We start from the raw sequence: 206,673 nt of genomic DNA on the forward strand, positions 1-206,673 counted from the left end.
GGCAAGTGCAAAATAGAAAAGTGTCACCACTATTTCATGACATTTTACAACTTTGCCTCCCAGCAAATAGAATATCAGTGAACAGCTCACATCAACAGTTTTTGAAGGCTTTTTTCCCAGGTCATTAATTGTCGCTAGCAGAAACATGCATCACTCCTATGCTTTTCTCTATTAGAAGCATTACTGACAGAATCCTTGAGTGAAACGTATGAAAGCTACTATTCATTTTCTTGTCCCCAGTATTGCTATGGAGGTGTGGAGACGTGGAAAGAAACAGGGCATTGCCGGCAAGGGAGGATAGTTTTTAAAAAATGGGATATCAGAGGGTGTTTTATCAACTAATGAGTTCGAAAAGGACTCGCCGTTCACTGCTAATGACAATGAATTCAGACCAGCAGCTTCTGTATGCTATGCTCCCATGGGCGGGAGAGGGGTGTGTGTGTGGGGGTGGGATCTGTGCCTTTAGATGTCTATGTTCATGGAAGGTTAAGGTAGGAGGTTGTGGACCCTTGATGAATCGATGCATATGGACAGAACTATTATCAAAAACCAGCACGTAAACCAATCAGACTGAAAGGGAGTGGGAGCTCCTCTCTCTACTTGGGGGATAGTTGCATACGATCTCCATACAATCCGATTTTGAAGGGGCTATTTTTCCCATCTGATGGAGCTTGTCATTATGGTTCTGAAATTACGTGTACAGTCGTGGTCAAAAGTTTTGAGAATGACACATACTAATTTCACAATGTCTGCTGCCTCAGTTTTGATGATGGCAATTTGCATATACTCCAGAATGTCATGAAGAGTGATCAGATGAATTGCAATGAATTGCAAAGTCCCTCTTTGCCATGAAAATGAACTTAATCCCAAAAAAACATTTCCACTGCATTTCAGCCCTGCCACAAAAGGACCAGCTGACATCATGTCAGTGATTCTCTCGTTAACACAGGTGAGAGTGTTGACGAGGACAATGCTGGAGATCTCTCTGTCATGCTGATTGGGTTAGAATAACAGACTGGAAGCTTTAAAAGGAGGGTGGTGCTAGAAATCATTGTTCTTCCTCTGTTAACCATGGTTACCTGCAAGGAAACATGTGCCGTCATCATTGCTTTGCACAAAAAGGGCTTCACAGGCAAGGATATTGCTGCTAGTAAGATTGCACCTAAATCAACCATTTATTGGATCATCAAGAACTTCAAGGAGAGAGGTTCAATTGTTGTGAAGAAGGCGTCAGGGTGCCCAAGAAAGTCCAGCAAGCGCCAGGACCGTCTCCTAAAGTTGATTCAGCTGCGGGATCGGGGCACCACCAGTGCAGAGCTTGCTCAGGAATGGCAGCAGGCAGGTGTGAGTGCATTTGCACGCACAGTGAGGCGAAGACTTATGGTGGATGGCCTGGTGTCAAGAAGGGCAGCAAAGAAGCCACTTCTCTCCAGGAAAAACATCAGGGACAGACTGATATTCTGCAAAAGGTACAGGGATTGGACTGCTGAGGACTGGGCTAAAGTCATTTTCTCTGATGAATCCCCTTTCCGATTGTTTGGGGCATCCGGAAAACACCTTTTCCGGAGAAGACAAGGTGAGCGCTACCATCAGTCCTGTGTCATTTTAACAGTAAAGCATCCTCAGACCATTCATGTGTGGGGTTGCTTCTCAGCCAAGGGAGTGGGCTCACTCACAATTTTGCCTAAGAACACAGCCATGAATAAAGAATGGTACCAACACATCCTCCGAGAACTTCTCCCAACCATCCAAGAACCGTTTGGTGACGACCAATGCCTTTTCCAGCATGATGGAGCACCTGGCCATAAGGCAAAAGTGATCACTAAGTGGCTCTGGGAACAAAACATCGACATTTTGGGTCCATGGCCAGGAAACTCCCCAGAACTTAATCCCATTGAGAACTTGTGGTCGATCCTCAAGAGGCGGGTGGACAAACAAAACCCCACAAATTCTGACAAACTCCAAGCATTGATTATGCAAGAATGGGCTGCCATCAGTCAGGATGTGGCCCAGAAGTTAATTGACAGCATGCCAGGGCGGATTGCAGAGGTCTTGAAAAAGAAGGGTCAACACTGCAAATATTGACTCTTTGCATAAACTTAATGTCATTGTCAATAAAAGCCTTTGACACTTATGGAATGCTTGTAATTATACTTCAGTATACCATAGTAACATCTGACAAAAATATCTCATAACACTGAAACAGCGAACTTTGTGAAGACCAATACTTGTGTCATTCTCAAAACTTTTGACCACGACTGTATACCCTTCCACATGCCCACTGCAGAGTTAATCCAAGGTGGTCTAGAAGGCCCATCATAAAACACTGTCCTCACTATGACAAGTTAGTAACTTTGATGATGACCCCATTTTCCAGACACAAATACATGAAAAGAAACATCGGAAACGGGGTAAGGCGAGGCATATCGCCTCGGAGAGTTGAAGGGTTTCTGGACATGAGAACGAATATAGTGGGATGACACATTCGCTTAAGCCCTGCATACTCGCCTCTGACTGCTTAAGTAGATTTTTCAAAAGGAATCTGAGGGCAATAGGCAAATGTCAAAAAGATTGGCTATTGTAGTTGACAGTGAGGGTCTGTCTGTCTCTCGGTTTCCTCACAGCAATCACAACGCAAGGGGGAGAGACTGCAACAGGAAACGTTCCAGGTCCAAAATGGAGACTTTACTTTAACAACCCTTACAGCAATAATGTATCCATTTATTTGAATTATGGCTCTGTATAACATGAGAAGATATTGTCTCATTTTGTGGAGAGAAACAATGCTTTTGTGTCAGTTTAAGAGGCTTTTCTAAATCTGCAATCCATGACTGACACGCAAAATAAGCCCTGTGTTTTCTGGCGCATCACTCCCACTACGCTCCATCCTGCTCCCACCTGCTTCATCCCCACCTCCTGAAGGGAACAGTTATCCTCATGGTCTCTTTACGCAGGGAAATGGGGGAAGATTGAGGGGTGGGGGGGCTCTAATGGTTTCCAATAAAGTGGAATCTCATGGATGCCCCTGTAAGACAGCTCCGCGGACCTTCCTCTTGACAAGCGACCGGGATTCATAAGCTAACTGTCATTACGCACTTAATCCCCGGGAACGTGAGGACTTTTACAAACACCGCTCTCGCTCTCTTGCACACTCTGTGAGAGTAGCATGATTGATCTTGGTGAGGTGGCCCCCAGATTTTCTCCTGATGGGCATCATAGGTAAAGGCGGAACCACAGAGCCCTCTAACGGTCTAATCAATAACCTAATGTTCCATTGGAACGATGGCTTCAAATGAGAATATTAAATATTTATTCACTCGCCCGACCTTAAAAGCCGCTTAACAATGCCACGTCATTCCCAACAGGTGACATCAGTCGACTTCGATGACTTCTGTAGCGAATTTGGCCCAACCAGGCACTTGAGAAAAGGATATGGTCTGTGTGTTGTTCCATTTCTTCTATTTCGTCATGGCAGGCTTTATCATTTGTTGGTTGTCCATGAGCATTCAACAGCACAGGTAAACAGGACAGACCTGTTGGTTTGATGGATGCGTTGGTCCGCTGTGTCATGGGCATGTCCTTGCCTCCCCCATGGGGATAATCAACATGCTTTCGCCACTTCCTCTGAGTAGAATGTCAATGGGAGCCACAGGTAAAGACTGATGTGTGCGCCACCATGGAGCATCCTGGGACTGTTGTAATCAATACTGTTGTCCTTTTGAATTAAAGCCTTTTCCGTCTTTCAGTACTATTTCTCACACACAAGCACAGAAACACATGAATATAATCATAATTTATTACATTTGTAGTCCTCTGTAGCTCAGTTGGTAGAGCAAGGCGCTTGCAGCGCCAGGGTTGTGGGTTCGTTTCCCACGGGGGGCCAGTATGAAAATGTATGCACTCACTAACTGTAAGTCGCTCTGGATAAGAGCATCTGCTAAATGACTAAAATGTAAATTTGTAAAGCACTTTTCTCAAAGTGAATAAAATAACAAATAAAAAGAACTAGAATGGTTGTTGACACAACTAGACAGGGGAACTGACACAAGGAACCCAGCTGACACTACAAGGGACAAGGACACCAAGGAACCCAGCTGACACTACAAGGGACAAGGACACCAAGGAACCCAGCTGACACTACAAGGGACAAGGACACCAAGGAACCCAGCTGACACTACAAGGGACAAGGACACCAAGGAACCCAGCTGACACTACAAGGGACAAGGACACCAAGGAACCCAGCTGACACTACAAGGGACAAGGACACCAAGGAACACAGCTGACACTACAAGGGACAAGGACACCAAGGAACACAGCTATCAACAGCAAATATGCACTTATCGAACCACTACCTTCCTCGGACTCACACACTATAAAATATGATAGAAGAGTGTTTGTACCGAGATAATTGCTCCAAGCAGGGTTTTTGAAAATGTCACCAGGCACCTCAAATATAGATATCCGTGCATGGTGAATATACCTTTCATATGTGGTCACTTCAATAGCTCCATTTACATAGGGGCCAGGAGAGAGGAGTGATCCTATTTAGCTGTTCCTCTTCCTTTAGAATTCCCCTGACAACCTTAAAAAGGCTCATGACAAGGTCTGTCTCCTCCACAACATCACATCTACATTAAACAGAATACACGGGACTCTCCTGCAGGAAAACCACAGAAAATTCTGTGCAGAGAAACAAGGCGCAAACTCACAACCCTCTGCACACCAACACAACTAAAAAAGCACCATCAATACTACTGACCCAGAAAAGCCAAGGTGCACCACAACTAACCAGCTAGCGATTCTACATCAGCTGTAATCACATAAAAGGAGACACGTCCATACAAACACGGTTAATTTTTTATTTTCTAATTACTGCTGTCTGAGGTGCCAGTAAGTCTGTTAAGTCCACTGGGAGCAACAGCAGAGATACCACAACACACAACCATTACAGAGTTAGAAACTCAATTTCGAGACTGTATACTGCAGGTTTCCTCCAGATTTTCAGTAAACAGAGGGAAACATTTCCCCGGTATCCTGCAGTTCATCTGTCAATCTCAACCCCAAGGTTAGCGGCTTAAAAGCCCACATAATTGATGGTGCCTTGAGGTCACAGAAATACAATATTTGTAACCTGATTTCTAAAACTCAGCGGAGCCTGTAGAGAAGAAGGGGGGGGGGGGGCTAGCATTGAGACAATGGTGAAGAATGGAGGGGAGACAGCCTTCAGCAATCACTTCAGCCGTCCGGCTCCCTGTCCCTGTGGCAGAGGTTTCAATCATTCCGCTAGATTTACGGCTGAAGCCCTTCTGAACACCCCCCTCCCCCAGTCCTCAGAGTGAGAGACAAGGATACAGTCCAGTATGTGATCAGTCCTCCGAGTGGGAAGACAAGGATACAGTCCAGTGTGTGATCAGTCCTCCGAGTGGGAAGACAAGGATAAAGTCCATTGTGGGTTCAGTCCTCCGAGTGAGAAGACAAGGATACAGTCAAGAGTGTGATCAGTCCTCCGAGTGAGAAGAAAATCCATTTAAAAAAGCATTTAAGTGCTCACTGTTCTGCACACTTAGCTATAGTAGCCTACATAGAAAATCCATACGGTTTCCTTTTCACTAATCCCCCTCACTGCTTCTGCATTTCTTTAATTCAGTAATCTGAGAGAAATTCATTTTCAGCCTAAATGCTTCACGGTTTATATGGGATGATTAAGGGCATGTTTTCCCACTACCCTTCTCCTTTTTGTGTAAGAACATGACAAAGGGATTTAGCACTTTGGCAAATCCTTAAATGTCGTGGAAAATAATCACCGAAATGACTGCCAAGCCTGCTACCCAAATCTCTTCACTTGCATGATGAAAGTCAGGGAGAGCAGCCTGGTCTCATAGACTAGATGTAACATAGTAAATGTAAATCCGTGAACCTCAAATTAGTATGATATGTTACATTTATTATGGTTACATAAGACAGATGGTTACTTAAGACAAATACAAAAGTAGAGTGGTTGGTCGGTCGGCATGGATGAGTGGGCGTATAATGAGAACGTCTATCAACCCAAAGGTTGCGAGTTTGAATCTCATCACAGACAACTTTAGCATTTTTGCCAATTAACAACTTTTCAACTACTTACTACTTTTTAGCTACTTTGCAACTACTTAGCAGGTTAGCTAACCTTTCCCCTAACCATAACTTTAACCCTAGTCATTTAGCAGATGCTCTTATCCAGAGCAACTTACAGTAGTGAGTCCATACATTATTCATACTTAACCCTAACCTTAGCCCTAACCCCTAACCTAGCTAACGTTAGCCATCCAGCCACCTAGCTAGAATTCGTAACATATCATGCGTTTTGTAAATTCGTGACATATAGTATGTTTTGGAAATTCGTAACATATTGTACGTTTTGCAAATTCGTAACATATAATACGAATTGTAATTTGTAACATATCATACGAAATGGATGATTGACATCCACAAATTAATACATACTACATGAAACGTAACATACGATACTAAATGGAGTGTCTCGGATTTACGTACAGAATTAAACTGTTTTCGGTTGGAAAACAGTTTAATTTTCGGTTGGAGAGTATGTGTAGTTGTACCTCATGGTATGGACAACAAGACCCACATAATGTAAAAACTCTTAACACAACAAAGCATAAACTGTGATTCTATGTAGGAAACACATATAGCATGTTGCGTAAATTCACAATATTATCAAGAACTAAACTAAACCATTCTAAACAAATCCTTTAAAAAACACCTGAATGACCAGCTATGGCCAATTTATTTCACAGGTGGGCGATTACATGCCAGCATAGGCGAGAAATATTGTTGGCATCTTGAATTGTTCTGGCAGTTCTCACATAGAAACGTAATTGGGAGGAAGGATGTTTGGCATGCTTTTTACATTTGTATCACAAACTGTTTTTGAGAAGATCATGATGAAAGTGACCATTTGAGGTCCTTTTTAGACCTATACATGCCTGCTGTAAGACCTTAGGATCCATGATAATCCGTGAACAATCTGAGATACCAAAAATATTTTACGCCTACGCTGGTGTGGAATTGCCCAGGTCACAAAGTACAAGGGCAATATCAGGACTTTAATTTCTTCATCTCACCTCAAACTCAATTAGATTCACAGCAGATCTCCCCTCTCTCCAAACTTCCCTCCCATGGTTCTGAAAAGAGCTGAAGTGGAACAAACTGATACAATATTAAAAGAGAGAGAGAGAGAGAGAACCTCTCTTTTGTAATAACAGATCTCTGGGGGTCTGTCCACACTGACCCGTGCAGACACGGAACGGACCATCACCCCGGAATCCCTCCCTCCTCTCCTCCTTCCCAACCTCCTCTCCTGTTGGTTAATACCCTTTCTCCTCTCAGTCTCTCCATCTGTCCAGGCACTATATTATTAACTGAGCTGATTTAAGCAGCCTGCAGGTAGGAGGCTAGACCTGGGGACTTTGACAGCTTTGAAAGGAGGGGAAGAGATAGGCAGGTACGGTGCATATGCTGCTGCCTCTGCCTGACTGTCTCTCTACAGTGTGTCCAACTCAGCTCTCATCCACCTCCACTCTTAGGTCCTCTACCCCGATCTCCAAGAGGATTTATTCTCCTCCCCCCTTTTTTTCTGCCCATCAGACATCGCTCACACTGGTGTAAATGCCCAGGAGAACGGGACAGCCCCACAACGGTTTCCACCGCGCTCTGACACTGATTCAGTGCTGTAGGTTTGGGCCGAGAGAGATGCGAGCGAACGGGGGGAAATAATGATTTCCCTCCCTGGGAGAGATGTGTGTGTGTTTGTGTGTGGCTCACTGTTCCTGAAGCGCAGGGTTAAGGTAACACAGCTAAACGCCTCCTTGCCTCCCCGCAGAGAAAATATGGACGAAAGCCACCCACCCCCCTTCCTCTTGCTCCCCTGTCAATACCACACCACTGAGTGATGACAATTACAGTGTGTCTGTCTGTCTGTCTGTCTGTCTCACCATTCCAAATGTCTGTCACTCTGAAGGGTGGTTACATGTCTGTGCTTTGATTCCAATTGACTACCCTTCTCTGTGATTCCCTTTATTGGTGGGGGGGGGGGAATATATGAGACATACCCATCAGAGTTTGTCAGACTTGACAGGGAAATTGGCAATCCTTTTATACTTTGGCAGTTGGGCTCTCTTAAAATGTCATACAGTGCGTGCCTTGTAACTTTACAAGACACTGTCTTAAGAAATACTGTATAAAAGCCATAGAGTAGACAGATAGTGGAATGACAACAGTCTTCAAACCCCTAATTCATCAAGCCAAGGACAGTATCTTCAATCTCTTATCAGTGAAAGGTATGACTTTCAAGGAATTACTGTACACTTGGAAAATAAAAGGGCACTCTTCACTCTAAACCACCCAGCCAGCCTTCTTGTGTTTATATACCCACTGTACACCTCCCACTCAGTGAATGAGGCCCGTCACATGTTCTCCTTGAATAAAAGAGCTTGGCCTCCCACTATGCTGAGTTGGTAGCCAGGAGACGTTTCTGTGGGAACAGGGATGTATTCAATAGGGCACGCATCAGAAAACATTCTAAAACTTTTTGTAAGTCCAGGTAAGTCCCTGGCTGTTTCAGTCAGTTTTCTTCCATTTGGTGCATAATGAACACAGCCCAGGTGTCATCCCTGTGACCTGGACCTCTACCAAGGCGACGACGGCAGAGGCCTGTAATGAATCAAAAGGTAACTTCCTCCATGCTAATTAGCGAGGGGGTGGGGTGGGGAGGGAAAAGTCCCTCCGCTAAATATCATGTGAATCCCTGTGAATGCCACACTGCATTATAATGAGCGTCTTAAGGTTAGCCTGTCCGTTCTCGTCATCCTCATGCTTGTTTCCAAGGTGACAGGCGAGGCAATAGGGAGGAGGATCCTCTCACACTGGGTTTAGTCTCAGGGTATTTCTTTACTCTTTGCCGCATTTAATCAATACAATTAACAAATGTCAATTTACAAATGTCACCCAAACACAGTGGAAACTACTTTGTAACACCGTTTTATTTGTTTTGGATAGGATTCTGAATAAGTTTACCTGGGAAGGCGACAAACTCATGGAATTAATCTAAGTAAGATACAGTCAAATTAGTGTAACCTCACCCAAATACTGGATCTAGAGAGTTTATCTTAAATTGTGCCTTAGACTAACTTTGGGTGATTCTGGGTTATTTTAGGTAAAAGAGTCAAACTTAGAGGGTTATTTGTCTTATCACTTTGTCCTGGAATTAGAAGACTACCTTCTGTCTGGGCGAGCCAAAACCATTTCTCACTTTCTACCCTGTCTGCTCTTCTCAGCAACGAACTATAATAATACCGCTGCAAGGACAAGGTGTTGGAGAGGAACAAAACTCCTGGACTCCTTTTGGAGTTAATGGTTTGTTTTGATTCATTTTTCTATTTTTTTTTTCATTTGAACTGCTGCTTTATTTGTCTGTTAAAGGAAGTTTGGAGAAGTTCCCTGCCAACTACGAGTTGGTGGTTTTCTTTTTGAGTGTCAAACTAATTGGCAAAGAGCATTGATAAGAACCTCTTTCCTTCATATACACTGCAGCTATATATACAATACATGACCAAAAGTATGTGGACACCTGCTCGGCGAACATCTCATGGGCATTAATATGGAGTTGGTCCCCCCTTTGCTGCTATAACAGCCTCCACTCTTCTGGGAAGGCTTTCCACAAGATGTTGGAACATTGCTGCAGGGACTTGCTTCCATTCAGCCCCAAGAGCATTAATGAGGTCGGGCACTGATGTTGGGCGATTAGGCCCGCAATCGGCGTTCCAATTAATCTCAAAGGTGTTCGATGGGGTTGAGGTCAGGGCTCTGTGCAGGCCAGTCAAGTTCTTCCACACCGATCTCGATAAACCATTTCTGTATGGACCTCGCTTTGTGCACAGGGGCATTGTCATGCTGAAACAGGAAAGGGCCTTCCTCAAACTGTTACCACAAAGTTGGAAGCACAGAATTGTCTAGAATGTCATTGTTTGCTGTAGAGTTAAGATTTCCCTTCACTGGAACTAAGGGGCCAGGCCCGAACCATGAAAAACAGCCCCAGACCATTATTCCTCCTCCACCAAACTTTACAGTTGGCACCATGCATTGGGACAGGTAGCGTTCTCCTGGCATCCGCCAAACCCAGATTTGTCCGTCGGACTACCAGATGCATTTCCACTGCTCCAGAGTCCAATGGCGGCCAGCTTTACACTACTCCAGCCGATGCTTGGCATTGCGCATGGTAATTTTAGGCTTATGTGCGGCTGCTCAGCCATGGAAACCCATTTCATGAAGCTCCCGACGAACAGTTCTGACGTTGCTTCAAGAGGCAGTTTGGAACTCGGTAGCTAGTGCTGCAACCAAGGACAGCCGATTTTTACGCGCTACGCACTTCAGCTCTCGGCGGTCCTGTTCTGTGAGCTGATCGGCGCAGCTCTAGCAGGGCAGAAATTTGACGAACTGACTTGTTGTAAAGATGGCATCCTATGACGGTGCCACGTTGAAAGTCACTGAGCTTTTCAGTAAGGCCATTCTACTGCCAATGTTTGTCTATGAAGATTGCATGGCGGTGTGCTTGATTTTATACACCTGTCAGCAACGGGTGTGGCTGAAATAGAGGAATCCACTCATTTGAAGAGGTGTCCACATACTTTTGTATATATAGTAAATGTCTACCGAAAATACTGTAGATTTGAGTCATTAGAGCGGACGCAAGAGCTGGAAATGTAAGATGTCTTCTTATTGTTTAACATTATGGGGAAATGTGCTCAAAAATTAATTATGACGATTATTATTATTACAATTTTAACTTTAATTTTCTCTATCAAGCCTTTGCTTCTCTTATCTGTGGTTACCAAAATAATGATGATTGTCTAGACCAGAACAACTTCCCAGATACACAGCAACATCTTGTTGCCTTGGAAACAAGGGCCTGCTGAGAAGCTGGGCGCTAGTAATTCTGTGGGAGGAGGAGGGCAACCTAACCCATAAGGGCTGTGGGGTGAGGAGTGGGGAGGAGAAGATGCGACTCTGGAACCATGCTGAATTGAGCTCATGGACCATTTCTTCACCACCCCCCCCATCTCCTCCCCACACGCACACACCCCTAGATGACCCCAACTCCCGACATCATCATCACCATTTGTCTCCGCTGGGGCCTCCATCCTAAAAATCACCATCTCTCTTTATTAACTCTGCGTTGAAGGAGAGAAGCCTTGCTTCACCGCTCCTGGTGTGTGGAGTGTTTGGGTGGAGGTGAAGGAGTGTTGTAGGGGTGGACTGGCCCACCAATCGGTGGAGCGAGAGGCCCAGGAGGGCAAGGCTCTAGAGGTGCTCCTACGCTCCATTATTTACTGTCTGCCCTCTGCGTTGAGCACTGAATGCTGCTGGTTGCCTATCCAGTCCAGTCATCCCCCGCTACACACCACTGCAATGTGTCAACTTAACTACTGGGCATAAAAAGTGATGTACAAACTCAAATTTGTCTGGGGCCTTGCCATTGCTCATAATGTAAATAAATAAACGTGTTGCAGATACAGAAAATGGGTCCATGAATGCCATTTGTCAAGCACTCAACCCTGCTCCTGAGTTGGAAAAGTTATCACTTTTTCCCTGCATCACCTATATTTTCATTTTGGATGAGCATGGGCTACAAAATGCAGTGTGACTGAGTTCCACACATAAAACCATTATCTACATTAAAGGATGTATTCTAGTACTTGAACTTAAAGTAATTTAATTATTTATGAATATGTTTTTATATTTGTATTCATAGACAACAATAACAAGAGGTACCTGAGAGCATTGTTTGATTGAATCAATCGTTGATAGGGCTTGAAGCGGCAGCCTTTGAATTATCCTTAATGAAAAACGTGGAGAAAATAGATTATCTGCTTTAGCTACCAGGCTCATTGGTGGAGCATAAACCTGTGGGCTAAATATTGTCTGTTTTCCTGTTAGTTTTCTTTCAGGGAAAGAGTTACTTGGGGTTGCAAATATGAAACTGGTATTGTTTTTGTTTTTTTAAGAGGTTTCTTACTGCTGAAAATCCCCTGAGCATGTTTGACGCTTTACACAAAACTCATAAAAGATGAAGCAGTTAGCAGTTTATTTTATTTTCCCCTCTAAGGACAGATAATAAACAGTGTATTACAACATCAGATCTTGTTCTGTTTTCGGAAAAAGATTTCATACTGTACAAAACCCTTGGGAAATCATATTTTACCACTCAAAGACAAGGTGTTGTAATATGGATTATGGAGGCAGTGTTCAACATCATACAGTAGCCCCATTTTGCTGACAGTAACTGACTGAACTGGCGATTGGAGGTATTTAACGAAAGGCAAGAGGGAGTAGTAGGGACTAGGCACAGCTTGGATCAGTTTCTCTAATAACAATTTCCAAAAACATAGAGCATTCCTATTATAACACCTTCATGCTCATGAGAAATATATTATTTTTGACTGGGTTGAAACTAATTTTAATAACATCTTGCCTTTGCCACATGATTCCCACGTCGCAATGCTTGCCAGTCAATTGCAACAAGAGGTAATTATGGGTTGAACCTTCCCGTTTTAGCATGATGGAAATTTCAGACCAGACAATGTCTGGATGCCACAATCATTAAAATCTAAGTTGTATTCCCCTGCTCAGACGTTGCATGCATCAACCAATGGTTGCGTGCCACGTCATCGACTGTGACATCGGGCACTAGATTGCTATAACATATGATGTGGTTAGCTGATACGTAAAATAACTATCCAGGCGTTGTAGGATCTGGAATGCATCAGCGACGCCTGGGCAGAGGAACCCGCCCATTGCTTCCATGGGATCCTCTGAACATAGATTCAAGGATATTACCTCGTGTGGTTTCCATAAATCCCTATTTTATATGGATATACCCAGTGCCATTTAGCTAAGCCTGTAGACATACACTGTATATGGCTGTGGATATATTTGTTGATAATAATGTATTGTGTTCTATAGTAAATAATGCTATGGTAAAAAGAAAACAATTGATGCACTCTCTCCTTCTCCACTAGCTTATCACGTTTACAACCAGTGTGTTGTTTTACAAAGGCTATTGCAACAGACAATGCCCAATTAAAAAGGTATTTTTAACCAAACTGATAGGATTGAGATCCCATGTGTTCTCTTCCAAAACCCCTTGCCTTTGGCTCATTTTGCCTTCCTAAGTGACCAGATGAAATAATTTGATTTGATAACCCGATCGTCTTATCAGATTTGTTTTCTCACCAAATAGAGCCATATTGCACATTGTGTTTAGTTTGATGACAAAGGAAGTAGATAAGATATAGAAGAACCGTGTTCATGAATCATGACATATTTTCTATCTCAGAGCAAGGAGAATAAGAAATGCTGCACAATTCTAGGAAATCTATTTGCTGGTTATAGTTAGTGAAAGAGTGCAGTCATAATGCCAGAATAATCTCAGCGCATTCTACAGCAGCAATGGCTCAATGCAAAACAGAACTAATTAATTTATATTATTTGTGGACTTCTTTTAAACCACAAACAAATGTGGTAAACAAAATCCCAAATCAAATCCAATACTGTATCGTTGGAACAAACCTGGCAACACAGAGCCAATAAAATCACTTTCCTTTATGATTCTTATATAAATCAGGGAATCTAAAGCTTCGTTTTTTCCTCGGGAGTTACAGGTGCCTTGGAGCTTGGTGTGTAAACTAGGCTTGATGTCTCATCCAGCCTTTGGGGGCCACCATTGTTTTTACCTCAGAATGAAAAGGTAATTCCTGTACTCTCTCACACTGATGCAGCAACCCGTGCTGTGAACCAAAAAAAAAAGGCATCTCATCCAAGTAAAAATATCTTGCTTTGTGCCATATGGCAAGGTTAGGTGATAGAGAGGCAGAGCCTTCTACAGCGTGACCGCCGTCTCCTCTCTGTCCTGCAACACAATAATAATTATCTAATCAAAAATCACCTGAGGATATTATTCACCTCATCAGCGAGCACAAAGGTCCTGCTGAAGCAGCTTACTCAGTGTGAAGGACCAGTGGTGTAAAGTAGCGTGGCATTAGCTGGATGACACAGAGGACCCATCAAAGCCTCCTGGAGGAAATCAACTTTCACATTCTTCTTTCTATGAAAAGAGTAAGAAATATGCTATCTTTCAAGGTGAAGGACGGTTTATTTATTATGTGTGTACCACTGTTTACATGTTTTTTTTTTACAAAGGAATAATCTGATAAAATGTTATATTTACTGCCAAGTAATTCATTTTGCTTCATTTGTGAAACATTAAAACAAGCGCCACAGAGTATAAGTTGGTATCGGGTAGTTGCTAATCGTGTTGAATTATTTGAAGTGAATCCCCTCTGTGCCATACCAGGTACAAATACCACCTCCCTGAAATAGCCTAGGTCTTCGACCATAAAATCCAGTGTTACCGGTACCCATGACTCTACCTGTCTATTCAAGTCCTACACGGACAGACGGATGATTTGTGACTGTGATGGAGAAAAAATGCGCTCAGACAAACACCAGGAAGACTGTCTGCAGAGATCCTTGAGCTGCTCTCTCCACCAGCCTGCCTGCAGCCTGTTTCTGTGGAAAACATACTGCCGCTACTCTTTGCTTGGCATTTTGCCATGGCGCTTCGTTTACCAGCTCCTACTCCAGCAATAAAGCAACAATATGCAGGTCTATCTAATTATTACAGGGGGCATGAGATCCATCAAGGCTCCTCAAAGTCGAGATTAGTCATGGCAACCCTGCAGTACAGTGCTGCGAACGGTAATCATAGTCAGAGCGAAGGTCAGGCTTTGTGTACTCTCAGACTCTTTAAAGGACTACAAGCTGAATCGTATCGATTACCCTATTAAAATTGATTTTTCTTTTTCAAATATACTGAAAGGCCCTTCACCAATGCCTTGTAAGTCGTCGTTGAGGTATAGTAGCTCTGCTAGATCATTATTAATAATATTTTAGATTTTAATCACGAGGAAGCCATTATTGAAAACCATTTTCATAACAGCAACCAATGTCAAATTATAATTAGGCGCATCCATTTCGTGGCATTACTCTTTTCACTGTTTGATTCAAACAGTCTGGGCTTGGGCTTGAGTTCTCTGGAGCAGGGGAGAGTTCTCTGGAACAGGAGGGAAGAGTTCACTGGAGCAGCAGATAGTTCTCTGGAGCAGGGGAGAGTTCTCTGGAGCAGGGGAGAGTTCTCTGGAACAGGAGGAGAGAGTTCTCTGGAGCAGGGGAGAGTTCTCTGGAGCAGGGGAGAGTTCTCTTGAGCAGGGGAGAGTTATCTGGAGCAGGAGAGAGTTATCTGGAGCAGGGGATATTTTTCTGGAGCAGAGGAGAGTTCTCTGGAGCAGGAGAGAGTTCTCTGGAGCAGGGGGGAGTTCTCTGGAGCAGGAGAGAGTTCTCTGGAGCAGGGGAGAGCTCCCTGGAGCAGGGGAGAGTTGGGAACGCAGGCCTTCTCTGTTAGATGGATGATATAGGTGGCCACTATTGACTATTGAGGTTCACCCTTGGTTGAAAAGTGTGTGTGTGTGTGTGTGTGTGTGTGTGTGTGTGTGTGTGTGTCTGTGTGTGTGTGTGTGTGTGTGTGTGTGTGTGTGTGTGTGTGTGTGTGTGTGTGTGTGTGTGTGTGTGTGTGTGTGTGTGTGTGTGTGTGTGTGTGTGTGTGTGTGTGTGTGTGTGTGTGTGTTCCCACCTACAAGGACCAGAGAGTGTCTGGCCCTAGAAAGTGTCCATCAATTCATCATACTGGGTATCATTCATCAAGTGGGACTGATAACAATCTGCTCTCTCCAGAAATGTGAAAGTAAATAAGAGTGAATAAATACTAAGTATTTTGGTGGCTGTTTACCAATATACCGATATATGTAAAAGGGATGAATGGTATACTACAATTTTTAAAACATGAACTAAATTGACACACTGAAGCCATTAAAGTGCTTATGAAGATGCAATCTGTCTACACTTTGCCATACTTCCTGAGGTAAAAGGTCGATAGGTCATTGATATACATTACATGACCAAAAGTATGTGGACAACTGCTCGCCGAACATCTAATTCCAAAATCATGGGCATTAATATGGAGTTGGTCCTCCATTTGCTGCTATAACAGCCTCCACTCTTCTGGGAAGGCTGTCCACTATATGTTGGAACATTGCTGCGGGGACTTGCTTCCATTCAGCCACAAGAGCATTAGTGAGGTCGAGCACTGATGTTGGGCGATTAGGCCCGCAGTCGGCGTTCCAATTCATCCCAAAGGTGTTCGAATGGGTTGAGGTCAGGGCTCTGTGCGGCCAGTCAAGTTCTTCCACATCGATCTCGACAAACCATTTCTGTATAGACCTCGCTTTTGCACGGGGGCATTGTCATGCTGAAACAGGAAAGGGCCTTCCCCAAACTGTTGCCACAAAGTTGGAAGCACTGAATTGTCTAGAATGTCATTGTATGCTTCAGCGTTAAAGATTTCCCTTCACTGGAACTAAGGGGGCTAGCCCGAACCATGAAAAATAGCCCCAGGCCATTATTCCTCCTCCACCAAACTTTACAGTTGGCACTATGCATTCAGGCAGGTAGCGTTCTCCTGGCATCCGCCAAACCCAGATTTGTCCGTCAGACTGCCAGATGGTGAAGCGTGATTCATGGTGCTCTTAGCCTTGTGTGCGGCTGCTCGGCCATGGAAACGAGACCGCCTATAGGGAGGAGGTGAGGGCTCTGGGAGTGTGGTGCCAGGAAAATAACCTCTCACTCAACAGCAAACAAAACAAAGGAGATGATCGTGGAATTCAGGAAACAGCAGAGGGTGCACCCCCCTATCCACATCGACGGGACCGCAGTGGAAAAGGTGGAAAGCTTCAAGTTCCTCGGTGTACACATCACTGACAAACTGAAATGGTCCACCCACGCAGACAGTGTGGTGAAGAAGGTGCAACAGAGCCTCTTCAACATAAGGAGGCTGAAGAAATTTGGCTTGGCACCTAAAACCCTCACAAACTTTTACAGATGTACAATTGAGAGCATCCTGTCGGGCTGTATTACCGCCTGGTATGGCAACTGCACCGCCCGCAACCGCAGGGCTCTCCAGCGGGTGGTGCGGTCTGCCGAACGCATTACCGGTGGCAAACTACCCACCCTCCAGGACACCTACAGCACCCGATGTCACAGGAAGGCCAAAAAGATCATCAAGGACATCAACCACCCGAGCCACTGCCTGTTCACCCCGCTATCATCCAGAAGGCGAAGTCAGTACAGGTGTATCAAAGCTGGGACCGAGAGAATGAAAAACAGCTTCTAACTCAAGGCCATCAGACTGTTAAATAGCCATCACTAGCACATTAGAGGCTGCTGCTGCCTATTGAAATCCCTGGCCACTTTAAGAAATGGAACACTAGTCACTTTAATCATGTTTACATATCTTGCACTACTCATCTCATATGTATGTACTGTATTCTATAATATTCTACTGTATCTTAGGCCATGCCGCTCTGTCATTGCTTGTCCATAGAATATGTATATTCTTCTATTCCAATGTTTGTCTATGGAGATTGCATGGCTGTGTGCTCGATTTTATACACCTGTCAGCAACGGGTGTGGCTGAAATAGCGGAATCCACTAATTTGAAGGGGTGTTCACATACTTTTGTATATACAGTGTATGTTTAGTCTTGGAGGTTGGGGGGGCTTATCAGGTGGGTAGAATACACTCACCGGACAGTTTATTTGATACACCCCGTTCACGAAAATGGTTAGCTCCTACAGACAGTCAGTCACGTGGCCGTGGCTTGCTATATAAAGCAGGCAGACAGGCATCGAGGCATTCAGTTACTGTTCGATTGAACATTAGAATGTGCAAAACGAGTGACCTAAGCGACTTTAAGCGTGTTATGTTCGTCGGTGCCAGGCGCTGGGTGGTGTATCCAGTATCTCAGAAACGGTTGCCCTCCTGGGCTTTTCACGCACAATTGTGTCTAGGGTTTACAGAGAATGTTGTGACAAACAAAAAACATCCAGTCAGTGACAGTCCTGTGGGCAAACATAGCTTGTTGATCAGAGAGGTCAAAGGAGAATGGCAAGAATCATGCAAGCTAACAGGCAGGCCACAAACAGACAAATAACAGCGCAGTACAACAGTGGTGTGCAGAACGGCATCTCGGAATGCACAACTCGTCGATCCTTGTTACGGATGGGATATTGCAGCAGACGACCACATCGGGTTCCCCTCCTATCAGCTAAAAACAAGAACAAGCAGCTCCAGTGGGCGCGCGATCACCAACGCTGGACAATTGAGGAGTGGAAACACATCGCCTTGAACATGACCGTGAATTCAGTTTACTTGAGTGGCCTGCGCAGTCCCCAGACCTTAACCCAATAGAGCATCTTTGGAATGAGATGGAACGGGCTGTTCGCAGCATAAATGTACCACCGTCCAATCTGCAGTAACTGCGTGATGCCATCGCGTCAGCATGGACCAACATCCCTGTGGAACATTTCCGAAATCTTGTAGAATGCCCCGAAGATTTCAGGTTGTTCAGGAGGCAAAGGGGGGTCCGACCCAGTACTAGATGTGTGTACCTAATAAACTGTCCGGTGAGTGTATTAGCTACAGCTTTCTTTCTCATTTGGCTTCATATAACAACGATAGGTACATAAGTCAGCAGTGACAATATCTTCAATTATGTGGCACGGCTGGAGAATGGCATGTGATGGATTGACCAAACTGCTCTGGGGAGGACAGAGGAGGGCAGACAACAACCTGCGCTCCCCATCTGTCACCAATCACAAGCCCAGTCGGGATAGGGCACCCACCCTCACTTTCAAGTAATCCTAAAAAAACAAAGAAATTGAGAATCTATCACTGCTGTGGCTGCGAGCGAGATCATTTTTATAGTGAGGAAACCAAGTAAGTTTGTAACCAAGTAAGTCGACTGGTCCATCCATCAGGTGGGCCGAGTCAAATTGAAATCTGACATTTAGAGCCTCAACATCTTTGCCCAGGCTCTCTGAAATTAAATACAGTGAGTGACAAATTGTTTGTATCAGGCCTGTCCCTCTCGGTGAGGCCTCTGATGATGTTTAGGGCTGAAATACACACCCTTGACATTTGCACAAAGGTCGGGTTTTGTGTTCCTTTTATGACGCTTGCTTTCTAGACCCATGGCAGCACAGCGACAGGGATTATTATGATAATCTGGGGTTATGCATTCTCATTAATTCTACCCTGTTTGTTTACAGTCTAGGCTGGGTGTTCACTAGCCCAATAATGGACTAAAGGAGCCTAACGTCACTCCTTATAGTCCAAGGACCTTACATGTTCTGTTTAAAGGCAAATTACACAGTTGCAGCAGACAGTATTTTCAAGTGACAACACGTTTGTGGCATCCGTCTTCCATTTACACACAGGTGTTGGAAGATGCAGATAGCTAATTAGCACAGGTAGTCCACTCTGTCTTCCGTCTGTTTTCAGTAAACAAGCGCTGTAACATCGAAATATGGCCATGTGGGAACACTAACCCTATAAACGTGTATCAATTTAACCTTTTGCTTTTTGAAAATGATTTCTCGCTGATATGAAAGATAAGGTCCTTATACTTCCAAAACCGTACTGCAAGAGATGCGTGTTAATGTTCAGACCGAGCGTCAGGGCTCTTAACAAAACTCCACCATACAGAAGACGCCTTTGTCCAATGACTCTTAAATGTAATGTAATGGAACTGAGAGTCATGATCAAGGGCTAGGTGTTCACCAGTACAGAAGTTGTCTATTTGGTGTGGCCTTGTCCTGGTCAAACAAATTATAGTAAAATGTTTAATTGGTGCATGTGTCTGTGCATGTGGTTGTGATAATGTTTTATGTGGACCTCAATTAGGCCAACACAGGGAAAGCCTCCATTTCAGATTTGGAGAGCCTTGAAATATAGGTCAAATAACTATTTTTGCCACCTATTTCATACCTGATACACTTGCTTTTTCTGTTGATTCCAATGCTGCTGAATAGTCAGGTCATTGACAACGCATGGGCACGCATGGCTGCTTCTCTGACGCTGCCAACAGTGTGTGAACATGTATAATCTCGTTACAATGCGCATGAGAGGTGGGTAAAACATTGGCCGTGTTGGAGACGGTTCGAGAGGATTAAAACCACAATGTATCATGGGTAAATTGTGACTGACTGACTGATCTACAAATAATAATGAGTAGTTATTTATGATGCAAGGTTCTTTGTAGCTCAGTCAGTCAGCAATCGCCTGCACTGTCGGCTGCAATGTCGAACAAGCCCATCAGGGCCGGCTACAGGCCCTGATGTTGTGCATCAACAATTCTTCTCTTGTTACGTCAGTTACTGACAGTCACTCAATTAGCCATGTCAGCTAACAATTTTCAGATTGGTAAATTAGTCTAGCCAACTATCTAAACTTGTAGTAATCATGGCAGAATACCTACCGGGCACGCAGGGCATTTGTAGAATTGCAGGAAATTAGCTGTAAAACGGCAATAACAACTGAAAATATCTGCCCCATGACAATTGACAAAATGAGTAGAATTGCATGAAATGTGTTATAAAACTGCAACATTTTCTCTTCAACCCATGGCAAAATGTGTAGAATTGTAGGAAATTAATTGCAGGAAAATTGACCTCTGTTCTCTAGGCCCTCCCACCACTACGGGAGGGCAGCTCCCGCTCAGCCCGGTCCAAGCTCTTCTCTGTCCTGGCACCCCAATGGTGGAACCAGCTTCCCCCTGAAGCTAGGACAGTAGAGTCCAGGCCCATCTTCCGAAAACATCTGAAACCTTACCTCTTCAAAGAGTATTTTAAATAATCCCACAGCAGCCCCACCGCTCGCACCCCCTCCTCACCCCTTGCACCCCTCAATAATAAAATAAATAAATATCGCACTTGACATTTTTCCCCCTTACTAGCTCTGACTTTGCTGATAGCTACTTAATTGAGTAAAAATGTACTTACTATTACTGTGTTATGTGGTTGTCTCACCTAGCTATCTTAAAATGAATGCACTAACTGTAAATTGCTCTGGATAAGAGCTTCTGCTAAATTACTAAGATGTAAATGTAAATGTGAAACATAAATGTTTCTCTTGCCATCAAGAGGGGGGCCACTAAAATGTGTTGCCTGCTTAGGGCCCCAAAAAAGCTAGAGCCAGCCCTGTAGCCCATGCTTTTTCAAACCTGTTAAACAAGAACAAATCACAATTTACAGGCAAACATTTGGAATTACAATCCATGTCATCAAGCAAACACATGACACAAGTGCGCTTCCTTGTATATATATCCAACCACGGGTGCAACGTGATTGGCTAGTTTCCAGCACATCATGATATTAGTGGTCCATGTTGCAGTCAATCTTCCGCGAGGGCGGACCCAGTTTGTATAACTATCAGGAAATAGACGCGCATTCAATTCACATATTGTTGATGAAGATTACTCGTTGATCAAATGAAACTAGTAACTAGAATGGGTGCTGTAGTTCTGGTGCTATTTACAATCGGTGCTTTTATCAGTCCAGTTCGATCTCTGGATAATGGTCTCGCGCTCAAGCCTACAATGGGTTGGCTGCATTGGGAGAGATTCATGTGCAATGTCGACTGTGACACGGACCCCAATAATTGCATCAGGTATGATATCTAGCTTCACCCTCAACTCTACACGTAAATTAAAAAAACTCAAAACGTAAATTAAAATGTTCCAGACTCAATCAAACATTGAAGGCAAAGGAAATAAAATGGACAACTCTAAACTAGCTTAGACCATTTTGATTTCAGCTCAATTCAAACTCATAGCAGGAAATAGAGTAACTGTAGGCAGTAATGTGAGTGGGGTGATTCTACATTCATCAGGTATAAATGGCCTCTCATGTTCACTATTACTTCATTGGCACATTGAAGCATAGTTAATATGACAATATGAACTGGCTAATAGTTTCCTCTGTCTGTCCCTGACCTCTGTGCTGCTAGTGAGAATCTCTACATGCAGATGGCAGATGTGATGGTGACTGAAGGCTGGAAGGAGGCTGGCTACGAGTATGTCTGCATCGACGACTGTTGGCCCAGCCACCAACGTGACGCCAAGGGACGCCTTCAGGCAGACCCGAAGCGGTTCCCCAGAGGCATCAAGAAACTGGCCGACTATGTGAGTGTATAGCCTACAGCGAGGACGTGCTCATTAGGGCACACATGTAGAAAAACGTTTTGCAATGGAAAACTAAAACAATAACTTCTTATTGGGCCATTTTCTTTGGTTTCATGTCTGAAGATGAACCAGTTGTTGAGGGACAACTTATATTATCCACATACAGTTGGTGATGCACTGCTTATGTCAGATCTAACTCCAATGTAGCCAAGTTCCCAGTGCTTTTCTATCACACACTCTGTGTCACTTTAACACAACAAACAGAAACATGTCCTTCCTCCAGTGATAACCTACCCAATGAGACTGTAAGGTTATGTGGTTTACTAATTAGATCATCCACCTTGCTAAGAGTGCCACATAACTATGGGCAAACAGAAAGGGAATATTGCTGTTACCATGGTGCTAAACTACCAAAGGTTTCAAAACCCTCTGATGAAGCTCCATGAAAATGTTTTTTTGGTAAAACAACACCACCATCTACTGGTTTCAACTGTATGGGTCCACTTTGTTCAGGGATGTTGGCCTACATGACAAACCTGTTCTAAAAGCCTATATATTATAAGATTGTTATTTGTTATTGTTTATACAGGTCCATTCCAAGGGTCTCAAGTTGGGGATTTATGCTGATTTGGGAACCTTAACATGTGGAGGCTTTCCAGGGAGCCTGGGATACTACGACATCGACGCTCAGACCTTTGCTGATTGGGGTGTGGATCTGCTCAAATTTGATGGGTGCTACATGAAGTGGACTTTACTGGGAGAAGGTGATTTACATATTAATTGTCTTGCTACAAAACTACTAATTCAACAGCTCATAAAATTATTTCAGATTAAATTACGTGTAATTAATTAAATTAGAATGATTAATTGGTAACACCTGAAACCCTATAATTACTGTTGTGTGTGATGTTTTTCCCAGGTTACACAAACATGTCAATAGCACTGAACCAAACTGGGAGAAGTATCCTGTACTCCTGTGAGTGGCCACTGTATGAGTGGTCGTACCATCAGGTAAGAAAGAGCGAGGTGGTAAATGCCTTTATTCATAGCATTCCTTCATTTTGTTAGCTAATGAAATTGCTAAATATACCAGACGCTGAATTGATTTCATATTAGTCAGGAGGACCCATTCATTATTCATTTTACATTGATTAATGTGTCCCACCATGTCAATTATGTACTCACAGCCAGACTATGCTGCCATAAGGAAGGCCTGTAACCACTGGCGCAACTTTGCAGATGTGTATGACTCCTGGGACAGTGTGAAGACCATCTTGGACTGGACTGCCGACCATCAGGACGTCATTGTCCCAGCGGCTGGGCCTGGGGGCTGGAATGACCCTGACATGGTACTGTGGCTATTCCACTTTTCACTATGGGCTATGGATAAAGGGTTGGGGTCAATTCATTCCATTGTTTTCTATGGGGAATGTTCAAGTGAACTTCCTGAGTTGACCAATCCAATCCTGCTGCTCAGTTGATGGCATTCAGAGAAACTGTAAAACTCCTCATCTTACTCACACCAGCTGTTCCTGCCATAACCCATGTACTTTGTCTGAATAGTATCTCTGACTGACATTGACGGTGTTCCTTCCTCAGCTGGTGATTGGAAACTTTGGCCTGAGTCACGCCCAACAGGAGTCTCAGATGGCATTGTGGGCCATCATGGCCGCCCCCCTGCTGATGTCCAACGACCTGAGGGACATCTGCCCCCGGTCCAAGCAGCTGCTGCAGAACACAAGGATCATCGCCATCAGTCAGGACCCACTGGGCAGGCAGGGCTATCGCACCGCCAAGGTATTACACCTCTGTTCTGTCACTCACTGGGGATATTTAATGGTAATGCACAATGGAGAATAGTAAAACCGCAACACATAAAACAAAATATTAAATAAAATAAATATGCCATTTAGCAGACGCTTTTATCCAAAGCGACTTACAGTCATGCGTGCATACATTTTTGTGTATGGGTGGTCCCGGGGATCGAAGCCACTACCTTGGCGTTACAAGCGCCGTGCTCTACCAGCTGAGCTTATAAATGTGACTACTCGGTGCTAATGCAGTTCAATACAACTACACTGAACAAAAATATAAACGCAACATGTATAGTGTTGGTTTCATGAGCTGAAATAAAAGATCCCAGAAATTGTCCATATGCACAAAAAGCAAATTTCTCTAAAATGTTGTGCACAAATATGTTTATATCCCTGTTAGTGAGCATTTCTCCTTTGCCAATATCATCCATCCACCTGAAAGGTGTGGCATATCAATAAGCTGATTAAACAGCATGATCATTACACAGGTGCACCTTGTGCAGGGGACAATAAAAGACCACTCTAAAATGTTTTGTCACACAACACAATGCCATAGATGTCTCAAGTTTTGAGGGAGCGTGCAATTGGCATGCTGACTGCAGGAATGTCCCCCAGAGCTGTTGCCAGAGAATTTTATATTCATTTCTCTACCATAAGCTGCCTCCAACGTCGTTTTAGAGAATTTGGCAGTAAATCCAACCGGCCTCACAACTGCAGATCAAATCAAATCGAATGTTATTTGCCACATGCGCCGAATACAACAAGTGTAGACATTACAGTGAAATGCTTACTTACAAGCCCTTAACCAACAATGCAGTTTAAGAAAAAAATAAAAATTGCAAATAATTAAAGAGCAGCAGTAAAGTAAAATAACAGTAGGGAGGCTATATACAGGGGGTATCGGTACAGAGTCAATGTGCGGGGGCACCGGTTAGTCGAGGTAATTGAGGTAATATGTACATGTGGGTAGAGTTAAAGTGACTATGCATAGATAATAATCAGAGTAGCAGCAGCGTAAAAGAGGGGGAGGGGGAATGCAAATATTCCGGGGAGCCATGATTAGCTGTTCAGGAATATTATGGCTTGGGGGTAGAAGCTGTTAAGAAGCCTTGGCGCTCCGGTACGCTTTCCGTGCAGTAGCAGGGAGAACAGTCTATGACTAGGGTGGCTGGAGTCTTTGATAATTTTTAGGGCCTTCCTCTGACACCGCCTGGTACAGAGGTCCTGGATGGCAGGAAGCTTGGCCCCAGTGATATACTGGGCTGTACGCACTACCCTCTGTAGTGCCTTGCGGTCGGAGGCCGAGCAGTTGCCATACCAGGTGGTGATGCAACCAGTCAGGATGCTCTCGATGGTGCAGCTGTAGACCTTTTTGAGGATCTGAGGACCCATGCCAAATCTTTTCAGTCTCCTGAGGGGGAATAGGCTTTGTCGTACCCTCTTCACAACTGTCTTGGTGTGTTTGGACCATGATCGTTTGTTGGTTATGTGGACACCAAGGAACTTGAAGCTCTCAACCTGTTCCACTACAGCCCCGTCGATGAGAATGGGGGTGTGCTCAGTCCTCTTTTTTTCCCTGTAGTCCACAATCATCTCTTTTGTCTTGATCACGTTGAGGGAGAGGTTGTGGTTGACCATGTGTAACCACGCCAGCCCAGGACCTCCACATCTGGCTTCTTCGCCTGCGGGATCGTCTGAGACCAGCCACTCGGACAGCTGATGAAACTGGGTTTTCACAACCGAAGAATTTCTGCACAAACTGTCAGAAACAGTCTCAGGGAAGCTCATCTGCGTGCTTGTTTTCTTCACCAGGGTCTTGACCTGACTGCAGTTCGGCATCGTAACCGACTTCAGTGGGCAAATGCTCACCTTCGATGGCCACTGGCACGCTGGAGAAGTGTGCTCTTCACGGTTTCAACTGTACCGGGCAGATGGCAGACCGCGTGTATGGCGTTTGCTGATGTCAACGTTGTGAACAGAGTGCCCCATGGTGGCGGTGGGGTTATGGTATGGGCAGGCATAAGCTACCGACAACGAACACAATTGCATTTTATCGATTGCAATTTAAATGCACAGAGATACCGTGACGAGATCCTGAGACCCATTGTCGTGCCATTCATCCGCCGCCATCACCTCATGTTTCAGCATGATAATGTACAGCCCCATGTCGCAAGGACCTGTACATAATTCCTAGAAGCTGAAAATGTCCCAGATCTTCCATGGCCTGCATACTCACCAGACATCTCACCCATTGAGCATGTTTGGGATGCTCTGGATTGACGTGTACGACAGCGTGTTCCAGTTCCCGTCAACTCTATTTGAAGGAGATGTGTCGAGCTGCATGAGGCAAATGGTAGTCACACCAGATACTGACTGGTTTTCTGATCCACGCCCCTACATTTATTTAAAGGTATCTGTGACCAACAGATGCATATCTGTATTCCCAGTCATGTGAAATCCATAATTTAGGGCCTAATGTATTTATTTCAATTGACTGATTTCTTTTATATGAACTGTAACACAGTAAAATCTGTGAAATTGTTGCTTTTTATATTTTTGTTCAGTGTAATAATGGTCAAATACCCATATGCAGCTACACTATATCACAGGGCCTAATCAAACTCAGAAAGCATGAAACTCCCAAGAAGCATGAAACTCCCAAGAAATTACATCAAACATCATGCATTCACTAAAGTGCCAACTCCAAAACCACATGGGATTCATCTGTAGCCACATAAAATATGTACTTTTCCCCCTCAATGATCAACACCACCGATGCTGCCAAAAGCTAAACACCTATAGACGAGTTGGTTGTTTAACAACACAACCGTCGCGTGCGCAACTATGGGGCAATACAGACGGGGTTGGCTTCGACTGTTGACATAAACTATATTTAGTCTGTGTTCATTGAAAACATAAATACATCTGTACAATTAGCACTTGGCTCTCAAATACATCGTTAGTTGTTTAGCTAACTAGCGAGTTTTTGCCATATTAGCATAGACATGACATCGATTCGCAAAGTGGCCAGCCAACCCGTCTTGAGACCATTCTGAGTTATCTCTTTGTATATACCCCCACCTACTGGCCATATGCAAGACTTATCATTTGTAAGCAGGTTGTAAAGTAAAATGTACAAATGCAAGTTTGCAATGTCGTGGCTCTGTAGCTTATGTTGTGGTAGTGTGTACGCTAGACAGTTCACCCTATTATATAATCTGAAATCAGTCTGTGGAAACTAACCTGACTGTTGATTGACAGGTGGACAGTTTCGAGGTGTGGGAGAGACCCCTGTCTGGTGGCCGGTTGGCTCTAGCGGTGATGAACAAGCAGGAGATCGGCGGTCCCCGAGGCTTCCCCCTCACACTGGCCACGCTGCCGAGCTGGAAGATCTGCCACCCCCAGTGTAATGTCACCCAGGTCCTGCCCAGCTACAATGAGCTGGGGGTCCAGACCCTCCTCAGTAAACTGGTGGTGGTGGTCAACCCTTCTGGCACAGCACTTCTGACTGTCACTCCCATTTAAGGGTGACTTCAAGACCCAATGGCAAATATGGAAGGACATACCCAACGTGAACACACAAACAGTTATTTAGTATGGTATAGCTAGCAGACAAGGATATGGGCCCTGGCCCTCGCCCAGCACTGATTTGAAATGCACAGGATGTATGAGCACTTTAAATTCACAACAAGTTACATTGCTTATTGTGATTATTCTAGATGGTGATTATTCTAGATAGTGTGCTTATTTGCCAAAGCGCCATGTACATGCTCACCCTTTGAATAGGTTATTTAGTTGGTGTGCTGCCCTTGAATGATTTAAACAGAGGGTTTCTTCATCTTTATTTTAAGTATGGAATGTGTTAGTAATTGTCCATGTTTTGTATGCCAATTGTTCTGGTCACAAAAATATTTGCTGGATGGCAGACACCTGAATGTTCAGATATCAAATATATCAGCAGTACTGTAACAATTTTTCCTGATTGAAAGAAAAATGGTACTTTGGTACAATCATGTCTTCATATGTTAACATTAATTAAAGGGGCAATCTGGATTTCAAACAAAACCAAAGGATACCCTGCCACTTTTTTGGTAAACTTAGGGATGGGCCTGGAGAAACATTACCACTCAAATTTACGGTAACACTTTACTTGACACCAAGCGTCAACACATTATGACATGGACATAACTGTGTAATAATGTCATAACAGCTGACATAACTTGTTATAATATAGTCAACACTCATGACCCATGTATTTACACCTGTTGTGACATATATTGCGTTATTTTATGGCTGGTTATGACACCTACACATTTATTCAAATGTTTTTTCCCTGCCAAGAACTTTCCTTTAGTTTGAAAGTGTGTTTTCGTAAGTCCTTTGTCGTTGTAATGAATTCTTTAGTAATGGTTTTTTTCTTCAAATTTTAAATAACTTGTAGAAAATAAATGTTATGACACTGTCAAGAAGCATTATGACCATCATACATGCCCTTATGTCAGTCATCAGTCAAAAAGAGGGTGTCGTGCCCTGCTCCTGCATTCATTCCAGTCATCAGAAACTGAGCATTGGGGTAGATGCATGTCTGACATCAACGAGTGCGCAATTACAATGATAATTCAATACGGTCTATTTCAGAAAATGTTACATAACAAACGTACTGTTAACAAGTAGGCTATGGTGTAATGGAATGTTTTGTGTTAGGTTTTGTGTTTTTTGACACTTCTGTAGGTGTCATAACCAGCCATAAAATAACTTCCGTGGTAGGTTTTGACACCTATGTAGGCGTCATAACAGCCATAAAAGAATGCAATATGTCACAACAGGTCTAAATATGTGTCATGACAAGTTGTCAGCTGTTACGACCGTGTCATAAACGTATGACTATGGGTGTCAATTGTTATCAAATTTACACAGGCTATGGAGGCAAGGACTGACCATATCGAAATGATTGTTTTAAAGCGATACAATGCTACCTAGACTATCTTTGCGCTACCCTCATTAGCATTGGCTGGCAAAACTACTGCCAACTTCCTTCATACTACACAGGCAGAAATTGTATCTGTGAGTTCATCTGACTCTGGGTAAGTAGAACAAGGTATTTAATGCCAGAATCTCGCAGTATCCCTTTAACAACCTTATATTGTGGGTTTTAATCAAAAAAAAAATATATATATATATATATATACACACACACACACACTAGATGACCGGGGGCGCTGTGTTGATTCAGGCATGGTTATTCGCCAGTGTGTTTATACTGTGATGTACTGCAACATGCTTTAACCACTCTTGGAAAGGTTATTAAGTTGTAAATTCTGGAATGGCCAATTACATCTTCATATCCACCAACTTTAATTGCCATCACTCTTGTAATTACCACCATTAAACCGCTAAGCTACAGTTAAGGAGAGATGAGACATCGGGTACAATTTCAATACATTTATTGGGGGAAAATGACAAGTCCATCCAATAGATCGACCCACAGCCTAGAACTGGATGACCTGGCCCTGAAAGGAAAAAAAACAAGGTTACAAGGCAGCTCAGATATTCAAACAGCACATTGAAACCATTCACCTTTCCACAATGAAAAATACAAACACCACTTCTGAATCCAATCACATCTTTCAATTTGACAACTTAATTAATACAACTTGTTTACATTCATTAGAGCATATCTAAAATCCAAACAGTTCAAGAGCAGCATACGTTCGGCCAGTGAGGGCCTTCAGACTGCTATTGTCAATTCCTCTCCAGGTAGTCTAATAACCGAGTTCCGAGGAAGCATGCATTTTTGGAATTGACTAAATGTTCTATTGAGCAACGATCTAAAGTGGAAGAGCTCCGAGGTGTATCAAGGATAGTTGAACATTGTCAAATGTCACCAACGATAACACTAAACGTAATTTAGACATCCAGAAACCATACACCCATCAAATGCAACTCTGGACCTCAAAGCCAGTTCCACTGCTTATTTTACATTGTTCCCCTCTAACCAAGACTGGATTTAGACCTGGGACACCGGGTGGGTGCGTTTAATGATCAGGCAGAACAGAAAAAACAGCAGGCTCCGGACCTCGTAGGGTAAGAGTTGAATACCCCTGGTACAGTGCATTCGGAAAGTATTCAGACCCCTTGACTTTTCCCACAGCCCCCCATCAATCTACACACAATACCCCATAACGACAAAGCAAAAACAGGTTTTTAGAAAAACTTTCACATTTCATAAAAAAAATTAACTGAAATATGACATTCACATAAGTATTCAGACCCTTTACTTTCCGAATGCACCGTCTATACACATTGCTTTTCATGGCTGTGGAACAAATACACAGCCCTTTCCACATGCAGAATAAACATGGGCCAGGAACATCTGTGTTGCACTACTTGGCTGGAGTTTAAGCTTACCTTTCTCTTCTTGTCACCTCCCAGCTCAAAGTGTTTGCATCTCTTGATGGGCACCATTCTCTTGGCCCTGCAGTTGGGCTCCACACACTCCAGCCTCAACACGATCTTCTTTGTGGTCTTGGCCTGAGGAGAGAATCCATGTTACCACAGTCCAGGATCCATGCACACATGACAAGGCAGCGGCATTCTATTTTTAACTTAACACTAATTTTTCTTAAAACTGCATTGTTGGTTAAGGGCTTGTAAGTAAGCATTTCCCTGTACGGTCTACACCTGTTGTATTCGGCGCATGTGACAAGTAAAATTTTATTTGATTCTGATGATCTACCCTTCTCCTGAAGTGCGTTCTCGTTCACTCCCCATCATGCATTAACCATTGGATTGGTGCAAACACGGCTAGAATAAGTTTCCATGCATTTCTTTCAAATCCATGAGGGGGCGTGTTCAAGTGCTCAATTTGGGAGAAGGGTGGATAATCAGAGCGTTGCCTTGCATATCTCAACTTCAGAGCTCAAAGTGGTACCCTCAACACCTTTTCATTTTCTGGAGTGTAAAAACATTGTCAATACTGTATTATATGTAGGTGCAGAAGTAAACGGGAAATAAAGTGTTCATTAAATCAAGTTGTCTGAGGTTTACCTATAACCTTGCCATGGAGGAGACACAGCAGGGCCTCAAACCATCTCAGTTCTCTCTAGCAGACACCTTAGGAAAGGACAAAGCCACTACAGGCCAAGCCTCGCTGACAACGGCCTGCACCAACAGTACACATTTGTAAGATATTTCAGTGGTTCAACTCCTTTCCTTGAGTAACCAACAGTACAGGTACAGTGGCTTGCGAAAGTATTCACCCCCCTTGGCATTCTTCCTATATTTGTTGCCTTACAACCTGGAACTAAAATGGATTTTGGGGGGGTTTGTATCATTTAATTGACACAACATGCCTACCACTTTGAAGACGTAAAATATATTTTTTTGTGAAACAAACAAGACATAAGACAAAAAAAAACTGAACCCCCCCCAAAAAAAAGTCAATACTTTGTAGAGCCACCTTTTGCAGCAATTACAGCTGCAAGTCTCTTGGGGTATGTCTCTATAAGCTTGGAACATCTAGCCACTGGGATTTCTGCCCATTCTTCAAGGCAAAACTGCCCCAGCTCCTTCAAGTTGGATGGGTTCCCCTGGTGTACAGCAATCTTTAAGTCATACCACAGATTCTCAATTGGATTGAGGTCTGGGCTTTGACTAGGCCATTCCAAGACATTTAAATGTATCCCCTTAAACCACTCAAGTGTTGCTTTAGCAGTACGCTTAGGGTCATTGTTCTGCTGGAAGGTGAACCTCTGTCCCAGTCTCAAATCTCTGGAAGACAAACAGGTTTCCCTTAAGAATTTCCCTGTATTTAGCAACATCCATCATTCCTTCAATTCTGACCAGTTTCCCAGTCCCTGCCGATTAAAAATATCCCCACAGTATGATGCTGCCATGGTGTTCTCGGGGTGATGAGAGGTGTTGGGTTTGCGCCAGACATTGCGTTTTCCTTGATGGCCATAAAGCTAGATTTTTGTCTCATCTGACCAGAGTACCTTCTTCCATATGTTTGGGGAGTCTCCCACATGCCTTTTGGCGAACACCAAACGTGTTTGCTTATTTTTTTCTTTAAGCAATGGCTTTTTTCTGCCCACCTTTCTATAAAGCCCAGCTCTGTGGAGTGTACGGCTTAAAGTGGTCCTGTGGACATATACTCCAATCTCCGCTGTGGAGCTTTGCAGCTCCTTCAGGGATATCTTTTGTCTCTTTGTTGCCGCTCTGATTAATGCCCTCCTTGCCTGGTCCATGAGTTTTGGTGGGGGGCGGCCCTCTCTTGGCAGGTTTGTTGTGGTGCCATATTCTTTCCATTTTTTTTAAATAATAGATTTAAATGGTGCTCCTTGGGATGTTCAAAGTTTCTGATAAAAAATGTTAACCCAACCCTGATCTGTACTTCTTCACAACTTTGTCCCTGACCTGTTTGGAGAGCTCCAAACTACATATACACGCACCACTTTTCCGTTATTTACTTTTTAGAATTTTTGAAACAAGTTATTTTTTTCATTTCACTTCACCAATTTGGACTATTTTGTGTATGTCCATTAAATGAAATCCAAATAAAAATCTATTTAAATTACAGCTTATAATGCAACAAAATAGGAAAAAATGTCAAGGGGGATGAATACTTTTGCAAGGCACTGTATGTTGCCCCAGACCCACAGGACAACATAACTGTACTGTTGGGGTTCTTCAAGGTTAGGAAAGTTGAACCACTGATATAAGGTACCTTTAGGTAACGTACCCAGTCCACACAAAGCTTTGCAAGCTTACCTTTTTGCGGAAAATAGGCTTGGTCTGTCCACCGTAACCGGACTGCTTTCTGTCATATCTCCTCTTACCTAAAACACAGATCGTACATCAATTATTTATCTTGAAACACCTGGCAGTCTATACTACATCATATGGTCATCACATCTGCCAATGCTCATTTTGAGACTGAAACTCACCCTGTGCGTAGAGGGAATCCTTTCCCTTCTTGTACTGGGTAACTTTGTGAAGCTGGTGCCTCTTGCACTTCTTGCAGTAGGTCCTGCGTGTCTTCGGCACGTTCACCTGAATCACACAGATTTATAATGTATACTGACAAAGTGCTGCAGTATGGTACATTTCAAGTACCTCTTCATTCAAATTGTGTCACTCAATGAGGCACTGGGCTTCACAGCAAATATCCAGCATGGGGGTCAGGTCACTACCATTCAACCTAGGGGGCTACTAGCCGAGGAACGCTCAACTCCGTTCTCATATCAAGGCAGAGTGGAGTTTGGATAACTGGTTGTGAGATTTTCTATCAACAACATTGAGTCACCAGCAGTCCGTACATGTAAAAATGTCACAAATTCTGAAAACAATTACCAGTAGCTATGTTTATACTATACAACTGCGATCGTTCCGTGGGGTGCAGAAATCTCAAATACAAGCAACTTTTTCCTCAATTATTTTACATTATTATTGTTGGACTTAAAACGCTAAACACACCAGCAAATCTGCTCCAAGTGATTTTAATTTTGGAAACCTCTTCAAAAGTATTCAGGTAGGTGGCTAACTTACCGGCCGGCCAAGAGCCTTTTCACCATCTATGTAGCATTTTTGTTCCAACGACTACATGTACACACGTTTAGTGTTGTTGACTCAAAAAGTTGTATAATCAACTCTACCAACAATCCCTTTGGTGTGAGCAGCTAGCTCTATTGTTACACAACAGGATCGCCTTGATAGCACGCATCATAGGTCAGCACTACTTGGTAGCCAGCTTATAATACATTTACTATGTTACAATTTTGAAAGGTATTTGGCAATGATGCATTTATAAAATGTGAACACCAACTTTATTATATTGCCAAGAACACAGTAAAACGGGCAATTTCAATACGAGACTGTCACTGCCGTCATTAACTACCTAGGTAGTTAGCGATACAATCCCCGAAGCGTAGCCATTCGCTCGAGTTTTGTATATAGGCAACTTTTGGGGGAGATATACAGATAAAATCACTAATAATGGGCTATACATGTCCCTAACCATTGCATTCACACATTGGGTACTTTCAAATGTAACAATTGAATGTATAGTTTGAAGATTACAGTTGATCTTTTTTAAAAGTATATTGGTGGTGGAGTTCCATACCATGGTGACGGCCCGATCCAGACGAAAAGAGGAAGAGTGACGCCGGAAGCACTTTTTCATTAAGAACATTGGCGGATGCAGAAGTATGGGTCCTAATTTTGAACACTGCCACCTTGTGTTTATGTGTAGAATAGAACCAAGTAGACTACAGCAGTAGTAGTAGTAGTCCTTCAGTACAAAGCAAAAAACAATATCGATATATTGGTAAAATGACAAGGCTACTGGTGTGTATGCTTAATCATATGAGGATCCATGAAGCCATCACATTTTTCAGAATTATAAATTATTACCCGATAAATTATAATTTATTAATCATCATTTAGATCAGCTTCCTTTGGGTACCATGTAGGTGATGTGATAAATGAGGGCTAAACATATATTTCATTGCAGATAACCACCATAAATACACTATTTTGTCCTATCTATTTATATCACACACAGACCTTGCTGACAAAATTGTAACAATAATGTATATACATACAGTGAGGGAAAAAAGTATTTGATCCCCTGCTGATTTTGTACGTTTGCCCACTGACAAAGAAATTATCAGTCTATAATTTTAATGGTAGGTTTATTTGAACAGTGAGAGACAGAATAACAACAAAAAAATCCAGAAAAACGCATGTCAAAAATGTTAGAAATTTGATTTGCATTTTAATGAGGGAAATAAGTATTTGACCCCCTCTCAATTAGAAAGATTTCTGGCTCCCAGGTGTCTTTTATACAGGTAACGAGCTGAGATTAGGAGCACACTCTTAAAGGGAGTGCTCCTAATCTCAGCTTGTTACCTGTATAAAAGACACCTGTCCACAGAAGCAATCAATCAATCAGATTCCAAACTCTCCATCATGGCCAAGACCAAAGAGCTCTCCAAGGATGTCAGGAACAAGATTGTAGACCTACACAAGGCTGGAATGGGCTACAAGACCATCGCCAAGCAGCTTGGTGAGAAGGTGACAACAGTTGGTGCGATTATTGGCAAATGGAAGAAACACAAAATAACTGTAAATCTCCCTCGGCCTGGGGCTCCAAGCAAGATCTCACCTCGTGGAGTTGCAATGATCATGAGAACGGTGAGGAATCAGCCCAGAACTACACGGGAGGATCTTGTCAATGATCTCAAGGCAGCTGGGACCATAGTCACCAAGAAAACAATTGGTAACACACTACGCCGTGAAGGACTGAAATCCTGCAGCACCCGCAAGGTCCCCCTGCTCAAGAAAGCACATATACAGGGCCGTCTGAAGTTTGCCAATGAACATCTGAATGATTCAGAGGAGAACTGAGTGAAAGTGTTGTGGTCAGATGAGACCAAAATCGAGCTCTTTGGCATCAACTCAACTCGCCGTGTTTGGAGGAGGAGGAATGCTGCCTATGACCCCAAGAACACCATCCCCACCGTCAAACATGGAGGTGGAAACATTATGCTTTGGGGGTGTTTTTTTGCTAAGTGGACAGGACAACTTCACCGCATCAAAGGGACAATGGACGGGGCCATGTACCATCAAATCTTGGGTGAGAACCTCCTTCCCTCAGCCAGGGCATTGAAAATGGGTTGTGGATGGGTATTCCAGCATGACAATGACCCAAAACACACGGCCAAGGCAACAAAGGAGTGGCTCAAGAAGAAACACATTAAGGTCCTGGAATGGCCTAGCCAGTCTCCAGACCTTAATCCCATAGAAAATCTGTGGAGGGAGCTGGGTTCGAGTTGCCAAACGTCAGCCTCGAAACCTTAATGACTTGGAGAAGATCTGCAAAGAGGAGTGGAACAAAATCCCTCCTGAGATGTGTGCAAACCTGGTGGCCAACTACAAGAAACGACTGACCTCTGTGATTGCCAACCAGGGTTTTGCCACCAAGTACTAAGTCATGTTTTGCAGAGGGGTCAAATACTTATTTCCCTCATTAAAATGCAAATCAATTTATAACATTTTTGGGCAAACAGTAGTGGGCAAACATACAAAATCAGCAGGGGATCAAATACTTTTTTGCAGAGGGGTCAAATACTTATTTCCCTCACTGTACATTCCATATTCGTCACTAGGCCTATACTCAAGCTGTTTTCCTTCTAATCATTGGTCCATAAAGGCCTCAAGGTAGTCAAGTTTGAACACAGACTAATGCTACTGTATATAACTAATTCCTTAGCCTACGTTATGGATACTGGCGTGTTAATGGTTAGTTGGCCCTCTCTGACCTCACACACTCTGCTCCAGAGAGCTAGTATAAAAATGAGCAGGAAGCAAAAGGGGAACTGTGTGAAGTCAATTCCTCTGAAAGGGTGGTGTGCAGTCGCCTGCTGCTACACACTGGCAGTACATGGAATAAGAGCAGCCATAGCAGAGGTCTTTGTCCATGTCAATCCTCCACATCACAGTCTGCAGACAGTGGTCCGTCTATAGGCCTTGCTGAGTGTCAGAGTCAAGGTAAGTGCTGATGTATTTGCTAGCTAAATGGTAGAGATCCATCTATTGAGGAAAGACGAAAGCTCTATAGGTTACATGCAGGCTATGTATTACTGTATGCATTATATTGAAAAATAGGCTTCTATTGAGTATGCAGGTCCTCATTCCCTGAGAGAGAACCAGGTGATCAATGTAGAAGAGAGTTTGCTCTGAAAGACTTACCTGGGTAAATAAAGGTTTAAATAGATATATTAAAAGGATAGTCAGAAGGTTGACATTATCACTACATGATATCTAGGAATGCATTAGGAGTAATCAATTTGGTCTGTTTCTGTGAGGTTTCAACCAGATAGGGGACTATGTAAAGCATGAATGACAGTAAGCTCCACTACATTGGGAGGACATTGGGAGCTCCAACATTGAAACAAGCTTGACGTTTCTGGACTTTCGCTATAACATCCAAAGCAGCAACACTGTTAAATCAAATTGCTTGTTCATAAAAAATGTTCTCTTACTGATGGAAAATGTCAAAACAGACTACAGCCTATCATTCATGTATCATTCCTAAGCATCTCTAGTTAGATGTTCATTCATTGTCCAGGCTTATCTTGGACGTATTGTATGTTGAAGGGTGGAAGATGCCCACATGCATATCACAAAATATGTCTTCTTTACGATTGTTTTATTATTTTTTTACAGACATTGCCCCCAATGCAATATGTACAATACAGTGGCTTGCGAAAGTTTTCACCCCCCCTTGGCATTTTTCCTATTTTGTTGCCTTACAACCTGGAATTAAAATTCATTTTTGGGGGGTTTGTATCATTTGATTTACACAACATGCCTACCACTTTGAAGATGCAAAATATTTGTTATTGTGAAACAAACAAGAAATAAGACAAAAAAACAGAACTTGAGCGTGCCTAACTATTCACCCCCCCAAAGTCAATACTTTGTAGAGCCACCTTTTGAAGCAATTACAGCTGCAAGTCTCTTGGGGTATGTCTCTACAAACTTGGCACATCTAGCCACTGGGATTTTTGCCCATTCTTCAAGGCAAAACTGCTCCAGCTCCTTCAATGGGTTCCGCTGGTGTACAGCAATCTTTAAGTCATACCACATATTCTCTATTGGATTGAGGTCTGGGCTTTGACTAGGCCATTCCAATACATTTAAATGTTTCCCCTTAAACCACTCAAGTGATGCTTTAGCAGTATGCTTAGGGTCATTGTCCTGCTGGAAGGTGAACCTCCGTCCCAGTCTCAAATCTCTGGAAGTCTGAAACAGGTTTCCCTCATGAATTTCCCTGTATTTAGCACCATCCATCATTCCTTCAATTCTGACCAGTTTCCCAGTCCCTGCCGATTAAAAACATCCCCACAGCATGAAGCTGCCACCACCATGCTTCACTGTGGGGATGGCATTCTCGTTGTGATGAGAATTTGTAAGTTGCTCTGGATAAGAGCGTCTGCTAAATGACGTAAATGTAAATTTGCTGGGTTTGCGCCAGACATAGCGTTTTCCTTGATGGCCAAAAAGCTAAATTTTAGTCTCATCTGACCAGAGTATCTTCTTCCATATGTTTGGGGAGTCTCCCACGCTTTTCAGCTCCTTCAGGGTTATCTTTGGTCTCTTTGTTGCCTCTCTGATTAATGCCCTCATTGCCTGGGCCATGAGTTTTGGTGGGCGGCCCTCTCTTGGCAGGTTTGTTGTGGTGCCATATTCTTTCCATTTTTTTATAATGTATTTAATGGTGCTCCGTGGGATGTTCAAAGTTTCTGATATCTTTTTATAACCCAACCCTGATCTGTACTTCTCCACAACTTTGTCCCTGACCTGTTTGGAGAGTTCCTTGGTCTTCATGGTGCCGCCTGCTTGTTGGTGCCCCTTGCTTAGTGGTGTTGCAGACTCTGGGGCCTTTCAGAACAGGTGTATATATACTGAGATCATGTGACACTTAGATTGCACACAGGTGGACTTTATTTAACTAATTATGTGACTTCTGAAGGTAATTGGTTGCACCAGATCTTATTTAGGGGCTTCATAGCAAAGGGGCTGAATACATATGCACGCACCCCTTTTCCGTTATTTATTTTCTAGAATTTTTTGAAAGAAGTTATTTTAAAAATTTCACTTCACCAATTTGGACTTTTTGTGTATGTCCATTACATGAAATCCAAATAAAAATCAATTGAAATTACAGGTTGTAATGCAACAAAATAGGAAAAATGCCAAGGGGGATGAATACTTTTGTAAGGCACTGTATTTAGCCAATTAATTAGTTGCAATGCACATTGGATCGCAGTGGAATGATTGGAAATAGAAAACAAACACTATCATGTTCATCCTTAAACTTCATTGTTACTTGTCCACTGTCCATGCTCTTGCGTCCATTTGACTATTACATTTCACAGTGGAGAGTTTTGCAGCTGGATATTAAACATTAATTACTTAATATTAATTTGATAACATACACAGTGTATAAAACATTAGGAACACCTGATCTTTCCATGACATAGACTGACCAGGTGAATCCAGGTGAACGCTATGATCCCTTATTGATGTCACTTGTTAAATCCACTTCAAATCAGTGCAGATGAAGGGGAGGAGACAGGTTAAAGAAGGATTTTTAAGCCTTAAGACAATTGAGACATGGATTGTGTATGTGTGCCATTCAGAGGGTGAATGGGCAAGACAAAATATTTAAGTGCCTTTGAACTTGAAATGGTAGTAGGTGCCAGGTGCACCAGTTTGTGTGTGTCGAGAACTGCAACGTTGCTGGGTTTTTTACACTGAACAGTTTCCTGTGTGTGTCAAGAATAGTCCACCACGCAAAGAACATCCAGCCAACTTGACACAACTGTGGGAAGCATTGGAGTCCACATGGGTCAGCATCCCTGTGGAACGCTTTTGACACCTTGTAGAGTCCATGCCCCAACGAATTGAGGCTCAATATTAGGAAGGTGTTCTTAATGTTATGTACACTTAGTGTATGTTGGTGTGTGCAACTTCAGCAATATCCCTGAAACATTGATACAAAGAAATTGCAAGCCGAAAGCTCCCTTTGCTTCTACAAAGTCCAGACACCCCGCTATGCAGTACCTCTTCTTGACCCATTTCCTTTAGTAGCAGAAAGCTTTCTAGTATGTGACATTAAGGGAGAAAGTAGGGTTTGTAAAGCCAAGATCTGTTTGTGTGTTTTGACCTGCTTGTATTATTTGAGGAAGCCTTCTGCCTAAACATCTTCACATGGAGAGTTTCCTTTTGTGGTCAGACATACTCTGAGTGTGTGTGTGTGTGGGGGGGGGGTGTCACCACAAAAGTAACCTCTCCATATAAAGACACACACACACTTATCAGACAGGAAATGTTCAGAGAGCATTTGTTGCAAGGTTCCTGTTATCAACAAACCAACAATTTCATTGGAAGAGAGTGTGTCATTGATAAGAAGACTAAGTACTTCATAAAATGATAGTGAACCCATGTATGTTATTGTGCACAAAGTCTGTATTCCTCCTCCCCATTGGTTGGTAGATTTTAAGAGACACATCCGCAGTGTCATTGATTGGATGCTGTGTCCCTGGCATTTTGTTTATCCCACATTGATGGCCAGAATTGGCACAAGGCTTGTATCAAACAAATAAATACTTTGATGGTATGTTTAAATTTTTACATTTTAGACATTTAGCAGACGCTCTTATCCAGAGCGACTTACAGTTAGTGAGTGCATACATTTTCATACTGGTCCCCCGTGGGAAACGAACCCACAACCCTGGCGTTGCAAGTGCCACGCTCTACCAACTGAGCTACAGGGGACACCTATAGGGCAGGAACAGACTATGTGTTAGTAGTATTATGACAGGGTCAAGAGAGGAAGAGGGGATGTAACAGTAACTAGTTGAACCACTGTGGCGCCACTGATCCTTTCCAACATAGTCTATTTTCTTTAGCATTGTAATGCAATACTGTTGCAACTTCCCTATAAATTCTACTGTGTCAGCCCAAGTGACTCAAGCCCTTTAGAAAACACTAGCACTTGTGTGGCTGACAGGCTAAACACGACTGTTGTGATACAAGATTGTGTGATTGATAGGACAGCTACAGCCACTAAAGAGACAAATTGCTACTTGCTCTATCTAGCAGCTTTAGGTCAGTGTTTTACCCATGCTTATATCTGCATGTAAACAACCTACATTTGAAATATTGTGTGGACTGTACAGTATAAGAGCTTGCAGCAGAGATAAGGGGTTTGATTATGTGTGTCAAAGAGGATAATTTGTAACATTACACAGAATGATAATACTGTTGTTGACATACTGCACAGTATCAAAATCAGCTAGCTAGAGTGAAAACAAGATGCCACTCATGGCTAGTCGTGTATGTCTACTATCTAGAGCTGTGAAAAGAGAGGGTGTATCAGCAGCAGATGCAACCAGGAAGTGAGAAGGAGGGTGTTTAAAATAGTCTGAGCTGAGTTAACTTGTATCATGGAGACAGCAGGCAGAGGGAACATAACGATTCAGCTCCTTTGAATATATCTATGGTACGAGGGGCCCTAAGGAACATGGGTGAGTTGGAGTTGATGAGAAAACGCTCTGTCATTACATGTCTGTGACATTGAAGTATTCCTTTTTTGAGTGCTGTGTTCATTTTAGGACACTGCCTATGTTAGAAGAGAACTAGAAGGTTGTATTGATGATGCAGGCAGGGAACTATATATGCTTGCTTGGACTTTGAAATAATTCCTCATTGGGGTTAAGTCATTTGGGGTTAAGTCAGTTATTTGAAAGAAAAAAAATGATGTTGTTGATTCTGTGGCCTGTATGAAAGGGAAGGTCAAATAGATATCAAATACTATTGAATACTTAAGGTATGCTTGATTTAGTTTGCCAACGTTTGCAGTGTATCCAATGGAATAGTCCCGAAAGTGCAAACCCAAGATACCAGTAAATCTAGAGTACCTCAAATACAAAGTATTTGACATATGTATGAATCACCACACCAGTGTCCATAGTGGAGCCACTATACTGATCCCTAGATAATTAACAAATGTCTGTCTCTCTCTATTTGTCAAACTTTCTCACCTTCCATCTGATGCTGGAATGAATCAATAGAGGCCTTGTTTTGTGTGGAAGGTTCACAGCTACAATGGTGTGGTTGGCCAACCCAGCAAGGTGCAATGAGCCTGTCTTTTGGTAGATACAAAGAAGAGCATCGGATTCTTTTTTGTCTCTGTGTCTTATGTTTTCTACAATAGGGACCTATTTCTCCCCATATTTCATGAGTTCAACAAAGTATTGTCATTTCAATAGAACTACATTACCAAAAATAGAGTTTGTGGACATTTATCAAATTAAAGGGATAGTGTATGCCAGCATGCCAACAGAAATCCACATTATTTTGCACTAAGAAATATTAACGCTAAACTGTAAGTCAATGAACCCAAGTCCTTAGTGAACTTTCCCTTTAACAATATCAGAGATGAGAGCATAAGCATTGGCAACGATTGTAGGTGGGGAAAGGTTGCCTTCATGTCATGCCTTCATCGTATGGGGGAAAGAGAAGGTCAATGTGTTATGGAACATACAGATGTAGGATCTTAATTTGATCATACTGTTGCAGGATAACTTTCCTGCAATGCAGGACATTTAAAACTTGTAGTGTATTTGAGGTTTAAAAGTCTTCTGAAGTTTGTAATTTCCCCTTTGAAATTTCAGACTTGATTTTCCCTTATGAAAAATATATCAACTCCAACAAAAAATTCCATTAATTATAATCCACATAATAATTCACATTTCCTGTTGCTGCAGTATTATTTTCCTGCTGTAGCAAACTGGATCAAATTAAGATCCTACATCTGTAGAGAAGCAGGAAGATGTGGGTAAAGGAAACAGTGGCAGGAGCGCTCATGCAAACCAGGGGTTAATATATATATACACTGATATCTGCTCCGGATCGCATCTGTTACTATCTGTTTCTATCTGCTTTCAGATCTATGCTGTAGATCTATGCTGTAGTGACACAGCGCAGAGTTCATGAAGAGTGGGTAAGTAGTTAGTAGTATAAGGACCGGTGGGAAGTTGGTCTTATAGGCACCTTATAGTTTTACCTTCCCAAAATCCTAACCTTAACCATGAGGGATGGCAATGTAAAACTGACCTTAGGGCAGTGTCTAGATGGCAACGTTACCCTACTCTGTTAAGCACTGTGGAAATTGGTGATAAACTGAGTTTCAGTAAAATACCTGTACAGTACACCATTAATGAAATGATCTTGTTCATGATTTTTCCAATGGAGAACAGTCAACTACACGTTTCCTCCAGTAGCTACGGTCACTAGCAAGGTTTGCTACAGCACTTGATGTGGTTGAAGCCACTGGTCTCTTTATCCCCCATCAGGCCTTGAATGCATGGGATCAAAATATGACCAAAAAATTAATACATTATTCCATCTCTGACTGTAACTGTTTTGTTGATTTGCCTTTTCTAAAGGTAGGGAGATAACATCAGATCAGACCATGTCAGACAATCTCCTGGAAGAGATCTTTATAAAACGCTCCCAGCAAAAGAAGAAGACCTCCCCTTTAAACTTCAAAGAGAGGTTGTTCATCCTCACACTGGACAAGATTGCCTACTACGACTATGATCTGGACAAAGGGGTATGTACTCTTAGCCTGGATCTGTTTGTGCTGTTGCTGACAATGACCATAGGAGTTGTCATAGGACAATGACCACAGCACAAACAGATCTGGGACCACGTTAATGTACTGTACGTTTTCATTATATACAATGACCATGACCAAACGGTAACTTTAAGATCAGCAGTTTAATACTATAGCAATACTATCAAACTACGCTATGCTCCCACAAATATACTGCAGTACCTGTATTGTTGGTCATCTAAATAGGTCTGGGTCTATTAGTCCTGCTGCTACCCCCACTCACTGTAATCCCTGTCCTCTGTGCAGAAAAAGAAGGGGTTGAAAGGCACCGTGGGCATCGATAAGATCAAGTGTGTGGGGACAGTACAGCCGGAGCCCTGTGCCCCCGCGGAGCGCCTGTACCCGTTCCAGGTGAGCAACTGCTGTCCTAGATCAGTTAACATACTGTAGCTCGGTGTCTCTTACCAATGAGATTAACACAACCACAGATCTCAGACCAGTGGATGTTTTAGTTCACTCTCTCTTCTTCTCGTGTCCTGTTATAATAATTATGTGTGGCAGTAAAAAGAGAATGCACTCCAGTAGAGTGACATCAGATCACCTATAGATACTGTAGGATGTTTAATGAAGCATATGTGGTATGCTCTCTGACACTATTCTCCAGGTATTTACTTTGCTCAGTCTTAGTTGAGGTTCCAGTTATCCCTGGGCTAAAAGCATGCAGGGTGAAAAGCCCATAGAGACTATTCAGGTAGCTTTGATGTGAAAGGGGATATACTGCATCTACCTAAGAGAAACTAATTTACCCAGCAGTGCAGAAATAGTTAAAATGCTGAAAGTCAATCTACCTCAAGAGAGAAAGTCCTTTACCCAGTAGTGCAGAAATGGTTAACATGCTGAAAGTCAATAAGAGGTGAAACAGACTCTCTTGACAGTGGAGACCGAGATGAACTGAGGGTTTCAACAACAGCGCAGGTGTCACCACAGTAGACATGGTGACTAAGCAGCATCTATAAAGACACAGGAAATACCCAATATATTTGCATAACCCTAAATGAGGAGTTTGTGGGATGGGTGGCAGCAAGGTTCAGAAGCACAATAAATAAATGCCTGATACATTAGGTTAGCTCATCTCCAAAGCAGTAACCTGGTCCTAGATGTGTTTGTGCTGTATAATTCCTGTGGTCATTGCTTGCTATATAGCACAAACAGATCTGAGAGCAGATTCAGGAAATAGTATTTTCGTGTTAAAATAGATACTTCTACACTATTGTATTGCTTTCATGTGTACGGCCTGACCATGTACTACCCTTCACCAACTGAAGAAACAGCTGTTTCCCTCTCTCCCCTAATTTACCACAGATTATCTACGATGAGGGCCCACTCTACATATTCGCCAAGAGCGACGAGGTCCGAAAGCAGTGGCTCCACAAGCTGAGGCATGGTCAGTATGCAGCATCATCATACACCTAACACTAAAGTGCCCGACAAAGAATAGACAAAGGGAGCCATGTGAGATACCATAAACATTTCCTTACGGCCCATAATCTACCAGCCCCATTGTTTAGTCAGATCTAGGTGTCTATGCAAATTGCCAGTGTTGATCCAATGTAAATGTCGTCCCACATTCTGTGCCGCCATGTTAAGTGGTGCGCTTCAACAAGGACTTGATACAGAAGTACCACCCGTGCTTCTGGATGGACGGCATGTGGCAGTGCTGCCAGCAGGAAGTAAAACAAGCCATGGGCTGCAGGATGCTGGAGAACAAGAATGGAGGTCAGTAATGTGGTGGGAAAGACGCCCATAAAACTGGCAGTAAAAATAGTATGTTCTCTACCAGCTTATGTAATTAGGAAGTAAATGGGAACATTTTACTGAAAGCTTGCAGGTATAATGCACTATGATGCCGTTATAATGCATCGCAGAACCATATGTTCAGATACATCTCAATATATGGCTCGGATGCATTGTAAGATGTATGATGATGATGTCTTATAATGCATGTATGATGTCTTACAATCATCTCATAATGACCAAGACTAATACCAGCCATTTTGAATCAGTATAAATGTTGATACATATAGAGACATGCTTTTATAACAATTGAAGTGATAACAAGTAACTGAGGAAATTCGTACTATAGGTAACTGCAGAGAAGCATAAACTGTAGTCACAGAGAACAAAACATGAAGCATTCCCTTTCCCTTATAGGGGTTTCAAAGGGGTCTCGGAGGCAATCCAGAAAACCACTTCCACCTACGCCAGAAGAGGTCTGTCTTACATGTTCTCCCCACTCTTACGTTCAGTTACAGTATCTCTACTTCTGATTGATACAGGAAGGATATACAGTATCACCCATCTTCATCAATGTTGTCTCCCATCCCATTTTTCAGGAGAAACCTTTGAGGCCTTTACCTCCGCAGCCTCCCGAGCAGCCTGCGCTCTCCGCAGGCATGACGGTGGTCGCTGAGTACGAGTACACGCCCTCCACGCCCCAGGATCTGGAGCTGAGGAAGGATGAGGAGTACATCATTCTGGAGATGTCTGACTCCAACTGGTGGAGGGCCAGGGACAAATACGGGTGAGAGAGGTAGAGAGGAAATCGAAAAGAAACAGATGGAGGAAGGGTTGTTTAAGAAAGTTGAAGCTCATTTACTGCATTTCTATACAATTTATGCTAATTTTAAAATGCTATTTGGGGAACAGCAAAAATAAGCAAAAATGACCCCAGACATTATCACCTTGGTTGCTGTAGCTTCATTCACCTCAGTCCATCTACAAACACATAGCCACTACACAATAACTCACATGAACTCAGCACCAGGATTAAAAACTATCATTTAATATACGTACAGAGGGATTTGTTATCAGAAAAGGTATTGTATTAATAGTTTTGCTTTACAGAACAATGTTTTTTGCAGTTTTACAGTAAATTCCCTGCAATTCTACAAATTTTTCCTTGACTTATGCCATGTTAATATGATATCTGAGTGAGAGTGACTAACAAAATCAATGGGGGCCCCCTAGAGGTCAGGGTCCCTGGGCACATGCCCGGTGGATAATTCGGCCATGATTACCTCAAGTTTGAATAGCTGGCTAGACTAATTTACCAATATATATTTTTTTAGCTGACATGGGCTAATTGAGTGACTGCTAGTGAGTGACATACACTGAGTATACCAAACATTAGGAAAAACCTTCCTAATATTGAGTTGCACCCCCCTTTTGCCCTCAGAACAGCCTCAATTGGTCGGGGCATGGACTCTACAAGGTGTCGAAAGCGTTCCACAGGGATGCTGGCCCATGTTGACTCCAATGCTTCCCACAGTTGTGTCAAGTTGGCTGGATATCCTTTGGGTGATGGATCATTCTTGACACACACGGGAAACTGTTGAGTGTGAAAAACTCAGCAACGTTGCAGTTCTTGACACAAATCGGTATGCCTGGTACCTACAACCATACCCCGTTCAAAGGCACTTACATATTTTGTCTTGCCCATTCACCCTCTGAATGGCACACATACAGTGCCTTGCAAAAGTATTCATCCCCCTTGGTGTTTTTCCTATTTTGTTGCATTACAACAGGGGTGTCAAACGGAAACGGGTTTAATCTGGCCCGCGAGATTATTTAAAAAACAACAAAAAAAAAACAATTGTAAAGTATAAAAATGCGCTGCAATTTTTCTATTAAATTAACTGCTGTTCCAATTGCGTCCACTGGATGGCGCAATAGCAATTGTGTTAAGCAAGCAAACTGTTTATACCGGGGCAGAGCAAGTAGGTCAAGCACGTGCAGCCAATGAGCTACTTTGTTTTGCCCGCGATATTTATTACGGCTTCTACTTTTAACATTATGTGCTTTGGCACCCTCATTGCCCCAATATGTCTCTGTCAAAAAAGAGAAAAGTGGACGCAGAGTGTTCCAAGAAAAATGGTCATCCTATTTATTCACGGAATTGAATGGGAAAGCTGTATGTTTGGTGTGTTCAGAGCATGTTGCAGTGCTGAAAGAATATAACCTTCGTCGCCACAATGTGAGTCTTCATGCCGACAAATATGACAACTTTCAAGGACAGCGGAGATGAGAGAAGGTGAATGAACTGTTGGCGGGTCTGAAGAAACAGCAGTCTGTGTTTACTCACAGCCGAGACATCAGTGACGCTGCAGTGAAAGCTAGCTACCTCATTGCTAATGAAATCGCAGTGGCTTCAAATCATTTAGTGAGGGTGAATTTGTAAAAACATGCATGATGAAGGCAGCGGAGATTGTGTGCCCTGAAAAGCGGCAGGCTTTTGCAAATATCAGCCTGACAAGAAACACAGTTGCAGACAGGATTTCCGATCTTTCAGTGGATTTGGACAGCCAGTTGAAGCAAAAGTAAAGTCATTTATTGCGTTTTCGGTTGCAATTGATGAAAGCACGGACATTACAGATGTTGCACAACTGGCCATTTTCATCCGCGGAGTTGATGACACATTGACCGTCACCGAGGAGTTCGTGGAGTTGGTGCCGATGACAGATACAACGACAGCAGCTGATATTTTTACCGCACTCGTCGGGCGCGCTGGACAGGGTCGGAGTGGACTGGTCCCGCGCTGTCAGCCTGGCTACAGATGGTGCGCCCTCAATGATCGGGAAAAAAGCAGGCGTTGTGACAAAGTTCAGAGAGAAAGTGCAATCTGCAAATGGAGGATGTGATTTTTTGACTTTTCACTGTATTTTGCACCAGGAGGCTTTGTGTTGCAAGTCATTAAAGATGGATAACGTCATGAAGGTGGTCATCCAAACTGTTAATTTCATCCGATCCAGAAGCCTGAATCACCGTCAGTTTGACAGCCTTCTCAGAGAGAAAGACCACATCTATGGCCTGCCATACCACACTGAGGTAAGATGGTTAAGCCGAGGTGCTGTGCTGAGGCGTTTCTTTGATTTACGAGAAGAAATTGAACAGTTCATGGAAGAAAAGGGCAAACCAGTGTTAGAATTTCATTCCGCAGAATGGATGCAGGACCTTGCATTTATGGTGGATGTTACAGAGCACCTGAATAACTTGAACAAACAGCTGCAAGGGCGCAACAAAGTTGTCACACAGTATTATGACAGCATACGTTCTTTCAAGTTGAAGCTGTCATTGTGGGAGACGCAACTTGCCGGTGGTGATGCAGCTCACTTCCCCTGTCTGAAAAATGTGTGCGCGACCCAACATGTGGCAGACATGAAGCGGTTCAAAGATAAAATAACGGGACTGTTACGGGAGTTTGAGCAACGCTTTCAGATTTATGTTTATATGTTTTTATGTTGATGTGCTATTGTTTTTAATTGATTTTATTTTATTTGTATATTTAACCTATTCTTGACTCTGTGGTTCTTGCACTTGTTTGGGGAACAGGATTTCATTATTTTTATCTACATTTCTGCCTGAGAAATGACACCCTGATATAGTTCTGTGATCTGTGATATACTTCTGTGAATCACTGAGGCATTGTGTGTTTGTGTGTTCTTTGTCCTCAGAACTTTCAAATAACTTGAGGTGTTTTATGATTAATAGTGATGTTGTGCTTTTGGACACTGTCCTCAGGCTCCAGCTTTATGTTTATATGTTTTTATGTTGATGTGCTATTGTTTTTAATTGTTTTTATTTTATTTGTATATTTAACCTATTCTTGACTCTGTGGTTCTTGCACTTGTTTGGGGAACAGGATTTCATTATTTTTATCTACATTTCTGCCTGAGAAATGACACCCTGATATTGTTCTGTGATCTGTGAAACAGTTCTGTTAATCACTGAGGCATTGTGTTTGTGTGTTCTTTTTCTTTAGAATTTTCAAATAAACTTGACGTGTTTTATGATTAGTAGTGATGTTGTGCTTGTACTATTTTGGACACACTGTCCTCAGGCTCCAGCTTTATGTTGTATGTTGATCGTATTAAAACAAAGAAAACAATCTGAAGTTGTTGTTTTTAAGTTATATAGACCATGATTTTTCCGGTCCGGCCCACTTGGGAATAGATTTTCCTCCATGTGGCCCCTGAGCTAAAATGAGTTTGACACCCCTGCATTACAACCTGTAATTTAAATTGATTTTTATTTGGATTTCATGTAATGGACATACACAAAATAGTCAAAATTGGTGAAGTGAAATGAAAAAAATGTGTTGTTTCAAAAAATCAAAAAAATAAATAACGGAAAAGTGATGAGTGCATATGTCAGATTGCGACGTGAATGCGGTAGGCGAAGTCAAACGCAGGACACCGAGCTACTGGAAACAATACTTTACTAACAAAGTAACCAGAATACAAAACAACCTCCAAACAGGGAGGGGAATACCCGCACACTAGCAACTGCCGAAAATGACGAGAACAATCACACACAATGAACGACAGAGGGTTAAATAGGGAATACAATACAACATAATAGGAAACAGGTGTACACAATCAAGACAAAACAAGTCAAACACAGAAACATAGATCGGTGGCAGCTAGTACTCCGGGGACGGCGAACGCCGAAGCCTGCCCGAGCAAGGAGGAGGAGCAGCCTCGGCTGATTCTGTGACAGTGCCCCCCCCACTTGACGCGCGGCTCCAGCCGTGTGCCGACCCCGGCCTCGGGGACGGCCAGGAGGACGCGGAGCAGGGCGAGTCGGATGACTCCGGTGGAAGTCCCTCAACATGGAGGGATCTAGGATGTCCCTCCTGGGGACCCAGCACCGTTCCTTCGGACCGTACCCCTTCCACTCCACGAGATACTGCAGGCCCCCCGTCCGACGCCTCGAATCCAAGATGGAACGGACTGAGTACGCCGGAGCCCCCTCGATGTCCAACGGGGGCGGAGGAGCCTCTCGTACCTCACTCTCCTGGAGTGGACCAGCCACCACCGGCCTGAGGAGAGACACATGGAACGAGGGGTTAATGTGGTAATTAATGGGCAGTTGTAACCTATAGCATACCTCGTTCAATCTCCTCAGGACTTTAAATGGCCCCACAAACCGCCGACCCAGCTTCCGGCAGGGCAGGCGAAGGGGCAGGTTTCGGGTCGAGAGCCAGACCCAATCTCCCGGTGCATACACCGGAGCCTCACTGTGGTGGCGATCGGCGCTCGCCTTTTCCCGCCTGATAGCCCGCTGCAGATGGACATGCGCAGCGTTCCAAGTTTCTTCCGAGCGCCGAAACCACTCGTTCACCGCAGGGGCTTCGGTCTGGCTCTGATGCCAAGGTGCCAGAACCGGCTGATAACCTAGCACACACTGGAAAGGCGTAAGGTTAGTGGACGAATGGCGGAGTGAGTTTTGGGCTATCTCTGCCCAGGGAATATATCCCGACCACTCCTCTTGCCGGTCCTGGCAATACGACCTCAGAAACCTACCCACATCCTGGTTCACTCTCTCCACCTGCCCATTACTCTCGGGGTGAAAACATGAGGTAAGGCTAATCGAGACCCCCAGACGTTCCATAAACGCCCTCCAGACTCTAGAGGTGAACTGGGGACCCCGATCAGACACTATATCCTCAGGCACCCCATAGTGCCGGAAAACGTGTGTAAAAACAGGGCCTCAGCAGTTTGTAGGGCAGTAGGGAGACCTGGCAGGGGAATGAGACGGCAGGCTTTAGAAAACCGATCCACAACGACCAAGATCGTAGTGTTCCCCTGGGAGGGGGGAAGGTCCGTGACAAAATCCACCGATAGGTGAGACCACGGCCGTTGTGGAACGGGTAGGGGTTGTAATTTCCCTCTGGGCAGGTGTCTAGGTGCCTTACACTGGGCGCACACCGAGCAGGAGGAAACATAAACCCTCACGTCCTTCGCTAAAGTTGGCCACCAGTACTTCCCACTAAGGCAGTGCACTGTCCGACCAATACCCGGATGACCAGAGGAGGGTGACGTGTGAGCCCATTATATCAAACGATCGCGAACCTCGAGCGGCACGTACCTCCGACCCTCTGGACACTGTGGAGGAGTAGGATCGGAACGTAATGCCCGCTCGATTTCCGCATCAACCTCCCGCACCACCGGTGCCACCAGACAAGACTCCGGGAGTATGGGAGTGGGCTCAATGGACCTCTCCTCTGTGTCATATAGTCGGGACAGGGCGTCTGCCTTAGCGTTTTGGGACCCTGGTCTATAGGTGAGCTTAAATACAAAGCGGGAGAGATCTCCACACCTTAAGGGGTTGAACCACAGCTAGCAGCTCCCTGTCCCCCACGTCATAATTGCGCTCCGCCGGACTGAGCTTCTTAGAATAGAAAGCACAGGGGCGGAGTTTAGGTGGCGTACCCGAGCGCTGAGACAGCACAGCGCCGATCCCAGTCTCGGAAGCGTCCACCTCCACCTGGAATGCCAAAGAGGGATCCGGATGCGCCAGCACCGGAGCCGAGGTAAACAGGTCCTTCAGACGTTTAAACGCCCTGTCCGCCTCAGCTGACCACTGCAGGCGCACCGGACCCCCCTTTAGCAGAGAGGTAATGGGAGCTGCTACCTGTCCAAAGCCCCGGATAAACCTCCGGTAGTAATTGGCAAAACCCAAGAAGCGCTGCACCTCCTTTACCGTGGTAGGAGTCTGCCAATTACACACGGCAGAAACGCGGTCAATCTCCATCTCTACCCCTGACGCGGACAACCGATGTCCCAGAAAGGAGAAGAACTCCTGGAAGAACAGACATTTCTCCGCCTTCGCATACAGGTCATGCTCCAACAGTCTACCAAGCACTCGACGCACCAGGGACACATGCTCGGCTCGTGTAGCGGAGTATATTAGAATGTCATCAATATACACCACAACACCCTGTCCATGCAAAGTCCCGGATAATCTCGTCCACAAATGATTGGAAGACTGAAGGAGCATTCATTAAACCGTATGGCATGACGAGGTACTCATAGTGACCTGAGGTGGTACTGAATGCTGTCTTCCACTCATCTCCCTCCTTAATGCGCACCAGGTTGTACGCACTCCTGAGATCCAATTTTGTGAAGAATCGCGCCCCGTGTAATGACTCCGTCATACTAGCAATCAGAGGGAGAGGATAGCTGTATTTGATTGTGATCTGATTTAGACCACGGTAATCAATACACGGGCGTAAACCCCCCCATCCTTCTTCTTCACAAAAAATTTACTTGAGGACGCAGGGGAAGTGGACGGCCGTATGTAACCCTGTCTCAGAGATTCGGTGACGTAGGTCTCCATAGCGGCCGTCTCCTCCTGAGACAGAGGATACACGTGACTACGTGGAAGCGCAGCGCCTACTTGGAGGTCTATCGCACAATCCCCCTGTCGATGAGGTGTAATTGAGTCGCCTTCTTCTTACTGAAGGCGAGTGCCAAATCGGCATACTCAGGTGGAATGTGCAAGGTGGGAACTTGGTTCGGGCTTTCCACACCGCCCAGTACACTGATCAGACCATCCCTTGAGAGCTCTCTGCTGCCATGAAATGTTGGGGTCATGAGATGTTAACCAGGGAAGCCCCAACACCATGGGAAACGCAGGAGAGTCAATCAAATACAAACGTAATATCTCCTCATGACCCTCCTGCGTTTTCATCCGGAGAGGCGCCGTGACCTCCCCAATCAATCCTGACCCCAAAGGGCGGCTATCTAGGGCATGAATAGGGAAGGGCACATCAACAGGTACGATAGGAATCCCTAACTTATAGGTGAACTGGCGATCGATAAAATTCCCAGCTGCGCCTGAATCTACTAGCGCCTTATGCTGGGAGTGAAGAGAAACCTCGGGAAACACCACTTTAATACACATATGATCAACAGAGAGCTCTGGGTGAGTTGGGTGCCTACTCACCTGGAATGACTCATCAGTGCGTCGCCCACTGCCTCGATTCCTAGGAGACCCTCCCCAGCACCGACCAGCTGTGTGTCCTCTGCGGCCACAGTTGGTGCAGGGGACGGCCTCCCTCCTGGTCTCCCTCCTGGTCTCCCTAGGACCAGCACCCCCGAGCTCCATAGGGGTCGGCTTGGAAGTGCTGGGGGATGGAATGGACGGCCCCGAATCCGGACATCCGCGGGTAGCCAACAGGGTATCCAGGTGAATCGACATGTCCACCAGTTGATCAAAGCTGAGGTTGGTGTCCCTGCAGGCCAATTCCCGACGCACGTCCTCCCTCAGGCTACATCTATAGTGATCGATGAGGGCCCTCTCATTCCATCCCGTGTTGGCAGCCAGCGTCCGGAAGTCCAGCGCGAACTCCTGCGCGCTCCTCCTCCCCTGTCTAAGGTGGAATAGACGCTCACCCGCCGCTTTACCCTCTGGTGGATGATCGAATACTGCCCGGAAGCGGCGGGTGAACTCCGCATAGCTGACCGTAGCGGCGTCTATCCCACCCCACTCGGCGTTGGCCCACTCCAGCGCCTTGCCGGACAGACAGGAGATGAGGGCGGACACGCTCTCGTATCCCGAGGGCGCCGGGTGAATGGTTACTAGGTAGAGTTCAACCTGGAGTAGGAAACACTGGCACCCGGCCGCTGTGCCATCATAAGCCCTCGGGAGCGAGAGCCGAATCCCACTGGACACCGGAGGTGAAACGATGGGCATCGCCAATGGTGGTGGTATCGTTGGAGGGGGTATAGGTAGACCCCCTCTTTCCCATCACTCAATGGTGTTCACCACCCATTCCATGGCGGTGCCGAGAGCCTGGATCATGGCCGCTTGGTGTTCAACGCGTGCCTCCATAGATCCAGCTGGCACCGCCTCTCCTGCTGACTCCCTGAGAGTGGTGTGTGATTCTGTCAGATTGCGACGTGAATGCGGTAGGCGAAGTCAAACGCAGGACACCGAGCTACTGGAAACAATACTTTACTAACAAAGTAACCAGAATACAAAACAACCTCCAAACAGGGAGGGGAATACCCGCACACTAGCAACTGCCGAAAATGACGAGAACAATCACACACAACACACAATGAACGACAGAGGGTTAAATAGGGAATACAATACAACATAATAGGAAACAGGTGTATACAATCAAGACAAAACAAGTCAAACACAGAAACATAGATCGGTGGCAGCTAGTACTCAGGGGACGACGAACGCCGAAGCCTGCCCGAGCAAGGAGGAGGAGCAGCCTCGGCTGATTCTGTGACAGCATATTTATTCAACCCCTTTGCTATGAAGCCCCTAAATAAGATCTGGTGCAACCAATTACCTTCAGAAGTCACATAATTAGTTAAATAAAGTCCACCTGTGTGCAATCTAAGTGTCACATGATCTGGCACATGATCTCAGTATATATACACCTGTTCTGAAAGGCCCCAGAGTCTGCAACACCAGTAAGCAAGGGGCACCACCAAGCAAGCGGCACCATGAAGACCAAGGAGCTCTCCAAACAGGGACAAAGTTGTGGAGAAGTACAGATCAGGGTTGGGTTATAAAAAAAGATCAGAAACTTTGAACATCCCACGGAGCACCATTAAATCCATAATTTAAAAATGGAAAGAATATGGCACCACAACAAACCTGCCAAGAGAGGGCCGCCCACCAAAACTCACGGACCAGGCAAGGAGGGCATTAATCAGAGAGGCAACAAAGAGACCAAAGATAACCCTGAAGCGGAGCGGAGATTGGAGTATCTGTCCACTTTAAGCCGTACACTCTACAGAGCTGGGCTTTATGGAAGAGTGTTCAGAAAAAAGCCATTGCTTAAAGAAAAAAATAAGCAAACACGTTGTTCGCCAAAACGCATGTGGGAGACTCCCCAAACATATGGAAGAAGGTACTCTGGTCAGATGAGACTAAAATTTAGCTTTATGACCATCAAGGAAAACGCTATGTCTGGCGCAAACCCAACACCTCTCATCACCCCGAGAACACCATCCCCACAGTGAAGCATGGTGGTGGCAGCATCATACTGTGGGGATGTTTTTAATCAGCAGGGACTGGGAAACTGGTCAGAATTGAAGGAATGATGGATGGTGGTAAATACAGGGAAATTCATGAGGGAAACCTGTTTCATACTTTCAGAGATTTCAGACTGGGATGGAGGTTCACCTTCCAGCAGGACAATGACCCTAAGCATACTGCTAAAGCAACACTTGAGTGGTTTAAGGGGAAACATTTAAATGTCTTGGAATGGCCTAGTCAAAGCCCAGACCTCAATCCAATAGAGAATCTGTGGTATGACTTAAAGATTGCTGTACACCAGCGGAACCCATCCAACTTGAAGGAGCTGGAGCAGTTTTGCCTTGAAGAATGGGCAAAAATCCCAGTGGCTAGATGTGCCAAAAAGGTGGCTCTACAAAGTATTGACTTGGGGGGGTGAATAGTTAGGCACGCTCAAGTTCTGTTTTTTTTGGTCTTATTTCTTGTTTGTTTCACAATAACAAATATTTTGCATCTTCAAAGTGATAGGCATGTTGTGTAAATCAAATGATACGGCAGGTAGCTTAGTGGTTAAGAGTGTTGTGCCAGTAACCGAAAGGTCGCAGGTTCTAATCCCCGAGCCGACTAGGTGAAAAATCTGTCTGTGCCCTTGAGCAAGGCACTTAACCCTAATTGCTCCTGTAAGTCGCTCTGGATAAGAGCGTCTGCTAAATGACTAACATGTAATACAAACCCCCCAAAAATCAATTTTAATTCCAAAATAGGAAAAATGCCAAGGGGGGTGAATACTTTCGCAAGCCACTGTACACAATCCATTGTCTCAAGGCTTAAAATTCCTTCTTTAACCTGTCTCCTCCCTTCATCTACACCAGGGTTCTTCAATTCCGGTCCTGGAGGGCCGAAACACCTCTGTTTTTCATCCTCTCCTTCTAATCAGGGGCTAATTCAGACCTGGGACACCAGGTGAGTGCAATTAACTACCAGGTAGAAATAAAAAAAACAGAAGTGTTTCGGCCCTCCAGGACCGGAATTGAAGAACCCTGATCTACACTGATTGAAGTGGATTTAACAAGTGACATCAATAAGGGATCATAGCTTTCACCTAGAAAGAGCAGATGTTCTTAATGTTTTGTACACTCGCCTCCCAGTGGGCAAAAGTTGGTTGCAATCATTATGACAATATTATGTGAAGTTGTTCAGGTTGTACACTGTTTGTAAAGGAACAAGTCTTTTAGCAACCAGTAAAATGTATTTTACATGGTTGTTATCTGGTGATACTGTAGGACATCTCAGCCAGAAAACCAGTTTACAACCAGAATATGATACCATTATGATGTTGAATGCTACCTGCTGGGCTGTGTGTTTGCTGGAAGAACACTTCTAAAACATAACACCATATAGCCCTATCAACAAGAAAGCACAAGAAAAACACGTCAAAAAAGATGACCGACCCTTGGCCCTGTAACAAAACAATGACACGCTTCCAAGAATAGAGATGAGGACTGGTGATATGATCAGTAGATCAAGGTTAAGGTACATTGGTAGCTTAAAGTCACTGGTGCATTCAAACTGTTTGATTGATCTGTGTGTTGTTTTAACAAACAGTAAGAATAACAATCCTATCCCTTTCATACATTACGAGCAACATTTTCATGATGCAAAATAGTGATGATGCGAAACACAGTAAAACTAATTTTAATCTGGCAGTGTGATTTCATTTGATACCTTTCTTCAGAAATGTGATTTTATGCATTGCTGAGATTACTAAACTCAGTTAAATAATCATATTTGTATCATGCATATTGTTGAGGAAATGTGTTAAATTGAATCACACAGCTAGATTATTATTTTGAGTTTTAAGGTATGTTTTGCACAGATGTGAACTGTTTTGCAGCATGAAAACGTCACCCTGTGTCTTTAACATACTAAATGTACATTGACTTATCAGGAGATTGTGTGTGGCCTTCCTTTGCAGCAAGGAGGGATACATTCCCAGTAATTACGTTGTGGAGGCTGGAAATGAACTGGAAAAGTTTGAGTGAGTATGGAATTCTCTTGCTACAAAACATTGACTATTAAACATTGCATTACAATGATAGGATTGCATCTCAAACCCTACACCTCTCCAATCCTGTGGGAACCAAAAATAATGAGGTACCAAGTCACCACACCTTCCGAACACATTAAATCCCTGCAGGGCCGTGTTCAGTGGGGCACGCAACAGAAAACGCTTCAAAACATTTTGCAACTGAATGCGAAAATGTGCATTTCTTATTGGATGAATCAAGGTAGTCCCTTACTGTTTCAATCTGTTTTCTTCCTTTTAGTGCCTAATTAACACAACTCAGCAGAATACTGCCTCATGCTTTAATACTCATTTGCTATGAGGTCATGTCAACCATAGTGGTTTATAACATGCACATTTCACCTTCTCTTTTTCCCAGCTGGTACCGCAAGAGCATGAACCGCAGCCAGGCAGAGAATCTGTTGAAGACAGAGGTAATCTCAATGGGAAAAAAACCATCTGTAACATACAGTATTAGTTGACATACTACTGTTCCTCTCCTTTGCTTACACCAGCAACACAAGTGGATGCACTGCATTTAAAATAATTGAGAATAACACAAAAGTTATTTATATTGTGGTCCTCTGATCTGTGGTCCTTATACTATAGCTATGGGCACCAATTTTCCTTGTGGCATCATCTGTCAAATAGCTTACAATGACAGAATGTTGCTATGGGATACTCACAAAGCAATACAAAGCAATGCTGCCTCTGCGTTGTATGTACCTTTGCTATTGAGGTTATTGTTTTTTCTTTTCCCAGAACAAAGATGGTGGTTTCTTAGTACGAGACTCAAGCAAAGTTGGGAAGTACACAGTTTCTGTGTTCACCAAGGGCGGGTGAGTTCATTGAGGGCAGACAAATGGGGCATGGCTAACTGTGTCTGCATCGCAAATGGCACCCTATTCCCTTTATAGTGCACTACTTTTGACTAGAGCCCAGGGGGTGCCATTTAGGACACATCCTGTGTGTAGGCCTATACACTAGCCAAAACTGTGAATGTGTCCGAAATGGTACACTATTCTCTATGTATTGACTATTTTTGACCATAGGGCTCTGGTCTAAAGTAGTGCACTACATAGGAATTGGATGCATTGTCAAACGCAGACCATAAATGGACAGTCAAAAGAAGAACTGCTCAGCAGTAGATAATGAAAGCGAAAACAGCCGCCTGCAGAGGAAGAGAGATGTAAATGTCTCCATGCAAAACCATGATTATTCTTTCTGCACTACTTTTCAAAGGGCTTGGGCTTCGTCCCAAATGGCAAATGGGCTCTGGTCAAAAGTACCACACTATATATGGCAGGGGTATTCAAATCTTACCGTGCGAGGTCCGGAGTACTGCTGGTTTTCTGTTCTACCTTAAACTGCTGGTGTCCCAGGCAATGTTCCCTCAAAAAATTTTGGCACTGAGCAAATTTCAGGTCTGCTGAGCGCAAACTTGAACGTTGTGAAAATTCTGTGCAACTACCGGCGCGCATTTACTGTGAACACTGAGGCTGTACCCGCTTTAAGTTACAGTTTTAACAGTGGCCAAGTAGACTATTGTGGCTATTTGATCATAATGTAGGCCTATCAGAGTGGCCTACCATCAAAAACCATGGAGAAAAAGGCATCCCTTAACATTTGAACAGGAAATAGCTGTTCTATCATTCAGCCTACAGTAGCAGCAAATGTGTGGTGTTCAATGTAGGTCTACATTCCATGAGACTTTTGAAAAAAACATGCAGGGCTTGACATTAACCTGTTTATCCACTTGTCCTTCAGACAAGGTGATGGAAAATGTTGTGTTGTTTGATGCAAGAAACCACTTTATAAAATAAAATGTATTATTATTCCCATACTATCATTACAGAGAATCAGAACATTATGCTACCCTCTGCCTATTGGCTACATATCTTATTCAAGCCTGTCTCAAAATACTACACTGCCCCTTTAAAGAAAAACACTTTACCTGACTGGCTTTTCAAAGATGGCTAGAAATGCACACATGTTGTGCTCTTGTAGGAAGCAACCACTCCCCCATTGTTGACTAGAAATTAGCTATTACTGGGCTAATAACTCACTAACTAGCAAATAATATGAACAAACGTGCAGCTCTCGCTTTGATCTCAAAACAAGCACATCTACTCTCGATCGCTCACACTGTAAACACAGTCCAGTTCAAAGTGAATGGCACAGATCCATATATGGCAATGGCTATTTGCATATAGGCCTACTGCAGCGCTGATTGGTCATGGCGCACTGGTCTGTGTAGAGTACAGGACTGAGTCGTGCCTGTCAATGCAATAGAATCCTACTCCAATGCACTCTGCCTACAAGAACATCTTATAAACAGTTAGTTTAGCATACGAAGTCTTGCATAGTTCGTTTTGTTTGGGTATGTTACATTGAAAGTGGCTAATATTGCGTTGATTCGATCACAATTCCCACAGTAGAGCGAAACGTTGATAGTGTTAACTAACTGTTAAAACTCTAGAAAGTTGAGTGAAGTTCAATCTTGTGCTTCTCTGTGCGGGTTGATATTTCTTCTGCGTGGCAGTCCGAGGGGAGCTGCGTGCCTGCACGCAGCTTAGAGGGAACATTGGTCCCAGGTCTAAATCAATCCCTGATTTAGAGGGGAATCATTTTTAAAAACCAGTGTAACTGGCTTTGAGGTCCAGATTAGAATTTACAGTTTATAGGGAATAGGGTGCCATATTTGATGCAACCAATGTGTCAGCGAATGGAGCACCTTGTTGTTACTTTCAGATTCACAGCCCATGAAAAGAAACACATCTATTAAAGGGACATTACACTCCAATATCAAAGATCCGGCTATACACCACAATAGAAAAATGAACAAAAGAGATAAGAACTATGTAATTTCTAGATTTGCAGTGCTTATCTTTTACATTCATTTGGGGATGAGGCATATAACTAGATCTACACAACCAAGGGTGTGGGATGTGGATTCATATTGGCATTAGGCCCTTTTGAGGTCTAAAAACATCTGACAAACTTCAATTTTGGAGTGTTGTGTCCCTTTAAATTCCTATCCCTTTAACACAACCCTCACACCAAACATAACTATCCTCCCTCACACCAAACCTAACACTCCTCACTGTTCCCATTAGGGAGACTGCGGGTAACTGCAGACACTACAACATCTGCACCACCCAACAAGGCCAGTTCTACTTGGCAGAGAAGCACAATTTCAGCAGCATCCCAGACCTCATTAATTACCACCAGCACAATGCAGCAGGTACAGATAACCCCAACTAAGGTTGCAAAATTCCAGTAACTTTACTAAAATTCCCAGGTTTTCCAGAAATCCTGGTTGGAGGGTTACAGATTTCCTTCTTATTCCCTCCTGATTCCGGGAATCTTCCAACCGAGATTTCTAGAAAACCAGGACATTTTGGGAAACTAACCGGAAATGTGCAACCCTACCCCAACACACCACTTCATATGCATCTGTGTAACAGTACAGGTTCATCATTATGAAATACAGCACTTAAGATATATTGTCCATCATGTCCCATTCCAGGTATGGTCAGCAGGCTGAAATACATTGTGTCAAGTCATGCAAAAAATGCCCCTTCCACAGCAGGGCTTGGGTATGGTGAGTGTGTTCTTTGAATACATTTCTATTGAGAGAGTATTATGTATATACTGTAGCCTGGTGGTCCGGTCTGTTTGTGTTCTGGCCAACTCCTCTCTGTCTGTGTTGTCAGGCTGAAGATATGTAGCTGTACCACTTGACAACAATTGATTAGTTGGCTGTGGCACATACAAAAGGGACCAGACTAGTGCAGTAACAGAAACCCTTATGGCTGACTTTGAGAAACGTTATCTGTAGCTTGATTGCTAACATGAGTAAACGTTGTGTTCCTTCAATTTGTTGTTTTGTCCTCCAGGGGTATGGGAGATTGACCCACGCCACCTCACCTTCATCAAGGAGCTGGGCAATGGGCAGTTTGGAGTGGTGAAGTACGGGAAGTGGCAGGGCCAGCATGACGTGGCCATCAAGATGATCAAGGAGGGCTCCATGTCTGAAGACGACTTCATAGAGGAGGCCAAAGTCATGATGTAAGCACAGCTCTCTCTATCTCGCAGGGGTGCAGTCAGTGGACTATGGGGTCAATTTTAACCCACATAGGCCTACAACACATGCTTAATCTCGTCTCTTTTCGCTTGAACCAGGAAGCTCCGCCACGAGAACTTGGTTCAGCTGTACGGCGTATGCACCAAACAAAGGCCCATCTACATTGTCACAGAGTTCCTCTCCAACGGCTGCCTACTCAGCTATCTGCGGGAAGGCCTGAAGCAGCACCCATCCCCCATCCAGCTCCTGGAGATGTGTAAGGACGTCACAGAGGGCATGGCCTACCTGGAGGCTAACCAGTACATCCACAGAGACCTGGTAAGATGTTATACTTATAAGTCAAATAGCTTGGGTTTTGCAGTTTGCACTTTTGGGACTATTCCACCGATTGTTCAAACTAAATCAAGCGCAGCTCACGTATTTGAAAGACACAGCAGGTCTGATCCTGATATGGTACTACTACTATCCTACACTAAACAATACTGGGCCCAAATAACAAATACTCTGTTCTGTTTCTCAGGCTGCAAGAAACTGCTTGGTAGATACCAATGGGACCATTAAAGTCACTGACTTTGGACTGTCTAGGTAAACGACTGTGAATGTTGTGCTTGATTCTGGCAGCTTTTACAAAAAAGTACACACTGCAGAAATACCTGACAAATAAATCCAATCTACAGTTGATTCTTACAGCAATATTATGTAATTCAAGCTACTTCCATTATAAGTTGACAACTGTCCCTGTCATTTCAGGTATGTCCTGGATGATGAGTACACCAGCTCTGCAGGCTCCAAGTTCCCCGTGCGCTGGTCTCCTCCTGAGGTCCTGCTCTACTGTAAATTCAGCAGCAAGTCAGACATCTGGGCTTATGGTTCGTAAAGGCCTCCTATCTTAGCCCAGATCCAGGTCCCAGATCTGTTTGAGCTGTCTTGTCAACTCAGTATGGTTGTTGTCACGCCAATGACCATATGAGTTGGCGAGAGCGAACAGATCTGGGAACAGGCCACAGCTATTTAGCCTTTATTCACTCACTATTTATTCCTCTGCTGATCATTTAATACATATTGACAAGGTTACCTTGCTCTCCATAGGGGTCTTAATGTGGGAGATCTACACCTTAGGAAAGCTGCCCTACGAACGGTTAAACAACAATGAGATAGTGGACCAGGTGTCCCGAGGCCATCGCCTCTATCGCCCCCAGTTGGCCAACGACAGAGTCTACACCATCATGACCAGCTGTTGGCTGGATGTACGTACAGTATAAAGTAGCCAGAATAATGCCTGGTCACAGATCTGTATATTCTGTATGCCAAATGTTATGGTCATTGTCAAACCATGTTTGCAAAACAGCACAGTTCAGAGATCAGGCTAGATAAGTGGGGGTCAAAGATAAATGTCAGCAAAATGGACGTCAGCTTGACACCTTCTAATCTAAAACAGTTTTTTGCCTCACCCTCATGTCTTGTCTCTCCTCTTGCGTTGACTGGCAGAAGGCGGACGAGAGACCCACCTTTCAGGAGCTGTCGGTGACTGTTCAGGACTTGCTCCAGTAGATCCAACCACCACATTCTGAGATTGAAACACAGTTCGCAGATTCATCCCTCTGGCAGATACACTTCCTCATGCAGAGCAGACTCGAGGCTTCATTCCCACAGGGCCTCATCCATTCTGTGCATCAGCCATTGAGGAACCTGCTTTAGGAGACGTAGATAAAACTGTTAAAGAAGGTTCAGCCATCCAATGGGAAAGCTGAGAGATGCTTTATGGTTGAACATGGGACTCCCATGACGAACTCCAGTAGTGAAATAAAATATAATTTGACGAACGTATCTGTTGGTTATTGAGAACATGAAAAGAATATGAAAAGTTTTTCCTTATTTATTTCGTATGTTTTCCTTTAATACTATCATTGGTGAACTGCATTCAATAATATATATATATATAGGCCTATCTGTTTCTGTAAGATTTCATATTTATTTTCTATGTCTAGCCACTGAAATGCATAGTAAAAAGAAATACCCTTTATCAACTGAAAATGTAGATGTTCCTTCATGAAATTATTGAGAAAGAAAAGTAGCCAACCTTGCAGCGTCTGAGCCTCAGTATCTCAGAGAAACATATTTGCACATAATGACAACATGGATAACGTTGATAAAGCTAAATAACAACAATTTTGGGTGACTTCATTTATGTAGCATGTCCCCATATCCAATGGAATTTACTGTTCTTAGCGGCGCACTTTCTGATTGGTCCAGCACTCTTCCGTTTCCTGTGATGCGCCTAGCCTATTCACACACGTGAAGGTCAGGAACTGTAGTCAATTGTTTACAATTATCTAATAATTGTACATTTCTCTCTAATTTATAAGCGATTTGTGCATGAACATGGAAAACCAAGGAGCAACAGCAGACCCTCAGCTTCAGCAATTCATCGAAATCGAGTCCCAAAAACAAAGGTTTCAGCAGTTAGTCCATCAGATGACTGAAGTGTGTTGGGTAAGAAACGCTTCTGCAATGACAACTAGCTAGCTACTTGAACATCTGGCGATCAAGTGAATGAATGCATAAAAATTGACACAGTTAGCCAATGATACAATGGGCATGTAGACTTAATTATTGTACTAGCTAGATTGTTTAGTAGCTAAAGTTAGCTAGCTGGTAATGCCAGTTGTTTTGTGGCCCAGCGTAGGTGGCTAAGTGCAAACGTTTGCTGCATTTAGCTCGCTAGCTACTGTAACTACGCTCCTGTATTAATCTCCTACATAATCAACCACCTGTAGGGTACTCGCCTAAAATAGTGTTTAATGTGAACAAATTACTCATGCACGATGCAATGTCCTCCACGCCATGCAATGACATGTGATCCAGCCAATGATCGAGCACCTGTCTGCTCTGGTTCCTTACAGGAGAAATGCATGGATAAACCTGGGCCCAAGCTGGACTCCCGGACAGAGATCTGCTTTGTGAACTGTGTAGAGCGTTTCATTGACACGAGCCAATTCATCCTGAACAGACTCGAACAAACACAGAGGAGTAAGGGCTCCTTCTCAGAATCCATGTCTGAATAGTCTAGCAACAACCTCCACTGGATAGACTGACAAGAGAAGACACTGAACAGCCAATCAAGATGTTTTACAGCAATGACAGCTTTCTATATGGTGCAATGAGAACACTGTCCAATAACCAGGGTGGGGAAGAAACAAGTCGTTTTGATAAGTGCCTCGGTTTTGCACCTTGTATCATGTCACATAGCCAAGTCTTGGCCAATTTCTCTCACCTAGTGGGACACGAGATTAAGTGCAGTAATGTCAATTCTGGTTGGTCGCTAGCTAATGTCTTCATATTGATGTTTCTTAAACTGTGTAGTAAATTGAATTAGAGCCTGTTGCATGTCAATCATAACAAACTGAGATGGGAGATCTTCATTAGTATGCTTTAATAACAATCTTACCCAGCTGTTGAGGTTGTGTCCTGGGGCAGAGGAAAAGGGCCTAAAATCTGGGACATTCAATTTGCCACCGCCTCGGAAAGCCACTGGAACTCACTGCATTGAGTAACAAGTCAGAGTACGAACAATGTCTTGTTGGGAAAAGGGCACGATCTATGGCTGAAATAAGTGTTCAATTGTATATATGCAATAAACAAATGTTATATTGCCTGCTTTGTCATCATTGGGCTTTAGAATAGTGTGGTCCCAAGTATTAGGGTCTTGCTGCATAGAAGGTAATTGTTTATTCACATACTAAAAGAATAAGCAGTATGTTATAAATCAATGATTAAGAAACACTAAGTTAGTTTGGCACATGCAGTAGTAGGAATGCATTTCAAAAGGGGCTATGTCAAGGAAAGTGCCTCAGTTAATACTGATGATATTCATAAACATGATCAATGAAAAATACAATTGAGGTATTACATTACAGTAACTTGTCACTCAGATTGTTCAACATTCACAATCAGTAACTTTGAAAGATGATTGAACCCAAGTACACAAAAGGTAAAAGCTGCAGTGCCTTGACTCGCAATAGATTTTCTGGCATTTTAATGCAAATGAACACATAGAAATAAGACAAATAGGCCTATCAATAAGTTACAGTTCAGACAGTGAAAAACAGAAGGGACTAGTCGCTTCATATCAAAACTTGACCTTAAAACTAAAATCAGTACATTCAATTTCATCACACTGTCCATGATTAGATATTTTAAGTGTGTACGTACACCAGTTTTTTTTATACAGTAGAAACCATTCAGAGAAAGGGGAAACCTGTAGGACTAATACTTTCAACCAGTTGAATGGTTTAGGTGTACCATGAGTAAAACCATGTTGGACTTCGCTAATCGCTAGACACAATGTACATCTGTTGGTATAGAAATGCAGTGTGCTCACTGGATTGCAGTGCATGACAGTTAAAGGCAAGCTGTCCTTCCAGTGGTTATTGCATTGTAAGAATCTCCAACTCAATACATATTTAGTAAACATATTTTCCACTCGTCTACGCAGGTGTGTAAATATCAAATAAACAGAGAAATGTAAAACTTGGCAATGGGATATTGAAATCTAAACATTTGGCCTTTGTGCTAAGTAGGGTTTGAATTGATCCCAAGTGCTAAGTGGTGACAAAGCTATTGTTCCTCCTCATTGAGCCCTCCGGCGAGTAGCTTCCCTTTGAGCTCCCCTCTCTGGCCAGCTTCGCCTCCCCTGGCCCCTCCGCCTGGCTCTCCTGGCTGGGCAGGGCCACGTAGGGCTGCTGGCCCCAGAGGGACCCCTGAGGCCCCTTCCTCAGGTACAGTGGCAGCGAGTCCCAGCTGAATGTAAGATCTTTAAACGCATGGAGGAGGAAGATACCCAGGATGATTGTGAGGAACCCACTGACGGTCCCCACAACTCCGTCCGTGCTCATGCTCAGCCACTCCTTGAAGAGGATGGCCGAACACGCCATTACGGAGGTGGTGAAGAACACGTAATAGATGGGCGTGACGATGGACGTGTTGAAAATGTCCAAGGCTTTATTGAGATAGCTGATCTGGATGCTGACGCAGATCACCAGGCAGATGAGTAGACACCAGAACAGGGGTTCCTTTAGGACGGCGGTGCCGGCGAACAGCTCCTTGATGCCGATGCCCAGGCCCTTGACGCAGGACACCGACAGGGAGCCAATCACGGAGCAGATCAGGATGTAAACCAGCACGTTCTTCTGGCCATAGCGCGGGGCGACCAGGAAGATGAGGATCAGGCTGCTCGCCACAACAGACACGGCGAACGCGATGAATCCTGGGAGAGATCACAGTTGGAACGTTTGAATCAGTACATTCTGAGAGCATGACGCAATAGTTGAGAGTCTTGCATTTTTACGTATTAACAAGCCAATTATTTTTTGGATCAGTGGCTCTGAACAGCAGCTGAGGGATTCAGCATAGGTCAGTATGTGAGACATTGGTATGATTGTAGTAATATGTTTCTCAAATTCTAATCTTAGTTTATAGCATGCTGGTCAAAAAACATCAGTGCATACAAGGGGATTGGCCTAAAGAAGGCACTGCATATATTTTTTAACCTTAAATCACATAATGAGTACTTATTTGGGATGCAAGATGATATTATAGAAAAGTGTTTGTGTATATGTGGACCCATGATGTCAGTTACAGTACCTGGGTCTTGGAGCTTCTCAGCCATGGCAGTAAGGGAGGCAACCTCCTCCTCCTGAGGGGCGTGGATGACCATGACAGTGGAACCCAGGATGCACAGCAAGCAGCCCATCTTCCCGTGAACATTCAACCGCTCATTCAGGAAGTATGAGGACAGCACAGCACTGCAGGAAGCAGGCAAAATAAGTTGATCTAGTCAAAATGAACAGATTTGTTGTAGTAGCGGTCTTCATTTTAATGTCATTACATTGTTAGAAGGCATGCAATAAGACTGACTGACTTTAGGCCCAAATATGTGTTAGGAAAACATCCTAGAACTAGCTCTTTGCAAATGGATTATTACATTTTGAAACAGAATGTCACCTCACCCCTATCTTAACAGTTCATGAGATGAGGAACTCCGTACCTATCAAAGCACAAGCCGAAGTTCAGTAATCAGACATTTACCTCACAAGAACGCTCATTGCTCCCAGTGGTGTCACCAATGTGGCAGGGGCAAAAGCGTAAGCGGCAAAGTTAGCTGCTTCCCCAGCTCCCACTGAAACACAGAAACCAGCATTAGTATGCAACAATGACATGGGACTATGCACATGATACTGTAAATGTAGGGGGAGGCGAGTTTTCATTACTATTCTCTCATTCAACCTACATGTGCAAATGTGATCTGAGGAATGTGTACTTCAAAAGATTTCCATAGGACAGTGTGGGTCGTTGCATCATCACAAAAGACTACCAGCAAAAATACCAAACCCACAACAGCCTCCTCCCTTTCTCTTTGAAAACAAAGACCACATTGTTAAACAGAGAAAGGTCAATGAGGACTGTTACTACAGGGTTTACCCTACTGTACCATATGCTAAAGTTCAGTAAGGGCAAATTGTTATTTTAATATAAAGAACAATTGTGATCAGGTGACAACAGATTTGTCTACACTTACTTGCTATGAGTCCTGCCCACCACAGCCATTCTTTGAGGTAAGCATATCCCCCCTGACCTAATAAATACAATGTATGATCATACAGATAGGGCATACTATACTAACAATACAAAAAAGTGATTATTAAAGTTTTATTCAGTAAGCATACTTTCAACGGCCCAACGTAGCTAAAGTTAAGATGTAGTTATGTATGGTGATGGTAATACCTGCTCGCATAAACCCCTTACTGGCCAATCGCAAAAGACCTTTCTTCTTCAGGATGAAGCTTCCTCCAATGAAGATGCTCGAGCTCATGGCAAGAGAGAGGCCAATGTAGAAGTCGGTGCGGTTTGGTCCGATATCCATCTGAAAATCACCACCAGATTTTTGGACTAGTAATAATAATAAAAGAGTGGCAGATTTTGAAAGGTTCTGGATGGCGGTTCTCTAACCATGTCTACTACTGTTAATGTCTATTAACCTAAACACTTAACTAACCCTAAAGACAAACCATGTATTCGTTGTTTGCCGACGACAACAGTGGTAGGCCTGATCACCGACAATGAGACAGCCTATAGGGAGGTCAGAGACCTGGCCGTGTGGTGCCAGGATAACAACCTCTCCCTCAACGTGATCAAGACACAGGAGATGATTGTGGACTACAGGAAAAAGAAGAGGACCGAGCACGCCCCCATTCTCATCGACGGGGCTGTAGTGGAGCAGGTTGAGAGCGTCAAGTTCCATGGTGTCCACGTCACCAACAAACTATCATGGTCCAAACACACCAAGACAGTCGTGAAGAGGGCACGACAAAGCCTATTCCCACTCAGGAGACTGAAAAGATTTGGTATGGGTCCTCAGATCCTCAAAAAGTTCTACAGCTGCACCATCGAGAGCATCCTGACTGGTTGCATCACCACCTGGTATGGCAACTGCTCGGCCTCCGACCGCAAGGCACTACAGAGGGTAGTGCGTACGGCCTAGTACATCACTGGGGCCAAGCTTCCTGCCATCCAGGACCACTACACCAGGCGGTGTCAGAGGAAGGCCCTAAAAATTGTCAAAGACTCCAGCCACCCTAGTCATAGACTGTTCTCTCTGCTACCGCACGGCAAACGGTACCGGAGCGCCAAGTGTAGGTCCAAAAGGCTTCTTAACAGGTAGCTTAGTGGGTAAGAGCGTTGTGCCAGTAACCGAAAGGTCGCTGGTTCTAATCCCCGAGCCGACTAGGTGAAAAATCTGTCTATGGTCCCTTAAGCAAGGCACTTAACCCTAATTGCTCCTGTAAGTCGCTCTGGATAAGAGCGTCTGCTAAATGACTAAAATGTAAATGTATAAGACTCCTGAACAGCTAATTAAATGGCTACCCGGACTATTTGCATTGTTTCCACCCCCTCCTTTATGCTGCTGCTACTCTGTTTATTATCTATGCCAGGGGTGTCAAACTCATTTTAGGTCAGGGGCCACATGGAGGAAAATCTATTCCCAAGTGGGCCGGACCGGAAAAATCATGGTATATATAACTTAAAAACAACAACTTCAGATTGTTTTCTTTGTTTTAATACGATCAACATACAACATAAAGCTGGAGCCTGAGGACAGTGTGTCCAAAATAGTACAAGCACAACATCACTATTAATCATAAAACACCTCAAGTTATTTGAAAGTTCTGAGGACAAAGAACACACAAACACACAATGCCTCAGTGATTCACAGAAGTATATCACAGAACTATATCAGGGTGTCATTTCTCAGGCAAAAAATGTAGATAAAAATAATGAAATCCTGTTCCCCAAACAAGTGCAAGAACCACAAAGTCAAGAATAGATTAAATATACAAATAAAATCAATTAAAAACAATAGCACATCAACATAAAAACATATAAACATAAATCTGAAAGCGTTGCTCAAACTCCCGTAACAGTCCCGTTATTTTATCTTTGAACCGCTTCATGTCTGCCACATGTTGGGTCGCGCACACATTTTTCAGACAGGGGAAGTGAGCTGCATCACCACCGGCAAGTTGCGTCTCCCACAATGACAGCTTCAACTTGAAAGAACGTATGCTGTCATAATACTGCGTGACAACTTTGTTGCGCCCTTGCAGCTGTTTGTTCAAGTTATTCAGGTGCTCTGTAACATCCACCATAAATGCAAGGTCCTGCATCCATTCTGCGGAATGAAATTCTAACACTGGTTTGCCCTTTTCTTCCATGAACTGTTCAATTTCTTCTCGTAAATCAAAGAAACGCCTCAGCACAGCACCTCGGTTTAACCATCTTACCTCAGTGTGGTATGGCAGGCCATAGATGTGGTCTCTCTCTCTGAGAAGGCTGTCAAACTGACGGTGATTCAGGCTTCTGGATCGGATGAAATTAACAGTTTGGATGACCACCTTCATGACGTTATCCATCTTTAATGACTTGCAACACAAAGCCTCCTGGAGCAAAATACAGTGAAAAGTCAAAAAATCACATCCTCCATTTGCAGATTGCACTTTCTCTCTGAACTTTGTCACAATGCCTGCTTTTTTCCCGATCATTGAGGGCGCACCATCTGTAGCCAGGCTGACAGCGCGGGACCAGTCCACTCCGACCCTGTCCAGCGCGCCGACGAGTGCGGTAAAAATATCAGCTGCTGTCGTTGTATCTGTCATCGGCACCAACTCCACGAACTCCTCGGTGACGGTCAATGTGTCATCAACTCCAGCGGATGAAAATGGCCAGTTGTGCAACATCTGTAATGTCCGTGCTTTCATCAATTGCAACCGAAAACGCAATAAATGACTTTACTTTTTGCTTCAACTGGCTGTCCAAATCCACTGAAAGATCGGAAATCCTGTCTGCAACTGTGTTTCTTGTCAGGCTGATATTTGCAAAAGCCTGCCGCTTTTCAGGGCACACAATCTCCGCTGCCTTCATCATGCATGTATTTACAAATTCACCCTCACTAAATGGTTTTGAAGCCACTGCGATTTCATTAGCAATGAGGTAGCTAGCTTTCACTGCAGCGTCACTGATGTCTCGGCTGTGAGTAAACACAGACTGCTGTTTCTTCAGACCCGCCAACAGTTCATTCACCTTCTCTCATCTCCGCTGTCCTTGAAAGTTGTCATATTTGTCGGCATGAAGACTCACATAGTGGCGACGAAGGTTATATTCTTTCAGCACTGCAACATGCTCTGAACACACCAAACATACAGCTTTCCCATTCAATTCCGTGAATAAATAGGATGACCATTTTTCTTGGAACACTGCACTCTGCGTCCACTTTTCTCTTTTTTGACAGAGACATATTGGGGCAATGAGGGTGCCAAAGCACATAATGTTAAAAAGTAGAAGCCGTAATAAATATCGCGGGCAAAACAAAGTAGCTCATTGGCTGCACGTGCTTGACCTACTTGCTCTGCCCCGGTATAAACAGTTTGCTTGCTTAACACAATTGCTATTGCGCCATCCAGTGGACGCAATTGGAACAGCAGTTTATTTTATAGAAAAATTGCAGCGCATTTTTATACTTTACAAAATTATTATTATTATTATTTTTTCTTTCAAAATCATCTCGCGGGCCGGATTAAACCCGTTTGCGGGCCTGATCCGGCCCGCACGTTTGACACCCCTGATCTATGCATAGTCACTTTACCTCTACCTACATGTACATATTACCTCAATTACCTCGACTAACCAGTGCCCCCGCACATTGACTCTGTGCCGGTACCCCCTGTATATAGCCTCACTACTGTTATTTTACTGCTGCTCTTTAATTACTTGTTATTTTTTAATTATCAATTTTTTTACTTAACACTTATTTTTCTTAAAACTGCATTTTTGGTTAAGGGCTTGTAAGTAAGCATTTCACTGTAAGGTCTACACCGGTTGTATTCGGCGCATGTGACAAATACAATTTGATTTGTTCAATGCAGCAGCCCTGACACTAGGGTTTGCAAGACATGTGAGGAATGGGGCTGGAGAAATGCAACCATTCTCAAATTTGTAGATGCAGCTATGGATGCTGACAGTCCATTTGATCAACATAGGCATATTTAGAAGCTATACAGTGTTTGGGTTTGTAAACAAAAACGTAACTTTGTACTAATAATGTCTGAAGTTAAACAACCTTGAGTTATGATGATAAACAGTAATATGCTCATGAGGATCTATAAGTTATTAAAGAAGCAATGCCTATGGAGATTGATTGAAGTTCCAGTAAGTAATCACCACTTAGCTTTTACAGTTCAATTCGGGGTGTTGACTTCAGCCTTAATCTTTGTTTCAGCTGCTAGTCTTATTTTTGCCAGCTAGCTAGCTAACTTTTTAATCACGTGACGATGTCTACTAACGTTACACATTTGATAAGATTGATGCGGTGAGATAGCATTGGCAGACATATCTCCTGCCTAAATGATCTGAATAACGTAATTGTTTTAGCTGTAATTACTCATTATGAACGGAGGTCATAAGATGTAGCTGGTAGTAATAACTTGACAGGCAAAGCACAGTAACGGGGCCATTAGCCTAGCTAGCCAGCTACCTAACGTTAGCCAGCTAACTTTTGAAGTAAGCAAGCCAGCAGGAGAGAAAAGTTTCTACAACACAGAATTATATAACTGACTTGCCATTCTATTTTCTTGTTTGCACACAACATTCACGTGAACACAAAACGCTAATGTAGCACACATCCTAAAACGTACTTTTGAGCTCACCTTTGCTTTCAACCCATCCAATCTGAAGAGAAGCAGCTGACTGCTGGAGTCCGCCCAGAATAGATACTTCCTCGTGCAGTGTCAGTGAGCGTGTCAAATATAATTATATAGCTATATTTTTTTCATACAATATCTGGCCAACGTTAACGAACTCGCCACAATAATTTTTCATTTACATCAACTGACTTTATAAAAACGCAAATTAACAAGCAAATGGGAGTTTATGTGGGAAATATCAGCGACAGAAATGTCCGAGTCCTACCCCATTTGAAGTTCACATTTAAAATGGTTAAAGTAAGGGTAACATCGTTTCCCAAACTCGGTCCTCAGGACCCCAAGAGGTACACATTTTGGTTTTTGCCCTAATAATACACAGCTGATTCAAATGATCAAAGCTTGATGATTAGTTCATTATTTTAATCAGCTGTGTTGCGCTAGGGCAAAAAACAAAATGTGCACCGAGTTTGGGAAACCCTTGGTTAGGAAGGGTTAAGGTTAGGGCAAATATTGTTTATAACTAACCCAAGATAGACTACAGCCTGTCGTTTCCAATGGGAGCAAATTAATCATAGTGGGCAGAACAAGCAAGGAGGTGGGCAGAGCCAAGCACGAGCATTTGCGCGTTCTAGTATGTATTTGCATATTTCCGTCAGGGAATGTGAAGTGCGCGTCTGCAATAACTCAATTCTCCCTTGCACTCCTTCTAAACAACGCAATTTTTGGAAACTTTGGCAAAGGGTCAAGTCTACAAAACTTAGTCCACTTTTTTCGTAACATATTCTAGTTTTGGAAACAGAAAACTGTATTGAGATCAAATGTTTCATCGATGAGAAAATTATTTACATTTTAGTCATTTAGCAGACGTTCTTATCCAGAGCGACTTACAGTTAGTGAGTGCATACATTATTTTTTTCATACTGGCCCCGTGGGAATCGAACCCACAACCCTGGCGTTGCAAACGCCATGCTCTACCAACTGAGCTACATCCCTGGGCCCAGAAAATTATCAGAATGTCGGCCAAAATCCATCTCGCTCCATCTTCACCCACTGCCGGCCACTGGGCTTCCTCTCATCACCATATTTGGTAGTGCGTGGAAACGCCAAGGCTTCACATTAACACATCTGTGGTTAGGGTTTCGTCCGAAGAATCCCGAATAGCACTCGTTTTGGGTGGAGATTTCTCTTACCAATGGAATGGTTAAAAATGAGCTAACCCGGGGCACCGGGCCATGCAAAACGAATTCGCCCAATGTCACGTGTGTCTTCTCCTGCTGATCGGATTGGTTGCTCCCTGTAGAAAGGGGCGGTGTAATGATTTAGTTGAGCACTGTGATTGGATTAATTCGAAATTACGTTGAAGCAACCGGAAGAAGACCTAACCTTGACAGGGAAACATACGTGCATTTCTTGAAGATCTATAAAGTGGAGTCCTCTACGGAATTATATTTTAAAAACAAAGAATTACCAGGATTACTCAAAATACTAAAATAACTTATTGACATATTTCTGGTGTCGTTACTTTTCTCTACGACTCATGGGCTTTTAGAAATGAACGACACAGGGTGAGGATATCACTGTTTGCCATTTACTATGGACCACAATATCACTGCGGAGTTGGTAACGTTAGTCATATGATCCTTCATAACCTCATAGTTATGTCACTCATAACCTCACAGTCATAGTTTGTGGACAGTGTCAACATTTGCCTGTTGTCCCATGATGAAGACGTACCTCTCCATAATCAGAAACTGTAAGGTTGCACAGAGATGGTCATTCAGCCATGCTACAAGATGTGCACTTTCTCCATCACCATCATTCTCCTCAAAATGGAATTGCAAAATGCTCATGGTGAGACGCATGGGCACGGATATCCCCACGGAAGATCGGACCTATTACATCACCACCCCTATCTTCTATGTGAATGCTGCCCCTCATATTGGACACCTGTACTCGGCTGTTACAGCTGACTACCTGCACAGATACAAGCTTCTACAGGGGTTCAACTCCAGGTTTGCCACAGGTGAGTGAAAAACACATGAGAATCAATGTGGATTGATTGACATTGTGATAATATTGTAGTTACCCTAGTTTATAAGCCATTTATGACCTCCCCCATGTGAAATATTCCTATTGAAGCAGTGGACTTCCTGACGGGCCGACCGCAGGTGGTGAGGGTAGGCAACAGCACCTCCGCCACAATGATCCTCAACACGGCGGCCCGCCAGGTGCTTAGCCACCTCCTGTACTCCCTGTTTATCCATGACTGCTACACACGACTCCAACTCAATCATAAAGTTTACTGACGACACGACAGTGGTAGGCCTGATTACCAACAACAACGAGACCGCCTACAGGGAGAAGGTGAGGGCCCTGGCGGAGTGGTGCCAGGAAAATAACCTCTTCCTCAACGTAAAAACAACAACAAAGGAGCTGATCGTGGACTTCTTGAGACAAAGGAGGGAGTACGCCCCCATCCACATCGACGGGGCCGCAGTGGAGAGGGTCAAAAGCTTTAGGTTTCTTGGCGTGCACATCACTTAAGACCTGAAATGTTCCCAACACCGAAACCGTGGTGAAGGCGCAACAGCGCCTCAACCTCAGGTGGCTGAAGAAATTCAACATGGCCCCTAAGACCCTCATGAATTACTACAGATGCACCATTGAGCGCATTCTGTTGGGCTGCATCACCGCCTGGTACGGCAACCGCAACGCCCTCAACCGCAGGGCTCTCCAGAGGGTGGTGTGGTCAGCCCAACGCATCTCCGGGGGCACACTGCCTGCCCTCCAGGACATTTACAGCACTCGGTGTCAACGGAAGGCCAAGAAGATCATCAAGGACCTCAGCCACCGAGCCACGGCCTGTTCACCCCGCTACCATCTAGAAGGCGGAGACAGTACAGGTGCATCAAAGCCGGGACCAAAAGACTGAAAAACAGTTTCTATCTCCAGATCTCTATCAGACAGTTGAACAGCCATCATGCCATCTCCTGTAGAAGGAGACAAAGATAGACTCACTCACACAAAACACACAAACAAGCTCACACACACACACACCTTTATACTGTATATATACATACACACACAGACTCCTGTACTCACATATACACTCACACACACGCATATGCCCATACTCAGAAACCCATGCACATTGGTGGTGTGCGGGTCAGCTGTTTGTTCACCCGCACCAGCCCGCAATTGCTAACAACCCATCCACAACCGCCGACTATATGTGATAAAGTGAAAATCTGAGGCCCGTACCCGACCCTAACCGTGTAGGCTATAGTCAGAGACGACAGAAAGATTTTTTGACAGGGGGTGCAGGATGTTTTTGTTTAGATCATTTAGATACGTTTCTGCTCATAATTTCATTTTTTTTGGTAGGCTATTTGTTAGTCATCTTGTCTATAATTAGATACATGGAATTCTGTTCGGTCATGTTGCCCTCATGGACCTCGCTAATATTTTCTAATTTAAAAAAATTATATCTACAGTTGAAGTCGGAAGTTTACATACACTTAGGTTGGCGTCATTAAAACTCGTTTTTCAACCACTCCGAAACATTAGCAAACTATAGTTTTGGCAAGTCGGTTAGGACAGATACTTTGTGCATGACACAAGTAATTTTTCCAACAATTGTTTACAGACAGATTATTTCACTTATAATTCACTGTATCACAATTCCAGTGGGTCAGAAGTTTACATACACTAAGTTGACTGTGCCTTTAAACAGCTTGGAAAATTCCTGAAAATGATGTCATGGCTTTAGAAGCTTCTGATAGGCTAATTGACATCATTTGAGTCAATTGGAGGTGTACCTGTGGATGTATTTCAAGGCCTACCTTCAAACTTTTTGGAGAAATGTCCTCTGGTCTGATGAAACAAAAATAGAACTGTTTGGCCTAATGACCATTGTTATGTTTGGAGGAAAAAGCGGGGTCTTGCAAGCAGAAGAACACCATCCCAACCGTGAAGCACGGGGGTGGCAGCATCATGCTGTGGGGGTGCTTTGCTGCAGGAGGGACTGGTGCACTTCACAAAATAGATGGCATCATGAGGAAGGAAAATGATGTGGATATATTGAAGCAACATCTCAAGACATCAGTCAGGAAGTTAAAGCATGGTCGCAAATGGGTCTTCCAAATGGACAATGACCCCAAGCATACTTCCAAAGTTGTGGCAAAATGGCTTAAGGACAACAAAGTCAAGGTATAGGCGTGGCCATCACAAAGCCCTGACCTCAATCCTATAGAACATTTGTGGGCAGAACTGAAAAAGTGTGTGCGAGCAAGGAGGCCTACAAACCTGACTCAGCTACACCAGCTCTGTCAGGAGGAATGGGCCAAAATTCATCCAACTTATTGTGGGAAGCTTGTGGAAGGCTACCCAAAACATTTGACCCAAGTTAAACAAATGTAAAGGCAATGCTACCAAATACTAATTGAGTGTATGTGAACTTCTGACCCACTGGGAATGTGATGAAAGAAATAAAAGCTGAAATAAATAATTCTCTCTACTATTATTCTGAGTGTCTCCTGAGTGGCGCAGTGGTCTAAGGCGCCGCATCGCAGTGCTAACTGTGCCACTAGAGATCCTGGTTCGAATCCAGGCTCTGTCGCAGCCGGCCGCGACCGGGAGACTCATGGGCGGCGCACAATTGGCCCAGCGTCGTCCAGGGTAGGGGAGGGAATGGCCGGCAGGGATGTAGCTCAGTTGATAGAGCATGGCGTTTGCAACGCCAGGGTTGTGGGTTCGATTCCCACGGGGGGCCAGTATAAAAACAATATATATATATATGTATTCACTAACTGTAAGTCGCTCTGGATAAGAGCGTCTGCTAAATGACTAAAATGTAAATGTAAATTCTGACATTTCACATTCTTAAAATAAAGTGGTGATCCTAACTGACCTAAGACAGGGAATCTTTACTAGGATTAAATGTCAGGAATTGTGAAAAACTGAGTTTAAATGTATTTGGCTAAGGTGTATGTAAACTGCTGACTTCAACTGTATGTATCTCTATATATACTGGTTGCTAAAATCCTACATTATTAGCTCAATTTCAGTTTATGTGAGAAAACAAGCACTTAATAGTGTAGGGAATCATTGTACCATCTTAATCGCTGTGAAATATTATTTCAATAACAAAAAATATAGTTTTTACAGCTGTTTGAAGCAGGTGGACCGAAACCAACTTTAGTTTTGGTCCACCAGCTTCAAACAGCTGTAAAAATGATATTTTTCAGCGATTTTGAGCGAACAGTGTAGAATTTTAGCAACCAGGAAATGACAAAGCGACACAGAACAGATTTCCCAGTTTGACAACAGATGCCGCTCCTAAGGGAGAAATCATAACACTGGCGGGAGTACTGTGAAAAATTGTGAAACACTATCATTCCACTATTAGCGGCAGATATATTATAGACATTTTCAGAAATTACAATGCAAAAATTCAAAACAAAAATTCTGTGTAGCACTTTTAATATAGAATCGTATGTAGTATTCTAATTCATGTGAATGTGATAATACGATAATCTGTGTACTCCATTGATGTCTGTTTGTGCGGCGCTTGATTAGTAATGCCTAGGAATACAAACTCTATGTAATTTGAGTGTTTAATTGAGTACCACAGTATGTCATATTACCCATAAAACCTAGCGGTCAAACAGGCAAATGGTTCCAATTGTTATTCCAACATTAATTTTTCCCATAGGGGATTTTAGAAACACTTAAAATAAGGGTTGTGTTTCGTGTAGGCATACCCTGGCGAAACGTTTTGATAACAATGTAAATCTCTCTCGGACAAGGTGACTTTTAGCAATATATTTGATTTCCAGGTGTTTGATGCCATTCCATTTGCTCCGTTCCGGCCATTATTATGAGCCGTCCTCCCCTCAGAAACCTCCACTGGTATTATGTCACCTCCACTGTGGGCTCTATAGTCACATGTACAGGGTTGCAGGTGTGTTTGCAGGGTACAGTGAAAATCTTAGGCTCCGAGCAGGACTAAGTGAAATATAATAATAAATGCTAATAAATAAAAAATACAATAGAAATAGCACTATATACATCATAACTGTAGCAGTGATGAATAAATACATGTCCATTGGGGTGGAGGCAGAGTAAAGACTGTTGAGTAATGACAACAGTAGGAGCAGCATGACCATTGAGGGGGTGTATGGACCAAGTTAAATAAAAACATTAAAATGATGATCAAAAAAATGCTATAATATGTGAATGTCCCTAATGGAATGTCCCTAGGGGGAGCAGCAGGTAAGGTAAGAAAATAGATCTATGTAAAGAGATGATTTTATGCAATTCATCATTACAACTGACTGAACAGTCGCTGATGCTCCGTGTCAGCGTGAATCATTTCTCATATTTCCCTCCTTTCAGGGGTATAACATTACAATTGTATAGCTAATAGGCTGTGTGTTTGTAGATGGACTGAGGTTAATTAAGCTACAGCAGCAAAGGTGATAATGGCTGGGGTCATTTCTGCTTATTTTTGCTGTTTTTGAAAATTACGACCTCACGAAAACTCAAACCCTAATACGGCCCTGGTTGCCCTAGAAGACTGAATAAACTCTTGCTCACCAGAATAATGTCATAAATAATAGAATGAATGCTCCAATCTAGTTGACATCAGTAACGTTTTCTGTCATCTCTGTTCTAAGACGTTTAGGTACCGTGGAGAAAATGCAATAACTCTACAAGAAAACTTGAGGATTTTCTGTGCAAAATTTCCAAATGACATCAGTTTGACCGGTTGTAAGGAAATAGAAAGCTGTGAAAACGACCCACCATGTTTATGATAAGATTTCAGTTCGGCTTGGATGCATATTTTATGTGGTTGAAATACTATCAGCTTTTATGATGCTGATAAAGATGGCACCTCTACAGACGGTCCCTAACTGTGCATTCTCTCAAAATGCTGAAATAAATTATATTTTTCCTCTCCTGTTCCCCAGTTAAAATATACCTTTGCTGTATTATTTTTACAGCAAGAAATGTTTAATTCTGCAGGAGTTAATATTAAGACTATGAGAGAGGTTATAGACCTAGTCAGGTCAGTGTCCAGATTTCAGTTTCCATTTAACCCATCTGAACAGTAGGCTACAGTTCCCTTGAATTGCCATAGCCTATTTGAAGTCCCCGTCTTGTGACTGTCAAATGTGTATGTATAGCGCCTCATAATAACATAGGCACTGCTTTCATCCTTTTCTGGCCCTCCGTTCTCTTTATTGTCAACTCTCCATTTTGCAGCTTTTCTCTTATTGAATAAAACTCAGACATTATCCTTTTTGAGTCAGTGGATCAAGGTTGACTTTTCTGCCCGTTCCCAAAAAGCTTTTGGTGATTGGCATGTAAGCTATTTGCCGTGCATAAAGTTAGCATTTTGGACACCAAAAGTACAGTGCATTCGGAAAGTATTCAGACCCCTTGACTTTTTCACATTTTGTTACGTTACAGCCTTATTCTAAAAATGATTAAATAAAAATGTTTCCTCATCAATCTACAAACAATACCCCATAATGACAAAGCGAAAAGAGGTTCTTAGACATTTTTGCAAATGCATTACGAATAGAAAAAATACCTTATTTACATAAGTATTCAGACCCTTTGCTATGAGACTCGAAATTGAGCTCAGGTGCATCCTGTTTCCATTGATCATCCTTGATGTTTCTACTACTTGATTGGAGTCCACCTGCGGTAAATTCAAATGATTGGGCATGATTTGGAAAGGCACACACCTGTCTATATAAGGTCCCACAGTTGACAGTGCATGTCAGAGCAAAAACCAAGCCATGAGGTCGAAGGAATTGTCCGTAGAGCTCTGAGATAGGATTGTGTCGAGGCACAGATCTGGGGAAGGGTACCAAAACATGTCTGCAGCATTGAAGAGCCCCAAGAACACAGTGGCCTCCATCATTCTTAAATGGAAGAAGTTTGGAATCGCCAAGACTTTTCCTAGAGCTGGCAGCCTGGCCAAGCTGCGCAATCGGGGGAGAAGGGCCTTGGTCAGGGAGGTGACCAAGAACCCGATGGTCACTCTGACAGAGCTCCAGAGTTCCTCTGTGGAGATGGGAGAACCTTCTAGAAGGACAACTATCTCTGCAGCACTCCACCAATCAGGCCTTTATGGTAGAGTGGCCAGACGGAAGCCAATCTTCAGTAAAAGGCACATGACAGCCCGCTTGGAGTTTGCCAAAAGGCACCTAAAGGACTCTCAGACCATGAGAAACAAGATTCTCTGGTCTGATGAAACCAAGATTGAACTCTTTGGCCTGAATGCCAAGCGTCACATCTGGAGGAAACCTGGCACCATCCCTACGGTCAAGCATGGTGGTGGCAGCGTCATGCTGTGGGGATGTTTTTCAGCAGCAGGGACTGGGAGACTAGTCAGGATCAAAGGAAAGATGAACGGAGCAAAGTACAGCGAGATCCTTGATGAAAACCTGCTCCAGAGCGCTCAGAACCTCAGACTGGGCCGAAGGTTCACCTTCCAACAGGCCAACGACCCTAAGCACACAGCCAAGACAACGCAGGAGTGGCTTCGGGACAAGTCTCTGAATATCCTTGAGTGGCCCAGCCGGAGCCCGGACTTGAACCCGATCGAACATCTCTGGAGAGACCTGAAAATAGCTGTGCAACGACGCTCCCCATCCAACCTGACAGAGCTTGAGAGGATCTGCAGAGAAGAATGGGAGAAACTCCCCAAATACAGGTGTGCTAAGCTTGTAAGGTCATACCCAAGAAGACTCGAGGCTGTAATCGCTGCCAAAGGTGCTTCAACAAAGTACTAAGTAAATGTAATATTTATGTTTTTTTATTTTTAAAACATTTGCAAAAAATTCTAAAAACCAGTTTTTGCTTTGTCATTATGGGGTATTGTGTGTAGATTGATAATATTTAAAACAAAATTAATCCATTTTAGAATAAGGCTGTAACGTAACAAAATGTGGAAAAAAAGTCAAGGGGTCTGAATACTTTCCGACGGCACTGTACATTATTTTCCAATGGAACGCTGCGTTTGCCTTGGTGCGCGTTCTCTGTGGTGTATACGTTGGATTTACCGAGCGTATGCGTTAGACGGCATGACAGAAATGGTAGCAGAAGGTTGTTATTCTTCACATAGCTCATTCTAATATCTCTACTACTGTACATTTAGTTACTGTTTATTTATACACTGGATTCTCGACATAGCTCCCTGTAATATTTACTGCTGTACATATCATTTTACATTTACATCATTTAGCAGACGCTCTTATCCAGAACGACTTACAAATTGGTGCATTCAACTTAGGATAGCCAGTGGGACAACCACTTTTTTTTTTATTGTGGGGGGGTAGAAGGATTACTTTATACTATTCCAGGTATTCCTTAAAGAGGTAGGGTTTCAAGTGTCTCCGGAAGGTGGTCAGTGACTCCGCTGTCCTGGTGTCGTGGGGGAGCTTGTTCCACCATTGGGGTGCCAGAGCAGCAAATAGCTTTGACTGGGCTGAGCGGGAACTGTGCTTCCGTAGAGGTAGGGGAGCTAGCAGGCCAGAGGTGGATGAACGCAGTGCCCTCGTTTGGGTGTAGGGTCTGATCAGAGCCTGAAGGTAAGGTGCCGCTGTTCCCCTCACAGCTCCGTAGGCAAGCACCATGGTCTTGTAGTAGATTCGAGCCTCAACTGGAAGCCAGTGGAGTGTGCAGAGGAGCTGGGTGACATGAGAGAACTTGGGAAGGTCGAACACCAGACGGGCTGCAGCGTTCTGGATAAGTTGTAGGGGTTTAATGGCACAGGCAGGGAGCCCAGCCAACAGCGAGCTGTAGTAATCCAGACGGGAGATGACAAGTGCCTGGATTAGGACCTGTGCCGCTTTCTGTGTAAGGTAGGGTCGTACTCTGCGAATGTTGTAGAGCATGAACCTGCAGGATCAGGTCACCGCTTTGATGTTAGCGGAGAACGACAGGGTGTTGTCCAGCGTCACGCCAAGGTTCTTTGCACTCTGGGAGGAGGACACAATGGAGTTGTCAACCGTGATGGCGAGATCATGGAGCGGGCAGTCCTTCCCCGGGAGGAAGAGCAGCTCCGTCTTGCCGAGATTCAGCTTGAGGTGGTGATCCGACATCCACACTGATATGTCTGCCAGACATGCAGAGATGCGATTCGCCACCTGGTTATCAGAAGGGGGAAAGGAGAAAATTAATTGTGTGTCGTCTGCGTAGCAATGATAGGAGAGACCATGTGAGGATATGACAGAGCCAAGTGACTTGGTGTATAGAGAAAATAAGAGAGGGCCTAGAACTGAGCCCTGGGGGACACCAGTGGTGAGAGCACGTGGTGCGGAGACAGATTCTCGCCACGCCACCTGGTAGGAGCGACCTGTCAGGTAGGACGCAATCCAAGAGTGAGCAGCGCCGGAGATGCCCAACTCGGAGAGGGTGGAGAGGAGGATCTGATGGTTCACAGTATCAAAGGCAGCGGATAGGTCTAGAAGGATAAGAGCAGAGGAGAGAGAGTTAGCTTTAGCAGTGCGGAGAGCCTCCGTGACACAGAGAAGAGCAGTCTCAGTTGAATGACCAGTCTTGAAACCTGACTGGTTTGGATCAAGAAGGTCATTCTGAGAGAGATAGCAGGAGAGTTGGCTAGAGACGGCACGCTCAAGAGTTTTGGAGAGAAAAGAAAGAAGGGATACTGGTCTGTAGTTGTTGACATCGGAGGGATCGAGTGTAGGTTTTTGAGGAGGGGGTGCAACTCTCGCTCTCTTGAAGACGGAAGGGACATGGCCAGCGGTCAAGGATGAGTTGATGAGCGAGGTGAGGTAAGGGAGAAGGTCTCCGGAAATGGTCTGGAGAAGAGAGGAGGGGATAGGGTCAAGCGGGCAGGTTGTTGGGCGGCCGGCCGTCACAAGTCGCAAGATTTCATCTGGAGAGAGAGGGGAGAAAGAAGTCAATCTTGTTGGTGTATATTTGCATAGATTGCATTTGGATTGCTGATACAATGTTAGTTGGGTTGTTAACTGGATTCATTCTGACATTCGTGATTTCTTGTTTCTAGTTTTTTATTATTATTTGTGTACTTGTTTGACATTTTGCACCACTGTTAAGAGCTAGTAACACAAGCATTTCGCTGCACCCGCTATAACATCTGCTAAACTGTGATTTGATTTACCTTAGGGCCAGGTGACCCGAGTACGAGACTCACCCCCTCCATTCACAATATCTTTATTTTTATTTTTTATATCTAAATAACATCTTTGCATTTCAGGTACAGATGAGCACGGCCTCAAAATCCAACAGGCTGCTGATGCTGCCGGACAGGATCCTCTAAGTTTCTGCACTAAAGTATCTGAGGGATTCAAACACCTCTTCGAGAGCTTTCACATCTCATACACAGACTACATTCGTACCACTGAGGAGAGACACCGCTGTGCAGTGGAGCACTTCTGGACCGTGCTTCAGAGTAAAGGCTTCATCTATAAGGGGAGTTATGAAGGCTGGTACTCCACGCAAGACGAGAGCTTCCTCACGCCATCACAGGTGGGCGATGCCAAGGATTCATCAGGGAAGGAGATCAAGATCTCTCTGGAGAGCGGCCACAAGGTAGGCTGAAGGATGACTTTTAACAGTTGCTAGCATCATAACAAGGTTTACTACTACATCTCATCATTGATTCATGTCATTTTCCCATACTGAATGTTGTTCCTTGGTGTGGCCATGTAGCCTAACGCTTCTCTTTCTGGCATAAGAAATGTAATAACTATTAGGATGGTGAGTTAAAATGTAGAAGGTGTATCTGTGCTCAAAAGGTGATGTTTCTGAAGTAACACCTACACAAAATCTGAAAGAGAACAGAAATAAATTATATCCATCCGTCATGTATCAGATAAATTCAGGTCCAGTCACTCAAGTAGGTTTTAATTATTTAAAAAAACTTTATTTACTACTCTAGTGCTCTTTATACATAGTTTTTCTCATAAAATATAATCTGGTTTGTCTTTTGCAGGTGGAGTGGATGAAGGAGGAGAACTACATGTTCCGTCTGTCTGAGTTCCGGTCCCGGCTGCAGGAGTGGCTGGAGGGGAACCCCAGAGCGGTGCAGCCAGAACGGTTCCACCACGCCGTTCTCCAGTGGCTCCAGGAGGACCTCCCAGACCTCTCCGTCTCCCGCCAGAGAAGCCGCCTCCAGTGGGGCATTCCGGTTCCCGGTGACCTCGACCAGACAATCTACGTGTGGTTAGACGCCCTGGTCAACTACCTCACAGTGGCCGGTTACCCGGACACACACTCTCAATGGTGGAGTGCTGCCCATCATGTCGTGGGAAAGGACATTCTGAAATTCCACGCCATCTATTGGCCGGCATTCCTACTGGCTGCTGACTTGCCCCTCCCACAGACCATACATGTGCACTCTCATTGGACAGTGGGGGGGAAGAAAATGTCTAAAAGCTTGGGGAATGTGGTGGACCCGCTGGAGAGGTCTCAAAGGTTCACCACAGACGGTATGAGATACTTCCTCCTGCGCCAGGGGGTCCCAGACACAGACTGTAACTATGACGATGATAAAGTGGTCAAACTGCTCAATGCTGAGCTGACAGACTCGCTGGGTGGCCTTATTAACCGCTGCACTGCCCCCTCTCTCAACCCAGCTCAGGTCTACCCCCACTTCTGCACTGACTCCTTCCCCAGTCAACGGACCAAAGCACATGAGGGGAGGGCTGTGGATGAAGATTATCACATGCTGGACGCTGTACATGCACTACCAGCCGTGGTGGAGCAGCACTACGAGAGTGTGCACGTGTACAAAGCTCTGGAGGCCATTAACGGGTGTGTGAGGCAGACCAACGGCTTTGTCCAGCGGCACACGCCATGGAAGTTGGACAGGGGGGATGGGAGAGACCAACTGTGGCTGGACACCATCCTCCACGTGTCCCTAGAGTGTCTGAGGATGTATGGGACACTCCTCCAGCCCATAGTGCCAGAGATAGCAGACAAACTTCTGTCCAGGCTGGGGGTGAAGCCAGAGGAGAGGAGCTGGGCTGCTCTGGACTTCCTGGTTAAATATCAGGGAAAGGACTGCCCCTTTGAGGGCAGAGCACTGGGTCCTGACACTGGAGTCCTGTTTAATCGTCTGGAGAGGCCAAATGCAGAGAAGGGAAAGCCCAAGAAAGCTAAGAAAGCCACTAAAGTGAAATCGTAAACATGGAAATTCAATTTTTTTGTCTGTCCATGTAAAATTAGTTGAAATAAATGAGAGATTGAATATGTCACTAGTGTAATGCATTATTTTTCCTGCCTGTTTGAGCTTTCCTGACTGCTGCTTATGTTTACAATTGATCATTATTATATTCAATAGTGTTAATAATTTTTTTGGTTGTTGAGAGAAATGAAATTGTTCTACCTAAAACCACCAATTAACACAAGGTGGTAGGTGTAGTCATGGAAATAGACTAGGTCTACATGACAACACTGTTCAATAAGCCTTTTCATTTGAAGTAGTTTTATCAAGTCAAGTTTGTAGGTACAGAACTAACACTACTTTAAGAACTAAAAAGTACAAATAGGAAGTGTTCCATATGATTATTTTCTCTCCCACCTCCCATATAAAGACCATACAAGTTCAGTACAGTATTTCCTCTAACACGTTTCCTTTCACTGTTCTCTCCTCTATAGAATGACTATCAGCTGAGGTTAAAGTTCAATCTGAGTGACAGGAGAGAGAACCAATGGGCCAGAGTTTTCACCACCATCATAATAACCTGGGTAGAGAAATGGATAGAGTTTCTCAGTGAAGCTGCAGCCAGAAGAAGAGAAGATATGAGATCTGGCCTCCACATCATAGAAGGAGACCTGTCTCTCCTCATAATCCACAAACACCCCAACCTTCTGGGGCTTCTCTTTTAGGGAGAGGGGCTAGTACAGGCCTGACACTCATTCCAGTTCATCAGTCCCACAGTCTAGTATACATTCTCAGGGCACAGTGCTATCCTCATTTTCCTATTGATGGACTCTCTGGCTACTCCTAAATACCACCTACTCTTCCCCTCCCCCACCAGTACCTCATAGTAGAATCTCCCTGAGGAAAAGCCCTCCTTTCCCAGGACACAATGATTGGTATAAAACCTCTCTGGGTTGTTAGGGAGTTTATGTCTTGTCTCTAAAGACCTCACTTGTTTCCTGTCCTCAGACAGAATGAGATGTGGATGTGCTGTATCAGGGTCCAGAGTCACAGCCACAGCATACTGCTGCATCCTCTTCAGCTTAATGTCAGGAAAACTCTCCATCTCTTTATTGAATTTCTCCTCAAGTTCAGAAAATGCTCTCCTTGCCATCTCCTCCAGCTGAGACAAAGCTCTCCTCAGGTTCCACTCAAACAGTTCCCTGTGAACACTGATCTCAGACCAGTCCTTGATGAGTGTCAGAGGGCACAGGGATGAGGAGCTCTGAAGGAGGTGGAGGTGGTCCTCACTATGTGAGAGCTGCTCCAGCTCAGTGCGTCTCCCCTGTAGCACAGTGATTTCCTGCTCCAGCTCTTTAATGAGCCCTCCAGCCTGCCTCTCTGCTGCTTTCTGCTTCTCCTCAATCACCTCAATGTAGTCAGCCTGGCTTCTCTCAATGAAGTGTCCCAGAGCAGTGAAGACCTGCACACTGTCTGATATCTCTCTCTCTGAGTCTCTCTGGCTGAGCTCTACTGAGTGTTTGATATCTTGAACCTTCTGCAGTCGCTCCTGGATCATCGCTGCACTTGTGCCTCTGTCTTCCCCAGCTGAGCCTTCCTCTCTCCAAACTCTTCCTCTAGAGGGACGGTGTGGTGAGTTTTAACTGACACATGCCTGGTCAGTCCTACAGAAGAGCTCCAGTAGTCTGTTGTGCTTCTTCCAGGGTCTCCACAGGGTCGATCAGTTTGTGTCTCTTCAAGGCTGGGGCTATCTGATGCGGCTGCAAGTGAGTCTCACAGAAAGAAGTCAGACAGTCCAGACAGGACTTCAGGGCTTTGAGATTCGCCCCAGTGCAGACATCACAGAACACTTCTCCAGGCACAGTAGGGTGATGGTCTGAACCACTAATAGCTTTCACCTAAACTGACTTCCTGAACTTAACAGCCATCTCAGAAGTGAAAGTATTGACTAACAGATCTGGTCTACTAGAAAACGTTTTCTTACATACTGGACACTGGCACAGATCAGTAGTATTCCAGTATCTGCTGATACAGGCCTTGCAGAAGTTGTGTCCACATAGAAGAGAGACAGGCTCAGTGAACACATCCAGGCAGATAGAACACATGAACTGCTCTTCAGACAGGACAGTGTTGCAGGTAGCCATATCTAAAGAGACAAAGGTGGAATTATGAAACGATAAAGCTTTTCCTGATTCAGTTGACTCATATTGTTTGAGACTCAACATTTTGAATAAACAGATTGTTTTAGAGAAGTGTCATGCTGTGTTTTTACATCATTATAACTATCAATCTTGATATAAAGTTGTACTATTTCCTTCTAGTTTGCATTTCGGCCTTTAACGTAAAGCAGAATAGTTTTCCATAGGCTCACTATAGATAGATAGATAGATAGAGACAACAGGAAAACGTCTAATCATGGTTAGGCTAGGCTATGGGTTGTAAACTGTCCTTTCACACCTCTGGCCCTAGCCAAACCGATTGGTTGCTAAGGTCATGGTTGCCAGGGGCCTTATCACACCTTTGGGTCAGCCAATTACAGGCAGTGATCTTGAGTCCCAGATTCCCAATTCCTGCCTCCCCCTCTGTCTCCTTCAAGCAGTCACAGAGCAGCAAGCTCATCTCTGTCCTGCACATTAAACATCTGGACTCACATCTCTGGACATGTGTGACGGTGTGCATGTCCAAAATGAATATGTAACATGTATATAATTATTCCTTGTTGTTCTTTATAGTTTTTACTATTGCATTCTGCCTCTGTGTATATCATTGTTGTAATATGCGCAGGTGGCATAGCCATCTATACAGTCTTTTATTACCTTTATGCTATGGTATGTATAGTGTATTCATTCCCCCCGTTTTCTGTCCATTACAGAACCACTACCATTCCACTACCTTTTCATTCATGTGTGTGTCAATAAAGTATCCTAGTGTGTAACTCTGAGGTTGCCTTATTCCCCTCTTAGCGGTGGAGGTGCTAGCGGGTCAGATCAGCCCAAACGGAGTCGCACTCTTTCATGGTCCTTCGAGACAGATTTGTGACTTCCCTAGCACCACTATGGCAGCTTCTTGGGAACACACAGGGTACTTGACATACAGCCAGTCTGCAATCTACGGGAGGGATCGGTGGACCCATTACAAAATATATTTTAAACTTCAGTCATTTAGAGCTCTTATCCAGAGCGACTTACAGGAGCAATTATGGTTAAGTGCCTTGCTCAAGGGCACATCAACATATTTTTTACCTAGTCAGCTCGGGGATTCGAACCAGCAACCTTTTGGTTACTGGCCCAATGCTCTTAACCGCTAGGCTACCTGCCGCCCTGGCCCCCTCCTCGGCCCCAGCAACATTGCTGAGCGCATTTGGTGGAGGGACTGAGCATGGACGTACCGCCTCTGCCACTTGGCTAGGGAAGTCTGCACCTACAGAAGTGCCAGCCCACCTTGGTCCTGCAGCATCGCCAGCAGGGGACGTCAGATATATCGCCTACCATCACCCTGTCTCCTCCCCATTGCCACGTGGTGAACTGCAACAAGCGGACATGTGGAAGCAGGAGTGCAAGATGATGTTCATGTCATTCCTACAGTAGCGCTATCCTGGCTGTTACACCTGGCTTCCTAGTGCCTAGTGTCGGTGGCAGCCCGCAGGGAGGTTCTGCCGCCTCCCAGACTCTATATAACAGAGCAGGGATCTCTTCCGCCACACCCAGCACCACAGATCCTGCCGTTTTACTGCCTGCCTGTGGCCCAGCGACCGCCAGGATGACAGACAGTCCGGTCGCCTTCTGAGCCGGCCCAGCGATCTCCGGGACTAGAACCATTCCGGTCGCCACCAGTGCTCGAGCCAGCACTTCAGCTGACAACGGAGACAGCACCACAGCTGGTGCCTCAGTCAGTACCCCCGCCTAGCACAGGGCCGTAGGCCCCTTTACTAGGCCAGTAGCAGCCAGAACACCTGCTGACCCAGTGCTATCTATCCCGCAGACGCCTGCCTGCTACTAACCCTGATGAACTGTCCTGCCCTGGTTTCGTCTGGGGTCCCAGCTGCAGCCCCCAGTCCACGACTCACACCATGTCCTGAGGGCCCATCCTCTCCTGACCAAGCTACCACCCTGGGTCCCAGTGTGGAAGTCTGTGAAACCCCTGTCCAACCAGCACCGCCCGACCCAGCACCAGTCTTGTCCTGCGGCCGCTGGACTCCTCGGACCTACCACCACTGATTCCTGGCCCGGCCTTAACCCACCGGGGTCTGCTCCAGACCCTCCTCTGGTTCCTGCAATGGGGGGGACAGCCCGCTTCGGTTGGGGAACCACCGCCGCCGAGACTGTTCTCCTCTGCTGGGGCACAGCCCGCCTCTTTGGGGGAACCACCACCGCACCTGCTCTTCTCTGCTGGGGAAAGGCCCACAAGCGGTGTGAACGGGCCCTTAACACTCCTCCACCCCCTCTCTTCGGAGGGCAACATTATTGCTCTTTATTTGATCAAGGCCAGGGTTCAATCACAGGTATGTTGTCGCAGTCGACAAGCGCACCTGCCTTTAAAATTCGCCTTTTAAAGGCATTTTCCCTGATGTTCGCGGAGATCGCATTCACACTAATTGCTGCAGATGTCGGCACAAGTGTAAAATACCTTTAAAAGTCAAGTGCAGTGCGCTTGTTGAAAATATATATTTGATGGAATCCTGGCCCAAGTTACAATAAAGTTTAAAATAGATATTTGATGGAATCCTAGCCCAAGTTACAATAGAGTTTAAAATAGATATTTGATGGAATCCTAGCCCAAGTTACAATAGAGTTTAAAATATATATTTGATGGAATCCTGGCCCAAGTTACAATAGAGTTTCAATTATTATTACTTATGTATTGTTTTGTATCATCATACTTCATCATATATGATTTACGTATGTAATCACCCTACATACGAAATGGTTATACTTACATATTGCTGTCCTTTTCACCAATATCCACATTCAATGCATCCTTCTTTTCACCCAGTTTGCTGTAATAGACTCTCATGATGTCATGGGGCTTTTCCCAGCTCTTGTGGAATCCACAACAGATCTGTAAAACTTCATAGACATGGTAGAGGCAACATCAAACTCATACTCACTTGCCCTCATCACCGCTGGTAGTGAAAATCACAAGCTCAGACCTTCCAATGGTGTGGTAACCATAAACTCCAAGACAGTGAGTGGACTGCGTAACCCTGGGAGGGGCCCTTACCAGGTACTGACAGCCGGGCCAGCTGAGCCTGGGACTCACGTAGGGCAGGGACGTCGCTCCCTGAAGTAGTTTGTTCGTAATACTCACAAACTACCCGCTACCAAAAGAAAAAGCAACAAAGAGAGCCTTAGCATCAATGGTTTACATGCAAATTATATTAATAATAACAATAAAAACCCACAACCAATAGTAGTAATGGTTTGTCTTGTTATTACTGTGCATAACATATTATCATCTAACAGTTAACACTTTTGGGGGGATTGAAACAGGCCTTCTTACACTATCCCCTCTGTTCGGGAGAGTTTGTCCCCAGGCTTCACTATACCAAGTCTCTCACGTGGGCACACCTCTCCAATGGCCAAGATGGAAACGTCAATTATTTAAATTCTTATAATTAAAGGTTTCTTAAACAAGAGCTGCGCCTGTTTTTGGCCCATGTAAATCCTATTCACAAAATAAAGGTGCACAACTGAGTTTACCCCTCCATGGGTACATCACTGGTCATGACGTTTCAGTTTCCACCGTCTCTGGTAAATAGGGTAGCCTATGCCCAGTAAAAGGCTCTGCATGGTCAATCTGTTGTCTGCATTGGCCGTGCAGCATTTATGGTAATATGGATTCTGCAGAAATCAGTGCATTCAAACTTCTTGCGTTTCGCCGAGCAGCGCAGTTGTGAAGGAAGTGAGTTTATCAATGCGGCGCTATACAGAGCCCTCCGCATTGTTGCAAAATTTGAGGCACACAGCGATGCGGTATAGCTAAATTTGCGTCACACCATCCATACTGCGCCTCCGACCACACTTTCGGATCAAGCATAAACTGGCTCTTAGAAAGTGTGCGTCCAAAATTGAACATTTGAACAGAGCCCATATGCCATGGTCAAAAGTACTGCACCATTATATAGGGCATCATTTGAGACGCAGCAATAGTCATTAGCTTACCTTTTTGGTTAGCACAAGTAACCCCGAGCAAAGTCTTGTATTTCGTGCTGCTCACAATTGTTTTTGCTCTGTCCAATGAAAGCATCATGCGTCAGTGTGGTCATAAAGATGTTGAGGCTGGGGCGTGGTTTTGGATCAAAAGTATTTTCAGAAGCTCGCATGAAGAAAAAAAAGACTAACCTCGATATTTTTTTATTACTGGACTGACGGGTTTTAGCGACATTTCTAACAGGGTTCCCATTTCTAAAATATACCATGACTTTCCATATACCTTACTGAATTTACATGACAATGGACAAAAGCTCACTGGGCAATGCAATGTGGAAAAATAACAGAATACATTTTTCTGATCATTTCATTTCCAAGTAGTGATCAATATGTAAAATTCCCTGACTATCCCTCTGCAATGCACATCATAAAATTCCATGACTTTCCAGAAAATCACGGACCTGTGCGAACCCTGATTACACAAAAAATGATAACAAAAGTAACTACAATCAATAAGTGGATAATAATGATGACTCATAGTATTTCAATATCATTAATAATATCCTGATTATTCACAACCTGATTAGTAAAATGCTGTGTCAGGATGAAAAGAATGCACCAAACACAAGTACAAGACATAAAAACTGACATGATATTTAATGAGAAATACACTAAACTGAAATTGTACAAATTGAAAAAAAATGTTTTTTTGCATTATTCTTATAATTTCTTGTACTTCTTTTTTACATAGACTCTTCCATTCCATTATTCTCCATGATCATTATATTTCACAGCACAATCCCTCCTCGGATGTTCAGAAATTACATGACTGAAGTTGAGATGGTTTTCGAATGGCATGTTGGGCCTCTGGTTGAGTTGAGGGTTCCTCTGTCTGGTCGTCCTTCTTGGCCAATAGCAGCCTTTCCCTCCTAAGAGCCTACGCCTCTAAATCAGGGGCCTGCAGGGCATTGGACACATCTATCTGCCAATCTACGGGCTGGCTGGGGACACGCCCACACACAGGGTCTCCCTATCCTTCCACACACACTAATATACAACAAGCACTATCAGTAATATGAGTTGGTGTTCTGTCCGGGTTGTGTATCTGGGGAAAATAAAATAATACACTTGTTATCAACACACCCAAAATGACTGGAAATTGTCAAAATAAAATGTCACATTTTGACTACAAAGCACAATATGCAACATATGATCGTCATATAGAACTGTTTACAATATCAGCTGTTTAATTAGGGCACCCAACAAAAAAAACATTTTAAAAGTAAAGAAACCAAAAATGTTTATTTCTTATTGGACAAATCCAGGTAGTACCTCCGTTTGACTGTTTCTTGTTTGGTGCCTAATGAACGTGACCCTGGGGTTAGTACAAGGCTATAACAGATCTCACTAAAGTACACTGACATGAGTGTCTTCCTTACTTGAGAGTTGTTGTTGGAGCTGCCTGACCAGTGCTGCAGTCTGCTGCTGCTGTTGAGTCTGCTGCATCTGAGTCTGCTGCATCCCCTGTCGTGGGAACTGACACACACACACACAGACATTTCGGTGTTTGAATGTACAGACAGACTATAACTTCACATCATACCTAATTTGAGAGGAATTAACTAATACAAATACGGGTGACCATGACTTGGGACTCATTGTCCCTTTTCAGTAGCACACATTTAGAAAAAAGATGACAGAGGCAAGAGGTCAGAGATTAGAGATTTAGAATCTGAAAATGGAACCAATGTTTGAGCCAATGTTTGAGACAGTTGACAAGATTGTCCGTAAAAAAAACACAATATTTCAGCCTTTGTGTATGCAACTCTTCCCAAAAAGAGTTGACTTGAGTTTAACTTTTGATGGTCAAAAACTGGCAATTTATACGATACAAATTCCTATTAATGCGTTTCTGTCTGGCTAAGTCCTCAGTCTTGTACTAGTGAATTTCTGATATCAGTACTCTGCGAGATGGCCCCAACTGACAATAAGGCAGGAGTTCCCTCTCGCCATCTTTAATATGTTAGTTTCCTGCTAATTACTTATACCCATATTATCCTTATCGATATAGGAATAACATCTCTTTTCGATATATCGTGCCGACCCAAACCTCTATCCAATAACATGTCTGGTGCCAACCTAGAGGGGCATAGTTCACTAGCCATGCCTTGACTAAACCAGGCTGGACATAAGCAGTGTGCGCTAACCTTAAACTGAACCATCTACACTGAAAAGATAAAGTAGCAAAAAACTATTCAGGTCAGCGTGATAGTTGGAAATAGATCTAGGCATGGTAGGGTTTGATTTTGGACTTGTGGGGTGTTCCAGAAAGCAGAGCCCTATACTACATACATGGTTTGAGGAGTTAGCGAGGTAACTTTGGACAACTGAGTTCGGGATAACCGGTACCCTGAAAGTGGTTCACCTTTTATCCAAGTTCCCTTTATCTAATATTAGGTTTTGGTTGAAGATCTGATAACATTCAGTATCAACAATATGCAAAAATAGAGAAAATCAGAAAGGGGGCAAATACTTTTTCATGGCACTGTATATGTATGTAAACTCAGCAAAAAAAGAAACGTCCCTTTTTCAGAACCCTGTCTTTCAAAGATAATTTGTAAAAATCCAAATAACTTCACAGATCTTCATTGTAAAGGGTTTAAACACTGTTTCCCATGCTTGTTCAATGAACCATAAACAATTAATGAACATGCACCTGTGGAACGGTCGTTAATACACTAACAGCTTACAGACAGTAGGCAATTAAGGTCACAGTTATGAAAACTTAGGACACTAAAGAGGCCTTTCTACTGACTCTGAAAAACACCAAAAGAAAGATGCCCAGGGTCCCTGCGTGAACGTGCCTTAGGCATGCTGCAAGGAGGCATGAGGACTGCAGATGTGGCCAGTGCAATAAATTGCAATGTCCATACTGTGAGACGCCTAAGACAGCGCTACAGGGAGACAGGACGGACAGCGGATCATCCTCGCAGTGGCAGACCACGTGTAACTACACCTGCACAGGATCGGTACATCCGAACATCACACCTGCGGGACAGGTACAGGATGGCAACAACTGCCCGAGTTACACCAGGAACGCACAATCCCTCCATCAGTGCTCAAACTGTCCGCAATAGGCTGAGAGAGGCTGGACTGAGGGCTTGTAGGCCTGTTGTAAGGCAGGTCCACACCAGACATCACCGTCGCCTATGGGCACAAACCCACCGTCGCTGGACCAGATAGGACTGGCAAAAAGTGCTCTTCACTGACGAGTCGCGGTTTTGTCTCACCAGGGGTGATGGTCGGATTCGTGTTTATCGTCGAAGGAATGAGCGTTACACCGAGGCCTGTACTCTGGAGCGGGATCGATTTGGAGGTGGAGGGTCCGTCATGGTCTGGGGCGGTGTGTCACAGCATCATCGGATTGAGCATGTTGTCATTGCAGGCAATCTCAACGCTGTGCGTTAAAGGGAAGACATCCTCCTCCCTCATGTGGTACCCTTCCTGCAGGCTCATCCTGACATCACCCTCCAGCCTGACAATGCCACCAGCCATACTGCTTGTTCTGTGCGTGATTTCCTGCAAGACTGGAATGTCAGTGTTCTGCCATGGCCAGCGAAGAGCCCGGATCTCAATCCCATTGAGCACGTCTGGGACCTGTTGGATCGGAGGGTGAGGGCTAGGGCCTTTCCCCCCAGAAATGTCAGGGAACTTGCAGGTGCCTTGATGGAAGAGTGGGGTAACATCTCACAGCAAGAACTGGCAAATCTGGTGCAGTCCATGAGGAGGAGATGCACTGCAGTACTTAATGCAGCTGGTGGCCACACCAGATACTGACTGTTACTTTTGATTTTGACCCCCCCTTTGTTCAGGGACACATTATTAATTTACATTACATTACATTTATGTTAGTCACATGTCTGTGGAACTTGTTCAGTTTATGTCTCAGTTGTTGAAACTTGTTATGTTCATACAAATATTTACACGTTAAGTTTGCTGAAAATAAACGCAGTTGACAGTGAGAGGACGTTTCTTTTTTTGCTGAGTTTATATATATATATACACACACTTTATTTTTTATATATAATTTTCTGGTTCATTTTGAAAGCTAAACTTGAATACGCGTTGTTGGTTGTCAAGTCAATTATACCATGCTAATTTCAAGACGAATTTCAAAATGAATAAGTTAATTGAGAATATTTAGGACAGTTAGCTGGCTAACTTGATCCGTCTTTTTGGAACCACCCCCGCGTAATTTGACTGCATCACCCTCTAAGTGGGACGTACCATGGGTTGCTGCGGGGGCAGGGGCTGCATGCCCAGGTTCTGAGCCTGGGTACCGGGGGGCTGGGCCGATGCTACCTGCTGCTGTTGTTGTTGCTGCTGCTGTTGAACTTGTTGGGGTTGAACCTGTTGCTGCTGCTGTTGTTGCTGTTGTTGAACCTGTTGTTGTTGTTGAACCTGTTGTTGTTGTTGAACCTGTTGTTGTTGTTGAACCTGTTGTTGTTGTTGTTGTTGTTGTTGTTGTTGAACCTGTTGTTGTTGTTGTTGTTGAACCTGTTGTTGTTGTTGTTGTTGAACCTGTTGTTGTTGTTGTTGAACCTGTTGTTGAGCCTGCTGCTGAGCCTATAGGGGCCAGGGACAAACACAGGAACAGTGCAGGGTTAGACCATAGTACAACTATATAGGAATTCCTACACTGACTATGATGCAGCGGTGGGCTAACGACGGCCCATGGGATGTTATTAGGGTTGATTATTTTGGGTTACAAAAAACACTCCAGGCCTCTCTTGAACGTCTAAAACTAGATAGAAAGTATGTAGAAATTTGACCTATATTCTTTCAAATAACTGCCCTTTTTCCGGCCCGCAAATAGACTGACGAACAAATCGGTCCCCCAAAAAATCTGTGCGGCCCTCAGTTGAATTTCGAAATCCCCATGTGGCCCTTGAGTCAAAAAAGTTTGCCCACCCCTGTCAGAGCATCAGGTAGAGCATTGAATGAATGTTTAAGTGATTATGTAGATATATAGCACATTGAGCGCCAATTGCAGTACATGTGTAGTTACAATAGTATTGATCCACTGTTCAATGTTGGTCTGTAGTGTTAGAGATTGTTAGTAGACATAGCATACTCTGAGTGCCTGCTGTCTGAGGTACTGCTGTTGCTGCTGCTGGGCCTGCTGCTGCTGCTGCTCGGCCAGCATCTGGTTTGGTCTCATTCCCGGGTGAACCACCTGTCCCCCCATGTGGCTCAGGGCATGCATGACGGGAGCCGGTTGGATGGACTGGTGGGGAAACCTGGAGATGGTGGAAGAGACACAGATTCAGGGGACCGGTTCTTCATCAATGTTTCACAAATACACCACTATGTCTAGAATAAGGTCACTGTTGTCCAATAGTGCTACAGCATGAAACAAAGACTGTGACTGCACTGTCCAATGTTCCCATCCACCACATTAAAGTAAATGAAGAGTGCAGTTTATAGGTGGGACTGACTTAACGCTGTATCCAGATACTAGGCAGTGATGCTAAATGTGACATTTTAAAGGCCTTGATATCTGCAAGAAAAAGGAGTGAAAAAAGGAACTCCATGAACACAATATGAGCTAAAAGTAGCCGAAATATCCTTAATAAATGGACAGTAGACCACCCTGTGCTATTGGAGTGTATTGTCCACAACACCACCCCTCTTCAACTCTTCCCTCCTGCCCACCTCGGTGTGTTCTGCATGGTGTGTGAGTAGCCCGGTGCCTGCTGGTGAACGTAGCCGCTGGGCCTCTGCCCCATCTGCCTCAGAGAGTCCACCACGGCCGGGTTGGCCCCTGGGTGGCTGGCCTGGAAGCCCTGGTTCCCGTACGACGGAGGGACTATACCACCCGCCTGGGAGGGGTGCGGCTGCATCCCCATGTGGGAGCCGTACGTGGTATAGCCCTGGGAAATGTTCTGCACACGGAGAGAGAGAAACCAGAATGTTCATGAAAATAGGACAAATATGCAGGGAGAAAATGGGTGGAATAGTGATGATCAGGAATAGAGAACACTAGTTTACGCATGGGGTCAATTTCAGAGGTGGAGGAAATAGAAAGATAAGAAAACAGGTTCTATGGATTCATCTGGAAAGAAATCACATGAAATGTTGGTGAAAGTGTCTCATCTGAAAGACTTGCCTGAGTTGGCTGCATGGAGCCGTATTGTTGGTTAGGCGTTATCTGCCTTATCGGTTGTCCCATCATACTCTGATTCTGAAAATGACAAGAGACAACAGTCATCCTCCAACGTTCTCAAAAAGCGATGTGCTGCTTTCTACACCTGAAGGTCTCATTTTTTTTCTCCACAGGGAGTGAATTCCAAATCAAACCTATAAACATGTCCTGCGTACAGTGAAAGCCAGGTTCAAGGTCCTATTCTGTGAGCACGTTAATAACACCCTCCAGACACACTGGTAGGTCCAGTCCAGAATAACCTCTGTACTCACTACTGTCCCATTCCAGTGGAGTCTAGTTCCTGCAGACTCACCAGTCTGACCTGTAGCTGCTGGCGCAGGATCTGACCCTGCGGTATGTTGGGTTGGGGCTTGTAGCCCATCGGGTACTGCTTGTCCATACCCATCATGCCTGGCATGCCACCCTGCATGCCGGGCATCATGCCTGGGTAGTTGGGCCGCGTGGGCATCATCTTGCCCATCTGAGGGTTCCGGGCCGGTCGGTACGGGGTGTCCAAACCAGGGCCTCCTGAAGGGTAAAAAGATTAGCATTAAAGTCAAAATTCCAAATAGCTTCAACACAGTCCTGGGGGAACTACGGGGTGTCAGGGTTTTGCTCCACCCCTGCATTAAAATCTAGTGCTGGGCTGGAACAAAACACTTCACATTCAAACAGTCATGAGAGGAATACAGGTTCCGGTGTGTTTTTTCTTGATAGTAATGTAAAAACGAACTAGTAATAACTACAACAGGGACTGTTTTCATCAGTATCAGAGTACGAGTGCTGACCTAGGATCAGGTACCCCCTGCTGTCCATGTAATCTTATTCATTATAATCTATAAGGCAAAACTGATCCTAGATCAGAACCCTGGTCTTAGACAACGATAATGTTGGCACTGACCTGGAGGCAGAGGCTGGTTCTGGGCATACATGCCCATGATGGGCTGCTGGTTGTAGCCTATCCTGCTGTAGGGGTGAGTCTGCTGGCCCATGAGGTCTGGGGGCATACCTGTCCCATACGGCACTCCAACCTGGGTACGGGTCACATAGTCCTGGAGAGAGAAGACATGCATCTTCTATGAGACATGCTACTTGTATAGAATGCTAATATGTGCAACAACAATATCATCCAGCTTTTGGACCCTTAGAACAAGGCCTTCAAATCCCTCGTCAAGATGCCACTCATGAGTGCTCAGTGATAAGAGTCCTTAAAGCTATGAGTAACTTTATATTTCTACGATAACTAATCCAGAAAGACCTATCGCCTAGATCTGAAAGGTCCAGACACGTATAAGCAATATGGTTGTAACTCCATCTTGCCTTCTGATAGGCTAGGTGGAATACCTTCGACACCGTGAACCATCAGATCCTCCTCTCCACCCTCTCAGGGCTGGGCGTCTCAGGCTCTGCACTCCTGGACTGCATTCTACCTGGCAGGCCGCTCCTACCAGGTGACGTGGAGAAGCTCTGTGTCTGCACCACAAACTCTCACTACTGGTGTCCTCCGGGGCTCGGTTCTAGGCCCGCTCCTCTTCCATCTATACACCAAGTCACTCGGTTCCATCATATCCTCACATGGTCTCTCCTATCATTGCTATGCGGATGACACACCACTACTTTCCTCTTTCCCCCCTTCTGACACCCAGGTGGCGACACGCAACTCTGGGTGCCTGGCAGATATCTCAGCTTGGATGTCGGCCCACCCCTCAAGGTTAACCTTGAGAAGACGGAGCTGCTCTTCCTCCCGAGGAAGGCCTGCCCGCTCCAAGACCTCTCCATCACGGTTGATAACTCCACAGTGTCCCAAAGAGCAAAGAAACTTGGCATGACAACGATCTTCTGATATACCTGACTAATATTAAACTCAAAGCCCCCCTTACTGTTAAAACTATTTCCAGAATACTCTAAAACTCAGGATATAACATTTACATGAAAAAAAACTTAATCGCAATAGGAAAAATAAAAATAATAACTCATGATCTAAAGAAATCCTTTAAGTGGACCACAAAAATATGAAATACTTAGGATGCTTAATAAATGACTAACAATAAATATGAAGATAACATTATCCCATTACTCAACATGAAAGCAGATAATTAAATGGAACAATCTTCCCATAAATCTTACAGGTAGAATAAACCTCTTTAGAATGGCTCCCAAAGTTTTTCTATTTATTTTTGGTAATACCAATTACCCCACCGAAGACACTTTAAAAAAGTATACTCGGCCATAAGAGACTTTATATGGGCAAATAAAACTCAGAATAAATAGGTACGTTTTACATATCCCCAAGTCTGAGGGTGGTTTTAACCTTCCAGACTTGGAATTTTATCAACTCGCCACCCAAGGCTTTTATTTGCGTCATATTGTTAAATGCACTAAAGAGGAACAATGGGTACATATTGAAGATGCGCATGCTCAACCCCAGAATCATTTCACGTGTCTGTTTTCAAAGGATAAAGCTAAGACAATTATCAACATACAGTGGGGGAAAAAAGTATTTAGTCAGCCACCAATTGTGCAAGTTCTCCCACTTAAAAAGATGCGAGAGGCCTGTAATTTTCATCATAGGTACACGTCAACTATGACAGACAAAATGAGAAAAAAAATCCAGAAAATCACATTGTAGGATTTTTAATGAATTTATTTGCAAATTATGGTGGAAAATAAGTATTTGGTCAATAACAAAAGTTTCTCAATACTTTGTTATATACCCTTTGTTGGCAATGACACAGGTCAAACGTTTTCTGTAAGTCTTCACAAGGTTTTCACACACTGTTGCTGGTATTTTGGCCCATTCCTCCATGCAGATCTCCTCTAGAGCAGTGATGTTTTGGGGCTGTCGCTGGGCAACACAGACTTTCAACTCCCTCCAAAGATTTTCTATGGGGTTGAGATCTGGAGACTGGCTAGGCCACTCCAGGACCTTGAAATGCTTCTTACGAAGCCACTACTCCGTTGCCCGGGCGGTGTGTTTGGGATCATTGTCATGCTGAAAGACCCAGCCACGTTTCATCTTCAATGCCCTTGCTGATGGAAGGAGGTTTTCACTCAAAATCTCACGATACATGGCCCCATTCATTCTTTCCTTTACACAGATCAGTCGTCCTGGTCCCTTTGTTTTAAGATGGTCATTCCATTGATCATATAGCTATTTGATTTTGAATTTTAGGACCCCTTTAGGGTCAATCATAAGGAAAATGTTTTTGAAGTGTCTGTCCTATGTCTATATCTAGGAGATATAAGAAAGATCAGCATTTTTTTATTTATTTTTTGGACACATATTTAACCCCTTACTTTTGTTTGCACAAAACTATCTCCATATGTCCATTGGTTTGTATGGGTTACCTTCAGACGAGTCCCGTGACACTGGTGGGGGTCGTAGAGCAAAACGGAGAACACCATCGTGAGAGTTTCCCCATAACAGTTTGCAGGCCAAACCGTTTGGACGCTACAGACGTTTTCATGAGAAGACCGATTTTTGGGATGTCTCACGGTCTGACAAACACCGCTGTAGCTCGGCCACCTCCCACCGCAGATGCAGAAGGCTGACATAGGCGAATGAGGTGGATTGAGATGCAACCCAGGAAAAAAACTGATATCTCTAGCTTAAATTGACTGATTTTTATTTTTTGATTGTGTTACTTAGATTGACGCACAGGTGCATCAATAGATTTGAGGTTTAATTCAAATGTACCCTTAATCCAGTATAAACTAAATGTACAGAATTGATTATACAAAATTCACAAATTCTACAGCACAGCAGAGTCATGACTTAATTGTAAAACGAACAGTTACTCAATGATTCATGCCTTCTGGGAGTGCTATAAAGTCCAAAAGTTATGGGCGGAGGTAGAAAGTTGGCTGTCAGAAGTTTTACAATATAAGTTTAATTTCAATCTGTCTATCTGCATATTTCAAGACATGACATGAGGGTGCGGTGAGATACCCAATGGGTTGGACCGTACTTTTCTCATCAATGATTTTGAAAACAACTTCAGCTTAAAACAGTGGATGAATCAAATGCATTATTATCTAAATATTTAAAACATTTGGGCTAGAGAGACAAACAAAATAGTACAATTTGAAACCATATGGCATAAAATACAGTATTGCAAGCACTGGAGATATCCAAAGGATGAGGAAGGAGGGAAAATATTATTGTGAGACGGCAGGATGGGTGTGGATACAGTGGGAACATGTGGGTCTGAGCTAGTGTGATGTCATTAATGTTTGTGGAAATGAATGTACGTAAAACGTTAAATCGTCTTTTGTCTTTATAATGAAAACAAATGGCACTCTTGCTGGTGCCATCAAACCCCTGCAACTTATCCAGAAACGCTGCAACCCGCCTGGTTTTCATTCTTCCCAAGTTCTCCCATGACACCCCACTCCTCCGGACACTCCACTGGCTTCCGTTCTAAGTTCGCACCCACTACAAGACCATGGTACTTGCCTACAGAGCAGCAAGAGGAACTGCCCCTCCCTACCTTCAGGCTATGCTCAAACCCTACACCTCAACCCGAGCCCTCCGTTCTGACACCTCGAGTCTCTAGGCCCTCCCACCCCAGATTAATCACACTTCACCATCTGGCAGTCCGACAGACTAATCTGGGTTTGGGGGATGCCAGGAGAACGCTACCTGCCCCAATGCATAGTGCCAAATGTAAAGTTTGGTGGAGGAGGAATAATGGTCTGGGGCTGTTTTTCATGGTTCGGGCTAGGCCCCTTGGTTCCAGTGAAGGGAAATCTTAACGCTACAGCATACAATGACATTCTAGACGATTCTGTACTTCCAACTTTGTGGCAACAGTTTGGGGAAGGCATGACAATGCCCCCGTGCACAAAGCAAGATCCATACAGAAATGGTTTGTCGAGATCGATGTGGAAGAACTTGAGTGGCCTGCACAGAGCCCTGACTTCAACCCCATCGAACACCTTTGGGATTGAATTAGCCAGGCCTAATCGCCCAACATCAGTGCCCGACCTCACTAACGGTCTTGTGGCTGAATGGAAGCAAGTCCCCGCAGCAATGTCCTAACATCTAGTGGAAAGCCTTCCCAGAAGAGTGGAGGCTGTTATAGCAGCAAAGGGGGGGACCAAATCCATATTAATGCCCATGATTCTGGAATGAGATGTTCGACAAGCAGGTGTCGACGAGCAGGCCATGTAGTGTATCTTAAGATGAATGCACTAAGTAAGTCGCTCTGGATAAGAGCATCTGCTAAATGACTAAAATGTCAATTTTGGCCATATTCTTTATACCTATCCAATTATTTCCGGTCTACACAAATGCCTAGGGTATAGGGCCTAGCTAGTAGTTGTTCCTGGACAGGACCTGTCCCAGTGTCTCACTAACCTCAGTCTTGTTGGTGGACGGTGCCTTCTTCTTCTTGGTCTTCTTCTTGGTCGAGTCGGACGACACTGCAGGGACGCTCTTCTCCGGCTTCACCGGCTCCGCCATCTTCTTCTCGGGTTCTTGGGGAACAGGCGTGGGCGGCTCCTCGTCCTCAGGGGGCAGGGGGAGGGGCTCCAGGTAGTAGCTGCGTGGCTTGGGCTTCAGGTGGGTGTGGTAGAGGAGGAAGCGCTGCTGCTCCTCGAACTTGGTGACCTTACGGTCCACGCGCACCGTCCCGAACCAGCCCCAGGAGAGAGGGGCCGAGTGCTTGAGGCCCTCGAACACGTCCCACGGAGAGATCTTCTGCTTGGTCGACACTTGGAGGCCCTGATGGTAAAGAGGAAAGATGGTTTTACATCTCTATAAATCACAATTATTGGTGTTGCCACAAATATCTCCTGACAACTACAATGTCTAGATGCAGGAGTATTAAGCAGACGTGAGTTCAAATACTATTTGTTTTCAGAAACTTTGAGCATTTGAAGGGGCCTGGAGTGCATCTAGACAGAGTGTATGGTTTACAGTTTTGGGACTATTCCATTAGTTCCATTTCACCAGGCAATCTCAACCAAGTATTTGAACTAAAACCCAGGTCTGCTATTTAGAGAAGTTACTGAAGACATTCCTAGAGAACAGCTGAGAGACAAGAGTTTATGAAGAACAGTGTGGGACAAAAGGTTAATCTCAATATTGGTGACAGAGAAACAGTAATAAAGGCAACAATTGAGTTGACAATGTCTTCCAAGGGTCAGAGCTCATAGTACTGTACCTCCTTCTCAAACCCAGCGATCTTGTTGCCCTTGGTGTCAATAAGCGAGCCCTGTGGTTCACATGTGATGACATCACGGGTCTGCTTGGGCAGAGGGAGCAGCTGCCGCACCTTCTCCAGACTCTCCGACTGCCGGTCACCCAGCTCTTTCTGCAAATACACACCACAACATTTGAGTTATTGATACCTTTGAGCAGAGAACGAGCCAAACACCTTGAAATAAAGATTTTTTAAAAGTATTTCATTGAGATGCTTCCTAGTATTTGTTTGACAGTAGTTTGACTCAACTGAATTCTAGAAGAGTGGGGACCTCTTGTAGTGAGCATATAGCATAACACCCTTCCATTGACTTCAATAGATAAAATACAATACTGGAAAACTCTGCTACATAGGACATACAGTTGAAGTCGGAAGTTTACATACACTTAGGTTGGAGTCATTAAAACTCGTTTTTCAACCACTCCATAAATTTTTGTTAACAAACTATAGTTTTGGCATGTCGGTTAGGACATCTACTTTGTGCATGACACAAGTAATTTTTCCAACAATTGTTAACAGACAGATTATTTTACTTAGAATTCACTGTATCACAATTCCAGTGGGTCAGAAGTTTAAATACACTAAGTTGACTGTGTCTTTAAACAGCTTGGAAAGTTCCAGACAATGATGTCATGGCTTTAGAAGCTTCTGATAGGCTAACTGACATAATTTTAGTCAATTGGAGGTGTACCTGTGGATGTATTTCAAGGCCTACCTTCAAACTCAGTGCCTCTTTGCTTGACATCATGGGAAAATCTAAAGAAATCAGCCAAGACCTCAGAAAGAAAATTGTAGACCTCCACAAGTCTGGTTCATCCTTGGGAGCAATTTCCAAACGCCTGAAGGTACCACGTTCATCTGTACAAACAATAGTACGCAAGTATAAACACCATTGGACCACGCAGCCGTCATACCGCTCAGGAAGGAGACGCGTTCTGTCTCCTAGAGATTAACGTACTTTGGTACGAAAAGTGCAAATCAATCCCAGAACAGCAGCAAAGGACCTTGTGAAGATGCTGGAGGAAACAGGTACAAAAGTATCAATATCCAGAGTAAAACGAGTCCTATATCGACATAACCTGAAAGGCCGCTCAGCAAGGAAGAAGCCACTGCTCCAAAACCGCCATAAAAAAGCCAGACTACGGTTTGCAACTGCACATGGGGACAAAGATCGTACTTTTTGGAGAAATGTCCTCTGGTCTGATGAAACAAGAATAGAACTGTTTGGCCATAATGACCATCGTTATGTTTGGAGGAAAAAGGGGCAGCTTGCAAGCCGAAGAACACCATCCCAACCGTGAAGCACGGGGGTGGCAGCATCATGCTGTGGGGGTGCTTTGCTGCAGGAGGGACTGGTGCACTTCACAAAATAGATGGCATCATGAGGAAGGAAAATTGTGGATATATTGAAGCAACATCTCAAGGCATCAGTCAGGAAGTTAAAGCTTGGTCGCAACTGGGTCTTCCAAATGGACAATGACCCCAAGCATACTTCCAAAGATGTGGCAAAATGGTTTAAGGACAACAAAGTCAAGGTATTGGGGTGGCCATCACAAAGCCCTGACCTCAATCCTATAGAAAATGTGTGGGCAGAACTGAAAAAGCATGTGCGAGCAAGGAGGCCTACAAACCTGATTCAGTTACACCAGCTCTGTCAGGAGGAATGGGCCAAACCCAACTTATTGTGAGAAGCTTGTGGAAGGCTACCCGAAACGTTTGACCCAAGTTAAACAATTTAAAGGCAATGCTACCAAATACTAATTGAGTGCATGTAAACTTCTGACCCACTGGGAATGTGATGAAAGAAATAAAAGCTGAAATAAATAATTCTCTCTACTATTATTCTGACATTTCACATTCTTAAAATAAAAGTGGTGATCCTAACTGACCTAAGACAGGGAATTTTTACTAGGATTAAATGTCAGGGATTGTGAAAACTGAGTTTAAAAAGTATTTGGCTAAGGTGTTTGTAAACTTCCGACTTCAACTGTACATTATTATGTATTCAACATGACCAAAAGTATGTGGACACCTGCTCGTCGAGCATCTAATTCCAAAATCATGGGCATTAATATGGAGTTGGTCCCTCCTTTGCTGCTATAACAGCCTCCACTCTTCTGGGAAGGCTTTCCACTAGATGTTGGAACATTGCTGCAGGGACTTGCTTCCATTCAGCCACAAGAGCGTTAGTGAGGTCGGGCACTGATGTTGGGCGATTAGGCCTGGCTCGCAGTCGGCCTTCCAATTCATCCCAAAGGTGTTTGATGGGGTTGAGGTCAGGGCTCTGTGCAGGCCAGTCAAGTTCTTCCACACCGATCTCGACAAAACATTTCTGTATGGACCTCGCTTCGTGCATGAGGGCATTGTCATGCAGAAACAGGAACGGGCCTTCCCCAAACTGTTGCAACAAACTTGGAAGCACAGAATCATCTAGAATGTCATTGTATGCTGTCGCGTGACAATTTCCTTCACCGGACCTAAGGGGCCTAGCCCAAACCATGAAAAACAGCCCCAGACCATTATTCCTCCTCCACCAAACTTTACAGTTGGCACTATGCATTCAGGCAGGTAGCGTTCACCTGGCATCCACCAAACCTAGATTCATCTGTCAGACTGCCAGATGGTGAAGCGTGATACATCACTCCAGAGAATGCGTTTCCACAGCTCCAGAGTCCAATGGCGGCGAGCTTTACACCACTCCTGCCGATTCTTGGCATTGTGCATGGTGATCTTAGGCTTGTGTGCGGCTGCTCGGCAATGGAAACCCATTTCATGAAGCTCCTGACGAACAGTTCTTGTGCTGACGTTGCTTCCAGAGGCAGCTTGGAACTCGGTAGTGAGTGTTGCAACCGAGGACAAACAATCTTTACGCGCTTCAGCACTTGGCGGTCCTGTTCTGTGAGCTTGTGTGGTCTACCACTTTGCGGTTGAGACGTTGTTGCTTCTAGACGTTTCCACCTCACAATAACAGCACTTACAGTTGACCGGGTCAGCTCTAGCAGGGCAGAAATTTGACGAACTGACTTGTCGGAAAGGTGGCATCCTATGACGGTGCCACGTTGAAAGTCACTGAGCTCTTCAGTAAGGCCATTCTACTGCCAATTTTTGTCTATGGAGATTGCATGGCGGTGTGCTCGATTGCATGGCTGTGTGCATGATTTTATACACCTGTCAGCAACACATACTTTTGTATATATAGTGTACATCCAGTGTGATGTGTGTGATCTTACCCGGAGCTTCTTGACCAGGTTCATGTAAGCCCTCTTGTTCTCCTCCATGCTGCCCTGAGAGATGCTGGACATGTCAGCAGCCAGCGTGCCATTAATCAGCACACTCAGCATGTCCAGTACCGTGGTGAAGAGCTCACTGAGGGAGAAAGAGGGGGAGCAAGAGAGAGAGAAGGAGAGTGAGGGGGAGAGAGAGTGAGGGGGAGAGTGTGGGGGAGGGGGAGAGAGCAAGAGAGAGGGAGAGAGGGAGAGAGCGAGCGAGAGGGAGAGAAGGAGGGAGGGGAGAGAGAGGGGAGAGAAGGAGAGTGAGAGAGAGTGGGGGAGAGAGCAAGAGCGTGGGGGGAAGGAGAGAGCAAGAGTGTGGGGGAAGGAGAGAGCGAGAGTGTGGGGGGAAGGAGAGAGCGAGAGTGTGGGGGAAGGAGAGAGCGAGAGTGTGGGGGAGAGAGCGAGAGAGTGGGGGAGAGAGCGAGAGAGTGGGGGAGAGAGCGAGAGGGAGGGAGGGAGAGAGCGAGAGAGAGGAAGGGAGAGCGCGAGAGAGAGGAAGGGAGAGAGCGAGTGAGGGGGAGAGCGAGAGAGGGGGAGAGCGAGAGGGAGGGAGAGAGCGAGAGAGAGGGAGGGGGAGAGCGAGAGAGAGCAGAGAGAGAGAGAGCGAGAGAGGGAGAGCGAGAGAGTGGGGGAGGGAGAGAGAGAGAGAGGGAGAGAGAGAGAGAGAGAGAGAGAGAGAGAGAGAGAGAGAGAGAGAGAGAGAGAGAGAGAGAGGGGGGAGAGAGAGAGAGAGGGAGGGAGAGAGGGAGGGAGAGGGAGGGAGAGAGCGAGAGAGGGAGGGAGAGAGCGAGAGAGAGGGAGGGAGAGAACGAGAGAGTGGGAGGAGAGAGGAGCGAGCGGGAGGGGGAGGGAGAGAGAGAGCGAGCGAGCGGGAGGGGGGAGGGAGAGAGAGAGCGAGCGAGCGGGAGGGAGGAGGAGAGAGAGAGAGCGGCGGCGAGAGAGAGAGAGAGCGGCGGGGGGGAGGGAGAGAGAGAGCGAGCGAGCGGGAGGGGGAGGTAGAGAGAGAGCGAGCGAGCGGGAGGGGGAGGGAGAGAGAGAGAGTGAGCGGCGAGGGGGAGGGAGAGAGCGAGCGAGCGAGCGGGAGGGGGGAGGGAGAGAGCGATCGAGCGGGAGGGGGGAGAGCGATCGAGCGGGGGAGGGAGAGAGCGATCGAGCGGGAGGGGGAGGGAGAGAGCGATCGAGCGGGAGGGAGAGAGCGATCGAGCGGGAGGGAGAGAGCGATCGAGCGGGAGGGGGGAGGGAGAGAGCGGGAGGGGGAGGGAGAGAGTGAGCGGGAGGGAGGGAGAAAGTAGAGAAATTACACAGTGATGCTTTACATGGTGACATTACAATCTTAACAACAAATAAAGACATGAAGTTTAAAATGTGTGAGCAGTTGTGTTGTGACTTACTTGTTGGACTGCATGTCCACCGTACCGCTGCTGATGATGTCGAGGAGTAGCACAGCCCACTCGGTGGTCTGCTGTGTGCTGCGTTGTACCGTGTCAAACATCCCACCCACCTGGAGAGCAAAGATAACACATCCAATTTCTTCTTAGTATGCATTTCAGAAATGTTACTGAAAACTCATTTAAACTGTGAGAGTTTAAAAAATCATAATAATTTGACCTCTATATCTCTTTGTACTTTGAATGGATAAAACAGCAGTGTTCTGTAGCAGTAAGTAACTGGGTTTCATTTGTTTCCTGGGTACTTTCCAATCCTTTTTAGTGAATCATTTCTGTCCCCTTAGATTCTATCTGGCCCTATCTGATACTGAGACAATTGACCATGTTGGTGGTGACGAAGAGCCCTCACCAGATTGAGCCGCAGCTTCAGCGCCTCGTGCATCATCTGCTTGGCCTTGCAGTCGTCCTGGTACTGGTCCTCCCGCCAGTTCGTTACAATCTGGAAGATGGAAACGCAGCCAATAGCAGCAGTCAGCATGAGTTGGCACATTCAGCCAACAGTGAGCACACTGAGGGGGGAATCCTAACTTGAGATGAACACACTTGGATTTCTGTGTAAATCATACATTGATGTCAATGGAACCTTCAGTTATGCACACAGATCTCAAGTTGGGATTTGGGCCTAATAGAAGTGATGTGGGAGAAGATGGGGGAGTTGTCTGAAGACTCAAACTGAATTCTTCCGCTGCTCTGTTAGCTACATACTTCAGTCAGACTGACATAATATAATAATATAATATGCCATTTAGCAGACGCTTTTATCCAAAGCGACTTACAGTCATGCGTGCATACATTTTTGTGTATGGGTGGTCCCGGGGATCGAACCCACTACCTTGGCGTTACAAGCGCCGTGCTCTACCAGCTGAGCTACAGAGGACCACAGCTACAGAGGACATCGTTGAAGTCGTTTGTGGTGACGTCAAAATGAGGGGTGTTGAACAAAACAAAGTAATCAGCGATTGGATTATCTCTAACCAATCAGAGTATCAAAGCCAATTACGAATGTTCAAAACATAGCTTTAACCATGTGTGTTCTGGTTCTGGCCCAACCCATCAGTTTCTGGGACCAATCAGAAAAGTTAGAATGTGTTTGCGTTCTATAAATAGTCAGGGAGGTAACTCAGATCCAGACTCACTGCGGAGAAAAAACTAACTTCCGTGGGCCTGGCGTAGCATTTGGCAGAGCAAGGAGTTTGGGTAGCCAGGAAAATGGGGGAGAGGCTGTGTTGGGTCTTACCTGCTGCACCTGGCTGTAGAGGGAGGTAAGGAGACCCTCTCTCTGTTCATCCTGGCCTTTTAGACAGGTCAGCACCAGAGACAAGAAGGGCTGCTGGCTCAGCAGAGACATGCTGGAAACAGACAAAAGTGTAGGGGCAATACATCCACCATCAATTTGGGAATATCGAAGCCGGGGCCAAAATCGTATCATAATTGGGGACTCCTGCATCCAATTAGTTTTTAGTATCTAAAGCAGATTGTTACGCTTTCTGGATGAGAGTATAACCATGTTGATAAAATGAGCATTATCTACATGACCCAAAATACTACCTCATAAAGCCCCTGGTTTTGACACCAACTAAAACAAGCTGTTCTGACAGACTGAGCCAGTCCTGTGTGTTTACTACTCATAACATCTGTCAAGACCATTCAAAAAAAGGGGTTCCTCAGGGGTGAGTTGTCTGACCTTTTCTGTTTCTGCCGGTCCCTCTCCTTGCGTGAGGAGGACCCCAGATGCTGGCCCTTCTCTAGCTCCTCCCCTGCCGCCTTCAGGACGTGGCCCTGGACCGAGGTGGGCAGCTTGGCTATCAGTGGCGCCACCAGCCACACACCAGACCGCTCAGACGAACTGGGGGTGGAACACAAACAAAAATAATGAGATGTTACACTGAGGTTAGATTTCACCAACAATGAGAAAGCATGTTTGATGATCCTTTAGCTCAGGGGTAGGCAAATAGATTCAGCCACGGGACAATTTTTTTCATCAGTGGATGGTCGGGTGGCCAGAACATAATTATAATAATTTGTACACTGCAAATTGACCACAACAAATTTTTAGCTGAATTCCTGGTGATTTTAATAATTTTTTAAAACCTAAAAACAAAAATCCATATTTTTTTTATAAATACACAGTGTACAAAACATTAGGAACACTGCTCTTTCCATGACAGACTGACCAGGTGAAAGCTATGATCCCTTATTGATGTCAGTTGTTCAGTCCACTTCAATCAGTGTAGATTGAGACACGGATTGTGTATGTGTGCCATTCAAAGGGTGAATGGGCAAGACAAAATATTTAAGTGCCTTTGAACAGGGTATGGTAGCAGGTGCCAGGCGCACCGGTTTGATTGTTTTTACTAAAAACTTTAGGGGGCCAAAAAAGTATCACTCGCAGGCCGGTTTTGGCCCGCGGACTACCTGTTGCCGACCCCCGTTTTAGATGATTCAAATGGTTTCACCAAAAGAGAATGTGAAAACAATGGATATTTTCTGGTTGAAATTTGTCAATTGGTAGTGCACCTATGATACATGCTTGTTTCAATGTATCTCACAGAAAATGTATAATCAAATAAGATTGCAAATAACCATTTTACCATTTGATTTCTCAGTGAACTCAATATTCCTACATATTTTTTACGGTGTGGCTGCAGATCCGACTTTTCTGGAGCCCTCTTCCTGGCAGCTAAAGGTCCAGAAGCTTCTGCGCATGGGCGGGATTCTCTACTTTACGAGAAACCTGCACATGCGCAGGCTACTCTGGCGAATGGTGCTTGTTTAATAAAGTGAAATCAATGTCTGCAAGATCAAATAATTATAGTATTCTACATAACAGAACAGAATATAATAACATAGTATAGTATAACGTTACTGAAAGACAAAAAACACCACCTCATTTCTTAGGAGATTTTCGGATGATTGCGCAAATTATGGTCGCATTTTTCTGTAATGTGACGAAAACGCAAAAGCGGACACCACTAGGCAAATATGTGCTTTGATTGAAACTAAACACTTGTTTGGTAACACCATGCTCTAAAATTCACTCACTGTACCTAATAAAAAAAAACACAATATGCTACTTTGAAACAACACTGTATAACTCAAGATCTAAAAGCATATCCCCATGAAACTGATTGAGATCAAATGGTTGGTATGCAGCTGCTGCATGGACGTTTCACCGGTAAAACTCGAATTATCATTCACAATTGACAGTGAGAAATTTGACCACAGAAATGTGTGCGTAAAGTAGAGGTAAAGAAACCCTTGCGCAGACCGTGATTCAGATCTTCCGCTCTGGTGAAAAGGGATCCAGGGGGGCGGGACGGGGGAGGTTACCTACAGATCTGCAGCCTCTGCCTATTTGTAAATAGGCGGGAGAATTTAGAAAGGTCACACACACACACCTCAACACTGGTTTCTTGCCAGGGTTGTTGCTGTTGGAGGCAGAACCTCCGGCGCTGGCTGACCCGTTCCCTGAGAGGTTGGTGGAGTTCATCTCCGCTGACTTCTGGAACACCTCGATAGTGGCCTTGGCGATGTTCTCCAATAAGGAGTACAGCTCCTGCAGGGAGACACAAGGAATACGAGTCCATCCACTTACACTCAATCACAGGGAATTTATCCCCGAACAAGATGGCTGCACATTCTACAGTTATGAAGGGTTATGACATAATCCACTTTAATATTCTCTCTCTACGTACTTCATTGAATCAGATGCACATTTGAACTTTACAGATGGATTGCATTCTAAATCAATATTCTATTGAGAAAAAAACAAAATAATACTTAATTGTGCCTAGATAGCAGTGTTGTCAGTGTTTTGAGGGCCTTACAGGCCACTGGAGTCTGGTTACTTACGTTGTTTGTACTCTGCTTGATCATAAGCTGCAGCTCCAAGGATGACTGTCTCATGGTCCACTGATCCATGTTCTAGAGGCATGGGACATAACTTTTAGACATTTATATACCACAACAATCCCCAAGCAGTTAAATAGTCAGAGAGAGACCATTAGCTCCACTCTCCCTGTAGCGCTGCTTTAGTCAGCAGATGGCAGTAAAGCCGTTCACAAAACTCAGAACACTCATGTACCCTAATGTGGTCTGCTGAGCTAAGGCAGGGGTTCAGAGACAGTTCACCCACTGATTCATTCTAGCACCCACAACCCCCCATTTCTAATGGATGTGCCGTGTGCGTCTTTCTACTGTGCTCTCAGCCATCCCCAACGATCATGTAGGGCTGACACTGATTCACTTACAACTTGCCTTGATGGCTTCAAAAAACCATTTCAAAGCAATTTCCAGAAAAAGCATTTAGGTCATACATCTGCTGCCCTTGATGGAAAAGTGAAAAGTCTACTCTGCCCATGAGAAGTGCTGTCTGTTGCCAGGGCAACATTCAGCGCAGATAGAAACGTAATGAATAGGGCTGACGTGATTCCTTATTCTACATTACAGAAAGGCATTTTTGTTCTACATAATATGTTTTTATCTGAATGTTCCACAACGTTGTGCCCTACTGAACGCAGCCCTGTGGTCAGTGCTGGGGGCTTCTGTGGCCTGACCTGGAGGATGTGTTTGATGCGCTGCCTCTGGGGGTTGTCCCCCTCCTCACTGTCCAGCTGGCGGTGGGGGTAGCAGATGAGCTGCAGCAACCGCTGGGCCTGGATGTTGACTAGCACCGGGTCTTGCAGGGCACTGCTGTCCTCCGACAGGGACTTGAGACAGCGCTCACCCACCCACTCCTGATGGAGGAGGATAACAGGAGAGAGGGAGAGACGGGTGAATAGAGAGAGAGAGAGATCACCAAGGGTTATATACACTGAACAGGGTTTAGGTTAATTCAGTTTTCAATTCAGTTTTCAATGCAGAAAGAGAATCGAAATTAAAATCAGAATTAGAAAATTCCTTATTGTATCCTATGAAGATTGTTTTTAATTCACTACTTGAATTTAAAACTTTTCTGAATTGACAGTTTGACAATTGACAATTTTCCACTGTACACAATCTGTTAACGACAGCTAGGCACACTCTCCTTTTATTTATGGTAAGAGCAAATTCAGATTTACAATGACTAGCACCTGTTGACATTCGGCAACTACCATTAAATAATGTGCTTCTCTGTGGAAAACACAAGTAGCGGTCAGGACACAAGTTTGTAATTGTTGGTGTTGTAATTGCTGGTGATGTAATTGCTGGTGATGTAGGGGAAAAGAGTGAACCAAGGGGTGGGGGTCAACCTTGCCTCTCATGAGAGCACCAGGGACCAGTTTTCAAACGTTATCTATCTGGATTTAGCCTATCGGATAAGATTAAATCCATAGAAGTAGAATGAATAGAACGGGAGTCCCCATTCAAGTAAATTATTAATCTGTTATATTAATTAAATTTCTATGTATTTAACCCTAGGTTTAAGTCATAAGAGCACTATGCCACTGAAGACTGATTCACTCCTAGTCCTAACTGAGCTTTAAGTGCATTGCCATTACCAGAGATGGGGTCAAATCCATTTCAATTCAGAAAGTGAACAGAAATTGCAGTTGCTTTTCAATTAGAAAAATTTGAATTTCAGTTTACTTCCTGGATTGACTGAAATGAAACAAATGAAATGGACTCCACACCTGGACATTACTGCATTAGGAAATATGTAGCTTCTGGTGGGTGAGGGAAACGGATGGGAGAAAAAGAAGTTCCAAAAATGTGACCCTGGTGTGAACGATAACCCTCTTTCTCATGTTCTCACCTGTTGGCAGATGCTCTTCAGCACATACTTGGCGTACACATCCAGGCTGGCTGTTTCGATGGAGACGGTGCGGCCGCCCGACTTCTTGGAACCCATGTCGTCGTCGGCGATGTCGTCGAGGCTGGCGGGGTGAGAGAATCCCGATCCCTTCAGTTCTGCATCGCCTGGAGGGAGATGGAGATAAAATGTTACAAAATGGATAACTTAAGGGTTTCTGTGGTCTTACTGGTGACCAGTTGTAATAGATAGACGCATTTAATAACTATAATTACATCAATCTAATCACATTAAATTGTAAAAGTGGACTTATATGCAACTTTAAGGACAAAATAATAGCATAATACTGAAAGTAGTACCCAGCATAAAGACGGCCTTTAGGACAGCAAAGACAGCTCCGACCACTATGCTGTTCTGTGAGGCAGCCAGAAGGTGGCGATCACATGACGACCGAATGCCAACAGAAGATTTATCTGCAAAATATAAAATCGTATCTTTAGAATAATCATTAAGTCAAAGCATTTATTTATTAATCGCATTAATGAATTCACATTTTATCCGATGTGGGTTCAAACATGGGGGGGGGGCTTGCTATGTATGTACCTGACTTGGCTCCATCCTGGGGGCAGGGGTTGCGCTGGGGGGTCTTGAAGAGGTGCAGCAGGATCCTGCAGGTCAGACGGGCTCCGGGCTCAGAGTCCTGCTCACTGCAGGCTGGGAGGAGAGACACACAGAGAGAGACGTAGAGAGGTAGGTTAGAGGGGCACTCACACACATTCAACCTCAACCCTGAATCTGAAGGGGATTACAGCTGCTTTAGCTAAGTCACATTTTTCAAATTTAAACTAAAATCTAATACATAATGAACGGCCAGTATGACAAAAAAATTGTAGACTTTACACTAACTGCCTTGAGCTTCAAGTTGTCATGATGACATGGCAAATGAATAAAACAGCAAACTACAGAGAACAGAAGCGCTTGAAGAAATTGGAATGTGTCCTAAATTGACTTTCAAGGAGTACCAAATACTAAGTGCCATTTTCAGAGCCGGGCTGCGAAGGAGTGTAGGCAAACAAGAATTTGACACATAGCTGAACTGCTGGCTGAGAAAGAGGAGAAGGGGAGGGGGGTCTGGCAGCACACGTGGTACCTAACATCCACAGGGGACTTAGAAAACAGGCTGAATAGGGCCTTGTCCTTGAGCGAGGGGCAGCCTTGACTGGCCATAGCGCGCATGCGAGCGCACACACACAGCAGAGGGGGATCAAACACACTGTGGCGTTTACCTCCCTCTCAGACAGACAGAAGTAAGTAATGCATTATGGGGCAGGGAGTTCCTTCAGAACTTGGAGAAGCAGGCAGGCACGGCAGGCCTCGGTGTACCGTTCACTAATTTCTAACAGGACCTGTTGGCTGGGTAGCTAGGCTGCATTAAATATAGATCCTGTGGAGAGACTGGGACCTGAGAATCTGTGAGTTAAAGTCTGGGTGGTGTTCATTAGGGTATGCGATGGAAAACGTTTTCCAATAAAAAGTGAAAATATAAGTTTCTTATTGGACAAGTCCAGGTAGTCCCTCCATGTTTCAGTTCGTTTTTCTTCCGTTTGGTACCTAATGAACAGGACCCTGGTTATGGGTCTGGGGCTGAGAGAGGAGCTCTTACCAGCGTTGAGGAGGGAGGGGATGGCTACGCAGCGGACCAGGTCCTCCAGGAGAAGACACTGGCGGGCGATGAGGATGGCTACGAAGGTGGCCAGGGAGTCATGGAAGGAGAGATCGCTGACCTGAGACAGGAGAGAGAAGAGAATAGAGAGATGTTCAAATTTGATGTGAGCTGCTAATTATTTAATGCGTAGTGGTGTAGAGAGAAAGACATGCTGGAATGTAACTGTCAGTGTTCCCCTCTAGCCCGTGCCTCTCAGAGCCTGAGTGAGCAATGCATTTTCACTGGTGTAGAGAGAAAGATGCGCAAGGCTATTGCAAGGTGTGTGTGTGTGTGTGTGTGTGTGTATGTGTGTGTGTGCCGCACATGTGAACACACTCACGTCCACGTTGCACAGGAGGTCGTTGAAGCCACAGTTGCCGTTGTTGGAGGAGCAGCAGAGGGCTTTGAGGACGCCCAGCCACTCAGCACTCAGAGAGCGACAGTAGGCAGTCAGCTCCGCACATAGGATCCCAATGTCATTCACTCTGCAGGGATACACACACAGAGATGGGTATTAAACGCGTAAAACACCTTACTACAGAATTCATGTAAGACACGTATACCTGGTGAGTTGACAGTTACTAAGTCAAGAATCCTGTACTGTTTCAATGCATCTGGATGTATCAACAATCAATTATTGATAACGGTTTTATAGAAAAACAGTGCTTGCCTCTCGGGGTCCCGGTGGTCCACGCACACGTCCATGAGCACGTTGCAGACGAAGCTGTAGCGGTTGGCGGGGCTGTCGTTGAGGATCTTACCCACCATGCTGTGGTTGAAGTTGTGGGCCGACGGGTTGGCGATGGCCTCCATCATGAACACGGGGTCCCACAGCATGTTGGAGTCAGACGGGTCAATGTTACAGTAGATGGAGTTCTTCACCTTGGAGCAGAACTCACTGGACAAGAGGGGGAGAGAAAGGATACCGATTGGTTCTCCAATCATTATATGGCTACCATGGGGGGACAAATATTTTTGTTTCAACACAATATTAGCATTTAAAACACCTTCGCCCCCTAAAAATTATCAGAATAAAATAAAACTGCATCGAACAGTTGGTGGTCCATGTTGATGTTTTACCTGAAGATCTCGCCAAACTTGCTCTTGAGGTGACAGCAGGAAGTATAGAGGTCGTACAGGTAGGCCAGGATGCAGCGCTCCGCTGAGGAGCAGTCGGCTGGGTTCACCCCTGACTTCACCACGATGCGCAATCTGGTCAATGAATAGTATTAAAACACGTTAATGCAAAACAACAAAGAACAGAAAGCTTTCTGTACTAAATTAGTTATAGAAGACAGGCTGAATTGAGTGCAGGATACAAGGGTACCAATGGAATAGTCCCAAAAGTGTTCTGTAAAAAAGCAGAGGCAGGTTTATTGGCAGTGAATAGCTTAGGTACCTTACTGTTTCTGCATCCAATAACGCTATGTTATTGAATGGCGCCCCCAGGCTATTGATGTGAATGGCTAAGGCTTGGATAACATTATCACCCAGGCTATAGAGGTGCATGGTTAAGGGCGCGGCCAAACGGGCCCGTAGTTTTGATCCATATCCGTGATTTCCAATGCTTTCTCAATGGGAGTCACACGTTGTCGGTCAATGGACAAAAAGTTCAGATGAGTTGAACTTTTGACAGGCCAACGGATACATTAGCCAATTAGAAAAAGAGGAGCACGCACAGACCAAAATGAATCCGTTCTTATTTGGTGTCCGTTCTCCACGGGTCAGTCTGGCCAAAGCCTAAGGGTTAAGCTTGTAAGACTTACCCGTCAAAGACCTGCGCCGTCTGCTCGGGGTTAAGGATGAGGCAGGAGTGGTACCTCCTCAGCACGGCCACGATGCACAGACACAGACCTGTGGTGTAGCTGCCCACCAGGCTGGACGACTTCAGCAGCAGCTCTGCCTCCACCAGGCTCAGCTCGTTCAGCAGCTAGATACACACACAGGGAAGAGAGAGAAGGTTAGTTATAGAACGATTATTCATACAAATGATACTAAAGCATCAAGGGGAGAACAGCATAAACAACCACTAACAGAAACTGGTGAGAGAGAAACAGACTCAGGCATCAAGTACACATTAAAGGAAATATGACTGTAACTATGAGAAGTGGAATTAAATGCTGTGATTAAATGCCTTGACATTAGAGATAAAGCTGTACCTGAATGGCAAAGTCGATGAGGCCACTAATGTTGAGGGAGTACTCCATGAGGTCAAAGATGAACTGGATGTGCTGGACCAGGGGCAGGTGATAGGACATCCCTAAGGCAAAGCTGGTGATCTGTTCCAGAACATTCCTGGACACCTAGTCAGAAAGAACGGCAACAGGGTTATTACCTCTAGACAATAGTGATGTGCAGTTCGCTAACAACTCGTTCTTTTGGAATGACTCTTTTTACTGAGTGACTCATTCATTTGACCTGCAGCAGGATTAACACATGCTCCTCCGGCTCAGGGGCTCCAGAGACGTGTTCCGGCCACCAACTGTCGGTCATATGCGCCCAGGACAATAGCTCATGAGCATAGAGAAGAAAAATATATGTTTAGAAAGTAGCGGTGCATGGGTAAAATCACTGGGGAAGCCCCCCCCAAAAGAAGAGCCATATTACAACCAGTGTTGTGATAATTGCGTTGTTTGTTCTATAAATCCTGTAAACTCACATGCCTTGCGACTGTGATATATAGGCCTAAAGGCCAAGACAATAAGAAGACACAGTGGCAGAATAAATTCAACCACACCTTTGTTTTATCACAACACCTGTTAGCAACCTATGTTCAGTGAAGTCCACAAAGCATATTGCATGTACAGTAACATGACCTACAGCATGGTCAAGCAAGTTAATGTTTCCGACATTTTCGGACCACCAAACAACTATTGATTTAGAACCACAGAAAGTTACCGCAAGTCGCAAAGAAAACAGGAGCTGCCTCCACTATTCCAGCACCATTTCAACATCATCAAATCTGTTTAGTCTAATACAGTGACAACTAAAAGATACCAAAAACAATTTAGTCCAATCAATGTAAGCTAAATATAATGTGGCCACCGGAGGACAACACAACGAGATGCAACAATTCAAGTTTTTCTGTCAATGACGTATGCTCTCAATTGGATATGATAGGAGTGATGCCAAAATCCAAGCTGGCTTCCCCTTGACAGTTTTTTTTGGTGTGCCAGGACCATTCACAGTTGAGCTCGCTCAGTTTAGCGCAACACTGATTGGCTAATTTTGTATACTTTTTTTGTCAAGGGAGACCAGATGCTCACTGGCTTCCCTTGCCTTCAATGCTACGGGCGGTAACAATGTCATACTCGTTTGGACCAGACCGCATCAGATACATGGCCTACACGTAGAGAGACAGAGTGGCGCTGTTTCACTCGCTCGGATGCTTTCTCCTGTGAGATACATTCAGCCTCTTGCAAATTGAAGGAAAATTATGAAACACAGAGAGAAAAAAATTGGGGAAGCCTGGCTGCCCTTGGCACCCATGAATAAATGTAAATACAGGCCACTGTTTAGAACTGATAATTGATCGCATGACTACGAATAATTGATTATTGAATGAATGTTATGATGGACACAGCTTTGAAGAACCAAAACATACACAGCCTCTGCTCAACAAATTCAAACGCGAGAACAAATCGTTTGGGGGGCTGCAGTTCGCAAACGACTGTGCTTATTACCTAGCCTGGCTACCCAGACTCCTTGCTCTGGTCAAACGCTACGCCACGCATATTAGTTTCTTCTCCGCAATGGGAAGTATGTACAATATGTAGTGAACAACAGAGCAACGGAATAATTGAACGTGAGTGGTCAGGCTACTTATTACCCTGAAAGCTGTCAATGCATTCCGCCAAGAGTCGTTCACAATCTAGTCTGGTTGCGGCCACAACAAGTCCTCGTTTCAAATGTATCAAGAAATAATCGTATTTGTATGCCTAGCAATCAACAAATATACATAGTTTAAAGCACAAGTCTCAGCCACAAAATGACAGCTCCAATAAGCCCCCTACAGTGAACAACATGCTCGTAGAATCATGACAAGGGTGGGAAATTTACTTTTTGGTCCACCAGCCACTGTTGCAGGTAGATTTAAAAAATCTACCAGCCACTCAGATTTTTTACGAGCCCAAATATTTTTTATCTACATAATTATACAAATAAAACAGATTAGCATGCTTTCTAATGTTTCAAAAACAAGAAATGTATTACTAGTAAGTAGCAATGGGGTATATTGCTTAATTTCAATTCATTTTTGTGACCTGCGTCTTTTAACCAATGTATGTTAAAATAAATAATTTAGATACAATAATAAAAACAGATACAGTTTTACAACTGAACATCAAGAATTAACAAAGTGCTTACCCTGCCACAAACAAACTGAGTGATACAGCTTATTTATTATTATAGTTCAGGGCTCTACGCTGACATTAATTATAAGGATGATACATAATGTGCTCCTAAGTAGAAATGTAGAAGCAAACAAATAAATGAAATCACATTTTATTTGTCACATGCGCCAAATACAAACAGGTGTCGACCTTACAGTGAAATGCTTACTTACAAGCCCTTAACCAACAATGCAGTTCAAGAAATAGAGTTAAGAAAATATTTACTAAATAACTAAAGTAAAAAATAAAGTAAAAAATAAAATAAAAAATAACAATAACGAGGCTATATATACAGGAGATACCGGTACCCAGTCAATGTGCGGGGGTACAGGTTAGTCGAGGTAAATTTGTACATGTAGGTAAAATAAATAAATAAATAAATAAATATATATATATATATATATATATATATATATATATATATATATATATATATATATATATATATATATATATATACACTGCTCAAAAAAATTAAGGGAACACTAAAATAACACATCCTAGATCTGAATGAATGAAATAATCTTATTAAATACTTTTTTCTTTACATAGTTGAATGTGCTGACAACAAAATCACACAAAAATTATCAATGGAAATCAAATTTATCAACCCACGGAGGTCTGGATTTGGAGTCACCCTCAAAATTAAAGTGGAAAACCACACTACAGGCTGATCCAACTTTGATGTAATGTCCTTAAAACAAGTCAAAATGAGGCTCAGTAGTGTGTGTGGCCTCCACGTGCCTGTATGACCTCCCTACAACGCCTGGGCATGCTCCTGATGAGGTGGCGGATGGTCTCCTGAGGGATCTCCTCCCAGACCTGGACTAAAGCATCCGCCAACTCCTGGACAGTCTGTGGTGCAACGTGGCGTTGGTGGATGGAGCGAGACATGATGTCCCAGATGTGCTCAATTGGATTCAGGTCTGGGAACGGGCGGGCCAGTCCATAGCATCAATGCCTTCCTCTTGCAGGAACTGCTGACACACTCCAGCCACATGAGGTCTAGCATTGTCTTGCATTAGGAGGAACCCAGGGCCAACCGCACCAGCATATGGTCTCAAGGGGTCTGAGGATCTCATCTCGGTACCTAATGGCAGTCGGGCTACCTCTGGCGAGCACATGGAGGGCTGTGCGGCCCCCCAAAGAAATGCCACCCCACACCATGACTGACCCACCGCCAAACCGGTCATGCTGGAGGATGTTGCAGGCAGCAGAACGTTCTCCACGGCGTCTCCAGACTCTGTCACGTCTGTCACATGTGCTCAGTGTGAACCTGTTTTCATCTGTGAAGAGCACAGGGCACCAGTGGCGAATTTGCCAATCTTGGTGTTCTCTGGCAAATGCCAAACGTCCTGCACGGTGTTGGGCTGTAAGCTCAACTCCCACCTGTGGACGTCGGGCCCTCATACCACCCTCATGGAGTCTATTTCTGACCGTTTGAGCAGACACATGCACATTTGTGGCCTGCTGGAGGTCATTTTGCAGGGCTCTGGCAGTGCTCCTCCTGCTCCTCCTTGCACAAAGGCGGAGGTAGTGGTCCTGCTGCTGGGTTGTTGCCCTCCTACGGCCTCCTCCACGTCTCCTGATGTACCGGCCTGTCTCCTGGTAGCGCCTCCATGCTCTGGACACTACGCTGACAGACACAGCAAACCTTCTTGCCACAGCTCGCATTGATGTGCCATCCTGGATGAGCTGCACTACCTGAGCCACTTGTGTGGGTTGTAGACTCCGTCTCATGCTACCACTAGAGTGAAAGCACCGCCAGCATTCAAAAGTGACCAAAACATCAGCCAGGAAGCATAGGAACTGAGAAGTGGTCTGTGGTCACCACCTGCAGAACCAATCCTTTATTGGGGGTATCTTGCTAATTGCCTATAATTTCCACCTGTTGTCTATTCCATTTGCACAACAGCATGTGACATTTATTATCAATCAGTGTTGCTTCCTAAGTGGACAGTTTGATTTCACAGAAGTGTGATTGACTTGGAGTTACATTGTGTTGTTTAAGTGTTCCCTTAATTTTTTTGAGTAGTATGTATATATATATATATATATATATATATATATAAAACACACACACACACACACACACTCTAGGAGAACAATGACTAAAAGTTCATGAATAAAGGTTTTTGGCAGTGATCCATGCTCAATCAAGCACAATCACCCGCCAACGTGGCTGGTAAAATATAAATTCTTACCCGCCAATGACAAAATCGACCCGCATTTGGCGTGTGTTAATTTCCAACCCTGATCATGACTCTTTCGAGTTTTCAGTTCCATTGTTCGCGGTAGGGGGTCCTGTGAGCTTCGCATTACTTACTCAAATTAACAAAATTAGTCAAAAGATTGGTTCTTTTGACTGAACGAGTCGAAAAGATCTGTCAGTAAAAATAGCCAAACTTCCCATCACTAATACAGAGGCCTACTGTAAAAACATAACTGAATATCCATAACATTGTACACTAGTATTGAAATAAAAGTAATTGAAAATATAAGTTTACCGTTAAAGACATTGTTTTATGAGAATCATTTAACTGTACATACCTTGGAAGCATGGTGGATATATCATAAGTATCGATTTTTACTGAATAACTTGAGAGGATACCATTAGCAAGTTTTGAAGCACACTTAAAACGATGACTGGACTGCTATGAGGGGGTGGGGGGGGGGGCTGGGTCTCACCTGAGAGGTGACCTGGTGCTGGTCAAAATGGGAGAGGTGCTGGAATTTGGAGAAGATGTCCTCTGCTGTGGGGAAGGCCTCCGGCTTAGACCTCTTCCTCTTCTGTCCCTCTCCTCCTGAGAGAGAAGAGACAAAGAAAGTCCACTATTACACTGAACAAAAATGTAAAACGCAACATGTCAAGTGTTTCATGAGCTTTTTTGTGTGCACAAATTTGTTTACATCCCTGTTAGTGAGCATTTCTCCTTTGTGCTGGGGATAATAAAAGGCCACTAAAATGTGCATTTTTGTCACACAACACAATGCCACAGACTTCAAGTTGAGGGAGCATGCAATTGGCATGCTGACTGCAGGAATGTCCACCAGAGCTGTTGCCAGAGAACTGAATGTTCATTTCTCTACCATAAGCCGCCTCCAACGTTATTTTAGAGAATTTTAGAGTACATCCAACAGACCTCACGACCGCAGACCACGTGTATGGCGTCATGTAGGCGAGCGGTTTGCTGATGTCAACGTTGTGAACAGAGCGCCCCATGGTGGCAATGGAGTTATGGTATGGGCAGGCATAAGCCAAGGATAACGAACACAATTGAATTTGATAAATAGCAATTTGAATACACAAAAATACAGTGACGAGATCCTGAGGCTTATTGTGAGGTCCCATTTTTTTAAAGGTATCTGTGACCCACATATGCATATCTCAAGCTCTGTCAGGTTGGATGGGGAGTATCGCCACACAGCTATTTTCAGGTCTATCCAGAGATGTTCGATCGGGTTCAAGTCCGGGCTCCGGCTGGGCCACTCAAGGACATTCAGAGACTTGTCCCGAAGCCACTCCTGCGTTGTCTTGGCTGTGTGCTAAGGGTCATTGTCTTGTTGGAAGGTGAACCTTCACCCAGTCTGAGGTCCTGAGCAGGTTTTCATCAAAGATCTCTCTGTACTTTGCTCCATTCATCTTCCCCTCGATCCTGACTAGTCTCCTAGTCCCTGCCACTGAAAAACATCCCCACAGCATGATGCTGCCACCAGCATTCTTCACTGTAGGGATGGTGCCAGGTTTCCTCCAGAAGTGACGCTTGGCATTCAGGCTAAAGAGTTCAATCTTGGTTTCATCAGACCAGAGAATCTTGTTTCTCATGGTCTGAGAGTCTTTAGGTGCCTTTTGGCAAACTCCAAGCGGGCTGTCATGTGCCTTTTACTGAGGAGTGGCTTCCGTCTGGCCACTCTACCATAAAGGCCTGATTGGTGGAGTGCTGCAGAGATGGTTGTTCTTCTGGAAGGTTCTCCCATCTCCACAGAGGAACTCTTGAGCTCTGTCAGAGTGACCATCGGGTTCTTGGTCATCTCCCTGACCAAGGCCCTTCTCCCCCGATTGCGCAGTTTGGCTAGGCGGCCAGCTCTAGAAAGAGTCTTGGCGGTTCCAAACTTCTTCCATTTAAGAATGATGAAGGCCACTGTGTTCTTGGGGACCATTAATGCTGGGGTACCCTTCCCCAGATCTGTGCCTCACAATCCTGTCTTGGAACCCCAAGGACAATTCCTTCGACCTCATGGCTAGGTTTTTGCTCTGACATGCACTGTCAACTGTGGGACCTTACATAGACAGGTGTGAGCCTTTCCAAATCATGTTCAATCAATTGAATTTACCACAGGTGGACTCCAATCAAGTTGTAGAAACATCAAGGATGATCAACAGAAACAGGATGCACTTGAGCTCAATTTGAATCTCATAGCAAAGGGTCTGAATACTACAGGTCAAAAGTGGTGCCCTGTATATAGGGACTAGGGTGCCATTTCGGGAGTAAGCATTATAATCACATTCTCAAGGCCCTTCACTTTCGAAGTTCACATTATAATGACAGCGCTGAAATAGCTTAAAATATCAAAAGGAAAAGACAAGGTTATGCAAAGCACAAGGGAAACGGGCTTGTAACAAGAAGGCCATCCGCTCAACTCCTAAGCAGGAATATGGCTGAAGATAAATGACATAAGAAAAAAGCACTTTAGCCTGCATAATTATAACTTTTCAAATCACCCTTGTTAACGTCACGTGGCAGCAAATCACAGCTATTAGCATAGAAATTGGACAGGAAGGAAATTAATATTGAATATAGGATGCTAGCCCTGGAGTCAATAGTCAAAAAGTCAAAATCCTGTGTTCTATAATGAAGAACAGAGGGGAAAGAGTGTTGGAGAAAAGATATGAAGGTTTCTGAGGACAGTTTTCAACTTGGGAAACGTTGAGGGGATCAGATAGGGGCAGATGTAACAGCAGACTGTCTCTCTCAAATGGTACCCTATTCCCTACATAGTGCACTACTTTAAGTACCGGACTATATAGGGTGTAGGGTGCCATTTGTGACACAGAAAACAGGCACATCATCCATCAAAAACAATGTTAACAAAATAACGTCTCACCGCAATCTGCTCAAACATTATCTGTGATGTGATAAATAAATAAAAATAAATAATAAATAATTGGTCATTTAGCAGACGCTCTTATCCAGAGCGACTTACAGGAGCAATTAGGGTTAAGTGCCTTGCTCAAGGGCACATTGACAGATTTTTCACCTAGTGGGCTCGGGGATTAGAACCAGCGACCTTTCGGTTACTGGCACAACGCTCTTACCCACTAAGCTACCTGCCTCCTGATAGACGGGACACATCTGCTGAGAGTTGTGGGAATATACAACCTTGCTCAATAAATCTACGGTTGACATCACGACTTGCACTCAAATTCATGTCAAAGTCTCGAGTTCCCAGTCTTTCTTATCTCTCTACGAGAAAAATTGTAAAAGCAACGGCAGATAAAAACACAAACAGGCCATATTGCTCCAGGGAAAACAGAAGGCCCATAGATAAGGTCATTAAAAACCAGTGTCAAATAAGAAATGGAAGCAGTACTATTCTTACCTGTCTCTGCTGTGCTTTTGCGGTTGAGCACCTTCAAGATGTCTTTCGTGATTTTCTTGATGGCGTGCCTCGCTTCATCTCGCTGCTTGCCCACGCCGTAGAGCACCACCAGGCGCTGGTTGCACTCATGACTGGCACTCTCCTCCTGGGGACGACGACAACGTTAGTTAATGCATGCACTGTGTATTATGTAGTGGCATTTCACATAGCCTGAGATCTGAAGACTTATGTTGGCACTTATAGCTAATGCCTAGGCTTTAGTTTAGAGGGCTAACTGTGTCAAGGAGTGAGTCAATTTGTGCATAGGCTATGTAGTGGAGGTTGGGTACAAAGCAACGCCAGAAACCTGAAAACGTGTGTTAGCTCCCAGAGTTAATGCAAGTAAAGGCTTTAGCTTGAAGGGCTAACATGGCCTTGAGTTAGACCAACAACATGTGCCAATGTAGCAGAGGTAGTTCATTAAGCTTTGCTGGGGTGAAACTATAAAGCTCCCAGAGCCTGGACTTCTCCTCAGAGGGCTATCATGGTCTACATTTGCACTGATGACCCAGTTTGAATTCCATGTGTGTGTTAGAGCTGAGCTAGCCAAAGCCTCTCTCAGGGCTGCTTACCTGGGGGATGGGGAAGTGGGTAGCGTATTGGATGTGGCGGGGCTGCTCGTACACCAATGGGAAGACAGGATCCAGGGCCTTGTCTTTGCAGGCGCCCTTCCCTTCCTGTTCCGGGGCAGGCTTCTCGGGGGAGGGGCTGCCCTTCGACTCACAGTGCATTGGGGGAGAAAACATCTACAAAACAAGAGACAGCATGGAAAGGTTATCCAGAGGTCAATGGGACAGTCCGATGGAGCACAGGTATGAATACTATATAAACTCAGCAAAAAAAGATACGTCCCTTTTTCAGAACCCTGTCTTTCAAAGATCATTAGTAAAAATCCAAATAACTTCACAGATCTTCATTGTAAAGGGTTTAAACACTGTTTCCCATGCTTGTTCAATGAACCATAAACAATTACTCATGTTCAATTAACCATAAACAATTAATGAACATGCACCTGTGGAACGGTCGTTAAGACACTAACAGCTTACAGACGGTAGGCAATTAAGGTCACAGTTATGAAAACTTAGGACACTAAAGAGGCCTTTCTACTGACTCTGAAAAACACCAAAAGAAAGATGCCCAGGGTCCCTGCGTGAACGTGCCTTAGGCATGCTGCAAGGAGGCATGAGGACTGCAGATGTGGCCAGTGCAATAAATTGCAATGTCCATACTGTGAGACGCCTAAGACAGCGCTACAGGGAGACAGGACGGACAGCGGATCATCCTCGCAGTGGCAGACCACGTGTAACTACACCTGCACAGGATTGGTACATCCGAACATCACAGGTACAGGATGGCAACAACAACTGCCCGAGTTACACCAGGAACGCACAATCCATCCATCAGTCCTCCCGAGTGGCGCAGTGGTCTAAGGCACTGCATCGCAGTGCTAGCTGTGCCACTAGAGATCCTGGTTCGAATCCAGGCTCTGTCGTAGCCGGCCGTGACTGGGAGACCCATGGGGCGGCGCACAATTGGCCCAGCGTCGTCCAGGGTAGGGGAGGGAATGGCCGGCAGGGATGTAGCTCAGTTGGTAGAGCATGGCGTTTGCAACGCCAGGGTTGTGGGTTCGATTCCCACGGGGGGCCAGTATGAAAAAAATTAAAATAATGTATGCACTCACTAACTGTAAGTCGCTCTGGATAAGAGCGTATGCTAAATGACTAAAAATGTAAATGCTCAGACTGTCCGCAATAGGCTGAGAGAGGCTGGACTGAGGGATTGTAGGCCTGTTGTAAGGCAGGTCCTCACCACAACCGGCAACAACGTCGCCTATGGGCACAAACCCACCGTCGCTGGACCAGACAGGACTGGCAAAAAGTGCTCTTCAATGACGAGTCACGGTTTTGTCTCACCAGGGGTGATGGTCGGATTCGTGTTTATCGCCGAAGGAATGAGCGTTACACCGAGGCCTGTACTCTGGAGCGGGATCGAGGTGGAGGGTCCGTCATGGTCTGGGGCGGTGTGTCACAGCATCATCGGATTGAGCATGTTGTCATTGCAGGCAATCTCAACGCTGTGCGTTAAAGGGAAGACATCCTCCTCCCTCATGTGGTACCCTTCCTGCAGGCTCATCCTGACATGACCCTCCAGCCTGACAATGCCACCAGCCATACTGCTCGTTGGGTGCGTGATTTCCTGCAAGACAGGAATGACATTGTTCTGCCATGGCCAGCGAAGAGCCCAGATCTCAATCCCATTGAGCACGTCTGGGACCTGTTGGATCGGAGGGTGAGGGCTAGGGCCATTCCCCCAGAAATGTCTAGGAACTTGCAGGTGCCTTGATGGAAGAGTGGGGTAACATCTCACAGCAAGAACTGGCAAATCTGGTGCAGTCCCTGAGGAGGAGATGCACTGCAGTACTTAATGCAGCTGGTGGCCACACCAGATACTGACTTACTTTTGATTTTGCCCCCCCTTTGTTCAGGGACACATTATTCAATTTCTGTTAGTCACATGTCTATGGAACCTGTTCAGTTTATGTCTCAGTTGCTGAATCTTATGTTCATACAAATATTTACACATGTTAAGCTTGCTGAAAATAAACGCAGTTGACAGTGAGAGGACGTTTCTTTTTTTTGCTGAGTTTAGTTGTGCCAGGGAGAATATTCACTTGTACACACTAGCTGCCCATTTCTACTGGTATGATCCAAGACATGATGCATATACACTTACCTCATCGAAATTAGCGCTCGAGTTGTGATCGATCTCCATTGACTCGGAGAGACCAGTGTCCTGTATAAAGAAAAGAAAATACATGTTTCAGTCCCAAATCAATTCAAAAGCAGTGAGTAACTACCGATGATTCATCATGCACACTAAAAACAGCTGCCAACACATATCATGCCTCGTTCTTGACGCTGCTGCCTGCCTCCTGCTCCTTGCGCTCCGATTCGTCCAAAGGCTCATCACTAGGGGAACGGGGGCGGGGCAGGTGGGAGTCAGAGGCCAGGTCACCGCGGGAGATGAGCGTGCACATGTAGATGTTGTGAGAGAAGACATCGTGTCGGATGAGCTCGCAGAAAAGCAGCACCAGGTTAGAGAACTCCACACGCTCGCTCTCGTTGCCCGCCTCCGCTGAGAAGGAGGGACAGAAGGGGATAGTTTGTCACTATACACTCCAGCATTAGCAGCAGTAAGAGACCGTTCCTAACCTTTATAATATAATATGAAATTTAGCAGACACGTTTATCCAAACCGACTAACAGTAGTGCACGCATACATTATCGTATTGGGTGGCCAAAGCGGGAATCGAACGCATCATCCTGACATTGCAAGCGCCATGCTCTGATAACTGAGCCACACATGACCCTGTGTGCCATTCTAACCCAACACTAATGTTGCAAAATTTGGTTAACTTTCAAAAAACTCCCGGTGGAGAATTCCTGGATTTTCTGCTTATTCTATCCAGGGTCCAAGAATCTTCCAACATGGATTTCTAGAAAACCAATACCCTTTTGCGACTACGGTGCCGACCTGAACCATACTGTGCTGTTGTGGATGTTTTTTTTCCACCATTGTCCTTTTCAGCACTATGGTGGATGTGTAACAAGGCCCGCGCAGTACAGCACGGCTCAAGTCCCAAACACATAGCAGTGCATAACAACTCAACCGCTTGGCAGACTAAATCCAAAAGAGCGCTGGAATCAGGAGCAATACCAAGAGATGCAGAGAGCCTAGCTAGCTCATAAATGGCACCCAATATTCCCTATATAGTGCACAACTTTTGACCAGGACCCATAGAGCTGTGGTCAAGTGCCCTATTGGCCCTGGTCAAAAGTAGCGCATTATATAAGGTGTTAATTGTGTGGATACTCCTCTAAGAAAACCAATGGTCCAAACCTCATGTCGCAATCATAATCCGTTCAAAAGTTATTTGAGTTTTTACCCTTGTAAAATGGCCAGAATTAGGGTGACAAAATCAAATGGAGGCAAGAGAAAATAAAGTGGTCATAAATCAGGAAAACAACATTGCGTCAACTGGGCTGGATGCTGTGGAAGGATCGAGGCTAACTAACAGGCTTACTGTGGAACTCATCTTTCTTCTCCCATCCGGAGGACATAAAACAATATAGAGGAATTATATAGAGGAATTTCATATTCTAGTATACGCTTTTCATATGAATGACTTCAAAGATTTCTCTGAAAAACATTTGCGTAATGTCAACGGAGCACTGAGCGTACCGCTTGCTTTTTTATTTTCAAAGCCTTTTACATTCAATTCAGTTTGTGTCATGTTAATTAGGCTTTTTGCGACTGGCGGAAACAACTTTGCAGACAAACACCACAACATGTAAAATCCTCAAAAGTCGCTGCGAGAAAGCGCACCGCTCTGTCAATAGAGCTCACTGCTTATTTTCAGATGTATTAGGTTACGAAATCTGGGCAGAGTGGGTGGACACTTTACAGTATAGGGAATAGGGTGTGATTTGGGACATAGCCGCAGACAACCCAAATAAGGGAATATAATTGACTAGTAGTGAAGTGAAGGGTAGACTCACTGAGCATGGGGGCCTGGGTGTCCAGGAACTGTAGGAGCACATCCTGAAACACAGGCAGGGTGGCCGCCGAGAGAGAGCCCGATGACACCGATCCTTTCTCATCCACCACCTCCGACTCGCCGCACCTCTGAACACAGACAATCACATGCATAGCCTGAGAACCACTGCCATTGAGCAAATATACCTTACACCTGTGATAAGAATGGTATAACATTTGAGCAATCGTTTCTTCGGTTTTACATCTACTGTATACACAAGTTTGCCGGGAATAGAATTTAATTAAATGGATTGAGACAGCATTGCAAACAACAATAGCCTTGAGGAAATACAAAAACCTATACCTCACATCTTCTAAAATAGTTTAGAATCTTGTTATTAAAGGCTGTGGCCATCTTCATCCTTTATTTACACAGGTGAAATCTCGAGATTAAAATCTCTTTTGCAAGAGAGACCTGTTTTCATGAGGCAAGAAGTATCGTTGAGAATACTCGGGAACAGCCGTGGCCGAGTGACTCAAGGCCATGTGTCACTGTGGGGCAGTCACGGTGCTGTAGTCATGATGCGGAAATGTGTATGTGCAAGTGTGCAGCCCTCCCTCTCACCTCGGCTTCGATCTCCGCCTGTCTCTTCTCCAGCAGCTTGGCCACCACCATGGCTCTGTGGCGGCCAGACCTCTTGCAGCACACCGCCCACTCACACAGCAGGGTCACCACGGCGTCATCATCAGGGGACATCTACACAGAGAGAAACATGTCAGGGAGAAGACCATACAGCACGGAAGCCTGTGTCTGGGGCCATCTATGTAGTGTTTCTAGAAGAATACAATAGAATAGAATACAGTTAATTGTCTCCAGAAGAAGAAATTATATGTGTTCTACTCTAATGATTAGGGCCAGATGGTGTTAGTTGGCCTCTTGCTCACACTTGACATTTTGCCTTTTCATCTGTGATTGAAAACCATTAAAAAGGTCCAATGCAGCCATTTTTATCACAATATCAAATCATTTCTGGGTAACAATTAAGTACCTTACTGTGATTGTTTCAAATTTAAATGGTCAAAAAGAAACAAAAATAACTTCATAGCAATGGGACATTTCTCAAACACAAATTTCGCTAGACTGTCTGGGAGCGGTCTGAGTGGGGAGGGGAAAACTGAAAATTAGCTGTTACTGACAGAGGTTTGGAACTTTTTTTCTTATTGGTCTATTAACTAAATGTGATGTCACCATGAGTGGCCAAAACTCCATCCCACCACAACAGGCTGACATTTCAGGCAGTCTTTTCAAACAGCTCTTACACTAAAAGGGTATTATCATAATTTTCACAGAATTATTCCAACCTCAATGTGGATGGATATATACAGTGCCTTCGGAAAGTATTCAGACCCCATGACTTTTTCCACAGCCTTATTCTAAAATTGATTAAATTGTTTTTGATCGGGTTCAAGTCCGGGCTCTGGCTGGGCCACTCAAGGACATTTAGAGACTTGTCCCGAAGCCGTTGTCTTGGCTGTGTGCTTAGGGTCGTTATCCTGATGGAAGGTGAACCTTCGCCCCAGTCTGAGGTCCTGAGCGCTCTGGAGCAGGTTTTCATCAAGGATCTCTCTGTACTTTGCTCTGTTCATCTTTGCCTCGATCCTGACTAGTCTCCCAGTCCCTGCCGCTGAAAAACATCCCCACAGCATGATGCTGCCACCACCATGCTTCACTGTAGAGATGGTGCCAGGTTTCCTCCAGACGTGACGCTAGGCATTCAGGCCAAATAGATTAATATTGGTTTCATTAGACCAGAGAATCTTGTTTCTCATGATCTGAGAGTCCTTTAGGTGCCTTTTGGCAAACTCCAAGCGGGCTGTCATGTGCCTTTTACTGAGGAGTGGCTTCCGTCTGGCCACTCTACCATAAAGGCCTGATTGGTGGAGTGCTGCAGAGATGGTTGTCCTTCTGGAAGGTTCTCCCATCTTCACAGAGGAACTGTGGAGCGCTGTCAGAGTGACCATCGGGTTCTTGGTCACCTCCCTGACCAAGGCCCTCCTCCCCCGATTGCTCAGTTTGGCCGGGCGGCTAGTTCTAGGAAGTCTTGGTGGTTCCAAACTTCTTCCATTTGGACTCCAATCAAGTTGTAGAAACAACAACAAAGGATGATCGATGGAAACAGGATGCAACTGAGCTGAATTTCAAGTCTCATAGCAAAGGGTCTGAATACTTACATAATTAAAGGTATTTATGTTTGTTTTGTTTTGTTTGTCGTTATGGGGTATTGTATGTAGATTGATGAGGGGAAAAAATTATTTAATCAATTTTAGAATAAGGCTGTAACGTAACAAAATGTGGAAAAAGTCAAGGGGTCTGAATACTTTCCGAATGCACTGTATATAAAAACACGGGGGGAAAAAACACACACATTTTTAACTGCACTGGGCCTTTAAAGTCTTCAGACTTTACATATGCAAAAGTTGTCATGTAAGAGAAAACATCTTTACCTCGTGGCCGTCTTTGCTCTGGCCCGAACCGAAGATGCGGTTGTAAAGGGAATCCAGGGAGTTGCTGAAGTCTGACTTCTCAAAGCTGTGGTTGTCTAGAACCTCCAGGGTGTGTAGGACCCTTCCAATGGTGAAGCCTGGCGAAAACAAGTAAATCAAAGTAATACACAAAATGTACCTAATTTCCTTTTTCCTTATACACCTAGGGCCGGTTTCCAGGACAAAGATTAAGCCTAGTGCTGGACTATAAAACATGCTCAGTGGAGAATCTCTGTCGAAATAGATCATTGGTCCAGGACTAGTCTTACTCTTTGTCTGGGAAACCGGCCCATAGAGTCATTGTCTGGATGCAATGTTATGTCATTTTATAGGTGTCTATGATCTAATCATGAAGGAGCAGTTTCCTTACCAGCAGTTGTCTCCTGACATTTATCAAAGGACCAGCGGAACTCCACAGCCTGCCCTCTGTCCTTGACCTGCTCCTCTATTTCTCTGACCTTTGCACGGACCTGAGGGAAAAGCACAGATAAGACTGAGATAAGCAGACGGGACGACTGAGAAGACAAAGTCAATAGCCATGCATTGATGTCAACCTCTCAGCGTGTGGAGGGCATTCAATCAACCAACTGACAAATGCATTAGTCGTAATCCAAACCCCAAATGCATTAGTTGTAATCCAAACCCCAAATGCATTAGTCGTAATCCAAACCACAAATGCATTAGTCGTAATCCAAACCACAAATGCATTAGTCATAATTCAAACACTAAACAATATAAACTCAATGCCAAAGGTACAGTGGCATGGAATATCTCCCTAGGTGGGAAGAAACCTTGACAGGAACCAGACTCTGGGCCTTACCTGCTGTGTAAAGGTGCTGTTGCCCCCTGGCATGGGCAGGTTGGAGGGGGAGATGGGCAGTAGGTCCAGCGGGGAACCCGTCTTGTTACGGCTGTCTGTCAGAGAGTAGTGCCACACCAGGGCACTGGGACAGCACAGCACGATACTCTGACAAAACCAAGACCAGGAGAAGAAGAATTTAGGGATGCGATTGACAATATTGGAAATCAGGAAAAATGAAGTCTACAATAGATTTTTAAATCAGGAACAATACCAACACTGATGATGTAACCAGAGCTAGTTTACCAACATAGCCATGTACTTACTATACTAGCCTCATGGCTTAACAGTAATATTAATAGTAGTGTAATAGTACTTACTATACTAGCCTCATGGCTTAACAGTAATATTAATAGTAGTGTAATAGTACTTACTATACTAGCCTCATGGCTTAACAGTAATATTAATAGTAGTGTAATAGTACTTACTATACTAGCCTTATGGCTTAACAGTAATATTAATAGTAGTGTAATAGTACTTACTATACTAGCCTTATGGCTTAACAGTAATATTAATAGTAGTGTAATAGTACTTACTATACTAGCCTCATGGCTTAACAGTAATATTAATAGTAGTGTAATAGTACTTACTATACTAGCCTCATGGCATAACAGTAATATTAATAGTAGTGTAATAGTACTTACTATACTAGCCTTATGGCTTAACAGTAATATTAATAGTAGTGTAATAGTACTTACTATACTAGCCTCATGGCTTAACAGTAATATTAATAGTAGTGTAATAGTACTTACTATACTAGCCTCATGGCTTAACAGTAATATTAATAGTAGTGTAATAGTACTTACTATACTAGCCTTATGGCTTAACAGTAATATTAATAGTAGTGTAATAGTACTTACTATACTAGCCTTATGGCTTAACAGTAATATTAATAGTAGTGTAATAGTACTTACTATACTAGCCTCATGGCTTAACAGTAATATTAATAGTAGTGTAATAGTACTTACTATACTAGCCTCATGGCATAACAGTAATATTAATAGTAGTGTAATAGTACTTACTATACTAGCCTTATGGCTTAACAGTAATATTAATAGTAGTGTAATAGTACTTACTATACTAGCCTCATGGCTTAACAGTAATATTAATAGTAGTGTAATAGTACTTACTATACTAGCCTCATGGCTTAACAGTAATATTAATAGTAGTGTAATAGTACTTACTATACTAGCCTTATGGCTTAACAGTAATATTAATAGTAGTGTAATAGTACTTACTATACTAGCCTTATGGCTTAACAGTAATATTAATAGTAGTGTAATAGTACTTACTATACTAGCCTTATGGCTTAACAGTAATATTAATAGTAGTGTAATAGTACTTACTATACTAGCCTTATGGCTTAACAGTAATATTAATAGTAGTGTAATAGTACTTACTATACTAGCCTCATGGCATAACAGTAATATTAATAGTAGTGTAATAGTACTTACTATACTAGCCTTATGGCTTAACAGTAATATTAATAGTAGTGTAATAGTACTTACTATACTAGCCTCATGGCTTAACAGTAATATTAATAGTAGTGTAATAGTACTTACTATACTAGCCTCATGGCTTAACAGTAATATTAATAGTAGTGTAATAGTACTTACTATACTAGCCTCATGGCATAACAGTAATATTAATAGTAGTGTAATAGTACTTACTATACTAGCCTCATGGCTTAACAGTAATATTAATAGTAGTGTAATAGTACTTACTATACTAGCCTTATGGCTTAACAGTAATATTAATAGTAGTGTAATAGTACTTACTATACTAGCCTCATGGCTTAACAGTAATATTAATAGTAGTGTAATAGTACTTACTATACTAGCCTCATGGCATAACAGTAATATTAATAGTAGTGTAATAGTACTTACTATACTAGCCTCATGGCATAACAGTAATATTAATAGTAGTGTAATAGTACTTACTATACTAGCCTCATGGCATAACAGTAATATTAATAGTAGTGTAAAAGTACTGCAGTAGCAGTATTAGACAATCTATTCAGTTCAGTGGAAAGGCTATTCAGTGTGTGTGTGTGTACCTGTAGCATGCAGCTGAGCCCAAACACCAAGGGCCTGTGTTGAGGGCAGATGTAGAAGTCTGTGAAGGGGGTCTGGGGTTGGTTGCCCCCCGTGGGCTGGGAGGTGGGTGTGGGGGGCAGGGCATTCCCCGGCTGCGCCAGGATGCTGTGGGCCGGGTGCCCCCCGGCACCAGGTCCCAGGCTCCCGTCGCTTAGCAGTAGGTTGAGGCGTCGCGTGCAGAAGTAGGCCAGTCTCCTGGACAGGTAGGCCGACTGCACAAACTCCCCTGAGTACTGATGGAGGGGACACGACTCACAATGTCAGTTCAAACTCTTCAGAGCTGACATGTGATCACAGCAATGGAATACAGGGAAAAACAGAGGAGAGGGTAGCTAGGTCAGCCTCAATGACGTACAGTTGGGGGTATTCAAAAGTTAACATTTACTGCAGCTCAGGTAAAAACATTTGCTTTGAAGTGGATTAAACGGCACCTCCAAGGGCATATGTCAGAAATGTTTTTTGTTAGATAGGTTATTGTTAGATGATTGCTACTGAACTTGGTGCTTGCCACCACCCTGCGAGAGTTTTTCACATTAACAATGTACCATTGCTGCACCAAAGGTAATTTGAAAAAGTAGTTTTTAATGTCCCCAACTGTATAATTAGAGGATGTCAGAAAACCTGGACTTTTCCTGATTCATGAAGATAAACTACATCTCTGTCTCCTCAAGTTACTTCTTCCACATGAAATATGTGGTTTGCTACTGGAAGGAGAATGAAATCCATCACTGCATTAGGAGAAAGATAGCCTAGCGGTTAGAGCATTGGGCCAGTAACTGAAATGTTGCTAGTTCGCATCCCAGAGCTGACAAGGTGAAAGGTATGCCGATGTGCCCTTGAACAAGGTACCTAATCCTAATTGCTCCAGGGTCGCCATTGATAATGGCAGACCATGGCTGTAACCCCACTCTCCGAGGGTCTCAGGGAGAGTGGGATATGCAAAAAAACACATTTCCAATTCACACAAGCATATTAATACACACTTGTACATGTGTGAAATAGGACAATTTTAAGCACCCACCAAATGATTATTAAGATGATGGGTGCTAAAGGGATGGTATATAGGCATTACCTGTAGCAGGAGGGGCAGCAGCAGCTTCAGAAGCTCATCCTCTCCAGGTCGGACTTTCTCGAAGCATTCCAACACCCACGTCAGGAACTCGTGTCTGTCTAGCATGCCATCCTGGACACAAGCAAACAACCGTTTGTTATTGCTTGTTCTTCTACAGCATGAAGTATTTAGGGTAAGTTAAAGTGATGCTTCAGAACTTTGTATAATTTCAGCCAGTCGTTTTTAAAGTGGTGATCACGAGCCAAAACGGGTCCCCGTTTTTTGTGAAGGACGGCGCCGAGGAAAATGGCAGCCGTTTTACAGCCCTCTAACCAAATTGTACAATTATGTGTGTTTTTTCGCGTTATTTGTAATTTATTCTGTACATAATGTTTCTGCCACCGTAGCTTCTGGATATCAGGACAGCGATTACTCACCTCGTATTGGACTAAGATTTTTTCTTCAATGAGTCGGTTGCGAAGGATATCCTACAGACACCCGACAAGGCCCAAATCCCCGTCATTCACATGAGAAAGAGACGGTGATATCGTGGACGTAGGTCGGGGTGCCTTTTAAGGATCCGACGGCGAGCGAGTAAACTGCCTCTTCCATCAATCCTATTAGCCAATCTTCAATCATTTGAAAATAAATTAGACGACCTAAGATCAAGGTTATCCTACCAACGGGACATTAAAAACTGTAATATCTTATGTTTCACCGAGTCGTGGCTGAACAACGACATGGATAACATACAGCTGGCGGGATATACGCTACATTGGCAGGATAGAACAGCTGACTCAGGTAAGACAAGGGGTGGCGGTCTGTGTATATTTGTAAACAACAGCTGGAGCATAAAATCTAATACTAAAGAAGTCTCGAGGTTTTGCTCACCTGAGGTAGAGTATCTCATGATAAGCTGTAGACCACACTATTTACCAAGATAATTTTCTATATTTTTCATAGCTGTCTATTTACCACCACAAACCGATGCAGGCACTAAGATTGCACTCAATGAGCTGTATAAGGCCATAAGTAAACAGGAAAACGCTCATCCAGAGGCAGCGCTCCTAGTGGCCGGGGACTTTAATGCAGGGAAATTTAAATCCGTTCTACCTAATTTCTACCAGCATGTTAAATGTGCAACCACAGGGAAAGAAACTCTAGACCAACTATACTCCACACACACACAGACGTGTACAAAGCTCTCCCTCGCCCTCCATTTGGCAAATCTGACCATAACTCTATCCTCCTGATTCCTGCTTATAAGCAAAAACTAAAGCAGGACGCACCAGTGACTCGGTTAATAAGGAAGTGGTCAGACGCAGATGCTAATCTACAGGACTGTTTTGCTAGCACAGACTAGAATATGTTCCGGGATTCTTCCGATAGCATTGAGGAGTACACCACATCAGTCACTGGCTTCATCAATAAGTGCATCGATGACGTCGTCCCCAAAGCGACCGTACGCACATACCCCAACCAGAAGCCATGGATTACAGGCAACATCCGCACTGAGCTAAAGGGTAAAGCTGCCGCGTTCAAGGAGCGGGACTCTAATCCAGACGCTTATAAGAAATCCTGCTATGCCCTCCGACGAACCATCAAACAGGCAAAGAGTCAATACAGGACTAAGATTGAATCGTACTACACCGGCTCTGACGCTCGTCGGATGTGGCAGGGCTTGAAAACTATTACAGACCACAAAGGGAAGCACAGCCGCGAGCTGCCCAGTGACATAAGCCTACCAGACAAGCTAAATCACTTCTATGCTCACTTCGAGGTAAGCAACACTGAAGCATGCATGAGAGCATCAGCTGTTCCGGATGACTATGTGATCAAGCTCTCTGTAGCCGATGTGAGTAAGACTTTTAAGCAGGTCAACATTCACAAGGCCGCAGGGCCAGACGGATTACCAGGACGTGTAATCCGAGCATGCGCTGACCAACTGGCAAGTGTCTTCACTGACATTTTCAACATGTCCCTGACTGAGTCTGTAATACCAACATGTTTCAAGCAGACCACCATAGTCCCTGTGCCCAAGAACACTAAGAAAACCTGCCTAAATGACTACCGACCCGTAGCACTCATGTCTGTAGCCATTAAGTGCTTTGAAAGGCTGGTCATGGCTCACATCAACAGCATTATCCCAGAAACCCTAGACCCACTCCAATTTGCATACCGCCCCAACAGATCCATAGATGATGCACTCCACACTGCCCTTTCCCACCTGGACAAGAGGAAAACCTACGTGAGAATGCTATTCATTGACTACAGCTCAGCGTTCAACACCATAGTGCCCTCAAAGCTCATCACGAAGCTAAGGACCCTGGGACTAAACACCTCCCTCTGTAACTGGATCCTGGACTTCCTGACGGGCAGCCCCCAGGTGGTAAGGGTAGGTAACAACACATCTGCCACGCTGATCCTCAACACGGGGGCCCCTCTGGGGTGCGTGCTCAGTCCCCTCCTGTACGCCCTGTTCACCCATGACTGCATGGCCAGGCACGACTCCAACACCATCATTAAGTTTGCCGACTACACAAAAGTGGTAGGTCTGATCACTGACAATGATGAGACAGCCAATAGGGAGGAGGTCAGACACCTGGCCGTGTGGTGCCAGGATAACAACCTCTCCCTCAATGTGATTAAGACAAAGGAGATGATTGTGGACTACAGGAAAAAAAAGAGGACTGAGCACGCCCCCATTCTCATCGATGGGGCTGTAATGGAACAGGTTGAGACCTTCAAGTTCCTTGGTGTCCACATCACTAACAAACTATCATGGTCCAAACATACCAAGACAGTCGTGAAGAGAGCACGACAAAGCCTATTCCCCCTCAGGAGACTGAAAAGATTTGGCATGGGTCCTCAGATCCTCAAAAAGTTCTACAGCTGAACCATCGAGAGCATCCTGACTGGTTGCATCACCGCCTGGTATGGCAACTGCTCGGCCTCCGACTGCAAGGCACTACAGAGGGTGTTCTTTCTGCTACCGCACGGCAAGCGGTACCGGAGCGCCAAGTCTAGGTCCAAAAGGCTTCTTAACAGCCTCTATCCCCAAGCCATAAGACTCCTGAACAGTTAATCATGGCTACTCGGACTATTTGCATTGCCCCCCCACCCCACCACCCTCTTTTACGCTGCTGCTACTCTGTTTATTATTATTTATGCTTAGTCACTTTAACTCTACCCACATGTACATATTACCTTAATTACCTCCACTAACCGGTGCCCCCGCACATTGACTCTGTACCGATACCCCCTGTATATAACCTCCCTACTGTTCTTTTATTTTACGGCTGCTCTTTAATTATTTGCTATTTGTATTTTTTTCTTAAACTGCATTGTTGGTTAAGGGTTTGTAAGTAAGCATTTCACTGTATTGTCTACACCTGTTGTATTCGGCGCATGTGGCAAATAAAAATGTATTTGATTTGTATTTAGGGTAAGTTTAACTGATGCTTCACAACTTTGTATAATTTCAGCCAGTAGTTTTTAAAGTGGTGATCACAAGCCAAAACGGGTCCCCGTTTTTTGTGTACTACGTCATCCACTTCATATATGTTAAACCCTGCAAAAATTAATCAAATATTTGTTTAGCAATTCGTATGATATGTTACGAACCTAATTCGTACAATATGTTACGAATTTGTTGTGCTTAAGATCCCAGACTGCATCTTTAACCCTATGCAATTACTCCATTTCACTATTACTCAGTGTAAACAATGTGCTGTATGATGCGGGCGAACTAGAGATGTTCATCCAAAAAATGCCCAAACCGTTTCATCTTGCTTGTGATGCTACGATTCCATCTGGCCTTAGTCATAAAATACATATATTGTCTTATCGCTTACCTCATAGTTTAGTTTACCACAGAAATGGCTCACTCTCTAAATAGAAGCTAACTTGCTAGCTGTTTACTGCTTATTTTCCCCCTAATGAACCCGGCATGCAGCATGGTGTTTATGCGATGACATAATAGTGAAATAGGGTTATACTACCACGACAGCCATTGCAGACAGCTGTGTAATGACAAAAAGCAAACATTGAAGTCACAAAATTCTAACCAAGTAACAACTCAATCCATTTGAAACTGTTTAGTGAAAATATATCTATATATATCAAAAATAATATGCCATTTAGCAGACGCTTTTATCCAAAGCGACTTACAGTCATGTGAGCATAATTTTTTTGCATGGGGTTGCCCCGGGAATCGAACCCACAATCCTGGCGTTTCAAGCACCATGCTCTACCAACTGAAGCATATCTATTTTGCTTATCAAACGCATCAGACATTGGAGATACATAGGTCCCCTGTTGAGGCAGGCAGACATGGAGACAGACATGCAACCTGAGACAGGCAGGCAAACAGACAAAAAAAAAAGACAGACAGAGCAAAGGACCAACCGACCTGGAACATGAACATGGCCAGCTTCTCGTTGTACTCCCACTGCTTCATGGCCGTGTCCACCTCGGCCGGATTGGCCGGGAGAGGGGAGCCACAGCCCTGGCTGGGAGACTGGCGGTAGAACTCGGCCACCTTCTGCAACTGCTCCCACAGGTACTTAGTGATGATCTGAGTCCATTCTGCAGTGCAGACAGAAATAACATAGCATTAAGAGTTCAATTCATCCCAGTGGCATTTGCTCCTGTTAATGCAGCATGACTGAGAAAAATTCTAGAGATGTAGCAGCCTATCTTTTCTAAATGGCAGTGAACACACTCAGGATATTGGAATGTTTTAAACGATGTTGTTCAAGGGAGGATGGGTAGGCTATATATTTTTTAAGGAGTGCTTGATTACCTATGCAGGGGTCAATCACGTGCCGCTTCTTGACTTTTGTTTCTGTGATGGCGGCGTGATACGCACAGGTCATCTTGATCATCCATGCCGAACGCATCACAGGTACTGTGTACTTGGCCAAGTAGCCAAAAACCTCCTCTTTTTTACTAAAGATCGGCACCTGGTACACAAACCCCAAACAAAGCCAGTAAAGGAAGATTCTGCAGAGAAATAACATACTTTTTTTTAAATAATTGACAAGTGTCAGTCTTATAAATCTCAATTAAGTTACTTTGGATAATTTCAGGAAGATAGTGTATAAGTCTCCCAAGGCAGACATATTGCGGTTAAATTTGACTTGGTCACAGGAAGAGTAGGGCCACATTCAGCAGGCAAACATTCTGGAACTTTGCCGATAGAAATGTAATCAATAGAGCCAGCATGATTCCTTAGTCTACATGTCAGAGTCTTGTTTGTTCTACATACAGTAACATATTTCTATCACGGTGTGGTGCTCTGCTGAACGTGCCCCCAGGGGTGTTTTGGTACAAAGTCCTACCTTCTTGGCCAGCTGGGTGAGGGGTTTAGTGCCAGCCAAGTCTGTAAACCAGTTGTTGATAGAGCTCTGTGACCTGGCAGTAACGAGCCAGAAATTGTCCTTCTGGTTGACCTGTGGCTTCCGTTTGCCTGTGTCTGGAAAGGTGTTGTAGCGCAGCTTCTCTGCAATGATGCTGCTGAAGTTTGAACTAATCTGTTTGGGTAATAGGAAAGAATGCTATGAACAAGAGATCCTACAACATGCATGATTCACTACGTGTCTGATACAGATGACAAAGAAACAGTGATGAGTATTAGATCACCTTTGAGGGATTGAAGTTGACATTTTTAGCACTTCCATGTTCATCTCCAGACACTGCTGGTTGATTATTAAATCCTTGCTTCACATTCAACGCAGTCAATTCATCCTGGAACACAAATTATTTACATGAGTTCTCTGTTGTGAAATTCAGACCATGCAGTTGATGAAGTCACCCAATGAGCACATGTACAAGACACTGGACATCCCATTCTCCACCTCTGTTTACAAAACAAATGGTGATTATCTCAGTGGGGGCCTGCTTTGCCAATTAGTTAACTAGCTAGCTAGATAATCAAATTGAGTTTAGGTTGTTTGGCTATAAAAAAAAAAACTAAGTCTTAGGATCCCATTCCACATATGCCTGATATGTTAAGTGACATGTCATTGTAGCTAAATACATCATGACCGATAGTTCCCCACATCAATTTGGACAAAAATGGTCTCCTGACGCAGTAAACGAGATTTCCAGACAGTGCTAGCTAGCTAACGTGAGCTAAAATTAAATGGCTGCGTTATCTAGCTAATTAGTTAGTTAGCTATGGTATTGGTAGCTAAACTAGTAACGTTAGTTAGGACATTTGGCTAGCTAGAAATACATTGCACATGATAAAACCGTTAGTTAGACACACATAACACAACAACATGGTAACGTTAACGTTGACTGTTTGCCAATTTATGAAAATGACGACATTTAGCTAGCTATCCTACAGTAGCTAGTTGCTAATCACGCTAGCTAGCTGGCCAAGTATCTATCAAGCTGCTCCAAATGTATCCTAGTTGTGTTGTTCGTTAGTTAATGTTATTTGAAATGCAAACAATGGTTCGTGCAATATTTGTTAATTTGAAAGTTAGCCAAATTATCTTTGTCGTATCATTTACCTAGCTAGCGTTAACTAACTAAATTACTTGTTAACGTTAGCCCCATAGAAAGCTATCAAGATAGCTAGCTGGTTGGTGTTTTCAGTACGAGCAGGCAAGCTGACAAGCCAAGTAGCTGTTCATTGTTATTGCTAGAGAGACTGTTTTGGGCCTGATAGCCGTCTGGGGGGGATTAACGTTAGCTAACGTTAGCAACCATAGCGTAGCTAAGGGCTCCTTTCAAAATAGGCTCTTTGTGTCAATTTCTCTTTGCAACGTTGGTTTGAGAAACGATTGAAGTTTATCTGACCTCTTTTTGCTTTGGGTCTTGTGGATAAACGTCCGGAGGTCCGAGTCGTGGCCGCTTCAGGGGCCGGTGTTCGTAACTTAAGATCCCGAAAGCAGCCATCATCCAGCGGCATCACAGCCAAGGCTTTCCCCTTTCCGTTCGAGTCTTGGACGCCGGAAGGACGCCGATGCAGACCAACGCAGACAAGAAAACTCAAATATATCCCATAATACCCCACTGCATGTCATTTCATATTCTAGCTACAAAATAATAATATTATTTCTTATTTTTCCCAATTTTTTCTCATGCTATACGTTTATTTATAAACCGGTTAGTTTAGATCGTGGATGCTGATTGGCTGGAATATCATGTATAATGCATAGTATGGGATATTGCAACAAAATGTATGTCCACTAAGCAGTCTCTCTCATTATGTACATTGTCTCTGTCTGGGTGAAAATATAAATGGATTTGCTGAACAGAAAGTTGGATGAATATTATTTAGCCTAGCCCAGGCGTTCTCAAAGTGGGAGTCCGCGGTACTGTAGGGGGTATTTATTAATACTAACAAAAACATATTAAACACATTTTGGACAAGGGATACGTGGAATAAATTTAGAGGGAGTAATATAATACAACGCAATATTATTAATCTGCAATTTATGTTCTTAACCCAGGGCAACATGTGCTTGGGAGGCTCACAGGGATATTGATATCCACAGTACTCCACCAATTATACATTTTTCAACTCAATACTTCTTCTATTCCCCCAAAAGTTTTTTTTTTTTTAAACATAAATGCACTGTGATGTAAGCTTTCCAACAAAATGTGTAGAATTGTATGATATTAGCTTTAAAGCTGCAACAACAACAAAAAATATATGCCCATGACAAAATGTGTAGAATTGTAGGAAATTAGCTTGAAAACTGCTAAATGTTCTCTCTGATGCCAAGAGCTGGGCCTTTTAAAATGTTCCTTCCCAGGGCCCAAAGTCATGGTTAAACTCCTTGTATGCTATTTTTATCTCACTTGAGTTGTGTTCTGATTATGAGGCGGTTCCTGATGAATTTGCTATCGCAAAAGGGGTCCCCGGCTCCAAAAAGTTTGAGAACTCCTGGCCTAGCCTATGGAGATAATAATTTGTTCAGAAGCTGTCTCATCATATTCTCATCTCAGACACCCTGGACCCACTCCAATTTTCATACCGCCCAAAACCCCCCGACAGATGACGCAATCTCTATTGCACTCCACACTGCCCTTTCCCACCTGGACAAAAGGAACAATTATAAAACCCATCTACACTGAACAAAAATATAAATGCAACAAAGTTGTTTCATGAGCTGAAATAAAAGATCCCAGAAATGTTCCATATGCACAAAAAGCTTATTTCTTTCCAATTTTGTGCACAACTTTGTTTACATCCCTGTTAGTGAGCATTTCTCCTTTGCCAAGATAATCCATCCACCTGACAGGTGTGGCATATCAAGAAGCTGATTAAACAGCATGATCATTACACAGGTACACCTTGTACTGGGGACAATAAAAGGTCACTCTAAAACATGCAGTTGTCACACAACACAATGCCACAGATGTCTCAAGTTTTATGAACAGAGTGCCCCTTTGGTGACTGTGAGGTTATGGTATGGGCAGGCATAAGCTACGGACAACAAACCCAATTGCATTTTGTCTATGGTAATTTGAATGCACAAAAATACCGTGATGAGATCCTGAGGCCCATTGTGAGGCCCATTTTTAAGGTATTTGTGACCAACAGATGCATATCTATATTCCCAGTCATGTAAAATCCATAAATTAGGGCCTAATACATGTATTTCAAGTGACTGATTTCCTCATATGAATTGTAACTCAGTAAAATCAATAAAATTGTTGCATGTTGTGTTTATATTTTTGTTCAGTATAAATTAATGTGTATTCTTGACTTAAGAGAATAGTGCACACATCAGTCCAGGGACAGACTGACCATATAGCATTTTTGGCAAATGCCAGATGGGCTGGTCCATCTAATAGCCAAGTGCACCTGTCTAAATTGTGTGTGTGGGGTGTGTTTGTTGTCCTTATTTTAATACACATTTTAAGCCATTATTTGACTTATTACACTAATTCCTTATTTAGTTATAGCCATACAAAATCAACGTAGTTCCTCCTAATTAGAATGAATGGTGGCCATCTTGGAAATATGGTGCCTGTCTAGTCCCCTTCATCTCAAATCAAATACAATTTTATTGGTCGCATACACATATTTAACATTATTGCAGTAGTATCTAACAATTCACAACAATACACACAAATCTAAAAATAAAAGAATGGAATTAAGAAATATAGAAATATTAGGACAAGTGGCATTGACTATGACTAAAACAGTGGAAACATTATTAAATTGACCTGTGTTCCATTACTAAAGTGACCAATGATTCCATGTCTATGTACATAGGGCAGCAGCCTCTAAGGTGCAGGGTTGAGTAACCGGGTGGTAGCCGGCTAGTGACAGTGACTAAGTTCAGGGCAGGGTACTGGGTGGAGGCCGGCTAGTGATGGCTATTTAACAGTCTGATGGCCTTCAGATAGAAGCTGTTTTTCAGTCTCTCGGTCCCAGCTTTGATGCACCTGTACTGACCTCGCCTTCTGGATGATAGCGGGGTGAACAGGCCGTGGCTCGGGTGGTTGATGTCCTTGGTGATCTCGTTGGCCTTCCTGTGACATCGGGTGCTGTAGGTGTCCTGGATTGAAGTGATCGAAGTGGATTTAACAAGTGACATCAATAAGGGATCATAGCTTTCACCTGCATTTACCTGGTCAGTCTATGTCATGGAAAGAGCAGGTGTCCTTCATGTTTTGTATATACTGTATACTCAGTGTATGATGAGTCTGTACAACAACAACAAAAAATTCTCAATGGGTCTCCTTGTTGTGTGATATTTGGTGTTAGTTATCATCTAGGTACCATGTCATAATGGAACACTTCCCTATACTGTACGTCCATTCTGGCTCGATGTATACCCCAAAATGCAAAGGTTTGACCTTTGACCCCCCCACGGTGGACCCATAGAGATGTCACTACTGTTGTAATTATTCCATACCTTCTTTCATGTTGTATTATGAAGTTAATAACATATCAATACCTTGTTTTGAGAAGATTGTTGTTTTATAATACATTTCATACAATCAATCCAGTTGTCCCAATTAAAAGCATAGGGGTCATAACATTAATGCAGTGATAACACAGTTAGCTCTGTCCGATAGTGGTTATCATACAAAAATATAACTCCCAGACATGTACCTTTGCCACCCCATAGTGGACCAATATGTGAAATTTGGCCCTCTGGCCCATGGACTATTGATCTAATTCATTATCAGAGCACCATTACATTTACATTTTAGTCATTTAGCAGACGCTCTTATCCAGAGCGACTTACAGTTAGTGAGTGCATACATTTTTACATTTTTTTTTTTTTTCATACTGGCCCCCTGTGGGAATCGAACCCACAACCCTGGCGTTGCAAACGCCATGCTCTACCAACTGAGCTACATCCCTGCCGGCCATTCCCTCCCCTACCCTGGATGACGCTGGGCCAATTGTGCGCCGCCCCATGGCTCCACCATGCATGCCAGGATGCCACCATATGTGAGAACAATTAATGCAAGGACAATATTTCAAGTATGAAAACACTTTTATTGGTAAAGCATTTCTATGACAAAAAAAATCTTACATTTAAGAATAAAAAATATAGCAAAATTACAATCTCAAGTCTTTTACAAGGCCATCTTTACGATTTCTCTAGCAACATATTGCTTATTGCACACAATGTTTTCTCAGTGTATGAACATTGTTGTTTATTAAGGCATCTAGATGTTTACAATCCAAAACTTCATCCAAAAACACTGATTTGCAGACATTGTCTGTGGTTGTTTAGAACAGAAAAATACTCTGTACCTTTCATTATTTGTTCCACCACTTTGCTTTGATGTTCTTCAATCTCATGAATATAACTGTGCTTTATTACTACACAATAGAATGATTACAGGTTGATAAAAACGACATTCCTGCCATATACCCTGCCACAATACAAGACACTATGCAGATACAGTTCCGACATACCAGCATATGATTCACCCAGAAAAGAACATAACGCAACACAAATGCAACTGTCTTGCCATTACAAAAAGCATAGGCTACAACATTACTACACTACACAATGAATTACATAACTGTAGAGGCACATATACACTGTATCTGTTAGGATTCACTGAAATGATTACCATATAATAATCTGCCTTATTATTATAACTTGATGCGTTATCAGTCAATATATTCCTGACCCTGCTCATGTGGAATGGTTACTTTGGTATATCAAAGTGATTCTTTGGAAGTCTCAGTTGTCCAGTGATTTGACTGATGAATGTGCTGGCTGTAATGTCATTTTGATTGCATATATCATAATATAAAATCCATTCCACCAACTAGCATTGAGGCTTATACAAGTGATATAGGTTCCTTTCGAATTATATCAGTGAAATATATAGAGAATTTTACGTTCTCTTCCAAGTCTCACTGATAGCCCTGTAGAGAGAGGGTGAAACGAAGCAACATTCAGTGTTATCAGACGCTTCAGTGTTTCATCATGGAATATAAAGTGCCATTGTAGAGTCATTGCTCTGTTCCCCTTCATTTGCACTTGCTCCTTTGGCCTCCGAGAAATGATCTCTTTCCACACAGCAACAAAGGTCAGCAGGTACGATACTCCCAACTCTCAATAGATCCACATCTTTGATGCGTCTTTTGGAACATTGTCATCATCATCATCATCATACTGATGAAGTCGTCATTGGTTTTTTAAATCAACAGACATCACTAAATTTAGCAGCGTTTGTAAGAACCTCTGTTAATGCCTTCTAAAATAACATCTTCCTCGCTCCATGGCAGGATGGTAATCTTCAAAGTTTGTGCAAGTCAGGTCCTCTGCTGTATTTCCTTGTTTTATAAGAGCTTCTTTGTACCCATTCGACTAGGGTCATTGCTCTGTGTCACTGAGCTTGCCGTCAGATGCCTCGATCATGGCCCGGAATCTGGAGTTGTCATCTGCCAGCAGGGCAGCAGGGGTGTCGAACTCCAAAATCTGGAATGAAGAAAATAAATGAAAATAAATAAGTTCTGACCAACAAGTATTTTGACCCACTAGAGAAATGTTTCCTTAGGTGTACAGTAGTAAATCAGATATTTTGTTTAGTATATGCTGTTAACCCTTTACACTCGTACCCATATACGGGTTGAAAATGGCAGATTTGGACACTGATATTCACACAACCCTGAGTCAACACTTTGTAGAAGCACCTTTGGAAGTGATTACAGCTGTGAGTCTTTCTGGGTAAGTTTGTAAGAGCTTTCCACACCTGGATTGTGCAACATTTGCCCAATTGTTTGTTGCTCAGTCCTAGACAACCATTTTCAAGTCTTGCCATAATTTAAGTCAAAACTGTAACTCGGCCCACTCAGGAACATTCACTGTCCTCTTGGCAAGCAACTCCAGTGTAGATTTGGCCTTGTGTTTTAGGTTATTGTCCTGCTGAAAGGTGAATTCATCTCCCAGTGTCTGGTGGAAAGCAGACTGAACCAGATTGTCCTCTAGGATTTTGCCTGTGCTTAGCGCCATTCCGTTTCTTTTTTATCCTGAAAAACTCCCCAGGCTTTAACGATTACACGCATACCCATAACATGATGCAGCCACCACTATAATTGAAGTGTGGAGAACTATAGTTCTTAGTAATATGTTATATTGGATTTGCCCCAAACATAACACTTTCTATTCAGGACAAAAAGTGAATTGCTTTGCCACATGTTTTGCAGTATTACATTAGTGCCTTGTTGCAAACAGGATGCATGTTTTGGAATATTTTTTATTCTGTACAGGCTTCCTCCTTTTCACTCTGTCATTTAGGTTAGTATTGTGGAGTAATTACAATGTTGTTGATCCATCCAGTTCTCTCATATCACAGCCATTAAACTCTGTAACTGTTTTAAAGTCACCATTGGCCTCATGGTGAAATCCCTGAGTGGTTTCCTTCCTCTCCGGCAGCTGAGTTAAGAAGGACGCCTGTATCTTTGTAGTGACTGGGTGTATTGATACACCATCCAAAGTGTAATGAATAACTTCACCATGCTCAAAGAGATATTCAATGTCTGCTTTTATTTTTTTTACCCATCTACCAATAGGTGCCCTTCTTTGCGAAGCATTGGTAATCGTCCCTGGTCTTTGTGGTTGAATCTGTCTTTCAAATTCACTGCTCGACTGAGGGACCTCACAGATAATTGTATGTGTGGGGTGCAGAGATGACGTAGCCGTTCAAAAATCCTGTTAACCACTATTATTCCACACAGAGTGAGTCCATGCAACTTATTATGTGACTTGTTAAGCACTTATTTAGGCTGGCCATAACAAAGGGGTTGAATACTTATTGACTCAAGACATTTCAGCTTTTCATTTTTAATTAATTCCATCTTGACATTATGGGTTATTGTGTGTAGGCCAGTAACAAAAGATCTCAATTGAATCCATTTTAAATTCAGGCTGTAACACAACAAAATGTAGAAAAAGTCAAGGGGTGTGAAAACTTTCTGAAGGCACTGTATATATTTTACACTATACTATAAACCCAGAATTAGAATAAGGTAATACTCTATGACTTCAAATGTGTTTCATTAGCCACTGGTATGATTCAATAGATACAATGGTTACAAGTCCCTCTCAAATAAACACAGAGCTAAGAGGTGCAGAACATAGAAGAAATAGAATGATATGGCTGTGTCCCAAATGGCACCCTATTCCCTATAGGCCCTGGTCAAAAGCAGTGCACTACATAGGGAATAGGGTGCCATTTGAGACACATTCTATATTTCTATGGTGCAGAAGACCCACCTGTCCCTGGTCCAACACCATGACCCTGTTACAGCTCATCACAGTGTTGAGGCGATGGGCGATGATCAGCGTGGTGCAGCTGCTGAATGACTCGCGGATGGTCTCCTGAATCAGCCGGTCTGTCTCTGTGTCGATGGCTGCAGTCGCCTCATCCAACAGCAAGATCTGGCAACCAAACGTATGTCACATTTAAGCACACTTTGCAGAGGTTCAATCACAAAGGTAACAATATAGAAAATACTGGACAAATTATATTGGGTCTTTGAATATGGATGTGTATATTACAATCTTTAGGACTATTATACAGTGGGGAAAAAAAGTATTTAGTCAGCCACCAATTGTGCAAGTTCTCCCACTTAAAAAGATGAGAGAGGCCTGTAATTTCCATCATAGGTACAAGACCCAGCCACGTTTCATCTTCAATGCCCTTGCTGATGGAAGGAGGTTTTCACTCAAAATCTCACGATACATGGCCCCATTCATTCTTTCCTTTACACGGATCAGTCGTCCTGGTCCCTTTGCAGAAAAACAGCCCCAAAGCATGATGTTTCCACCCCCATGCTTCACAGTAGGTATGGTGTTCTTTGGATGCAACTCAGCATTCTTTGTCCTCCAAACACGACTGAGTTGAGTTTTTACCAAAAAAGTTCTATTTTGGTTTCATCTGACCATATGACATTCTCCCAATCCTCTTCTAGATCATCCAAATGCACTCTAGCAAACTTCAGACGGGCCTGGACATGTACTGGCTTAAGCAGGGGGACACGTCTGGCACTGCAGGATTTGAGTCCCTGGCGGCGTAGTGTGTTACTGATGGTAGGCTTTGTTACTTTGGTCCCAGCTCTCTGCAGGTCATTCACTAGGTCCCCCGTGTGGTTCTGGGATTTTTGCTCACCGTTCTTGTGATCATTTTGACCCCACGGGGTGAGATCTTGCGTGGAGCCCCAGATCGAGGGAGATTATCAGTGGTCTTGTATGTCTTCCATTTCCTAATAATTGCTCCCACAGTTGATTTCTCCAAACCAAGCTGCTTACCTATTGCAGATTCAGTCTTCCCAGCCTGGTGCAGTTCTACAATTTTGTTTCTGGTGTCCTTTGACAGCTCTTTGGTCTTGGCCATAGTGGAGTTTGGAGTGTGACTGTTTGAGGTTGTGGACAGGTGTCTTTTATACTGATAACAAGTTCGAACAGGTACCATTAATACAGGTAACGAGTGGAGGACAGAGGAGCCTCTTAAAGAAGAAGTTACAGGTCTGTGAGAGCCAGAAATCTTGCTTGTTTGTAGGTGACCAAATACTTATTTTCCACCATAATTTGCAAATAAATTCATTAAAAATCCTACAATGTGATTTTCTTGATTTTTTTTCCTCATTTTGTCTGTCATAGTTGACGTGTACCTATGATGAAAATTACAGGCCTCTCTCATCTTTTTAAGTGGGAGAACTTGCACAATTGGTGGCTGACTAAATACTTCCCCCCCCCCACTGTAACTATAATGTAGGACTAGTCCCTAAACTTATTTTATCATCTTCAGTTGATTGAATTTCCAACTGCATTCTATAGAATCAGAGTGACATAACAACACAAGCCATGTGGTGGCAATGTTACACCTTGGAGAAGCTGCTGCCTTCTGCCCGTCTTATGTGACTACCTCAAAATTAGGATGTGAGGCACAAAAGCTTTCCTCTATAGTTACAGAATAGAGAAAATCAATCTAACTGGCCTTGTCTATTGTCCTGTGTGTGTGGTGTGGAGAGAAAGATATGTGACGCTAGAGTGTGTGTGTGTGTGTGTGCGCACGTGCGTGTGTGGATGTGTCTGTGTGTGTTTACCTTGCTGTGTCTCAGCAGTGCTCTTGCTACACACAGTAGTTGTCTCTCTCCCACTGAGAAGTTCTCTCCATTCTCTGTCACCTCAGACTGGAGAGAGTGGGGCAGTTGGCTGATCTGAACATGATTAGAGACAAAATGGAGTCAAAACACAAGCCACATATATCGTTTTCAACTGTTCAAAAATCTCTAGAGGGGATCTTTAATCTTAAACAGGTCTAGGATTTGTTATCAATACCTCTCAACGTTAGTAACACTATCAGAAGGTGTAAAAGGCAATGGATACATACAGTGGGGAGAACAAGTATTTGATACACTGCCGATTTTGCAGGTTTTCCTACTTACAAAGCATGTAGAGGTCTGTAATATTTATCATAGGTACACTTCAACTGTGAGAGACGGAATCTAAAACAAAAATCCAGAAAATCACATTGTATGATTTTTAAGTAATTAATTTGCATTTTATTGCATGACATAAGTATTTGATCACCTACCAACCAGTAAGAATTCCGGCTCTCACAGACCTGTTCGTTTTTCTTTAAGAAGCCCTCCTGTTCTCCACTCATTACCTGTATTAACTGCACCTGTTTGAACTCGTTACCTGTATAAAAGACACCTGTCCACACACTCAATCAAACAGACTCCAACCTCTCCACAATGGCCAAGACCAGAGAGCTGTGTAAGGACATCAGGGATAAAATTGTAGACCTGCACAAGGCTGGGATGGGCTACAGGACAATAGGCAAGCAGCTTGGTGAGAAGGCAACAACTGTTGGCGCAATTATTAGAAAATGTAAGAAGTTCAAGATGATGGTCAATCACCCTCGGTCTGGGGCTCCATGCAAGATCTCACCTCGTGGGACATCAATGATCATGAGGAAGGTGAGGGATCAGCCCAGAACTACACAGCAGGACCTGGTCAATGACCTGAAGAGAGCTGGGACCACAGTCTCAAAGAAAACCATTAGTAACACACTACGCCGTCATGGATTAAAATCCTGCAGCACACGCAAGGTCCCCCTGCTCAAGCCAGCGCATGTCCAAGCCCGTCTGAAGTTTGCCAATGACCATCTGGATGATCCAGAGGAGGAATGGGAGAAGCTCATGTGGTCTGATGAGACAAAAATATAGCTTTTTGGTCTAAACTCCACTCGCCGTGTTTGGAGGAAGAAGAAGGATGAGTACAACCCCAAGAACACCATCCCAACCGTGAAGCATGGAGGTGGAAACATCATTCTTTGGGGATGCTTTTCTGCAAAGGGGACAGGACGACTGCACCGTATTCAGGGGAGGATGGATGGGGCCATGTATCGCGAGATCTTGGCCAACAACCTCCTTCCCTCAGTAAGAGCATTGAAGATGGGTCGTGGCTGGGTCTTCCAGCATGACAACGACCCGAAACACACAACCAGGGCAACTAAGGAGTGTCTCCATAAGAAGCATCTCAAGGTCCTGGAGTGGCCTAGCCAGTCTCCAGACCTGAACCCAATAGAAAATATTTGGAGGGAGCTGAAAGTCCGTATTGCCCAGCGACAGCACCGAAACCTGAAGGATCTGGAGAAGGTCTGTATGGAGGAGTGGGCCAAAATCCCTGCTGCAGTGTGTGCAAACCTGGTCAAGACCTACAGGAAACGTATGATCTCTGTACCAAATATTAAGTTCTGCTTTTCTGATGTATCAAATACTTATGTCATGCAATAAAATGCAAATTAATTACTTAAAAATCATACAATGTGATTTTATAGATTTTTGTTTTAGATTCCATCTCTCACAGTTGAAGTGTACCTATGATACAAATTACAGACCTCTACATGCTTTGTAAGTAGGAAAACCTACAAAATCGGCAGTGTATCAAATACTTGTTCTCTCCACTGTAATATGATGCCAACATAAGGACTACTTGACATTTGCATACAGACATTTATAAATATATTTGGGGTCAAACTGACGTATTGCCTACTCTACTTATGTTAACATTTACCCCATCTATCCCTACTTACCATCTCCTTTATATGGGTCCTCTCAAGTGCATCCCAGATCTGGGCATCTGAGTATTGATTCCATGGGTCCAGATTGGACCTATTTGGTAAGAAAAATAAGAATAAAGAATCAATCTCTATCATTCTAAACAAGCCTAGATAACAGCACAACAGTCAGGTGAAGTTGCCCCTGGGGTCAGTTTGACATTTTCCCCACTAATGGTTAAAGGGATACTTTGGTATTTTTGGTAATGTCCTACTTACCCAGAGTCAGACAAACTCATGTCATGGATACCATTTGTACGTCTCTGTGTGCAGTTTGAAGGAAGTTGAAGGTAGCATATCGTTAGCTTAGCGCAATTGTTGGAAGTCTATGAGTATCTACTAGCCAGCTCCTCTCAAAAGCAGGGAAATAGACCTAACTATTCAAAAGCTGGGTGGTTAGCACTTTGTACTCTAAGTATTCATTACAAGTATATATGAAATTATGTTTTATTATAGTTATTTTTGAAACTATTTTCTCTGAACTATGCATTTCATTCATCCGCTGTGATGGTGGGCGCAAGCATAGGCTGTGCGCGAGTGTCAACACAGCAGGCCAGCTGAGACAGCGGCAGTTTGAACGTGTTTGCTAGCTAGATATCAAGTAAGAAAAGTGTGAGAAGATAAACCTCACAAAAGAAAAAGAGGACATACTGCCAATGCTTGTCCAGAGCAATATTTTTACCTTGCAGCCGTGACTGTGAAGATTGTTGACACTGCTAGAAGATGAGCGAGAAAGTTAGAGGCATAAAAAAAATGCTAACCTCCCCTGTTATTGTAATGGTGAGAGGTTGGCATGTCTTGGGGGTATGATATTTGTGCATCTGCAACTTTCTCAGTCATCATTATTCACAATTCATTCAGGACTATCCGTGATCATGGTAGCATCCACATTAATGTAGAAGTGTTAAGAAACATTCTATTCTTATTTACAATAAAAGTGACTCCAAAATGACACAATACATTATTTACCATTCATTTCTATTGGCAACAAAATTATCTGAAACACAACCAAAACAAACAGCAAATGGATCCAACATGTTTCTAGGAATATGGGACCAAATACTAAACTTTTGACTACATTAATACACAAGTGAATTTGTCCCAATACTTTTGGTCCGCTAAAATGGGGGGACTATGTACAAAAAGTGCTGTAATTTTTTTACGGTTCACCCGATATGGATGAAAATACACTCAAATTAAAGCTGACAGTCTGCAACCTTATAGTCATTGTATAATTTCAAATCCAAAGTGCTGGTGTACAGAGCCAAAACAACAAAAACATTTTCACCGTCCCAATACTTTTGGAGCTCACTGTATATTTTTGGAAAGTTGAAAGCGTCCAAAGTTTTGAATAGAAAAGGTCATTAAAGACGGTCAAAAGCCTTTTCAGCATCAACAGCCAATATTGATAAATCTACAGTGCATTTGGAAAGTATTCAGACCCCTTGACCTTTTCCACTTTGTTACGTTACAGCTTTATTCTAAAATTGATTAAATTGTTTTTTTCCCCCTCATCAATCTACACACAATACCCCATAACGACAAAGCAAAAACAGGTTTTTAGAAACGTTTGTAAATGTATTAAAAATAAAAAACTGAAATAAACCATTTACATAAGTATTCAGACCCTATACTGTTGAAGCACCTTCGGCAGCGATTACAGCCTTGAGTCTTCTTGGGTATGATAATGATAATGGGTAATGTTATTTCACGCTTAAGAGTACCTGTAATTAAGCCAGCTAGCTACCTACCATTCAGCTGTTTTTCTAACCTCATTATCTGAGGCATTAACGTTAGGTAGTTAGTAGCTACTGTACTTAATTACAGCTACTGATTGCAGAAGACCAATGTCGTCTTGTCTGCCACCCAGACAGCTGGCGTCGGGTAAGTTTGGCTTTATACATAGCTTGGGCTTTGTCGAGTAAGGCTTAAACTATGTATTTAGATTGTAGTTAGGTATTGTAGGTAGGCATCGTGGGCTGTTGTGGGTAGTTATTGTAGGTTAGCATTGTATTCGGCGGTGCCGGGTGTAGCACGAAGCTAGCTAGCTAGCTAACTCACCTCCTGGACTAGCTGGCGAGTAGCTATTAGCAACGGTAGCAACTAGATACAATATCCTTTTAGCCAGCTACATTTGTTCGCAGCGCCGCCGTTTTTCAAACAAAGTCAACACAGCAGCCATTGCTAGCTAGCCAACACGACCAGCTAGCTGTACTGTAGCAGCTAAATACAATATATTATGGCGTCATAGTTAGCTAGCTGAATGAAGTAAGTTGAGTCTATTCCTTGAAACATTGAACCGCTGTAGTTCACAACAATTCTAATTTCTAAAGTGGAAGTTGGGAGAGTTTTTATTCGGGTGGTTCAGTGAAACAATTATAGTTTCTGAGGTGGAAGTTGGGTGAGTTATATTTGGGAGTTTTGGTGAGGGAGGCCCTACTCTCTCCTTTCCCAGATGTTTAGTTCATTTCATTCCGATCTCCTCTGCATTATTGTAGCCATTTGCTACAGCCTGTCAACTATGCCTCTGCCTATCCCTGTTCTCTCCTCTCCGCACAGGCTACACAAACGCCCTCACACCGCGTGGCTGCTGCCTCTCTCTAACCTGGTGGTCCCTGCACGCACCCCCACACCTGGAGTTCCAGGTCTCAGGCAGCCTCTGGAACTGCCGTTCTGCTGCCAACAAGGCTGACTTCATCCCAGCCTATGCTACCCTCCAGTCCCTCGACTTCCTGGCGCTGACGGAACATGGATTACCACTGAAAACACTGCTACTCCTACTGCTCTCTCCTCGTCTGACCATGTGTTCTCGCATAACCCGAGAGCATCTGGTCAGAGGGGTGGTGGCACAGGAATCCTCATCTCTCCCAAGTGGACATTCTCAATTTTTCCCCTAACCCATCTGTCTATCTCCTCATTTGAATTCCATGCTGTCACAGTCACTAGCCCATTTAAGCTTAATATCCTTGTCATCTATCGCCCTCCAGGTTCCCTTGGAGAGTTCATCAATGAGCTTGACGCCTTGATAAGTTCCTTTCCTGAGGATGGCTCTTCCCTCACAGTTTTGGGGGATTTCAACCTCCCTACGTCTACATTTGACTCATTTCTCTCTGCCTCCTTCTTTCCACTCCTCTCCTCTTTTGACCTCACCCTCTCACCGTCCCCCCCCTACTCACAAGGCAGGCAATACGCTTGACCTCATCTTTACTAGATGCTGCTCTTCTACTAATCTCACTGCAACTCCCTCCATGTCTCCGACCACTACTTTGTATCCTTTTCTCTCTCGCTCTCCTCCAACACTACTCACTCTGCCCCTACACAGATGGTAATGCGCCGCCGCAACCTTCGCTCTCTCTCTCCCACTACTCTCTCCTCTTCCATCCTATCATCTCTTCCCTCTGCTCAATCCTTCTCCCTCCAATCTCCTGATTCTGCCTCCTCAACCCTCCTCTCCTCCCTTTCTGCATCCTTTGACTCTCTGTGTCCCCTATCCTCCCGGCCGGCTCGGTCCTCCCCTCCGTGGCTTGATGACTCATTGCGAGCTCACAGAACAGAGCTCCGGGCAGTGGAGCGGAAATGGAAGAAAACTAAACTCCCTGCCGACCTGGCATCTTTTCACTCCCTCCTCTCTACATTTTCTTCATCTGTTTCTGCTGCTAAGGCCACTTTCTACCACTCTAAATTCCAAGCATCTGCCTCTAACCCTAGGAAGCTCTTTGCCACATTCTCCTCCCTGCTGAATCCTCCCCCCCCCCCTCCTCTCTCTCTGTGGATGACTTCGTCAACCACTTTGAAAAGAAGGTTGACGACATCCGATCCTCGTTTGTTAAGTCTAATGACACTGCTGGTCCTGCTCACACTGCCCTACCCTATGCTTTGACTTCTTTCTCCCCTCTCTCTCCAGATAAAATCTTGCGACTTGTGACTGCAGGCCGCCCAACAACCTGCCCGCTTGACCCCATCCCCTCCTCTCTTCTCCAGACCATCTCCGGTGACCTTCTCCCCTACCTCACCTCGCTGATCAACTCATCCTTGACCGCTGGCTATGTCCCTTCCGTCTTCAAGAGAGCGAGAGTTGCACCCCTTCTCAAAAAAACCAACACTCGATCCCACTAATGTCAACAACTACAGACCAGTATCCCTTCTTTCTTTTCTTTCCAAAACTATTGAGCGTGCCGTCTTTAGCCAACTCTCTTGCTATCTCTCTCAGAATGACCTTCTTGATCCAAACCAGTCAGGTTTCAGGACTGGTCATTCAACTGAGACTGCTCTTCTCTGTGTCACGGAGGCTCTCCGCACTGCTAAAGCTAACTCTCTCTCCTCTGCTCTTGTCCTTCTAGACCTGGCTGCTGCCTTTGATACTGTGAACCATCAGATCCTCCTCTCCACCCTCTCCGAGCTGGGCATCTCCGGCGCGGCTCACTCCTGGATTGCATCCTACCTGACCGGTCGCTCCTACCAAGTGGCGTGGCGAGAAGCTGTCTCCGCACCACGTGCTCTCACCACTGGTGTCCCCCAGGGCTCAGTTCTAGGACCTCTCCTATTCTCCCTATACACCAAGTCACTTGGCTCTGTCATATCCTCACATGGCCTCTCCTATCATTGCTACGCTGACGATACACAACTAATCTTCTCCTTTCCCCCTTCTGATAACCAGGTGGCGAATCGCATCTCTGCATGTCTGGCAGACATATCAGTATGGATGACGGATCACCACCTCAAGCTGAACCTTGGCAAGACGGAGCTGCTCTTCCTCCCGGGGAAGGACTGCCCGTTCCATGATCTCGCCATCACGGTTGACAACTCCGTTGTGTCCTCCTCCCAGAGTGCGAAGAGCCTTGGCGTGACCCTGGACAACACCCTGTCGTTTCTCCGCTAACATCAAGGCGGTGACCCGATCCTGCAGGTTCATGCTCTACAACATTCGGAGAGTCCGACCCTGCCTTACACAGGAAGCGGCACAGGTCCTAATCCAGGCACTTGTCATCTCCCGTCTGGATTACTGCAACTCGCTGTTGGCTGGGCTCCCTGCCTGTGCCATTAAACCCCTACAACTCATCCAGAATGTCGCAGCCCGTCTGGTGTTCAACCTTCCCAAGTTCTCTCACGTCACCCCGCCCCTCCGCACACTCCACTGGCTTCCAGTTGAAGCTCGCATCTGTTACAAGACCATGGTGCTTGCCTATGGAGCTGTGAGGGGATCAGCACCTCTGTACCTTCAGGCTCTGATCAGTCCCTACACCCAAACGAGGGCATTGCGTTCATCCACCTCTGGCCTGCTGGCTCCCCTTCCTCTGCGGAAGCATAGTTCCCGCTCAGCCCAGTCAAAACTGTTCGCTGCTCTGGCACCCCAATGGTGGAACAAGCTCCCTCACGACGCCAGGACAGCGGAGTCACTCACCACCTTCCGGAGACATTTGAAACCCCACCTCTTTAAGGAATACCTGGGATAGGATAAAGTAATCCTTCTACCCCCCCCCCCCAAAAAAAAAAAAAACATATTGTAAAGTGGTTATCCCACTGGCTATAGGGTGAATGCACCAATTTGTAAGTCGCTCTGGATAAGAGCGTCTGCTAAATGACGTAAATGTAAATGTAAATGTATGACGCTACAAGATTGGCACACCTGAATTTGTGGAGTTTCTCCCATTCCTCTTTGCAGATCCTCTCACGCTCTGTCAGATTGGATGGGGAGCGTTACTGCACAGCTATTTTCAGGTCTCTCCAGAGATGTTGGATCGGGTTCAAGTCCGGGCTCTGGCTGCGCCACTCAAGGACATTCAAAGACTTGTCCCGAAGCCACTCCTGCGTTGTCTTGGCTGTGTGCTTAGAGTCGTTGTCCTGTTGGAAGGTGAACCTTCACCCCAGTCGGACGTCCTGAGCGCTCTGGAGCAGGTTTTCATCAAGGATCTCTCTGTACTTTGCTCCGTTCATCTTTGCCTCGATCCTGACTAGTCTCCCAGTCCCTGCGGCTGAAGAACGTCCCCACAGCATGATGCTGCCACCACCATGCTTCAACAATAGGGAGTGACGCTTGGCATTCAGGCCAAAGAGTTCAATCTTGGTTTCATCAGACCAGAGAATCTTGTTTCTCATGGTCTGAGAGTCTTTTAGGTGCCTTTTGGCAAACTCCAAGCGGGCTGTCATGTGTCTTTTACTGAGGAGTGGATTCCATCTGGCCACTCTACCATAAAGGCCTGATTGGTGGAGTGCTGCAGAGATGGTTATCCTTCTGGAAGGTTCTCCCATCTCCACAGAGGATCTTTAGAGATCTGTCAGAGTGACCATCGGGTTCTTGGTCACATCCCTGACCAAGGACCTTCTCCCCCGATTGCTCAGTTTGGCCGAGCAGCCAGCTCTAGGAAGAGTCTTGGTGGTTCCAAACTTCTTCCATTTAAGAATGATGGAGGCCACGGTGTTCTTGGGGACCTTCAATGCTGCAGAAAGGTTTTGGTACCCTGCCTCGACACAATTCTTTCTCAGAGCTCTACGGACAATTCCTTCAACCTCATTGCTTGGTTTTTGCTCTGACATGCACAGGTGGACTCCAATCAAGTTGTAGAAACATCTCAAGGATGATCAATTGAAAAAGGTGGCACTTGAGCTCAATTTCGAGTGTCAAAAAACAAAGGGTCTGAATATTTATTTAAATAAGGTATTTCTGTTTCTTTGTTTTTAATAAATGTGCAAAAATGTCTAAAAACCGTTTTTCGCTTTGTAAATGTCTATTTTTTATAAACCCTCTTTGATTGTTAGTTGCCATTAATATAACGTTAGCTAGCTAGGTAACAACACTCTGACCAAGGACCTCAGAAAGTTAGTAGTTTCCTCCGATTTTTTATTACCATGTGTCTATTATGAGAGAATGGAACTGACAAGCCATAAGACGAGACATTTCCTGAGGGATACAAGCGGTCCCATCAGTGGGCATTCTACGCACGCTAGAACAAAGTGGAATGGGGGTAAGTGTGATGATGAGATCTTATATTATCTGATTGATTCAATAGTAGCTAGCTGTTCTCATGATAAAATGTGATAGGCCTGTCAATTCTCTCGTGGATAGGCTGTCCATGTCCTTCGTGATGTCCTCCTCTCAAAGCCAAAGAAAAGCTGAGTACAACAAAACGACTAAGAATGCTCAAAACTATGTGCTCTCCTTTTTTCATTATTCAACATTGAGTGGTGCCATTATTTTAGTCTTTATTCAACTTGATTCAAGTACTTTCAAACTAATTAGACAATTTCCACATTCTTGAGAAACAAATAAATTGACTTGACTTCATAGTGTTAGCCATGTAATAGATGACTGCATGTGTTACGACTTCCTCCGAAGCTGCCACCTCTCCTTGTTCGGGCAGGCTTCGGCATTTGTCGTCACCGGCCTTCTAGCCACTGCCGCTCCTCATCTCATCATTCCATTTGTTTTGTCTTGTTTGTTACACACACCTGGTTCATATCCCCTCATCAGTACCTGCATAAGTGTTCCCTCTGCCCCCTTGTCTTTGTGTGTGATTGTTTATTGTGGAGGATAGCTAAGCTCGGTGGAGCTCCTTGTATTTTGTATCGCCGCGATATTTCCCTGTGACTTGTATTTTCCAGTGCGCCTGTTTTGCGCACTGGAGTGTTTGACGCATTTCTGCGTAGCTCTGTATTTGCGGAATAAAGCCTGTTATTCTGTGACTTACCCTCCTGCGCCTGACTCCTTCGACATCACCTCATCACAGCATGCCACAAAAACAGAACAGCTATTACGGCCTTATTCAAGTGTGTTCTCCTTTGTTTATTTCAAATGATTACCACCACTTCCGGTTCCCTTTTCCTTTATTTCTTACTCTGGTTGAGATAGGAGACATGCCTGCTGTGGACAGTCCACAAGGAACGGACTCCATGTTTGCTGGAGTAACATCACATTCAGAACCAGAATAGAGGACAAGCCTCAACCGTTGCTGTTAAGTACTCAAAATATGCCATCAATGTTCTGGTTTACACTTTAGCACTTGTTTTGTCATATTGGGATGGTAATGCAATCATTGGCCTGTACAGACACATCTATTCTAACAAAAGGACAGGTAGCCCAATTGCCCATCCAGGATATTTTGGTTGACTTGGGGAAAGTGGAAGGTTTCTTTGGTGCCCTTTTTGTAGTGTGGGACCTGACTATATCCACTACACTAATCTGATCAACTGCATCCAGCCTGAATGCAACGTAGCAAACCAAGAAGTGTCCCATATGTTCTTCCTATATGTATGGCAACATCCTTGTGTTTACATTGTATTCACTGGTTTATCATCTCCTCTTTCCTCATTTCAGACACTCCAAGATTCAATGTTGTCCACCCAAAATAAATCAAAACAGTGGATTGCCCGGCCAATATATCAGCCCAGCACACAAAGATTCAGGAATGACCTGATGGAGCGCGTCCTGAAGAGAAGCATGGATAGCCCCATCCCAAATCCAACATACAGTGGGGAAAAAAAGTATTTAGTCAGCCACCAATTGTGCAAGTTCTCCCACTTAAAAAGATGAGAGAGGCCTGTAATTGTCATCATAGGTACACGTCAACTATGACAGACAAATTGAGATTTTTTTTCTCCAGAAAATCACATTGTAGGATTTTTTATGAATTGATTTGCAAATTATGGTGGAAAATAAGTATTTGGTCACCTACAAACAAGCACGATTTCTGGCTCTCACAGACCTGTAACTTCTTCTTTAAGAGGCTCCTCTGTCCTCCACTCGTTACCTGTATTAATGGCACCTGTTTGAACTTGTTATCAGTATAAAAGACACTTGTCCAAAACCTCAAACAGTCACACTCCAAACTCCACTATGGCCAAGACCAAAGAGCTGTCAAAGGACACCAGAAACAAAATTGTAGACCTGCACCAGGCTGGGAAGACTGAATCTGCAATAGGTAAGCAGCTTGGTTTGAAGAAATCAACTGTGGGAGCAATTATTAGGAAATGGAAGACATACAAGACCACTGATAATCTCCCTCGATCTGGGGCTCCACGCAAGATCTCACCCCATGGGGTCAAAATGATCACAAGAACGGTGAGCAAAAATCCCTGAACCACACGGGGGGACCTAGTGAATGACCTGCAGAGAGCTGGGACCAAAGTAACAAAGCCTACCATCAGTAACACACTACGCCGCCAGGGACTCAAATCCTGCAGTGCAAGACGTGTCCCCCTGCTTAAGCCAGTACATGTCCAGGCTCGTCTGAAGTTTGCTAGAGTGCATTTGGATGATCCAGAAGAGGATTGGGAGAATGTCATATGGTCAGATGAAACCAAAATAGAACTTTTTGGTATAAACTCAACTCGTCGTGTTTGGAGGACAAAGAATGCCGAGTTGCATCCAAAGAACACCATACCTACTGTAAAGCATGGGGGTGGAAACATCATGCTTTGGGGCTGTTTTTCTGCAAAGGGACCAGGACGACTGATCCGTGTAAAGGAAAGAATGAATGGGGCCATGTATCGTGAGATTTTGAGTGAAAACCTCCTTCCATCAGCAAGGGCATTGAAGATGAAACGTGGCTGGGTCTTTCAGCATGACAATGATCCCAAACACACCGCCCGGGCAACGAAGGAGTGGCTTCGTAAGAAGCATTTCAAGGTCCTGGAGTGGCCTAGCCAGTCTCCAGATCTCAACCCCATAGAAAATCTTTGGAGGGAGTTGAAAGTCTGTGTTGCCCAGCGACAGCCCCAAAACATCACTGCTCTAGAGGAGATCTGCATGGAGGAAAGGGCCAAAATACCAGCAACAGTGTGTGAAAACCTTGTGAAGACTTACAGAAAACGTTTGACCTGTGTCATTGCCAACAAAGGGTATATAACAAAGTATTGAGAAACTTTTGTTACTTATTTTCCACCATAATTTGCAAATAAATTCATAAAAAATCCTACAATGTGATTTTCTGGAAAAAAAATCTAATTTTGTCTGTCATAGCTGACGTGTACCTATGATGAAAATTACAGGCCTCTCTCATCTTTTTAAGTGGGAGAACTTGCACAATTGGTGGCTGACTAAATACTTTTTTTCCCCACTGTAGCCCCATCCCAAATCCAACATAGCCCCATCCCAAATCCTACATAGCCCCATCCCAAATCCAACATAGCCCCATCCCAAATCCAACATAGCCCCATCCCAAAACCAACATAGCCCCATCCCAAAACCAACATAGCCCCATCCCAAAACCAACATAGCCCCATCCCAAAACCAACATAGCCCCATCCCAAAACCCAGTAAGGAGGATGTCATTATTGGTTTATTAGGATCCCCATTAGCTTTTGCTGAAGCAGAAGCTATTCTTCTGTAGACTACTACATAACAGCACCCCCATACCATTCACTGTAGACTACTACATAACAGCACCCCCATACCGTTCACTGTAGACTACTACATAACAGCACCCCCATACCATTCACTGTAGACTACTACATAACAGCTCCCCCATACCATTCACTGTAGACTACTACTACATAACAGCACCCCCATACCATTCACTGTAGATTACCACTCCATAACAGCACCCCCATACCATTCACTGTAAACTACTACATAACAGCACCCCCATACCATTCACTGTAGACTACTAAATAACAGCACCCCCATACCATTCACTGTAGACTACTACATAACAGCACCCCCATACCATTCACTGTAGACTACTACATAACAGCACCCCCATACCATTCACTGTAGACTACTACATAACAGCAACCCCATACCGTTCACTGTAGACTACTACATAACAGCACACCCATACCATTCACTGTAGACTACCACTCCATAACAGCACCCCCATACCATTCACTGTAGACTACTACTGGACATAACAGCACCCCCATACCATTCACTGTAGACTACCACTCCATAACAGCACCCCCATACCATTCACTGTAGACTACTACTGGACATAACAGCACCCCCATACCATTCACTGTAGACTACATAACAGCACCCACATACCATTCACTGTAGACTACATAAAAGCACCCCCATACCATTCACTGTAGACTACTACATAACAGCACCCCCATACCATTCACTGTAGACTACTACATAACAGCACCCCCATACCATTCACTGTAGACTACTACATAACAGCACCCCCATACCATTCACTGTAGACTACTACATAACAGCACCCCCATACCGTTCACTGTAGACTACTACATAACAGCACCCCCATACCATTCTCTGTAGACCACTACATAACAGCACCCCCATACCATTCACTGTAAACTACTACATAACAGCACCCCCATACCATTCACTGTAGACTACTACATAACAGCACCCCCATACCATTCACTGTAGATTACTACATAACAGCACCCCCATACCGTTCACTGTAGACTACTACATAACAGCACCCCCATACCATTCACTGTAGACTACTACATAACAGCACCTTCATACCATTCACTGTAGACTACTCCATAACAACACCCCCATACCATTCACTGTAGACTACTACATAACAGCACCCCCATACCGTTCACTGTAGACTACCACTCCATAACAGCTCCCCCATACCATTCACTGTAGACTACTAATGGACATAACAACACACCCATACCGTTCACTGTAGACTACTACTGGACATAACAGCACCCCCATACCATTCACTGTAGACTACTACAGAACAGCACCCCCATACCATTCACTGTAGACTACTACTGGACATAACAGCTCCCCCATAGCATTCACTGTAGACTACTACAGAACAGCACCCCCATACCTACTTTGTACTGTCTATTTTATTGTATATTTGACCTTTTATTGATGTGCATTGTGTGAATGTCTATACTGTATATTGTATATCTCATCTTTTTAAGTGGGAGAACTTGCACAATTGGTGGCTGACTAAATACTTTTTTCCCCCACTGTAGCCCCATCCCAAATCCAACATAGCCCCATCCCAAATCCAACATAGCCCCATCCCAAATCCAACATAGCCCCATCCCAAATCCAACATAGCCCCATCCCAAAACCAACATAGCCCCATCCCAAAACCAACATAGCCCCATCCCAAAACCAACATAGCCCCATCCCAAAACCCAGTAAGGAGGATGTCATTATTGGTTTATTAGGATCCCCATTAGCTTTTGCTGAAGCAGAAGCTATTCTTCTGTAGACTACTACATAACAGCACCCCCATACCATTCACTGTAGACTACTACATAACAGCACCCCCATACCATTCACTGTAGACTACTACATAACAGCACCCCCATACCATTCACTGTAGACTACTACATAACAGCACCCCCATACCATTCACTGTAGACTGCTACATAACAGCACCCCCATACCATTCACTGTAGACTACTACATAACAGCACCCCCATACCGTTCACTGTAGACTACCACTCCATAACAGCTCCCCCATACCATTCACTGTAGACTACTACTACATAACAGCACCCCCATACCATTCACTGTAGATTACCACTCCATAACAGCACCCCCATACCATTCACTGTAGACTACTACTGGACATAACAGCACCCCCATACCATTCACTGTAGACTACATAACAGCACCCCCATACCATTCACTGTAGACTACTACATAACAGCACCCCCATACCATTCACTGTAGACTACTAAATAACAGCACCCCCATACCATTCACTGTAGACTACTACATAACAGCACCCCCATACCATTCACTGTAGACTACTACATAACAGCACCCCCATACCATTCACTGTAGACTACTACATAACAGCAACCCCATACCGTTCACTGTAGACTACTACATAACAGCACACCCATACCATTCACTGTAGACTACCACTCCATAACAGCACCCCCATACCATTCACTGTAGACTACTACTGGACATAACAGCACCCCCATACCATTCACTGTAGACTACCACTCCATAACAGCACCCCCATACCATTCACTGTAGACTACTACTGGACATAACAGCACCCCCATACCATTCACTGTAGACTACATAACAGCACCCACATACCATTCACTGTAGACTACATAACAGCACCCCCATACCATTCACTGTAGACTACTACATAACAGCACCCCCATACCATTCACTGTAGACTACTACATAACAGCACCCCCATACCATTCACTGTAGACTACTCCATAACAGCTCCCCCATAGCATTCACTGTAGACTACTACATAACAGCACCCCCATACCGTTCACTGTAGACTACTACATAACAGCACCCCCATACCATTCTCTGTAGACCACTACATAACAGCACCCCCATACCATTCACTGTAAACTACTACATAACAGCACCCCCATACCGTTCACTGTAGACTACTACATAACAGCACCCCCATACCATTCACTGTAGATTACTACATAACAGCACCCCCATACCGTTCACTGTAGACTACTACATAACAGCACCCCCATACCATTCACTGTAGACTACTACATAACAGCACCTTCATACCATTCACTGTAGACTACTACATAACAGCACCTTCATACCATTCACTGTAGACTACTACATAACAGCACCTTCATACCATTCACTGTAGACTACTCCATAACAGCTCCCCCATAGCATTCACTGTAGACTACTACAGAACAGCACCCCCATACCTACTTTGTACTGTCTATTTTATTGTATATTTGACCTTTTATTGATGTGCATTGTGTGAATGTCTATACTGTATATTGTATATCTCATCTTTTTAAGTGGGAGAACTTGCACAATTGGTGACTGACTAAATCCTTTTTTCCCCACTGTAGCCCCATCCCAAATCCAACATAGTCCCATCCCAAATCCAACATAGCCCCATCCCAAATCCAACATAGCCCCATCCCAAATCCAACATAGCCCCATCCCAAATCCAACATAGCCCCATCCCAAAACCAACATAGCCCCATCCCAAAACCAACATAGCCCCATCCCAAAACCAACATAGCCCCATCCCAAAACCAACATAGCCCCATCCCAAAACCAACATAGCCCCATCCCAAAACCAACATAGCCCCATCCCAAAACCAACATAGACCCATCCCAAAACCAACATAGCCCCATCCCAAAACCAACATAGCCCCATCCCAAAACCCAGTAAGGAGGATGTCATTATTGGTTTATTAGGATCCCCATTAGCTTTTGCTGAAGCAGAAGCTATTCTTCTGTAGACTACTACATAACAGCACCCCCATACCATTCACTGTAGACTACTACATAACAGCACCCCCATACCGTTCACTGTAGACTACTACATAACAGCACCCCCATACCATTCACTGTAGACTACTAAATAACAGCAGCCCCATACCATTCACTGTAGACTACTACATAACAGCACCCCCATACCATTCACTGTAGACTACTACATAACAGCACCCCCATACCGTTCACTGTAGACTACCACTCCATAACAGCTCCCCCATACCATTCACTGTAGACTACCACTCCATAACAGCTCCCCCATACCATTCACTGTAGACTACCACTCCATAACAGCACCCCCATACCATTCACTGTAGACTACTACATAACAGCACCCCCATACCATTCACTGTAGACTACTACTGGACATAACAACACACCCATACCGTTCACTGTAGACTACCACTCCATAACAGCTCCCCCATAGCATTCACTGTAGACTACTACAGAACAGCACCCCCATACCTACTTTGTACTGTCTATTTTATTGTATATTTGACCTTTTATTGATGTGCATTGTGTGAATGTCTATACTGTATATTGTACATTATGTGAAGTGATCTATACTGTGTTGTAAAAAATACATAATTGTCTTTGCCTCTTCATCAATTGTCATGTCATTACATAGGTCTACGCTATGTTTTGTTGGCTTTTACCAATTTACCTTCAGTATTCAAATGTTACTGATACATTGATCTGACTGCTTTATTTCATAATAAAAATAAGATGTTGTAGCATACTGTAATGACTCACTTATAGTAGATAGGAACAAAATATATGGTACTGGTTCTAATGGCATTTATTTAAGTGATTTGACAGAATAGTAACAAAATAGGTTGTACTGGTTCAAACAGCATTTCTAACAGTTATTTGGTTAGGCAATGTCTGGCTGAAGGCAAGACTCTTCTGTTCCCTCGTCCCAGTCTCTCTCCCTTCAGTGCCCACTCAAACACCAGTCGATATGCAACCAGCCTGTATTGACTAAGAACAAATAAGTTATTATTCGTGAGTAGCTAGATACAAATAATCTAATAAGAAACAATTTGATTTGATCAGAGTGCAATTATGAAACAACAAAAGTTATCAATATTACTGTGTGCTGGGATAAGCAAGAACAATGTCACTTACTCGATACACAGCAGTCCATTCGGTCCAGCAGGTATGGGCTGCTTCTTCCAGTTTTTTTTTGGGACTTGGAAGAATGTCTCTATAACTCCAGGATTGATAAACGCAGAAAATTCCTCTGGGTTTGTTACACAGTCTCTGGGTGCGTTGCTTTCTTCGCCGTAGATATCAAGCCCCCCCCAATTGATGGCAGTAACAATTCCCACTCCATGCACCACAAACTCTCATCGTTGGTTGCCTTGGGTTTACATGGCCCGCAGTCCCCCTCAGACCTGGCTCTCACCACCGCTCCTGGTAGCTCGTCTACCGGCTCCGCTGATTCAGCCTCTTCCTCCTTGCCCTCTCTCAGTTCTTCCTCTGTAAATTCTGGCTCTAATAAATATAGCTCAGAATAAAAATGGTCTACCTCTACCTCAAAGTCCAACATGATTTATCAAATGTTATTATGATGATTTGCCAATAAGCTAGCTAGCTAGCTACTTTAGCTACTAGAGAACCAACAGCTGGCTGCCTCCCAGGAGTTTTGCTTACAAAACCACACCAAGTCTAGCCGGAAGAGAGCGCAGGTAGAACCCAAAGAAGTCTGTGAATTAGGAAGTTGATAGAATCTAATTTCTTATACTATTATCAGTCAAATTAACACATTTATAAAATATAGATTACTATGTATACCTTTGTAAGACTATAAATGACCAACCACATAGCTTTGTAGTAGTTAGGTCTATTTCCCTGCTTTTGAGAGGAGCTGGCTAGTAGATACCCATAGACCTCCAGCAATTGCGCTAAGCTAACAATATGCTACCTTCAACTTCTTTCAAACTGCACGCAGAGACATACAAATGGTATCCATGAGTTTGTCTCTCTGGGTAAGTCCCAAAGTATCCCTTTAAGGTTAGGATTGGGGGAGAGGAAGCTGATCCTACACCTGTACCTAGGGGAATCTTAGGTAAATCATGAATACATACCTGATAGTGCCAATGAAGAGAACGGGCTCCTGGGGAATGATTGACAGCTTGCTTCTCAGGTCTTCCAATCCGATCTGGGCAATGTTGATGCCGTCGATGGTGATGGAGCCCCCAGTCAGCTCCACCAGTCTGAAGAGAGCTACGCCCAGTGAGGACTTCCCTGGATAGATAGAAACAGGGGGTTGTGAGTGAACTACGATTAGTTCGGATAGATGATAACCACATCTACATGTGAAGATTACAGTTCACTGGTTAATGATGAATCTTTTAAAAAAATTAGAATCATTTTGAATGAGAATCATTAAAAAACAAACACCATTACCATCAAGTCGACACATTGTTATTACATTATTTCTTAGTAAATACCAGGTAAACACCAGCGGAAACAAGGACAATAAAATTAAACATTAACGATGTAAAACGATACATAAATAAAGGAGGGAAGTACCTGAGCCAGTGCGACCCACAATGCCGATGGTCTCCTCTGGCAGGATGTTAAAGGAAAGCTTCTTGAGCACCAGTGGCAGGTTGTCCCGGTAACACATCTCCACGTCCTGGAAGGAGATCCGTCCCTTATCTGGCCAGCAGGGGGCAGGAGAGGAGGGCCCAGTGATCTGCCGCGGCGCCTCACCCTCCAAGGTCTGAGACAAAAAATATAGATCCAATATCGAGTGTTAATCTCTGTATCTCCAATCCCATGAAGTAAAGACCTCTACCTCTCAATAGAACTGTAATTTATAGATCTCTAAAAGCTTGTTGGCACTTTGAGAAAAAAAAGTAGTTCCTCTGATTTGGGGATGTTTATGTTTTGATGGGTGTTGTGTGAAACAGGCCCTGTCATGTGCTGTGATGTGTGACGGGCCACAAACTGGGTTCCATCTGCTTCCTGCTGGGCCTCTCAGAGACTGGGGGTGTCCCAAATGGCACTCTATTCTCTATATTGTGGACTACTTTTGACCAAAACCTATGGGCCCCTGATCAAAAGTAGTGCACTACATAGGGAATAAGGTTCCATTTGGGATGCAGCCTGTGTCTGTCTGTAGTCTACCATGTCCAACAGCTTTGTGTTATTGGGATTGGGTTGTGTGTGTGTGTGTGGGGGGGTTGTGTGTGTGTGTGTGCGTCATGCTTGCGTGTGTGTGTGTGTGTACTCCTGCTTTGGGTGTGCGTCTGTCTACCTTATCCAACAGCTTTGTGTTATTGGGATATTGACCTGTGTGAGTGTGTGGGTGCACCGTGCGCAGGAATGTGGATTTAGAGTGTGTGTCTGCATGTGAGTATGCTGTGCCTGTATGTGTGTGTGTGTGTTGTTGCTTCATCTGTGCCTGTGTCCTGCTGCGTTAAGTCTATAGGCCTGTGTTTGTTTGTGTCAGACTCACCATGTGTGTACTTTCGATTCAGCCACACATGGTTCAGCCAATCACGCAACCCTTCCCCCGACTGTTGGCAGCAGCCCCTGGTGTCATTAGGCCTACCTACCTTTATATAATGATTGATCCTCTCCACTGACGTGAAGCGAGCCTCAGTCTCTGACAGCAACCTCACGGTAAACTGAAACAGACCGGTTAGCTGGAGAAGAGAGAGCGAGAGAGAGCGAGAGAGACAAGGAGAGAGACAAGGAGAGAGACAAGGAGAGAGACAAGGAGAGAGAGACGGAGAGAGAGACAAGGAGAGAGAGAGCGAGAGAGAGAGAGCGAGAGAGAGCGAGAGAGAGAGGAGAGAGAGGAGAGAGACAAGGAGAGAGACAAGGAGAGAGAGACGGAGAGAGAGACAAGGAGAGAGAGAGAGAGAGAGAGAGAGAGAGAGAGAGAGAGAGAGAGAGAGAGAGAGAGAGAGAGAGAGAGGGAGAGAGAGAGAGAGAGACAGAGAGAGAGACAGAGAGAGAGACAGAGAGAGAGAGAGACAGGGAGAGAGAGAGACAGGGAGAGAGAGAGACAGGGAGAGAGAGAGACAGGGAGAGAGAGAGACAGGGAGAGAGAGAGACAGGGAGAGAGAGACAGGGAGAGAGAGAGACAGAGAGGAGAGAGGAGAGAGACAGAGAGGAGAGAGAGAGAGACAGACACAGAGACAGAGAGAGGAGAGAGAGAGAGGAGAGAGACAGACACAGAGAGACAGAGAGAGGAGAGAGACAGACACAGAGAGACAGAGAGAGGAGAGAGAGCGAGAGAGGAGAGAGAGAGAGAGGAGAGAGAGAGAGACAGAGAGCAGCACAATGAATGAGCAGCACAAACCATAAACCTTTACGACCCCTATAGACAGACATTCTGATAATGCTATACTTTTCCATTCGGCTCAATCAATTTCCATTCATAGATCCCTAACAGGAAGATCCTTCCCACGCCTGTAGTAATCCCACAGTGAAATTATATATATAGAACATCAAAAAGCTTTCATAAAAACATTCCCATAAAGGGGCAGTCAAAATAATTCACAGATAGCAAAGACACACTCTAGCAGTGTGTGTGTGTGTGTGTGTGTTTACATGCGTGTATGCGTGTTTACATGCATGTGCATGAAAGTGCATTCGTGTGTGTGCGTACATGCGTGTGTGTGTGTGTATGTGTACCTGCACGGCGTAGGATAAAGCCAAGCCTGCGTAGGCTGGGGGGATCTGGTTGTGCATGAAAACGATTAGCAGGGCTACAGTGGTGATGAGAGTGATGCTGATCAGGTCCAGTCGGACAGCCAGCCAGCGCATAGCACAGCTGAACAGGTAGTGGGAAGCCTGGTTGGTGTCCAGTAAAGCCTGGTACCTGAGATACACAAGAAATTAACCAATAGGAAGGCTGCACAGTGCCCACATTAGCTCAGCAGAAATCAAATGCTACTCAACTCAAAGTCCAGGGAATGTTACTTAGGGACGTTATCTCATTATTAGTTGTGCCATTTGGGCAGCAGGTAGCCTAGCGGTTAAGAGCGTTGGACCAGTAACCGAAAAGTTTCTGGTTCGAATCCCCGAGCCGACTAGGTAAAAAAATATGTTGATGTACCCTTGGGCACGGCACTTAACCCTAATTACCCCTGTAAGTCTCTTTGGATAAGAGTGTCTGCTAAATGACAAAAAAAAATGTGACGTATGGTGGGCGAAGCTAACTGGAAATTAACTGTCAAAACAAATGTCTTATTAGTGTTTGAACACACGTCCTGTGACAGATAAAGGAAGTGTCTTCCTCTGAACGCTATTCGGTTTATTAGTGTACTGTTCTCACCTGTGCAAGAAGTCGTCCTCTCTGCCATAAGCGTGAATGGTGGACAGCCCCTGGAGACTACTGGTGATGTGCGAGGTGAAAGGTGATTGGCTGATGTTCTCCAGACGCTTCAGCTCGCGAATCAGAACCCTAGTCAGACAAAGAGGAAGTGGAACGTCAAGTCTATTACTTAAACATACCAGAGCATCACTTTAGGGATGGTAAAGAAGTCCACTCACTCACCATTTCTCTAACCTCTACTCTGTGACCCCCAGCCAATCATCTACTGTTCAACTCTGTTCAACTCATAATGATGCCGCAGTGGATAGCTGCCATCTTACGGGCTCCTGACCTATTTTGTGTGTTTTGAACATAATGTTTCTGCCATAATTTCCTATGACTGAAAACAGATTCTGGACATCAGAACAGCAATCACTAACCTCGATTTGGATGAAGATTTCTACTTCAACAAGATGGCAACTCTGGACGTTTTGCTTATCCCGGACCAGGCCCTGATCCCCGGGACTCGAAAGAGGAAGCACCGGCGAAAGAGAGGCAAGTGACTAGACTACATCGGCGAGCAAGTAGACCGCCATTGCCATCTGTTTTTTTTTGGGCGAAGGTGCAGTCACCGGAGAACAAACTGGATGAGCTCCATTCGAGACTATCCTATCAACGGGACCTGAAAAACTGTAATATCCTGTTTCTTGGAGCCGTGGCTGAACGAGGACATGGATATTTTACATTTTAGTCATTTATCCAGAGCGACTTACAGTTAAGTGAGTGCCAAAATTTTTCATACTGTACAACTCGCTGGTTTTCCTCATCAAGATCGGACGGCAGACTCGGGTAAAGCAAGAGGGGAAAGGTGTGTTTCTTTGTTAACAACAGCTTGTGTGCGATCTCTAATGTTAAGGAAGTCTCTAGTTTTTGCTCGCCTGAGTTAGAATACCTCATGGTAAGCTGCAGACCAGTACTGGTACTCTCTGTATATAGCCATGTTATTACCCTGTACCCCTGCACATTGACTCAGTACTGGTACTCTCTGTATATAGCCATGTTATTACCCTGTACCCCTGCACATTGACTCAGTACTGGTACTCTCTGTATATAGCCATGTTATTACCTGGTACTCCCTGTATATAGATGTTATTTTTTACTCGTTATTGTTATTCATTATTCACTATGTAGTTGTTCCTTGTGTCACTATTTCTATTTTGTATCTTTATCTTAACTGCATTGTTGGAAAAGGACACGTAAGTAATCATTGAACTGTTAGTCTACACCTGTTGCTTACGAAGCAAGTGACAAATAAAATGTGATTTGATTTTCTCTGTGACCCCCAGCCAATCCTCTACTCTGTGACCCCCAGCCAATTCTCTACTCTGTGACCCCCAGCCAATCCTCTACTCTGTGACCCCTAGCCAATCCTCTACGCTGTGACCCCCAGCCAAACCTCTACTCTGTGACCCCCAGCCAATCCTCTACGCTGTGACCCCCAGCCAAACCTCTACTCTGTGACCCCCAGCCAAACCTCTACTCTGTGACCCCCAGCCAAACCTCTACTCTGTGACCCCCAGCCAAACCTCTACGCTGTGACCCCCAGCCAAACCTCTACTATGTGACCCCCAGCCAAACCTCTACTCTGTGACCCCCAGCCAAACCTCTACTCTGTGACCCCCAGCCAAACCATTGCGTATTCGAATGAACCTGATTTAACAACTCATCACCAAACCAGACACACTAGATCAGGACAACAACATTGTGAAATATCTAGGGATGGTGGCAGAGGACAGGGTTGACAAACACTGCATTATAACTCCAATGACGGTGCAGTTATCTGACAGGTTAGTGGACTATGATATGATGAGAGGACACAGGGGAGTCAGAGTGTAATTCTACCCAGGACAGGACAACCATTTCCTGGCACAGCTCAGGCCATTCCTTGGCTCTGCTAGAATCATTTCTGATTGATGTGTGATTTTACGAGCCACAGACCCACGCTACCACGACACCGGACTGAGTCAGCAGGGAAGTGTGAGAGAGAGGGGTTTATTGACAAAGGTGGGGAGGAGTTCTACTTTTAGGTCCATAGATAGGATGGGCTGCACATGTGAATAACAAGTCATCCCCTTTTCTTATAAAGCGGCGGGAGAGAGAGAGAGAGAGAGAGAGAGAGAGAGAGAGAGAGAGAGAGAGAGAGAGAGAGAGAGTGAGTAGGATGAGAAGAGGACAGGGTATGAAAGAACATGACACTCCGTGTTCTGAGGCTACCTACACAAATATGTTTATGCAGTTGGTACTTTCATCTCTCAATGCCAACTGGCAAAGTACAACACATCAACAAATGGGACACGTCCCAAAAAGCATCCTATTCCCTATAGTGTGCGGGTCCTGGTGAAAGGTAGTGCACTATATTGCGAATAGGGTGCCTTTTGGGCTTGCTTTTAATGAGGAAACTGGTTAGATGCGTCACGCTGAATAATAAATTACCCAAAGACCTACGGAACCCTAATCCATCGCTACACTTCTTATCTTTAAATCAACGCACGCAGGAGCATACACACACACACAGACAACATAATCCCTCTCATATAAATCGATTGGTTGTAGCCTGACCTGGAGACACGGTTGACAATGAGGAGGAAGGCTCCCAGGGGCAGGAGGGAGAGCAGGAACCAGGGGAATACGATGCCCACCATGACCAGGCAGAAGAGCACCAAGGTCAGGTTCTGGAGCAGCATCTCAGCCTGCATGGCCAGACGGACGTCCACTGTGGATGGTTGGAGAGAGAGAGAGAGAGAGAAAACAATAACTGTCAGATCATACTGTGTGTTGTCTGGGTTGTATGGGGACCTCAAGGCTCTGAGTTTGAAGTCAAGGCAAATCATCAGACAACTCACCCTCGTCCATGTCTCGGGAGAAGCGGGTGAGGATGCGGCCCAGAGGGGTCGTGTCAAAGAAGCGCATGGGGCTCAGGAGGAGGCGGCGGAATAGCTTGTCGTGGAGCACTGAGGCAGCCCGAACAGTGCACTGTCAGACAAACACAGTGGTGTTTGAACACGGAGCCAAACATAACACAAAGAAACAAACACAACAAGTACATCGAAACAGTCATAACACTGGTAAACAGATGGGTTGTCGGGACTCGGGAAAGCACAACACCCAGGCGCAACAAATGCAAACATACAAACATACCGTAGTAGGAGTGGACAGAGAATCGTTGCCAGCATACACAGCTATGTACACATACTAACTAACGCTCATATGACACATATGCCATGTTGCTAATGCTAGCTAGCCATATGCCATGTTGCTAATGCTAGCTAGCCATATGCCATGTTGCTAATGCTAGCTAGCCATATGTTGTTGTTGATGCGTCCCTATTAGTAGTCACTGTGCTGTTATTAGCAAGTGGAATGTTTCTCGTGTCAGGCAAACTGTCAAATCCTCAGACATAAATGACTGTCTGGCAGGCTTACACAGAAAGGTTACAAACCCATGTCTAAGTTAACGCAATGAGAAACGTCTGGCAGAAATTACTTTTGGCAGGAGAGAACACATTCAATCTATTAACAGAACATCCAACACTCCCACATTCACGTTACAGCTAGGGGTTAAAAAAAAGATTAGCCATCTTTGGAAAAAGTTTGTGTCACACAATTACGTGAGGACATAACCTCTGTAATGGGCTGTCAGGAAAGTTTAAGAAACACAGGAGACATATCCAAAGGGACAGGGACACACAGCGGCACACACACACACAGCCATTAAAGCAGCGTGTCACGGCACTGGACAGATAAATGGATTTAGCATGCAGGCACTTTCAATTATAGTAGTGCAACTCATGAAAATGGCTGAAAGACAAATAGAGAGAGTCAAGGTTGTACCACAACAACTTTGCACTTCTTTCCTTTGAAAAGGTCCTGAGTGTAAATCAATGAAAACCTGACTTATGGAGACTTTGGTTACGTCACAAATGGTACCCTATGGGCTCTTGTCAAAAGTAGTACCCTGCAGGGAATCGGTCAGTGATCCACTCTCCTTTGACAGGCTAGAGAGTGCATCAATGAATGGTCCTGACATTTCAAGGTTGGAGAACAATCCACAAAAACCACTCTAAAAGACATTTGAGCAAGATGCTTACCTTGACGAACACTAGCCCCCTCATTGTCTTCAGGAAGAGAGCGACCCCCATGGACAGCACATAAACTCTTGAGTAGTACTGAACGTGAGGGTTGAGCCTCATGCTGTCGCTCGCCAACGCTGCCACTGTTTCATTGGTTTCATTCTCCAGGATTAATGATGTGTTCTGAGGGCAGATGGAGCAAATCGCCATGAGGGAAACACAAACAAGGCATTTCTATCTAATGAAGGAAATAAATTAAACAAAGCCAGCTGAGTGCTGAATCTAAGACAGAATACATGAAAGAAGCAGCCATTTGGGTGATGTCGGTATTCCAAACACATTCTTCAATCTGACACGGAAGACAGCTTTGCAGCACATCTGTTTTTTGGCGGCTCGTCTCTTGTTTTAATTACGTTTACCGAGACACTGGTACTTATTTAATTACACGTGCTGAGATTAATGCTCTCACATTCCCCACTACAACTCAGTGATGCGCAGAAGTCGTTATTCTTGTGGGTGACATAGCCTTCTACAGTATACAGATACATCCCTCTCAGAGTAGGCAGAAGTTGTCCTATCCCACTAATACAGCTTCAGATATATTTTTTTATAAGGATTGTGGGTAGGGTAATCTGATCCTTGTTATGTGTCTGTGCGTAAGGCCATAATTTTGATCAAGTGAATCATCATTTGAATCCAGTGGATCATCATTTGGCTTCAGTGCAGAAAATCCAAACTCACCCCGCTGCCCTGGCGGATCCAGTAGCTCAGCCACCAGTTACTGAAGGCGATGCTGCCAGTGGTGAAAAGGAAGAGGATGACGTTGATGATGAAGGCAAAAGGGCCTCCAGCCGCTTTGATGTAGGCCTTGTACACATCCCAGGCCACGGCGCCAGAGCCCTTCTCCTCAGCTTTCATGAGCTGGTCTGGAGAGTAAAGAAAGAGAAGGATAGAAGAGAGGGAGGGAGGAAGGAAGGAAGAAAGGAAGAGAGGGAGGAAGGAAGGAAGAAAGGAAGAGAGGGAGGACGGAAGGAAGAGATGGACGACGGAAGGAAGAGAGGGAGGACGGAAGAGAGGTAGGACAGAAGAGAGGAAGGAAGGAAGGAAGAGAGGGAGGACGGACGGAAGAGAGGGAGGAAGGAAGGAAGAGAGGGAAGACGGAAGGAAGAGAGGGAGGACGGACGGAAGAGAGGGAGGATGGAAGGAAGAGAGGGAGGATGGAGGGAAGAGAGGGAGGATGGAAGGAAGAGAGGGAGGACGGAAGGAAGGGAGGGAGGAAGGAAGGAAGAGCAGGAAGACGGACGGAAGAGAGGAAGGAAGGAAGGAAGGAAGGAAGGAAGGAAGGAAGGAAGGAAGGAAGGAAGGAAGGAAGGAAGGAAGGAAGGAAGGAAGGAAGGAAGGAAGGAAGGAAGGAAGGATGCAAGGAAGAGCGGGAGGAAGGACGGAAGAGAGGGAGGACAGAAGGAAGAGAGGGAGGAAAGAAGGAAGAGAGGGATGATGGAAGAGAGGGAGGAAGGAAGGAAGAGAGGGAGGAAGGAAGAGAGGGAGGATGGAAGGAAGAGAGGGAGGAAGGAAGAGGGAGGATGGAAGGAAGAGAGGGAGGATGGAAGGAAGAGAGGGAGGATGGAAGGAAGAGAGGGAGGATGGAAGGAAGAGAGGGAGAACGGAAGAGAGGAAGGAAGGAAGAGAGGGAGGACGGAAGGAAGAGAGGGAGGACAGAAGGAAGAGAGGGAGGAAGGAAGGAAGGAAGTAAGAGAGGAAGGAAGGAAAGAAGGAAGGAAGGAAGGAAGGAAGGAAGGAAGGAAGGAAGGAAGGAAGGAAGGAAGGAAGGAAGGAAGGAAGGAAGGAAGGAAGAGAGGGAGGACGGAAGAGAGGAAGGAAGGAAGAGAGGAAGGACGGAAGGAAGAGAGGGAGGACAGAAGGAAGAGAGGGAGGACAGAAGGAAGAGAGGGAGGACAGAAGGAAGAGAGGGAGGAAGGAAGAGAGGGAGGAAGGAAGGAAGAGAGGGAGGAAGGAAGGAAGAGAGGAAGGAAGGAAGGAAGAGAGGAAGGAAGGAAGGAAGAGAGGAAGGAAGGAAGGAAGGAAGAAACCTGTGTGAGTCATTTTCCCATATCAAGCCAACTGTTTTAAAGGGAACACATTAACACATTCTATTCGGCACGGTTGAGTCTCTCACCTCCTTTCCCTTTATCCACCGGCGGTCTGTCGACTTTTTCGACAGTCACGGTGGTCTCAACCTTTTCCTCTCCCTCCTTCTCCTTATTCTTCAGGTTCTTTTTCACCAGGTTCTTTTTCACCAGGTTCTAGGAGAGCAAGCCAGAGAGACATACAGCATAAGACAATCACGGCCAAGCCATAACATAGCCACTAAGTCATTTAAACAGAGATATTGGTGACAGGGTCTTTAGCAGTGCGACACCGGTAAATCAATGCCCACATAAATAATGAAAGGCCCTGTATGCATTAACATTTCCCAGCCACCCACTGCCTCATGAATTATGCAGGATGTGACGCAAAGGGGGATGACAAAGGTGTTTTTACATAGAGGAGAGCTGGACTAGCCTGGTTCCAGATCCGTTTGTGCGGTCTTGCCAGCTCATGCCAATGCGTGACAATGACTATAGGAGTTGGAAAGGCTAGCCTGGTACCAGATCTGTTTGCAAAACAGCACAAACAGATCTGTGACCAGGCTAGAGCTGGACATGCGCTCTGTGGTTGGCATTACCTCCTGCTGTACGCTGTTGAAGAGGGTGGCGTAGTCACGGTCTCTGCCCATAAGCTGGGCGTGGGTGCCATGCTCAGCAATCTGCCCGTCCTTCATCAGAATCACGTTGTCACACTCTGCCAGGTACTGAGAGAGGGTCAACACCAGTGAGATCTGTGATTCTCCTGATGCAGGATCCTGGGCTATAGTATGCTCCTCTAGATTTCTATATGGCTCCCTTTCCTCAACCGTATCTTTTCGGGACATATTCTTGAGATACGCACTCTTAACTTAGCTTTTGAAAACTCAAGTTGCACTATAATCACTGACTTAGGATGTCTACATAGGGTTTCTCTCATTTCCTTTCACTAGTAGTCCTTTCAGATTAGGCGTCCCAATGATATACAAAAGATACTAGTTAAAAAAGCCATTTCAGATCATGAATGCATTGTACAGGAGTAGGAAGGCCATTTCAGATCATGAATGCATTGTACAGGTGTAGGAAGGCCATTTCAGATCATGAATGCATTGTACAGGTGTAGGAAGGCCATTTCAGATCATGAATGCATTGTACAGGTGTAGGAAGGCCATTTCAGATCATGAATGCATTGTACAGGTGTAGGAAGGCCATTTCCAATCATTTCACCATAAGTCACTTATTTGCTGCAAATTGTTCTGTTTCTCACATAAATACAATTTGATTGGATCATTCAGATTATCAGAAGATCCGCTTACCTGCAGCTGGTGTGTGACGAAGATGATGGTCTTGCCCTTGGACGCTGTGCGGATGGCGTTGTGGAAGAGGTGAGAGCCCACATGGGCGTCCACAGCACTGAGAGGGTCGTCCAGGAGCAGGATGGGCCGCTCGCTGTACAGGGCACGTGCCAGGCTCACCCGCTGGCGCTGCCCGCCACTCAGGTTGGCACCCCTCTCCCCTATCTGGAGTGAAAACATTGGGACAATGTTGACAAAATGTATCAAGGATAATTTTTGATTGCATAGGCTTCTCATACAGAGGCAGCAATAGACCAGACCAGATATGTACATAGAGGTACTTACATAACACTTGTTATCTCATAAAACACTACAATGCACCCCAAAGCATTCCATCTATAAATGCATGTACTACTTACTAGCCTGTTACATGGTAATTCCACTTTCTGCTACTTTGGTGTAGTGTAAGGCCAATGTATTGTACAGAATGGCCAGAGTTCATATAGAGAGCATCTCCAGCATAGAGATGAAATAGAGGTCTGATACATACCTCAGTCATATCCCCATAGGGCAGCTCTGTCAGATCAGGGATCAAGCAGCAGGCAGAGAGCACAGCATTATACCTAATAAGGAAACACAGCCAAGGACATGAGTTAACATGAGAGGGAAACGCAGTCATGGTCCAGAGAAATGAGTAAGCCATGAGTTAGAAATGAGCCATCATGGATGCCTTTGGCCCTTCTCAATGTGAAACTATCAAACTATGACATCCAAACGTGATTGGTCATGGACTCCAGTTGAAAATGAGCCGTCTAGCTAAATCCAGCACTATGACACCTTAGAATGGTCTGCGTTGGTGATTTTATTGTTTACTGTCCCATAGTAAATTATTCATAAATCATATACACAAATCAATCAATCTTACTCGTCTTCGACGTATTCTTTTCCGAACAGGATGTTCTCTCTCAGAGAGTCGTTGAGGATCCAGGCCTGTTGAGCTACATAGGCAAAGCCACCACTTGCCGCCACGTTGCCCTCCAGCAGGGTCATCTGTTGAACACCAGGGATAAGACTCATGTTAAAACATACTAGCGGTAAAGCTGAACTGGGCTTTCACTAGAGGGAAATACTTCAACTGCGTTTTGATTGCCCGGTACAAAGGAACCAATGGAACAGTCCCAAAAAATGCAAAACTCAAGCTTAATCAAACGTACCTAAACTGCTTTCCAGTCTGGTTTGTAGGGGAACCCCCCAGTAAGCTGATTTGAAGGCCAATGATCTAGAACCTCACCTGTCCCAGTAGAGCAGAAAGAAGAGAGCTCTTTCCGCTCCCCACACTTCCACAGATTCCTACCAACGCCCCCTGCAGATCAGAAGGATACCAGTGGTGTATTAGTATGGATTTGTAATTGAAATGCACTCACTCCATTTCAAAGGAAAAAAGTGCAAAGTTGTTAACTCCCTCCAAATTTCTATTCTTTCAAACGTTCTCTTTTTTATGAGTTGTGCTACTATAACCGAATATGCCTGCATGCTAAATCCATTTATCTGTCCAGTGCTAGTGAATCGATGCTTTAGAGCAGTGGTATTCAAACTTTTTCAGCGGGGACCCAATTTTTTAAAGCAACCACACCCGAAATCTAATGACACAACCTTAAAATCTGTAAATTTTTGTGGACCCCAGGAAGAGTAACTCCTGCCGCAAAAGCTAATAATAAAACAATGATCAGCTGGAATAAAAAAAAAATCTATATATATACAGTACCAGTCAAAAGTTTGGACATACCTTCTCATTCAAGGGTTTTTCTATATTTTTACTATTTTCTACATTGTAGAATAATAGTGAAGACATCAAAACTATGAAATAACACATATGGAATCATGTAGTAACCAAATAAGTGTTAAACAAATCTAAATATATTATATAATTGAGATTCTTCAAATAGCCACCCTTTGCGTTGATGACAGCTTTGCACACGGTTGGCATTCTCTCAACCAGCTTCACCTGGAATGCTTTTCCAACAGTCTTGATGGAGTTCCCACATATGCTTAGCACTTGTTAGCGGCTTTTCTTTCACTCTGCTGTCCGACTCATCCCAAACCATCTCAATTGGATTGAGGTTGGGGGATTGTGGAGGCCAGGTCATCTGATGCTGCACTCCATCACTCTCCTTCTTGGTAAAATAGCCCTTACACAGCCTGAAGGTGTGTTGGGTCATTGTCATGTTGAAAAACAAATGATAGTCCCACTAAGCCCAAACCACATGGGATGGCGTATTGCTGCAGAATGCTGTGGCATCCATGCTGGTTAAGTGTGCCTTGAATTCTAAATAAATCACAGACAGCGTCACCAGCAAAGCACCCCCACACAATAACACCTCCTCCTCCATGCTTTATGGTGGGAAATACACATGCAGAGATCATCCGTTCACCCACACTGCATCTCACAAAGACACGGCGGTTGGAACCAAAAATCTCAAATTTGGACTCCAGACCAAAGGACAAATTTCCACCAGTCTAATATCCATTGCTCGTGTTTCTTGGCCCAAGCAGGTTTCTTCTTATTATTGGTGTCCTTTAGTAGGGGTTTCTTTGCAGAAATTCGACCATGAAGGCCTGTTTCCCACAGTCCCCTCTGAACAGTTGATGTTGAGATGTGTGTGACTTGAACTCTGTGAAGCATTTATTTGGGCTGCAATTTCTGAGGCTGGTAACTCTAATTAACTTATCCTCTGCAGCAGAGGTAACTCTGGGTCTTCCATTCCTGTGGTGGTCCTCATGAGAGCCAGTTTGATCATAGCGCTTGATGGTTTTTGCGACTGCACTTGAAGAAACTTTCAAAGTTCTTGAAATGTTACGTATTGACTGACCTTCATGTCTTAAAGTAATGATGGACTGTCATTTATTTTTGCTTATTTGAGCTGTTCGTGCCATAATCTGGACTTGGTCTTTTACCAAATAGGTCTATCTTCTGTATACCCCCCCTTCCTTGTCACAGCACAACTGGTTGGCTCAAACACATTAAGAAGGAAATAAATTCCACAAATTAATTTAAATGCATTCCAGGTGACTACCTCATGAAGCTGGTTGAGAGAATGCCAAGAGTGTGCAAAGCTATCATCAACGCAAAGGGTGGCTATTTGAAGAATCTCAAATATAAAATATATTTAGATTTTTTTAACACTTTTTTGGTGACTACATGATTCCATATGTTTTATTTCATTGTTTTGATGTCTTCACTATTATTCTACAATGCAAAACATTTTTAAAAAATAAAGAAAAACCCTTGAATGAGTAGGTGTGTCCAAACTTTTGACTGGTAATATACATACTAAAATTGATTAAATCATTTTTTCCCCTCATCAATCTAAGCACAATACCCCATAATGATAAAGCAAAAACATGTTGCTAGAAATGTTTGCTAATTTATAATAAAAAACCTGGAATTATGATATTTACATAAGTATTCAGACCCTTTACTCAGTACTTTGTTGAAGCACCTTTGGCAGCGACTACAGCCTCGAGTCTTCTTGGGTATGACGCTACAAGCTTGGCACACCTGTATTTGGGGAGTTTCTCCCATTCTTCTCTGCAGATCCTCTCAAGCTCTGTCAGGTTGGATGGGGAGCGTTGTTGCACAGCTATTTTCAGGTCTCTCCAGAGATGTTCTATCGGGTTCAACTCCAGGCTCTGGCTGGGCCACTCAAACACATTCATAGACTTGTACCGAAGCCACTCCTGCATTGTCTTGGCTGTGTGCTTAGGGTCGCTGTCCTGTTGGAAGGTGAACCTTCGCCCCAGTCTGAGGTCCTGAGCGCTCTGGAGCAGGTTTTCATCAAGGATCTCTCTGTACTTTGCTCCATTCATCTTTCCCTCGATCCTGACTGAAAAGTCCCTGCCACTGAAAAACATCTCCACAGCATGATGCTGCCACTACCATGCTTCACCGTAGGGATGGTGCCAGGTTTCCTCCAGACATGAGAGCAGAGTGATGGAGTTCTGCATCAGATGACCTGGCCTCCACAATCCCCCGACCGCAACCAAATTGAGATGATTTGGGATGAGATGGACCGCAGAGTCAAGGAGAAGCAGCCAACAAGTGCTCAGCATATGTGGGAACTCCTTCAAGACTGTTGGAAAAGCATTCCAGGTGAAGCTGGTTGAGAGAATGCCAAGAGTGTGCAAAGCTGTCATCAAGGCAAAGGGTGGCTATTTGAAGAATCTCAAATATAAAATATATTTTGATTGGTTTAACACTTTTTTGGTTACTACATGATTCCATATGTGTTATTTCATAGTTTTGATGTCTTCACTATTATTCTACAATGTAGAAAATAGTAAAAATAAAGAAAAACCTTTGAATGAGTAGGTGTTCTAAAACCTTTGACCGGTAGTGTATATAAATTTTACATCAACAAATAACCTTCAAGTCATTCCATTTTCAACTCTTATCAATATGAAAAGAAACCAATAAATACATTTACTAAATACAAAATACATTTACTAAATACAATTGTATTTTTGTAATACATTTTCTAAAAACATTTGTATACAATAATCTGTACTCTGAATGTATTGTTCCAAATTTATTTTTATATTTTTTATTTTGCCGACCCCACTGCAGTCCCCCCCCCTAAATGTGTACAAGCATTTGTGTCGGCCTGTATGAATGTAAGTCAGGGTTATTTTGTGCATGAGTGAGTACACCTGTCTGATTGATGGTGCTTGTTCGAGCCTTTTACCTTCTTTACACGCAGATCGATGCGATGCAGGGTTTTGTGCAGCGGTGGGCGGATGATGGAGCTCTGGGTAGAGGAGATGGTGCTCTGGGGGCTCTCCTGTTCCATATGGGTAAGGAGACTCTGTCCGTTGGGACCCTCGTTGTTCCCCTTACCCTCTTCTGTGGTGATATACAGGCTCAGTTTCTCCTTGCGCAGAACTCTACGCATTCCACCTCTCTTGCACTGCTTCTTGGGGACGGTGGTGGAGTTGGCGGGAGCTTTGGCCTTCTCCCAGGCTAATGTGGCGTACCGGAACTCCACGGCATTCATCGGGTCGTCCGTTTGGGCCACCACAACCTCTCGGTCCTCCATCAAGAAGAGTCTCTGTTGACATGACATGACATATGATATATTGTATGATATGAGGAGAAGACAAATTAATTAATATGTCCATTTGGAAGTGTTATGCTGACAACAGCCCATGCTGACTGAACTCTACAATCATTCCCAATTTTGTACAACGATCTCTGTCTTTCTTTTACCTGAAATCGGTTGACTGCCACAGAACCCTCTGATAATGCTCGTACAGCCAAGGGCGTGACTTTGAGGGCAAAGGTCATGGAGTTGAAGACAGCAACAACGGTGAAGGCCTGAAGGGAGCAACATAGGGGGGAGGAGTTAAGTAGAGTTCATTTAGTGAAATTCCACATATTTAAAAGCTACTGGGAGCTTTCTATTGATTCAAACAACAAAAGCTACTGGTAGATATTGAAGTCACTTGACTCTTGAAAAGCTAATTACAGCTAAGGGGAGGGGTTTACCTGGGCTGCAGTGAGGTCATAACCCAGGGCCATGTGTAGTGTGAATGTGCAGACACTGGCGATCACCACGACAATGGGGGCCACGCCCACTGTGAGGCTCTGAACACAACCAGCCCTCTCCAGTATCCCCCTCTCCTCTGATCGCACCTCTGGGGGGGAGAAAGAGAGAGAGAGAGAGCAGGGGGTAGAGAAAGAGAGAGAGAGAGCACGAGAGAGTGACAGAGAGAGAGAGAGAGAGAGAGAGAGAGAGAGAGAGAGAGAGAGAGAGAGAGAGAGAGAGAGAGAGAGAGAGAGAGAGAGAGAGAGAGAGAGAGAGAGAGAGAGAGAGAGAGAGAGAGAGAGAGAGAGAGAGAGAGAGAGAGAGAGAGTGAGAGAGAGAGAGAGAGAGAGAGAGAGAGAAAGAGAGTGAGAGAGTGACAGTGAGAGAGCGAGAGAGTGACAGAGAGAGAGAGCGAGCAAGAGAGTAACAGAGAGAGAGAGAGCGAGAGAACAGACAGAAAACAGACAATGAGCTCGTCTTGTATTACCACTGTAGAGTCTTTCAGGAACTTAAGCCTGGCACAGTACAGTTTATATTCAGCCCCAAACAACATTAGAGAGACACTTCCAGTCATGGCCAGAAATAAAAGAGACAAGTTGGGCCTCGCGGCCATAAATGGTATGAAATTGACTTTTAAAATTGTGGGCCATTGGCAGTTGTCCAAGTCAAGTGCCCTGTCATCCATGATTGTGTACATCTCCCAAATGCATGTGCTGGCTGCTTCTTTCAACAGTCCATTCAGTGCACTCTGGCTCCAAGCCAAGGTTTCTTTCTTTCTAACACAGCCAAGGCTACTAAGTGCTCCAGGAAAGCTACATGACTCCACTCCTCCTAACACATTTCATATTATTCTCCAGGGACTCACAGCAGTGTTGTTAGATTTACTCTTACCTACTGTAGATAATACATCACAATTGCATTGCCTTTGTAGAAGCTGCTATGTATGCTATGTATATTTTTATCAGCAGGTGGAATATGGCTGTAAACGAACAACACTAACTGAAGAGAATGATATCAGAACTCTTGATATTTAACACTAGGTAGCCCTTAAGATGAATGTCCAATTAATGATCATAATAATGGGTATTATTACTATTATCCAAACAGTGGGCTGACATGAGGATAAGCATCCCACCTGGCTAATTACAGTCATGATTAAAAACACCAAACGCTTCTTATCCACAATGTAAGGCAGAGCCTCGTGAGAAATGCACCCAACCCCCCTCTAATTCTTCAATCTCCTCTAAGTGGAACAACCCTCTGCAGGTCTTAGGTATCAAAGAGCTTTAAACACTTTTCAAATTAAACTTGGGGCACAGGGATCCAATCAGGGCTTGCGTAATATGGGAAGCCATGGAGGGAATCTGAGCCAATGGAACCTAACGGAAATGGAGTTGCCGGGTCAATTCCGGGGATGAATCTAATTTGAATTGATGATTGGAGGATTTGAACTAATGGATTTCAGGTAACGGGTTGAATTTCCTGGACTGACTGGAATTGAAATAGAATTGGCCTGACAGAGAGGAAAATGTAAATAAAGTAAAATTAAGGCAGTACGAACAGAAGAAGAGGCGCATTCTCAGCTGGAAATAATCACCCTAACCCAGACGCAAAAACAGGAAGTGAGTCATGTCACTGGCCCTGTGTCATAAACATGATGACTGCTGAGTCACTGGACCCGTGCCATAAACATGACTTCTGAGTCACTGGCCCCGTGCCATAAACATGATGACTGCAAAATCACTGGCCCCCGTGCCAGAAACATGAGGACTGCCGAGTCACTGGGCACGTGCCATAAACATGATGACTGCAAAGTCACTGGCCCCCGTGCCAGAAACATGACGACTGCGGAGTCACTGGCCCGTGCTATAAACATTATGACTGCTGAGTCACTGGCCCCGTGCAAGAAACATGATGACTGCTGAGTCACTGGCCCCGTGCAAGAAACATGATGACTGCTGAGTCACTGGCCCTGTGCCATGAACATGATGACTGCTGAGTCACTGGCCCCGTGCTATAAACATGATGACTGCTGAGTCACTGGCCCCGTGGCATAAACATGATGATAATGAGTCACTGGCCCCCATGCCATAAACATGATGATAATGAGTCACTGGCCTGTGCTGTAAACATGACGACTGGCCCAGTGCTATAAACATGATGACTGCTGAGTCACTGGCCCCGTGCTATAAACATGATGACTGCTGAGTCACTGGCCCAGTGCTATAAACAAGATGACTGCTGAGTGACTGGCCCGTGCTATAAACAAGATGACTGCTGAGTCACTGGCCCCGTGCTATAAACATTATGACTGCTGAGTCACTGGCCCAGTGCTATAAACATGATGACTGCTGAGTGACTGGCCCCGTGCTATAAACATGATGACTGCTGAGTCACTGGCCCCGTGCTATAAACAAGATGACTGCTGAGTCACTGGCCCCGTGCTATAAACATGATGACTGCTGAGTCACTGGCCCCGTGCTATAAACAAGATGACTGCTGAGTCACTGGCCCCGTGCTATAAACATTATGACTGCTGAGTCACTGGCCCCGTGCTATAAACATGATGACTGCTGAGTCACTGGCCCCGTGCTATAAACAAGATGACTGCTGAGTCACTGGCCCCGTGCTATAAACATGATGACTGCTGAGTCACTGGCCCCGTGCTATAAACATTATGACTGCTGAGTCACTGGCCCCGTGCTATAAACATGATGACTGCTGAGTCACTGGCCCCGTGCTATAAACATGATGACTGCTGAGTCACTGGCCCCGTGCTATAAACATGATGACTGCTGAGTCACTGGCCCCGTGCTATAAACATGATGACTGCTGAGTCACTGGCCCCGTGCTATAAACATGATGACTAGCCTGGTGTTTTTCCTCACCACGTGACCTGACCAGAAAAAAACCAATACAAGCCCTGTGTGTGTATGTGTTTGTGTGTGAGCGTTACCAATCACTCACTGTGGATGTTCTGAGCGAAAGCGTTTTCCAAGCAATACATCTTGATGAACTTGATACAGCCAAGGATCTCGTTCATGAGCCTCACGCGCCGGTCTGTCACTACCACGCACTTCTTACGGAAATACGCTGTGAGACGCGACGCCAGCATCTGTCCCGGATACAGAGAAGCAAGAAAAGAAGGAACAGAGGAGAAATGAAGGCAGACAGTCTACGTCCCCATGTTTCCCCTAGTGCACTACTTTTGAACAGAGCCCCATGGGCCCTGGTCAAAAGTAGTGCACAGTATAGGGAATAGGGTTCCATTTAGGACAAGGTTACAGCCATATTGCATCAGCTGTACGGCCGGGTTACTGCAGGGAACAGCCTATAAACGGCTTCCACATCAAGGCAAAGGTCCCCAACAGGCAGGCTTCAGACTGAAGCTAATTCAATTGAAAGAGTAACAACAGCAAAGTCGACAGGAGATTGGCAGGCGGAGAGTTTTGGGGAAGTTAAAGGGCAACTCAACCTCAATTTAATTATCTCCAGCACAATACCAGTGTCAACATATGTGAAAACAGTGTATTTGTAAGTTTTGTAGAAACAAATAAAGTTAAAATGTTCTACCCGATGACAACATCAAAAGTTAAAACATTATAAAAACAGTGATTTTCAGACACAGATTCGCGGTGACCTGGGGAGCAAGAAAATACCCTCTCTTGGGCTAGAAACTCATTGCAGGTTTTGACAATCACTGTTTTTTTTACCTACCCTGTGATGTCACAGAGAAGCATTTTTTAGGACCTTTCTTCTTCTCTTTTTAACCACAGATCATAGAAACACGCTGTTTTCACACACAAAGACACTGGTTTGCTGCTGGAGATGATGAATATGAGATTGAAATGTGGCAGAATTGCTCTTTAACATCCCCAAAATCCATACAACTGTGTTGTAAAGGATAACGGTCTGTGAAGTGAAGGGCGTTCACTTTAGTTCTTACAGTTATGGGGAAATATGATGCTGTTCATGACTAATAATATAAACAGGAAAGACAATTCATGAACGACTAAGTGCTGAGAATTAAATAAGTTCAGAGGAATCATGCTCCAAGTAGCACTCTGCTGGCAAAATAATGTTTACTTTCATAGTGGATTCTTTTTTTGAGTAACTAAAGCTTTGTTGCTAAATACATAAACTGTATGAAAAGGTAGCACTAAGATGCCTCTGAGTTCATGAAAACAGTGTCATAGGAGAGTGGAGTAACTTTCCTTTAGACATCAGTTCAGATTTTTTCGTTAGTGTGCACTTCCTTTCATAATGTGTGCATTCCTTTGTTAGTACACATGTGGAGGACTTCCTACCATAGCAGGGTAGAAGAAGATGAAGATGGCTGATCCGACCAGTGCAGTGGGTCCCAGAAAGTAAGAAGTGTAGGACAGACCCAGGACGCCCACCAGCGGGCCCCCGGCCAGCAGACAGCCCACTGAGACTGCCTCGTATACCCGCTGGCCATCGCTGGAGCAGATGTTGATCAGCTGTAGGTAGGGACATTGACGCAGAATGTTAAGAGGACACATTGAACAGACCATTTACTTCACAAGGACATAGTGAGTCAAAGAAGAGAATGAAATTAACCCACAGAATCCTGAAATGCTGCAATGAGAATAACCTACAATAGTAGTGCATGGACAAAGGGCTGAGACGTTGGCATGATACAAAATTATACTTTGCAGTGTGTGGGATGTTTTTTTTTTCATTGTTTGTTTCAATCAAACTAATACAATGCAACTATTTGTTATCTGAGACGCACCGGCAATGTAACCACTAGAAGTGCATTTCACTTTCAGAACTGAAGGCAATGTCTGAGGGGTAAGGGGTTGATTTGGTCCACCATCACACAAACACCATAGCCTGTTCGCAGATCTGTTTGGGACCAGGCATGACAATGACCATAGGAGTTGGCTATACAGCACAAACAGTTCTGGGACCAGGCAAACAAACACTCACCTCTCCGGCACTGATGTCTTTGGTGCTGCGCAGGCGGAGGATCTTGTGGAAGGCGAATGTGAGCGCTGCACCCCGGAGGCGAGCGGCAGTGCGGTAATTGACGGCCCACATGAGCGCCAGCGACCAGGAACGCATCAGCTCCATCAGGAAGATCCCTGCCACTAGGGAGAGGCCATAGGGCAGCCAGGCCTCCGCACTCTCACAATACTCCAGCAGGCCACGCACCAGGAGAGCCTGGGAATGGGAATGAGGTGGGAGTGGGAAAGGGAGAGGTAAGAAAGGAAGAGTAGGAGAGGGAGAGGAAGGAGGAGAGGAAAGAAGAGTAGGAGAGAGAGAGGAAGGAGGAGAGGAAAGAAGAGTAGGAGAGAGAGAGGAAGGAGGAGAGGAAAGAAGAGTAGGAGAGGGAGAGGAAGGAGGAGAGGAAAGAAGAGTAGGAGAGAGAGAGAGGAAGGAGGAGAGGAAAGAAGAGTAGGAGAGAGAGAGAGAGAGGAAGGAGGAGAGGAAAGAAGAGTAGGAGAGAGAGAGGAAGGAGGAGAGGAAAGAAGAGTAGGAGAGGGAGAGGAAGGAGGAGAGGAAAGAAGAGTAGGAGAGAGAGAGGAAGGAGGAGAGGAAAGAAGAGTAGGAGAGGGAGAGGAAGGAGGAGAGGAAAGAAGAGTAGGAGAGAGAGAGGAAGGAGGAGAGGAAAGAAGAGTAGGAGAGGGAGAGGAAGGAGGAGAGGAAAGAAGAGTAGGAGAGAGAGAGAGAGGAAGGAGGAGAGGAAAGAAGAGTAGGAGAGAGAGAGGAAGGAGGAGAGGAAAGAAGAGTAGGAGAGGGAGAGGAAGGAGGAGAGGAAAGAAGAGTAGGAGAGAGAGAGGAAGGAGGAGAGGAAAGAAGAGTAGGAGAGGGAGAGGAAGGAGGAGAGGAAAGAAGAGTAGGAGAGAGAGAGGAAGGAGGAGAGGAAAGAAGAGTAGGAGAGGGAGAGGAAGGAGGAGAGGAAAGAAGAGTAGGAGAGAGAGAGGAAGGAGGAGAGGAAAGAAGAGTAGGAGAGGAAGGAGGAGAGGAAAGAAGAGTAGGAGAGGGAGAGGAAGGAGGAGAGGAAAGAAGAGTAGGAGAGAGAGAGGAAGGAGGAGAGGAAAGAAGAGTAGGAGAGGGAGAGGAAGGAGGAGAGGAAATAAGAGTAGGAGAGAGAGAGGAAGGAGGAGAGGAAAGAAGAGTAAGCAGAAAGGGAGAACATTTTGAGCCAGATTAGAGAAATACAATAAGGAAATTGAGGAGGACATCACAGACGTAGAGTGAACTGGAGACTTTGGAAGGACAATTTGAAAGATAGGCACAGTCTTAAATGATGACATTAGATGATGCCTATCTTTCCCTTTCATTTGGGATTGAGCCATATGGATCTACACTGGATCAACAGTGCATTCAGACCCCTTGACTTTTTCCACATTTTGTTACGTTAACCTTATTCTAAAATGGATTAAATAAAAACAATTCTCATCAATCTACACACAATACCCCATAATGACAAAGGGAAAACAGGTTTTTAGAAAGTTTTGCAAATGTATTAAAAATAAAAAACAGAAATACCTTATTTACATAGGTATTCAGACCCTTTGCTATGAGACACGAAATTGAGCTCAGGTGCATCCTGTTCCCATTGATCATCCTTGAGATGTTTCTACAACTTGATTTGAGTCCACCTGTGGTAAATTCAATTGATTGGGCATGATTTGGAAAGGCACACACCTGTCTGTAAACTCAGCAAAAAAAGAAACTGTCAACTGCGTTTATTTTCAGCAAACTTAACATGTGTAAATATTTGTATGAACATAACAAAATTCAACAACTGAGACATAAACTGAACAAGTTCCACAGACATGTGACTAACAGAAATTGAATAATGTGTCCCTGAACTTTGGGGGGGGTCAAAATTAAAAGTAACAGTCAGTATCTGGTGTGGCCACCAGCTGCATTAAGTACTGCAGTGCATCTCCTCCTCATGGACTGCACCAGATTTGCCAGTTCTTGCTGTGAGATGTTACCCCACTCTTCCACCAAGGCACCTGCAAGTTCCCAGACATTTCTGGGGGGAATGGCCCTATCCCTCACCCTCCGATCTAACAGGTCCCAGACGTGCTCAATGGGATTGAGATCCGGGCTCTTCGCTGGCCATGGCAGAACACTGACATTCCTGTCTTGCAGGAAATCTCACACAGAACGAGCAGTATGGCTGGTGGCATTGTCAGGCTGGAAGGTCATGTCAGGATGAGCCTGCAGGAAGGGTACCACATGAGGAAGGAGGATGTCTTCCCTTTAACGCACAGCGTTGAGATTGCCTGCAATGACAACAAGCTCAGTCCGATGATGCTGTGACACACCTCCCCAGACCATGATGGACCCTCCAACTCCAAATAAATCCCACTCCAGAGTACAGGCCTCGGTGTAACGCTCATTCCTTCGGCGATAAACGCGAATCCGACCATCACCTCTGGTGAGACAAAACCGCGACTTGTCAGTGAAGAGCACTTTTTGCCAGTCCTGTCTGGTCCAGCGACGGTGGGTTTGTGCCCATAGGCAACGTTGTTGCCGGTGATGTCTGGTGAGGACCTGCCTTACAACAGGCCTACAAGCCCTCAGTCCAGCCTATTGCGGACAGTCTGAGCACTGATGGAGGGATTGTGCGTTCCTGGTGTAACTCGGGCAGTTGTTGTTGCCATCCTGTACCTGTCCCGCAGGTGTGATGTTCGGATATACCAATCCTGTGCAGGTGTTGTTACACGTGGTCTGCCACTGCGAGGACGATCAGCTGTCCGTCCTGTCTCCCTGTAGCGCTGTCTTAGGCGTCTCACAGTACGGACATTGCAATTTATTGCCCTGGCCATATCTGCAGTCCTCATGCCTCCTTGCAGCATGCCTAAGGCACGTTCACGCAGGGACCCTGGGCATCTTTCTTTTGGTGTTTTTCAGAGTCAGTAGAAAGGACTCTTTAGTCTCCTAAGTTTTCATAACTGTGACCTTAATTGCCTACCGTCTATAAGCTGTTAGTGTATTAACGACCGTTCCACAGGTGCATGTTCATTAATTGTTTATGGTTCATTGAACAAGCATGGGAAACAGTATTTAAACCCTTTACAATGAAGATCTGTGAAGTTATTTGGATTTTTACGAATTATCTTTGAAAGAGGGTCCTGAAAAAGGGACGTTTATTTCTTTGCTGAGTTTATAAGGTCCCACAGTTGACAGTGCATGTCAGAGCAAAAACCAAGCCATAAGGTCAAAGGAATTGTCCGTAGAACCCAGAGACAGGATTGTGTCGAGGCACAGATCTGGGGAAGGGTACCAACAAATTTCTGCAGCATTGAAGGTTCCCAAGAACAGTGCCTCCATCATTCTTAAATGGAAGATGTTTGGAACCACCAAAAACTCTTCCTAGAGCTGGCCGCCCGGCAAAACTGAGCAATCGGGGGAGAAGGGCCTTGGGTCAGGGAGGTGACCAAGAACCTGATGGTCACTCTGACAGAGCTCTAGAGTTCCTCTGTGGAGATGGGAGAACCTTCTAGAAAGATAACCATCTCTGCAGCACTCCACCAATCAGGCCTTTATGGTAGAGTGGCCAGACGGAAGCCACTCCTTAGTAAAAGGCAAATGACAGCCCGCTTGGAGTTTGCCAAAAGGCACCTAAAGACTCTCAGGCCATGAGAAACAATTTTGTCTGGTCTGATGAAACCAAGATTGAACTCTTTGGCCTGAATGCCAAGCGTCACGTCTGGAAGAAACCTGGCACCATCCCTACGGTGAAGCATGGTGGTGGCAGCATCATGCTGTGGGAATGTTTTTCAGCAGCAGGGACTGATACACTAGACAGGATCGAGGGAAAGATGAACGGAGCAAAGTACAGAGAGATCCTTCATGAAAACCTGCTCCAGAGCGCTCAGGACCTCAAACTGGGGCGAAGGATCACCTTCTAACAGGACAACGACCCTAAGCACACAGCCAAGACAACGCAGGAGTGGCTTCAGGACAAGTCTCTGAATTACCTTGAGTGGCTCAGCCAGAGCCCGGACTTGAACCCGATCGAACATCTATCCAACCTGACAGAGCTTGAGAGGATCTGCAGAGAAGAATGAGAGAAACTACCCAAATACAGGTGTGCCAAGCTTGTAGTGTCATACCCAAGAAGAACTGATGATGTAATCGCTGCCAAAGGTGCTTCAACAAAGTACTGAGTAAAGGGTCTGATTACTCATGTAAATAGGATATTTCAGTTTTTTATTTTTAATAAATTCGCAAAAATTTCCAAAAACCTGTTTTTGCTTCGTCATTACAGGGTATTGTGTGTAGATTGATGAGGAAAAAGTCAAGAGGTGTGAATAATTTCCGAAGGCACCCAGACAGGAATGTGAGTCAAACGAGTCATTGTGTAACTTGCAAATCCAGTTAATAATTAGTGGAATGAGGAAAGCTGCTAGCACGTACAGTAGCATGCCACACATAGCCCTAGCAGGACATCCAGAGGTGTTGGAAACAATACAGCCACTTAATAATATTGGGGAACTCCGACCTTTGCCTTTCATCTGAAATTGTATTTAATATGGCTGTAATAAGCGCCCGCATTGTACTGCAATATCAGCATGTTTCACTGCTGTTCAAGGCTAATTTGGGGTATTTTAGGTAGGAGGAGGGGGAATTGGAAGTCCAAAGTGTGGCAGTTGTAAAAGAACAGCCTATTTCTGGGACAAATAGCGACTGTGGTACCAGTGGCTAATCTGGAGGATTAATATGGGTTTCACCATCTAAAGCTTTCTAATCTTCTGGTATGTTTTCATTTCAATTTTCAGACCAGCGTGAAATTGGATAAAGTGCTTAAGAAATATATATACACTAACTTAGAGCTAGGGTACGTCCCGAATGCCACTCTATTCCCTGTAGAGTGCACTACAGGCCCTGGTCAAAAGTAGAGCACTACATAGGGAATAGGGCATTATGTGGAACGCATCCCCAGTCTCTGAGCCAGTATGCAGACAGAATGAGGGCTGCAGCAGAAAACAAAGACAGAAAGAAAGCAGGAGGGATTTGGAGTGTACTTACAGGCCCCACGAAGCCGGTGACCATGGTGATGAGGAGAGACCAGATGGCAACCAGCATGCGGGTCTGGCAGAACTTCCAGAATACGCGAGACAGTGATGCCCCGTCTTTCCCATTCTGTTTCAGCTCATCATGCCACAGGTTCTCCAGTCTGACCATAGGAGGGAGAGAGAGAGGAGAGAGAGAGAGGGGGGAGTTAAGATGGACAGAAGAAACTTGAGACGATGGCAATAGTTGCTCTTGATCACAGATCTAGGATCTGATTAGCCTTCACCCAGTTCTTGCCTTTTCCTATTCGAGGGATGGCAAAAACACCTGGGCCTCAATTAGAACCGTTGCCCTAAATTTTACACTAAAATCTGCATGCGCCATTTCTGAAAAGACTGCGCACACACAAAAATATAGCAATTTATAAACTTGGCCCACGCCATACATATGCATGTTTCCGTTATAAATCAGACACATCGTAAAACTGCGCGCGTGTGAACAAGCATTATAACGCTGCCTGAAAATGCCCATCATTTGTTAAATTCTACTGTTTTTGCTTTGTCATTATGGGGTATTGTGTGTAGATTGATGACGATTTATTTATTTATTTTTATTTCACCTTTATTTAACCAGGTAAGCCAGTTGAGAACAAGTTCTCATTTACAACTGCGACCTGGCCAAGATAAAGCAAAGCAGTGCGATAAAAACAACACAGAGTTACATATGGGGTAAAACAAAACATAAAGTCAAAAATACAACAGAAAATATATATACAGTGTGTGCAAATGTAGCAAGTTATGGAGGTAAGGCAATAAATAGGCCATAGTGCAAAATAATTACAATTAGTATTAACACTGGAATGACAGATGTGCAAGAGATGATGTGCAAATAGAGATACTGGGGTGCAAATTAGCAAAATAAATAACAATATAGGGATGAGGTAGTTGGGTGGCCTAATTTCAGATGGGCTGTGTACAGGTGCAGTGATCGGTAAGGTGCTCTGATAACTGATGCTTAAAGTTAGTGAGGGAGATAAGAGTCTCCAGCTTCAGAGATTTTTGCAATTCGTTCCAGTCATTGGCAGCAGAGAACTGGAAGGAATGGCGGCCAAAGGAGGTGTTGGCTTTGGGGATGACCAGTGAGATATACCTGCTGGAGCGCATACTACGGGTGGGTGTTGCTAAGGTGACCAATGAGCTAAGGTAAGGCGGGGATTTGCCTAGCAGTGATTTATAGATGGCCTGGAGCCAGTGGGTTTGGCGACGAACATGTAGTGAGGACCAGCCAACAAGAGCGTACAGGTCACAGTGGTGGGTAGTGTATGGGGCTTTGGAGACAAAACGGATGGCACTGTGATAGACTACATCCAATTTGCTGAGTAGAGTGTTGGAGGCTATTTTGTAAATGACATCGCCGAAGTCGAGGATCGGTAGGATAGTCAGTTTTACAAGGGCATGTTTGGCAGCATGAGTGAAGGAGGCTTTGTTGCGAAATAGGAAGCAGATTCTAGATTTAACTTTGGATTGGAGATTCTTAATGTGAGTCTGGAAGGAGAGTTTACAGTCTAACCAGACACCTAGGTATTTGTAGTTGTCCACATACTCTAGGTCAGACCCGTCGAGAGTAGAGATTCTAGTCGGGTGGGCGGGTGCCAGCAGCGTTCGTTTGAAGAGCATGCATTTAGTTTTACTAGTGTTGTGGTCCTCTGTAGCTCAGCTGGTAGAGCACGGCGCTTGTAACGCCAAGGTAGTGGGTTCGATCCCCGGGACCACCCATACACAAAAATGTATGCACGCATGACTGTAAGTCGCTTTGGATAAAAGCGTCTGCTAAATGGCATATTATTATTATTATTTAAGAGCAGTTGGAGGCTACGGAAGGAGTGTTGTATGGCATTGAAGCTCGTTTGGAGGTTTGTTAACAGTGTCCAATGAAGGGCCGGATGTATGAATAAAGCTGTGACGTAACAAAATGTGGAAAAAGTCAAGGGGTCTGAATACTTTCTGAATGCACTGTACCTGTGTACATCTTTCCAAATTAGTACGCACTATGCAGACAGATGAAGGTCATAGATCAGCTAATGGTGATGACATTTTTTTTTTTTTTAGGACAAAATTACTATCTTGGAAAAATGCATATTTCATACCAGTATTTTACACTAAATGGACTAATTTAACATTGTGGGTCAGCTTAATCACAGCAACGGCCAACGAGCCCATTGGGAGTTGAGAATGGATGGCACGTAGGATAATTGTCACGTGAGCAATACACGCAAACATGTTAAATATGTGTTAATGCACTATTTTCCCCATAAAGAGGGAAAAATGCCTTTTTGACAAAATGGATCATTCCTAATGGCTGGAAAAAGAGAGGGATAGAGCAGCTGCCACATCTAATTGATGTGTTAATGGATTTATTAAAAACGTTACAGAGATATAAAGTGCACTAACCCGAGCACATTCTCCCGCGGCAGTTAATTACTACTTTAATTCACATTTACATCGGAGCTGAGTGAGAAATTACAATTAGCACAATAGCTACACTAAGCCATCTATGCAGAGAGAGGTTTGCAGGAAATGAAACATTCAAAGCTTAGTGTAAATATATATCCTTTGGAGTTCTTGGTTTGAACTGATATCAATGGGCGATACACCAAGCAGTTTAACTTAGAGAGAAGCCTATCAAGCCTGTAAAAAGCCCCAAAGGATTGAGTCTACATTAAATTAAATCCCGTCCACTGTCTGTAATGTTGAAAAGAGTCTAGTTGTAGTGCACTATAGAGTGTAATTGCACATAAAGCAACTATAAAATCACCTTTAACTTGTCTTAATAATACTCAAAGTAATACAATAAAAATTTGGTGCTGCAAAATGTCAGCCTAATAGCCACACTTTGTACCGGCTAGCCTAAGAAAAAACGTGCCTAAGAAAACAAATGCGGTGACTGAATGCAGCTAGGGTCTAGTCTGCTAGCGTTTCATGAATAGCACCTTCTTTTGGCACTCAAGTGTCAACTTTCCCAGGGGGCTCTCTGGCTCCTCTCCCATCCCCCTCTCTTTGGGAGTTGTGTTGCATAACTGTTCTAGCCATGTAAACACAAAGTTAAACCCTCCACTCTTTCTCTCAGACATGGCACAAGCATATCATTGTGTCCGTTTTCAGGGCCACGTTTGGCCCCAGGCCAGGGACATACTGTGAGCTCTTCTCATGCCTCTCACCCCTGTAGTCCCCTATAGCATGTTATAGGCCTAGCTGACATGAATTTCTGCTTTTGATCAAAATGTGGAAGTCATGAAAGATTTGAGTCACAAATGCTCCACCATTTAACATGTCCTTCTTTTGTTCATTAATTCATTCATGAATGACAGATTCACCTCCATAAGGGTGAGGACACAAGACACAAAGGATTGCTTGAGATGCTGTTTTGGCAGCCGCACTGAGGCGGTTAATGACATAACCGTTCTCTCTGTAGGCAAGATTGAGCGAGGCTCTAACTGCCTAATCTCTAATCCTAGGCTATTAATACCACCTCCCTACCGCCATATCTCTCCTGGAAGAGACAAGGAGACGGTTGTTCATCAATCAGGCAATCAACCTCTGTGGAGGTCCACTCTGAGATTACCCACAATGCACCTGGCTGGTAAACCTTGGCTGCACTTCTGGTTTTTGGTTTAACTCGCACAGGGGCAGGAAAAGTGATTCCTCAAATGTTTGTTGAAGGGGAAAACATTGGGTTGATAAGATACAAAAACAATAACCCTGTTGAACCTATGGAGAGTCAATGGACCGTAGGGTGCTTGGGGATTGATGTTTGACAATAGCCTCACCTCTGGCAGTTGAATTCAGAGGCCTCGTGGCAGGATAGGCCCCATACATCATCTATGGAGAGGCTGGATGTCTTGTGGGCCCTCTGTGCGAGTGGGGTGAGCCAGTGCAGAGTCATGAAGGAGAAGAGGCCAGCGTTGTCAACTGGGTGCTGGTGCCTGAGAGAAAGACAGGAGCAGAATAGAACGGACTGAGTGAAAATCTAGGCATCATCTGGGTTCTAGGTGGAGAGAGAGAGCGAGAGAGAGAGAAAGAGAAAGAGAGAGAGAGCAAGAGAGAGAGAGAGCAAGAGAGAGCGAGCAAGAGAGAGAGAGCGAGAGAGAGAGAGCGAGAAAGACCAAGCAAGAGAGAGAGAGCGAGAGAGAGAGCGAGCAAGAGAGAGAGAGCGAGCAAGAGAGAGAGAGCGAGCAAGAGAGAGAGAGCGAGCGAGAGAGAGAGAGCGAGCGAGAGAGAGAGAGCGAGAGAGAGAGCGAGAGAGAGAGAGAGAGCGAGCGAGCGAGTGAGAGAGAGAGAGAGAGAACACACTGGCCCCTGAGAAAAGAAAAGAGCCCCTGAGCCTTCACTTTGACCGGGGAAAGATGAATCATGAACCACCGTTGTTTGAACAGCAGTTTGCAGGCACTTCATAGAAATCTTGGGGAGCTGTGAAAAAAGTTCAGGGACAGTTTATCAGTCAGTGTGCATTCAAACACAGAGCCCTCTGTTAGCGGGGGATAAGTCAATTCCCTTATGATGGCCTCCTGCTGCTCTCTCGCTCGAAACAGGAAGACTATAGTTGAGTCCCAAACAGCACCATATTCCCTTCATAGTGCACTTCTTTTGACCAGGGGCCTATAGGACTCTGGTCAAAAGTACTGCACTATGAAGGAAATAGGGTGCCGTTTGGGATGCAGCCATTGACCCTATACACTCATAACTCAGCAGGGCACACTGTCTCCAGTGTCGACATTGCAGGATTTCCAATTAGTAAACGCCCTAAAACAGCGGTTCCCAAACTAGGGGTCGCGACCCCATGAGTGGTCGGCTGATATTAAATGACGTAAATGTAAATGTAAATATGAAAATGGGGTCACGGGAGATTTTCCAAAATCCTGAAAAATATATATATACAAAAATAAATATAGATTATAATATCATCTTTGGATATCAAAATCATTGTAATGTGGTTAACCTTAAAAATCTAAATGAAAATGATTCAAATCTAAAAGATTAAATTTAACCAGAGAGCTCCCTTACATCATGGGAAAAGGCAGCACTTGACCGTTGCACTTGAATCATTCCCACGGTGAATGGCTAGACCCGCTACGCTATGAAACCACACACTATTGCAGAGACTTTGATATTACCATCCGCAATTGATATGATGAAAACAATGTGTGGGGAGGCAGAGGCACATAAACTCACATCAATACCTTTGTCAGATAACACTGTTTAACAAATAATTTATGCTATTGCTAGCAATCAAAAGGAAACTGACTGAACAACTCAAACTCCCCAGCTTATGCTCTCCAAATGGATGTTAGCTGTGAGGGCCGAGATGCCCATGCATTTACTTTTGTTTGCTATACATGTCTGGGGATGCTATTCATGAGGACATATTGTTCTGTCTCACGATTCCCAAGCATGAAACGGCACAGGGATGTTCAGTGTGCTGCATGGTGAGGAAAAACAGATTCAATGGGATCGAATGGTGGGCTTTTGTACAGATGGGGCTCCATATATGGCTGGACGGCGGGCAGGCCTCTGCACTCTAGTTATGAATGTGTCTCCCTCTGCCATATGGACACATTGTATGATACACTGAAAGCAACTGGCGGCAAAAGAGTTGAGCAAATGAACTCTGAGATACTATATACTGCAGCAGGTAACTTCGATTGTAAACTACAAAAAAACACATCCACTGCGTGCACGCCTGTTCGCAAAGCTATGTGGAGATATGGGATCAGAGCATGACAATGTTCTATTTCACACTGAGCCTTAGTGGTTATCGAGGGAGAGTGTTGGAAATATTTTTCGCATTGAGAGAGGAACTGTTGTGCCTCCTTTCCTAAAATGTGTCTTCTTGCCTATGTAACAGACATATTTGGGAAACTGAACGAACTGAACGCAAGCATGCAGGGGAAATTCTATAGATGAGTGACCGAATCAGTGGATTCAGAGGAAAGAATTCTTATTGGAGAGAGAGTCTTTCAAAAGTGAACCATGCCCTCTTCCCTCGGCTGTGCATGTTTCCTAACAGAAAACAGCATCAGTAAGTGTCCCACACGAGGGATGACTGCTCACCTCCAATGCTTGGAAGAGCACTTTGGGACCTACTTCCCAATCCGTTTGACTGTGATTCTGGCTCAGTTGCGATGCCGGTAAGTGAAATTGAACTGCTGGTTCCTGACTCAAAAGGAATAGCCTGCTGTCTCCCTCTGAGCATTAATGTCGCGTTCAAAACAACTGGGAACTGGTCCGGGTTAGGGGAGGGTTTGGCCAGCCGGGATGTCCTTGTCCCATCGCGCTCTAGCGACTCCTTGTGGCAGGCCGGGCGCATGCACGCTGACTTCGGTCGCCAGTTGTACGGTGTTATCAAAAGGGGTCGTGGGCCAAAAAAGTTTGGGAACCCCTGGCCTAAAAATAGGGTACTTACTTGTGCGTTATCCTGAAGGGCTTCAGTATCTGCAGGCTGTGGCGGTAGCGGCCAGCCCTCCGCCTGGGACTGGTCCACGGCACCACCTCCCTCTGGCCTTCCTCTTCATCGGGGTCGGGTAAGTTTGGGGTTGCGGGGGGATTCAGGGGCAAGCCCTCCACCCGGCCAACTGCCTCCAGGGCATCAGGGAACATGGCTGCCCTTCTGTAGAGGGGAAAAGGCAAACACAAAAGTTAGTTCACATGTAAAAGTGTTCGAACTGGCCCTTTCTGTGAGGAACCTGGATTGGAGTTGAATTAGGGTATTTGGAGAGACACTTAAAAAATCAGAATAGCCTAACAACAAGTTTGAGTGCAGTAATTTCAAGCACTTTAGTTGAAAAGTCCTCATAGCAAATAATGGGCCATTATCAATTCATGAATTTCAGATTACTCTTTGAATTAAATCAAACTTTGGTGGGCACCCTTTCTATCTGTCTATTGCCTAACCACCTCTCTTCTGAGCCCCATTAGAGAAGCCTCTTTGTTTTGCTGACTCACTTGTAGAGACCTGGTGTGACTGAAAAGCACCTTGCTCATGTAACAATATTGCTTCCGGCCCTCTCCATGCCACAAACTAGCCTTGAACCAGGGTCCCTCTGAACACATCAACAACTGCCTCCCATGAAGCATCGTTACCTATCGCTTCACAAAAGCCGCGGCCTTTGCAGGGCAAGGGAAACAACTACTTCAAGGTCTCAGGTCGAGTGACGTCACCGATTGAAACGCTATTAGCGCGCAACGCTAACTAGCTAGCCATTTCACACCCGTTACACTCAGAGGTTGTCCCCCCCCACAGCCCTCAGCCACAAATATGAAGTGCTTATCTATTTAAAGACGGCCAGCAGGAGGCTTCAAGGGCTTGGGAAACATTGAGGAGGGAGGATATTTGAGCCGCTTGTGTGTTCGCACAGTGTCACTGATCCTTCTATGGACAAAGCTCCACGATAAATTCACTCAGACTGCGTATGTTGCAGATCGACCTTGACCTGGGAATGAGGCCAGCAATGTAGACTGAGACGAAAGGTTTATTTAGGAATGTATTTATTGACACAGACAAGCTGTCAAGAAAGTTTTACAAGGAAAATGGGCCATAGGTCTACCACACCCAATGAGTCGGACACAGTAAAGTAGCATGTTACAATTCTATGAGAACCTAGGTAAAGTGAAACTTGACATGTACTTCAGAAAGATTGTATCGATACACGCGCTGAAAAGTAGCACTGTAAGAGACAGTGTACAGTAGCATGAGAACTGCAGAGCAGTGAGACGTTTCACTTGACATATGCGAGAAAGATCCCACTGATTTTTTTTCCTTCCATCTTGATCATGTGAAGTTTGTCACCAGGCTGATAAACTTTTCAGAACCAGCTGATATAGCAGAGACCAGGCCTAAATCATTCCAAAACAGAGGCCCCGTCAAGGAAACAGCCCCTGGACTGCACTGCCCAAACCTGTTAATGACATTTCTATTGGTTATACAATTTCCTTAAGTCAACTCAGTCCTGACACTTTCTGCTGCAGGGCTAACTGTAGGATGGGTAAGTGCATGAACTCAATAGTCCACTGAAAACATGAACTCAACGAACGATAAAAGGGCAACAAAACAAACATATAGAATTATGCCAAAGCAGGTTAATATTAACCTAAGTTCCATTGTAGACTGTACTTTGAATTGACCTACGTTAAAAGGGGGTGACCGGAGCATACGTGAACAAAACATTTTGTTTACCCTACATTCGGACTGCCCTCTTTGCTGTCAGTGTCAAGTCCAAAGAAATTAGAGGTAATTCAGTACAAAAGGTATTTTGTCTGGAAAAAATAATGCATTGATATAATCCGATAATTGTATAAAAATTTTAACCACCATCATCCTTCACAATCATCATCTCCAGTGAAACATTGTAAAAAGTTGTCAATATCTACATTACAGTCTGTGTAAGAAACTTACATGTGCAAGTCTGCAGTCTTCCCCTCAGTTGTCCCCCTGCGTTGCAGCTCTCAAATCTGATGTTTATGAATATTGGTTGAGGTATGGCCACTGGGTTTGATACCACTTTCGAAGGTTGCATCTAATTTTCTCTTGATAAAATACATAGGCAACACTTCTATAACATCAACTTTAAAATAATTAAAAGCCATGTCCCACAGAATGTTTGTTGCTAGTTTTGTTACCACTTCTTCCGGACCTCTCTGATGAGTTCTCAACTCAGCTCTTCTTCCACTCCGTGCATACGGAATTCCCGATATCCACCTGACGTCATGGCTGCTCAACCAACCGTAGCCTTGCTTGCATCGTTGCCGTAGCAACGTGAATGGTGACGACAAGAAAGCCACGTGGTAATCTCCAGCAGGGCGCGCGACCAGTTTACGTTTCTCCGTCTATATTTGGCTATGGATAGAAGGTAAACAGCAGTCCAGCGAAGGCCAGGGAGCTGAGTTGTGTTCTCTTTGACGGTTAGTTGGGTTGGGTGCATGTGATTTGCAAGGAAGAACATTGACAGAATAATCATCTAGATAACACGGTGGCTTTAAGCATGCCTGCATTGCATCATGAATGGATTCAAGCCCCCTAAATGTTGTTGATA

At 44.3% G+C, this 206,673-nt stretch overlaps 8 protein-coding genes, 1 non-coding gene and 1 pseudogene across 12 annotated transcripts; 4 read left to right on the forward strand and 6 right to left on the reverse strand.

Moving 5' to 3' along the window:
* The first annotated feature begins 21,411 nt into the window (after window positions 1–21,411).
* Window positions 21,412–28,426, forward strand: gla (galactosidase, alpha). Its single transcript, XM_041849781.2, has 7 exons — window positions 21,412–21,672; window positions 22,012–22,186; window positions 22,776–22,950; window positions 23,106–23,197; window positions 23,374–23,535; window positions 23,786–23,983; window positions 27,262–28,426. Exons 1-7 carry the CDS (start codon window positions 21,494–21,496, stop codon window positions 27,523–27,525), a joined length of 1,245 nt encoding a protein of 414 aa, XP_041705715.1. The 5' UTR covers window positions 21,412–21,493; the 3' UTR covers window positions 27,526–28,426.
* Window positions 28,427–29,427: 1,001 nt separating this feature from the next.
* LOC121540734 (60S ribosomal protein L36a) lies at window positions 29,428–34,198 on the reverse strand. The gene is made up of 5 exons (XM_041849793.1): window positions 34,121–34,198; window positions 32,946–33,051; window positions 32,770–32,837; window positions 30,409–30,531; window positions 29,428–29,510 (listed from the first exon to the last, which is right to left on the reverse strand). Exons 1-5 carry the CDS (start codon window positions 34,187–34,189, stop codon window positions 29,490–29,492), a joined length of 387 nt encoding a protein of 128 aa, XP_041705727.1. The 5' UTR covers window positions 34,190–34,198; the 3' UTR covers window positions 29,428–29,489.
* LOC121547281 lies at window positions 31,031–31,167 on the reverse strand. The gene has a single exon (XR_005996513.1). It is a non-coding gene; the product is annotated as a small nucleolar RNA SNORA9 (small nucleolar RNA).
* A 2,219-nt stretch (window positions 34,199–36,417) lies between the features above and the next one.
* On the forward strand, window positions 36,418–62,984 carry LOC121540741 (tyrosine-protein kinase BTK-like). Of its 2 annotated transcripts, none has more exons than XM_041849813.1 (19): window positions 36,418–36,549; window positions 42,520–42,574; window positions 43,020–43,186; window positions 43,496–43,600; window positions 44,552–44,633; window positions 44,837–44,965; window positions 45,401–45,459; window positions 45,583–45,770; window positions 56,985–57,047; window positions 57,454–57,508; window positions 57,837–57,913; window positions 60,191–60,318; window positions 60,604–60,678; window positions 60,974–61,145; window positions 61,260–61,479; window positions 61,682–61,746; window positions 61,912–62,030; window positions 62,251–62,408; window positions 62,650–62,984. In XM_041849813.1, exons 3-19 carry the CDS (start codon window positions 43,046–43,048, stop codon window positions 62,710–62,712), a joined length of 1,899 nt encoding a protein of 632 aa, XP_041705747.1. In that variant the 5' UTR covers window positions 36,418–36,549; window positions 42,520–42,574; window positions 43,020–43,045; the 3' UTR covers window positions 62,713–62,984. The 2 variants fall into 2 exon arrangements, with proteins under 2 accessions (XP_041705747.1, XP_041705740.1); XM_041849806.1 differs by lacking the exon at window positions 36,418–36,549 and adding an exon at window positions 41,009–41,096.
* A 446-nt stretch (window positions 62,985–63,430) lies between these two features.
* LOC121540764 (mitochondrial import inner membrane translocase subunit Tim8 A) lies at window positions 63,431–64,814 on the forward strand. The gene is made up of 2 exons (XM_041849846.1): window positions 63,431–63,654; window positions 64,065–64,814. The coding sequence occupies exons 1-2, from the start codon at window positions 63,538–63,540 to the stop codon at window positions 64,224–64,226; spliced, it is 279 nt and encodes a 92-aa protein (XP_041705780.1). The 5' UTR covers window positions 63,431–63,537; the 3' UTR covers window positions 64,227–64,814.
* Window positions 64,815–64,871: 57 nt separating this feature from the next.
* zgc:101583 (uncharacterized protein LOC494104 homolog) lies at window positions 64,872–72,727 on the reverse strand. Of its 2 annotated transcripts, none has more exons than XM_041849825.2 (6): window positions 72,420–72,727; window positions 67,945–68,083; window positions 67,739–67,795; window positions 67,249–67,339; window positions 66,805–66,965; window positions 64,872–66,427 (listed from the first exon to the last, which is right to left on the reverse strand). In XM_041849825.2, exons 2-6 carry the CDS (start codon window positions 68,081–68,083, stop codon window positions 65,763–65,765), a joined length of 1,113 nt encoding a protein of 370 aa, XP_041705759.1. In that variant the 5' UTR covers window positions 72,420–72,727; the 3' UTR covers window positions 64,872–65,762. The 2 variants fall into 2 exon arrangements, with proteins under 2 accessions (XP_041705759.1, XP_041705767.1); XM_041849833.1 differs by having other exon boundaries at window positions 72,408–72,727.
* Window positions 72,728–73,759: 1,032 nt separating this feature from the next.
* On the forward strand, window positions 73,760–85,675 carry mars2 (methionyl-tRNA synthetase 2, mitochondrial). The gene is made up of 3 exons (XM_041849860.2): window positions 73,760–74,439; window positions 83,674–84,008; window positions 84,412–85,675. The coding sequence occupies exons 1-3, from the start codon at window positions 74,136–74,138 to the stop codon at window positions 85,603–85,605; spliced, it is 1,833 nt and encodes a 610-aa protein (XP_041705794.1). The 5' UTR covers window positions 73,760–74,135; the 3' UTR covers window positions 85,606–85,675.
* Window positions 85,676–85,752: 77 nt separating this feature from the next.
* Window positions 85,753–88,686, reverse strand: LOC121540777 (annotated as a pseudogene).
* Window positions 88,687–92,371: 3,685 nt separating this feature from the next.
* On the reverse strand, window positions 92,372–144,364 carry med12 (mediator complex subunit 12). Its single transcript, XM_045207413.1, has 45 exons — window positions 144,228–144,364; window positions 143,061–143,165; window positions 142,760–142,951; window positions 142,222–142,381; window positions 141,829–142,004; window positions 137,439–137,549; window positions 136,327–136,599; window positions 134,232–134,378; window positions 133,782–133,881; window positions 133,373–133,509; window positions 131,493–131,624; window positions 130,891–131,017; window positions 129,237–129,466; window positions 129,065–129,124; window positions 126,904–127,077; window positions 126,293–126,437; window positions 123,380–123,495; window positions 118,460–118,603; window positions 118,067–118,230; window positions 117,381–117,512; window positions 116,971–117,198; window positions 116,641–116,785; window positions 116,259–116,379; window positions 115,199–115,309; window positions 114,955–115,068; window positions 114,599–114,762; window positions 113,421–113,600; window positions 112,717–112,788; window positions 112,263–112,420; window positions 110,549–110,710; window positions 110,102–110,213; window positions 109,214–109,303; window positions 108,808–108,917; window positions 107,375–107,510; window positions 104,106–104,255; window positions 103,298–103,663; window positions 98,840–98,990; window positions 98,252–98,466; window positions 97,903–97,977; window positions 97,449–97,678; window positions 96,868–97,033; window positions 96,231–96,359; window positions 96,021–96,149; window positions 93,173–93,269; window positions 92,372–92,838 (listed from the first exon to the last, which is right to left on the reverse strand). Exons 1-45 carry the CDS (start codon window positions 144,327–144,329, stop codon window positions 92,801–92,803), a joined length of 6,576 nt encoding a protein of 2,191 aa, XP_045063348.1. The 5' UTR covers window positions 144,330–144,364; the 3' UTR covers window positions 92,372–92,800.
* Window positions 144,365–147,876: 3,512 nt separating this feature from the next.
* On the reverse strand, window positions 147,877–206,299 carry wu:fb13g09 (multidrug resistance-associated protein 5). 2 transcript variants are annotated; one of them, XM_041849895.1, is made up of 29 exons: window positions 206,037–206,299; window positions 204,048–204,251; window positions 201,415–201,570; window positions 197,604–197,751; window positions 192,537–192,770; window positions 191,891–192,064; window positions 190,551–190,698; window positions 187,544–187,692; window positions 187,265–187,372; window positions 186,744–187,106; window positions 183,293–183,364; window positions 182,927–183,051; window positions 182,552–182,624; window positions 182,023–182,226; window positions 181,309–181,434; window positions 180,760–180,886; window positions 179,325–179,509; window positions 178,602–178,766; window positions 177,358–177,487; window positions 177,074–177,227; window positions 174,476–174,604; window positions 173,833–174,019; window positions 172,746–172,835; window positions 171,715–171,907; window positions 171,267–171,426; window positions 154,968–155,046; window positions 152,971–153,084; window positions 151,139–151,303; window positions 147,877–149,341 (listed from the first exon to the last, which is right to left on the reverse strand). In XM_041849895.1, exons 2-29 carry the CDS (start codon window positions 204,239–204,241, stop codon window positions 149,237–149,239), a joined length of 4,257 nt encoding a protein of 1,418 aa, XP_041705829.1. In that variant the 5' UTR covers window positions 204,242–204,251; window positions 206,037–206,299; the 3' UTR covers window positions 147,877–149,236. The 2 variants fall into 2 exon arrangements, with proteins under 2 accessions (XP_041705829.1, XP_041705838.1); XM_041849904.1 differs by lacking the exons at window positions 186,744–187,106; window positions 187,265–187,372; window positions 187,544–187,692; ... (5 more) ...; window positions 204,048–204,251; window positions 206,037–206,299 and having other exon boundaries at window positions 183,216–183,301.
* Window positions 206,300–206,673: the final 374 nt, after the last annotated feature.

This window comes from Coregonus clupeaformis, chromosome 3, assembly GCF_020615455.1.
Source record: "Coregonus clupeaformis isolate EN_2021a chromosome 3, ASM2061545v1, whole genome shotgun sequence".
NCBI classification, from domain to species: Eukaryota; Metazoa; Chordata; class Actinopteri; order Salmoniformes; family Salmonidae; genus Coregonus; species Coregonus clupeaformis.

What these genes read in the sequence shown, in the direction of transcription:
- LOC121540734 (XM_041849793.1), bottom strand. Translation starts at nt 34,189, where the DNA reads ATGTTCTTAATGAAAAAGTGCTTCCGGCGTCACTCTTCCTCTTTTCGT. An exon ending in TGGATCGGGCCGTCACCATG is followed by an intron (nt 33,052 to 34,120) that starts GTATGGAACTCC and finishes TGTGTGATTCAG; the next exon opens with GTGAACGTGCCGAAGACACG. An exon ending in AGCCTATTTTCCGCAAAAAG is followed by an intron (nt 30,532 to 32,769) that starts GTAAGCTTGCAA and finishes TTCTCTCCTCAG; the next exon opens with GCCAAGACCACAAAGAAGAT.
- wu:fb13g09 (XM_041849895.1), bottom strand. Translation starts at nt 204,241, where the DNA reads ATGTTCCCTGATGCCCTGGAGGCAGTTGGCCGGGTGGAGGGCTTGCCC. An exon ending in AAAGAATACGTCGAAGACGA is followed by an intron (nt 182,625 to 182,926) that starts GTAAGATTGATT and finishes TTTCCTTATTAG; the next exon opens with GTATAATGCTGTGCTCTCTG. An exon ending in GAGGACGACTTCTTGCACAG is followed by an intron (nt 174,020 to 174,475) that starts GTGAGAACAGTA and finishes TGTGTATCTCAG; the next exon opens with GTACCAGGCTTTACTGGACA.
- med12 (XM_045207413.1), bottom strand. Translation starts at nt 144,329, where the DNA reads ATGATGGCTGCTTTCGGGATCTTAAGTTACGAACACCGGCCCCTGAAG. An exon ending in ATGTCAGGAGACAACTGCTG is followed by an intron (nt 133,510 to 133,781) that starts GTAAGGAAACTG and finishes TGTTTTCGCCAG; the next exon opens with GCTTCACCATTGGAAGGGTC. An exon ending in AAAGGCCGTCTTTATGCTGG is followed by an intron (nt 114,763 to 114,954) that starts GTACTACTTTCA and finishes ATCTCCCTCCAG; the next exon opens with GCGATGCAGAACTGAAGGGA.
- gla (XM_041849781.2), top strand. Translation starts at nt 21,494, where the DNA reads ATGAAACTAGTAACTAGAATGGGTGCTGTAGTTCTGGTGCTATTTACA. An exon ending in GACCCCAATAATTGCATCAG is followed by an intron (nt 21,673 to 22,011) that starts GTATGATATCTA and finishes CTGTGCTGCTAG; the next exon opens with TGAGAATCTCTACATGCAGA. An exon ending in GCTGGAATGACCCTGACATG is followed by an intron (nt 23,536 to 23,785) that starts GTACTGTGGCTA and finishes TTCCTTCCTCAG; the next exon opens with CTGGTGATTGGAAACTTTGG.
- LOC121540741 (XM_041849813.1), top strand. Translation starts at nt 43,046, where the DNA reads ATGTCAGACAATCTCCTGGAAGAGATCTTTATAAAACGCTCCCAGCAA. An exon ending in AGCGCCTGTACCCGTTCCAG is followed by an intron (nt 43,601 to 44,551) that starts GTGAGCAACTGC and finishes AATTTACCACAG; the next exon opens with ATTATCTACGATGAGGGCCC. An exon ending in GAGGAGGCCAAAGTCATGAT is followed by an intron (nt 61,146 to 61,259) that starts GTAAGCACAGCT and finishes CGCTTGAACCAG; the next exon opens with GAAGCTCCGCCACGAGAACT.
- LOC121540764 (XM_041849846.1), top strand. Translation starts at nt 63,538, where the DNA reads ATGAACATGGAAAACCAAGGAGCAACAGCAGACCCTCAGCTTCAGCAA. An exon ending in AGATGACTGAAGTGTGTTGG is followed by an intron (nt 63,655 to 64,064) that starts GTAAGAAACGCT and finishes GGTTCCTTACAG; the next exon opens with GAGAAATGCATGGATAAACC.
- zgc:101583 (XM_041849825.2), bottom strand. Translation starts at nt 68,083, where the DNA reads ATGGATATCGGACCAAACCGCACCGACTTCTACATTGGCCTCTCTCTT. An exon ending in TAAGGGGTTTATGCGAGCAG is followed by an intron (nt 67,796 to 67,944) that starts GTATTACCATCA and finishes TGTATTTATTAG; the next exon opens with GTCAGGGGGGATATGCTTAC. An exon ending in GCAATGAGCGTTCTTGTGAG is followed by an intron (nt 66,966 to 67,248) that starts GTAAATGTCTGA and finishes TGCTTCCTGCAG; the next exon opens with TGCTGTGCTGTCCTCATACT.
- mars2 (XM_041849860.2), top strand. Translation starts at nt 74,136, where the DNA reads ATGATGAAGACGTACCTCTCCATAATCAGAAACTGTAAGGTTGCACAG. An exon ending in CAACTCCAGGTTTGCCACAG is followed by an intron (nt 74,440 to 83,673) that starts GTGAGTGAAAAA and finishes TTTGCATTTCAG; the next exon opens with GTACAGATGAGCACGGCCTC. An exon ending in CTCTGGAGAGCGGCCACAAG is followed by an intron (nt 84,009 to 84,411) that starts GTAGGCTGAAGG and finishes TGTCTTTTGCAG; the next exon opens with GTGGAGTGGATGAAGGAGGA.